Source organism: Drosophila eugracilis, unplaced genomic scaffold (assembly GCF_018153835.1).
Source record: "Drosophila eugracilis isolate 14026-0451.02 unplaced genomic scaffold, ASM1815383v1 contig_2154, whole genome shotgun sequence".
NCBI lineage: Eukaryota > Metazoa > Arthropoda > Insecta > Diptera > Drosophilidae > Drosophila > Drosophila eugracilis.
The window spans coordinates 9678622-9942762 of NW_024573038.1; the positions used below are offsets into that span (position 1 = coordinate 9678622).

Consider the following 264141-nt stretch of genomic DNA (forward strand, 5'->3'; position numbering starts at 1 on the left):
ACGATTATTATGATTACTGTACGGAGGCGTGGGCAGTAAGGTAAATAAACCCCAAGGTGCTACTGTGTGCTAAAGCGTAAATTGGCAAATTGTCTAAATGGGCGAAGGTGTGTATTTCAGGGCGTTTAATTAGCCGGGCCAAGCCTTTGGGCCCAATCTGCGAACGCAGCAGTGCGGCCAGAAACGAGCGAAAAAAAAAAAACGAAATACTTTGGGTGGCCAAACAGGAAGTTTGCCACACGCAATCAGCATCAAGTCAAGAGACGAGTTAAGATGAGATGGGAGACCTCGGACTGGCCTGGGATGCTGTATGCTAGGCAGCGGGTCTCGGAATCCCCGAGTGCGAAACTGACTATGAGTCCGCATCCAACTCCGAGTCCGGGTCTTGGCCCGGGCGCATTCCAAACTCGAACTAGACAAATATTGATGGCCGCTCATCAATAGCCACAGCAGCACCACCACCAACACCACCTCAATCACACTTAAAGTATTAGTTTAGAATTGAGTTTTTGATATTCTAACAACCTTAGAAACTAGCTATCATAACTTCTTGGGTACTAAAGCCATAATCTCTGCAGACTTAATTTAAAGTAGATGGAAACTATAGACTTTTCTCTCAGTGCACTAGCAAAATCAAACGCAGTTGAAATGAAGAAGAGAAAAAAAAGGAGCGCGCAGATTTTTTCTTAGCGCATTGCGATTGATTTATTTACCACGGCTTAGATTTACCGCCTTGCGAGTGGCATTTTGGCATTGTGCTGATGATGCCCCAAAGTCTTCTACTGCCCCAGCACACCAACCTCCCTGTCCCCCAACCCCTTCCCCCTTTTGCCTTAACCCCTGAGCGACGGCATCATCATCAGCGGCACTTGCGGCAATGTGGCCGGCCCGTTTGGCCTGCAGTCCGCGGCTCGAAAACGCTGCATTTGATTTGGTTAGGCCAACTTGTTCATGTCCATCGCCATCTATCCATCTGGCCGTCTCTTTCGCTTTTGCATCGTTACACAAAACCACAAACAATTTATATTCCCATCAAACATTTTGACCGCAACGCTGATTCATCTTAATCAATTATAATCTTTTGGATCGAGCCCCGTCCGCTTTTCTCCCTCCCCTCTCTCTCTCTCTCTCTCTTACTCACTCTCTCTTTGCTAAGTAATGAGCAAAAATATGTATAAAATATATATATATAGATTGTGCACAGGCTGCATCGGGGAGATATAGAGGGGTCGATCGGCATAGCGAGGTCGTGTGCTGGGGGCAACTGCGTGTAGAGATTTGCTCCACAGGCATTGCCCAGATAAGATGGACTTGACACCAAAGCCAAGACCCGGAGCCAAGTCAAACGATGTTCGAGGAGCGAGAAAGATCGGGACGGGCCTAAGCCGATTGCATGCCAAACAATGGACATGGACATGGAATCAGGAGACTGCCATTCAATGGGGACCTATTTAGCGGAAAGTATGGTATAGATAAATTAAGATAAGGTGTCAAACAGCGAATAATCACTAGGAAAAACGAGGATGTTATACAGAATGTGATCAGAGATGGGTTTATTGGGTAAGGTTTGACTGGGAAAACAAATAAAACATGATAAATATGTAGGATTTTAGGTTTAGTTCTTATTGTTGTGATGGTTTAATGATTTGTTTTTGTCAGTTTTGTTAAGTTTAAACTTACCTTTTCAGCCAAATGCTAAACTCTTCGACATATTGGCAAATTACCATCTACAAATTATCCATAGCGAATCCGAAGTTGGTTAACATTTTTCACCTTTCCGCATAACCTCAATCTAATCAAGATCTAGGCAGCTGTCCTCCAATCAATCACCCCCAAATGAGTGTCGGCCATCGACACTTTGAATAAATTCAGATTCATTATCAAAACTCCGAAATTTTACTTCCTGTTGTCAGGTTTCAGCCAAAACATTTAGTTGCATCGATGGATCGTCTCGTTTACGAAAGATTAAAAGAAATACAACAAAAAAAAGTAAACATAAACAGAAACGAAACCAATGCCAGCTCAATCAGAACTCACTCTGTCCGCTATAATTACAGGCCATAATACCCCCCGCAATCATCATCATCACGAAATTATCAATCAACGTTGAAACAACCGTAGAAACAAGAGAAAAACCAGAAAACAACCAGAAAAGCTGTCAAAGCTCACACCGTTTCTTCATGCTCAATTTTCAATTACAAATTACAAAAAGTCTCGCGCGCTCGCAATTGTTTAATTTACAAATCATGTGAACCAATTAAACAGCAACAAAAACAACGGCAATGCCAATGCGAACAAGGCTTAAATAGATTTTACTTGTTAACAATTATTCGCCGAGACGGCGAGCGAGGGGCAGTGAAACAATCAAAACCGAATCAAATGATAAATGACAACACCAAAACACAACTAGCCTATGAGATCCCAGCTCTATTGCGGAGTGAAAGACGAGGAAAGGCTGGTCTATGGTCCACAATCCCATTCCTATGCCCATTCCCAAACGCAATCCCAACTCTATGGCAATCTTCAGTGTGTGTGCACTGAGAAAAATAATGTTCAGTGAAGGGGTTTATTAATATTAATGCCTCTATTTAAGAAGAGAAAGAATTTAAGGAAAGTAAGATTCATTTCACTCAGAAATTCTCTTGTTAATCAAGAAATTTAATCAAGTTAAGCTTACTTTTTATAATTATAAACTAATTTTAACCAAAGGGCATCTTTATAAAAGTCAATAAACATTTTTTCCCAGTGCGTGCACTCCTCAATGTCGATCCATTAAGACCAAAAGCCCTCGCACCACTTGACGGATGAGTTTGAACTCACATGTCTGACCCAGAGCGGCGAGTGGTGCGGATCGCAGAGTGAATCGCCGGATTGGGATTGGTGGTGGTGATGGTGGTGGTGGAAGTAGAGGCGCCCATGCATCATTGGAGCCACCAAATGAAACTCACACCAATGGGGGCAGAGTGGAGTGGCCTGGGCAATGGGCACCTACCTCTGCACTCGGATTGAAAACCCAGGTCCAGTTTCAGTTCCAACCTGGTCGATGGGCGATGGGCAATGGCCAAGTTATACATTGTTTGATAAATGGCACACAACCTTTTCGAGGTTGATTATTGTGTTTTGTCTCCCCTGCGTGTGTTTCTGTTTATGGTGGGATTTCTATTTTCTGATATCAGAATACCCTAGCTTAGAAGGAGTACCTAAGTTGGGACAACATAAAAGTATGTTAAGTTAATCAAAAATATTCTATGAAATATAAATCAAAGAAATTTATTGTTTAAATATAAATGTGAATATATATGTATATAAATATTTTTATTCCCCAAAAAGGGTATTCAACTATCCCATTTATTTCCAAACTTCTTTCAGCCATCTCTCCAAATACATTGTTGATTGCCCTAAGGGCAGAAAAAAGCAAAAAACCCAAGATCGACCACAAATTTAGCTACAATTTCAAACAGTTTTTTGTGAGTTGGGTTTTTGTTTTAACCATAACGGGGCCTTCGTTCGAAATTGGCGAATTGAATTAATCGTTTCCATTTTGTTTATTTGTTGGTAATTAAACACCTCTGCTGCTTTGATTTCTTGTCCATCTCGTCAGCCCAAGAAAATGAATCATTTACAAACATTTTCGTTTTGCTTTTTGTTTTTTTTCTTCTTTTCAACATTTTTTTAATGTTGAATCGTTGTAAGCCATAAATTTCGGTTACGCTGAGGCTATTTATACCACGATGTGGGGGCCTGGGAATATTATTTTTTGTATGTATGTTCAAAAATTTTGATTTCTTGCGTGGCGCCTGTTGTGAAATTAGTGGGGCAGAATTATGGCGAAATCGAATCGGCTAATGAAGTTTCACAGATTAATGGGAACAGATGAGAAGCGTAGGTAAGTTGAAACTATAATGATGGATGGGGCTTATTTAAATTCATTATTTATGGTTGTACAATTTAAGGATCATGAACTGTTAAGAGTTAACTTAAAGGGCTGGGAAACTATTCGATTATGTTTATAAATATCGATTAGCTAATAACAAAATATGAAATGGAATTTATGATGAAGAGGATTTATGGAAGATCTGGGAACGGCCACACTGCAATAGAAGGAACCAAAACGAAACGTACAAAATAGCGGTAAATAAAAGTCATTCAAAACTAAAAGAAAATAATAAATAAAACAACCTACGTTAACAAAATCCTATTTAATTTGTTACGTAATTACTTTTATTCATAATATTCCTTTTGTTAGGGTATAGCGTATAGAGTTCATCCTTTTCCTTTTAGCAAAGGTAACCTGCTTCTCTTACCATGTTTTGGGCATGTCCAAAACGTTTGCTATTTCAAATTTCAATTTATAGCAAAATGTTAGCAGCAGGTGTTCCCCGACCCGATCATCATCATTATGAACGTACGCACACCTTAATGATCATTGAGAGCTTCCCGAAAAAATAAAGCAATTTAATGTACGCCATTGGTGGTGTTAACCTCATTGGGTTACTTTCGGGAAAGTTTATAGTTTTTTTGAAAAATTCGCCAATGTCAAAATGGAAAAATTTGCATTAGCATAGGCCTCGGCCTCGGCCTGGCCAGCGAGCTCACCCTCAGGCATTCAATTACAATCGATTCTGGTGTGAAAAAGTTCAATTTCTTTGCTGGCCGCAAACGACGACGATGACTGCGACCCGTTTTTCTTTTTTTTTTTTTTTTTTCTTTCAGTATTTTTTTTTCCTTTTTTTTGCGGCTAGTAATGAGGAAATGGCAAAACGCAGTTGTCGAGAGATGGAGGAGTCATGGGGGCTTTTGCCGGGGTTTTGTGGCCATATGGAAAATGCAATTCATGCACTTCCTAGATTGGACAACTGGTTGAAAAAAAAGCTGCTGCTGCTGCTGCTGCTGCTGCTTGGGATGCTGCCAATGCTGCTGAGTGTGTGCATATCTACATATGTGATTGCCATATTGTGTAGATAATTGTGGGGCCCTGGCCCCCGATATACCCCCGCATTCAATACACCTGAAGTGCTTAATGCTTTGTGACTATTCATGGGCACTTCAGCTTCAGCTTCGAAGACTCAGCCTCAACTTCGGCTTCAGATCCAGCACGGAGTCCAGCGCGGAATTGGAATTGCTGCCCAACAGAAGCAGAAGGCCCAAACTATAAGGCCACATATGCAAATCGCAAAAATCGCCAGTCGGACACAGGTGGAGTTCGACAGGCTGACGAAGGGGCGGACGAATCAGGCCGGCCAAAAGTGCAGCACTCCAAAATGGGCAAGCAAACACACAGAGAGGTAATACACTGAGATAAAATGGGGGTGTATAGGAAATGGAAAGTTATTTTTAGATAGAAAATACCATTTTTTCTAGCACACTTATGGTGTATTGATTACATTTTAAATCTATAAAAATTCTTAAAAATAATCAGTCAAATTATTACCAAAAATATTTGGAACTTCTGAGTCCTAGAATGTTCATTGAAAGCATTGAAAGCAAGTAAGAGCAAGTTTGGTGAACCTTAGATAGATACTTCCTTATAATTTTTCAAACTCCTCATTCCAAAAATTCAATTAAATATTCAAAACAATTTCGCGTAGTGCGAATCATCGCGAATGATGTGATGGGAGGGTGGGACCGGGCTTACCCACTCAAGCATTGACAGTTGAGTGGTCAGCGTTTTCTAGCCTGCATCAACGAGCAGCAGCAGCAACAGCAGCAAAAGCAACAACAACAAGGAGACCTCCTTATAAACCACATGGCACACACAGTCAACAACAATAATTACCCACTTGCCTGCACTTGATATTAAAATCAGACAAAAAGGTAAGGCCTTCCCCCTTCTCAATCAATTCCCGTACTCCCTCCCTCTATGTGTGATTTTTTTTTTTAGTATTTTTGCTCAGTGATTCCGACAGGTCACAACGAACACAGAAACGTGCAAAAAAACGTGCAAAATTATCAAAAATCGTTCATCAAATTACCAAAAAGAGCGCAACGAGCCACTTAACGACTCTATTACGAAATGGATAAAAATATATATATATCTATATATATAAAGAGGAGAGCTTCCAAAAGACATTGAGACATTGCCCGGGCGTCTCGAGGCTGGCAGAAATTGCAAAAGCGTCAACACAAAAATTATTTTAAATTAGAACTCGAAACTACTCACGTTTTGCAATTTTCGCTTTTTGTGTGGAATGCCAATTGAAGTGTTAGGAAAATAAACAAAAGACAGCCCCAACTGGGAGCTGCAGTGCAAAATAAAAAGGCCACAAAAAAGCCAAAAAACAAAACAACAACTGAAACCAAAACAAAACTGAAGCATCATCACCATTGGGATTTGGTTGGGGGTTTTTGGAGAGGGGTCGCTGAGGAGGGGCGGGTGCTGATCAGCAGGGGGCATCCAGGCAATGGAGACACTGGCCAACAACAACAGCAGCAATAGCAACAACAATAACCAACAACCGCCAACGGTAGCACTAAAATAACAACAAAAATAACACGACTCCGATGGGAAGACATTGGGGCATTTGGGAATAGTGGTGGAAGCGTGACCAAAGATCTAGAGTGTCTAAGACGGTAAGTAAGGCAACTTCTCTATTGAACTGGTTATATTATATTTTATATATATTTATATATTTTTAATTAATAAACTTATAATCTATTTCCATTAACGGAACTGCAGTTTATGATTAAGGCCTCAAAAATGTTAGTTAAGTACTTTTTAATAGAATTCCTTATATTCTGAATGATTGTCATTATAATACAGATAATTTCATATGCTAAAATAATTAATGTGAATTTAAAAGTATATTTTATACTTGCGAATACTTAAATTATAAACAATAAACTTCGTTTTCATTGGCAATCAATGTTAAAAAGTCAATTAATATTTTTGAAACTACCAATAGGTGTCGTCTTAATAAAAACACCTAAGGCCATAAACTTGTTACGATCCAAACGTCTCATAAATGTGCTTGATTTTAATTTAAAATATGAGTTTTTAAGTAATTTATGGATAAGAATTAATTTTAATTTGATATTTTAATAATAAATATTAGAAATTGTCTTTGCCATCCCTAGAATTGGCAAGTTACTTTGTGTGTCTCTCTTTTTGGCGATGGCTTGACAATCAACGCAAATAGCTCAAACGCCTCAAGTGTTTGCTGAAGATGTCACCCACACTTCAGGCTAAAACTCCATCTCCCTCGCTCCGTCCAAGTTCGTTGCCTGAGTCTTTTGTTTAGACAACGTCAACTGCTGCTGCTGCTCGTTTCCCCGCTTTGACTTTTGCAATTTGGCACAGCAGCACTAACAAAAACAACAACAACAATAACACCCAGAAGAAGCAGCAGAAGCAGCACAAATATTGGCAATATTTCGATGACTGCAAAATATCGCTTACAGTTAAATGGAAATTGATGCACTTAGCTGACTCACTCACTTCTGTTTGGGCATGGGCACTGCACTGCACTCCTCGTCCTATAAAGAAAACTATGCAATTGTGTGTACTCAGCGAAGAGAATTCCTCATTTTCCAGCCAAGCTCCTCATGCAAGCAACGTGACTTTGAATAAATTAAGTGCACATATATGATATGCAGACATTGTAAGCTAAGGAAGCAAAAATCCAAAAGAAATGGAGCGAACGATTGTATGAGAGTTTGTTTGAGGATCAATACTAAAGGATGGTAGCAAACAAAAATATTTCCACAGACCACTTCATAATCATATCGAGTGTCAGCGAAATCGTACCTACATATATGTATAAACCCAGCCATCGATTTGGGATCAGTGGGATGGGTATTGCCATAAAAGCACATATCAAGCTTACATTATTTTCCGGGCTAAAGCTCAATTTAAATAAATTGCAATTAATTTAATTTAATTAACAGCTCTGCAAACACGTTCCGGAGCAATTGGACGTCGACGGCAGGAAGATTACCGATCCTGGCCCAGTCATCTGGTAACCACTTGTCGCTTTTTATTATCTAGTCGCCTGTCAAAAACTCGTGCCATATGCCATAAGATATGCTATTTTATATCCAGCAGCCCATCGGGCTACAAATGGCACAACAAATTCGTGCAGAGCTACCACACCAACTGCCAAGGAAAACCAATCCAAGCCAAAACCAAAAACCAGATCGCTATGGCGATGGCAATGATGATGACGATGACGATGATGATGATGATGGTCCTATCAGCATGGAAATCTATCGGGACTTTTAATGAGGCTCCTTATGATTTCTTAAAATCTATTCAAGAGGACAACTAACAAATTTCTAGGATTTTTATCGCAGTCTTTAAAGAAGTACAAGATGAAAGCGGTCAGATAAAAAAAAAAACTAAAAGATTTCCTTTTCTTTTTGAGTTAGTAGATGTTTGGCATCGTAAACTTCAAGGAATGATATCGGTTTGTTATAAAAATAATTTTATTTTACGCTTTTAACTAATTTTCTGTCTAATGGATGCTTTCTTAATAATTATTACTTTTTCTAAAACTATTGAAATTCGTATATTTTATTCATTAAATTACCATAAATTTTGAATATTAATAATAATAAATTAAGATTAACGCACGGAAAATGGGTTGATAATGCCAGGGACTTGTCTCTCAAAACTGTAAACTGCCGGTTGGCTCAAATATGCGAAATTAATAAGACACAATTACCAGACACCGAACGCAACAGACAACACGCCTAACCATCAAGTGTTTTCCCGACTTTTACCGGCGGCACCACCCTCCCCCACCCAAACTTCCAAACCAGCCCCTCTCCCCGCACATCCAGTGTTATCGTTTAGTCTATGATTTTATTTTTATTACACCGCACCGCCTTGCCTCGAAGCCTTGCACAGTGGTTCTAATGTGGTGGATTTTTGTACAGTCATGGTTATGCGTTTTTGGTTATCTTTTCTTTAAAGTGTTTTTGATATTAAATTGTAATATTAAAAAAAATTATATATATTTTTAAAAATGCTTCTAAGTTACCATAAATCTTCTAATTCCTTACCAATGTCCATTGACTGCATATCCCGCAGCCGCACATCCCAGATGGAGCTAACTCCATTCGGCATTCGGCATCGAAACTCTTGGCCAAATGTTCGCACAGAAATTTGCGAGATTGTTATCGGGCGGTAGAGGTTGGCCAAGTTGGCCAAGTTGGAACGAAACGGAGGCGTAGAGAGCAGCCTAGTCAAACATCGTTGTTGTCGTCGTTTGAGGTGAAAACACTCGCAGCCCGAGTGCATGCAAAACGGAATTTATTGTATAATTAGGATTTGTCTTATTGGTAATAAGCCAGGTTAAACATAACGAGCTTTTGTCCATTCGGCATAAACAATATTTTGTTGTGGTCAGCAAAGGAGACGCGCCCACAATCGCCCAGCCACCAACTGAGAGAAAATGTAGTTTAAGAGGTTTGAAGAAATTTTGAGTTTAAAAAGAACAAAGGAAGCTAAAAAATTAAAGAAAATTAAAGATATTAAATTAAGTCTGTTGAGTTAAATCCCAAAAGTTCCTTCTCCCTAAACAGGGCTTTTGATATTTCTTATTTTTTAGGATTTTTTGCTTACCAACTTGCTTTTCTAGGCCTTATGGTGTGTGTTGTGTGTGTGTACAAGGCTCATTACGACTCTTGCTCGCCAGCTTGGTTTGTTGTTTTAGTTGTTGTTCGGCTGTTGTCGCCGGGGTGTCGAAATGTACAGCCAATTACATGAGACAACAACAGCATCAATGAGGGATCAGGAGGGGAGGTGGAAATCACCAGGAGCGGACTGGGAATTCGGTTGGCTAGTAATTCGATAGCTGAGCCCGCAGCTCAGTGAAAAAGCAAAAGGAATTCAAGGCTAAAAGTCTGAGAATCGGTGGCAGGCATTGAATTTCATGAGTTCTTTCCTCGCTTTAGGTAGCATCCAACGGGTTGCGACCTCTATAGATAGTGCTCCTCGCATTCACAAAACTACCTCTCCCTCTACCTACTCCTTGCCCCACCTTCTTGGCCAAGCCAAGAACATAGAACAATTATTTTGCGTGTAATTATATGAGCATGTTATGCGAGAAGAAACAGTGTCTGTGCGTTCTGTGATTTTTCCAACTTGGCTATCTTGTTAACGGAATGAAATTCGGGAAGAGACTTTAATGGCATGAAAATGTTGTCAGAATTGTTCAATTATATGGGAAATGTAAGCTTTGGTGTTCAATTAATTCTGTTTATCGCTGTTCGAAATATCAAATTAAAATTAAATACATTTATGATAAATTTGTTAGGCAGATATTCGAATATATATAATCGGAAATTCCAAATACCAAAGGCTGATGACTTAATTGGGCTAATTAACATGTCAGTTTCATTCATCAATATGCAAATCCCCTAAAGTAATTCTCAATTACAGCTAATATGGGAACTACACTTTGCTTTAGTTAGAGAAATTTCAGAAATATCTAAATCTAAATATCGAAATTAACAACTTTTAATGAATATTCAAATTTCAAACAATTTGTCATGGGAAAACTTTGGCTAATAGCTCTCACAGATCGCTGTAAAAAGCGTAACTTAATAAACGGGAATGTATCGCAGCCTTCATAACTTTATTAGCCAGCCATTGATTGGTATATTTAACCTTAGCGAAGAACGTGCGCATCATTTGGCTGAACCCTTGGACCCTTCAGCTTTTCAGATCCCAAAGATTCGATCTGATCCCAGCGAGCTGCTTTCGATTGCCAGCAATAACTCAATAACAGCTATGAAAAATGTATATTCGAAAATATTCATTCTCCCGGTCTCGGTCTCGGTCTCAGTCTCGAAATCTTCGGCACACATTGAAAATTATGCATGCGACGCGAAACCCGACCCGACCCAATCGACCTGGCCAACTGAGCAACCCACCGATCGACCCACCGATCACCTGACCAACATTGACTGTATAATCGGCCGCGACGGCGGGCCCAGATCAATCATAGGCCTCGGCCTAGCCTTTGGTTAATTTAATATGGCTAAAGATCAACTGCAGCCGCAAAATGTTCCCGCGAACTTTTGTGCACTTGCTCGACTCTGTTTTGGATACTCTAACAAGGAAGGGGTATGGGTAATATGTATAAAAATATAATAGTTAAAAGAAAGGTTAAATATTTTAATAAAGAAATTCCCTTCAAGAAAGATTACGAAAAAGGTGAACCTTTAACCATTAAAGTGAAAGAAGTTAGGACATAAATCAAAGTTACTTTCTGCTTGACCTGCTTAAGCTTGCTTAACTTCCTAACTAACTAACTGAAAATCATAAATATCAATAAGAGTATTTAAGTACCAACGAACTACTCTTCCAAAACCTATATATATATCCGCCCTGAGCCTTCGGCGCAAATAGCTCTTGGGAGATTCTGCGGCTATGCTCTCTGGCCAATTGATTTGCAAGCCATATTGTGGCATCGTTCCAATGAGCGGGCCGTGCGAATGGGTTTTCGATCATCTCTGCTCTTCCTGATCCACCGGGGTCACTGCTACAAATTTTGAACGTTCGGGTCATAGTCGTAGAAGTCACACGGGGCCATCATAAAACGAAAAAAAAACCAAAAACTAAAAATAAGAAGACTCATCCATGGAGCCCGATCTTGTAATCAGGCGCAACGAATTTGTATATGAACATGCATGACGTGTGTGTGCAGTCGAATTGGAAGTTGGAAAATCAAGTGGGAGGAGGTCGAATCAACTGAAGAGTGCAACGCCTGTGCAAGTGCAATACTGCACTCCGATCACATCGCAACACATCGCATCACGTCGATGAAATGTTAAAGTTCCAGCAAACAAAATCACGATTGACATGACGTATCAATCTCCAGCGATTGGCATGTGTTGCTGGGTTTGCAGGAAGAAAATCATAATTTCATAATTTTCAATTTCCATGGGCAATCAGCAGGTCAACGAAATTAGCGTGGCCAAAAATGATTGCCCACCTACCAGAATGGGGTCCCCTTCTCTCTATAATCAGTATATAACATATAGATATGTATATCTCTGAATGGGTAATCAATCTGATGAATATTTGCATTTTGCACACCTCGTTGTCTTCCTGATATCTGATATGTGAAGTGAGTTTCAGGAAGGGAAATCCTAATCTTAAATCTTAATTTGCTTTAATAAATTCCTTTTTTCAATGATAAATACTTAACTTAACTTACTTAAATACCCAAAAATAGACCCCTCACTCACTCACCTTCATAATCACCTGAATAACCCACTTTACAGCTTATAAATTATTACGTATAATTTCGGTAGGCCCTCCTTCTTAAACACCTCGGCTTACAGCGATCTCCCCTTGAAATTCCCAATTAATTTGCCTAATTTCCCTTAAATCGTAATCACCGCAGCAGCTTTTAAAAAGCCACCTTCGCCTTGCCCAATTCATTTGGGCTCATTAAAATGCGTTCGGCCCCAAGCTCGCACATCGTAAACCAAAAACCAAAAACCAAAAACCGAAAACCATTCCCTTAACTAAAGTAAAACGATAATGTTCAACATAAATTTCCACAAATCAAATCGAGCACATTTTCCAACCGAAATGGATGGAAAGACCTACTAATTAGCAACGCCCACGAGTTTTTTTGGCGGAGGAAAAAGTGGAAAGCGTTTGTTCAAGGAAAATATTATTATAACCGAAGAAGCCCGGTCGACGATTAAAGTCGAAAAGTTGAGAAAATGGGTGTTGCTGGGTCATAAACAAAAATGCCGCAGTTGAGGGGAGGGGGTGGGGCGTTAAAAACGAAATATGCTCCATGAGAAGTGTGTTACAAATTTCCAAGACGAGAGCAGAAGATCCGAGAAATGTTGGTCTCGAATGTCTCGTTTTGGAAATCGATTCGTCACGTTCAAAAAGGGCTTTGGCTTTGGCTCAATGTCGACAGATCGACTGCTGAAGATGATGCTCCCATGGGGTCAGAGATCGGGATAGTTTTTGGGGTCGATGGCGTGTAATTTGCATACATTAAACTACTGTCGAATGGGGGGCACCAAAACTTAATCTAAATTTAATTATTGCAGCTAACAAAATACAAAATACCTATTAGAAACGGCAGCCAACAACGAAATCCGTCTATGAAAACGATTTCAACCCTGATCTCTCATTTCTTTTAATAAATTAATAATCAAGAAAACGCTTTTCATATTTTTTTTAACTCGATAGAAAGAGAAAAGAAACGGTGCGCTTTGAACTCGTGCTTATATGCATTATGTACATATATTTTCATAATTTATAAACGATTCTACAAGCTCAGGCTCGGGGCTCTTATTTCAAGAGCCAACCTTTGAATGATGGCTGGTCCAAAAGCCCCAAAAGCCAAACGAATGCCGTGTAGTTCGAGCGTCCAAATGCTGTTGATATAGTTTTTATGGGCGTTTGATAAATTTCTTTACATTTTCCACAACAATTAGTTGCAATCAAAAGCCATATTGTTCACAGACGTTTGGCCAAAGGGCGATATCGGTTTCTTTTTTTCGTATCTTGTCTATTGGTAAGATAGAAACCATCAGATATCGGTTTGTTAATCCGTAAGGCATTCGTTATGAATTCAACCTGTTGTACTGGCTCAATTTAGAGTGTTATGAGCTTGGATCGTTGATTAATTAGGAGATACGTCGATCTGGGGCAGAGATAAGAAAGAAACAAGGGATAAAGTTTGGTAATTGGAGTTATGTAAACGGAGCAGAAAGAGGTTTTAGCATTTAAGAAATGATAAAGCAATAACTTTGGGTGATCTTTTAGGGAAAAGGAGGGATATATTCCAACCAATCTCCCACAAAGTAGCCTAAGTACATCATTTATAAATCTTAATTAGTAGATCTCCTTGCCTCTGTACTTGTTCATCTAACCAATAGCTTAGCATAATACCAGATTCTAACAGCACACAGGCAACCTGCACCTATTCCTCGTCCTCTGTTTACTCTTTAGAAATCAGTTAATATTTCCAATGGACTACCACTTTGCTACGCCTTAACACCAATCAAAACCTTTTGACCGAGACTTTTGGAATTAGCAGGCAAACAAGTGGCCGCCGGAGTGCTCCAAGATTTGCGCAGTTTGCAATCCGTAAAACTCGTCAACGGCTGTCCACTTCCCCCACCGCCCTCTGTTAAGCCCATCACCAAACAGCAACAGCAACTGCAACTGCATTGCCCGGTAGTTGTAATTAAAAACACGCAAGTCGTAAAAAGCCAAAAGAAAAACCAAAGGAAAGACATACAGAAAAAAGAAAAACTTCTGCCTTTGAGAACGGAGATCGAGTGCTCCAAAGTCTTTGAGAGTCTGTCTGGGGCGTAACGCAGCCGAAACAAAAATTAATTTTCCATATGCTTTGCGGATTGACCCGCGACGACCAGACCTTTCTGGCAGCCTTCAATCATGCTGGAAATGTGCTAATTGCAATAGAAATACAATTTCAATCGTAAAATCAGGAGGATAGAGAAAGGCATGGGCTAGGAGCCAAAGAAGCTGATCTTAAGTGTAGTAATTAAAAGATGAAAAATTAAAATCAATTTTAGGAAAGATTTTTGTTAAGCCTTTTTCTTCATCACTAGATCATTTTTTAGTTTCAGATAATGTTAAAAAAAAGAACTTTCTGAAATGGAAGTAAATAAAGTTAAATAACTTTCACAGAAAAGTAGAAAAATCGGGAAATTATTTTAAATGTTAAACTTTTACAGACGGAAAAAGCCACCTTGCAGCTTTAAAATTACCCAAAAAAAAAGAGTGTACTTAACATTAAAAACAAAACCTTAGACAAAATGTGCTAATTGCAATGGACATATAACTTCTATCGTAAAATTAATCAGTAAGAGTGGGAAAAGTGCCAGGCCGAAGGGAAGACACATTTTCCGGCTAATGAAGCGCAAAAATCGAAATAAAAATCTGTGAACGCTACAGCGATGGCTGAACTGAAAGATTGAGAGATTGGCAAAAAATTAGTTGTTGAAAATTAATTGCACTAATATCGAATTTCACACTGCTGCGCTAATGGCTGACAGTCGCAGCAGCAACAGCAACAGCAACTGCAATAGCAACAGCAACTTGCAATTGACGACGGCAACAACAAAGCGGCAGCAACAACTAAATGCAATCAACATGTGTTTGCAATTGTTGCTGTTGTTGTTAAAGTTGCTGTTTTTTTTGCTTTTTTCAGTTAATGTGCAAAGCGCTGATTGGACGAAGCCTGACCGCAAAAATGGAAATTATGATGAGGCCCCGTTTGAGTAAAGAGCACAGCAGCAGCAGCAGCAGCATCCGCAGCAGCAACAACATCTACCAACTAACAACTACTAACTCGTATCCCACAAGCTGGTTTCACTTTTGGGCGAGGAGCTTTGTTATTTAGTTGTCGTTTTATTTTACCGATTTGCTTTTTTTCCTCCTTTTTGCAACCTTTTTTTGCGAATTTTTGAAAGCCAGCCAATAACAAACTATAACTAACAACGTCAACCGATATGAAGCTGCAAGTTTATTGGTCAATCTGGCGGCGAGCAAGGTGTCGATTTTTGTTGTATTGGTTTTGTGGTTGTTTTTGTTATTTTTCTTATATATTTTTTCTTTTTGCGCTGTTAATTTGCTTTCAAGCTGCCATTATATCGAACATGTGCATATATAACAAGCTGGGCGGGCACTCAAAGTCTGTGTATCTACACAGAAAAACCAGCAAAATGGAATAAAATACTACGAAGTAAATTAGGAACGGCATAAAACATGATACTTGTATTTACTTAACATATATGCGGGATATATTTAAAATCAAAATTAATGCCAGCATTAAGTAGAAGTACTATTAAATATACTAAAACTAACGCTATTTTCTAGCTAATGATATTTGGCCAGCTACGTGGGATTGTAATGATAATCGCCAAATGTAAAATAACAATTAATAAAATAGATATAAAAAATAAGAAAGAGTAAGGTAAAAATGTGTATTTTATAATGGATATTAAATATTCTTATGGCTAGTGGAGATATTTTATAAAAAATTGTATTTCTCAAATTAGAAAAGTTATTAAAGTTTATATGGCAGGATTATGATTTTCTTTTCACTTTTTGTGATATAAGTTTAGTAGTGAAAAGAAATTTAGTTTCTTTGGTATATATATTACTCTGTTAAGCCATTGAACTAACTCAATTCTTCATTCAGCACACCTTTCCACCTTTTTCTCCGAGTGTTTTCCACAACTTAAATCACCCAGTTGGCCCCAACAAGTTGTCACCCATTTAAGATTTAGTGCTGGCCATTAAACAGCCAATTGCCAAGATCTGAATACGCAGACTGATACTTGCGTTAGGCTAATGACGGAATTATAAGCCAGAATGGCAGACTAGACAGCAGAAACGAGAACTGGAATATATGGAAAAAAGAAGACCAAATCGGAGGACCGCCCCTAGGAGGAGTAATAAAAGCAAACCAGCTTCCTGAGACAAGGGGAGGCAGCCTTAATTTATGTACCTGATTATGCCAGGGAAACCTCCCAACAAATCAATTGGCAACGAGCAAGAGAAAAGTTAAATAATCAAAAGGCAATGAGTACGAGCGAGGCATTTAATTGGCTTCATTTGCCTGTGGGTAGGTGGAGCCAGCAAAAGTGTTTCCCAAACGAATGGCAGGTGTTGGTTCGTTATAAGACGGGCTAGATGACCTGGAAAAATACTATTAAAATAGGTATTAAATATTTTATATATAAATATAATATTTATTACATAGTAATCGATTAATAAAGTAAGGCAATCAACAAACAGTCCCCTTAAAACTGTACATTTTAGGAAACATTTAAAAATGGAATTTCCTTAATTTGAAAACATTATCATTCTTAATAACTCTTAGCATTCCAATTGAATTTTTATTGAGATTACCTCCACTTGACTGCTAAAAATTAATAAAAAATTCCAATAAAATAAACAATATTTTTGTAACAAAAGACTCAGGACTTAATCGCATTGCAAAGCCATTTGGGAACTAATCCACCCCTCATTTAAGCAATTCATTTAAATAGCCGCACATGCAGCACACATGTTTGAATGAAAATGGCTAAAAACGATGGATACCAGTTAATACACAAAGAGATAGGGAGAGGAGAGAGAGAAGAGGGTGAGAGGACGATAAACGATTCCCAAATCTGTTGCCGCACCCAGACGACCCGAGTTGTGATTCGGAGTCAGGAGGTGGTTGGAGACCGAGACCCAGGGATTCACAGACACACAGATTCAGATTCAGAGATCCAGCCAGCTAGCTAGATCGCCGGAGAGTGGGAGCATCATCTGTAAATACGAAACGAAACGAAACGAAACTTTCCATTCCAACTGAAAAATGTTATCAAATCACCGGCGAACGAACACAAACGACTGCGATGAGCCACCAAACAACCAGCGACCACAAAACTAAGCAAGCCAATTTTCAGCTCATATTAACCCGCAGCACAAAGGCCAAAACTGGCAACGGACACGGCCCCTGGCCAAAAACAAAAAAAAACGAAGACTTGTGACTGTGGACTTGGAGGACCTGGCCAAGAATAACTGCAGACTATGAATCCGAATGGGGGGCTATAAGGCTATTGGGGGCTGTGGGCTGCAGCTCAAGCGGAGCCCATTTCCAACTTTCTCACGCACTTCAAATTTCAATTGGCAATAAATGTAATGCAAAGCAACACTTTAAATCATTTGCCGAGTCGGCCAAACAACACGCCAACACCAATAAGCCAACAAGACATTGCCATTGGAATTGGATAGCGATTTCTGGCCGGTTATACTGTGGAAATGCAACAAGAAATTACAGTAGATATTGCTTATAGCGTCAGAGGGATGTAGATCTTGGATAAGGAGATAGATTGGGTTTTGTGAAAAAATGAAATTAGAAAAGTTTCTTAACTAAAAAAAGTTAATAAATGCTTATTAGTTAGGAATAAATATTAGTCCTTAACCAATTACTACTGTAACTTGGCATACTTTGAAAATACTTAAGCACCTTCTTTCACTCGAATCTTTCGCGGCGGCGGCGTAATTAAACGTTTGCCTAATTGCTATTTTTTTTATAGGCACAAAAATTTGTCCAGTCATAAAAGCCAAGCCAAAGATGGCCAAACAGCTGAGGAAAATGCGGGTAATGTTATATGGTTAGAAAAGAAAAGAAAAGAAAATAAAAGAAAATAAAAGAAAAGAAATATTTGCAAATTCAATCGTCTCAACCGCTAATGCACTCATAAATCCTCGAAATGTTTGGGTGGCTCGTCGCCGGCGCATTTATATTTTTTATCGTCCATTTAAGTAAAGAAATAACCCAATGGACCAACTGTAATAAAGAAAGCACCCAATCTACTTTTATGTTACAGAGACTAGAGACCAGAGACCGAAAAGAAACCAAACATTAAACCCAAAGGCTGTAAAACTGTGCTTAGTGTTATATAAATCAGGAGGAGAAAAAGACTTTAAAACTTTTGTACGGGTCTCCGCGAAGATGCAAAAGTATCGGTTATATGATTGTCATAAATCATTAGATCCAGTTGCTAAAACCCAGCATCAGTTTGAAGCTCATTAGAAAGGATTCAGAGGGGAATAGCTGGGGGTTCTAGAGCAGTAACTGGAGTAAGAAAAGGAGGCTGGCTAATTGTTTTCACTGGCAACTTAATTACAAACGAGCCAATTGGCTGCCATATAAACAGAGGTGCTATCGATTTCGTTAATCAAAGGCGCCATGGGGGGGTTTTAAGTTGAGCTTTTTAATGTCAAATAAATATAAATATTAATAAAAGCAAAAATTCAGCGGAGAGAAGGCATATTTAAAATGCTTTTAACGATTCGCAACTTCTAAATATTTTTACCCTATTTATTATTAAGAAAAATTAATACATTTATAGATTTATGAAATCCTTCAAAACCCCATTCTTTCCTTTATCCCTGAAAATAACCACTAACCTAACCCAACCGCAAACTGGTAAACTCTGATGCCTTCAGAAAGTAAGAAAGATTCGCGTGCACTTGAACTAATTTACATAAAGACAGGCCCCCAAAACGGACAGATTCGCTACCGAGGATGAGGCCAAAAGCTGAGAACTGGGCAGCTGGAGAAGCTGCAGAAACTGCAGCAAGCTGAGAATGACGACGCTTCGTCTGGGACAAATGACTGACAGTCGCTGGCCCTGGGGCGAAACATCGAGAGCTACTTCAGTAGCCGCAGCCGAAAGGATGATGGCGAAAATAAAAATGAAAAACCAAAAAAAAAAAAAAGTGAAATAAAAATAAAAAATAAAAGAAAAAACAAAACAAACCCACAAGAAATTGCCCGAGAAGAGAGCGAAGTTAAGACAAAAGCTGGCGAGTCTGCATGCTAAATGCGCGTTAAATGATGCTTTCGTTGCGCATGCACAGTGAAGCTTCTGCCATGGGAATGGTGCTACGTCTTCGACGCGACATTGGGCTCGTAAAAATCACGAATTGATGGAGTGTCCAAGGGAACCGAACCGATCGCCAAATCATTTTTCGCAGGCCCAGCCACAAAATTGCCGAAACATATGCAAATGGAATGGAACTCCCTTCGAGGTCTTAACTCTAAGTTGGGTTAAGGTAAGGTGCTACCAGAGCAGAAGCTGAATATCTTTAGCCCTCTGGTGTACTGTCTTGTGGATTTGTTCTTCTCCACTCTGAGCTGCTTTTCTTTATTTTCCTAAGGTCGGCTGTGGCCTCTTTTGGGCCACTTCCCAGTTGCACTTGTAGGCATGGGGCTTATACGATTTTGGCTTTAAGTATCAGTTTGGGAATTCCCTTTATTTCAATGGCAAGTTTTTAGTTTCTTTGGTCTAAACTAAAAGAAAAGAAGAAATGATCATAAAAATCTAAAATACTATAATTTTTATGTTTTAGTTCTCATAATTAAGACTTGTACTAAACTCTTTGTACTCCTTCAAAAGAGTATCACTAAAAAAATCAATTCACACTCGATGCCCGAAGAGCCCTAGCCAAAGTTGGGTGCTCTTGAGCTCGGGCATCCAAGGACTGGGCTCAAAAGCGAACCTTTGTTATTTGCTTTTCCGACTCTGGACGAGTCTGGAATGCCACTTGCCACTTGTCTGTCTCTGCTCGTCCATTGGAACTGGGACTTCAAGTTGGACTTGGACTTGGTCTTGGTCTTGGTCTCGGACTAGGCTGCTGCCGTTGAGGCTGCTGAATTTATGTTTCGAGGGTTAGAGGGCGCAATGCCTCGATGAGCGTTGAGTTAGTTCCAAAACAGAAAACGGCAGAGGCCGCAAGAAATAAAACTGAAGAGATTGCACAGAGAGAAGGGTTATATTTTTCTTTAAGTAACTTTTAAGTAAAGTTTTTTTATCTGAATTTACTATTTAAGTTGATTTTTTCAAGTTTTACTTTCATGCTTATCAAAAGTTTGGATTATAATTTGTCTTTCATAGACAACTTTTTCTCTCTGTGCATACATCTTGCAGCAGTTGAAAGCGTGGCATGCCGAAATGATTTACATTCGCAGCCGTGCTAAAGTCAAGTTGAAAAAGCCGTGTAACGACCTTCTTTCGGCTCGTAATTAATTTTCCCCCCCATATTGCCAATTTTATGCAGATTTCTGCAGCACACACTAAAAACTGAAATGGATATTATTAGTTAAGACCAGTGGCCAGACCAATAATAGAGTCTATAATTTCAGCTAGAACGGAAACAGAGACAGATCTCAAAAGTGCGGTGGCATGTTGCCAAAGTCAAAGTCAGAAAACAACAACATAAGTTGACCCTTTTTCCACTTTTTTCTGGTCTTTGTCGTTGTGGCTCGAAAAATATCGATTACATGCTAGACTCCGGTGACTGCAGCCTTTTGGAAATTCTCAATTCCAGCGAAAACAGTTAAATTCCGGTAAAAGGAAAAATGAGCAAAACAAAAAAATGAAAACCAACGAAAAGAAGCGCTGGGAGAGAAAAACGTTTCCACCATGCGAACGAAGTTGAACGTTTTGTGGTCCATGGTGGTCCCAGCGATTATCATGAATTGATCTGTAAGATGTCAAAGCGCAGACGATGCGAAAGACCCAAAAGAATGGCCAATATACAGAGAAGAAAATTATGCCATAAATTCCTAAGAAACTTGATAATATGTCTAAAAAGTTTCTGAAGAGTTCTGAGAAGAATTTTGAAAGATTTTTGCATCTTAAAAATTACAAAAAAAAATAGAAAAAATCTATTAAAACTATAAAAGCTTGTAATTACTTCACTTTTAATCCAACTTTAACCAATATATTTTGTTATTTTTCAAAATTTAAATCCAGAATTCTTTTTAAGGTTTTCCTCTATGTGCTGAGGTCGCCGTAGCTCTTGGCTTTTGCTCCATGGTGACCACCTTCCGCCGCCGGCTTCTCCCATACATAGCTGCTCACATGTGGTGGCTAGCTATTGCATTTTGCAGATCCAGAGACAGACCCACAGCCACTTTGTCTGGGCAGTGGCTTCCTCAGCTTCAGAGTTGTTCCCATGTTCTCCGATCTCTCCGTTCTCCTGTCTTCGATCAGCCCAAGTCCGAGCTACGTTCCCATGTGCAGAATGTGGTTGTTGTGGTCGCTGTTTCTGTTTGCCAGAATTGCGCGAGCGGCGCAGATAACAGCACAAAATGTTGGCAGCACTGTTGACATTATGAATGACAGCGGTTATTTATTATGTCTTGGCTTATTTTTTTTTTTACGGTTGTTCGATGGGGCAAGCGGTTAGATCGGAAACTAGGATGTTGGCGTGGTTGCAAAACGGTAGCCAAAACACAGCTTCAGGCTGGAAATCTATCAGCTGATCTATCGATGAAAATATAAACTTTTGGTTTCATCTTACTTTGATTGTGATTGGCATAAACTTTAAATGATCCTTGATGAAACCCGCCCCCCAATCCTTTTTAGCACTCACAAAAATTGAACAGCTCAAAAGTCGTTGACCGGCAGTTCATGACCATTCGGACGTCTTGCCACAAAATCATATTTTCAGCTGGCCAAACTGTTTATGATACCCCCAATTCAATGCCCCATCTGCTGCGATAATTGCGTAACTTCAACTTCGGCCACATGAATGCAACAGAAAAACAGAAGAAAAAAAAACAGAAGACTGAAGCAACAAACTGCAAACAAGCAACAGGCGGCATCTTCAGCTTCTTCTTCGTACCGTTAAGTGCCAGGCTCTCGACTTCATTAGATTGTAATAAACGCGTTTCGGTTACAGCCCCCAACAACCAAAAACAACAACAACAACACTGACAGTAACATAAAAACAACAGCCAGCAGAAGAAGATCTAAGCTCGGCTTATAAATGCAATTTCGCTCGCACAAAACTTCAATGGACTTCATTAAAATATTCGAAACACAAGCAGTTTAAGCACCGAAAACTTGTCAGATCTGCAGTTAGACTATGGATTTTACAGAGAGAGAAAAGAAGAGGTAAGTTTAAGAAGCTTTTTAACTTCAATTTGATAAACTAATGGGTACTACTTATGTGAAAAGTTTCTGTTTCTAATTTCTGTTTCTTAAACTTTCTACTTATACTTCATTTAACTTTAACTAATATAACTTACCATCTTAATCATTATTTCCCTCACTGTACCGAAGTGAAGGAGGCGAAGTTGGAGTAGTTTGTGGGGGCCAGCTGTGCGTGGCAGGCAAAAGCGCAGCGTTCAAGTCCAAGTTGAGTTCAGAGGTCTAATTGAAAATGCTGAAAACCTTAAAAATATTGAGAGTGCTAAGAGAGATTTAGGTGGAGAATCGAAAGAGTTGAGTGGTAGAGGGAGATGCCTTAAAATCAAGGGGTGGAGAAGGGGTAGTCATCTTGTTCCCATTAGAACTCAATTTGCCAGTCGTATGTGCCGGAGACAGAGACGCCCACAAAAATACCATGGTTAATACCATGGAACGCCCCGGAATTTCCCCTCAGCCAGCATTCTGGGAATGCAAATTTATAATACGCAAGGCAAATTGGGGCCAACTTGTGACAATTTATGATATTAACACTAAATATTTGTTCCCCGTCGTGATTTACGCGCTGGCGTATAAGAAAAGGTTCTCGTTTTAAGGGGACTAAACGAAGTTTGAATGCTCTTCCTTTAGATTTATGATAAAGGGTAATGCTAAGAATATTTTTGAGAACAAACAAATGGTTTTCATAAAACTAAAACATTTACACTAAAATAGTTCTTTTTCTTTAGATTATTTTCCCTACCAACAAAAACATACAAAAAATCTGAAAAGAGGCAATCAAACAAGGTGAGACAACCCATATACCTTACCGCCCAAAAGGCATATGAAGAGCATTTTGAAAATGTTTATAAGTCGCATTATTCTGAGGTTTATGCGTTTTTATTGTTTGCCAGCAATAATTTCAGCGCTTAAAGCGTGGCCAGGCACTGGGAAAAGTGGACTGGAGGTGCGATGGGAGACAGATAAAGTGGAGCAGTTGAATAAAATTTTATGATAATTGCAGGCCCGAGGAGGAAAGCAGCCAGCAGCCAGCAGTCGCTGTTTCAGCCAAATTCCCTGACAAATGAAGTGATTTTCGGATATTTTTTTTTGGCGATGTTTTCTTTCTGTTTTTTTTGCGCAAAACATTTTGGCAAACGATTTAATTATACAGTTCAGATCAGGGGCAATATGTTAATGATGGCTAAATTAGCCGCGCCCAAATTTAAAATAAAAAAAAAACGAATTTCACTATTAGAAATCTGTGTGCGTTTCAATAATTAAGGGATCTCTTTTTTGGGATCTTGGGAACCAGCGAAGTATTTTGGGTCAATGCTTGATGGTTTTGCCATCAAAACTGAAATCGAATCGAAGCGTCATGCACAATTTGCATGATTTGAACGCGGAACGCAAATTACAAATTACAACAAAACAGCGAGCCGAACATCGAAAATATTTCAGAAAAAAAACAACAACAAGAAAAACATCTTTAATAAGCATTTCCATTTGACGTCCGACTGACACAGAAATCTGCACCGTCGGCTATTAGCAATTAACTGGGTCTATTATGAGCTCCATCGCAGCCCCCTGAAAACAAAAAAATCTATTTGACATGCTACAAGGCAGAAGAAGATCGAAACGAATCGATCGAATCCATCGCAGAGAGACGCCCAGACCAAAATCAAAAAATAAAACCAACGGCTATTGGAGATATTTTGTTGTTGTCGTTGTTGTTGTTGTATTTTTTTTTGTAAACTGGGAAACTGTGCGCATAAAAGCCAAATGCCATAATAGCCAAATTAATCAGTCACAGGTAACAACACGAGACTCTCGAAACTCCGAGCACAGATCCAAATCCAAGCGAAGGCGACGTCCCGCCGTGTGCGTTGATGACTTAACAAAAATGTCAAAAACCAAAAAAAAATAAAAACTCAAAATTCAAGTTGGTTGGGGGAGGTATTTAGTTGGCCAAAAGCAAAAGCGAACTTGCAATGCCCTTGCTAAACGTTAAGAACTGTTTGGAGAACACACAAAGAGTAAACTAAACTAATTTGCATTAAAATAATTTTAATCAAAAATAAATAAATGTGTTGGAAATTCCATTTAGATGGTGTAATTAACATTGAGAAAATACAATTTATTGGAGGTAATTAAGATTTTTATAAGATATGGAATGGCTGTATCTACCTGTATTAGCATTTTAATCTTTAGAAACTATAAATTGATTTGCTAGATTTATTAGAAGAGTATGTTCAACGATCTTACAAAGATTTTTTAACAAATTTGAAAAGTTACTTTCAAGGATTAATATTTTAAAGATAAAGATTAGAAGTAACTCGAAAAGAAACTCTATTTTCTCGCAAGAATGCCAGCAAAATCTTCTACCAATCTAAAGATCTGTTAAATTTGTAAACCCAAACCCAAACTCTAAGTACTCCATTGCCAACCAGAGTATGCCGTGCTGGCCATATAGAAGGGCTTATCCTAACCGTCGGCCACATGTGATTGTCCGAGTCAGTATGCCAAGTAGGGGATTTACATTGTCTAGCCTCGGAGTTTGGGCAATGATGGTGGGTGGTTGAATTGCCAGGCGATTCGATTGCTTTTCTTCTACCTTAAAAAGCCCGCCAGCTGTGCTTCACATGGGCAACTAGCCGACTGGCTACCGTTTACCCCAAGATACCCAGCCGCCTAGACAATGGCGCCAGCATCAAAAAAGCTGACAAAATGTAATTGTTTTATAGGCGCAAAAATGGTGTGTCGGGGGGTGTGGGGTGATCCATCAATAAAAACCAGACCGAAGCGAACCGGATCGGATTGGAGCATGGATGGCATGGGATCGCTTGGGGAACGGGAGAAAAAAAATGCCTCGCCTGAATGTTAATTGAAATATGCGTATGACTGATGGACGGGGACATTCGGACAGCAAGTGTGGCAAAGTGTATGAGTGTGTAAGAGAGAGAGAGAAAGAGAGAGAGAGAGGACTACTTGCCACGCAGATGGACACTCTCTTAGTTCAGCTTTCACAAATATTGATTGATTTATTGATTGAAATCTTCGCAGCCAGTCAGCAGCAGAAGCAGCGACAGCATCTTCGTTTTGTGGCAGCTTTTCTTTGGCTTTCGCAATGCGAACAAATTGCCTGGGCCAAGTTCGTTGCCTAAGTCATTCGTTTTGATGGCGCCCAGTCGCGAGCTGAACTGAACTGGTAACTTCTAAAGAGCACTGGCACTGCCACAGACACAGACATACACACACGTACCCGGAATAAAGTCAAACAATAAATAATTAAAGCAATTAAAAACGCTAAAACAAACATTTAACAAGCAGCGGCAGTTTGAACAAAAAGATTCTGTTTTCTTTCTCTGCTTTTTAGTCTTCTTTTTTTTTGGCAAACTTCAAGGTGGGAAAGTTGGGGCCGTTAGGGGTTAACTAAGGGGATACCCTAGATGTTGGGTTGTCACCTTAAACCCTTTCCTTAAACCATTTTAGGATTTTATAACAAGTTAAATATTTTCCAACTCCATTTAAACATTCCTCTCTGACATCTGCATTAATTTAATGACATTTAAGCCTGAAACCTTATACACCATCGATCATACCCTTGATACCCCGCAAGCAATCGGTCTTATCTTGGCCCCAAATCGCGTCTAAATGTTGCACATTTATCAAAGAGGCCCAAGACCGAAAAAAAAGGTCAACGCACAGTTATAGCCAACTCGGACTTGGCTTCTTCATCATCATCTTGTTACAGTTGGTGTTTGTTTTCCCTCTATTTTACTTTTATTTTTTTTTTTGGTTACTATCTTTTCTGCTCACTACAAACTATTTCCGCTTGCCAAGTACAAGCCAAAAAAAAAAAATAGTACAAAAATATTTGCAAACTACCTATCTGTGCCTTTTTTTTTTGCACACGAAATCTATTTTTTTTCGGTATTTTCAGAAGCAATTAAAACGACTTTGTGGTTCGCGAAAAAAGAAGAAGAAGGCGAACAGCATCTTTTCCGAAAAAAGAAAAAAACAAAACCAAAAAAGGGGAACAAGAAAAGGAAGCTCATTTGTTTTCTGCGAAGAATCATCGCGAGCGGAATCGTTATCTGGCTGGAACCTTTAACTGTGCCTCGATATGCAAATAAGTTGATATACAACATAATTAAATTTCATTACAGGCAAACGCGCTGAAGGAAACTGCCTGACTCTGGCCAACCTCTTGGCGTGTAACAAATTGCCAGCAATTAGTGCGGATTTTTGGAGTGGGGCTTGTCAGGATTTGTCTTTCCTTCAGGGTCTGTATAATGCGAATAGGAGCCCATGATCTGGTCTCTGAGTTCGTAAAATTGTTGGAATGGCAGTACCCCAGACGGGTTAATGAGTAGATTCTATTGGTCTTCGACTAATTAAAGGTTACAACTACGAAACAAGTAATAAAATATTTTTAGCAAGATTAAACAATAGAAACTTTGTCATACTAAAAGCTCTCTTAAGCCCATAAAAATCCCCCTTAAATATTAGTAACAAAATGAGATTACAACCAGCATTTGGACATACCTTAAGCCCAGCGATCTCATCAATAAACTTCACCTCCCTAAAAACCACCTTAAGCTGTCAGCATCTTGTGATAAGCTAATGTTATTTCATCTTTCTCCGATCCACCCCGCCCACACACACTATACAAGAAACCCCTCTGGATGCGATCCCCAAGCGATCGCTCAACAAAAGGGGCCACCTTTTAGTTCCAATAATTTACCAATTAATCATATTACTCAACATCTCCTTGGCCAAGAGCAGGCCGCGGCACGCAGCTACGTAGAATGCTGGAACTTCGGGGCCTGACAATAGGTGCTGATTGCTCGGCCCCCACCAGAATCGGGAATATATGGTATATATATGGGAGTATCAGTAAGGAGAGCCTGCCTGCCCGCCTGCCTGCCTGCATGGTGACGTGATAAATGATTTCGATTAGTTTGTTCTTGTAATTCGACGCCTATAAATGGGTCTATGATTGAGCGCAGACGACTTCGTTTACGTCAGCGATGTCGATGTCGATGTCGTATGTTTCTGTTGCTGTTGCTTTTGCTGCACCCTATACCTATATAAAGTGTCCCCACATCTGATACCCCCATCCCCCTTTCTTAGCCCCTTCTCTGCTGTCAGTTCTCCCCTTTCCCAGTCATTTGACAAATTGTCTATAATTGAAAGATTAGCTTTCCTCGCACACGGCAACAACAGCAAAAGCAGACAACAAGTTGACGATGAGAACACGTCGCGGCGACTTCGTTGAAGTTCCACAGTCTGGTTTTGGCCTCCTCCTCTGGGGTTCCTGCTTTCCCCCCTTTCAGCCAAGATTTCCTTCTTCGAACTGTGCACTGAGAAAGTTAAGAGAAACTATTTCGAAAAGGGAACTTTTCACAAAGATTCTTCTTTAAATAAGATTGAGACTAGTCTTTAGTTTGTTCAGTTCATAAGATTTCCTTTTTACAAGAAGTTTGTTAGTCTTATTACCAACCTTAATTTCCCTCAGTGTAGACCAAGTTCCTTATCAGTTGGCTTGGATCTGTTGCCTGTTGCAGGGTTTTATTAATCAAATTCACAAAATGGTTTTTAGGGGCTGAACCAAGTAGGTGGAGCGTGTTTACATAGACAAGTGCCGCGGTCTTTCCCCTTTGCCACCTCGCCGTGTGTAATTGGAATTGGTGTGAAATTCGCGTGCCAAGCGAGTGGATGGAGCAGAAGGTGTGGTCTCTGGGATGAGTAAAGAATAAGAACCGGGAACTGGAAGGCAAAACATCCGACGCATTGCCTTTGTAATGCCTGAAACATGTCAGCGCAATGCGATACCTTATCGCTGTCAATTATTCAACGGCCATCCCGGATGGTTGTGATGGAAGTTGCAACAGAAATTGTTGTCCCTTTGGACAGCCTTACAAATTACCCTCTTAACTATAACAAACCAGAAAAGGGAAGTGAGAAATGTCAGTGAGAAAATGTTACATGTTTTCACTATAAAAAATGAAGAAAATTCAGCCACCGATTTCCCTTAAACTATATAATTATTATTGATAAATTCACCTGCCTAGCCGGTAAACGTTGAAAACCACAATAATCAGCACATGCATTTACGCTTAATTGCACACAAAATATGAATAAAATTTATGAGTGCTGGCGGAGTGGGATTTCAGTTCAATTCAATCAGGGGATGCCGTACAATTTTGTCATAAATTATGCGGCTCGTTGCACTAAATCAAGCAAGGGAGGTGGCAGAGGAACGGGGCAGTGGTTTGGATAAAATGCAAAAACTAATTAACACTTTTATTGCGACTTCAATTATGCTAAAAATGCACAAATTGTTGGAAAATCACGCCCCTAATTGCCCATCGCCAGCCAACAATGAGGTGGAGATACTAAAGTTGATTGCCTTAGGTCATGGCAGTTGGGTTTTTTTTTTTCATTTTTATTTTTTGTTAACTAGTTGCTAGTTTATTTCCATGTGACCAGCAAGAGGAGTGTACAAATTTCGCTTTTTAATAAATTGTGCGAACAAAAGAAATGGAGAATGAGAAAAATCTAAGAGATTTCCCCTGGCAAACACAGCACATACAACCTGAGACACCTGCTGTTTGGAGGATAATTTATCATGGACCTGCTTAAACGCACATCCATTATCGGGAGTGTTACTCCCAGACTTCCAACTTAAAAACCAACTTCAGACCAAAGAGAACCATGGGATCTGGGCACCCGGTCTGGCCTTTCCTCTGCCCATTGAGACTCCTTTAAGCCTTTAATTGAACAATTTGTAACAATCATGTGCACAAAATAGCGCAACAATTTGGCTTAAATAGTTTTCAATGAAGATGCAACTGGCTAAAATTAATATCGTCGATTAAAGTGTGGCCCACCAAAGAGAACAATAAACGATGGGCACCCGAGGGGTTTAATGGCTATATTTGGAACGTGGAAACTATTTTCCCATAACTTTGCTGCCAATTCGATTGCCGGTTTGGGATTTTCAAGGGAAAAACTAGCCGTTGAAATGGAATAAAAATGAACTTCTGTTAAGAACAATAATCATCTGTTTAAAATCTCGCCTGCTTACCACCGCTTTCCAATTAAAAAGTAGAAGCCAACCCAAATACTTTCTCTCTATTTTTTTGTAAAGTCTTTACCAATCTCACAGAACTTCCCACCAGCCGACAATTACAATCTCTGTAGATCATCAAAATGTAGACTTTGTTGCCTTTTGGTACGAGTATAAGTAGCACAATCAGCTCATGAAATTTGAGCGCCAATCCGCAAGAATCCTCCTCGCCTTCAATCCTCATCATCAGCCATGGCTGTAACAGCAAACAGCATCAGCATCATTATGATCCAGGTTAGTAATCAGCACCCAAGAACAGCCAGTAAGAACTCACTTCGAACCGGAGATGGAATTCTACACAGTGAGAAAAAGTATCTAAAAATTTGAAGGTTTTTTTTGTTAATTTTAAAAGTTTGGAAACAAAAATGGTATGTTAAACTTTTTTGACTGTTTTGCATCTCCTATACTTTATTATTGGCATAAATATTTCTCTCAGTGTACTGTAGCTCATGCTGAAACTGCGGCTGAAGATGCTTATCAGCGGCAGACAGGAGACGGGAGATAGAAGACTACAGACCGTAGACTGCAGACTGAAGACTGAAGACCGGCGACTGTTGACTGCAGTTTGGCATGTCAACCTGGCGAGGGACCTGCACCAATTTATGATCGACACAGGACCAAAAACAAGCTAAAAAATTATTTTACTAAAAATAGACAGAATAGGAAATACTCTTAAAATGTAAGGTAATAAAATCTTAAAGCTTAAATGAGAAAACAGAACGATTATTGAGTTGGAAAATATGAAATACTATCAAGTCAAGCATCAGAAGTAAAGATACCTTAAAGATTCGGTAAAATGACACTAGAAGAGTAATCCCCAAACTATAATATTATGATCCCCTAAGATCTCTAATACCCCTTATCATAGTGTATATAACAGCGACAAGGATCCAACCTGAAACAGAGGCAATGGGGTGTTGGCATACAAAAATGATAAATTCTCATCAAAAAATATTTCACACTGCGGGATATCATCAGGCCAAGATCAAGATCAGTGCACTGAAAGGAGACGCCACAAAATAAAAAGAAAAAATATAATAAAAATGAAAAAAAAGTAAAGACAACAGAGAAGATACCACAAATATTTCGAAATTATTAAAGATCATGCAAAGAGCAGAAGAGATTTTTCAAAAAAACACGCGCCCATTTTGGCTTAATTAGTGAAACAAGCCCAGCAACTGGGAGTTGGACACGATCTGGGCACTCCTTACCCCTCTTTACCTCTTTACCTCTTTACCCTTTCACCAGCAGCAGCATCACCTCGCAGTCTATTCGATCTTGATCTCTCAAATATCGTTCGGCTAATTAAAATTTATATATTTTAAAGGCGCATAGTTTCTCGTTTGAGAGCGTCATCGGGCTTTATATTAAGTCTCTCCTCGATCTCGATCTTTTTGTATTACGTGTTTTCACCGACTGAACCCATAAATCTTATTGATAATATGATTTTATTAACTTTTAAATAGGCAAAACATTTGGCGCCTGTGTCTTTGACTCACCCAAAGCAAAAAAGAAACCGAAAATAAAAACGAAATCCATTTTTAAATGGAATTCATTTAAGACTGAAGTCGTTTTGACAACCAAATTAGAGTACATATTGTGATATTTGTTTTTGCCTTTTCTGTATATTTCTTCGATCTTTTTTCATCTCATTATTGGGTTTTTTTTTTTCTTATTTGCCTGCATATTTATTGGTGTTTGGTATGTGTGTCTGTCTTTTTTTTTTATTTTTTGGTTGAATTAATTAAGTATGCAAATGTTGTTTTTAGGAGGTTTGCGTTTTGCGGTACTTGCCACGCACCACCGATCAAACGGAATCTGGGCCTCCGATTAAATATATATATATATATAGATTTTAGCATGAATATATATACGGAAATTCCTTGTGGCGTTATTTTTATGAGGTGAGCTCATAATTTTCGCTGTATTGCCTAAAATCCACACCAATCCAAATTGGCCTTTTGGGTCAAACCCGAAACTGATTAGCGTTTGGCTTTTTGCTCTTTCCTTTTTTTTTTTGTATTAAGTAGCTGTTGCCATGAGTTTGGCTTAAACTTGGAAAAATTGATGGTTAAAAGTGGATTATTAAGGTTTAGGTATTAGCTAAAGGGGGAGGGGGTTCTGTCTTGACTATCTGAAAAATCTCATAAATTGCCTTAAGCTCTGGGAATTACCCATAATCCTTGCCATAAACCTTTAATCAACCTGCCATATAAAAATCAATTTCAAATCTCAAAACATTCAAAAACCTTTCAGCCCATGACACCGACACAAAGTTGCATTGTCTTCATTGTTTGGCTCTCAATCAATTGATCCCCCACCCCTCCCAAAACTGTTGACATGTGTCAATTATAAATGTCTCAACTTCCAAATAAAACCGCATGGGACAAACTCGGTTTAAACAGCTAATGACAAGGCTAAAAAGAAAGAAAAAAACATCAGAATTTGCAATAAAACGAAGAAGATCCTTGGCCCAAAAATAACATAAAAACATGTGAAATATGTTCTCGGTCAGGGATACGATGGTCCTATGCCGATTTTCAGATTTTATGGCCTATTAAAAAGGCTGAATCATTAAGCGCTCTACGTTTTGTTTTCTTCCTGGCCCGAACAACTCCCAGCGAGTTGAGATCCCAAGCAAAGCACACTCCAGCGCATCCTAATTGATGTTAGTTCATAATTTTTCCTTTGGAAAATGTAGCAATTAATTGCCGTGCCAATAAAACGCGTCGGTGCCCCACTGTGCCAACGACGCACATTGCGCAATGGGCGCTGCATATAAAACCCCCCAAACACCAACGATCCGTGGGCCAATAAAAGTTTACAAGACAAAAGCCAAGCCAAGTCAACTCAACCCACAAAAAAACGATGAAGAAAAATCCAAAAAAAAAAAAAAAAAAAGAGTATTAAAATTCTGCAAACCAAAAACCATCAAAGGAGAAAACTATTTGGCCAGCTAAGAAGAAAATGCGGATGGAATTTGAAACCCTTGGCTAGATTCACATCATCGGATGCTCTTTGAAACGGATCTGCGAATGTGGGAAATTACACGAAACTGTAATTGCATTTTGGCAAAGTTTTTCTTCTTCTTCTTTTGCATCTTCTGCTTCTTCTTCTTCGTTCTTTATGATAGTGGCCATAAAATGTTGGTATTTGGGGGTTCCATCCAAATATGTAGGTCCACTCCCATGTCCCACTTAAAATCAAGTTGCCTACAAATTGTTGCAGGCGCTTTTGGGATTCACTTTTTTGGCCTTTTAAAAATTAATGGCAAGGTGTTATGACCTAAGGAGAAAAGCTGGTTAAAGGCTCTTGGAACTCTATATCTAACGAGTTACCCCCTAAACTAGAAAATTATTAGAAATTACATTTAGTAATTAGTAAGAAAAGATATATGCCATATCGTTAGATAAAGAAAAAGGAGGTGTGCTAATAACACACGTTAAACCAAGGTTCTTTGTGCTATGTTACCCCCTCTCCTTATAGACATACTATATACTCGTACATACGAAAATCGACCGCCAACCGATCGACCCACCGCTGCTTCTACTAGATCAGCTTCTTGCGAGGTGATTTATTGAAAATTAAATTTTTCACCAACAGAGGTCGAGAGCGATGCTACAAAAAAAAAAGAAAAAATTAAAAAAGAGAAGAAGAAAAATAAATAATCGCAAAGGCAACAACCACTAAAATTTGCAGGCGGCAGCAAGTTAATTATGACTGCGGTTAGCCAGGCTAAAATATATATGTACAGGTGATTGAGGGGAGTGGGTAGGGGGCCGGGGGGCTTCGAGATATGGAGATGGAGAGTTCCACAAACAAGTGCGCCAGGTTATTTTGCTGTTAATTAGTCTTACGTGATGAAACTTCATAGCTGATGGGTGGTGCCCACAAATGGCGACTGCCCATCTCTTTCTTCTAGCCTATGGGCCTCTCTTTTCTTTTTCTATATCTCCGACATCAGTCCTTCTCTATCTGCGGTTTATTTAAACTTTAATTGGAAAATCAATTTGAATTAAAGGGATTAAAGGGAAAAATGTAACTTAATAGAAAATTTGTAATTTAAGTTAAACATTATTTTTATTTATTTTTATTTTGTTTTACATGGTTTTAGTGTGTTTATATTTCTTAAAAAATGTAATAAATCGATTTTAAAATATTTATTAATATTAAATTAAATCAAATTGCTATTTTAAGGCCTCTTTTTCTCGACTTAGCTTATCTTTTGTGTGTCCAAAAATTAAGGTACTTAAAAAACATAAAGATTAGATATATACACATTCTCCTTTCGCCATTACGCGAACATGTTGCTAACAAATTGTTCACAATTTTCACCAATTTACAATTTTATGATGCCCAATTGCAGCAACCTGGAAAGAAAGAAAAACACAACGGCAGGTAAAAAAAAAAAAACTTCATTAAAGCAAATATTGCGAATAAAATTTATGTTGCCAATTTAAATACATCGAAACAACAACACCACCGGTGGAGTGGCAGAAAAAAAAATAGGAAAATAATAAAAGAAGGTGTAAAGACTAAAAGGCTGTAACCAAGCCGGCAACAACAACTAATCGAGCTGGTCATCAATTGACCAAAGCCAGGTAATGGTCGGTCACAGCCCAGACTTTTTTTTTTATTATTATTTTCCAGGCAGTCTTTTTAGAGACGGAAGACCCGAGCCATCGACGACGACGACGACGACGACGACGACGACGATCGATCGAAACGACAACGCGCCCATATAGACGAACTGAAAAGCTGAAAAACTGAACAACCGAAAAGAGGAAGGCCCAGGAGGTGGAGCTGATCAGCAGGGTTCGGGCGGAGGACGATCGATCTTGGCAGCCGCCGCTGCGTTAGATGATGCAGCAGTCGATCCAGCAGCCAAAGCAGCAGTCCAAGAGTCACCCGAAGATCCCCCAGCTGAACTCAGACCAGGGGAAAACCAAGATGAAAAAAATAAATAAAAGCAAAGTGGGTGAAGCGAGGAGGAAGCTGAAGGCGGGTGGCCGAAACAAACAGCCACACACACGCAGGCTGACAAAAAGATAACTAAGACAGTGAAACTAAGGCGAGATTTTAGGGATAAAATCAGGGAAGAATTGCGATCTATTGACTGGGCTTTGAGAGAGATAAAAAGATAATAATTGGGAAAGAAATATAGCTGGTAAATCTCCAGTTAAACTTAAATAAAATTTAACTTAAATAAAATCTTTTTAACCTCCTGCAACCCACTGTATTTTCGATTTGCCTCGCCCGCCGCCATCGACATCATTTGGCACATGTGAACACCGAAAAAGATGTGCCCACCGACCGACCATCGTCCAGCGTCGACCACTCCCGATACCGATCCCGTCCTGCATCGAACGTTTGCCCAGTAGAAGGAGGCGAAGAAGAGCCAAACCGAGTTTGGAATATTCGAATCCGCTTGACCGACCGTCTGTCGAAGATCCCCGTATGGGGCGAGTCAACGGGCGGCCGATTCACCTGTCGCGTCGTTTTGTTTGCCTTACGCAAAGATGGAGGGGAAATGCTTGGGGAAATGTGGAGAGGGAAGGGAAATGCAATGCTTGGTCCGCAGCTTTATGCGAAAATTCCATGAATTTGATCATTTCGGTGGAAGCGTATTAGATATTTGGCATTTTGGCTTTCCACTGACTGACGTACAATGCCAGCCACAAGGCAAAAGGAAAACTGAAAACTTACCAAAAAAAAAAAAAACACAAAAAACAAAAACAAACTCCTAGAGGTCAGCGCACACACGTGACCCCGAATGATCGATGGAATTGTTGGCCAAGGAGTCTGCGGAAATTAAATGGATTATAATTATTATGCATGGCACGGAGCAGACGCTTGGACACTTGGCTGGCTCACTTTTATTGTCAACCAATAAAACGGCCAAGAGGGCAACGTTGTCCATCCTTGGACCAATACCAATCCGGCGGACAGGCCAACATGTTGGGCCTGGAATTGATTTGGCCCGCAGCCACTATTAACAGCAGCCAAGCTGTGGATTCATCTTTTGGCCAAAAAGCCAGCCAAAATAACCCTAGAGCCGCATTCAATGATCGGCGGCTGCAGGCGCTGGGGATGACATCAGGTGCAGCCACAGTGGGCACTGCATAAGGGAAACTGCACTAAGAAATATGTAAAATTATTTAGAAATTCTTTTAATTTATATTTTTGGGATGTAAATTCTTTTTACTTTGGAAATGATTGACCTAAATTTTATTTTTAAGCTTTTTAGTAGACCAAATTAAATTTTTTTATTACAATTTATTAGATTGACAGAGATTTCTGTAGGTGCAGACAACCGCATAAGCTCAACAGTTCGGCTTGGGCGAATTCCAGCGGACATTTTTGCTGAGCTAAAAAGACACAGACAACGAGCCATGTAACAACATAAACAACAGAATACTATTTGGCCTTTTGCACCTTTTTGGCATGAACAACTTTTGGTAGTGGGAAGGCAGGAGGGCGGGAGGAATCTCCCCGGGATGAGCTGTGTGCGCCGCGAGAGATCTTTATTTCGGGTCGAGGCGGCGGCCGATCGACCAAGACGACAACGCCCCGAAAGGCACAATTAAAATTTCACGCTTTTTTCCCTGGGACCTAAGCGGGGGGGAACTGCAGTGACCGTCAGGACCAAAAAAAGACACCAACTAGAAGCCGCAGAAAAAAAAGACGAAAATACAAAAACACCTTGACCATTTTTGGGCTTACATTTTAGCCAACGAACGAAAACAGTGCGGCGGCATTTTCGCTTTGAGGCAAACCCAGGAGCAATCTTTCACTGGCGATGCACTCGCAGCCAAGACTGTCCTCTTAAGTAGGCAATCGACGACCTCTTGACCCTCAAAAACACACATAAATTTAAATCAAAAGAAATTAATATTAAATTTATTAAATTGAAATTTAAAAGGAATTTTTTTGAAATTTTTTAAATAATCATGAAAATCTTGATAAAAATTTAAAAAAAAACATTTACTAAAATCCAAATATATTTTCTAGCAAAGCTTTTAGTTTGTCCCAATACAAGTATGGATATCCGAATATTATTTTTATTCTAAGTGTTGCAGCAACTAAGAGCTGTGTTGCAGCAGCCACGCGTGCAATTTGCAGTCGACGGGGAATTGCAAGCGGCCCCTGAACACAAACACATCGAGTGGAGTGCGAGTGCCGCTCTTCCAGAAAGTGTTAATTAGCAGCGCGCGTGCTAATTACCAATGCCAGTTGTGAGTGCAGCCAATGACAGCAGCAACATCAGCAACAGCAACATACAGCAGTAGCAGTAGCACCAGCACCAGCACCAGCAGCAGCAGCAGCAGCAACTCCAGTGGCAACAGCAACATCAACTTTGGCAGCAACTTTAGCGGCCATAACAAAAATAAGAAATGGCAGGCGGGAAAATGTCAACGTCAGCGGCGCCACAACATGTTTAAAAATGCGTAAGTCGGTCGAACGGATTTTCAAATAAATTTCAATTATGTGGGATGAAGAAGTAAAAACAAAAACAAAAACGAACATTTTTGTAAAAAATCAAAGGCAGAAATTCACATTTTTAAGCTTAAACTTAAGAGCAAGTTTAAGATTGGGTTTTGGGCAAAAAAGAACATATTAAGGATAATTTTTGCTTTGATTGGATAGTAGCCTTTCATATTAATTCTTTTTTAGTTTCTTTTCCTTTGCAAAAAAAAAACAACAATTTATAATTTTAATTTTCGGTTAAATTAATTCCAGATTCAGCCCAAAAGCAAGCTACGAAATGTTTGTGCAGTCTTAATATTGCCAGATTGACTAAAACTTAACAAGTGCCCTAGGTCTAATAGCAGCGGTTCTCTTTCTAGTTATCTGGCAACTATATGAAATAAATAGTGCTGTATTTACACATTTTACAACACTTATAGCAACAGCTGATTGGACTTATCGATAAGCAGGTAGTTTGAAATAGTCGATAGGCCACAACAAACGTATACTTGTTATCGCGTATACGCACAATAAACAAACGGTTTTTAAATATTAAGCATACGAACAGTGGTACGAAAAATAAATTTTTACAAATTTAATTTAACAAAAACGTAAGTAATGCAAACTATATATTTTGTTTCCGAAAGCTTGTATCTTTTTACTCTATAAGTCTTAATTTTGATTTATGTCAACATAACATAATTTTAAAAATTAATATATTATTTTTAATTTCTCTTATCTTTCCTATGACTTCAGATAGGAAACTGCTAATTGATATATGAATATATACCAATATATCAAATTTTTTAACAAACTATAAAAAAGAATACAATTTTATAAAAAAAATAACCTATTTAATAAAAACTTTGAATTCACGTCTTCTTAAACAATATCGTAACGTATAAAATATGAAAATATCGTAATTTACCAACAATCACTACGTTTAAGTAAATTAATCAATGCTTTGCCTTTTGTAATTACGCATTTAGCCAGATTTATTTACCAAACGTACACAAAAAAAAAAAAATAAAACGGTACAAACAAGATCAGAAGAGCAGCTAAGAGAGAAAGAGAGTCGTATTCAAAGAGAGCTCGAGTAGAGCGAGCCAGAGAGCACTTTCTGCGATTTGGCAAACATCTTTTTAGTTTGCTGAGAACCTCCGTTGAAATCGGTTGTGCTGTGTTGTGCGCTGTTGTTAGCGTTGCGAGAAATACCCGAAATAATATTATCACCTTAAAAGCGTCAGTCTAAACAAAACAAAAATACGTAGCATTGCCAAAATAATAAATTAAAAAGGAAAACAAAACAGCATAGACAGCGAGAGACCAAATGGACAGACAAACTGTCAATTGAAAACAAACAGTACAATGAAGTTTTATTTTTGGATCAGTTGGACTCTCGTCAAGTAAAGGTAAAGCCAAAAATCGAGTCCAAAAAAGAAATATATATAAGTATATTCGTAATCTGCGTAGGCCAAGCGACCTAATTTCGTTTGCTAAGTATTTCCCCTGGCTTTATGTTATTCGCTTTTATGCTATCTTGTTATTTATTTTTTATTTTTTTTTGTTTTGTATTTTACTGGCCAATGTGAGCAAAATTGCGCTGCAAGTGCGAAAGATGGAATTTCATTCGCTGCTTCCTTTTATGGCAAAAAAAAAATTGAAAAACTGACAACTCTGAGGTCTCTGCGCATGAGCTTTACATTTTTTCTTTTCTTTTGTTGTGATATAACGAATATGGCGAATCGGTCAAATGCACGTGTCGGCGGTATTTTTGCGAGCACCTCTCGCCCCCCCCTTTATTTTTTGCCAAATAATGGAAAAATCTGATTTCCTTTGCAACGGCGACTAACAGCTTTCCATTCTGACGCCCACGGGCAAAATTTAATTACTACATATATATGTCTGCATTAAGTCGTCCAGACACTTCATTTGCTTGCACTTAAGTACAGCTGTGGTCGGAATAGTAATGCTTATTAAATAATATTACAAAATGTATACAAATCTGCATGACAGGTGGCTATATTTGCTGTGTAAGATTAATATTTCTTGCTTTGCTAATTACTTTGAACTTAGTATGATCATAATCTAAGGTTGTTAAAAGTTTAACAACAAAATTATTGGGCAAGTCACAATAACAACGACAATTATTCTATGAAATGCAGATTATTTTAAATAGATTTTTCATATGTTATATTAAATTCATTCCATATACTTCTTTATTCGTAAATACTAACTTAAACTTCAGAAATGCAGCATGCATATAAAAGCCATATCCAAATTGTAACTGAAAACGTAAAGTAACTTAACATAACGTAAAAAAAAACCTGAACGGAAATCATATTATCACAGACATTGTAAAATGCTGAAGCAAGGAAAAGAAAAACCAAACGAATGCCGATTCAGCATTATTAACTTGGCCCAAACTGTGTGCATCGGCTGGCTTTCCATGTGGCTTTCCTTGTGTGTGGTATCAGAAATGAAGAGTTATCAGGCAATCAGTTTTGGCATATGTTATAACATACACTTATCGTGCGAATCGAAGAATACGACGCAGGTAGCGTGTTTGCTGCGGTAATCAGAGTGTACTTGCCAACTTGGTTACAACTTTGGCCCAAAAGCACAAAATCTCAGATATGAATCTCAATGCCAGACTGCGTCGTAATAACTTTTGGCATGCCAAAAAAGGAACCAAAATAGATAGGTAAATCGGATAAGATAAGAAATGCATCTCAGGGCCACATCGATAAATTTAAATTAGTCATTTAATGTTAAGATAAGATAATAGGATTGCATCTCCAGACGAATGAGAAACTATTTAAAGCGATGCGAGTCGTAATTATATGCAGTTTCTTTTTGGCCGTTGAGCCGTACAGTTCCTCGGTTGGGGTAATAGAAATAAAGCTAATTGTGAAATTGAAAGTTTGATTACACCATAAATCGAAAAGAAAGTTAATAAACTTTAATTATTATTTCTAATTTCTAATTTCTTTTCTTTCCAGGCATTCTGTGCAGTGCAACTGAACTGATCAAGGGAAAAACGCGTTCCCATAACAAATTTCACAATAAATTAAAGATATATATTAACTATATATAGACCTTTTCAATTTTTGGACTTCGTCCGAAGTGCTCACGTGACATGGCCAAGTTAATCATATTCTTCTTCTTCTTATGGACTCACAAATCATTGGGTGAGTAAATTCTGCCAAAATTAGTTCATTAATGAAGTGATTCACTGCCGCCAATCGGCTTTAATCAGATGTTTCGATTATTGTTTACTTTGACCTCTGTTGGGATGCTTTTCCATTAAGGAAAAACAGAAGTGGAAAAGCAGAAAGCCTACGTCACAGCAGCGGCATCATGTGGCTATATATAACGTTTCGATCTCTCTTATGACGTGTCGAAAACTATCTATAGCGCCGACTTCTGGCCATATGCCATATATGCGGATCTCCTCATCATCTTCTTCTTCTTCTTCATTCTTTGCATACCGTTTTTTGTTTTTTGGTTTTTTTTTTTTGTTTTTTTGTTTTGCTTATTTATTTTCTACCCCCAAAAGAAACACATGTTGGCGCGTTAATTTTGTGATTTCTGCTTTTGTTCTTTTTTTCGTTTCGTTTCGTTTCATTTTGTTTTGTTTTGTTTTTCTGAATTTCATTGATAATTCAAATGGGCAGCGTATCATCTGAGTATTTGTATTTTCGGTTGTATATTTCGCATTTCTTTTTGTTGCTTAATTTATTTCGTGTTTTTGGGGCATTTCTCAAAATATTGTTTATTTTTATTCGATTCGTTTTTGTTTGGCTTTCGCTGGCATATGTTTTTCTATGAACCCAAACGACCTTGATAGTGGGCAGCGAAGGGCATGGGCAGGCTTTTGTTTAAACAAAATCACCTGAAGTGCGTCACAGCGGATTTTGAGAGGGGGAATCGAAAATTAGGTAAGTTTTTGAAGCTGGTTAAAGGGAGATGCTAAAAATGAGTCACTAACTTTTTGGGTATTTCAAGCAGTAGAAATTGTAGTGTAGTTTACCTATCTAAAAATCAAAATACAAGCATTGGTAAAACCAATTCCTAAAATATTTCCCTACCCAAACCCCTAGACTTTCTGCCAATTAGTTTCTACAAGTGCCCACTGATTACTTTAAAGTTTAAACCATATAAATATCAATAATAAATGGACATGCTAAGATTATATTTTTTGCAAATAGAAATCTGCAAATATACACCAGTAGATAGCACTATCTCACCAATACCTGAAACACAAATTAAAGTAAAGCCCCTTATTGACTCTGTGATTAATGCTGAAAATAGCTCGGCTGCACTTCTCACCTGGCTATACACGCGATATAAAGTATTTCCTTGTTTCAAGAACTCCAAATAGATATCGCTGCTAACATGTGTTAATCTTAAGAAAATCTAATGAACTTAACCTTGAGTGTTGGAGTGGAGTGGAGTGGAGTCTTGATTTTTGTTAACAGAATACAAAAAAAACACACACATTTTTGTGTATGGAATTCCATCTTAATCTGCGGCGCTCTTATCAAATTGGTGCGAATCGGTGACAAACGACAGATAGTCTGTGTTGTACAGCGCTGCTCGTTACGTATATAAATGGGGTATAAACACATAGATACACACACATATACAGGCAAGTCCAACTGGTAGTTTTTGTTGCCGTGTGTTTGCCCAACAAATTCCATCCAGATGAATGCTATATAAAATGAACTTAGAACAGCCCGAACAAAGGAATATTGCCTCTCAGCGCTTAGCCAGTTTTCCTCTTTCCCAATAAAGAAAAATAACTCTTTTGGGCAGGCCAGTATTTTCCATTACCTAATGAAATTGTAATCCGCTTTTCGTGCCGGAAAATTCTCTAGGAAAGTAAAAGCACTTTGGATGAGTGTTGGAAATATAGTTATTATATAGAACACTGCGTTCAAGCGGCAAAAATGTATTAAATACTAGAGTAATACCACCTTTTAGATAGTAAAAATAATATTCTTAACTCTTATACAAAGAAGATTGCTGGCAGATCGTTGCAATCCTTACAGAAGTTTTTCAAACGTAAAAAATACAACGTAAAGCAACTTTTTTACTACAGCTTAAAATATTTGAAATAAACCCTCTTAGAAAAGCATTTTTAAAGTTTAATTTCACTTCCAAATGAAGTGTTTTCCCTGGAAATATTTCTTCTAAGTGCATTTGCTTTCCCGCTAACCTCTTAGAAACGAGCTGGCTGACTAACCCACTTAGTGAGCTATTTAGAGCTACGACATTTCCCCCATTTCAGTTACTAGGGGTGGCTAGAACATTTTGGCCTAGAATTCGTCGAGTTCGGGTTATGTCACCATACTCCCACCACTCCAGACTTTGTTATGGCAAATGCAAATGCGATGGTGGGCCATGGAAATGGGTATGGAAATGTGAATGAAAATGACTGGCCGGAAACACTTTCCTTTTTATTTTTTATGACTGGCCTTGACAAAGGTTTTCCTTCAGCCTAAGTCAATAGGGGGCTAGAGTTTATTGGCCTTGGCAGAAATATTGATGACGAACTCCGATTCAGACGTCAATAAATGATAAATAGACTTTGCTCACTTGAGTTTTCGCGGTGCGAGAAGGAATTTATCAGGGGCAATTCTCTAAGCAAAAAGAAAGAAAACGAAAAAGATTCTGTGACCATGACATTGCAGACTGTTCGAGTGAAAGGCGTGTGTTTTTTTTTTTTTTTTTTTGGGGCCTCTTGATAAACGCTGTTCTATTTATGCTCTGCTAAATATCTTTTGTGGGCAGTCGGACTCACGTCATTTCTTAATTTGATTGGCCGGCACTCGAAAAGGGGCCTGAGCTTTCTTAATCTATTATTTTCCTGCACTCGCATTATCAACAAGTTAGTCTGTTTATAATAAAAAAGAAAAGAAAGAGAATGTGATATACTCTCTATTTGTTTAAACTTTCAGAGTGGAATTCCTTAGATAACTCTGCTTAAATTTATATCTCTCCCAAGCCTAATCAAATGAATTAACTTCTGACTGGCTGTCAGTTTATAATTTTAATTAGTTTTCAAACACACACAGAAGTCAGGAAACCAGTTTAAAATCCATTAGTTAATTTTTCTCGTTTAATCTGATTTCTGCTACAGCTTAAAGCTTTTAAATTATGGTTTCAGCCAATTGGTATTTATGTTTATTAAATAATTAAGTTCAAAGATCACTTAATCCCTTGATGTCTTCAAGTTTTAATCCGATTTCTGATACAAGCTTAAGCTTATAAATTATGGACAGGGCTTGTGTATTTATGGTTAGTTAACATAGTTAACAGTGAAGTGCAGAAATCAGTCAACCAGTTTGATGCCAAATTCCTTGGCCATGAATCATCGCAAAAGTAATGTGAAAAGTGGAGCAAAAACCAAATTTGAAAGTCATGGCAGTGAAATTTTTGTTTTTGAAAGAGATATATCAAAGTTCAATGATAAAAATAGATATGCTTATACATATATATATTCGTTAGATATCCAGAAGGCATTGCCACCTTAAAACGTAGTGCTCCAGATAGGCGTCTAATCTGATATATAAATCCCATGCCAAAGCTATTAGTCACTGCCGTCGACTTAGTCATGGCAACGCATAAATATATTGAAGTATTTGCCCCTGGTTTATGTACATTTCTCAGTGTTTTTCTTTTTGTTTTTTGTTTTTTGCTTTATTGAAATATTTCACTTTACGATCGTCTCATCACCTCGGCATCCACACTGGCCCTGATCAGGCCAATATTCCTGCTCAGCTGAAAGACCAATTTCGTGTTGAACCTCATGTCCGGCATGTAGGCCGGAAAATGATCAGGATTGAGGGCAAAACGCGTGGACGTATAGTTGACATTCTGTGGATAAAAAGATACGGAACCTGCTGGTTAGCTTTTTTTTTATTGGAATGAAAATGATATGCTTGTATTTGGAAATCGATTTCGGTTTGGATTTCCAAGTTTTCGTTTCGTTGGAACTGCGCTCTGGCTTTTCCAACTGGTTAATGCGCAATTGATGTGTTTATTTATTTGATTTGTTTATTTTTCCCCGTTTTTTAATGATAGCGGTGTATTTTTGAACCATCGTATTGATAGCCTCGTTTATTTGCAAGAACATTTGACTAATTTGTTGCTCTATTTACGCGCAGATCGTAAAGATAAAGATCATGGGAAATTTTCATCAGATTTTCGACTTTGAGTAGGTCAGAAATGAATGTTTAATCAGGTGTTTTGGGGTTCTATTTTGGGTTTGAGTTCTATTGACATAGAAATATTGTTTATATATTTTATAATATTGTTCTTGAGGGTGTGTCTAATGCTGATGGGAAATAAAATTGAACACTGTAATAAAAGTATATAGGAGTGGTCTATCTATAACCAAAATATACTTTTCCATAAATAAATCATTCCCTTGAGTCAAATATTCTTTATCATTAACAAACATTTTTATATTTTCCACCTTTACCTGCGGTTTGGCTTGAAGCCATAAAAGGTTAAATACTAAGCCCGACGGACAAGTGATTTTTTATTTAAACCACAAAACAAGTTTTTGTCAAGTCAAATGGGCCCAACATGCGGCCAACTATGATTGAAATGCATCGCCAAAAAATCAATTGTTTACTTGATCCATCATTAATTTGCATATTGCAATGCAACGTGATTGGAATTGCTAATAATAGTGATGGATTTAGATATATTAGCTCTATAACTTACCGCCAATAGGGGACAGGCATCTGGATAGTTTCCCGATTGCAAAAGTTTCTTGAGAACGGCATTCAGTATGCGATTTTTGCTGCGAAAGCTAATCAGATGACAGCCATCTACACGAATTTTGAGTAATTGCTGAAGCAAGCGATCCTTTCGATTGGCAATCTGTCCAACACTCAGTTCCACCCACATCTTCTGGACCGGTCGACGCAGCAGGAGCAAGGTGTTTAGGAAATTTCCCTGCTTCTTCGGCATTTCCACAATATTGCACTTGAAGAGCTCAGCAGTGGTGGGATCAATGACCGAGCAGTTGATGTCCCGCCAACGTATCTCGAAATCACGCTACAAGTGGGTGAGCCCATTAAATAAATGCGCATCATATGCTGAATCTAAAAACCTAGAGTCTTAGTCATGATGGCTACTTTTGGTCCAAAAGGAAAACGAAACTGCATTGCATTTTCATTGTTGGCACAATTTCTGAATTTAAGTATTTTTGGTATATTTTATGAAATGGTTTTTAAATGGATTGAAAAGGAGATTTATTTCAGGGATAAATTATATAAATTAAACTGTTTTTATTTGAAATTAAATGGGTGATGCCAAAGTTTTGATTTAAATTTATTTATTTATTTAAATTTATTCTTAATTTTGAAAATATATTTTCAACTTATTTTTCTTTTGGTAGAAAGGCAATAAGAAAAAGGTGCTGCCAACTCTTTTTACAGCTTTTCTTGAGGCATTGAACTGCCAACTCTTTCTACAGCTTGTCTTGAGGTATTAAACTTTGTTTACATTCTCTACATAGTATATTGCATATATGTAGCATATAGTATAGTATAGTATAGTATAGTATAGTATATAATATAAATCACATCTGTTACGTACGGTTGCCAGCGATGGCAATACCGCGCAGAATAATAATCCCAGCAGAAAGGCGTCAGTCATCGTACTAACGATGACCATCGAAAGACAACACATTGCTGCTCCGTTCCCAGTGCAGTAATTATTAAAAAATAATTATTATTATTTTGTATACAAAACATATAAATTAGCTATCGGCGCACATCTGTTCGTTGCTGCCCTGCTCTCATTTCCCCTATACATATATTCTTTTCATATTTCTTTTTTTTTTTGTGGGGTGGCTGTCATTAATCAGACATTTTACGCTGTTGCCGTATAATTCAGTTGTAATTGTGAAATTTGTACAAAATAATACGAAATAATCACCAGGGGGGACATCCATACCCAACATTAACATTCAAGGCAGCTCTGCCTTTTTATTTTCATTTTTGCATATGAAATTTGGTATTACGGTTATATTGCCATTTTTGTTTGTTTATTTTGTTTGATTATTGTTGAAAATTTATAGAATTGGTAATATATGAAATTAGCTCTATATATAAAATATTGGTTACTGCTTAATAATAATTGTTTACATCTATAAAATGGCCATCCTTTTGTTTATTATACAAATTTTACCTTTCTCTTTTAAACAAATATAACTTCCCACACTTATCTGTTTTGCAAATAAAAATATTTATTTAAAAAATATATATTTTTAGCCATAAAGAATGCTGCCAAAACAATATATATTTATAACCCTTAACTTATCTGAAAGAAAGCAGAAACTAAATTGAATTGCGACACGCATTAGTTGACTTTTCGGTGGCATTTGGAGTACTCAGCTTTCCCATATGGCCGACTTCAGTTTGCACTTATAATTAATGATGTACGGTTGAATATGTTTACCAAGTGTACTAGTATATTGTATGGTAGCTCCACAACTATAATTGATCTATAATTAAGATAAGGTTTACTACGCCTGTCGCCGCCGGCTTAAACGGGGCCAAACTATAGAAAGCGTTGAGCGCTACGAAAATGTTTTGTTTACGCAATTCTAACGAATTAGTTGGCCAAAAAAAGTTATAAAAAAAAAAAGCTTTTCATAGGGGGTACAAATATGAAAAGGTGGAAATATTAGCAAAAGGAAGGAAGGTTAATGGTAATGCTAACCGTGAAGTAAGACGGAACAATCTGAACAAACTAACTCTCTTAATTGGTAGCTATGCGGAAAGCAGACCAAATCTAGAGTGACGAACGATTATTTGCTCTACATGCTGGCGATTAAATTAAATCGCATAAATTACGCTTACTTAGGACGTGTGAGAGACGTTCGCAAAAAAGATTGATTGCTTTTTTGGTTCTGCTATTTTAGAATGAAAAATAAAAAAAGCGTCAGTAGTAGCCACAAAAATAATTATAAAGTACTGATTAACGCAGGTCTGATGTCACATTTTTTCGGGTATGCTATACATGGATTATATATATTGCCGTTTAATTCGGGTGTGATTAAATCACATCTGTCATAGTTTATTTTAATGTTTTCAAAAGCTTTTGTTTACGACCACAAAACAATCAATGGGTGAGCTCAATAATACAGTTCAGTTAATAAAATAATTAACACGGACATAAGCTGCATTTAAATGGAATTAGTTTTGTTAATTAATCATATATGGTTGGCTGATTCTAGATACGATAGGCATCTTTTCAGTTATGAATTGTATATTTGATTGAGTGATTCTTGTTAGCATTTAATCAACCTACGAATATGATGAATATTTTTGCATATAAAATAGTTTACAAATCTTTACTATGTTAGCTTAAGACTTCTTTCAAAATGTTGAATCGTGAAAGATTTTTACCTGAAAATAATAATAGTTAACCTCTTAAATAGTAATCCTAGATTTAATCACCACTTTCCCGTGACTCATGCCGCTCTCATCACTGTGATTCATGGCTAGTAAATCACAGTTTAACGAATTGCTGTCTTCCTGCTTTTTCGGGTTACTAAAGTCACCGTTTTATGACTGCCTTTAATGGCCAAAAGTTCGCTTAAAATGTCATAAAATGTACGAAAATATGATAATTCCCGTCACAAAATTAGATTCGCCATCACAAAATTATCAAAGAGATTGACGTGAATGGCTAAAATGGAAATAAACAAAGAAAAAATGACAAAAATAAATAGTTTCGCGTTTTTTGGCTTCAAACGAACTTGAACGGTCTGTAATTACTCCATCAACTATTTGGTCTTTGTCGCTTGTAATGGCTAACACATCGTAGACGACCTTTTAGATAGTAGTTAAAAGTAAACGTCGTTGTCGTCCGCCTCCTCCTCCCCTTGATTTTGTTTTAGTATTTGGTCGTGTAATGTTCGTTTTGTTTGGTTTAAGTAACTTTGCATGTCAACGAGCGTGTCAGGAAAAATGCCAAACAAAAATAAGCGACTGCTAATTGTACTGGAATTTATTTTTGCCGTATCTGTATCTGGTTTTTGTGAGCTGCTCCTCAGCGTTTTATTTTTCTTTTTCTTCATCTTTTTGCTCCTGAATTGCATTTTTGCATGCCGGCCTTCGGCTGTAGATCAATCAAAAAGAAATATGGATCGCCTCGTTCGCAGCTTCAAAGTATCCGTATCTTCGCATCTCTGTGTATCTGTGTATCTGTGTGTGTGTGTGTGTTTATATCTGTGTGGCCAGACCGGTGACGTAAGTGGCCAGTAGCACTTCTGCTGGTGCTCCCCTATACAATCATCATCATCATCATGATAATCGCAACACCATAATGATCATCATCGCCGTCGCCAGAGATCTGCGCTAATGAGCCCCGACCCATTTATAAGGCGGATATGTGCTTAGGTAATTTGCATCGAATTATTGTAACCTTTGGAACCTGGAAACCTGGAAACCCCCTCCAACGCCCCAACGCCCCACCGTCTCATGTCTCTTTTTTATTGTATTTTTATATTATTTTTTGCTGACCCAAAGGCGATAAAAAAAATTACCACTATAAGTTCGGGTCAATAAACCCGCAGTGCAAAGCAACAAAAAATATTTTTTATAAGAAATAAACGATAAATATATACCTTGCACTTCGGCAGGTTTTTTGGCTAGCTAAGCATTAAGGTTTTATATATAAATATTTCAAAAAAAACAATTTTCATCAGAAACTAGATTCAGAATGAATGGCTTGCTGTGGTTGAGTTATTTTTGTTGGTCATTGTAAAGTTATTACCAGAAAAAGACAAGAATTTGTCCAGAAATTAAGTAAGCTGGAATTTGGATTAGAATAAAATATATATCACCTGATGTACAAGAAATTTGATATATTAAATATCTCGCATGACTCTTGTCACTCCTAAATAGATGACAAATAGGCGGACTTGAAGGTATTCGAAAAATTCCTATTGATACCCGCACGCACCATTCGCTGACATTTTCAGCGCCCTTCTATGCGCTTCTCAATCAAACGAGTACGGTCACGCACACATAACCGCACACACATGAATAATTGGCCCGTCTGCTGGCTGTCATATAGATCGCTACGACCTGATAGCCCAAGAATAAAGCCAGCAACAACTTATATCTATTTTAAATTACGTTCAATTAAATGCGCTTCACCTACAAAGTCTGCGACAGTGACGTCAATATCGAAAATAATTGATAACCTTCGATCACAATCCGGGAAGAGAGTTTCATTGTAACATGTTTTTTGATGCGACGCATTTTGTGTAACAGACTTTATTAACCACACCAAAAAAAAAAAAATTAATAATATCGGCAATTGGGGCAATATTGATTCAATGAAACAATCGATCCATATCGATCAAATGAGTGGAGGGCTCCAAATCTTTCAGGTTTGTTTGGCCGTGCACTTGTTTGTATATCTTTCTTTCTTTTTTTGTTTTGTTTTTCTTTTTTTTTTGTCTTCATATTGTTATTGTACTTTGCCATTCCCATTTTTATCGCGCTCTGGCGCCTTCTTCCCCCTTTTATACATAATTCAATGATAAAATGTCAAAAATCAATAACAATAAATAAATGATAAACGAGAGTGTCACCCCGTACTTTGTATTCCACCAAAAATAAATATCATTCCGTTTGTTTTGATTGGTTTTGTGCTTTCTTGAAGAAATTTCCTAAGAGTGTTGCTAATCAAATTGCCATTTTTATAAATTTACCTCTAGATTTCATTGAATAATTCATGGCTACTTGGTTTTGGTGGGGTGGAATGTGATTTTCAAGATCGATCGATATGTTAATATTGAACTTGAAGGGCATTCAATTCAGATTGGAATTTGTTTTAGGCCTCCTTGAAAGTATCGAATTTCTGTTCTGGCTGGAATATTACAGCTTTTGATGCTGATTTACAATATTAATACATAACTATATATTAAATATTTCCTCTTTCTTGTTTCTTTCAGCTCTACCAATCATTGACATAGATATCCTAGATGACCCCCTAATGGAAGTGTGCCCACCATGTCTAGATAATCTTCCCACTTGCAGCAACTGGATTGTCGAGGTGGAAAGTGGAAATGGTCTTCCCGGTAGCTGTTGTCCGCGCTACGAATGTCATGATGAAAAACCCGTTTGCAATGGTTTCAAGATGAGATTCTATAAGAACAGGTGCACCGTCTGTGATCCTTGTGCACCGCTGGCAATTCAATGCAAAGAAATCTGTCCAATGGATGAGCTTATACCCAATTGCCTAACCGATAACAATGAGTACAAGCAAAATGGTGATGTATGGCTTGAAAATAATGGTTGTACAACCTGCACTTGCCTGGATGGTATAGTCTCCCGGACGTCGATTCAATGCAATCACAAGTATGCGTGCAGTAACCCCTTCCCGGTCAAGGGAAAATGCTGTTTGGTTTGCCCAGAAGAACTGGATGATAGTGAATTAACGATGGGTGGCACAACCAGGGGACCTGAAATGATTGGGCGTAATGATACTACAGAGGAAATTACTATTAAATATATTACCTCGACTCCGACAAGTGAAATTACGACTCCGATACCGTTTACAAACGAATCATCAAGTTTACCTACACCAATAGAAAGTTCATCTGCCATCCCGGACACAAGTGAATCCTTCAGTTCAACCGATAAAACCACTTCATCCACTGAAATATTTACGTCCACTCCGGATACAAGCGAATCCACCAGCGCCGTTTCAAGTTCTGAATCCCCTGAAGAAATTGCCTCATCCGAATCGCCAGATCTCAGAATCGTCACAGAAATCAATGAAACATCTAGCTCCGATTCTCCTCCAACTGAGACTGCCAAAACTCCCACAACAGATGTAGAAACTTTCACTGATTCAATCACAACGATTGATGAACTTGAAACATCAACAGATGATCGTAATACCAAAGGCGATTATAACACGGAGAGCACCTCGGTGGGTATTAATGATGTATCCACCGAGATTGTGTTAATTGATAATAACTCCTCGGTGATGACCGATAGCCCCATCACAAATAAGCCAGAAGCTGTACCTCCTGAATCCACCAGTCAGGTCAAGGAATTCAACGATACCACGGTCCTCCATATAACATCTACTAACCATTATGCCGATGTGCCTCAGGAGCAAATCAAAACCGATTCGACATGGATTTATGTTATAATATTTTTGATATTTTTTGCAGTAGGCGCTATTTTTCTATTTATCCGAGTATGTAAAAATAGGAACCATTTCGAGAGCAAAAAAAATCAGGCGGACTCCACGGCTGCAGCGACTCCACAATCCCGGGAGAGTGTTGCACTCTTGAATCCGGTTCGAAAATGAATCGAAACTAGGGAAAACGAAGCATAAGTTGTGATTCCATGCACATAGAAAATCAGAGTTCCAGATTGCCATCTCAGTTTGTCATTTCGTTTTAAAAAATATTTACGAGGCACAATATTTAGAAAAACAAATTTTATGAGTGCAGATCAGAAGTATTTTAAAATGAAAAGATATGTGTTTTCTCTGTGTGATTTAGATCCTTATGCAGACTGATTTTTGATCTTGAAAAGCTTTCATCTAGTTTTGTCTAGGGGAAATTATACCAAAATAGTGAAAGAAGTCTACATTTTAATACTACTTAGGTAAAGAAAACTAACATCGTCGTCAGTAAAATTATATCGCAGAATTTAAGGACAGACATTGAAGGAAGCCAAGCCGATCAATTAACGACGAACCTAGCTGGCACATTAGAAACATACTTCATGCGTTAGCACACATTTTGATCTTAAGACTATGCTCAAATCAATAGTTAAAGCAATTAGGGTAAGCAGTAAGACAACCTACGTTAATGTGATAGTTTTAAATTAGCAAACGCGAGGAAACCAGCATAATTATAATTGGAAAGTATTAGTAGGGAAAACTCTTTAGTTTGATTGTTAATTATAATTACCGTACAGCCAGAATTATATATATATTTATCTAATGCGCACTCATTAAACACTAAATTATTATATGTACATCCAAGTTAGTTCCCTTAAAAGCATCAACTGCATTCATTCCTTTATAACCATTTTATTAATATATTTAAGACATTAAAAGCATTGAAAATAAAGAAAAAGAAACCAAAGCTAAACGAAATCGGCACTGTGTTTGTAAATTCTTGGGAATGGAAAATAAACTATAAAACCTGTGTTATTAAAGGATAGGTCATAAAACTCTTCTAAAAAAAACCTCGAATCTATCACATTTTTCGTCTTGTGTAAAATGTCCAACAATTTAAAAATTTATTTTTGGTTTTATTTAGGTTACCGTAATTGGTTTCAATTTCTCAACAATATTTTGCAGCACTTCAGCCGTCGTGGAATCCGGTAACTCGTCCAATACTGAAGCAGAGCTTCCTGCTAAAACACCCACACGTGGATCTATGGGCAGAGTTCCCAGATGTGGCACTTGACAGTACGCGGCCAGCTCAGATCCACCGTTTGAGGAGAAAATATTTGTGCATGAGGTGCAATGGGGACACACAAACCTGTATAGATCAATTAAAAGATAACTTAGTCAAACATGAGAAAATTTATTACTGGTTTGAGGCCCAAAGGTTATGGCCTATAGTTATCTTGATACCTAGCGCTCCAAATAATATCTATGTATATTTACGTTTTTATATATTTCGAATTCAGTACACTCGAACTTACAATTCTTACTACAAACAAGAAATGTTTTATGGCCAAACTGAATAAATATGACAATGGCTAGATTACCTACTTATTTAAAACATTTACTAGTTTATGACACTCACCCGCTCATGTTCTCGACGATGCCAATAATATTTATGCCGGTTTTCTTGCAAAACGTTATCTCCTTGCGCACATCATCCAAAGCGACCTCCTGCGGCGTGGTCACGATAATGGCTCCATGACATTCAACCTCCTTTAGGCACTCCATAACTGTAATGTGCTCATCCGAAGTTCCGGGAGGAGTATCGATGATTAGGTAATCCAATTCATCCCACCTGACATCGCTAAGGAATTGTCGGATCATCGAAGTCTTTTTTGGACCGCGCCAAATGACCGGGTCCTCGCGGTTCTTCAAAAGGAAGCCAATGGACATCACTGACAGTGTTTGAGTATCATCTGTATAGACAGGAACCCATCCCTCATCGCACTGAAATATATCACGTCCTTCTAGTCCCAAAAGATATGGCACACTTGGGCCACACAGATCTATATCCAGCAACCCAACCTATTAAAATAAATTCATATTTTTAATAATTCCAGTGACTTCTTTTATGGTGAAATTGTTTTCGTTTACCTTAAATCCATTTTTGCGCAGTGCCAGTGATAATTGGGTGCTTACTGTAGATTTCCCAACTCCACCTTTTCCAGAGAGCACTACGATAATATTTTTAACCTTTTCCAGCATATTAAACTGATTTAAATAAGTAAATTAGGAAATGAAATGTTCGTGGATTGATGTTTGGTCAACAAGTGCCATCAGCTGTTCCAGGGCTGCAGCTTTTACATTTGGGGTGTTCCAGTTTTTTTTAATATATTTTACTGCAATGTTTAAAAAAAAAAAATGTTACGCTGCTTTATTTTTTAGTTTTTAGTGGAACAGTAGTGTTTTACATATATTTTGTTTTAGGAGACATATAAAATAGAGTTCATTTATATTAGCAAAGTGAAAACTTGAACCCTATCTATATTCGACAACTTATCTGGCAGCGTTTCTGTTATCAAGTCTAAAATTTAGCACATCCGGCAACGTCACCGCCGGCAATTGTCGATTTTTATTGGTCCAAGTTGCGCGCAGCATGTTAATTGACAACAACGGACGGTAGCTGGCGAATGATAAAATAAACGTGCGCCGATCGAACGTCTAACGAGGATCCAGGACCCGTGCCCACCAAATAGCCATCAAGGATAGCTGAACCGTGCGCCGAAGAAAAGGCATTGAGGAACCGAAAAAGTGGCTTGGCGGAATCGAATCGAATGTTGCGCAACCTTCTGTCCCCGCATGTACTTAGCCACCGAACCGATTCGATTCCAATTCCGAACCACCAACCACCTAACAACAACCACATCACGCCATCCGCTTACATCTGATAATCGAATTTAGTTAGGGCGATGAAGAAGCGCTCCAATTCACGTGGCACCCCGACCTCGTCGGGCGATGTGGTGTTGCCTTCCTCCTCCGTAGGCGATGCCGAAGGTGATCATCCCGCCTACAAATCGGGAGCAGCTAGTGCCCCGGCCACGCCCACCAAGCGACGGGATGGCAGCGATGGCAGTGGCAGTAGTGCTGGTGCAAGGCGAAAGCGAAAGGAGGAGATCGCGCAGACATTTGTGATCGTCAACGAACGTCCTGTGGACGATATATCGCTGGATTTCTTCTACAAACCACATACCATTACCCTACTGGCGGTCTCCGTACTAGCCGTCATGTACTTTGCATTCGTCAGGTGAGAAAAGTGTCTGTGAATGCCCTAATTTATCCTTAAGGATCCCAAAATCCATTTGTAACATTCGTTTTTTTTGGTAACCTTTGACCTAATGCTTTAATTACTTCTATCTTATGTACTTTGTATTCATAATATGATCTCAATTCCCAAATTTATAAAAACAACTCCTTTTAATCATTGACATATTTTTAGTATTCTTATACTTATTATGAGCTTAGTACTTTGACTTTGTCAGGTGAGATAGAAGTGCAAAATCATTCATGTGCGCTGTCTACCTTTGTTTATTTCAAATATTAAAATATGATATATAAATTTCACGTAGTTACTCAGTAGTTAATCTTATATTGGCTTTGACCTTAGACACCTAGCATTCGCACTGCAGTGGAAAGTTGATTGTATCTATAGATATGTCAGTTAAGAAGCTTAAATAAGCTGTCTAAAAAGTGAAAAAAATCATAAAATTGCTGATTACGTTTAATGATGATATAACAACACCCCAATAAATTTTCTGAGTAACTATATTGCCTTAGTAACGAAAATAAATTTGTATAATTATGTATTGGATAATATTTACATAATTATTGACTTAAGTAAACCGTTTTGGAAAATCTAATAACTTAAAATCTTTACTATAAATCTAATAAAAATAAAAACTTCCCTTCCAACTCATTTTAATCAATGAAGGCCCTTTTTACCCTTATCGTCAGGAAAATTTTAGACCAAATCATTATTTATAATCAAAAATCTGCACCACGTGCTGTCCTAGCACATAGATTAGTTGTTGTACAGCGGGTTAAGCACTTAAAAATATCATGCATACTTTGCCAAATGTGTCAGCTCAGACAGCCGAAGGTTCTAAGAACCAAAATATATATATATATATATTCGCTATATACTAGTCTACACTACGTAATGTACTCGACGTTCACTTCATCGTGCCATTGACCCCCAAAAACCCCATTGAAAAACGTGCTATGCTGATAAGGAATACTATGACTGAAATGGAAAGCAAGATCATCCACTTGGCAATGCAATATCGTTACAGAAACGAATCGAACGTGGATGAGAATCTCTGGGCCGGCCTTCTGTGCATTGTGTTCTTCTTTCTGATCATCTCGGTGATCGCATTTCCCAATGGACCCTTCACGCGTCCCCATCCCGCCGTCTGGCGTATATTATTTGGTTGTTCTGTTCTGTACCTGCTGACGCTACAATTCCTGATGTTCCAAAACTATCCAACCATTAGAAGCATATTCTACTGGATCGATCCAAAGTTGAAAAACTTCCACATCGATATGGAGAAGGTAAGAAAATGTCTGTCTATAGAAAATTTATATTTAACGTTTTCTTACTCCTCAGGAATATGGCGTCAATTGCTCTGACATCAGTTGGGATCGTGTTAAAGGCCACTTGGATGTCTTCGCCTGGGGTCATTTCTTGGGTTGGGCCTTTAAGGCCATCCTGATCCGTCACATGGGGATTCTGTGGGCCATTTCTGTGATGTGGGAGATTACCGAAATCACCTTTGCTCATTTGCTGCCTAACTTCATTGAATGCTGGTGGGATGCTCTTATCCTAGATGTGATCATCTGCAACGGTCTCGGAATTTGGATGGGTCTAAAGATCTGCCAGATTCTCGAGATGCGTGAATACAAATGGGCCAGTATTAAGGACATATCCACCACAACGGGAAAGATCAAGCGTGCTATGCTGCAGTTCACGCCTGAGAGCTGGTCAGCCATCCGCTGGTTGGATCCCAAGTCCACGGCGATGCGATTCGCCGCCGTCATACAGCTGGTGATCTTCTGGCAGGTCACCGAGCTCAACACATTCTTCTTAAAGCACATCTTTGAGATGCCGCCAGATCACTTCATTGTGATCGGTCGCCTTATATTTATTGGATTGTTTGTAGCGCCTTCGGTTAGGTAAGTTTTTCTCTAACTAAAATGGGAGTAAAACTAATTGTAACTTTCTGGCTTCTAGGCAATATTACGTATATGTCACCGATACACGCTGCAAGAGAGTCGGCACCCAGTGTTGGGTTTACGGCGCCATCATGGTCTCCGAAGCTATTCTGTGTATCAAGAATGGCAAGGAGTTGTTTGAGCGCACGCAAGCCATCAACATTGTCCTGTGGCTGACTATCCAAGTGATAATCTCGGTGGCATTTGTCTACCTAGCTATTTACTGGCAGGTAAAATCTTTAACTGATTTGTATATTCTTTTAAATGTATGCTAATTTGTATATTTTATCTTTTTAGCAACGTCAGCTGAAAAAGGTTTCATCAACACCCACGAAAACAAAAGAAAGTAGTCCTGCCATCTCATCTTCGCCATCTAAAGGTATGTTTAGACATTTAATATTGGGAAGGCAACATTAGGTGGGCAATAAGTTTTCAAATGATATTCATATTTATGAATAGTTGTAATGCCCAACAATATGAATATTGCGTGCTTAATGTGGCATAGCAAAACAACGATAACTTCAATCCCATCAATGTTGCCTGCTAATTAACTAACTTTCTTTTTTTGCACTCACTGACTTACGTTATATTATTGGCTCAATTTATGGTTAATCACACCGTTTTCTCAAATCTTTCGTCTAAATTTGAATTCTCCTTGCGTTTCTCCCCTTCTCTGTCTCTCCATTTCTCGTCGGATTGCAATGCCACAATAAAAAAGCACAAGTGTCAAGGAGTAAATCCATAGAAGCACCCAATACAACGCACTACGATATTAAAATTAAAATAGTCTAACTAATATTATTGTTAACTTTTATATCTGCCAATTTTGAACTAAAATTTTTTCATTCCACTTTTCTAGGTAAATTGTCGCCCCAAAAAGAGAAGAAAGTAAAATAAGAAGTTATTAAAAAAAGCACTTGAAAGCTACAGAAACAAAATGGATCAGGCCATTATTCTATAAAATAAAAACCAAAACAAAAGAATTATGTACATACACTAAAGAAAACTGTACTGATTAAATTAAATATATAACATGTAAATATATATATGTATAATATATATATATATATATATATTTATTTAAAAGACAAACCAAGAGAATACTTGTTAATAAGAGAATATAAAGGACGTTCTATGTTCTAGTGCTAGATTAATACAAACGATTTAATTGTCTTAGCTTAAGTTACAAACCAATCTAGCTTTTCTCGAGTTATGTACAGAAGTGTGATCGATTCTAGACCTCCAAGATTGCGGACATAGTCTTCTTGACCGCATCGCGGGCATAGGGAATGTACGAAAGTGAGTACCAAGTCATGGCCAGAGATTGTATGATAATGAATATAAGCGTCAGTCCAGCTCTTTTCCACTAAAACAAAACAACAAAACCAATTAAATGAAAATAAATGGAAATTTTTATAATTCATCGTATTGGAAGTCTAATAGTTTTCTTGAACTTCAAAGTTTGTTGATTAAGGTGCTGATTCATTTTTAATAATTTAAATAAAGCTTAATTTTGTTAATTCAAAATAATATTTGAAAAATCAAAAGTTTTTTGGGACTGATATGCTAAAAATTAAAATAAATATTAAAGTAAATATTTTTTGAGAAAATAAGTCCAGATGTAAAAATTAATTGTTTAACGAAATCATTACGTCTGATTTAAAAACAGTTGTTACCAAAATGAAAACTAATCTATCAAGTAAACTATTAACCCAATTATGCAAAACTTAAAAAATGAGCATGCTTTACCACAATAGCCGCTATGAATGTTAGGACCATCATGACCAGAACGACAACAGTTGCTATCAGCCGGGTCTCGGCGAACATCTTTTTTATCTGCTTGAAGGGCCCCATAAGGAAGCAAGTACTGAAACCATAGAAATGAGATTCATTAGCCGGCACATGTGAAGTATGAGTTAAACCAGTAAGTGGCTTACCTGGCCATCGAGATGACGTTTCCTAGAGTATAGAAGACCGCAAAGACCACAATTCCTCTATGCAAAAATAGGGCAACCGAGCCAAGTAATGAAAGTAAAATGCCCAAGATAAAGCAGATGCAAAATCCCTTGATGCGTGTGGACCAACTTAAAGTTGACATCTCGTTAATCTATGTACAAAAAATTGGAGGCAAAATATTAATAACTTAATTCAATGATAAGCGTTGAGTCACACACAGCTTTTGTCGCCATGTGATTAGGGGGCGTTTCCCAAGGGGAAGCTCTAAAAGAACGGCAGGAGATAATCTTCCTTCACCCAGAATATTTATAAATATTCAATAAAATCACTCCCAGTAGAAACTTTACCTGTGTAATGATACTGCTCTCCTCTTCCGGAGTGGGCTCATCTCCACTCAGAACGCGGCGTAATTTGTCCATGATGATGCTTTTGAGTTATCTTTGACAAATGGCAGACTGAAGATTACCAATTTCACTCTTTTGGCTTATAAACAAAGAATTCTTCTCTTTTTGTGCTCCAGAATTTTTACACTATAATAAATCCAAGATCGGATCAGCGTGACCGTGGACGGTACCGTCATTATATACCGTCAGGCTCAGAAAAAATATACCAAAATATTTTCTATTTAGAAAATAAGTGCAACAGGTATTTTTGAAATTAAAGATAATTTGATTAATTCTTTATCATTTATTGTTGTATAAAGGGCGAGAAAAAATACTTTTCCTGAATTGCTTTCAAAATTACTAAGTAAATATTTATTTAAAATAATAAATTATATTATTTAGCTATTTCTAGCTAATTTCATGCTTATAGTTATTTCAGTGAGCTACAGCTGGCATTACAACAATCTGGCAACGCCCCCAGCATGTTTGGCTTAGCAATACGTAAGATTTTAAAAAATTCACAAAATGCGGCTAAATACACGCCAATTACCACACATTTACGGAATCTACGAGATCAAAGAGGAACCCTGAGGGAAGTAGAAATATTCAAGGAACCGGATATAATAACTGAACAGAATGACAATGAAATCAAGCCTGCGGAACGTGAGAGTTCCAAAGAAGTGGCTTTGGATTTCGGAAAACGGGAGGCCCATGTGCCGTCGTTCAATTTGGCGGCTTATGTGAATAACTCCAGTACCCTGCAGCAATTTATCAGTTTAGGAGTGGATCTTAACAGTATAGAAAGACGAAAAGGATTGGGACAATTTGTGCTGGGTCTAGACTTTGAAAAAAATGTGAAGCCCTATATAACTTTCTTGGTGGATCAGGGAATTTCAGCCGATGACTTTGGCAGGATGTTCACCAAAAACCCGCTGCTGTTCAAGGAAGATCTAGATGATCTGCAAACCCGTGTGGACTACCTAAAAAGCAAGAGATTTTCTGATGAAGCCAGGCAGAGGATTCTCACCCACAATCCCTATTGGTTAATGTTCTCCACCCGGCGAGTCGATCGAAGATTGGGTTACTTTCAAAAGGAGTTCCGCTTGAGTGGTCATGATCTCCGACTGTTAGCCACCAAAGAACCTAATGTCATTACTTACAATATGGAACACCTGCGAAAGTCTGTATTTACTCTCAAGGAGGAAATGGGATTCAATGCCAAAGAGCTGAGTGCCCTGGTAGTGAGAAAACCTCGATTGATGATGACCCGTAAGTTTAAAAAGATTTAAAGGAAGTCAATTCTCTATTTAATCCTGCAATTTACAGCTCCCGAATATCTTATTGAGCGATTCAGCTTTGTTCACCAGGAAATGGGACTTTCTCATGGCCAGATTGTCCAGTGTCCCGAGCTTTTAGCATCGCGAGAATTTCGCCTACGGGAACGTCATGAGTTCCTTAAATTACTGGGACGAGCTCAGTATGATCCTCAAAAGGATCTGTATATATCGCCCAAGACCATAGTGGAAGGAAATAACTTTTATTTTGTGCGAAATGTGGCTAAAAGTGATTTAGAAACTTTCGATTTGTTTTTGAAAACGAGATAAGTGGTAAATAAAAAAAAGTTGAGATTTTGGTATACAAATGTATTAAATTAAATCAATAACCAAATAGATCATCTAATTCTTCCTGCCGCTTGAAAATCTTTCCTCACGAAATGATAAAACGTTTTTGAATTTCGCGGAAACCTGGGATTTTTAGTGACAAATCAAAGTTAGGAGAATATGGCCATTGTACAATCTGGTAACACTGAACAGCAACAAAAGATTTAAACTACGCATTAAGCTTGTGCGTAGGTACAAATCGTGTTTAATTTTAGTAGTAGCCAGTGCGCTTCAGACGAAGCATTAAACAAAGTTGCAATATTTCGGAGCTGCAGCAGTTGGCTTTAGTCCGGAACAATTAATTTTAACCAGATCGAGTGAAGAGGCGGAGAAAACAGCGCCAAACGAAAAGTAAAACGCATTTTCCTACGCATACATTAAAACCAAAAGCGAATACACACACACACACAGACAGACATTTAAACGAAATAAACAGAAGGGCCAAAATAACTCGAAAAAACGTATAGTTTAACTTAAAATCGAGTTAATAAGCAATAAAACCAAGTTATCTTTGGTGTTGACGTGTTGAACACACATACCGATAAACAAAACAAAATGTCTACGACACCAAAATCAAGCGAAGATTTGCTGGGTGGTAAGTTGTTTGTTTTCCTTTGCTTTGCTCTTTCATTCGTGTTTTTTTGCGTCTCTCTTTTTGCAATCATAACAATAACACGGTAACCCGTTTGCCGCATTATTTTTATAGTTGTTGCTGTTGTAAGTGTATGTATATACATTTTTATATGGAGTGATTTGTAATTTGTTGGTATCCGCATCCCATATTCTATTTCAAGGCTTTACTTTGTCTGCTTTTTGGTTTTGTTTTTGTTTTCATTTGTTTACTTTGCACTTGTTTTCTGATGCAGTGGTGAGAGGGAAAGAGACAACAAAGAATCCGCAAAACTCCGAATGAAAACAAAGAAGCTGCCAACGCACTCTTTATCCCTCTCTCCTTGTTCATTCATGTCATGTTTCTTTGCTTTGCACTTGGCCCGCTTGACGTCAGTCGCTCTCTTTCTTTTACCCCTCAATACTCGCTATCGCTCCTTCGTCTGGCTTGCTAAAATAATTCGTAAATAAATACATTTTGTGGGAGGGCATTTCCCTATCGGTCGTTTCCAGAAATTGCGCCTTTGGCATTAGCTTCAATTGTATTTCGGCTGCCTACTTTATCAACATCCACGTTTACACTCGGCGAGAAAAAATAGGTTAAACACGGAAAGTATGAAATTTTAAAATAAAAGTAATAACAAATAAGGGCTAATCATCAAATTAGCAGCTTATCGTAATATAACAATATTGTGAAATACGATGAAATTAGAAGAATAATAAATAAATAATATAAACCTATTTAAATATTGCAATTGTAGAAATAATAACGAACAATCGTTTTTACTTGTTAAAATCTCTTAAAATGTCACCTTAAAATGACAAAATTATAATCTAAATTGATGGCCTGTTTTAAAAACAATTTTTTGTTTGCACAAGAGGTTGTTGACTACGCAAGACATTATATTATGTTTCTGCAAAGTCATTCACAAAAATAAAGCAGGTTCAAACTGAATTTGGTTTTATCATTTTGCTCCATCAAAATTAGTATTAATCTTATCAATTTGAACCAACAACGGACCATATGTTGTGGGATATATCGCTTTATGAAGGTTAAAATATAGTTTGGTCCCTATATCATTTCATAAATAAGGTTTTTTGGGTCTTAAATTTATGACCATTTTTTGCCAGACATTCAATTTACAAAAAATAAAAACTGAAATAAGTTTGCTAAAAATACGCCGGCTAGCTGTTTCTTGACCTTAAAACATGTGCGAATTGGATGACCAATTTAGGCGATATATTTTTTCTTTGTGCACTTTGCTATATACTATATACTATATAGTACGTAAGAAATTGTATTATGATACCCGAGGAGTCATCCATCCAATAATAAAGGCGGTTCAATGGGCTCAACTCAGGGTCTTTTGGACAGTTGCGCATCAAGATGCACACAACAAAGCCCCCGCGAAGGAGGGGTAGAAAGAGAGGGGAGGTGTGTGATAGAAAGAGAAGGGGAGTAAGTGATAGAAAGAGAAAGGGGGTGAAACCCAAAGACAGAAAGAGAGGGAGATAGGCCTACGTGCCGTGAGTCAGCAAGCCAAGTTTGTTGTTGTGGTTGTTATTACCACCCTTCGATACGCGTTTGCTTTTGTTTTTGTTTCCATTTTCGCTGCACATTTTCGTACCTGTAACCCGGATTCCCGATAACGGTTCAAATATTGTTTACCTGTGCCATTTTCTACGTCTACCTGTTTTCGCGGGTTTTTGTGTTTACCTGTTTTCTATTTAGTATTTAGTATTCGATTGTCAACATGATTGGTCTGCCACGTGAGTGATGTGAACTATTCTGTAATTGATTGGAACTGGGAAATTCTCTAAATTAGTTGCATCTACAGTAGTAACTCGGAATAGTGAAAAATATATGAGTGAAAGTGAAGAACTGAAGTGACAAGAAGACACAGATATATTAGAAGTTTAATTTTGTAGAACATGAATACGATTTTCTTTTCTTTACTGAATAAATAATGTAAATTTTAGTGTGTGGAATCTATATATAGACTAGAACCTGTTGGTTTACCATTCCCAACTTAAGAATTTTCTAGATTTAAATAATTTGAATACAAGTTATCCAGCTTTGTGAATATATTAAAATAAATTGTTGTGACTTTAGCAATAACTTAATAAAAATTAGCTATTATAAAGTTATTTTTGTAGCTAAATAAGTTGTACTGTATTGCTTATCAACGAATCGAGCATCGCTGGCTGTCATCATGTAACTTGCACGCTTCTCGTGCCCATATTGCATTGCCAGTTTTGGTTTCGTTTTGTTTTGAAAATGAAATTTTCTCCGCGGCGCATTGATAAGCATCGGCTATATAGACTATAAACAAAACATGTGTGCTTCTATATATATAAACATATATGGAATACGCCGAAAGAAACGGAAATTGTACGAGTTGTGGGGTTTTTAGCCTTATCAATGGGGCACGAGCACTTGAACAGATATACACAAATGTGTTTTTATATATACATATAATACATGGGCTAACGAACCGAACGTGTGGTTGGGTTGTTGTTACGTTTAGGCAAACAAAAACAAACGCAAAAAAGGGGGTGACGATGTCAGAATTTTAGAGCCATTGCCGCCGTATTTATAATGGCTCTAAAACTGTGATGGTCGGCCTAAGTAAACACGAAGAAAAAAACAATATTTTAGTCAACAAGTGTAATTACAGTCAAGTAATTGCTTTAAATTGACGTTTACCAGTTTATAAATTACAGTTTTATTGATTTACAGGTCATTATTTTAAACTGATAATTTTATATACGATCAAAACTAAAAATAATAGGTTTTGAGGATGGAAACAAATATTTGGAGTTGAGTTTTTTTTTATTTCACTTAATGTAGGCAAGAAATATATTAAGTTTTTGTGACTGGAAATTGCATGATAATTCCTTAAATACATAACCCGAAATGCTTTCCTTAATAACTTTATACTGCGTTTTAGATTTAAGATTTTTTTAGCACATTTTCAGTGCTAATTTGGCTTTATATTTGAGTAAAATTGAAATCGAATTGTAGTTATTATTATACAGAGTAATATTGTATTGGTACTTCTTAATTTGTATAGTTTTGAATGTCTGAAAGTCAATCGCAAAACCAATGAGTTTTGGGTTCAAAAACATAGGTTCAATGTATTTCGGTTCGTAATGTTTATTCAACACGGCTCAAAAGGTTTCGACACCATGTTTACTAGTATACTATATATAGTCTAGCCAGTACCAAATGCAATCAACTTAATATTCAATTTCACACCATCTGGTTTTTGCTTTCACCCATATTGTTTGGCCTGCTTCCATGTTAGAGAAAATGATCTATTTGTGTTAGTATGTGTTGGCGTCTTATGCTAACCCATTTCGTTTTGCCTTGACTTTTTCAGAATCTTGGATTGAACTAAGCACAACAGCTGCAATGGCTGGCATTAAGAGCCCCGACAGAATCACTCCGTTGCCATTCAACAATGGCGAGGAGTATCTGAGACTTCTGCGCGAAGCTCAACGCGAATCAAACCAGTCGAGCCGAGTCGTTTCCTTGGCCAGCTCCCGTCGTGATACGCCCCGTGATAGCCCCAAAAGTCCACCGAACAGTCCCCAGTCTGAACTTTGTCCGGACGATGAGCTCAGAAACGTCTACATTAACTACTGGACCAAGGTAAGCGATGAGAATCGGGGCGTAACCGAGGTGATCTTGTTAACAATGCTTTTCTTTTTTTTCTGCCAGGGTGGAGATAAACAGAATGCAGACAATGGAGATTGGCTAAAGAACTGGAATCGCAACACGGAGGAGCAGCCACCCAAGTACGAACGATATTGATATAGTTATTTAACGACTTTTTCTTATACTCTGATTCATATTGTTGTAAATTAAGTAGGATATTGACAGATTGCAATTTAAATTGTAATCTGAGATAATTTTTTGTCAATGCCATGATGGTTTAGTGCACCCTTTGCTTATAAAGCATTGATTATTTTTTGCAATTTAAAGAGTTAAAAAAAAAAAGTAGTTAAATTCGTTAGATTTCAATTTCTTTTTCTTTGATTATTATAAATAATTAATTTCGTTTCATTACTATCAACAGAAGCTGGAATTTCGATGCTGTAACTGGAGATGCTGGTGATGAGGACGAGAAAAAGAAGACTAACCCAGGGTACTCCATCCGCTTGAAGCGTCTAGGCTCCAACTCGTTGTTCTCCCGCGAAATTCTATACTCGCTGCTGGTGACCAATGTCCTGTCTTTGCTGCTGGGAGCCGGTTTCGGGTAAGATAAGTTTGCAATATTAAATATTAAATTTGTAATTTATTGAACTCCATTTATAGATTGTGGTTGAGCAAGCGTGGCATACTCCTTACCCGCGTGGTCATTGACTGAAAGATGCCATAAACAAAAAGAAAAACAGAAGAAAGAAATATAAACGTTTTCAATCTATCAATATGCACTTCAATCGAAAACAGAACACGATGCGTTCCATATAAGAAATCGAAGTATACACATATAAACAGCCAGCCGTATTCCAACTCATTTGTATTTTAATCGGAAGTCCATATTTTCGACACCTTTCTCATTCAGTACATACCTATAACAAAATGTAATTTTTAAGTCAGCGAAGTAAAAAAAAGAAAGGAAGAAAAGGCCATTTGGGCATGGGTTGAACAGTTTTTTGAAATACATATTTTATATAATTTTATACATTTAACACGATATAAATCAAGGCAGCAAATCTAATGTTACAGAAAAGCATTTGTAGACGCCGTTACTCTATATATAATTTGCTTTAGCCGTATGTCTTAGCACCCAATCGTACATTTTATCTAATACAAGTGTACGCCAAACTCCATTCTAAGAATTTCAATTTTATCATTCATACTTCATATAAGAACATCCACATACATCTGTAGGCATATTGTAGTTGAATCATATTGTATCCAGATCGTACTTTTTGTTGAGCAATCGTCAAATGTTTTGATTTACTAAGCATATAGAAAAACGATAAACCAAGAAACAAACCCATATATGGCAAACATACATAAGTATATATATATTAATATGTGAGGGAGGGGTTAGCCCCCACAAAAAAAAAAGCAACACAGAATAGTTGTAATGATTTTTTATATTAAAATATTTTTCAATATCTATTTAAAAGGAAATTAAAAGGCTTTTCAATGGTGGATTTAAAGGGAGGATTAAGACTTATTCTTTTCTTAATCCCAGATTAAGAATGCATATTTTTACTTAGAATGTTATATGATCTTATTTTCAAGGGAATATTGTTAGAAGTCCGGCTTTAAAGTACTTACGTGTTCATAAGCGTGTTGCTTTGAACTTAAACTAATCGCAAAATGTTTACTTATTTGCTCTTTGTAAAAATGTATATGTACCGACTTTGAACTACCTATATGTGAAGCTGAATAGATTTTGTTTGTGAAAAAGTTTTTGTACATTTTCCATTAATATTGTTTATTTGCTACCTTAGCAGTGACTCAGACTAAGCGGTCATTTCGTCAGATTGTGCTAATAGACTTTGTTAGACTGAGTGCAGTTATAGTTATCATTTAACAAGGGGATGCTATATAAGCAATTAAAATGTTTGGAAGAATAATCAGACTTTTAGTAAACGTCTAAACTCTAAAATTGCTTCTGCAGATTTCAGATTAAATTTCATTTTTATCAAAACATTTTTAACCTTTTCCAAAGACAATCAATTAAATTTGCTCAAGCATTTTCTTTATTTTTATTTAAATTTTTATTAAGTAATAGTGTCTAAATACTTAGGTGATTAACACAGTTCCGAAACTAATACATATTCCGTGTGGTTGCAGGGGAAAATCCTCTCGTGACTTAAAACAATATTCAATCGACAATTTTTAACTCAATGGAACGATCGCTGGGTGATCGTTGTTAGCTTTGATTTTATGCTATATAGACAGCCATAAGACGGTGAATCGAGGCAAAATTGGGATGCCAATTTAAGTACAGCATAATTATCAGATTAATATCCGTGTATTATTATTTAGTCTATAACTAGATGGTTAACTATAGCTACAGTTTGAGCCAATATCAGAGACGACATCGAGATGTAGAGAGAGGAAAAAACATTAACTGACTCTTGGCCCTGGGCTATTCCTGGCCATTTGTGTTTCTGAGATTTTGTGCGGCGTTGCTGGTAGATGGCGTTGGCGAGTCAGGAGGAGGCGTTGGAGTGCGCAGAGAACGTTCAAAATCTTCCGCCAAATCATCATCATCTCCATCCTGCTGCCAACTGTCCAATGCAGAATCTACATCGAATTCTGGAAATTTAAGTGTTTCCCCCGTCACATCCACCAAACGAGAACGCAATCTCTGCGATATCTCCTCCAACTCAGTGTACTTCCTCTTTATGGCCTGACCCAACTGCAAATGACCCAGTTCCATGGACTTTTCAAACTGATCGATCACGGTGTCCACACTGGGCGGTATGGGCTCCACATGAGCCTCAATTCCCCCAGTTACACGTCCATTGAAGTCCACTATGTTGTGCCATCCGCTGGGAAAGCCTCCGCCAGGTTGCTTCTGGTTGAGATTCAGGGCCGCAAACCCAATAATGGCATCCTCATGGGGAGATGGCTCAGTAACGCCGTTTGGGCTAACGATCGCCTTTTTCCATAGCTTTAAGATGAAGAGTTTCTGGGGCTGAAAGAAAAATTATTAATATTTTGGTTCTTTAGAAGTTAGCTGCCAATTTTCTTACATTACTACGGTAATCGCGGCTCACTTCTACCCGGAACTTGCTGAGCCATTGTGGCTTCGTGGACCTTGGCACAATAGGCGTGGCATAGACCAATCCTTCGTGTGACTTGTATGTCTGACTGTTACAGTTGATGGCCTGGAAGGTCACATAGGTGTTCGGAGGTTCGTTGGGCGGGAAACGCTTGGCGGCCGACTGACGTTTGACTTGTTTCTTTGACTTTCCATATCCTGGATTCAATGGCAATCCTGCAGCTCCCACGATGCGCAGTTGAAAGCTAAAGTTACTTGGCGCTGGTGGGGCCGGTGGTGGCGGCATAACTTGAACTGAGCCACTTGGTTTTGGAGCTGTTATGGCATTTTGGAGCATGTCAAGCAAATCTGTGGTGCTACTTGGTGTAGGCACTTGATTGTTGTCCCGGTCGAAGCCGCGCTGCTGTTTTAATTGAGCAATTTGCGACTCACTGCCGATGGCCAGGAGCACCTTAAGTTCACCCAGTGGAGACTGGGTCTCAGCACTGACAATGGGTGCCCAGCCATCAATGGAAATCACTGGTAACTGAAAGGTAGAGAGAAGATAGTTTAAAGAATTTAAAAAAAACATATTAAACTTAAGAAAAAAAAACCGGAGATAATCAGTACTAGTTCGTTGTATTCACTTTTATAAACCAGAAACATTCGGTTCTACTCATCAGTCTATATTATCAAATTTTAATTATTTTAATGAACTGACATTGAACTTGAATGAATTGAAGAAAATTGCTTTAAAAATTCTAAAAATACTTGAGAATATATTTATAGACTTCAATATGAAATATTCGCTTTGGGCCAAATTAAATAAATTAGACTAAAATAAAAAAGTTAATATGCCATCCTCCCAAAAGTTAAAAAACCCCCTCGCACCTTTCCCTTGCAAAGATGGTTGGTGATGTTGGCATCTCTGTAGGCAATGAAGAACTGATGCAGCGGTAGACGGACAACGCCACCCAGGGGACGTAGCTCCAGGATCAGCTGCTGGCGCTCGACACTCTGCAGGAAGCGCTCGTCATTGATGATGGCAAACTGTTCCTGCAGCTTAAAAGATCCACCATCGCCGATCTTTACTAGGAGTGGCGAGGATTGCCAGAATGGTTGCAGTGATAACTCCTGACATGCGGTCTGATTCTCCGTTGTTAATTGACGCAGCTCCCCGGCATATAGATAGCCTCTGAGGAGACGAACTTTGTTGGTCTCCGCCATGAAATTGACACACTCCAATATGGCCTTGTTGTTGTTATTGGCTTGGGGAGGCGGTGGTGGTCGGGGCGGCGGCTGAGGGGGCGTTAAAACGGCCTTCGAATTGTAGTTAACTGTAAAACATTTAAGAACGCAATACAGGATTAGTGTTTAGTGTGTGGCAACAGATAATAAGACAAGCAAGGCTGTGGCTGAATTAATCACAGTTCATAGTTCCTAAACGGACCTTGAACTCTCCGATTTGAATTAAAAGAAGCTTTAAGAACTGAATCAGCTGCGATCTTTGATCCGGGTCTTATCGGGTCTTGACAACAGACGCTAGGATCCAAAAATCGATTCAAGCGTAACGAAAGATTGCGACGACAAGCGGGTGAAACCGGGTCGAATCGGTTATGGCACGTGCTATATAAGCGGACAACTGACAACTTTGGTCGATCTCTGGAATCTAGAGGGTTAAAAATAGACCAACTAGATCTCAAATCAGACCGATAATTGACGCACTTTTAGCATCATAAGCGGTTGACACAGTGGGTAATTAAGGATTAGTGGATAGAATGACAATATTTTAAAGGAAAATATTTTAGAAAATATTAAAAATCCTAAATTAAATATGTTACGGTTAATATTTTAAAATTTAAATATGAAAAATATAAAGGTTTATAGATTATCGATAAAAAAAAGACTGTGATCTATAAAAAATTCAATTCAAGGAATTATGTTTCAGCTAATTTAGTATTTTTTTGCATCAAAAATTTTCAAGTTTCTACTTTAAAAATTAATTTTGATTGAAAATAATCTTCCAAATTAGAGGGAACTTAAAAAAGTTAAATTTTTAACTAGGTCCTTTCCCTAATGCTCAACAGACTTTTCCAAAAAAATAAAAGTTTAAACAGTTTTCCCAACCCACAGTGCTTAGCGATCACAAACAAAGCTGTTGGAAAACAAAATGTATGATTTAAAATATATATGTGGCTGGGATAAAAAACATAAAACACGAAACAGATTTGTTGTTTTTGATTTTGTTGTTTGTTTTTGATTTCTTTTTTGAAAATGAAAAGTATTTATTGACAGAATGATGGGCAGCACTTGAATAACGGCAATCAATAATATATAGAGTAAGTGCAGGAGGCGTGGGCGTGGTTGTGGGCGGCTCGTGTGGATATCGTATTGGTATTGGTATAGTTGTTGTTGTTCTTTTTGTTGTTGTAGTAGATGGTGAAAATTGTAGTTGTAGTTGTAGTTGTAGTTATGACTGTAGTCGTGTGGTTCAGCTTGTATCAGTTGAATTCGATTTGTGGGCCCAAGAATCAATGGTTCTTGCGATTGGCAACCACACGACATTAGTCATATATATTCACCTGCTGCCTTGTTTCCACTTTCGTTCTTTTGACCCGGCTGCTGCTGCTGCTGTTGTTGCTGCTGCTGCTGTTCCGGGTTACCATTCAAAATCTGCAGCAGACTGATCTTCACATACACGCTGCCCAGATGGACATCGCGACGCTTAATGGCAATGCACTTGCATTGCTCCAACAGGGATGCGTTGTAAAGCTCTCTTAGTTCCAAACGGCCCATGCCGAGCATTTCATTGAGACAAGTACCGGGTTCACGCCACCAAACCGTTATGTCCACATGACCAGCACTCTGATCCTGATCGTCAAGTTTCTTTTCCTTCATATCCACCTGCCGCTGAGCCGTCTGCCCAAAGCGGGTGCACTGCGTCAGGCTCTGGAACTTCTCCGACTCGAACTGCATGATGTGGAACATCGGATAACGTGGCACTTTCTTTATCAAATCCCCGGACAGTTGGCATTCCACGGTGAAAATGGGTCGCACATCGTTCTGAACCAGTTCCATGCGTTGAGTTCCTTCCGGCTGCAAAGTCAAAGCCTCCAAATGGAGCTGCAAAGAGTTGCAGCTACGGAAAATCTCCGGCGTAATGATCAGCTCATCATCCGAATCTTGGGCCATTTGCTCCGACTCCGATTCTGGCCACAGGACCTGCTGTTGCTTAATCTTTAGTGGCTCTGCGGAAGCAGCGGTGGCAAACAAAGCCACCAGATCCGCATCTAATTTCTTCATGGCCTCCATTAGCTCAACGTTACTGGCGGTGCCTGTAATAAAATGTAGAAAATAAAAAAATATAGTTAGTTTTCTATTCAAAAGCAAAAACGGGACATGTATTTGCATTTACAGGTTCTTAAGTAGAGGAATTAATTCCGTCCGATCTCCACGACGTGGGCTTTCGAAATGAAGGCCCATATGCATGGGAGATTCCGAAAAAAAAGCCGGCAGAAAGAGGAGTACGAAATGGAGGAAGGCGGGGCCCCAGTAATCGCGTTCTATGCTTTGCTCCACGCTTCTCTCGCTCTCTCACGTGTGCTTTATCGCTCTGTCACATGGGATTGACATTTTAAAATGCGGCGAAGCACTTTGGATACCCTAACTATAACTTTTTTTTAAGTTTCTATAATCATTAACTATTTATCAACATCTAATTTTCTTTGATAAAATGATTATTAAATACGAAATATGAATTTGCTTTCGTAAAAAGGTAAGATTTACCTTTTTCATAAAATATATTTTTTCAAAACATTTTCTATATCGTAGCAACTCTTATAAAGGGTATCTAAGATTGAGAAGCTTCACTCTCACAAGTTGTAGTTTCTCTTTAAGCATAAAAAAAAAGCGAAACCAGACCCAAATATATTTCTTTTTTGCATAAATTCGCCTGGCATTGGCAAAGTTCAGTGGCAAGAGGAAATAAAATTTCCAACGGATTCGAGGGCATTTGTATTTTGACTCAAAATCTTCTATAACAAAAAGGTCAAAGTGTTATCGGTCAGCTGGGGAAATTGTTACCGATTTCTCCGCCTGGTAACGCGCTAAAAATCCGATTGGCTCCAAGATAATTGATAAGAGACGCCTGATGCCAGTTCAACGACATAACTTTTGTACAGTAGCAATGGCTGGATTAGCTAGTAAATGGCTTTAATGTTGTGCAACTAACTATTTCCCTTGTTTTCTCTGTCATTAGACATTCGCAACGCTAATTAAAACCCATAGAAATTCGCATCGCATTAGCAGAATAGTGCAATAGCAAGGGGGCCGTCAGACATCTTATCAAGGCAAGGCTTATCGATTTTGAACCCCATATTTCTCCCTGTGTAGCAACAAAGTGGCGCAAAAAATTCACTCTTTTGAGTCATGGAATAGTTTTGCTTTGTGCATATGTACATACATATGTTTGCCGGATTCCTGTGAACATATGTTTATATGCCTGGTTGATAACGATGTGGGGGCTTTTGGTCTCGCAAAGAATCAAAATTGAAGGCCAATGGCAGAAAACCCTGACGCGTCTTTAAAAAAAAAATACAAAAAGGCATTCATTTGACAGCCAGAAAAAAAGATACAAAAAACCAAACAACAAAATCGCTGAGCTTGGCAACATACATACATAGTATATCGAGATAAAAGTTATGTGTCTCTGAAAATTTTACGACTGGGGCGGTTTATTGATTCTAAAGGGGTGCTAATGTGCGAGGATAAAGGAGAGTTTTCATTACAACAAGACTCTTATCCTGCACGCACAGAAATAATAATTTCTTAATGCCACTATTATTGTTACTATTATTTGTGGCAAAACACATTTCCAAAATATATTCAACATTTTTGGATTTTCTGATACCCCTTTCGGCAACCTTCACTCAATTAATCCGTCCCTGTACATCAGTTAAATAATATTTACCGGGCGACGCCAGTGAGACCCAGTTCTCTTACTCTCCCTATATTTATATTTTCAGTTCCCTCCGAGAGTGAGAGAATCGGTTTCCGTTGCACGTGTTTGGGTATAATCACACTATTTTCTGAATTTTATGGTTCTCTTTCGCTGAGCATTACGTACATAAATACTTATTGGGATTCGCTTTTTCAAATGGAAAGTTTTGGGCTTTGCCTGTGTTTGCAAGCAGAACCTGAGAAAACCAAAAATAAAAGCGAGAAAACATCTGACAAACAGGAATATTCGCTTGCCAAAAGATTGGGCAATATGGGACGTCTTCAGCTTGGTCTATTTTTGGGATTCTGCAATTGTTGTTAATAAATTATCTTTTGGCGATTTTTGTTTTTTGGTTTGCTACTGATTGGACGCTGTTGATGAGGAAAACAAACAAATCGGGCAGACTCTTACGTAAGAGTCAACAAACTGTTGTGAATTTTATGCTTAAAAAAAAGAAGAGCCAAACCAAAATGTTATAAATAAATAGCAGGAAAATGCCAAGAAAATTAAAAACAAAAACCAAAATAAACAGACGCGGTCGTCGACTGAGAGGCTGCGAAAAAAGTGGCCGAATAAATGACGACAACGCACGGCACGGCGTCTAAAAAAATATATTTCTTAATAAAATACCTTTGAGGTTTATTTAACAAATATATTAACGTTTATAGAGAGTTATAACAAAAAGTTTTTGGAATTATAATCTTGTCACCTCCTCATTACTTTCCGTTTCAAGGGTCTGCTTCGAAATTAAAGCGGTGAGGATAATGGCCACTGCAACCCCAATGCCACTTATGAAAAAGGGCATTGGAATTGGTGATATTACTGTAAAAGTATCCTTTGAATCCTCCTGGAAAATGTAGAAGAGTACTCCAAATAAAGCGGGTCCGATACCCTCGCTCAGACACTCAATTCCAGAGATGATCCCCAGAACAGCTCCTTGATTTTCAGGACTGGCATAAATCGAAGCCACTGCATTATACGCGGCTGGTATTATAGTGGCCATGGCGGCCAATATGCTGCTCATCCAGAACATCCAATGCTGGGTTCCGAAACCAAAGAACAAAAGTTGCGACAGAAGGAATAGTAATCCCAGCCTAATCAACAACCTGGCACCAACTAGATTCATTATATAACCCATCAGGATATTTGATGAGATCGCTATGATAGAGAGCAATCCGAGCATCATGGACATCTCCTCATATTGGAATCCCATGTTGGTTTTCAGATATACCGGCGCAGTTGCATCTATTCCCGCAAATGGCAAACATGATAGGAATGTTATAAGGTATATAACTAACAGGTTTTTATCCTTACTACTTTTACGTAGTACTGCCCAAAGATCAGAAGGTTTCAGCGTGGTATTACCATTTGTCGTCCCTTCAGATTCCTTTTGCTGTTCCTCAATCTTATTAGGGTTTAAGATAATTTCTTGGTGTACACTTTCGCTTTTTTCGTTTAAACATTCTGCCGGTCCTTCTTTCTGCACCTCTAGAATCTGTTTCTTTTCTTTTGGGTTTATGGCTGAGTTTTGCGCGTCAACTTCTTCCATTCTCTTGTTCCAATCTTCCTTAAGATGCTTTTTGTCCAACATTAAGGTAGTTTCCTTTAAAACCAAACTCTCCGGCACTCCAAAAATTAGAAACAAAATATTTATTATTCCTGTGATAGCTGCTATCAAAATAACTGAACCTGATCCAAAGGACTTCATCAGGTAATTTCCCAAAAATGGTGAAAATGCTATGCCGGCACCAAAGCTGGCTGCCACGTAGCCGTATCCCTTTGAACGGTTCTCAACATTGGTCACATCCGCCACGTAGGCCAAGCACGCAGAGTAAGGTGCACCAGATATTGTGCTTACAGTAAGTATAACGAAGAACAACCACCCCTCCATCAGCATAAATGGAATTGGTAAATAGTTACCTACAACCGCCAGTAGCATCACTACTTTCCGGCCGCGGAAATCAGAAATGGCGCCCATCACTGGAGTGGACACAAAGCCCAAGAGCCCACGGCCTCCATAGACCAATCCATCGACGAGAAGGGCCTGATTACCAAAATACCCCGAGATTTTGTCAATAAAGGGCACGGTAAGCAGACCCCAGGAAAAGAAGTGCAGAAAGGTCACGATCACGGCGTGCCAAACACTGGCTTTTCCGAATCCAGAACGATTGACCAAAATTTTCACGAGCGGTCCCAACAAGTCGAACTGGGCCATAATTGTGCCTTCCTATTGCAAACTGTTTAAGAACTTAAGTTAAAAAATCTATTTATACGTCTCTGTATTTTATATTTATTTTAATATTTATAGCTGCACTGGAAAAAACACTTTATTTTTGGCAGATTTTGTTTTTAAAAATCTATTTCTTATTAACCAATAGATCTTCTTATTTCCAATAGATTTTATATTTATTAGAGTAATAGATTTCTTATTTAAAAGCATCCTTTAATCCAAAGATCTTATTACTTGTCATTTTGGCCAGCTTAGAGTTCCAGAAGGGGTTAGCAATTTTATTAACTTTTACGTCGTGTCATAAAAAGTAATTTGCATATTTGCGTGCAGTGCCCTAAATTAAAGAAAATTAAAACAAAAAGCAAAGTTACAAAGCAACTTAAAAAAATATATTTTGTTTCGTTTTCGATAACAGAATTATCTTAATAGTTTAGTTTTAATATTTCTTTATATTACAATGTAGCGACCTCCTCCATTTCGATGATGTATTTCAAGGCTGAGAACTCCTCTTTCCTTTCCCTAGAGTCCTTTTCATCTGGTATACACGAGGCCAATAGAATGCTAATGAACACAAAGATGGCTCCGAATATAAAGGGACCGGCAACAGTACGATCTCCATTCACACTCCCTATGATAATGCGATCCTGACTCAAATCCATGTCAGAGAGGTAGAATACGATACCGAATACGGCGGGACCAAGGCCATTACATAATCCGGACATTCCTGTGATCATTCCCTGGACAGCTCCCTGACTCTCACCATCCGTGTAAAGAGAAACATAAGCACTGACGGCCGGAAAGGTAATGGAACTCAAGGCTGCCACATTTCCAGCCAGCCACATTTGCCACTTTTCAACTCCAACGGCGTACAGGATTAGCTGCAGCAGCTCCAGAAGAAGGCCCATTAATATCGCTTTCTTGGCACCTATAGTTTTAACTATCGATCCCAAGGTCACGTTCACAGTAATGCTCAGAATGGCCATGAATGCCACCAACGAGGAGAGCTCCTTGAAATCAAATCCCATTGTTAGCTTTAGATACGCCGGTACACTCGAATATTCCCCAGCTTCTGGGAGCAGGAACATAAAGACCACGATGCACAACAGCACGATATTGTGATCTGAGCTAACTTTTAGTAGAGCAAGAAACGGATCCGCTTGTTTCCAGCTCAAGCCAGTGGATCGAACTTTCCTAGGTAAACTTTCGGGAACAGCCAGCAGCACAAAGAGCACATTTGTCGTAGAGATCAGAGTAGCTATAAAGACTACAGCATTAAGACCATAAATTTCCATAATAAGATTACCCAATTCAGGGGCAATCACCAAACTGGCGGCATATGTGGCCGATACAAATCCATAAGATCTAGAGCGTTCTTCTTTTGTAGTAACATCGGACACATAGGCAAAAACCACTGAGAAGCTAACGCCCAGGACTCCACTGATCGAATTGATCAAAAAGAACCACCAATTGTCGATTGTCATCATGGGAATCGGAAGGCAAGTGAAGATCACTGTTATCAGTAGCAGTAACTTCCTACCGTAGATATCCGATAGAGCTCCAATCATAGGTGCTGACAGAAATGAGAGTATTCCCTTGACACCCATTACCAAACCGTTCATTAGGAATGTGTGATCTGGAAAGGTCTCTTTTAGAGTGGCTATCATGGGCATTGTCAGCAGGCCCCAGGCGGAATATTCCAGGAAAACTACTACCAAAATGTGGATAACACTTGGCTTCCCAATTCCGGAAATGGAGGCAAGAGTTACGAGTACTTTTTTCAGACCGAACTTGGACATATCTATACGCCGCGAAAACAACTAAAAGAGTACTTAGTTTTGTAGTTTGAGAACTGAGGTGAGCTGAAATTATCATTTTTATGGTCTTCTAGCGTAGCTAATATATTCTAGTGATGGTGACGATATTTTTCGCTTAAAGTCTGAGAATATCGTAAATACTTGGACCTATTTATAGAAAGAAAAAAAAACATATCTAAAAAAAATGTAGCAGTAATTCAATTTTACATTTATTTAAAGCCTCGTTCCTTACAGTCAGAATCGTAATAGTCCTCTAAATCTAATTTAATATAACCACCATTATCATCGTCTTTAAAGATTGCTTTCGTTAGTGGTCTCCGCTCGTCTTCATCATCCAATGCCTCATCAGAGGTCTTGTACATCTTATGTTCCTTTTCTATATTCTCCTTTTTAATCAAACCGGTCAGAATGATGGCCACAAAGACCCCAATGGCACTAATGACGAAGGGCACTGGAATAGGTGATATTAGAGGATGATCTTTTGAATCATCCTGAAAAATATAGAAGAGTACTCCAAAAAAAGCAGGACCGACACCCTCGCTTAAACATTCGATCCCTGAGATAATCCCAAGAACAGCTCCCTGATTTTCAGGACTGGCATAAATCGAAGCCACCGCATTATTGGCTGCTGGGATTATTGTGGCCATGGCGGCCATTATGCTGCTCATCCAGTATATCCAATGCTGAGTCGCAAAGGCAAAGAAGATGAGCTGTGAGAGCAGAAGTAGTAAGCCCAATCGGATCAACCACTTGGCACCCACTAGATTCATAATGTAACCCAGAAGGAGATTTGATGAGACCGCTATGACAGAGAGTAATCCTAGCATCATGGAGACTTCTTCATATTCGAATCCCATGCTTGTTTTCAGGTATACTGGAGCTGTTGAATCTACACCAGCAAAGGCCCAACATGAGAGGAATGTTATAAGATATATCACCATGAGGTTTTTATCCTTTCGGCTTCTACGTAGCACAGCCCAAAGATCGGATGTGTTGAGCTTAGTATTATCGTTAATCCTATCTTCAGTTTGCCTTGCCATGTGCTCATTCTTATAGGGATTCAATATCTTTTCCTGTTTTGTGAAATTTTTATTTTGGTCAACGATTTTTCCATTTTTGTTCAAAATTTGCGTTGGTTCTTCATCTTTTAATTCTAAGATAGGTTTGTTCTTCAAATTCTCATCATTATCTCTAAAAATTTCAATATATCCTTCCTCATTCTGTTGTTTTTCTTGAATATTTTCAAGTTGACACTCTTCTTTTACAATTGAGATGTGTTTCGCTACGTCATCATCATCCAATCTCTGGCTCCAGTCATCCGTTTCATCTAAGACAAGGCTTATATCATTTACAATCAAGCTTTCCGGAACTCCGAAAATGATAAACAAAATATTTATCAGTCCAGTGATAGTTGCAATCATAATAACTGATCCTGATCCAAAAGACTTCATCAGGTAATTACCCAAAAGTGGTGAAAAAGCTATTCCTGCCCCGAAACTGGCCGCTACTATGCCATATCCCTTTGATCGGTCACTCACACTAGTGACATCAGACACATAGGCCAGGGATGAGGAATAAGTGCTGCCACAGATGGAGCTCAAGGCGAGTAGAGCAAAGAACCACCAACTTTTTATCATCATGAATGGAATTGGTGAATAGGTAGTTGCTACAGCCAGTAGCATAACCACTTTTCGCCCCCGGAAATCGGAAACGGCGCCCATCACAGGAGTGGTTACAAAACCTAAGATGCCTCGAAGTCCGTAGACCAATCCATCGACGAGAAGGACGCGATTTCCAAACGATGCGGATAGTTTTTCGATAAAGGGCACGGTGAGTAGACCCCAGGAGAAGTAATGGAGAAAGGTCACGATAACGGCGTGCCAAACGCTGGCTTTTCCTATTCCAGAACGCTCGCCCAATATTTTCACCAAAGTTCCCAACAAATCGAGCCGCGCCATAATAGCGCGTGCCGATCGCAAACTAACAAATTCCGAACAGTCGAACAACTGCAGTACCAAATTTAATTTATACGCCTCAGTGTCTTAATAAAAATAGTTATGGCTGCACTGGAAAATAAACTATATTTTACAGTTGGAACCTAATTTTATTTTCTATCAAATATAATGAGATATAGATTCTTTTCAGTTAATCAATTTGGCTATAGCCTTTCCTCATGTCTAGTATGGGTTAATTACGTTTCAGAAACCAAGTGATTCATCAATATCTACAGTATAATAATTTCTGTATATTTCAGAGAACTAAACCCAAAATACACATCTTAGAACCAAGTAAAAGAATCTCAAACATATATTTGTATTTGTGATCAAAAGCAAAAATCTCTGATTGCAACACTCTCTTGATACTAAGAACAATTTTAACCATTTTTCAAAATATGTATTTTCAAAAAAATACATTCTGTAATAGGCATAACAATTTTTATAATTTTTTTTTAAGTAGAGCTATAAACAAAAAATTTACATATTTTCGTGCAGTGCCTTTAATAATAGTTGGTAGATAAATTTGTATATATAACGCTTCTTTGTATGACTGGGAATAAACAGTTGCATTTTACTTAAACAAATTCTCTCGCACTATTAAATGAATTACAGAGAAAACGTAACACAAGAAAATGTAGCACACTTGTCATTTACCAAAGGTTTTGAAAATCTTAAGTGCGACGCTTAATCAGCTTTTCCCTAAATGAGTCATATCTTTTAATGTTTCGAGATGATTAACATCCCTTAAATAAAATGGTTCGATAGAATAAAATACTAAGTAAATTTTGAAAATCACTCACCAGCCATAAGTTCGCCGTTTTGCTGATCTTGCAGCATAGGTATCACCTGCTCGTCACCAGGCGGCGAATCCTGTACATCATCGACCGTATGGGCGTGACCGTGGGAGGTGGGAGCATGGCCCTGGGTGGGCGGGGGCGGTGGCTCGGCGAAGAGCATCTCGAAGCGCAGCCGGATTTGGTTTTGGCCGACTCTCAGCTGCTGTTGCTGTTGCACTTGTTCGAGCGGGCCACCGATCTCCAGGTGACGATATAGAGCATAAATTTTGGTTTTATGCTCGAAATGGCTCCAAGTGCCGTTCTTAGCGGCGTATTTACTGCACGTAGCGTGATTGCAGCCTGACCCTCTGACGTCACTGCAGCCGGTTGGTTTGACGGCGACAATTTCGATTTCGGCGGGACAGCACTGCCGTAAATAATCTAAAAATAGTATAAGGCTTTTTTTGCTGTGTACAACGGGATGCTGCTGCGTCTTATTATTGGCCCTTTGCTGTTGCTGTGGCTTCTTCTTCTTATTATTTGACCTTTTCTGTTGCTGCTTCTTCTTATCGTTCTCCCCTCGCTGCTGATTCTTCTTCTTATCCTTTACCCCTTGCTTTTGACAGAGCTTCTTGCTATTCTTTTTTTCTTGTTGTTGCGGCTCTTTCACCTTTTCCTCTCCTTTTCGTCCTGCTTCCTGTTGTTGTTGCTGCTGCTGCTTTTTTGACCTTTTCTTTTGGCTAAACTTTCTGGCTTTGCCGACGTCACAGCTGATCGATTTCACGCCTTTGCGGCTCTCGTTTGTCAAATTTTCCGCCTCCTCGCTTTCCCTGCTTTTCCGCTTTTCACAATTCACATTCGTAGTGGACCGTGGGAATTCTGCTATCATAATTTTTATGCACTTATGCCATAATTATTACACTCACTCTCACGCACACAAACGCACAAAAACGCGGAAAGAGAGGCGGGCGCGCGCTTGTATTTTGTTGTTGTTTCAATTATTTTTTCGACGTTTAACCAAGCTGAAAAGTTAAAAATCTTCACAAACACACACACACAGAAATAAAGGTTGAGAAATCGAATTTTCCGTACTATGATTTTCCGGCCATAAATCTGCACGGGCGTAAGTTTCGGGGAAAACTGCTGGGCTGCAGAAAAGCTCCTGGTCGCAAAGGAAGAAAAATTGTACGGGCGTTGCCAGATGCTGTCGGCGATGTCATTTGTTTTGGTTTTGTCGCCGGGGTGTTGCCACTGGAGGCAATAGCAATAGAATAAATACTACAAATTTCAGAGCTGCCAACTTATTTATTGCCATCGAAACTGTCTAATATGTTGGCTTTTTAAATTTAGCTTTTTTTAAATACGAACATAGAGTGTATATATTTTTTTTTTTTTAATTTCTCTAAAAATTCTCTATATATAGGTATAAGGTCGTCAACATATAACTAAAAATATTTACTCACACTTTCAAATAAAATGATTAAAAGAAATGTTAATTAAACCGTCCCGGTAGAATAATTTGTATCTAAGATTAAGAAAATTGTCCTTTTATTATTTCCTGGATATAGTTTATCTTTATTACTTATTAATTAAGAACAAGGCCTTTAAATCTTTCGACTTCTCTTTATTGACGCATCGCCTTAACAATTCCAACTAAAAATTTCCGATCAGCACAGACATTGCTACAATCCACTTAAGCAAAAAGACGCAGCTCCTCGCGAGCTTCGATGACCTTGGGTGGCGATGGTGTCTCAAATTCGCCCAACTCGGCGTCGTAGTAGAGAGCAGCGCGGTAGGGACGCAGTTCCCATGGCACCTGCTGCTCCATCGTGGTCAGTGTGACGCCCAGATCCTCTAGGGTGGGCACTCCAGTCAGAACTTTATCGGTAACAGCCTCGCGCTCAATGCGAGCTGGATGCAGACCACCGATCGGAGTGCCGGGGCAAATGAAGCTATTCAGTTTGGCCTTCAACAGGAAGGTGGGGTCCCAACGCATGTCGTAGCGCATATAGCCCCAGCGCTTCTGGTCCTTGCGCATCAAGCGGTGGAACCAGTCAACCAGTTCGCTCAACTGGTAACGTTTGGGTCTGAAAATAGGTAACCGGAAATAAAGAATGTTTTAAAATACTTAGCTTAGAGGATGACTTACCCCACAGCTTGGTAGATGCGTCCAGCAGTGTCCGGATCCTTGGCGGCGTTAATGATGGCCTGGGCCACATCCGAAACGTAAACGGGCTGCTTCACGGTCTTCTCGCCCTTGTGCCACAGCGGCATCGAGCGGAACTGACGGCGCCAGATGTGGGCGTAGTATCGCAAGAAGCGATCCTCGGAGCCATAAATATCCGCGGGACGGATGATCGTGGCGTTGGGGAAGGCATCGCGGACGCGCAGCTCACCCTCGTACTTGCTCTTTAGCCACTCACTTCCACCCTTAACGTACAGGTCCTTGGGATTGGCCTCCACGTTCAGGGAAGAGAGGTGGATGAAACGCTCTACACCAGCCTCACGGGCAATTCTGGAATAATTAACAATAATATATTACACATATGCTTATCAGGGTTACTTTAATCGTGTTCTTGCTGAATCAGCAATGCTGGACATGTAATATTTACCTCGCGATCCTCTCAGCTCCGTTGACATGAACATCCTTGAACTTGAAGTTCTTGGTCTCGAAGTCCCTGCCCACCAGATTGATGACCACATTCGAGTGCTTCACGGCTTCGCGAATGGAAGCGGGGTCCTCCAGGTTGTAGAAGTGGAACAGAACCTGGCCAAGATCGCCGGTGACCTTTAGGCGGATAACATCCGAATCGTCCCCGCGGTAAGGCAGAATCATCTGACTTCCGGATTTGCCCAGCTTGTTGCACACATAGCGACCCACAAATCCGGTGGCTCCGAAAACAGTGGCCACAATGCCATTGAAACTGCTTCGTCCGCCAGTACCGCGTTTCATGGCAGCGGTATTTGTGGTCTTCAGCGGACGTGGACCATCTTCCGGCGGAGCTGCAGCGGCGGAGTATCCGCGCAGGCACAAAACTCCCACCACGCCATTGCCGTGGTGCTCTAAATATCAAGAAATGGACCGAGATCATACCAAAAATTAGCCACAACATTCGTGCCAACCATCATATTACATAATTTGTTTGCCAGGCGGTTTTTGGCCGTTGGCAACTTTACTCACTGGCCAGCTGGAGATTGCGGGTTAGTACTATGGCGGCCATTTCGTACCGGCACACTGGACCAACTCGATAGGGAAAATTAAACGCTTAAATTCCTATTCTAATTTATTTCGGGTCGGTTTTGCTCAAAGCCAGTGTGACCGCTTCGCGAACATTAAAATGTTTTGGCATATAATACTAAAAAGATATTGTAAACTATATCGAATAGTGACACAAGGCTGCCAGACTGAAGAAAGTTAATAAATTTAAAATAAAACGAATTTTTTGTTATCATTTCTAAAACATTTCCTTTTAAAATTACTAGAAATGTACTGAAAAACATTAATTTTTAATCTTGTGGTTACTGTAATTTGCTTATTTAAATTAGGTTGTCAGCTTTGATAGATAATTCAATGTTAATTTTACTTATGTACATTTTCAGAATTCAGAAAATAAGATTTTTTCACTTTTGTTTAAAGAAAACAACATAATTTTATTAATTCAGAAAAGTTACCAACTTAATATATAACACTTTTTTTCTTTATCGACCTCGTCGTGGTTATCTTATTTAATATCTTGCTAAGCTGTAATTAATGTGACAGATAAACTACTTAATGTGCTTTTGATTTACTAATATTCGTTGACAAATAAGATATACTTAAGTTAACCGTGTCCCAGTTGAAATAAAACTGCCTTGAAAGTGAAACCTGCTGCTTTTTATCTAATGTGCGTGGTTTAATTGCAATTTGCAGGCCCGTGGATCGTTAAATTGGAACGTCTTGGGTTCTTTATACAACAAATTCAGTTGGCATTCGTCTTCAAGCTGTAAGCAAGTAAGCACGAGTCTAGTGATATCTGCTAAAAATCCGGCAACTAAGGATTAACTGCCATTATATCAACGTTTGATAAGCAGTTGAATAAAAGTGAACGTGTGGTTGACTAATTGATATGGATACACATTGTTGTGGTCTAAAACAATAAAAGTCTTATTTACAATACAACAAGTCGTATAAAAATAGTGGTAAACTTAATAGAAGCGTATGTAAATGTTTTATTTTAATATTTGTGGTATGTGACGTTCTTAAGAAATTCAACAATATTTTGCAGTGTATGTTAAAGATTTTCAAAAACTTTACATACATATATTATGGACATAATTCATATCTTGAATCACCCTGCCGAAATATAATGAACTCAAAATAAACATAATTTTGTGATTAGGCATTTTATTGCCTTTAGTTATGTGTTCTAAAAGCCTTATACATATTTATGTATGTATTCAGATCATTGTATTAATTTTTTAACGTAAATCAGCACTGATTATCTATGTATGTATGCTTTAACAAACATATATGTATGCATGTATCATATGATTGTTGTTGTCTCATAAACATGCATAGATAACGTCAATACATACATACATATGTACATATGTACATATGCATATACATATGATCAAACATGCATGTACAAGCTCATCTATTCTCATTTCTTTCTCCCGTAAAATACAAGCTTACCTGCTCTCCTTTTCCCTTCTTTCGACCTCTTTCTGCTTTATAGCTAAAAATCAGCTGACAATTCACGCATTATTTCTCCCACACAAACACTTTTCCTTTTGCCACCTCTCGCTCCCAATGGCGCTCTCTTTCGTTATCTATTGCCCACTCCCCAGCTCTTCTTAGTTTTATTTTGCCGGCTGTGTTCATTTTTGTTGTTTCTTTTATTTGGCAGCTCTCTTTGCGATTGATACAGTTATATTGTGTACCACGATTTTTCTATACCTTTAAATCTAACCTTTTTACAACCTTTAAGTTACACTATCAAAATTGTATATAATAAAATTATTCAAAAAAATGTTTAGACTTAAATTATTTTTAAATGTAAAACTTTTCATTTGATTGAAACGAAATTATACCCACAACATTAGTAACAATGGACAGTGTATGAAGAATTCGACTTTTGAAAAATATCCAGACTTTCCGTTTGATTCGGAATACATTTCGCGACGGCGTTAACGATCATTCGTATTTGAACCGCGGTCCAGTAAACAACGCTGTTTTCGATTCGCTCCCGAAATATCCGCGCATGTTTCCCGAAATATTTGAAATACCTTACGTGCGTGTGCGTTTTGTGTGACCAACATAATAACACTAATAATAATAAAACAGGAAAAGCTACATTTTCCAAAGCAATTTGCAGTGACGCGGATATAAATAGGACACACGTTTTTTCGCTTATCAGAGTCCAAGTGACGGTAAATTTCCAGTTTTAAGCTAAAATCTCAAATGATAAGAGGCTTTTGGCCCTGTGCGAATTATATACGTATAAGAAAGCAAAGAACACACCTTTAATGCCGCTGTTTTAGATACAAATAGATATATAGATGACTGTAATTCGTTAGCGGGAAGATTGTGAATCCATTTAGCAAGTGATTATTAAGACGCCTCGCGCCTCTTGGCACCAATGTGAAAAATAATATTACCCGAAAATATGTATTACTAATGCCAAAATAACACCATCTGCGGGGTATAAAAATAAATCGAAATTAATGCTAATTAAAGGTTATATCTGTCTACGATCCATTCGTCTGTTGGGCTGCGATTGAGCTAAAAACAAACTCTCTCACTCTAAGCTAATTCAATGCAAATTGATCGGGGCCTTGGCTCAGGTTCTGAAGAACGCAGCTGCGTTCCCAATGCGTTTTTATAAACAGTTATTATCATTATTATTATTTGAAGAAAATGAAAACAAACAGTCAAAGAAATAGGAACTCTAGTGCTTATCAAATATGTTCAAATTTCAATTATTTACAAACTAATTATGAAATTATTTATGTTCGCCAAAAATAGGAACATTTTTAAGACCTTACTAATAGGAATCCGTAGGAAATATATTTAATATCATTTTCGGATAGGCACTAAAATACATATTAAAACTATAAATTCAACCGCAACTGTACGCATGATTAAATATTTTATTCAACTTTTTTGTTTTGTTTTGTAAAGTCGAGTCATTAAGTGTAATTGAAGTGGGTCTTTAGTAATCAGCTTTAATATCAATTTGTGTATTATTTTAATGGGTTTATATATATCATTATTACATCAACAAAATCTCACTCGATCACGTTTCTGATGAGGATTCAGGGAAAGTGCTTGGCTGGGCTTTTCATTCATGGATTTATAGGCGCAGATCTCACGTAGAAGCATTAAATCGTAATTAAAATATTTACACTTCTTTGTTTATTTTAATGGGAATATTTCATTGAATCGTGGGCCTCTGCATTTATTATGTACAGGTGGTCAGGGTTGTACAGTATTGCCTATAAATATATAAAGACATTTCAGTTAAGTATTGAGATTCAATATTCTGTGTGGAAAAACTAAAAATCATTTGGATAAAAGTTAGTTTATTACGAAAGAAATGACGATAATTTTAAATGACGTTTTTAAAGTGCATATAAGTGCAAATATTTTTCCCGTCGCCATTATAAGTTTCAGTTAATAACAGCTTCAAGTTTCCAAAGCCTTATACAAGTAAATTGTTTTAAGATTCATTTTATAATGAGAGCAATATTATCTTTATAATTAAAAATGTTAATTACGAATTGGGTTAGTGTGAATTTTAGATTGCCTAATAACCTTAGTAATTACTTTGTAAAGTTTTTTCACATTCTCAGTAAAGGTTTTATTAAAAACCCTACAATTGATAATTCATATCTACATAACCTACATATCTTTATAAAAACGAATCATGCAAAAATCCGTAAATTAGAGAGCTTAAAATAATGTTAGGAATCAATATTTTCATATCTCGCCTGGCAACATTTACCAGTAGCAACATTTTCTACTATCAATATCCGCCATCAAATCAAAATCCCCTTAGCGATGGTATTTTAACCCACCTGATGCCGGGTTGTTTTCGATATTGTTTTTGAAATAGTTCTTATCAGTGCAGACCTGTCGAAATTTCCATTAAATGGGATAGCGATAGGATTCCATAGACTGCTATCTCTGTCTGCTTATCAGGTGTCTGATTTTGGCGCGTTTGGAAAAAAGGTTCAAACATGTCTGATAGACAATAGCTAATTGCCAACGACAACAAAGTAATAAAATATTGGCAGCCCACTTTGTGCGTTGGCCAATAACAATATTGTTAGAATTTTAAAATACATCCAGCTCGTTTTTGTGTTCCCTTGTAAATTAGACATTCCAAAGGCATCGGCAACCTTGTCATCGTATCTGAAATGGTCTAAAATGTTAGATTTTTGCTGTTTTTTGACTGCTTTGAAAACAGGCCAGGGACCCGCATAGGAAGTATTTTTTAATTCAATTTCAAAATCTACGCAAAAATCAAAGTATAAATTGTTTTTGTTGCCAAATTGAATTTGTATGCAGGCAATGGCTTAAACGAAAAATCAAACAAAAAAACAAAAAATACAGAATTAATGCACCTGATGGCAAATCAAAACAAAAAAACAAATGTTATTGGTCCCGAATTTTATTGCAAGCCTCGCTTTTTGTTGATATTTTCAATTGATGAAGTGAGTGGTTGCATTGATCTAATTGATAATCAAATTGTCAACCGTTGGCGCAGATTTACGATCTGGATTTTACGCCAACCAAATCCGGATTCCAGGGTAATCAGAGATTTTTGGGAAAGTTAAAAAAACGGTGCAAAGAGTTAGGATAGAGATATACCTAAGAAGTTTTCAAATGGTATGGTAGAGCTGAAAACAATATTTTTATATTTTATGAAGTTTATTGAAGTATAATAGTTTACATTCTAAGAATAAATTTAAGATAATTAACAACAAATTTCTTCTTTAGACATATTTATTTTGAGTAAACTTACAGAGTGTACCGTCCAAGGCTTAATCGTCCACATGCCACGCATATCACACCATATTTTATCTAGACGATCGCATTTTTATCTGCTTTATCTTTCCCTGGTAACTACAGCAACAAGTATTTGTATCTGTAGCCCAGCTTATCTCTTGTTATCTCGTGCTTGAGCCCCTCTTCCACTGCCTTTCGGCAATTCAGCATTCCAGCCACCCGTCACCCATTTTCAATTTCGAATGAAAATGAAATCAAATTGAGGAAATGGGCATTTAGCGGCAGTTGCAAGTGGAACAACTGGTAGATACATATATACTATCTATAGAACCAAACAAAACACATGTCTAGTAGGAGTATCTAAATTGTTTGTTGCTACCTGTTCAGCATTATCTTGTTAATTGTTTGTTCCTACAAATGTCTATTTTGGAAGGATGGGAAACATTTGATTGTTTGCTGGGTTGCACATTCTAGTGCCCCGAGGCGCCATTTATCGTTTCTGTACTGATTTTCTAATTACATGACTACTATATATATGGGTGTACTAAAACAATAGATTATATCATTTGATCGAATCCAATTATTTACAACTGCACGTGTGACAATTTGAAATGCAATGGGCTCGTTTAAAAGTCGTCATCGTGATGGGGATGTTGGATAGTTTAATAAAATAGAACTTATTGAGAATTCCAGATGGAAGCGACAGATTGAAATCAGGAATCGATTGGTCTAGAAATGTGATGCGGTCTTTATATAAAAGCAATGATCTCATGTAAAATCGCATGTTCTTTCTTTCAATTTAAATACCTAAAATTCTAGAATGGGCAATAAAACCTTAATGATCAACTGATCCTTGAATCCACTTTAGATCATTCATTTGGATTAACCAAAAATATCATTAAACCGCAACATGTCCCTCGATAATTACTCTACTAGAGGGCATTTAATCACTATAAATGGCCAATAGGGTTCAACCTTGGGGTTACATTACGGCAAACAAACAGAAGGGGGGCGGCTAGCAAACAATCGGTAGCCATATGTCCACGATCACGTAAAGTTACGTCAATGTCGCAGGCGATCGTTGAGATACCCTGAGGTAGCCACTGGTAAAGCGAGCCCATTTAGCATCTTCATTTGCATGCAACTCATCGCAGCAGGAGGAGCTTAAACCCGAATCCAAACCCATGCCCATGCCCATGCCCACATGATGATTATTATGGTGATTTGCATACGAGGTTGGCATGGGCTGAACCCTAAATATGGCAGGTTCAGCTCGGTTCAGTGCAGTATCTAAATCCAAATCGGTTCGGTTCGTTTAACCCTCCATTTGGGGACTTGAACTTGACACAGTTCGGAGGGGTTTTACTAATTGGATGGCTAATAATATAGGGATTCTATCGATTTATAGATGTGATGCGGTTTTTACTACTTCTGATAATATTACTATAATGTAGGGGGATAAATGTGCAATTAGTAAATTTGTATTACCAATTTAAAGCGTGCATTTATATAGATCACACCTTGGTTAGTTGGCAGAAAGGTGCTGAACTTTCTGTCCTCCAATTTGCAATTATTTGAACAATCAATTCTCAACGACTGTCTATACCCTTCTCTTCCACAGAACAATGCCGGTGAAGGAGATACTCCAGCGATGCAGGCCGATACCCCTGTACACCGTACTAGTGCTATCAATCTGCTACTTTGTATTGCAGTTAGTATTCAGCCACTTGACACATGGACTCACCCTACTGATGGCCTCCCATCACAATCTGTGCAACATTTTTGCCCTTGGTGGGTGCATCCTCACAATTAAGGTAAGGTACTTGTTAATTTCAAATACATAACTGAAAAGTTATCAAATTATAAAACGAAGTAAAATATTTAATACATAATTTTCTGTGATTACTTATGAGAAATAATTGTGTTGCCGGTGCAGCAGCTTGACTTATTTTGCTTGCCGGTTTTACACTTTTTTTGGCCAGGAAATGTCGCGTGCTGGTGCAAAGTCGAAACAGATGCTGGTGCATTGAACTTTTATTGTGGCCAGAAAGGCAAACCACAACAAAATGTATCGAAACGCATTCCAAACACCTTTTTATTTTGCGGAGAACTGGTTTCGTTTTTTTTACTTTTTTCGATAATTTATGTGGCAAATTTTTGAAATTTTTATCTCCCTATTTGGGTGTGGTTCTTTTAGTTTAATATTTGGGCTTATCGGTCAATTTAGTCACTGTTTTTTATTTGGTATACCTTATCAGCAGATTACTGTGTAATTAGCCCCTCGAGTGAAATACCTCTGTCTACACAGAAGGTGACATGAAATCAGGTTGATTACACGGAGATATTCGAATTTCTCGTGGAAATGGGGCAGCTTATTTATGGCGAGTGACTGGCAGAAAGCGCTGAATGTTATGTCAGATCTGGGTAGTTAGGGATTTGAGTCAGGATGGCAATGAAGTAGGATTGATCCTTTTTTATTAATATCTTAAACACATATATAATTTCTATATAAAATGTCTCTCCATAACTTGAAATCTCTTTCCTCATATCATTTTATTACAAATTGATTAAAATTCAAGGTGAATACTACCATAAGCCGTGTCCAACTAAAAAATTTATGGAGCAGTCAAAGCTAATATTTTATTATTGAATGGATGCAAAAATCGTTGCCGGTATGGGAAAGCGTGCCAAGCACGTTTCGCAAAAGACAAAGACGAGGCCCAAAACCGCAGAAACCGCAAAAATCAAACAAGACTTGGCCAAAAAAAAAAATCACTGAGTTTCAAATGGGCCCAAACACCAGAAATCGAAAGCTTTCAAACAGTGGACGGGTGTTGTAGGTGTGGACAGTTGTGTGGGCTGATTTTGAGCTTATATAATGGGGCAGGCAGACGGACAATCAGTGGAGCGTTTAAATCGCCAGCAGCCATGTTGTAGATGGGCCAATGCCAATTGTTATGATTTGGCTTAGAAAGCATGACGATAATTGAACATTTCCATTTCATTCTATGCTACCTTTTTTTAACATTGTAATGAATTCAACAAAGAGAGTTAATTTTGCCTATTCAGCTTTGATTTTAAATATATTTCAATAGGAAGACATTGAAAGAGAATGATTTGAATTACTTATTATAAGGAATCATAAAACATAAGCATGGATGCATGGTAATAGAAAGATTTTAACCAGTTTCTCTACTTTCTTTGCAATCTTGCAGCATAGTAAACAAAAACCGGAGGCAAAAGATTCTCCGCCGATTCACACCAAGGAAAATGGCAATGATCCGGGTATGGTTGTCAGTCTGGCCGAAACGGATGCACAAGCCCAGGCTAAAAGGGAATGCCGAGAGCAGAAGCTACGCAATACATTTGGCTGGGCCAGGATCGATATATTGACCATGCTGATTGTGTTCATTATCCTGGCCTCGTTATCTTTCTCGCTAGTGGTGGAGGCTCTACAAACTCTAGTTCACATTGATCACCAAGATACGATGCATTTACCGATTCACGTGATGATGGTGGGATTTCTGGGCCTCATCCTAAATGGAGTGACATATCTGTTAATTGGAGGTTACACCCTACATCAGGGAAGCTTTCTCCACCTGACACCTGGAGGTAATGTGGTGCTCGAGCGTCCAATGTCCAGTAACTTGGATCTATCCCTAACTCCGATGCAAAGGCAACTCAGTAAATCGCGGAATGATCGTCAGTTACGCGATGATTTGGAGGCAGAATTTGGTAGTGTTTACTTCGCCACCAAACGCCAGGGAGCCGTGGAAATGTTTCGTGATGTGTCCAGTACCATATTTGTGATCGTATGTGCTGCGATCGTCTATGTAGCGGAAGATGAACAGCATACGGCTAAATTTATTGATCCCGTGCTCTCCATCTTCTCCTGTGTCCTGTTGGTGACCCTCAGTTATCCTTACAGTGAGTATACTAATTAAATTCATTTGATCTAAAACTAAATACTAAATTCTTTTTTCAGTGAAAGAATCCTGCCTGATCCTTCTGCAAACCATTCCTGGGTCTATCGATTTGGAGATCTTTGAGCGTACTCTGGTCACTAAGTTCCCGGAGATTGTCAGCTATCATGATTTGCACATATGGCAATTGGCTGCCCACCGATACGTGGCAACCATACACATCCAGTTCCAGAATCCTAAGCTCTACCTCAAGATCATCGAACAGGTTCGGGCATATTTCCACGATCAAGGAATCGGAGCGGTTACAATACAGCCAGAGTTTTATCCGTCCACGAATAAGAATGCCTCTGCCTCGCTGGAGTGCCTAATGCAATGTCAGGCGGTTGAGTGCATTGAGAAAGTTTGCTGCAGGGATTCCCGAACCGATCTTCGGGAGGTTTGTGATGCTCCCGGAGGCAGAATATCATCTTCTCCAGCCAAATGTCAAGGAAATGGTCACGACCATAGCAAGACCAAATCCAAATCCTGTGCCGAACTAAGTGCAGTGGTTGTGGAGAAACCCAAGGAGCTGAATGCAGGTCAGCTGCTAAAGAGCCAAGATCAGACAGTGGCTAAATCCATGCCTAAGCTGGAAGCCACTTGCTTGGATACACCTCCAACGAAAGCAGATACAACTAAACCAAAAGACAGTCCAACGAGTAGTGATTGATTATATTTTAATGACTATAGTATTGTATCAATGTTTAACGATTTTAGATATCTCTTAAGTTAATTTAAGAATTTGCCATATAGATATATGGATATGTAGTTTGTCTTCCGTTTCTCATTTACTTTTCGTATTGCATTTTCTCATCATTTCATGATTTTAAAAATTCTCTATTACTCCCCATCTTGTGACAAGAAAAGACCTACACATTGCCCATTTGTGCAGTAAATTACAGAGTTTTAAGTTTTAAGATACATTTACTTATTATGTATATGTTGGACTACAGATGTGTCTGATAATTTACAACCAAAAGATTACAACATTTGACGTGTCATTAGCTAAGCATTTTTTATAAATACATGTATATAAAAATATTTGGATTATGCGTATTGCAGATTTGCTTAATTAATTTTAAAGCACACAGTCAGTTAACAATTAGATCCTTTCCAAGGTTCCGCGGTGGGTATTAGAACATGAAAACTTTGTCTCCATATCGGAACAGGTCTTTTAGATAAGGACGTAAGTAGATATAGCATTTGTCATTCATATGGAAGACCACTTGACTACTTGGCCTCGCCTCCGCCCAGCAGATACTCCAAAGCGAATAGCCGTATAATCAGCGCCAGGTTGTCCGTCGTCGCATAATCAATCACACTGGCGTTATCGTCGGGGGTATGCCAGACACTGGGAAAGGGTACCGGAATGAGGTGCAGGATAGGTACATTTCGACGCAGGAAGGGTATATGATCATCTTCGATCATGGAGGAACGCATGGCCTGCGACTGGAAGTAGCGGGTGTGATCGCGCTGGGAAACCCCGCTGCTGGCATAGCGTTCTAGTAGCTGCAGCTTGGCCAGCCGTGTCTCTACCGACTGGAGACGCATATACCAGGATTCTGTGTTCTGAAAGAAGCTGTAGAATGCAGGATCGGGAGCTCCTAAAAGATCCAGCAGCACCAGCATATCTATTCTATCCAATTTTTCTTCACGATGCCATTTTTTGGCTAGATGTCGTGCTCCATAGATAGAATCCTTAGGTCCCCATTCCTTAAAGGCCTCCTCGCCGTCAAAGAATAAGAGCATTAAACTTAGTTTGCTTTTCATGAGGGGCTTAAGTTGCTCTTGGAGGACTTGTGCCAGGTTTAGGAGCATAGCACAAGGCACTGCTGAGTCCGTGGCCCCCAAGAATTCCACTCCGGGCATGTATTTGCTATCATAATGACAAGCGAGCACCAGAAATCGCTCAGCCTTTGGATTAAGGGTGGCAATGATGTTATGGAAATGTAATTTTCCTTTGATAGGAGCTTCATCATGAAAGCTGTCCATCTCCACGTCCCAATCTAGATCTCTTAAGCTCTGGGCTATGTATTGTCTCACGATAGTGTGATTTCCCGTGCCCACAACTCGGGGTATAAGTATATTGTTGATGGCCTCCCTCAAGTGCAATTTATCGGATAAATTGCTGTATTCCAGAAAGCGGGATTCAGAGAGCTCGCTGGGATTGTACGATATCTGTTGGGATAAAAAAGATTTATGCTTAACAGGCAGCTGGGAAGGAAAAAAATTTGGTAACCTGTGCTCTCCCCACGAGATTATCCTTTAGGGAAACTGTTTCCCTAACCAAGGTCGCTATCAAAGCCGTCTGCACGCACAGCGTCCACATTCTAGCAGTTCGTTGGAGCATATTTCACCGACTGACTAAAAGCTACGTGGCTGAGTATTTTGGTTCGACGAGTGGGAGTGCTTTGCCACAACAGGTGGTTGAAATCAATAGCAGCACGTATGCAAGGAGTTCCAAGGACGTGCGTCTGTGGCACGATTTTGCGGCAGACTGCGGCATGTGCTTTGAATTCTCTGGCGTGCCTAGTAATTTATCATTTTTGATCAATTCTTCGGACAAACTTGCGGAGCAAAAGACAACAAAACATGGGCGTAGCTAATAGGGGTTACATATTTATTCTTTAAAAATAAAATGTCTGTTTGAGAATTCAGTTAAATACGTCATATCAAATCAGTATTATTTTCCCCAAAAATTATTTTTTAAAATATTAATCTCGTTTTTCCCTATCTAAGAAATGGTTTTTCTGACGCCCATGCTATTGAAAACATCTGTTTTTCATCCCAAACAGGTGGCAACTTCGAACGAGAACAGGTGGCAGCCTCTTCAAACAGTTCAGGGGCGTTAAAAATTGTATGACAGTGGTTTTAGGTTTAATACTCGTTATTTTATATTTTTTGTTTAAATTTATTCGCAGCATATTGAATACCATTGAAGTAAACATCGGCTAGAGGAAACTATTCTACACACAGAAAAGAGAGACTCCTATATTTATAGACTTAAGACATTATACTTTATGATAGTTTGTATAGAATACTTGAATTTTCATTAGTTGTAATCCCAAAAAAGTTAATTTCCCTTAAATTAGAAATTGAATATGTATCTTCTGAATAAGATTACACCGCTAACCTTAGGTATATCCACCAATTCAAAGCAAGCGCCCAGATTGTAAATCTTTTTGCGGGGTCTTGGCAGCAATCTCTTGACAGCTTCCATCAGGGAATAATTTCTTAATAGTACACGCATTTCACTTATTTATGTCTTTTTTAATACAACTTATGCACATAGAACACAAAACAACACGTTTTCCACGCTGTTATCGAAACTTATGCAATGGAAAACGATTACACTCAGTTTACAGGCGACTTTCTCCTCCCTTGCTGGCGAGTAAACATTTGTATCCGTATAGTATGTATGTACAAGAGTGTTTTCCGACTTATAGATAATGGAAATGGGTTAACAGTCTGGGTAGATGAGGTTTAGTCCGTTTTGGAGCCCTTGGAACCGGAAGCTCCAAAGTAAGCTCTGTAGATATAAAGTCCAAGAGCAACATGCAATGCCACAACCGCTCCCACGGCAGATGCTATATTAACTTTTACTTCCGATATGTCGAGGAATTGATCCAGAACGAAGCCTTTCAGGACGAAAAAGGTCAGCACGGGCAGGAAAACGATGAGCATGCAGTAAAAGAGTACTGTCTTGAATGAACTGTAGTCCTGCGAATCCTTCGTGTGACAAAAATAAACAAGGGATTAGTAAGCCGGCAAAGTTAAGTTATTACTTTACTTACATGGGACTGTTGGCGGGTTTGTTTTGATGCTCCTCCATCACCGCCTGCAGCTTTCTTTACCTTCGACATTTTTTTTTAGCTAAATTGAACCCGGATTAATTGAAAAAAGCAGTAATTTTATTTAATTTCGGGTTTTGCTTTGACCTGCCATTCGGTTATCAGAAATATTTGACAAATCACAAATCACATGATAAAAAGGTAGTACCGTAAGCGCCTCGAAATATACTGGAAATCACTGTGAATAGTTAAGAATAGAGTTAAGTTAGATTAATAGTTATCGAATTAGTTTTGAATTCTAAGTAAAAGTTTGTTCTTTAGAGAAAGTATATGACAGATTTTTTTTAAATCTTTTCATTTTTAATAAAATTCTTTCTTCAATAATAATGTGTAACATATCAAAATATCTTAAAAATGAATAAAAACATGTTTTAAGCTGCACCATGTAAACAATTTATATGTTTTATTATATTTATGTATATTATTTAAATTTGAAATCGTATTAACAAAAAAAAGGGCTATCTGGTAATACTTCCAGTTTCTTGACCGTTATTGTACTATCGCTTCGTTCGTATTTAGTATTTTTAAGTATATTGACCAGGGCTGGACGCTATATTGCGACACTCGTAGTGCGGTCCCACTGGAGCGAAAGGAAAACAAAAGCAATCGTGAATCAAAAGGCGCACGCGGCAAAATGTAAAAACTTGCTTATTGGTTTATTTATAACAGTTGCCGTCATCGCACTCGCTTCGCATTTTGGCCGATTGCTCGCGCGTACCTCTTGCGTGTGTTAATTAAATTTATTTCAGCCATTTGGCAATTGCTACGTATATTCCGACGGTAATTAACCGACAGCCAGCAAAAATCCATATTTTATATTGTATACAAGATTGAAAAAATACGCGCTTGCAGTTTGCCGCACGATTTCGTACAGTTGAGACGCGCGTTTTTTGTCGCTTCGGTTTATTTTTGGGGAATTTCCACTGCAGTCAGCGTACGATGGTATTGACGAATTTCGAGTGCTGGGCACATGGTGATCCGACGACAGCCGCCACTTTCGAAACCGGAACACTACGTCCTTCAATGGATCCGTTTAATCCACGAGACGTCACCTTTATGACCGACGCCAACAACAATAATAACAACAATAACAATCAAATTGAGGGGCAACCGATGCCGGAAAACCTGCACCTGAGTGTCCTGCGCTGCAAGAAGCGTTTGAATCCTGGTCAAACTCCTGACGAGGATGCGGATCTTGAACAGCCGGTGTACACCAAGAGATGTCGCTACGATGAAGCTGATCTGGCTGCCCAGTATTGCAATGGTAAATATCGTATGGAGTTTCCAAAATGCAAATTTGAAGTAATGGCTTCCAAGTTATTCAAAATGTTTGTTTTGGTAGTTTTTCACTGTGTACTAAATATATAATATATTTATTATACATTGTTCCGATTTAGGACTGTACCTCATATTCCACCTGTTATAGACAGCAAATCCATGATTTTACAACCCCATTTAAATTATTACCTCAGTTCGATATGCATATGTATGTGTGTATTTACATTCATACTCACATAAATATATATCCCAATAAATTATTTATTTTTATTGACTTCCTAAATATTATCGCAATTTTATTGCCTTGCGGTTTAGAACAAATACTTATTTACACAGAAAAAAAACTAAATAAATGGCTGCTTGTTTTCCCATCCAAAATAAATCTTATTAAATGGGCAAAAGCTTTTAATGTTTATTGCTTGGCAAAAATGATACAGAAAAATGTAAAATTCATAATTAAATTAAAAGTTTAATTGGGGATCTTGAACCATATAAGAAAATAATGCAAATAAACAAAATTGATTTATTTTTGAATTTAAAAACCGGAACTCACTCAATGACTTAGGCTGTAATTTTCGTTTTTAATCATACGACCTTGGACTTTTTTTTTTTGGGCCCGCACATTTAATTGACGTTGCGTGAAAATTGTCGTAAAACTTGTAAATTTACAAAACTTTATGGCCTTGCGACCGAGTTTTTTCTTCTTCTCTGTGACCTGTGTTATCAGTTTTTATTTAATCGGTGAGATTTTAGCTATCGCTGGCATATGTATAAAAAACCGCGATAAGCACTTGACAGTTGCTTAAGTTTCAGCAAAGAAAAACCGGCTTGACACAGTCATTAAATCGCTGTGTTCGCTCGACTAAACACACTATTATCTGGACTGGATTACTTGAAATGGGGTTTTGGAGATGAAGGGGTCACCAGAGTGTTCCAATTCTTCTTACTTTCCAAGTTTAATCAATCTGCATTTGCAAAAGTGTTTCAACAATAGAAGAACACAAAAACAAAGCGAAGAGGGCAGAGTGGGGGTGGATTATATGTATTATACAGCCGGTAAAAAAATGTGTGTATATCTAGCGAGAGTGAATCAATAATATATACCCTAGCTAAGGGTATGCTTGTTTTTATGAAAGTTAAATATACTAATTACACATTTTTTATTACATTGATTAGAGATGGCTTAGTTTGGTTTTATTAATTTACAACTTAAAAAAATTAATTTGTGAAAATAATTTAATAATAATATAATATAATGTTATAGTAATTAGTAACTAAATAAAAATGATTTTTTTTCCTACTACTTTGTGGATTTGTTACTTTTTATTTTCCGATAAGATAAGATAAGATAAGATAAGGTATCAGCGCAAACAAAAAGCAAATAAAAAAAACTATCTGACAGATAAGAAATGACAACACGTTAGTCTGCCTCGAATTGGTTATAAATAAACGATCGGTAATTGGAGCAAATATCGATAGCGTCAACGTGTTGCATTGCATAGTCGATGCACTGACAGAAAAAAATATATTTTGAGTATTTCTCTTACATTAGTAAGAGCCTTACCAATTTTTTCTTTTTATGGAAGACAACTAAGCAGCTAATAAATAAAAATTATATCATGCACACCAATTGGGAAAACTGGTTTTGTAACATTTTTCCCCATTAAATGTATGTACTCATACTTGTAATACAAAAAATCCGTTTCCTTGTATGTCTTACATAAGGTTTACAATTAAGTATTAGATCGATCCAAAAACTTAGCTCAGTAATAAATTTCTCTTCCACCTTGCAGATTTCTTTTCACTGCCTGCCACACAAGTAATTGGAACACAGGCCTGCTTGATGGATTATGAGATGCAGGCCACCGGCGGCATGATGATGGAATCGGAGACAAGTTTTCCAGCGCAGCAGCAGCAACATCAACAGCCGCAGCAGCAGCAACAACATCAGCGCATTAATCAGCATTATCAAGGTCATTTGCATCGCGCTAACCGTGATGTGAGTCGTTGCATGATGTCGCACATGATTTAGGGGCCCTCGTTCACACAAAATATAAATTGTATATAACCCAAAAAAAAATGAACATGTACTCTAACGCACAAGAAACACATGCAACAGTTCACCGAACGACGCGTCTCTCTTTCTATATTTGTAAAAATGCCAATGTATCCAAAATGGTTCGCATATTACTCAGAAGCCAAACAAATAATTGAATCGCAATATACCAAATACAAAAATTTGTAAAAATAAAAATCAGCAAACGAACGAACCAATAAGTATTCTGTATAAATTGTTAAACACACATCCTATTGTACAAACAAAAGCTTAGTCGAACATACTTTGTATTCGAGACATTTCAAAACTGTACTTATTTACCTAAAGAAATTAAATACTTAACTAATTTCAATACGTAATCGTTAGACCTGCGAAACATTGCAATCAGCTAATACAAAAGCAATATTATTTTAAGTGAAATGTTCAATTAGCTTGACGCGATTGCTTGAAGCCTTCACAAAGTGTTGGATTTACATTTTTTATTTATCATGTAAAACCGCAAATGTGAAGTAATATTAGTTTTAACTTATTTCTAAGATCTATCACCATAAGTTCAAGTTGTCATTATATGCATAGATTATATATTGATTATGGAATTTTTTTTATCAAACTTATAAAATAGTTTTCTATTTCTTTGTCAACAGATACAACCTATTTTTTATATATATATTCCCATATTTTTGAGAAATATGTTTATATTTGTTTTTTAAAACTTATTTTAAATGCAAATATAGTTGAATGTAAACTAAATAGCTTTTACCTGAAAGAATACAATGAAATTTTTAAGAATCAAACAATTTTGAAAGAAGTATCAATTAAGAGCATGAAGAAAACACTTTGTGAAAGATCTATAGAGCAAGCGCAACAAGTGAAGTTAAATACCCAAAACTGATAGACAACTCTCTCCACTATCTGCTCGTTTACAGAATCCGCAGAGCAACGACCATCGCAGCAAAAGTCAAGAAAATGTCAAGATCCCATTGAGAAAATCAAAATAAAATCAATAGGCAGCGAAGCCGAGGCAGACCTGTATATAGCCACACATGGCGGTTGTCTGCATCACTTCAGTAAGCTCAGCAGGTCGGAGCTAGAGGAGTCTGATATATGAACCATAGACCATAAGGCTATCTGTAGCCACCAACTAACTCCGAAACGAACATTGTAAATCCTAACCTAAGTAGTCATATAAGCTCTCGCATATCGCAACTCCAAGGTGCTTAGAAATAGTATTTGAGTTCAAATAAAGAATAAGCTATCATTGCGAAGCTAAATTCAAGGCTGCTATTACTTGATAAGGGAGTGCTCTTTATAGGGTTTCTAAAACAATAGACCTAATAACTTTCCATTCCAATAAATGCCTTACTGTATTTTCAAAGGTAACAATAGTACAGAGTTTTGTGTTGGTATTCACTAGATAAATGCAGTGTTAAATGCGATTGCATTTCTTGACTTAAGAATACTAGATGCGGTTGTTGCACTCCCCAAATTCATTAGATCTGCAGAGTCTGCTGTTCCTGTTGAACATTGATATAGTTTTCATGGACGTCCTTGATCATAAAGTCAACCAAGTTGGCCAGATCGTATTTATGCTCCCAATGCCAATCTTTTCGGGCTTCAGAATCATCGAACACCTCGGGCCATGCGTCTGCGATCAATTGGCGGCTATCCGGCTGGTAGCTAACATGCAGATTGGGTATATGTTTGCCCAGCTCAGAAAAGAGTTCTTCGGGAGTGAAGGACATGGCAGTTACGTTGTAGACGCGGCGCTTCAGCTGCTCATTAGGTGCTCGCATGAACTCCAAGAGGGCGCTGATAGAAGAGTAGATTTTTACTAAATATTTATTTTTATTATTAATAATATTAAACTTACCGCAAGCAATCTTCGATGTACATCATAGGCAGTCTTGTATCAGGACGCAGGTAGCATGTGTATTTTCTATTTCTAAGGGCTTCATGGAATACAGCCACAGCATAGTCTAAATATTGCAAATTTTGAGAAAAAATATTGTTAGAGTTTTTTTTTTCAAATTGACTTTCCCTAATTGTTAAATAACAAAATTGAAAGCATTTCAAGGAATAATACTACAGAGACTTGAAAAATCTTTATCTTAATCAATTCAATTGTTCAAAGAAAAAGTTTATATGGGTCACCAGGTTGGCGGCACTACCTCTTGTATATCATAATGGCCATTGTCATGCTCTTTGATTATCATAAACTATCATCAATTGAGGCATTTATGACATAAAATTGGATTAAATAAAGCTTGAAATGTGCTTGACGACACAGTTTCATTGGGAAAAGTATCTCAAAGATATTTTCCTGCTGATTGACATGCATGAAAGTTTACATAGAAAGTTCGGGTGGTTACCTGTGGTGCCACCGCCTGGCGGATCACTGGATATAACTCCGGGGAAGCGCAGACATCTGAAGTCCAGGCCAAACTTATGGTAATAATATTCGCCAATTAGCTCGGCATGCACCTTGGAAACACCGTAAATGGTGCGAGGACGTTGAATCTGTGAAATTGGGTCTTAAGTATCGAACAAACTTTTGGCTGTCAAGTAAGTGAGTCCTACCGTAACATTGGGCGTGGGGTTGCGGGGACTATCTGGGCCAAAAGCTCCAATGGTGCTAGGTACAAAGATTCGGAGCTTATACTGTTTTGCCAGCTCGATGACGTTGTGAACACCCTCTATGTTGACCCTGTTAGGTATTCATATTTATTTACTTATTAGAAAGTAATAGCGTAATGTGTTAATGCGATATGATAATACCATATCATTGTAACCAGCAATTTGAGTAACTAGAACAAAGGCAATGTATAATTTTAGATATCTTACCTCACAGCCAATGGTACATTCTGTTCTCCCACAGCACTAAGTAGGGCAGAAAAGTGAATCAGCCAGTCGATGCGATGGTCCACAACGATCTTCTGCAGACCCTTGAAGTCCAGGATATCGGCAAAGATGTAAGGACCATTCTCTAGAATCGATTGACTGGGCTTTATGATGTCCGAGAGTATTACATTCTGACTACCATATTGGGTACGCAGGAGCTTGGCGCACTCAATTCCTAACTGTCCCAGACCACCTAAAAAAAAAAGTATAAAATGGTAAAAAATAAATACTTTGTGGTTTTTAAAACATCTTAAATATTCATATTTTAATTTTATTTTTGGATTTAGCATATTTTTAGTACAACTGCATTGTTTGATTATATTTCATAGCATTCTTTTAGGCATAATTGTTTCGGTAATAGTTTTAAAGTTCTAAAAGATCTAAGATTTAAAAAAAATATTATATGCCTAGACTAATCGTAGTTTTAACCTTAAACTTCTACAAAATCTTGTTTCCTTTCATATTTAGCACAACACATATCAGGATCTACTTAAGTTCTTGCTTTTATAAAAATCTTTAAAATACTAAATCTGTTTTCTAATGTAATCACTTCTTGGTGTCTAAGTGGTAAAATTCTTAATTCGTTTGTATTTTTAAACACAACAACGGAAAATTTTAAAATTCTATGCTCATTACTTCTTTAAACAACCACTGATCACAATTATGAACGTTTTCATTACATTAATAGCATTTGAAAAAAAAAGAACGTTAAAATTTGGCTTTTTTTTTTAAACGTTTTCCAACTGGAAAATTTTGTAAATTGGCGCGTGCGGATTATATGTTAATATGTGCCACATTTTGTCCGGTGGACAGCTGGGTCGTCTGACCGGCCTTGAACGCATAGCTATGCGGTTAATTATAGACGATCCACGTGGCGAGACGACTGACCTGTGATGAGAATTTTGGGTGGGCGACCCTGTCGCGGCACCTGGTGGACCGAGCGACGTTGAATAAGCTGACTGATGACCGGGGTTATCCTGGGAATGGAAATTGGACTGGGAACAGGGGCCAGAGCCAGGCTGGCAAGGCATTTGCGAAACATTTTCCGGACACTTGATCTAAGATCTCTCAATTCGCGACGAACGCTGCCGGCGAGCTACGGTTTTCAACTGATTTCGAGTTTCGCAAAATGTTTTTCACCAAGCCCTCAACATTAGCGCCTGATTTCCGCTATATGTTTTCCACATATATATCGCCTGAGCACTCGGATCCCGTCGTTTTTGAACGTCTCGTGTCTGGCCGTCGCTAAGTTACTTTAGTTAGTGAGTGTTAGTTGGCAGCCAGTCAAATTCATTATGAGCTGGGGTATGGAACGCGAACGGGAACGGGAACTGTCGCCATGGCACAACGATTTTGTTTTGGCACCCGGCGAGATTCAATAAAAACGAAAGCAAATTGTATGGAGGAGGCCCGCCAATTGACAACAACAAGCGCCCCAGATGGATGGGTTTCCTTTTTGGTGCCGTGGCATGTCTAAATCTGTGCGAAAAAAAACATCGTATAATACATATTGCGTTGGCTGGCGGTTTTCATTATGCAAGCCCAATTGATGGCTACAGGGTGCTCGGTAATTGAGTTCTTGGACAGGCCCCTCTTTTTGAACGTCAGCCAATTTTAGGGGGTGTGTCTGGGATGTTTCGAATGGTCTTTACTTATAGAAGATTGGAATTTCCAGGATCCTTGTAATTTTATTTTACATCGTTTTCGAGAGTAAGTCCTAGATGCGGTTTACATTCTTTAGGACGGCTTTTAACAGAAAGATGTTAACATTAATATGTTATTTGATGTGCCGTTAAAGAAAAATCATGTGAAATCATTTAAAATAGTTCCAGTTTAAAGGGGATCCAAATAGTTTTGTTACCAAGGGAACTATAACTAAAATACATTCCATTCATAGAGCATCATGGATCCCGTGACCTAGCAACACATTCACCTTATAGAAAGCACATATAGACCTTCTCTCAATGATAAATGAACCCGCGAATGTGCCGCAAATCAAATTAACCTTGAGTGCAAAATTCAGTTTCGTTGAGGTCCGTCAGGGGTCAGTTTGGCATGGATTCCAATTAGCGGGTTAGACATCCTAATCCGAATCTAAATCGGACACGTGTAGTGGCCAGATAGTAAAGTGCAATGAATAAGCACTGTTTGAGATGGCGATGACTGACTGGTTCACTGGGTTTCCGTGGTGGTCTTATCATTCGGAAACTTACAGGGTGCACAATGGCCATGACAACCCGTATTTGCTTGACTGGATGACGTAGATGCATGGATTTGCACGGGGTAAATTCCGTAAATATTATGCATATAGAACTAAAAATATTATTTATATTTTCTTGCCAAGAGAAAAACAAAAACAGCTGCGGTTTTCACTTTTTCCTTGCTGCATGTTTTGCATCTAAAGCGACTAACTAACTCTTAAGAACTTACTAATAATATATAAGGTATAAATTCTTGTTTATTTATTTTACTTAGATTAACTTGTCATTTTTTGAATAAAAAATAAATTAAATTTAAATGTAGTATAAATATGGTTATTTTACTATTGTTGGTGATTTCCAAGGTTGTTTGATATAGACACTTTTTGAAACCAATTATAAATAATGAACACATAATAGATCTACCAACCTTGCTTAGGATTTGAAACCATTATGGATGATGTTTTTACTTACCACAATGAGCATCGCAGGAATTGGATGGTCCCAGAGTTTACAGAGTCCCATACTCTATCTGAAGACTCTAAGGAATATGCAAAAGTATAAAAATTATTCTAAAACTATTAGCACTAAATAACCATCTTACGCAGGAACTGGTTTCCATGAAAATCCCAGATCAAATATTGTACGACCACGTTAAAGGGAAAAATACCCCTGTGGATCAGATGGCTTTTCCCTTATCCGATCCAGATAAAGAAAGGTATACCGAAAACATTTGCGAGTTTAAGAACAATATTTGTGTTAGGTACTGGTCTGTTGAAGGGGCAAAGTGCTATGGCAAATCAAATAAAAGTAGGACCAAAGATGAGGAATCGCTGGCCGAAAAGTTCTCAGCAATCACATGGAAATCCTCGTTGGAAATTGGCTATGGATGGGCAGCCAAAGATCCAAAGTAGAAGTCATACAAATATTATAGCCAATGGTAATTGATTTATTTCCAGAAACAAACATGGAAGAAAGATATTGGTAGTAAGGTATTCACCGCCTGGAAATCAGCCTGGGGAGTACGAAGATAATATCCTGAATACGGAATTTTTGGACTATTACAATTTGCCAGAAGTAGACGAGCCCGAATTAGGCAGCATTGTCCGAAAATCTGAAGGATCACAAAGAAGTGCATTGGAAAAAGAAATTTTTATAACTTATTTTGTCTTAATAGTGTTAATTTTATGAATATCAAAGCTAAGAAATCTTTCTAGTTAAACTATTATAAGTTGGAAAAGCATAAAAACAATAATAAAAGTAAGGATTATGAAGTTTATCAAATTAAATGACAAAATTAGCACTTGGCCTTTGTTTCCACAGTGATTTCCTGCCATAATTCTCATAATTTCACTTGCAATTTCATCAAAATGACTATAAACATTTTTGAGTACCGACTTGGCCAAACCCTCGAACTCGAAGAGGGAGAGCGACCTCTGATCCGTGGTCACAGATCGACTAACTTGAATTCCACATTGGAATCCACTCCTCAGTGAGAATCAGCCAAGTGTGGCGCCCAACGTGGAATCCAACTCCCATATGGCCCGGGCAGGAAACTCCGTTCAAGCCGACATTTCTGGTAGAGATCTTGAGTAATCTGCTTGGGCTGTAAAGTTTTTCGAGAAACAGTTTTCGCGTGCATTCCAAACGAGACGGTTCGACTTTAAGAAAATCGCGGAGAACTCATCGTTATCCATGGCAAATGAGTTTCAGGTGTTGTTGGTGGCTAATTGAATGAAAAACGCCTTTAGGAAAAGCAAAAGTGCTTTCGAAAGTGAAGTGAATTAAATTAAAATAAAACGAAAAGGTTTTTGTCTAAATATTGCTGAAAAGTAGAAAAAGTGTTACTATTTTATATAGGATACAAAGTGAAAGAGATTTAACTTTACCATTATTTGGATTATTATTGGTTTATTCGGATTAATAACGCAACGAAAAGGATTATCTATTGGATTAATTAGCAATTGAGTAAGTCCAAAGGAGTTTTTGACTTTTCAATAAATATAATGAATAAGTTAATGGAGTTTATTGTACTATTATACAAGAAATTAATATCAATTTAGATATATTTTTAAATCTTAAAAGCTGTATATAGTATATAATATATACTATATAGTATATACCAACAAAATGATTTGCATTTCAAAGTATTTTCTTAAAATTGAACTTTTTTGCTATTCTTCTTTGTAAAAACCCTAATAAATCAGACTTGTACATTAAATAATTACTCAACATAAATATCTTACAAATATTCTATGAGTATAACTAAGTTTTCTTAAGAGTTCCAATTTGCAATCCAACTAAATAACTAACCTACATCTTAATACTAAATCTACATTTTCGAAAGAACCGTTTGATGTAGAACTAAACAGTTACTTAATTAGGAGAGTTTCAGGGGGGACCGAATAGAAATCAGAGCAGGTGAAATTGTCGTTATAGCCAGAGTTTGAGGGGAAAATGGGAATTGGTATGGAGACGAGGGGGCGGTGCCTTCACTTAGTGTGACTTCCAGGCGTGCAATGCAAGAAGAAAAATTACACACAACCACGACTACAGATACAGATACTGTTGCAGATATTCAGATACAGATGCAGATACTCCGCAGTCGAACAATGATGAAAACGACAATAATTTCAAGGTTCGTTTGATGTAAACTCCGCTGCGCATGCGTAGAAACGGCAGCGGCGACGGCAGTAGAAGATAAAGCCAAAACCGAAGTTGAATCGGCGGTTAGCGTTTCACTATAGGCCAATGCTTTGCAGCTGCTTCTCTAGCTTCCTAATGCTACTGTGTTATATTTCTTTTTTTTTTTCGAAGTTTTTTGTTAAATGATTACAAAATTTTCGTTGAAAAGCCATGTTACGCTTCTTGGCGCAAAGAGTTTCTTTTTTTTCGGCTTGCGTTGCGCAGTTGCATGTGAGGGTGGTATGGTTATAGCGATGCCATGGAAAGGTATAATGTCTATACGTTATGAAGACGCGACGAGTCTTTGGGCCTGGCTATTGCACAAGACAGCGAAGGTATGTTAGGTTCGTATGTATAACTTCCTGTCGTACGACCAACCTTAAATGTTGGAACTTATGAGCCGTTAGAAGTGAATTCAAAGATGAAGATTTGTATGATATTTATAACAATGGGCGAGAGATACGAACAGTAAAAATCTTAAAACCCTTAAATAAATTTAGCCTATTCATATTTAAACACCTGGCATCTACAAATACAAATCTAATCTCAATCGATTTAAACCAAATTTCCTCAAACCTCTTTAAACTTGCAGATAAAAGGAATGTATAATCAGGTTCTTTTGACTAATTCAACCGAACAAATTGCTTTAATCAAAGTGGAAATTTTGATTAACAAGAAGCTACCTATTAATAAGCAATAAATTTAAAACAAAAGCCAGACAGTTGAAGGAGTGATTAATAGCTGACATGTACTATATGCTTGAAGTCGATATCTAATCGCCAGAAGCCATCTAATAAATTCAAATGAAAACCCTTTCATAAACTTTTTCACTTGGCACTTGCACATTTGATAAGCTGGCCAAAAGTATTGCACTTCATTATTTTTGGGTTTTTTCCTTAAAAATAATTCTAAACTTTATGAGAAAATTGAAGGTTATTTGAAGGTGAATTTTAAGCAATCATTAAGTAACTTTCTATCTAAGGCCCACCTATAAATTCAAATTCATACCTCCGAAAATATGACCACCAAAATGAGTGCATTACGGATATCTTTATTGGGGCTTTCCCTTAACGACCTTCGTAGGAGTTAATACGTTCGACGATAGGATCGTTGACCAGCTCCTTCATGTTCCTAGCAATGATAAAGTCCAAGTGGTTAAAGCTCTGCACAGGCACACGATAGTCCTCCTTCAAATGTATGAAGTTCTCCACCAGAGTATTAACATCCTCGGGTCCGCAAAGGGCATCGTTGTGGCTGGAGTACGAATGAGTGGGAGCGGTGATCAGGCTGAGATCGTAATCTGGTGGCAAGTCCTGGCCATACAGCTCCTTGTTCTTCTTGGTGCCCCAATCATACTGACGGAACTTCAAGGACTTCCACAACTGCAGGTAGTGAATTCCCTGGTTGCTGGAGGAGCCAGCTGGGTGGGTCTCAATCAGGACGCTCATGGAGCTCTGGAAAGAGAAGGGAGGTATTATACAGATTACTTCATATTTTAGTTAAGAATCTAACAGACATCTTTCGTTACGTATATATCTTGATCGTACTCACCGCATTGGCATTCACGTAACCGCCGTTGGCGAACATGACGAAAGCGTTGTTGCAGATCGAGCTGGACAGATGACAGCTGTTGTCCACCAAACGGTTGACCAGGTTATTATGAGGGATTAATTCTGTATCCACCAGCAGTTGGTTCCAGATTCCTCCAGGAGTGCCCACCAAAGGACCCATAGCATTGAAGATGAATGAGGTTCCGTGCTCGAAGAAGGCACATGGAGCCAATAAATGTCCAGACTTGATGAGGTCGTTGTACTCAGGTCTCTCAGAAAGCATTACCAAGTAGACAGTAGTTCCCTGCGAGTGTCCAGCGTAGTGGATCTGTTGGAAGCCAGTGTTGTCCAGGATGTAGTCGATCATGGCTGGGATGTCGATGGTACCGATCTCATGCCAGTCAAAGTGCCAGAACTTGTGACTGTTCAGCGAGATGATGATGTTTTCCCGCGAGTAAATGTTACCACGGGCATTGCCTAGCCACACATCGTAACCGGCATCGGCCAGCAGATAGGCCAAGGAGTTATCCGGTCCGGAGGACAGCCAACAGTCCGAGTTACTAAACAATCCGTGCTGCAGTAGAATCGGAGGACGTTTCTCGTTCTGATTCTTCAGCTTGTGGGAGTAGGGGATGCGAAACAGGGTCAGGACATAACCATCTTCAGTGGTCACCTTGTGCGTCTCCGCGGGATATCCGTGCGAACGGATCCTCTCATCCGACTTGATGATCTCACTCAGACAATAGTCCGACTTCTCGGCGACGGCTAGACCCGCCACCAAACTGAACAGTAGGGTATAAACGATTGGATTCATTGTGGGCAATCGAGCTTGCTGACCAACTGACCGTGGGGCCTTCTTTATATAGTCGGTTCTTATCTCATGGTCGAAACAGGGCCCTGTGTCGCCCCTGATTTATGGAGATACCCTTGTCTGGCACACTCTAAAAATTGGTGGTTCCACTTCTTAGCCGATACTGATTGAGCAATAAATAACTATTATAAATTGAAATTCTTAAAATATAATTAATATTATTTAAGGATTCGAATTTATTAATTTATATATGAAAACTTATGCATTTTTCTATTTTTAATCTTTAGAACCTTTCATACTAATATTTTTCAAGTGCATGAATGTCCCGATTAGCGTGCACCTGTTCGTGTTAGATAGGAACTGAAATCTCTATCGAGGGGGTCTTGTCTGGAGTTTGGCGGAACTATTGGCCGTAATAAACCATAATTTATTTTTAATTCAATCTATTTCGCGCGTTAAATATGATGAATATACGACGGCTTTCCTAACCACCTGTTCCCTTATGACGTTTGTTTTCATTTTTGTTTGCTGGCTGCTATTCTTAGATGATATTTATTGATTTCACTTGTTGTTGAAATTTCAGATTAGTGACTTTGTTTTAACGCAAATAACTTAATTCGTGTAATAGATTGTTGAGCTTGGTTTTGAATTACAAGATTAAAAGAAATAATAAATAAATTTGTAATTATAAATGCATTTTTTTTTCCCCACAGCTATGTACCCAGTTGGCCACAACAAATCCATTCCGTCAAAAAAACCAATGGTCTAGCTTATTGCCATGATGTTATTGCCCATTTTCCTGCTGCTCTGTATTGGCTTTACTCTGATCAGGGCAGAAAGTTGTCCTCCATCGCAGGCTATTTTACCCTGTCGCTGTTCCTTGCGCGGAAAGGAAATCCAGATATGGTAAGTTAAAGTGCTAAATATTTTTTAAATATTCGAAGACTTACCTTTTCCCAACAGGTGCTCACACAGCAACCTGCCTCAGATTATAGACGGCTTAAAAGCTGTGGAACGAAACATAAAAGGACGGATTGATGAACTGGTGCTGGAGAACAACCAGTTACCAGCATTGCCAGGACGTTTCTTTGGCAGCCTGCAGATTGTACGACTGATGCTGCGGCACAATAGCATCGAAAGGGTATCCAATGGATGGCTGAATGAGCTTGAGAACGGACTGGTGGAGATTTTTGTGGTGGAACCTCAACTGCGCAGCATTCCAGCGGAGAGTTTAAACGGGATGATTAATATGCTGGCCATCACCATCCAGAGTGATGAGTTAAAGCATCTTCCAGATTTCTCTGGACTGCTTAGTTTGACCTATCTGAGTGTCCAAACAGGAGCTCTCCAGGAGTTGCCTTCCCATCTTTTTAGACATCTCCCCAAATTACAGCATATACATATAACAGGAGGCGTAGGTCTCACTCGCTTGGAGGCGGGTCTCTTTGATGGTTTGATTTCCCTGAAGAACCTTGATCTCTCCCACAATGGTCTTAATTGGATTCACTTGCGAGCTCTGTCCAGATTACCCAACTTGGTCAGCTTAAAACTTTCCTACAATCAGATCAGTGATGTGGGCATGGTGGGCCGCATTGTTAAGGATCTGGAGCATTTGAAGAAACTGCGTTTGGACCACAACCTCATCACTGTTATAGAGGACGGCTCCTTTGTGGATCTGCCCAATCTTTCAGAGCTTCACTTAAATGATAATAGGATTACGGAACTGCAATATGGAGCTTTCCTGCGCACACCTCAATTGAAAACAATTTATCTGCAGAACAATCTCATCCGACGGATACATCCCGAATCTCTACTTCAGGCTAGTGGAAGTGGCGTGGAGGCGGTCCACATCTACAATAATGAGATTGGTCATGTGGAGGCTTTAAGGGCTTTGTTGGATGCATTACCCACTCTACGCTATCTGGACATGAGTGGCAATCTGTTGAGCGAACTACCCTATGGGGCTCTTCGTGGTCATGGAACTCTAGAGCAACTGCATCTCAACCACAACCATCTGAGACTCATTGAAAGGGATGCTTTGATGGCCATGCCCGCCTTGAGGGAACTTCGGATGAGGAATAATAGTCTGTCTTCGGATTTACCTTTACCATTTTGGAATCTTCCTGGCCTAAAAGGACTCGACTTGGCTCAGAATCAATTTGGCAGAGTGGATTCCCAGTTGCTGGCCGGGCTTCCCTCTTTACGACGTCTGGATCTTAGCGAGAATGGGCTAACCGAACTGGCACCCAATAGTTTTCGTCATAATCCCCTCCTCGAAACTCTCAACATATCCTCCAACGAGCTGACCAAAATCCACACTTCCACCCTAATCCATTTGGAGAGACTCTTTGAAGTGGATGCCAGTTACAATCAGCTAAAGACAGTTATCGGAGGACTTCCTAGAATTGTGGAGCGCATCTCGCTGAAGGGTAACCATATTACTTCACTACCAGCAGCCGCTAGCAAAGACTTGCAATTGCCCAACCTGCGAATGCTGGATCTTAGCCAGAATCGCATAGAACAACTCCCAAGACATGGTTTTCAGGGGGCCTCGGAATTGAGGGTTTTGAGTCTAGCTCAGAATGAGCTACGTCAACTGGAGGACACATCCTTTATAGGAATCCAACGTTTGGAGCTGCTACACTTACAGGAAAATCAACTGGGTGAAGCGGATGAGCGAGCTTTGCTGCCCTTAGCGGAACTAAGGAATCTAAACCTACAGTCCAACAAATTGGAAGCCATTACAGATAATTTCTTCTCGAACAACAGTAGGCTAGAGCAGCTGGACCTATCCAGGAATCTCATAAGGAGCATCTCGCCAACGGCATTCGATACTCAGAGATCTCTGGAGTATCTGGATCTTTCAGGAAATGCCCTCCTGGACATATCAGTGGGATTGGGTAACTTAAACAACCTGCGAGACATCGATCTGAGTTATAATCAAATATCCCGTGTCCAATCCGATGTGATTGGTGGCTGGCGAAATGTGGTGGAGATTCGTTTGTCCAATAATCTCATTGTAGAGCTTCAGCAAGGAACTTTCCGAAACCTTCCTAAGCTGCAATATTTAGATCTAAGCAGCAATGAGATCCGAAATGTAGAACCTGGAGCTCTCAAAGGACTTGATGAACTTCAGGAATTTGTCCTTGCTGATAATAAATTAGTGGAGCTGAAGGATCATGTTTTTGAAGAGCTGCCAAATCTGCTGGCATCCCACTTTCAGTACAACAAACTGCGCTACATCTCTCCGGAAAGCTTCCACAATGCCAATTCCCTGGTTTTCCTGAATCTATCCAATAATCACTTTAGAAACATGGAGAATATTGGTCTTCGCAGCATGCGCAATCTGGAAGTTTTGGATCTGTCCACCAATGGGGTCAAGCTGGTGTCCACAATGCCATTGAAGGCACTTAATTGGTTGGTGGAACTTAAAATGGACAACAATCAGATATGTAGGATTCAGGTACGTTAACTGATATAGTGACTGTCATATATTTTAATTAATATTTAACATTTCCTAAACAGGGTTCTCCTTTCGAAACGATGCCCCGTTTGCGAGTTCTCTCCATGAGGAATAACCAACTTAGAAGCATTAAAGAGCGTACCTTCCGAAACCTTCGGGGAAACATTGCTATTTTGGATGTGGACGGTAAGATAAACCATAACAAGAAGAACTAAAGATATATAACTTTAAGTAATAATACGTTTACCATATACCAGGCAATCCCATTGACTGCAATTGCGAAATGCAGTGGCTCTCTGTGTGGCTGCAGGAAACAAATTTCCCATACCCAGGACCCAAGTGCCAAGATGGCCGACTTCTAAGAGCAGCCCGCATGGAGAGGAGTCTCTGTGTGGGTCCAGATATCTATGGCAATGAACGAACCGATGGCAATCAGTTGCCACTCCTTAATGAGCACGGCGATGTCTTTCAACGAGATTTGCCTGACGATTTCAATGATGAGTGTGAGGCGAGTGAGGGTACACGACTACCAGGCGATCGCCCTCTGGTCGGGGAGAGCGAGTACTTCTATGATCAGTATGTAGATGCCACCGAAGCACCAGATACCACCAACTCCGTGATCAGTACATCACAGCGACCCAAGCCGAATCCCACACTAAACAGCAATCTAGATCTGAATAATACCATACTCAATACGAAATATTTTAATCGAAGACCTCAGCCAGGAAATGGATCACCTTTTACCTTCTTTGGATATCCCTTGCCCAGTGTGAGTTTGGGTAGGTTCTTCGGTTTTGGAGATCGTGGACGAAAACAGCGAACGGATGGTGGTATTGATGAGATGCCCGCCACCCATCGAATGGCTCATATAAATCTGCCCAGTGGTCGTGGGAAAACGAGGATGTATCAGCCGAACAGTGCCGAGTTTGAAAAGTACTTGAAGGATCAGCAGCAGCAGGAGAAGCAGAACATAGCCAGGAATCGTTATGTGGATACGGAGTCCACCACTTCTTCCGTGGAGGATGCACTGAGCAATGAGAGTGGAAGTGCCGCCACCACAGTGGGTGTCTTTCGCACCACCTTTCGTGAGCCATCAAGCATCGAACGCGGTGGTTTCCGTCCCATTGTTCCAGTCCATGTCGGTGGTTTTATGCCTGTACATGATCCTCAGCAACGGCGTGGTTTGGTGGAGGCAGTAAATGTCACCGCAAAATCACCGGAAATGATCCAAGGCAAAGGCGAAAGAAAGTTTATACCCATTTCCATTCAGGCAAGTCCCAGGCCAACCAAAAGTAGCAGTGAATCTTCAGAGACGGCTACATATGAAGTCACAGAAACCACTCCGGATGTTACCACGACAACACCCTTGATGACAAGGATCACCACCAGTACAACCAGAGCATCTACAACGACTACAGCAAGGAGTACTACAACTACTAGTACCCAAGGCACTACTATATATGACACTTCATCCAGCAGTGAACAGCAGGAATCACAATATGATGATGACGATCTGGAGGCACAATCTGTGACATTGCTAAGGCCTCCTCCTATGGTCCAGACAACCACAGCGGAGACGATCTTGCTAATTCCCCCTGCTGAAGAGCATGTGGCGCAGATCAAGAGTCGCTCCTGGGTGACCACCACAACGCCTCAGAGCCCGACTGACTATCAAGTCACACCAGCCCGTCCCACAAGCACAGTGCCACCACCGCCACCTCCTTCTCCACCGTTAAGAGGTGGAGGACGCTCCACCATCACCAAAGTGTACACGCCTTACCAGCAACAGGTGGCCCAACCCACCGCGGAGGAATACCAACGAACTACGCCCAGTGCGGATAACGAGGGGGTGGCCAGCGAACATCAGCTCACGGCTAAAGCCCAGAAACGCACAGAGGTGGAACTCCTGCAGGTGGATCGAGTAGATCGCAAAGACGGCATGGATTGGTATTATGAGAGCTTCAAGAAGAAGCGCGACTTCAATGGAGGTGCTGCTGTGCGGAAAACGGCCCACAAAGAGGTGTACTTTGATGGAATAGGTGCTTCATCTAGTTGGAATGGATTGCACAAGAAAGAAATCCTCTTCCTCAGCTTGTTATTGTTGTGGGGAGCATGTTAAACAGTTTTGTAAGATCTTCAAATTAAGACAGTTAAAATATTTTATTTTCTATGCTTAAATAAAGAATTTATTTTATATATTAAAAAGCCTTTTGTCCGAAGATGGTAAGGAAAACAATGCCTGGAAAATAAAAAAAAAATCTTTGTTAATGATGCATGTATAAATTAAAGGAATATTAATATTTTTGTATTATTCAGATGGTGATGCATGTTAAAAAGATTTCAACATAATTTCTCTGATTTGGGTATGAAGTTGTCATCAATAGGAATGTAAAAATTATGTACACAAAAATTATATTAAAACATACCTTAAATTTGATCCAAACTACATATATGCACTGGAAAATCCTTACCAAGGAGCTCAGCCTGCAAAATAAAGACAGACGTTTAGTTAAAAAAAAGTTAAAATAGCCAATGATTTTATTCAAGGGTTCTTATTCAGATGGTGATGCATGTTAAATAGATTTCAACATAATTTTTCTGAGTTGGGTATAAAATTGTCATCAATTTAATCAATAAAATTTATATTTGCTAAGGAATGGTAATTACCTTTTGAAGATCCCATCAATGATCCTTGCTAAAAACTGTTCCTTTAGCATCAACGTACTACCTGCAAAATAGAAGACAAGCTAAATTAATTAAAAATGTTTTTTACTAACATAAACTAGACTTAAAACTTTTATTCAGATGGTGATGCATGTTAGAAAGATTTCAACATAATTTCTCTGAGTTGGGTATGAAGTTGTCATCAATTTGGGAAATAAACAGTTTCTTAAAATTAAACATGGCATTACCTTTTAAAAATTCGAAGAAGACAGCATTGTTCCTATTATTGGTTAACTTCAAAGATTTCATTCACCTGCAATGGTAAACTAAAAATTTTAGATTCTTGAATATATTAGCCTTCACTAATTTAAAAAAAACTCGATCAGATGGTGATGCATGTTAAGTATTTTTCAACATGAGTTTTCTGCATTGGGTATGTAGATGTCATCACTCGAGTTGTTAAGCAAAATTAAGTACTGTTTAAGAACTTACCTTAGAAATAAGAATATTTCAAAGTGCCTCTAGGAGTCTTACATTGCACCACGTGGAAATTGTGTTCCCATAAAATCCAATTTGCCAGTTGTTTCACCTAATAACGTCGTGTAAATTGTCACATTTTAGAAACGACACTATGCTCTTATGTTGAGCATCTAATGTGCTTATTATAAGTTGGATCAGTTCCATTTTTATAGTTTTTAACAGAAACTTATTGCGCGCAAACGACCTTAACCAAAAGAAATTCGGATGGAAAGAAGGCAGGTTCTGCCTGGCAGAAGGTTGCCGGATGGCCATACACATAAAAACGTCTAAGAGTTGCCAGACACTCCACGATAATCATCTTTTTACAAACATGAAATAAGATGATTTTTTAAGCACTATTAAGCAGAAATTTTCTTTAAATTACAAATTTGGTAATACAAATAAAATTATTCCATACCTGTTGACATGGTGTTTAACTGTGTGTACGGTATAGCTTTAGATGCGATAGTATCGATTAAGAAGGCACATCTCCAGAGCGCGCTGCCACCTTAAGCGAATTGGCGCAATTTAAACAAAAATAAGCAAAATATTACAGTTGCATTCGCGGGAGGGACGCCAAAAGATAAACCCGAAGAGGTCTGAGTGCCAGGAAGACAAAACATCCGCCCACGCCAAGATTGTTACCTCTGCAGCGAAGATAAAGCAAAGCATTCAAGTGGTACGTCAGGTGCAGGGCGGCGTGAAAATGTTTATACAATCCTGATGCGTATCCAAATTGTTTTCCAGCAGCCAGCATCGCAATGACGACCCCGCTGCAGACGCGAATGGCGTTGGCCGAGATCCCTGATCGTCTGGAGGCGCTGCGCATGGCCAACACTCCGACTAACGCCAATCGCCGGACTCCGGATGAACCGACTCCGGCGGCCATAATCAACACACCAAACGCCAACGGTGGATTGGGCCTGCGGGTGGATAATGATGTTAACGTGGTGCAGGCACAGGAATTCGTCTTTTCACCGCTTCCATCACCGGATGAGTTAGTCATCCGACAACGTGGTCGCCGACGTTTCACCACCACTTTTTCTCCTGATAAAGTAAATGGAGGAGCAGGAAGTGCCTCTGGTGGTTCCTCTATGCGTAGCCCCTTTCAGCGCACGCCCACCAAAAATCTGCAAATGACCAGCGGCATGATCCTGCGTAGCTCTCCACGGAAGCGGCTAACCATGGGCAGCACCCCACCGGAGCCCACGCCCATGGACACCTATTCGCCCATTAAGATGGTCACCACCAAGCAACTCTGGCCCGGTACACCAATAGTAAAGAAGCTAAAAATGGAAGATCGTCCCGTGGGGCAGACGAATACCGAAGCATCGCTACCTTCCCTGTTGCAGGGTCTATCTCAGGAACAGCTAATCGAGTTGGTTATGAACAACATAAAGAGTGCGAGTGATGAGGGGGATATTCGAAGGCAGCTGCCCACGCCTGATATTAGGTAAATTTCCACACTATCCTCAATTGATGATCAAGCATCTTTTAAAGATATGATAATTGAATAATTTGTTATTGTTGTTTTCAGTTTTCTGGAGCAGGAGCTGCACCATGCTAAGCGGCTCATATTCAAATCTCTTCCCACCTCTCGACTATGCAAGAAGACAGATGCGGCTGCCTACTCAAAAGCGTCGATGCATCTTGCCGAATTTAAAAGAGTTCTGCAATCTCAGGCCAAACGCCTGCACGACTCCACTCATTGGGACGCCCTGGTAGACTACGTCTCCATGGCCTGGCAATGTGTGGCCAGTACGCCCAACTGGGAGAGCCATGCACACAACGCGGTGCGGCGGCAGTGTTTCAAACTTTTGGCTTGCTCCTGCTATGCGGCCATCAAACACGGAGGAATGCGCTTGGGGCAGATGAGACTTGAGTCCCTGGAACGTAATTTGCGTGAATGGTCCAAGGACTACGAGGACGTGCTGTCTTGTGTGAATGCCTTGCAGCGTACGCTTAACAGCCGTACCAGCTTATAAAAATCGTGGAGACTATAGACTTTTAAGGCCGACTTGCTGAACTCGAGGTTTAGTGGACCGAAACTAGTTATTAAGGCGAAATTTAGCAAATAAGCAAACGATATTTAGCGCGGCACGTGTTATAAACTATTTTTAATTTTGTTCATTAATATGTTGTCCTATTTAAAATGCACGCAAGCAGTTACAGCTTCTTTATTTAGTGATCTAAGCCATACGCTAACTAAAGTCGGTTAGCTTTATAAACTTGTATTTATTAACGCTTAAATATATGCTTAGCAAGTAGGTTTGATTACCATTGGACATTGTTTGAACTAAGTACACTTATTCGAATGCTTTTACATCTAGATCCTACTTTGCTATGACTATGTTGTACAACTTTTTTTTACACGATGACTTCGATCTTCATCGTCTCAACTTTAACAGAATATCCTTCTTCTACTCATCCAATGGAGCACACTGAACATAGAAAGCATGAGTATTAATGTTTTTGGTATGTGCTGGCTTCGAGAGCTGCCGGAAATGTGTTGCCCTGGAAATATTGAAATAAAAATGCAGGATTAATTATTAGTTCATTTTCTACTTGGCTGAGTAATCCCAATGCAATTTAATATTATTAAGCAGCTGCAAAGTATTCTCTGGAAAAATGTTTCAAATTTGTTATTCCAGCTTTTCTCAAATTTATTTATGAGCTGACTTTAGGCAAAGTGTTATGTTTATTATGAGAATCTGCTCAAAAAATTTTTGGTATAAACTACACAACGATAATATACAACCAAGGCTAATTACCCTTTTTTCAAATTTATAGTTTGCCATATTTAAAGGCTTGTATTGTATGATTTAGATCTCTCTTTTGACGCCCAACCGAATATTTGGTGTGAGCGATTTCAATTAGCATTATAAACTAAATATAATTAGCATGATTCGATTTTCTGCCAGCGAATGATATTGACATGATCTCTTGGCTATTGTTGCTGTTATTTCTGGTATTTGAATGTTTATCGAAGGTGCCGTGTTGAAACAGAATCATCGAAAAAGTATATTTACATTATTAAATTAGCATTGCTTTGTTAATCCCTCCTCATGTGTGAGTGGCATGGGCATATAGCATGGATTTTGTTATTCCAGATGAAAATATTACGAGTTAAGCTGATAAATGCTCTATGGGAAGTAAGTAATGCAAATGTTTATGATACTTACACTTTTTAAACCAGATCTCAGCGCAACAGCACTCCTTGACCTGCACAAATGTGAAGCAGGAGTCCACGGAGGATGTGTGTACCTTCTGGTCCGCAAAGCAAGTATGAGGCACATAGGGCAGACCCTCTGAAATAATTTGTAATTTTATAAATTTTATTTTATATTTCCTATCTACTAAGATGATATTACTAGATGTTAATTTGTTGTTTTTGATTTATTTTATGAATCTTTCACATTTTTACCCACAATTTACATTATAAAATGCGTCACGTAGCGTGTGTCACAAAATTAAGATTATTTTGAAATGACTTAGAATACTTTTAATGAAATTATCTTTTTAAAGACGGAAACGGGTGTATAGTATTCGTCATGTAAAATGTTTCTAAACTTCCCGATGACTGCCTTAAAATATATTTGACTGAGTCAAATTTGGTAGGCTGATTTTTTATCCAACTAAAAATATTTACAAATTTTTATATTATAGAATATAATAAAAATAAATATCATAATTCAGTACTTAAATATTATAAATCCTAACAATTTATTTGACCTCAAGTCAATGTTTTTAAGCTACAGAATACTCAGCTGTCTGTGTCATTTACAAAACCATAAATATTGAATATTTTATGTGGCTGACTTTATAGAGAAAATATTAGAAAATTTTTTGAAAATATTCAATGTGCTGCCCCCATTTTGAAATCAAGTGCTTAACTTTTTATAATAGAAACCACTTAATTTAAATATACAATTTATGGAACTTTTTCGCTTTGAGTAGAAACGGAAATCAATAAAATAGAATATGTTTATTAGGAGCTGCGCGCGAAAAGCGCCCAATAATTTTGAAGAAAATATAAACTTAGGCTAGTGACTAAATATGAACGGCATTGTTTTTCGATCGGGTCATAACACATGCCTGTATTATTTTTCGGTTGCCCTGTTTATAAAAGATTCCCATTTGTTTACAGAAACTCAACGTGTTGAATTTTATGAAGTTCCATGTCTACATTTTGTAGAACATTGAAAAGCCAACACAATGAATATTTAGTAGTTTTTGATGGTGCGTGTCGCAGATATTTATGCAATTAAATAATTATTACTTAATGTAAACAGACACGGGTATAAGCGTGTAATATGTCGGGTCAATTTAGTGACTGCTCTCGCAATTGTTAATAATCTTTAGCGACGACTGAGTAGCCGAGGTCAATGGGAAAAATAAATAAAAATCGACAGATTGTTAAAAAAGAAAAATGTATAATGATCGTGATTGATTACATGAGGCAACGAAAAATGTTGCTATCAAGGAAAAGTAAATAACGATCTATATAGAGATTATTTTCAAAGCTGCTATGATTCACATTTCATCTGTCAACATTTCCATAATTATTAAAATAATAAATTGATTTAATTGGGAAGTTGTTTAGAGAAAAAAAAGGAATTAGCGAAATTGCTGTCAAATTTAATGGCGCAAAATTATGGAAATTTTGGAATTGGGCGCTATAAGCGGCACCTAAAAATGGCCAGTGAACAGTACTAGGAATAGCCACCCACTTGGATGCCCGGGCAGGTGTTTTCCGATTGTTATTTCAGGCACGTTTCCTATCGAATGGATTTGTTGCCGGTAGTTGGAATTGCCTATAGCATACTAAAGAAAAATGTTGAGTCAATATTAATATAATATTTTTGCTGTGATCATAAGCTTGTGCTTGACAAGAGAAAAAGTATTTGTCAGATACTATACTTAAGTTTTTGCACTATAAGCGATAAGGTGATAAGTATTTTTAAGGGCGGTTACGAAATTCAATGTCAATACGTTTTATGGCCCAATTCAGTTGTAAGATGATCAAGTTAAACGTTAAGTAAACCGGAAAGAGGGATATCAGATATTTCAGAGTATCATTATCTTGGGTAAATAAACAACTGCAATTACAAATTTTTAGCCCTTTAAGAGAGCGTTTCCAGGAATTCATAAATATTTTGTTTGTAAATATTTAGTCAGAAAATATTTGTACAACTGCACTTTCTTCCTGCAAGAGAACTTAAAGGGCTAACAACCAACCCAAATGCCTAACAATCCAAAATCAAATAAAGTGAAATTAACAAAATTAAATTTAATGAGTGGCCCACACAAAACAATTCAATTCAAAGTCGGTTGCATTCGAAAAGGAAAACTACAGGGGCATGGAAAACTGCGCGCCTTGAAGAAAATCATTCAACTGTAGACAACCCAAGCGCCGAACCCACAAAAATTCTCCCCAACAAGGCAGAATGCACATATCGACAAGTCGAAAATTTGAACAGAGAAGAAATCAACTGAACGAATTATAAACTGACGCTTGGACATTAGGAATTCCAAAGTAATAGTACAGTAGATATAACTTAAGATGACACAGATAACATAGCATGTAAGAAATAATCAAAAATACCAAACACCAAAGCACATTTTTATATACAAAAAGATAATATTGGAGATTTGAATAGAAATAAATCTTATAAAATCTACAAAAACCATAAGATTTTCCCACAGAAGCCTCACTCTTTTGGTTGCAAGTCGAGCCAATGAAGCGTGTCGCAGCATTAGAGTGCGGTCTAATCAATGGACCAGACTTAACAACTTCCGTGCCGCATCACGTGCCAAGTGGAAGAGAACAACAACCGATAGAATAAGTGTCTGCCACCTTTACGACCATGGGATAGTTCTGTGGCTTTATCTTAGATAGTAACTTGGACTATTGCGTCATCGCAAGGGTAGAATTATACCCAGTAGTTTGCGTGAGTGCAGCTTGTTAAGGGCCTCTGCTGAATCGGACAAAATTAGCTAATGAGCCTCTTTAGAGAGTTGATTTTGCCGCTGCGTTGCAAGTGGGTTAGTGGCACGTCTTTATTTTGTGTGTTTACTGTGGGAGTCTTTTACAGCAAAGAAGTTGCAAAGTTTTGTTTATTATTGTTTGGCGCCATCTGCTGAAGCTCTTGTGGCAAGTCATAAATATCAACCTATGTAAATAATTTCACTATCAGCTTACCTTCTCGATGTTGCAGTTCACACCAGCAATGATCTTTGATGAACTGCAAAAGAAATGTATAAAATATATATAGTTCATTACAATGATTAGATTCGATTAAAAATGAGGAATAGAGATTATCTATACTATCTACCTGAATTCCTAGGCAGTATTTGGAGGTGTTCGGTGGGCATGTGATCGAACTGCAGGCATTGTTCTGACCTCTTGCTACAAAGACAGATTATATAAACATTTTACAACAAAGGAAGTTTGTTTAAAAAATGTATTTTTAAGTTAAGATAGTTTTCCCCAATTCTCAGATAACATTAAAAAGTATTTAGTACACTTAAGCTTAAATGAGAACTTGGAATCACACTGCACGGAATACTTACTCCCATTGAGTTTCAAAATGAATTGCATGGCCGCCTGCTGGGTCACCTGGTGGTCGAAGGTGTACTCCTCGAAGCTCTCGCTATACGGTGGAACGCGAGGTCGCAGGTCCTCCTCCTTGCACATGATACAGGAGGATTGGGGAGCACCGAGAACTGATCCGAGGCAGATCGTTAGCACAATCCCAAGGGCCAGGAATGATGGGAAAATGGCGGACTGATAACGCAGGCTGACCTTTGGGATTAAAGGTTTATCGATGGATCTTGACGGCTGTAATTGCTGTAATCTCGGGCACTGGAAGTTCTCAACGGCAAGTACCAAGTATACCAATTCGTTCCTCATCGTGCTTAGTGTTTCGATTTCGAGCATTTTTTTTTATTGTGCACAATTATCACATTAATTAGCTGGATTTTATTGGCGTTTTATTTCGGTTTAGTTAATGCCTCTCGTTGCGGTCGCAGCAATCGGATACGATCTGTAAGTCGCACGGATGCGAAGATTCAGATTTAGAGAGAGATATCGGGCAAGACTATATAGTATGTTTAGAATGCGGTCGTGATCTGAATATAGATTCCAATCGCATATAAGGCTCTGATTCTATGTGCTTTCCACACGAACAACTTTTGTCTAATTCACTTTACAGCTGATTGGTTTAATGGCATTTCTGATGTATTGTTAAACAATTTTTATCGCTTTCCTTTCGGTTGCTGTAATTTGATTTGGCAGGCAACTTAAAGTTGGTTAACTAGGCCAATTTTTAGATAGATGCAAATTGTCAATTAATTAAATTATGATTTATAAAATTGCAAGTTTGGGGATATTTTATATTATTATCATAACTATCAAGGTTTAGTTAGCAAATTCTTTGCGAATTTTCAATATTTGGTAATAAGTTCTGTAACACTATTCGAGAAATTAATCTGGTTATTCGTCGAATTAAAAACTAACACTTTATCCTTAATATTTCTTTGTTCAAATTAAAACTCAAAATAAAACATTTCCACATATCCACAAAATATTGCACAAAATCTTTCCCCTTTCATCTGCTTTCTTGCTGATAAATTGCTTTAGAATTTTGGTTGATATTTCTTTTTCACCGAAAAATGTTTGGTATTTTGGGGAATAATTTATTAAGAAGCTGGCCGGCGGACTCACTCAACGCATCTCATAAATTCAAGTTACAAATAACCCAAAACGCACGTGAGGAGGTGGAGTGGTAGAAATAATATTTGTCGTACCGCTGCGATGGTTTCGCATCAAGATCGACGGCCGCACGTCCGATTCCCAGCCTATGCAAATTCGTTCTGAGCCACTCGCACTGACTTCTCCGCTGCGGCAGAGCGGCGCACAGTGGGCCAGAACGGCAGTATTGCTGTCAAATTAAGGACTATACAAATACTAAAGAATTTGTCACTATATAATTATTCTATATCATTAAAATATCTTAGAAAACTCAAAGTATCGCCATTAAATACAAATTTTTAAAAATTAATTTTAAGTAATAGCTTTATGAAATTATAATTTGAAAATGATATACACTACACCATATAATATGTATTAAAGTCATTTAACTTATTATTTACATTAAAAAATGAAAAACTCATTTATTAATTAAACAGTATTATCTTTTCCCAAGCTCCGAGCAGTGTAGCTGAATTTACACAATATTTGTTTAATATATGTGAAGAAGATTTCACACTGTGCCTTGATATCAAAAAACGACGTTCAACACGAGTACTACCTTCGTGGAGCTTTAAATGCCCGACCGCCAGTTGGGGGAAGCCTCTCGAGTTGAATAAAAGCAAAAGCCACTAAACGCTTGCATTTAAAGGAATTTCGAAGTGAGTAATAATAATAAGTAATTCTTATCTCGTTTTTTATAAATTAAAAAAAAGGTTAAAAACTAAGCCGTACAACACTAAGGATACAGTAAAGTTTAAATATTAAAAAATCTACTAAGATATATAGTATAAATTTATCTAAAATCTGATAAGATCGTTAACCGCGAAGTCAGCATTTACAGAGCGATAAACACAGCCTCATTTCACTTCCCACTTATTAACGCAAGCCATCAACAGGCATTTAATCAAATAGCCTCAAAACTGATGCTCCATTAATAATATTGGCTCTTAATAAGCCCAGTAATTTGTTAAAAATGTAGCAGAACCATTTCCCCTTCCATAACAACAAACATACCTTGGCATACCGAACAAACAATATCTGACATACATTGAAATATTTTTATAATTTATGCCCACCTAAATGCCCCGGAACGATCCCTTCGAAATAGATATAGATCTGCATCTCTATATCTATACCTAGACGATATATATATGCATGTGTAATTTTCGCTGGGCTTCATAATTTTGTGTTTTAAAAATAAAATGAAAATTCACATAAACGAGCTGGCTAGGAAGTTTTCCTACTCGAATCTTTTGTTTATTTGTACAACTGCAACCTGCTATGCATGGCAGCGGCCCTTCTGCTTTTCTCAATCCAAAAATCGTAAATCTCAACAGGCCAAACCGTCCGATTTCTTGTGTTTGGAAAGCATCGTTTTATGGACCTTACTTTCTAGAATTACCCAAGACTATTAAATTCTGCCGGGCTCAAGATCTGTGGGCTGTTATTGTATTTTCCTAATGCCTTTCGCTTGATGTGGTTTCATCTACCGCAGCACTTAAATCCATAATTCCGCGTGTAAATATCTCAACTATATATATATGAAAATATCTTATATATGTCGGCAGCTGGCTTAAAGAACTTAATACCGTTCCACCTCACTGTAAAGGATATTGAGGCGGGGAAAGCGTGTCAAGGTGAAAGTGAATCATGCCGAGAATGCCTCCCTCTGGTAATGTTTTTATGGCTTTAACGAGCCACTTCTCCCTCTCTCTCTAAGTGGCCACTAAAAAGGGCGCGACTATATGTTAGATAATGAAAAAATTACTCTGTCGAATATTTTCGATTAAGTTTAAGCACGCGAACCGAATTATATTCGCAAATTAGCATGCAAATATTTGGTTTTACCTCAGGCTCCGCAAATGGTGTTGGCATAAGTTTGTCAAAAGTAAACTACTTTTTTCATTAGAAGTCTATAAAAATCTATTTCTTATACTAAAAAAATTGTACTTTTTTTTACCTAACCAAGTTATCTTAGAAACCGCAGAACCAAAAGCAAAAATCTTCCCAAAACTTACGAAATATGCAAAATCTAATAGCATAACTTAATAATAAATAGAATTCACGAATTTCCTTGTTATTTCCAAAGACGTTCTTTAAAATTGTAATTTATGCATCCCTAAAAACCGACCTACCTTAGAAACTTCAAAAGCAAACAGAAAACATCTGCTTAGAACTTAAGATATGCGAAATCTCACCTACCCTAAGATATTTGGTATGTGGCTGCGCATGCGCGTTCTGTAGAGTTTCCTAACCCCTGTCAGCAAAGAAACACCCCAAAAAAAGTAATCCTTTAAAGGTAAGGGAGAAAGCAAGAGAAATATCCTTTCAGAGAGTCAATTTACAAAGAACGAATGTTCTCATTTGCAAACAAAAACTCGTTTTGTCTGCGGATCTAAAACTGTAACCCCACCGCTTACAGTTTTCAAAGCACTGAACAACACAATGAATTCTGTGTTCCAAGTGTTTTTAAAGGCTTTACCAAATTTATGATCATTTTCACACACTGAACAATCAATCAACAAAATCGCAAAAATAACATATATAAACTATTTTTAAACCACTAACTAAAAAATGCTTTCAGAGCATATTCTTTCAGATAATTTATGTTGTAACATTTAAATGTTTTTGCCTTGCTTTGGGGTATTTTTTGTCTCGAAAATTGTTCGTTTTTTTTTGTTTCGGGGCCAACTATTTGGTGTTGTTTTTTCCCGTTTTTTAAACATTAAGATTTTAATCGCACAACGAGGCGCACCAATTTGTCAATACTTAAAAAAAAAAAGATAAACATAAATTTTTACAGCAGGCAGAAAAAAACAAAGTTTTGGGGCGACAAATGATTTTTGGCTCAAAACACAAAACACTAGCGACAGTTCAAGTACGTTTGATTTTTAAGTTATTGCAATTCTTATTTTTATAAAATTATACAAATAATATTAGATAATTTTGGAGTAGTTACACACTTCTGATTTTTGTTGTAATCTTTTTTACTGCGACTCTTGTTTTTTGGCTTGTTGTTTGGGCAGCGCAGTAAACGCGACTGAAGGATATGGAAAGCGTGACGTAGACCGGCGACAGCTTGCGGCTATGACAACAACAACAACCACAACAACAAGGACAATAACACAACACTGAGAGAAATGCCTTCTCTTTGAAATTTCACTTTTATATCATTCATTATCAATATATATACGAGGTGTGTTCAAAAAGTAAGGTGACTCTTCAAATTTCGCGAATTTCAAATTTTTCGATTATCGAAACCTTTTAGAAGTTATACGAGGTGTGTTCAAAAAGTAAGGTGACTTTTCAAATTTCAAATTTTTCAAATTTTTCGATTATCTTCAGTTTTGGGAACAAGAAAAAGTCACATGGGGCCAAATCCGGTGAATATGGTGGCTGAGGCATTATTGTGGTGTTGTTTTTGGCCAAAAAATCCAAATCCTTTGATCCATATTTTTCGATAGCAAAAAATCGCCGAGCTCGCAAAATAACTTGTAACTTTACGCCTCTCACAACCAAACAAAAGAGGATGTTCCATTGAAACTTGGTACAGATGTTAGGGAAGAGTGTACCAATATAACAAAACAAAAAAATCGATAATCGAAAAATTTGAAATTCGCGAAATTTGAAGAATCACCTTACTTTTTGAACACACCTCGTAATATAACTAAAACGAAAGCCACTATTCTGAAACCTTATAAAATTTTGAAAACAAAAGTAATAAAAAATATAAATTCAGAAATGAAAACATATTATCATACTTATGTATGTTTTACTTTTGATTCTTATATAAATCAATCTCATAATTTGTTTCTGTGTACCGCCGTCTAAGTTACTGACGACAACAATAGAGACTCACATCCTTCTGTCTGGGAATCGTCCTTTTAGAAAGCAACCCCCAAGTGAGAAACTTTCCCTGCTGGCAATGCCATCTAACCGAAAGAGAGTATTTCGAGAGAAAAGAGGGTATAAAAGGGTCGCAGGAGAATTCCTGGAAATATAATATCCCCATAAAGCAACAGGCTACCCACATCAAACCCAAAACAAACCCAATTTGAGCAAAAAAAAAAACCGTTGCCTTCGTCAAGGACAAAAGTTTGCTCAGCTAATGGTAAATCGCTGGAAAAAGATTTTTATTGGGATAGGTCCGGTGGAGTGCGTCAGAATATTCGACTAATGGAATCCAAGGAGCGCCAGGTGTAGAAAAAACAAATAGAAGTCAATGTTATTTATGAGGACGATAATATGATGGGAAAAGAAGTTAAGTTATATTCTGTTTTAGGCATTAAATAGTCTTTCTTTAAGTATTTGCTTTCATTCACCTAAAAAGTTAATTGGTTCACGATATTAAAACAATTTTATGGCATATGGTTTTATGAGTACAACAACATCTGGGACTATTCTGCGACAAGTATTTATTTCCAACTCCCGCCAATTTTGTCAGGTTAGCGCCTCTGCAGCGCCCTAATAAGCCAATCATAATAAATGTCAAGCATCGATTTGGCTTCTGGCCAATGACCAATCGACCATATCGTAGCCCTCCAACCACTTTCCCCCATCTCCACTGCCCCTCTTGGACTGTCAGTTTATCAGTAGTTTGTCGCCAGCAGCAGCTGAGAAGGCTGTGTCTAGGGCTAATCATTAATGCTTAGCTGCCTGAATTGCTCATACGCCATGTGTTCGGCCCTCTAGAGCAGCCCACATACCCTCGAAAACGATTAATTTATGGACTTGTCGTATGTTGCCAAACACCTGACACGAATCGTCAGTCAAAATGATTTAGAGAACTGCCCTATCCCAAAAAAAATTGAGCAAGTGAATCACTTGATGAAGGGATCTTGAAATTGGGTATAACTTGAGATATCTAGAATCTAGAAAATTTAGTAAAATATATTTCTAAGTGAAATGATTGCAGTCATATTATTTCGCAATGATGCATTAGGATTAGAAAGTAAACATTTTCAAGCTTATCTAAAAATATTTCAACAAAAATAGCAGAACTGGCCAAAATTAATTCCTGAATGATAATTCAAATAACATTCCAGTTCACAAAACCAGTCTTTATTCAAATACAACTCAATCATAAGGCCTCAAAAGTGAAAAAAAGAATAATCAAGTTAATGGTCCTTTTGTAATCCTCTTAAAGACATTATCCTACCAATTAATAGTCGATTGAAAACAGTCATAAAAATTTATTATTTATGTGAAGCGTGCGCCGTGTTATTAAATAATAACAACAGGCGACTTTGTTAACCAGTTTTCGCAAGATTTGTTTTGAGAAACTTTTCAAAGCGATTCTAATGCAAAACAACTTCAATAACGCTACATATTATGCACTCTAACAATAACAATAACAAACCAGATAACATTAACACTCAGTTTGCCTATTGTTGCGTTTTTGGGGGCTCGAAACTTGAATCAAGTTCAATGTGACTTGGCAACCGATCTGCGAGCAAACTAGACTGCCGCCTCATGAATATTTAACTGAATTCTGGCATGAGCCCAAACATTTTGCATAATGACAAGCGATATTTTCATGTAACGGTCTTTAGGAAGTACAAATCTTGACAATAAAAACTTCTAAAAGACCGCAATGATAAGAATAAACCCCATTGGAGGCCCATCTCAGCTTACAAAATTGCAATTCATTCTCCAGATTGCATTAATTAAGCTGTAGTCCACCTGTTCTAGTAAACAAATTTCTGCAAGTTCAGTTAAAATATGCGAACAACAACCAGCTACTTAAGATATTCCGATATATATAGCATTTGAAATAAACAAAATACTAGTTTGGCTTTTATTTAAATTAGTACAGGATTTTCACCTGACCGAAGCTAGGGGCCCTATATAAAGGCCCCGATTTGCTTAGCTCAGGCCATAATCATCTTGAAGATCGTGTAAGATCAACGAAACGTACAAATCTATATCGCGTGTGAGGAGAGGATTAGCATAAATTGAGTCTGAGTGATAATGGTAAATAGGCTGGGACATGTGCCAAGTGTTATGTAACATATTGTGGATAAAGTGGACTTCGAACATATTAAATATTTTATCAATGAAAAGTTTGAACATGTGTGTTTAAAAAATCTTTTAAGTTTTTATGCTTATACATTTAAATTTAAACTTTTACCGAATTTATATTCTAATACCAATTTTAACACTTCTAACTCCACCAACAGACCAGCTATACTGACAAAGGATCCAAAGTAAGTCTTAAAATATGTCATATTATTATATAAAACCATTACTAATTACATTCTTTATTCTACAGCCTGAAGCCGGCAAATTTCTAAGCTTTGATCACTTGACTTTCTACGTTGGCAACGCCAAGCAGGCGGCCAGCTATTATACCACTCGTCTGGGCTTTGAACCACTTGGCTACCAGGGATTAGAGACCGGAGAGCGACGCTTCGCCAAGCATGCCGTCCGTCAGAACAAGATCGTCTTTGTGTTCGTCTCTGCTTACACACCGGATGACAAGGAGCATGGACTGCACCTGATGCGCCATGGTGACGGTGTCAAGGATGTAGCCTTCGAAGTGGAGGATTTGAATGCCATCTTTACGCTAGCGGTGTCCCGTGGAGCCGAAGTGGTTCGTGACATCTGGGAAGAGAGCGATGATCAGGGATTCGTGAGATTCGCTACCATCAAGACCGTAAGTATATTGTAACTTTTATCTTTGAACAATTGTTTATACAAAAAATCAAAATCATTTTCACATTTTGCATATAGTACGGTGATACCACCCACACTTTCGTGGAGCGAAATGGTTATGCTGGGGACTTCCTACCCGGATTCCAGAAATCTGCTGAGGATGTTCTTTTGAAGGGCCTGCCCTCCACCAAACTGAACTTCATTGATCATGTGGTGGGCAACCAGCCGGATCTGCAAATGGAGAGTGTGGCGTCCTGGTACGAAAGGATTTTGCAGTTTCATCGCTTCTGGTCGGTGGATGACTCTCAAATCCACACGGAGTATTCCGCCCTGCGCTCCATTGTGATGGCCAACTACGAGGAGACGGTGAAGATGCCAATCAATGAGCCAGCCAATGGTAAGAAGAAGTCACAGATCCAGGAATACGTCGAGTACTACGGTGGTGGCGGTGTCCAGCATATTGCTCTCAACACGGATGACATCATTCAGGCGGTGAGCAATCTGAAGGCTCGGGGCACCGAGTTCCTGACCATTCCAGCCTCGTACTATGAACTGCTTCAGGAACAGCTCTCGCATAGCCGTACCAAGATTAAGGAGGACATGGAGGTCCTAAAGAAGTTGAACATTTTGATTGATTTTGATGAGAACGGATATCTGCTGCAGATCTTTACTAAAAACTGCCAGGACCGGCCCACTCTCTTCCTCGAAGTTATCCAACGCTATAATCACAATGTAAGATTTATTGCTTAAACTATTTTTTCTAAGAAAAGTCATTGACATTTATAACTATTTCAGGGATTTGGCGCAGGAAACTTTAAGTCTTTGTTCACGGCAATAGAAATTGAACAGGCCAAACGTGGTAACTTGTGAAACAAATGTGTACCAACATGTAAAACTAATAAATGAAATGATCTAAACAGAACAACTTATTTCACAATTATTGCTTAAGTGTCATTTCTTTAAACGCTGGTCTCTAAACCGAGTGTCAATCAACACCTCGTTACGTGGATCGTCTTCGGCAAAGGAAACCATGTGGGGATTCCAGAATCCCGGTGGCGTGTTACTAATGGCATCTACGTGCTTACAATTGGCCAAATACTTTTCGATCTTCTCATCAGTCAGATTTGTACCCATGAAATTTATGAACTAAAGTGAAAGAAGCGGGTAAAATATAAATTATATTAGGATAAACAAATTAAACAAACCTTTTCGCACTCCACACATTCAATATTGAAACGTTCTTTTACCGACAGCTCAGGTTCTTTTTTAACCAAAAGCGGTCGCGGGAACTCCTCCTCCAATTCCTTGCTCTCCTCTTCTTTTATTTCCATTAGATACTTTTCAATATCCTGCGAGAGTTTCGTTGATTCATTGCCCACATCTATTTCTGGCTGAGATACGGGTTCAGTTTTAACAGCTTTTGCTACTGGAATGGTTTTTTCCGCTTTAGCATGATTTGGTAGAAGACGCTTCTGCTGGTCAATCATATCTTTCTCAAACTGCTTTAAGGCGCTTGAGCAGTCTTCGTCGTCGTCTTTCATAATTTCGGCCAGAACATCCATGGTGCCCAATTTGTTAATTTCTTCAATCGTATCATTCACGAAGATTATGTCCTGGGTGGCAGGCGTCAGTATTACTACGCTATCTGACGTGCTGTTAATTTTTAGGCCCGGAGGTGTGGCTGGTGGTGGCATCATCGGTTGTTTTGAACACTCTATATTAAAGTCGTCCATGTCCATCTCAAAAGTAGACTTGCTGAACTTGATGATGCTACTGCTGCTGGTGGTAAGCGAGTCGTCTGCGTTTAAGACGCTCACGTTGTCTGTCCTGCAAGCTTAGCTTTTACAATTAAAACGAATGATAGCTAAAAGAGTCACAAAAATCTTTACGAAGATATTGAATTTAATCTAACAGAAAAGTATAAAAGTAAACGATGACCCTAATTAGGAAAGATTTCTGTGATATCTTTTAAGTGAATAGTATTCATAATTACCTTTGCATTAACGATCTTGGGGGCCGAGATCTTTTAAGGCTCAAATTGGGGCTTTCCTCTATGACATCCTTTTCGCTAGTGTTCGTCTTATTTGCTTCGAACTTGAGGCGTGTTTGCTTTAAGTGCAAGTTAGAGCTTTTGTGAGTTAGTGACAATTTGGTTAGAACTCCTGAATTTTTGGGCGTCTTACGAATCCAATTGTTACTTCCTGCAGTAACATTGTTTGGCTGTTCGTTTTCCAAATTCCGGATGTCCGGCTTCCGGTTAGGTAGTTTTAGTTTACGCGGACTTAGTACAGTAGTCTCCGTTTCCGCAATGCTTTCATCCTCCTCCATTTCCTGATCCTCGTCGGAGAGATCAATACTGCTGATGGCTATATTCATGTTCAAGGAGTTCTGGCTTTGTGGCTGCGGGGAAATGTCATCTACAACTTTTTTTGGCGACAGTTTCCTGCGCTTTCCTGCGGGAATTATGGATTCCTGACGATTTTTTAGCAAGTCCAACGCCTTATGCAGCTTTTCATTGCGGGCTTGTAGGTTTTCTATAGTCCGGGCGTTTTCCTCCGAGTCTCGTTGCATCACTGCAGATAGTATAATTTATTTAGTATCAACAAAAATGAATCAAAGTTCGACTTACTAAGGGCGTGCTGTTTGATAGTGTCCAATGCGGCTACAAGGCACTTCACAGTTTTCTCCTTGTGTCCGCGACATATTCCACACGTCATACTTATAATTGGAAAATTGTAATTATTTCAATGAGGACAATTGTTTTTACATTGGCTTTGATTTGTTGTTTGTTTTATTCCGCGTTGGCACTCAGTGTAACCAGATCTAAAATTTGTACTTTGTTTAGCGACAACAATAAGTGTGACCGATCTGGTCAAACTGGTAAAACTATAAATATCGCTAAATTTCTGCTAAATTATGGTATTTTAACCTGTTGGTATTTCTAAACTGACCAGCTGCGGTTTGCTGTTTGTCATCTGCTCGTGTTAAGTTTAATTTTTCGTCAGAAAAACTTGAGTTTATCAAATAAATTAAGATAATTTGGTCATGGCACACCTGCGAGAAACTTCGGATAAGGCGCTAAAGTTATTGCGCACTTTGCCGCGCGTGCAGATTGGCAATTTGCGACCAAATCCAAACTCAAAACAGAATGTGAGTGGTTAAATAACAACATGCAATTGGTAAATAGAACGTCAACTTATATTATATTTGCCGGCAGGACAAGCGTGGCAGGGCGCAGCACGGCGGAGACAAGCACGGAGCGGGCAACAAGGGATCCGGACAGCGGCAGAATTTCATGCGGCTGGGTTATGAGACAGGGAATCAGCCCTTCTACTTGAGATTCCCCTATGAGCCTTACTACAAGGGACACCACATGAAGCGCCAGTATCCGCCTATTTCACTGCTGCAGCTGCAGGTGCTCATAGACACCAACAGGATAGACATCAGCCAGCCCATCGACATCAGTACACTGTGCAATTCTGGTCTCTTGAATCTGAAACCCGCTGAAATGGAATACGGATTCCAGCTCACGGATGATGGACTGGACAATTTCCAGGCCAAGATCAACATTGAGGTGCAACATGCCAGCGAAGCAGTCATAGCAGCTATCGAAAAAAACGGCGGAGTGATCCGTACCGCCTACTATGACCCTCGCAGCCTGCACATGCTGTCGAATCCTAAGAAGTGGTTCCAAAAGGGAGTGCCTATTCCCAGCCGGATGCTGCCTCCTCAGGACGCCGTGGACTACTACACGAATCCCAAAAATCGCGGTTACTTAGCCAACCCCGAGGAAATCAGCCAAGACAGGCTGGTGCTGGCCCAGAAGTACGGCTATCAGTTACCCAAAATTGAAGAAGATTCCGCCTTCGAAATGCTTAACACCGCCAAGGATCCCAGGCAAATATTTTATGGCCTTGAACCTGGCTGGCTCATCAACATAGTGGACAAAACAATAATCAAGCGCAAGCAATAGTTAGTTGGAGTTGTTACTATGCATTTTGTTAAATAAAGAAGTGGATTACAAAAAGCTTTGTTAGACTATGATACTGTGAGACATTTGGTATGTCCTTGTCTTTTGATTTAAGTTTATATAAACACCTGCTTGGCCGAAAGATCCTCCATAAATGGCTTGACCACCGCACTGGTGGCGAAGCAGAATATCAATCCGAAGGTAATTGAGATAGGCAGCGCGGGCAGCGCCTTACGCCAAATAGCCAGAAGCAGGAGAGTGAGGCAGAGTCCAATCAGGATGGCCACAAAGCAAGCGATTGTGGTCGTCCAATCGCCGTAGCTAGAGGCTTTGCCCACTAATACCGAATAGAAGATAAAGTCGCCGAGTCCCAGTTTGATGCCACCTTGGAAAAATTAATCATTAAAATACTGAAATGGTTTTACTTCAAATACTTACGTTCTTCTTGTCCGTCCGGATGATTCTGATCTGGAGCTGTGACTGTTCTATACTCGTTTGAACGCTGCGCGTTTCCACTCTGAGTACTTTGAACCTCAATCTGACGACGAGCCACTCTTTCACTTAAATTGGCTGACCATTCCTGTGTAAAACCCGCAGCTTCGGCTGAAAAAAACATTTTGGGTTAAAGAATGGATTTAACATCATGCTTTGAAATTGACATAAAGTGACAATTTCGCGGCTTGATCTTGAATGATATACTACTAGCAGCGCTTTATACCATATGCCCAACATAACTAAACAATACAATAAATACAAAATAGTACAAAAAACAGGCGAAATGCCAAATAAGCAAGTACACATTAAGAGAGAAGATAAATCATAAAATAATATAATGCATATGTACCGTTTCCGCGCAAATTGCTTTTAAAAGTCACAAGTGGCATACCTTCAGTTGCCAGTACACTTCCGTCATCCCGTGGATTCTGTCTAGGATGGGAGTTACCTGAGCGTGAGGCGCTAACCGCCGCTGCCTCCGGCGAAGCCAAAGAATTTTGCGTGGCCCTCGTGGTCGTGGTAGAGTTGCTGGATGAGGGTGATGATGATGCGGTGGCCTGCGATTGCTGGTTCGTAGTAGTGCCCACAAGTGCATAAACAACAGTAGCTACAAAAATATTAATTAAGAACAAAGGTGATACATATATATAAGAAGTCATTTTTACATGAGTAGATCAGAGCGGGGAAGATTTGTTCATTACGCTCCTGGGCCGTTTCTACTAGTATTCGAAGAGGTCCTCTTGGGGAAAGAACAGCTATGAGATCTGTAAATAATTTAGAAAACAAATCAAAAAAACAAAAGGATGAAAACTAAATCCAAAATCACCCCAAATAGAAATAGCAGCTAGAACAGCCCATGCAGTCCATTCAGGCAGATATTTGATGAACACTAAGGCCATCAGGGCAGCCACAAATATAAGATACCCTTGCTGCAATCTCAGAGGGCCCTGCCAATGGATAGACATCATTCCGACTACTCCAAAATTCCACATAATCAGCAGGGCAGTGGGGTAATCCATAGGTATGTTGTAGGCTCGAAGAAGTTCTCTAATATAAGATCAATATTATTCAAGAAGTAAATTAAATTTCTTTCTACTTACTCTAAGTATAAGTACGTAAAGATGAACAATAACATAAAAGAGGAGAGTATCAGCCAGCCATGGATGATGCGATAGCAACGTTTCTTGTACAAAACAATTAGCAAAATGGTCATCACTACAACCACGCTCATAAGGATTAAAGAATTGGCCAAGGCATTCCAGAATTTAACGCTTGGTTCGGGTGATAGCTCATGGAATGGTGTGTAAAGGCTGGAATAGAATACATATTCTTGTGAGGATAATACAGCAGACTGACCAAAATATAGCTAATCTTACAGATAAACATCTGTGCTGTTGTAAAAGCTGATGGAGTTGATGGTAGCCACCACCACCAGCATGCACAGGGAGACGGGAACAAACAACTTGATCACATGCTGAGCGCCGTATTTCAGACCCTGCTCCTCCTCCATTTCATTTGTGGGTGGACCTCCGCCGCCACCAGTCAGTCTTGAAGGGCGTGAACCGCCAGGTTCCCGCATCACCACATTGGGAACTGCAAGTATAGCCTAGCAGAAATAGAAACTATAGTTAGCAGTAGTTTTAGCCAACTATCCTGGGAACTTACCGCATCCGGTTGATCCTGATTGCCGGATCCGTAGTTATTGCGCTGTTGTTGCCGCCTTGGAGGACGTTCCAAACGTTCCGCCTCGCCGTTCTGGCTGCCCATATTGGCATCGTCTCCGGAGGCGAGTCCGGAGGAGCACGAAGCCTGGAGATTAACAGCAGCCATCAGTGGTGTGCGTTCGTTCGCCTCCGTAGCGCTGGACGCCTCCCCCTGCGAAGCCGTAGTTGTGGGATGGAAACTTCAAGGGGGATCACTACCGATTAAGATATATTAATGAAACGAGCCGGAAATGCTTACAATTATTGGAGCCAAAGTAAATGTAGCTTGGAAAAACTTTCTTTTGTTTTGACGGAGAAGCGACTCATAATAGTGTTACCAGGTGGTAAATTCGATTCCGCCTATTTTGTATTTTTTTTAATACTTACAAATAGTAAGAACAGCAATCAGCTGATCCGCTTAAAATATAGCGAGGTGTAAAAAGGTCGCACTAATTATTTCATAAGATTCGACAAACAAAATAAATCCGTGATAAATAATTGATTTTGCACATAAAATTAGAATTCACCATGTTGCGAGCATTAAAATCACACGTGGAAGCCCCAATAGTAATTGTCACCGTATGTAAAATATCCTAAAATCAAATATAAAAACAACTAATTCTGATTGAATAATGTAGCGTGCGGCATCAACAAATGCGGAAAAGCTTGAAGAGATTCGTGAACGCCTTTCCAAGGGACCCAATTTCCAGGACTTTGTCCAGAATCCGGAATACTCAAAAAGTGAATGGGAAAACTACGAGGGAAAGCTGCGACGCGAAAAGGGCGAAGAGCAACGTCTGCGACTGCCGCCCTGGTTGAAAACCACGATTCCTGTTGGCAAGAACTACGCCAAAATCAAGGCACAGATGAGGGAGCTCAAGCTGTCCACCGTCTGCGAGGAGGCACGGTGTCCCAATATCGGCGAGTGCTGGGGTGGCGGCGAGCATGGAACGCAGACAGCCACGATTATGGTAAGGGAACAGACCCCCTGGTGACCTCTGCTGATAACCGAACATGTTCACTATCAAGGTCTAGGTTGTTTCAGAATTTTCCACAGTTTTAGTCACTTGAAAATTTGGCAATACGTATGTATGTATGCTAAGGCACTTTCAAGCACTCGAGACTATATTTGATTCCATTGGCAATATGGAGGAAATTTGAAAATATTTTCTCCTAAACTATTCCCTTGTAATTGTGCAGTTTCCCATTTTTTCATCGACTTTATAGCATTTAAAATTCCGTAAATGGTTTCAGTTTTCTTTTTAATTATTTGCTTTATAAAAATTGCAATCTCATGTTTATTTCATTAATTTCTAGCTCATGGGCGATACTTGCACTCGAGGCTGTCGTTTCTGTTCGGTGAAGACGGCACGTAAACCACCACCGCTGGACGTCAATGAACCCGTGAACACAGCTACGGCTATTGCTTCCTGGGGTCTGGATTACATTGTCCTGACCTCAGTAGATCGTGATGGTAAGCATTGAAAAGGATTTTAACTAATCCGTTCTTAAATCTCTTTCAATTTCATTCTAGATTTGCCGGACGGCGGATCAAAACATATAGCTGAAACTGTACGGGAAATAAAAGCACGGTAAATAGCTTAAATATATTTAAAATGATAACAAATTTAAAATTTGTTATTTTGTAGTAACTCAAACATTTTTGTGGAGTGTCTGGTGCCAGATTTCCGAGGTAATCTTGAGTGCGTGGAGACGATTGCCAACTGCGGCTTGGATGTTTATGCGCACAACATTGAGACGGTGGAAAAACTGACACCCTATGTGCGGGATAGACGCGCTCACTACCGTCAAACTCTGCAGGTGCTAACCGAAGCAAAGAAATTCAATCCCAATCTCATTACAAAGAGTTCCATTATGCTGGGCCTCGGTGAAACAGATCAGGAGATTGAGAACACTTTGAAGGATCTGCGAGAGGCTGGTGTGGATTGTGTGACCTTGGGTCAGTACATGCAACCGACGAATAAACACCTTAAGGTTATCGAATATGTTACGCCCGAGAAGTTCAAACACTGGGAAGAGCGCGGAAACGAACTAGGCTTCTTATATACGGCCAGTGGTCCTCTGGTTCGGAGCTCCTACAAAGCGGGCGAGTTCTTTATCACGAGTATATTGGAAAACCGTAAAAAAAGGCAAAACGCTAATGTAGCCCCAAAAGAGTAAAACCATGAAAAAGCCTTTCTAAATCGAACATTTCTAGAAGCCTGGATATTTTAGTTCAGCTTATTATTCACAAAACCCTCGCTTGTTGTGCAATGTATATATTAGAAGACAAATTAATTATTTTGAAATAAATTCGAATTGTTGATAGTTTTTAAGGAAGTCATTTATTTTATTAATTAAAAATGCCGTGAATCGCAAATTTGTCTTCTCAGATAATTTTTAAATTTCGCGCCCTTTCCGGCTTTAATATACTATTTTATGCATTAGCCTTTTTGGTTTCTTCGGCCACACTAGACAAATGCACAATCTGCTCTGCATGTCTATTATTGTTTTCTTTTTTTGTTGAGCATTTGATTTGATTGGATAGAAGACTACTAGAAAGACAAAGAACCAGCTTAAAGATGCCTCGTCTTGTCAATGGCCGGGAGGCCGCACCCACGTATTCAAATTTGGTGAGGACTAAAAAATAAAAGTGCAGATTCCTTTCACCAAAACAAAGGACATACATATGTTGCGTGTTTGTTTTGATGCTTGTGCAATGAATTTCTAGTTTTAAATAGTTCACAAAGATATGTGCATTTGTGATATGAAGTCAACGACTCAAAAAGTGCAGTGACTATTATTTCATATGTGAAAACAGGAAAGGCTGCACAAACTACGCCCACTTAAACTGTTTCTGCTTCGTGTGCACATATTTTTGGATTTCTAAAACGGAACACCTGTCGCTCCGTGAGTAATCCTTTTTCGTCCACAGGTTGGCTTCATATTCATTTTTAACCTTATCGTTGGAACTGGAGCTCTAACGCTACCCGGAGTATTTGCCAGGGCAGGATGGATGTTGTCTCTTATCGTTATTGTTCTACTGGCCATCATTAGTTATATGACGGTTACCTTTATCATCGAGGCGATGGCCTGTGCAAATGCCATACGAAATTGGCAAACTCTTCAGGCGCTGCGCCAAAGTCGAAGCTCTGCGGAGAACAGTGAAAACGACGATAATGCAGATGAGGTTTCGATGCAATCGGGAAATGATCAAGTTGGAGACTTCGAACGGGTTCCGTTGACTATTCAGAACCGGGAGTTCCATTATTATCAACTCTCACACAAATTCGAACTAGGCGAAATGGCAACACTCTTCTTCAACGAATTCGGACGCATTATGTTCTATCTATGCCTGATTGTTTATCTTTACGGGGATCTGAGCATATATTCTGCCGCCGTGGCAAGAAGTCTGCGTGACGTCGTTTGGTGAGTAATTGGAAACAAAAAAAAATATAAGAGAATTTGTTTATATCTCTACATTTTACAATTTGTTAACAGCGACCATACAAATGGAACGGACACTAAAACTTTAATGTATTGGTCAGGAGACTTTGAGAATAATACTGATCAGCCCTGTTGGAAAGAACATACGATATCCCGCTTAAGCATGTACAGAGTGTTTTTAATTGGATTCACATTGATCTTTGGTCCATTTGCTTATTTTAATGTTCAAAAAACGAAATACTTGCAAATGCTCACAGCTGCTTTCCGATGGATGGGTTAGTTGTGAAAATATTTCGAGTCGAGAGATAATATAACAAATTTCTAATTACAGCTTTTACATTAATGATCTGCATATCGCTGAAACTGTTGATTTCAAGAGGTGCCAAAGGCCATCCGGAAACATTTAACGTATATGGTATTCCTGCGCTTTTCGGCGCTTGTGTCTACTCCTTTATGTGCCACCATTCACTGCCCAGTTTATTGGCTCCCCTCAGACACAAGTCGATGGTATCGAAAATTCTCTCAATCGACTATATAATTATTTGTGCATTTTACATTTTACTAGCCATGACAGGTATTTTTGCCTTTGAGCGAATCGAAGACCTTTACACATTGGATTTCCTACCCTATGATGTGGCCTACATAGACTTCTGGTCTGGTCTATTAATTTGCATTGATTATTTTTTGGCACTCTTCCCCATTTTCACGTTGTCCACCAGTTTTCCCATTGTGGCCATAACACTAAAGAACAATCTTCAATCCCTTTTCCTGGACATGTCGCAATATGAATCCTATGGTGTTATTGTGCGTCTATGCTTTCCACTTCTTGCTATAATCCCACCGTTTTGTATCACATATTTTACAGAGAGTTTGTCCAGTTTGGTGGCATTCACTGGCACCTATGCAGGCACTGGCATTCAATATATAATACCGGTATTCCTGGTTTATTTCTCGAGGCGCACTTGCTCAGAGCTTCTGGGAAGCGGCGTAGTCAATCGTTTTCAAAGCCCTTTCAAGTCCAGTGCCTGGTTGGTTTTTGTTATTATTTGGTCAATTTTATGCGTTTTTTTGGTAACTATAAATTTATTTAGTTAGGTTAAACAGTCTGCAAATATGTAGATCATTTTATGGCAATGAGTTTATTACCGGATAATAAAGATCCATGTCAATTATTTTGTAGTTGTAAATATTTACTAAGTAGAATATGTAAAATAAGTTAATTTTAGCAATGTAAGTCAGTATTGAAATCGGCTGTGAAACACAAATTTTCATTAAACATTTCTTACATTTTCCGTATTTCCAAATTTTAGATAAGAATTAAATTTCAAAATATCCTCCTACATATGTCAAAAGATATCCCTAAGTAAATTTACCATTCAAAAAATTATTGCCTTTTCAACTATATGTTTTAAGCAATTATGTTAAGTGTTACACCAGTAGAAAACTTTAGAATCTATGTGTTTATTTATAATAATATTTTTTATCAGCATAATGTATTAATGATATTTACCATATTGCTCACATCAAATATCTACAACAAACGAATAAAAATATACTTTAAATTAAAATTGTTTATTTAAATTAAAAATGGTTTAAAATAATTGTTATACCTGTTGAACACAAATTTAAATTTATAATAAATGTTATCTGCCTAAATTGGCGGATAAAACGGATAATTGGTTTTAGGGTGACCGCTGCTAAAATTTACAAAAATTAATTTAGCTGTGAGTTATCGAATCGCCAATCGAAATATGCTCCACCTCTAATTTTACGATTTGTTTTTATTTTGTTATGCGCTTTTGACATACTCTTAAACCAGGCGTTGGTTATTAAAATAGATAAAGAACTTTAAAATGTCTTTGTCGGTGGACAACAATAAGTCCATGCCGAGAAAGGGCGATATGAAGCTGGAGAACTATCCCACGTGTGCGGTAGAGGCACTTACTCGACTCGGTAAAGTTAAATGTGGTCTTTTATTTGCACATTTTTAATCATAAAATTGCAGAAACATTAATAGCCAGCCGAAATAAGCAGAATATGGTGATGCAAATCATATCAGAGTATATTTTCCTTGAAAGAACGAGCAAGGATGCAGATGTGCGAAAATCACAAGCGGTGCCCATCAGCCAAATGAATCTTTTCCAGGAATTTCAACTGATTATAGTATTGATTGAGTACTTCTCGCGACCAGGAAGAGATGCAACCCGCAACGCTATATTTCTATCGCTATTCGGAAGTCATTTGACCACACAACGATCTAAATTGCTGTCTCGGCTAATTAGCACAGCGGTTTCAGGATCCGTGGCTCCACTACTCTCCTCCGCTGGCACTTGGATGCAACAAGTTGGTTGCAAGACACCACTGAGCCTGGAGGTAGCTGAAAATATAGTGAGTGACTTCATCTCATACTCTCGGAAAACGCCAGAACAACTAAAGCAGCTGCCCATGGTGGGTCCGCATTTTGCGGCCAATTTTATGGTGGCCGTGGCAGATCTGTATTTAAACGAGCAGCGTTCGCAGACTCTAAATGCCCCGCCAGATGCACTACTTGATACCATAACGGAATGGATGACGGAAAATCCGACGTTGTGTCAGGCGTCAAAGCAACCTTTGGTGTTGCCCGCCGGAGCAATCGCCATGCCCTTCACCACTCCCTTAGCAGGACTCTTGCGATGGGTGGTCCTGGCTCCTTTGGTTTCCAACCGAACCGCCTACAGTAATCTCCATCTTTCCCTTCTGCGAGCCTTGCAACAGCTTGTCAGTAGTGGTGAGTCGACAGTGCTGCATTTCCAGGATCTTATGCAAATCGTTAAAGCTCTGCAGAGTTACTGCACGCGGCTACGGGAAACAAAAACGGTACCCGAAACGGATGCTGCCTATCAGAAGTGCATGGAACGATTTGCCCAAGCTGTGCAAATCGCCATGAACGCAAACTGCATCTCCAATCAGATTCAGGTGCTGTGCATTCTCGAATCGTTACCAACACACAAATTAATGAAAATCGTTATAGCAGCCCATAAAAAGTAGTAGAATTTCAAATTACTAAATATATTTTAGAGGATAAAGCTTTTTGGAAAAGTAAGTCGGTTTCTATGTCAATTGCAATATCCAAATTTATTCTAAATAATTTATACGAATTCGTGGAGTATTATAATTTTCATATTCTTTATTGCTTGAGTAAATTGTAAACCATTTAAAATTTGTTTATATAAATAGATTGAAATTGTTAAAACTTAAATAGCGATGGCCAATTTGTAAGTCTATAAAGAGAATTCGGTTTTTTAAACATAATTAACCCGCTTAACTTTGGATGCTGGCGTACTGATTAAAATAATTGTTTAGCGCGCATGTCCTTGGAAGCCTTTTGGCCAGACGACAGGATACGCAAGGAAGTGGTAAAAATCGATAGTATCCCAGTTTAAAGCTTTCGTCGCGGTGCACGCTTGTTGAATAGATTTGGGATAAAAGGGAAACCTGCGCTTTGGGGAATTGACTGGTTGATCCGATAATTTACCAGACGATGCAATGAATCCCGTACCGAGCCGCGAATTCCTGGAGGTCCATCCGCTGCACCAGCATCAACCGCACTGCAAACAGCAATGTTTTGTGTTCACGGAGATAGCGGACATCGAATTGCCCGCGGAGATAACCAAGTTTGGTGGTGGAAATGAGAAGATAAGGTGCTCTAATGGTGGCATTCCCACCTACAGTTCCAAGAAGGACTCCTGCAGCGAGTCCTCGGGCGAACGACCGGAGAGATCCCGAGGACGAAAGATTCTACTAGGAGTGGGTCTGGTGCTCGTTTGCATCGCCATGGCTGGTGGTATTCCGCTGGCTCTTCAACTACGCTCCTCGTCGCTCTTGGAGGCTCGCCTGGCCTTCATCCGTCGCCTGCTGACGGAGTCACCTTTAATCGAGGGCTCCTGGAAGCCACCTAGCACCATGAGTCTGAACAGCAGCAATCTGTTCGAGGTGCGACAAAATCATATCGGTGCTGTCCTTTGGCCCATTGCGGTACCATGTGGAGCTCAGTATCTGGACGCAGTGCAGCTGACCCTGGAGGGGATTGACAAAGCTAAGCGCGTTACTGCCGCCACGGATTCTATGCACATTGTGGAGTCAGCGGATGAGATGGAGCAGACTCATCTGCGTGGCGAGGTTGCTGTTCTCATGGGGATTAGTGGTGGCCATGCTCTCGGCACCAGCACGGCTGTATTGCGCTCCATTTACTTATTGGGAGCTCGATTTGTTTCCATTACGAGTCTGGAATGCACCACTCCTTGGGCGGCTGCCGCTATCCGAAGACCCGACTATCTTGTCGAGGAGAATGTGACGAATTCATTCAACCAATTCGGACAGGTTAGTACTAACTGCTACCTAGCTAAAATCTTTTCTTATCCATTTTTTTTGAAATTTTTAGACAATGCTTTTCGAGATGAATCGTTTGGGAATGCTGGTGGAGATTTCGATGCTCAGCGAGGCTGCCATGTTGGCAGTCTTAAAAACCGCCAAGGCACCGGTTTTACTCACAAATGCCACACCACTTTCCATGTGCAATAGCAGCAGCACAGCTTCCATTCCCGATCATGTTCTTAGCCTGTTGCCGGAAAACGGTGGAGTTATTTTACTTAACCTGGAACGCTGTGGTGATCGTACACTGGGTGTCCGAGAGGCCATCACTGCCATTAACTATGTACGCAAAGTGGCCGGTGTGGATCACATTGGACTGGGAGGAGCACCGAAAAGCTATGCCCTTCTGCTTGCAGAATTGGCACGGGATAGGGTGTGGGGAAATGCAGCCATTAAGAAACTGGTTGGAGGCAATGTGATGAGGATTCTGCGGGAGATTGAGACCCTAAAGAACCGATTGCCTCTGTACGAGGAGTGGATTCCGCACGAATCTATTGAAAGCAATTCCTATTGCCGCTATCCGGAGTCTTAAAATCAACTACTTTAATTGGCTCAAGCGTTTGTTCTAAAACATAACTAAAGTATTTAATTAAATTATTAAAGTACAATCGACTTTATAAAATTTGAACTACATATATGAAAATAGGTAAGTTCTGAAGTTCTTAACTGACTCCCATTTAAAAGAATATATACGAGATCGTACATTTGTACATAGTTTATATTTAATGAATATCATTCTAGGTAAATACATATCGGTGTACGATGATATTATAATATTGTTATGCTTAACATCTACTAGACCTTCAACGACTATTTTACACTGATGCCAGTTCTTACTCCGAGGGTCAGGGAAATCACTTCTTGCTCTGCAGGCTGCTCGCTGGACTCACGCTTCATGATTTTCTTCGACAAGAGGTCATCCTCGTCGAATTTCAACTCGCGCTTCACCCTCGATGACTCGCTTTCGTCATCTTCCAGTTCGAAGACATTGTTGTCGGTGAAGGCCAAGTGATTTATTTCATTGAAGAACAGGGTCTTCGCATTCCGAATGGTTCTATCGTAGCCGGGATCACTCAGCGGCGGTAGATATGTGGCAGGAATTCGGCTAGTGCCCCTGTATCCGGAATCAGGGCAACGTGGATCAATAGATCCTGGATAGCAGTAGACCGGAGTGGTACCAGCAATTGGCGTTCTTGTCGTAGTCACTGGCAGGCACTCGGGATCCGTTGATCCTGGATAACACCTTGGTCTAGGTGTCGTGGGCTGGGGACAGCGGCTATCCGTAGAGCCCAGATAACAGTTGGGTTTGGAAGTAGTTGCAGGAGTTCTTGTAGTGGCAGGTTGACACACAGGATCGCTGGAGCCAGGATAACACCTGCTGGCTGTTGTCGGCGGAAGATAAGTAGCGGGTTGGCAGAATGGATCACTTGAGCCCGGATAGCAACGTGGCTTGGGTGTAGTAATTGGCGTTCTAGTTGTTGGCGGTGTGTACGTTGCCGGTTGGCAACTGGGATCATTGGAACCCGGATAACACCTAGGCTTAGTCGTAGGAATCGTTGCACGGGGAGTTGTTGGTGGGAGATAAGTGGCGGGTTGACATTCAGGGTCTTGGGATCCGGGGTAACATCTAGGCTTTTGCGTAGTCACAGGTGTCTGCGGACAGCGTCTATCCGTAGAGCCTGGGTAACAATTGGGCTTAGAAGTAGTTACAGGAGTCCGTGTTGTCGGAGGAGTGTAGGTCGATGGTTGACACTCCGGATCATTGGATCCAGGATAACATCTTGGTCTCACAGTTGTTATGGGTGCTCTTGTTGGTGGTTCGCAAGCGGGATCAGAAGACCCTGGGTAACATCTCTGTGTGGTAATTGGAGTTCTAATGGTTGTCCGCTGAGTAGGTTGCGGGCACCTTGGATCAGTTGATCCTGGATAGCAATTTGGCTTCGGTGCACTTGTAGGCGGACGATAAGTAGCTGGGGGCAAATAAGTGGCAGGTTGGCATTTAGGATCATCCGAGCCCTCGAAACACCCTGCCTTCTTGGTTGTTGGAACCTTAGGACATCTTGGGTCTGGAGAACCAGGGAAACAATTCAGACATTCAGGATCTGATGAGCCAGGATAACATTTTGGCTGCGGAGTCGATGGTAGCTTCGTTTGTGGACAACGGCTATCGGTGGAGCCAGGATAACAGTTCGGTTTCGATGTGGTAATTGGCGTTCTTGTTGTTGGTGGCTGACAGTAAGGATCACTTGAACCAGGGTAACACCTTGGCTGTGTTGTGGGAATGGTTGGCCTTGCCGTTGCTGGTGGCAGATACGTTGCAGGTTGGCAATCAGGATCTGTTGATCCCGGGAAACACCTTGGTTTTGGTGTAGTCAGAGGCTTCTGTGGGCACCGACTATCTGTCGATCCTGGATAACAATTTGGCTTCGACGTAGTTATAGGCGTTTGAGTTGTTGGTGGTGAGTACGTTGCCGGTTGGCAGTTAGGATCATTGGAACCCGGGTAACACCTTTGTCTGGTTGTAGGAATCGTTGTGCGTGCTGTTGTAGGTGGCAGATAAGTTGCGGGCTGACATTCAGGGTCCGTTGAACCGGGGTAACATCTGGGTCTTGGTGTAGTAATTGGTTCCTGAGGGCAGCGTACATCTGTTGAGCCTGGATAACAATTTGGCTTGGAAGTTGTAACAGGCGTCCTTGTAGTTGGGGGCGCATAAGTTACCGGCGAGCACTCTGGATCCCTTGACCCAGGATAACACCGAGGCTTCAAGGTAGTAATCTGTGATCTTGAAGTCGGTGGCGAATAGGTCGCTGGCTGACAGTCTGGGTCACTAGATCCCGGATAACACCTAGGCCTAGATGTAGTTATAGGTGTCCTTCTTGTTGTTGGTTGAGTGGATTGAGGACAGCTGGGATCAGTTGATCCTGGATAGCATCTTGGCTTAGGTGCGATTGTGGGAGGACGGCGAGAGGATGGAGGTAAATAGGTGGCAGGTTGACATCTCGGATCATCTGAACCATCATAACATCCTGCTTTCTTGGTAGTGGGAATCTTGGGACACCTGGGATCTGGAGAGCCAGGATAACAATTCAGACATTCAGGATCTGATGAGCCGGGATAGCACTTCGGCTGCGGAGTCGTTGGTGGCTTCTGAGGACAACGACTATCGGTGGAGCCTGGATAGCAATTGGGCTTCGATGTAGTTATAGGAGTTCTGGTTGTCGGGGGCGTGTAAGTGGTTGGCTGACAATCGGGATCGTTTGAACCAGGATAACACCTCGGCTTAGTGGTTGGGATTGTAACTCGTGCTGTCGTAGGGGGAAGGTAGGTAGCAGGTTGACACTCTGGGTTAGGTGAGCCAGGATAACATCTGGGTTTCGATGTAGTTATGGGAGGCCTTGATGTCGGCGGGGAATACGTTTTCGGTTGGCAATACGGGTCAGTGGATCCAGGATAACATCTTGGCCTCGTTGTGGGAATTGTTGGCTTGGACGTAGTTGGAGGCAGGTAAGTGGCAGGCTGACATTCAGGATCTGGTGATCCGGGATAACATCTTGGTTTTGGAGTTGTCTGTGGTTTCTGAGGGCATCGACTATCCGTTGATCCTAGATAACAAATCGGCTTTGATGTAGTAATGGGAGTTCTAGTTGTTGGTGGCGACTGGCAATCAGGATCATTTGAACCTGGATAACATCTTGGCTTGGCCGTAGTTGCAGGTTGACACTCTGGGTTAGGTGAGCCGGGATAACATCTAGGTTTCTGTGTCGTCACCGGTTCCTGAGGACAGCGTCTATCTGTCGATCCCGGATAACAATTAGGCTTGGAGGTAGTTACAGGCCTTCTGGTCGTTGGAGGTGTATAAGTAGCTGGCTGACATTCGGGGTCATCAGATCCCGGATAACACCTAGGCCTAGATGTAGTTACAGGTGTCCTTCTTGTTGTTGGTTGAGTTGGTTGCGGACAGCTGGGATCCGTTGATCCTGGATAACACCTTGGCTTAGGTGCAATCGTGGTTGGACGACGAGATGTAGGAGGTAAGTAGGTGGCAGGCTGACATCTCGGATCATCCGAGCCATCAAAGCATCCTGGCTTCCTGGTTGTTGGAACCTTGGGACATCTTGGATCTGGGGATCCAGGATAGCAATTGAGGCATTCAGGATCTGATGAGCCGGGAAAGCACTTTGGCTGCGGAGTCGTTGGCGGTTTCTGAGGACAACGACTATCGGTGGAGCCAGGATAACAAATAGGCTTCGATGTAGTTACAGGAGTTCTAGTCGTCGGAGGCGTGTAGGTGGTTGGCTGACAAACGGGATCGCTGGAGCCCGGATAACACCTGGGCTTAGGAGTAGTAATTCTGGACGTTGTGGGGGGAAGATAAGTAGCAGGCTGACATTCAGGATTTGGTGAACCAGGGTAACATCTTGGCTGTGGTGTCGTTACCGGTTGCTGTGGACAACGTCTATCAGTGGAGCCTGGATAACAGTTTGGCTTTCCCGTAGTTACCGGCCTTCTGGTCGTCGGAACTGTTGGAATTGTGGTTCTGACAGTTGCTGGCTGACACTCAGGATCAGAGGAGCCTGGGTAGCATTTCGGCTTAGACGTGGTAATTGGTGGTCTAGTTGCAGGCTGGCATTCAGGTTCCCTTGAGCCTGGATAGCATCTGGGCTTAGATGTTGTCACAGGAAGTCTTGTTGTCGGAGGCAAATAAGTAGCTGGTTGGCATTCAGGATCATTAGATCCAGGATAGCATCGTGGTTTTGCTGTAGTAACTGGTGCCCTTGTTGTTGGCTGTGTCACTTTCGGGCATCTTGGATCGGTTGATCCCGGGTAGCATCTTGGCTTAGGAGCAACTGTAGGAGTTCGGTTGGTGGATGGCGGTAAATAAGTAGCAGGTTGACACCTGGGATCGTCTGAACCATCAAAGCACCCAGCCTTCTTTGTGGTAGGAACCTTGGGGCATCGTGGATCTGGAGAGCCAGGATAACAATTCAGACATTCAGGATCTGATGAGCCGGGATAGCACTTTGGCTGCGGAGTCGTAGGTGGCTTCTGTGGACAACGACTATCGGTGGAGCCTGGGTAACAATTTGGTTTCGATGTGGTAATTGGCCTTCTTGTTGTTGGTGGCTGGCAGTAAGGATCACTTGAACCAGGATAACACCTTGGTTGTGTTGTGGGAATGGTTGGCCTTGCCGTTGTTGGTGGCAGATATGTTGCAGGCTGGCAACTAGGATCTGTTGATCCCGGGAAACATCTTGGTTTTGGTGTCGTTGGTGGTTTTTGGGGACAACGACGATCAGTTGATCCCGGATAACAATTTGGCTTTGAAGTAGTTACAGGTGTCCGAGTTGTTGGTGGTTGAGTTGGTTGCGGACAGCTGGGATCAGTTGATCCAGGATAGCACCTTGGCTTAGGTGCAATTGTTGGAGGTTGGCAACTAGGATCATTGGAACCCGGATAACACCTTGGCTTGGACGTCGTTCGTACAGTTGCTGGTGGAAGGTAAGTTGCAGGTTGACATTCAGGGTTTGGTGAGCCAGGATAACATCTAGGCTTTGGTGTCGTAATGGGTTCTTGTGGGCACTGCCTGTCAGTCGAACCAGGATAACAATTTGGCTTGGAGGTAGTTACAGGCCTTCTGGTCGTCGGAGTAGTATAAGTAGTTGGCTGACATTCTGGGTCGTCAGATCCTGGATAACACCTAGGCCTAGGCGTAGTTACAGGTGTCCTTCTGGTTGTTGGTTGAGTTGGTTGCGGACAGCTAGGATCAGTTGATCCAGGATAGCATCTTGGCTTAGGTGCAATTGTGGGAGGGCGGCGAGAAGATGGCGGCAAATATGTCGCCGGTTGACACTTCGGGTCATCCGAGCCCTCAAAACAACCTGCCTTCTTGGTAGTAGGAACCTTGGGACATCGCGGGTCTGGTGAACCAGGATAGCAATTTAGGCACTCTGGATCTGATGAGCCGGGATAGCACTTCGGCTGCGGAGTCGTTGGTGGCTTGGTAGTCGCCGGCTGGCAGGCTGGATCTGGGGATCCAGGATAACATCTAGGCCTTGGAGTCGTTGGAGGTTTCTGTGGGCACCGACTGTCCGTTGAGCCCGGATAACAATTCGGCCTAGGTGTAGTTACAGGGGTTCTGGTTGTTGGAATTGGAGATCTCCTTGTGGTCGGGGGAAGGTAAGTAGCCGGTTGACATTCCGGATCGGGCGATCCTGGGTAACACCTTGGCTTTTGTGTGGTAACTGGTGGTCTTGTTCTTGGTTGGCAGTCTGGATCTGTTGATCCCGGATAACAACGTGGCCGCGTTGTTGTAATTGGAGTCCTTCTCGTCGTTTGGGGTATTAGAGTTGCAGGCTGACATTCAGGATCATCAGAGCCGGGATAACATCTTGGTTTCAATGTAGTAACTGGCGCTCGTGTTGCCGGTTGACAATCAGGATCATTTGAACCCGGATAACAACGTGGTTTTATTGAAGTCCTTCTAGTTGTTGGTGGAAGATAAGTAGCTGGTTGACATGCCGGATCACTTGAACCCGGATAGCACCTTGGCTTTGTTGTTGGCGATGGCCCAACGCGACAACGAGGATCAGTTGAGCCCAAAGGACAACTGGGACTGGATGTTGTTTTTGGAGTTTGGGGGCAACTTGGATCGCTGGATCCGGGATAGCACCGTGGCCTTGGCGTGAAAGTTGAGGCAATCGGTATCCTGATAGTTGTGGGTGGCTGGGAAGTGGGCACTGGACAACCTGGTTCCCTGGATCCTGGATAGCAGCGAGGCTTTGGAGAAATAAGATGATCCTGTAAACATTGAGGGTCAGTTGATCCCTCGGGACAGGGGCCTGACCTCTCGCTACCGCAAGAGTAGTCCCGTTTGCATGCTCCATTGCAGAGTTCAATGTCACATTTGAGATAAACCTGAGATCGGTCGGGGAATCTGAAGGCCTTCAGAGTATTATAGTAAGTAGCTGTTAGACTGGAAGGCGCTTCGAACTTTCGCCACTCTCCAAATATTTTCTCCTTAATCGAACAACCTCTCTTGTCCGAGAGCTGTAATCTCTTCGTCGTTCTGGCCTCAAAGTCCATGTCATCGGAGGCATAACATTGCAGTATATTAATATCCCATGCCTGTTCCGAATGCTTAACGTTTATGGTAAACGTTATGTCAGTTCCAAGGGTTAGAGTACCCTGAATAGGTTTGATATTGGGCGGGGATCCCGTGCCAATTTCCATCCAGCACTCTACAGGACCACTTGGTGTATCCACGGAAATAACCTCCAGCATGTCCACCACAAATGGCTTGAAATAAACAGTCTTCTCACGTTCGTCACCCCGACTGCACGATATTTTCCGTGCTATATCGAAGCTATTTTGAATATCTCTGTCATCCTGGATAATCAGGATGTTCTCGATTGAGGCGCATACGGAGCACGAGGGCTTGCTGCCGCATCCATCGTATGGCACAGTAAATGTGAAACTACGACCCCCTCGGTCGCCCTTCACGTAGCTAATAAAATACATATTAACAAAACAGGTACATATACGGGTTCAATGTTATGTAATACTTACTTGCACTTGGGGTCATTGTAATATCCCTGGCTGTAGATGACTCCCTCGAAGTCCTCGGAGAACTCCACCTCAACCATCATACCATTACCTTGGTCGCATTTCACATCGATCTTCTCGATGTGCTTAGCTGACAGAGAAGTGTCGCGAGTTAATCTTGGCGAAGATTCGTCAAAATCAAGTTCGCTTAAAACATCATTGAGCGCCTCATCATCGGTCAGATCAGTGCCCGATGTAGTGACCTTGAGTGTTATACCAAATAATAATCGTAAACTTTATGATTTCTAGACAGGGGATCAATGCATGTACTTACCAAGAGCAAGGCCCACACGAATATGTGGCCGATGTTGACCATCTTAAATGTAAGTCTTAAACTTTATTCTGAAATAAGTGGAGGGGTATTAAATAAATTTATGGTATAACATTTACTGTTTACGGTTTTCGAAGTTGTGTAGTTTAGTTTATTGCTTATCTGGTGGTTAACCAACCCTAATTTTACTCAATGTTCCATGACTTAATGGCACCTTGACTTTTTAATATAATAAATATTTATATAAAGAAAATAGTTATTTTATGGTTCGAAAAATAATGTCTACTTAAGGTTAAAATAGTACTTAAATATAAATATAAATAAATACGTAAAAAGTTCAGAAATTATTTTCCCCACAAACTTAAAACTTTTCTGTTATCGATAAACATCAAGAAAATAAGGTTGTTTACAGTTTTAAATTTTTAACTGTTAATTTGTTTTTTCTTTTCTTTATGGGCATTTCGGTACTTCTGCAGTAATTCAATCCCACGATCAACCTTCGTTTTTAGTGACTCATATGATATGCGAAAAAGGGCGATTTCGGTATGATCTAAAAGACCGTAAATCAAATCAAAAGAAGTGACGAAAAATTAATTCGACGAAAACCAAGATAGTTATTTGCATGCGTTGGGTTTGTCAACGGATCTCTAGCATTGGGTGAGGTAAGATCTTCTTTATCGCTAATTACGGTTGAGTGCAACCTGTCGAGTATTTACACGAGATGCGAACAGCCGGACCTCTTTTGCCCGACGAATGGAGGGTGCTGCACCGTCACTAAAACGGGTTTGGTTTTTTAAATAATACAACTAACCTTTAAGAGAAAAAGAAATATAAAAAAAAAACTGCTGCTGATTTCAAAATCCATAAATTCAACACTCACACACGAAGGGAGTAGGAAAAAAGCAAATAGTGACGAGTGCCCATTTGCTTAGCCGCAGTTGATAAAAGCGGCTTCGATTCGATTTTGGGGCCTTTTGTGTGGCATTGGCTTCTGCAATTTGGATGGCTATGTTGTTGGTTTTTGTTTTTTGCTGAATGTCTGTTGCTATTGCTATTGATGGTTAGACCCGGATGATTAGGTGCTTTTTCATTGTGGCCCCTTTTGTCTAGGTTATTCCAAGCATTAGCCTAACGAGACGTAAAAAGTACCATTTGATTACGGATGATTTGGCGTGTGAAGTCTTCTGTTTGTTCTTACGTCACTCTTAAGTTCAATTCAATGCTGCGCGGCCCCTTGGGTAAATACATGTTCTATCTCATAAATAAATCTCTCATTAACACATCCCTAAGGGTACGAAATATAATATTTAGCGTGGTAATAAAAGATCAACTTGAGTTTATGAATAATTTACTTTGATTCTTTTAGTGATTCCCTTTCTAACTTTGCTTTGATTATTATTCAGTTCCACGAAATAATTAATATGTACATGTTTTTCCAAAATGTTAAACCTCGTCGCGGCTGTAAAAAAACACCTTAAATTTAGCAAGATGATGATGATGATGAAAGAGCGCCCATTCATACATCCGATTCATATTCAACACGATTAATATGGTATCTCTTTTGCTCCCAGCTTTCCGTTCGCTTAATCTTTGACGACCCAATTTTGGTTTTTGGGTTTTTGGTGGCCCACAGCATTGGCCTGATATCTCAGTTTGCACATTTTTTTTTCTTTATATGACTGCATAATTATGCCCAATTTGATAAAAATTGGTTCACTATGTCAAAAAATTGCTCATTTATTTTTTTGTTTTTTTCGATGTTTTTACCTGTTTTTAAGTATACCATATTTTTATGTTCGCCAGTTATCATGATATAGTTATTTGCCAAGGAGAGATTAATAGTCAGGTCATTTATTTAATTGTTAGACAAACTCATTAATGGCTTATATCGATTTGAAGACAACTAACTTTTAGAATATGAATATGTGTATTTATAGGTACACGATCATCGTTCTAAGAAATCAACGAATAATTGGTCAATTATAATTTTGAAAAAGCCATTATTGATTTGGGCGATTTGGGTGTCGAAATCTGAAGATATGAAGATGATAGAAAGAATAAGTGTTCCGCCCGCGGATCCTGAGTGTGTTTACCCAGTTCATAAGCAATCATATTCAATTGTATTGGCTAACGATTGAGCGTTAATAAAAACAGCTTGGACATTGATGGCTTCACCCTGAACTTTTGACATTTCAGCGCCTCGAATAGGCGTATATCTTGGTATTAATCACGGCGAACAGGTGATTAGTCCGCGGGGTTTTTCAATATGCATAGGCACGTATGTATATTATACTATATATTATAGTCCAAATCCGTTTGTGATCATCTCCCAGCTGGCGATTGATTTAACCGACATTCCAATATTGGTTCTCATAATTTGGCTTTAAATCAATTGACAAATCAGTGAAATGCTACTATTTTTGCATTGTGGCTATCTATTATGGCCACATCTTGATTTGATTTTTTATGGCCAATTTTGGGGAGGCGCCGATTTGGTAAGCTTGTTGTTTGTTTGAAAATAGACATGTTATAAGCAATCTAATTTACATTTTTGTGTTGCATCTAATTGGGTATTTATCGATGCTTTGCATAGATTACCAAGTGCAAACAATATTTTTGTTTATTTCAACCAAAAAGTTTGCTGAACTCAAAAAATAGGCTATAAAAATGCCACATTCTTAATTTACTTAAGGGGGAGTGTCATAAAAAACGATATTTCGAGGTACTTAAGTAAATAAAATACAGTTAGCAATATTGACAAATAAACAACGAAATGCAAATGACATTCAAACACCGGATCTGTGAAACTTGTTTCTCATTTAAATGATTACAAAGAAAGGCAAAAACGAGTAAACGAATTTACAAAAAGAATGCTATCTAATAATCCCGAAACGCTTAAATCAATTTATCTTCTCCGATGATCATTTGTACAAAAATTAAAGATATACGCAGTTGGAAACCGTGAGATTTTATAATCCGTATTATTTCGGGTTTAACCAGAAGTTGTCATATTTGTAATTCTCTTTTTTTATGGATTTTTAGGATATATAATATAACTACTTGCGTCACAGACATTCCACTTTCTACCTTTTTTAGCACCATATTTGATAACCGGCTAAATGTAAAATACAAGGTCGAATCTGCGTGGGTCTCTTAATGGCAAAAAACAATTAATTATTTACATTTTGGGAATTGTAAAATTTATAAATTTCTTTTTAATTTCACCAAATGCTTTTTCGGTTTTCCTTATATCTAAAAGATGTCACTGGAACTTGCTAAAACTTTTCAAAACATATATTTTTAACGATTGTTTAAGTTTTTGAAGTTTCTTATATGGTTCTGTCTTAAAAAAATTAATATATTTATAATTTTATTTTCAAGTAAATTGAAAGTTATTCCATAAATACGACCAATTTCCTTTATAAAGTTTAGTCTCTCCTTTTGACATTTTTAAACTGTTTTTGAGACAAGTTCTTGAGTAATCACCGAGTCCACTTGTGGACCATTCACTTGCAGTACATTAAATCGAATCACATTATTTTCTGGCCTTAATTAGTGGCGCAACGAGGTAGTCACATAAAATCACTTGAATGCTTCTCAGTTTTGAACAGATTGACCAACCGATCATACAGAATATCACTTGGACGAATTGGACTTACTGCACTGGCTTGTGGACTTGTGCTTGGGGAAAGATCGCTGGGATGCAGCTGGCGAAGTGGACGTTGCCGCACTAAGCGCCGAAGAGACTCGTCTTCGTTTATATACACACACGGCGTATGATTTAACAAAAATCGTTTCGGATATTGCCTCAAAAATCCAAAGACGCGGCAAGTAACGAAAAAAAAAAAAAAAAAAAAGTTTAAAAAAAACAACCAATGCTAGTAGCTTTATACATATATTGTTGTTTATTTTACGTCGCTCGTGGTTTTATACACGCACACTGAACTGGACTTCGGGTAGTACGATTTATTGGCAAGTTGGGCTTATTTATTCCCCCCCACTAAACGGCTAACAAACCGCAGTTAATACATAAATGTATACATAAGTTGAAAAAGAATTCAGATTAGGATTTATCTTCTAAGCATTTGACAAAAAAAAAGCTGAAGAGTACCAGCTTTCAAGTGAAGTTTCAAAATGTCAAAGTTTATCTGATAAAATGGTTAATACATTTTAATTTGTTTGCTGGAATAAACAAGTTATAGGATCACGGGATAGATATACACACGAGAACGTGGAATATGAATTTTAATCGGTTTTATAAGTAAACAAGTAAGAGATGTCGATGTGTCATTTGTTTATCATTTAAGATACCTAAAATTTCATATATTTGATCCTGTAATCATAGGAAGTACCTAGTTTGTATTTAGCATTGTTTTTAACTTTTTAAAAAGCTTTTAAGGTGGGAAATTTGAAAAGCAAATTGCCTTAAAAGAACATAAAAAGTTTCGGAAATCATTAATCTGATTGATTACCCGATTTGGAATCAGCTATTGATCATGGAAACATTTAGGAAATCAAAGAAAACTCATTTACAGCCATTGACCCTTTGCCTAATTTTTATTCGATCATTAGAGCCATCTGCATTGGGTGCTGGCTCAAGGTCATCATAATATCTGGAATAAGTACCTAAGGGTATTACGATCAATACTTTAATGGGCGTAATCGTTGCATCATGTCACCATCATCAATTTAAACAGTTTTTAATTGATTGCTTAGAGGTAGAGCATCCAGTAGCCCAATGCCTGGAGCCAATAATTTTTTCCATTCATGTGGAGTTCGTGGGCAGAGCGACGCGTGAGCAGCGGCCACACGCCGCCGTCTTAGCCATTTGGAGTCTTACCCATCTGAGCCTTAGCCGTCTTAGCCATCTTAGCCATCTTGACCCAAGCGCGCGACTGGCACATTTCGTAGCTGAAAATAATGAAAACAGAAAACTGAGCTGAAAAACTGCACCTTCGCCGGTGTGCTTTTAGGGCCAAAGAGTCAAAATCCGTCATTGTAACTACCTATACTAGAGGTTTGTGGGTTCAAAGAGGGGGTTGGGAAGACTTTGGCCATATGGAGATGGAGATGGAGATGTTGTCATGCAACTAAAGCCGGCATAGCGGACAGGTTGACGCCGAAAAGCCGATGCCGAAGAGCACCGATGCGCCTGGTCATCCCTAACAGGTATTAGTATTCAAACTTTTTGGAAGCCCAGCGTCCGCTTCGTGATGCTGATAGATTTTAGCCAAATGGCAACGGTCATGGCGAGATGGTAATAGTAATGGTGAAGCGCCGATCGGAGCTGTCGCCATGGGAAGAATACGGATGGAGATGGATGGCAAGGTAATTCCCTTAGCCATAGTAAGCTGACTATCCACACTAAATCCGAGTCCATACCCATATGCATGCACGATCTTAGCGCGATAGGTAGGTGAGGTGCCATAGTCGCTTCTGCCTTTGACAAACATCACGTAACCTAGACGGCAACTTAATCATACCCGGTACTCGAAGAGTCTAATGGTATAAAGTTGTTAGTTAAATTAATCAGCAAAGGAATATGTATTAGAATCCTGAGATCTACATGAGATTAAGGAGATTATATGGCCTTCTCCTCGAAATGATTAGTAAATCCCTGACATTAATCATCATTAAAAATCAGTTAAAAAAATATAAATTTCTTGGCCTTAACGGGTATCTTCCATTCGGCAATATAGCAACTACTAGATTTTTCTTTCATGATTACCAAAAACATACTTCGGTTGATTAGCGTTTTCAAAACATAATGAAATGTTGTGGGCTTGCACATAAAAACACCAACTTATGGTTATAATAGAAAATGTAATTTCGGTCCCATCAAGGGTGTGACAAAATATCTATTGCGTTGATCAACGAACGATCACATATTCTTGCATATAATCAGCCGACAATTCCGATGTCAAAACAAATTCGTGGCCTAGGTCCAGTCGACGCGTTTAAGTTAATACCGGACATAGTTTAAAACATAGAAATAGGCAAAAGTTAACATTACTCGTTCCCTAACAAGTTTTGATAGTTCATTCAGGCACACCTTTATGGCAAATAAAATTAATTTCGATGCTTAACAACCAAGTAAGTAATAATTACTTATTTATGGTTTTTGACGTTTACGTCTGGTTATACATCAATTTAAAAATGAGAATAGCAATATAACCCCAGTTAAGGCAAAGTCCATCATAAATAAGGCCATATAACATCTTGAAATCTAAACCATATACCTTGTGTAATGCATGAAAATGCATATTAATTCTACGCATTATGTTTAAACCTCGATGCCTGTCTAATAAAATTACGGTCTAATTTGTTCGAGTCAGTGCAGACGATAACTTGGCAAAAACGATTAATAATACTCAACATTTAACAGCATTCCATAAATGTCGATCGATTGATTGGCAAGCGTAAAAACGATCTTCTCAAAGAAAATGGTTACGGCTATTGAATTTCCGGTTTTAAAAACACACAAACACAAGCAAGTTTTTAATGAACTTGGGTGACTTTTTCAAAAGTATGCTATAATATTAAATCACAGATTTTTGTTGTTTAAAAATTATTAAATCTTTGAGAAAACTTTTTTGGAAAGGTATACTTTAAGGCTTTAGGTCATGCAAGCATTGTTTTGATGTTAAACTAAAAATTAAAGTTTTACTAATAACAATTTATATTCCTTACTAATATTGGGTAGAAAATTTAGTGTAACATTTTTTATCGCACTTCAAAAAAAGCTCAGAGATAAAAGCTGCTTGCCTTCCATGTGGAAACATTCTGCAATTCGGACATTGAGCTTTTGAATTTGATGCAAAAATCGATACAGTCACAGCTGTTTGTGTACAACAAGTGAAAGTGTTCCGAGTGCCGCAAAAAATATTCCACAAAAAATAGCCACAAATCCTTAAGTTCTGATCCTTAAAAGTGGCCTAAAGGGCGTAAAAATCCTCGTACTTGGTTTCTATTAAATCCACTAGAATGCCCAGCTCAAGGCGTGCTATTCTGAGGCACATATTGTCCGGAATATGCACCAAAATGAATCGCACCAAGTCGGTGCCCACTGACGTCATGGAGACGCCGCTGAACCGATGCCTCAACACCTTCGACATCGCTCTATTGGGTACTAAAAATTAATCAATCGATTACCGGCTAGTTTTTTATGTTCTTGCTTAGTCAAGGAACAATATGTTTGGTCTTTGAAGGACTTTTTTGAAGTTTTCCTTTCTTTTTTTGTCAAACATCTGCTAGATAGGAACTTGGAGTTGGGGGAACCTTAAAGATGATTTAATTCCTCTTTTAAATATTTTCAAATGCATTTTTTAGGAAAATGTCAAGCGATTAATAATTGATTACTATTCTAAAAGCTATATATTGTATTCAACTTTCCGAACAGTCTTTGTTAAGCAAAAGATCCAAAGTTTTCTTAAATTCGAAAGTATTTTCAGAAAACGCAAAGGAAAAAATCTTTAATATAGAGATAGAGAGATAAGTCAAAGTACAGATGGGTTCAAAAATCTCTGGAGATTTAAAAACACACCACAGAAGAATAAAATATGATACTTCTTATCTTCAATCTTTAACACCAAAATTATTACTTTAGAAAATCTAGAAATTTGATCAGCATCCCCCTAAACAAGTTCTTATCTATACCGTTTACCCCCAGGCATCGGCCATATGGTTGGCGCTGGCATCTACGTTCTCACCGGAACTGTGGCCAAGGAGATGGCTGGACCAGGCATTATACTATCCTTTATCCTAGCCGGATTTATATCCATGCTGGCTGCTTTATGCTACGCAGAATTTGGAACTCGAGTTCCCAAGGCGGGATCGGCTTATGTGTACACCTACATCTCGATGGGTGAGTTCTGGGCCTTCGTCATCGGTTGGAACATCCTGCTAGAGCACATGTTAGGAGCAGCATCGGTAGCCAGAGCTTGGAGCGGATATGTGGACTCGATGCTGGGTGGTTGGATTGGCAACACAACTCTGGAGCTAACAGGTGGAATCCATGAGCCTGGATTGGCCCAATATCCGGATATCTTGGCCTTTCTCGTTTGCATAGTTTATGCAGCTGCCCTAGCCGGAGGAGTCAAGGCCACGGCGGTGTTTAACAGTCTCCTCACCCTGGTCAATATAGCCGTAATGGTTTTGGTGATCAGCGTTGGATTCTGGTATGCGGATGGCAAGAATTGGTCTGAGGCGGAAGGTGGTTTCCTGCCTTATGGCATTGGAGGAGTAATTGCGGGAGCAGCCACATGTTTCTATGCCTTTGTTGGCTTCGATTCTATAGCCACTTCCGGAGAGGAGGCCAAGAACCCATCGGTTTCCATACCAGTAGCCACGGTGATCTCCCTGTTTGTGGTGACAGTGGGTTATATCCTGGTGAGTGCTGCTCTGACCCTAATGATTCCTATTAGCGAGATCAATCCGGCTGCCTCGTTGCCGGAGGCATTTGGGCAACTAAATCTCTCTTGGGCAAAGTACCTGATCTCCATCGGAGCTCTATGCGGAATGACCACCACCCTTTTGGGATCTCTTTTTGCATTGCCGCGGTGCATGTATGCCATGGCCTCGGATGGATTGCTTTTTAGTTGTTTCGGCAAGATCAATCCCACTACCCAGGTTCCCCTACTGAACCTAGTGGTATCCGGAGTGATGAGTGCCTGCTTGGCTTTGGTCTTTGATCTGGCCAAGCTGGTGGAGTTTATGTCCATTGGAACCCTACTGGCCTACACCATAGTCTCGGCCAGTGTGATCATCCTTCGATATAGACCTATGGAGAGGATTCATACAACTATCAGGGTTCCAGCAGTGGCCGGAAGTCCCGATGACGACGATGATGATGAGGATTTGGCATCTCAGTCCAGCATGGATACATCTTCGCCCACAAGTGAGATGATTGAGGAAGTTCTAGCAGGAAGATTGAAGGCCCAATTCAGATGTCTGGAACCTTTGCTAGGACGCTTTGAACCTGGTTCCGTGGTTTCCTTTGCCGTAATGCTGTTTATCTTTTTGAGCTTCGCCATCTGTGTGGAGCTGAAGGTATCGTGGACGCAACTGTATACGGGCACCTGGTGGGCCCTGATCATCTACGGATTTATCATCTTCGCTGCTAGTACCTGTGTGGCTGTAATAGCTGTCCACAACCAGAACACCCGTGGCCTGATCTTCAAAGTACCCTTGGTTCCTTTTGTTCCGGCATTGGGAATCTTCTGTAACATTCTGCTGATGGTCCACCTGGATGCTGTGACTTGGGTGCGCTTCTTCGTTTGGGTTTGCATTGGTATGGTGGTGTACTTCCTATACGGAATTCGCAACAGCAAAGAGGGTGAGGTCTGCTCATCGTACTCCATCCTGATGACTACTTCCGAGGCTGGAAAGGTCCCCTGGGGATCCTTCAAGGCAGCTTCTGGGGGCAAAAAGATCAGCAAGCACTCCATCTTCGAGAGATTCACGGGTCGCAGCAAGGCGGAGGACAAGAAATCCATCGTGGAGGAAAGCGAAAACGAAACCTCGGGATATTCCTAAGTCAATTCTTCCAAAAAATGTATCCAATGCTTCAACACAACCACAGATCAGGGACTAAAATCGAAATCGGTTAAAAAACATAGAAAGATACTTTGGTTACGGTTTTCGGTTTATTACTTTCAAAAACTTAAATGTAAATAGATAAAACTTCTTAATTTTCTTTACATTTTAATTAAGTTTTAGCAGTTCCAAACACTTAAAGCTTATTTTTTGAGAACTTCCAATAAGAAATCTGTTATTTTAATACATTGTTTCTCAGTTAAAGCGAAGGTTTCGGATATTGTTTTGTAATCGTTCTGAAACTGATACGGTTAGAAGTCCTGCTACAGGTGTACTTAATAAACTCTCTATAAATAACCCATTCCAATTCTACGCATTCCTAGAAAAAAAACCCAACGTTTAACGAGACATATTATGAGAACTTTGGAATCTATTATAGCAACGTACCTTTACCACATTACGGTATATCTGTCTACAGTGTATTATTCGAAACAATATTGCAGTAATGGTATTACAACAACAAGAACAAAAAAACAATATATTTACTCTGCAAACGTTCAAATAAATTTATTAAACGTTATGCACACAAGGCATTTGTTAAACAATAGTACATACAAACATGTCTTTAAACAACTATATATTTATAACTGTGTAAATAAGCATATACAATATTATATATTTGCAAATATATTAATTCATGTATACAAATTGTGGGTATGAGTTTTAGTTGGATATGAACACAAAAAACCTGTAAATTGTCTTAAAAATATTCACTTTTTAAGATTAATAGTAACAAAGTTCACCCTCATTTTGTAGGATTTTTATAACTCGGCTTGTGTACAGTTGATATCGTTTTTTTAGGACCTTCAAAGGCATCGAACAGGCAGAGAACCTACCCTAATAAGAAGCGTAGGCGCATTCTCATATATTCAGCTGCAAGGATATCTCCGAAATCTCAGCAGCAGGCACAGGAAGCAGGTGGTGCACAGGACCATTTGTAGGTCCTTTTCGACTGCAGGCTGTTTTTAGTGCGTAGTAGCGTAGAATTTCATTAAGGGATGCTGAATCAGTCACTCGAAAGACTGAAATCTTCCTACAGAAAACTTGTTTTTTGGATTAACTTACGCGCGGGCTAAGCGGGACAACAAAGGCGTGAATCTCAAAAGATTGCTTTAAGATTGACCACCCAGCGAGCGTAGCAAACTTTTGGGGCAATTCAATTAAAATCCAACAAAAAATATTACAAAAAAAATAAACCTTATCGGAACCTTGATTGCATGATTAAATCATCGTTTATTGCGCATATTTTTTTTCTTAAAATTTTTTTTCTTTATAAAAAACTGTAACAATGATGACAATATAAAAAAAAGAGGTTTTCCAGCTAGTTTAGTGTCATAAAAGAACAAAAGATAGGGCTTATCCCAGGTGAAACAGGGTCGCGAGAAAATACAATGGCCAAATAAACGGCGCAATTACAAAATTGGATAAAAGGGCCAAAGTTCGTTTGAATCTATCGTGAAAAATGTGAAAACTTGACAAAAATTTCGGTCAAAACCCACCCCATGGAGATAAGATTAAAGGATATTTTCCATTCATAAATGTGGATTCTCCTTCACTTTTGTGTGGAAAACTGTGAAATTGTTGTGCCCTTTAGGAATGGGTTTTTCTCAAGCCTGGAAAAGCACATATGCATAACAAACCATATCTCAAAGAAAGGGTATACCCGCAATGAAACTATTTTGGATAATATTTTATTGAAAAATATCCTTTTGATAGCTCAAACAATTGTTATTTAGGGGTTGACAGGGTTAATGGTGTACTGCAGCCTGTACCTCACTTTCTTTTGTGTCCAAGATGAGAATAAGGGGTTAATTTTTTCTTGAAAAATCCATTCTCTATGACAAGCTAATTTTTTGCTGTGGATTGTTACCTTGAATAGCAGGGTGACCACTATTTTTGTTGTACAATTTTCACCTGGGAAATGCCGGTGCTACCCGTATTAGGAATATGTCGCAAATTACAAATCCTTACATCCAGAAATGGCAATACTCTACATTGATCCTGGTAGATCTTTGGTTCAGTTCCCACGCCGTGACTGGTAATAATTTTTCCAAGCATGTGTGCCGAGAATACATCAATACTACTTCGGCGGGGTATCTCTTCCTTACAAATATTTTGGACAATGCCTAATCCCAAGCATGCTGGCATCTGGGAAACGCATCTGGGAATGAATTGAGACCCGGAAAAAAGGGCAGCAATTTTCACCACCTACGCAGAGCTGTGTGTGACCGAGAAAGTGTTTGCTGTACTTGAACCCGTGGTTGTGTCCTTCAAACTGAATGTACTGAAGAAGTATATCTATCTGAAAGACAGCATTAAAGATAATTTCCATGGGAACGAAATCGTTTCTTATAAAACAAACTTGGCTGGGAATAAAAATAAATCAGATAAATATTTTAATTTTAAATATACGATTATATCTATGATATTTCTTCAGTAAAATTGTCTTTAATAGATAATATTTGTATATATTTCTCTATAAATCTAATACCATTAAAGTTCAACGACATTATTCATTACATGGTCATGTTTCTCTTCGTAATGAAAAGAAAGTTTTTAATGGTTTCTATTAACGGTTAGCAGCTAATGCCTAATGCCGAATGTTGGACAAGCTTAAGGTATTTGCTAGTTCCATAGTAAATATTTTCGTCGGAAAATCCCACCAGGGTATATAATGAGTTTTAATCAGATCAAGTTCCCTCGTGTGTTTTGCCATAAAAAGAGAGTCGCGTTTCCATGACAATTTATACAATTTTCTCGAACCAACCATCAACCTAGGCTGTTAGGTATGTGGTCATTGCACCTGATATTATTGTTGGCAATAAGCACTTTCTCCAAACACCGTCGACAACCTGTTGTGTTTTATACCATCATATACTGCACGCTCGAAAGAGTGAGAGTGTATCTTCTGTGATGCCCGATTCGGTTTACCGTTCGCATATTGTTTTTACACCGATCCGCTAAAATTCATTAGGACTAGAAAGCATTGAATTTCCATAGGTTAGATATATGTATATATATACCTTAACGTCGGGGAAAGACAAACATTTATTAGTATTGATACACAACAAATATTTATCTCTGCTTCCCTAGTTGAAGATGATGATTTATTTATATTTATTTTGAATAAATATAAAAACAGATTCTATATATAAGAATCTTTGCGATTGTCGTCCGATTATTAATAGAACCAACAGCACAACGATTTAAATAACCTACCTGAACCAGGTACAGTTAACCTGTCTAAATATAGTTTTTTGCAAAATTGCTAATTACATTATCATTTTTTGAAATTTCCTTGACAGTGCAATCGGCGTGCTTATCACGTGCAACATTTTAATCTACTTTTTTTATAAATGCCAAATCATCACCATGCATCAGGCATTGCCCATCGAAAGACCACTCACTCACTTCGAGAACTTAGCCTTCTATAATTTCGTGCGAATCTGAAACTTTAAAGTGAGTAAAGTATGAAACTCCTGCTTGCTGGCGATACAAGATACATATACAAGTTCGAGTTTGTGTGCTTGTTTGGGGAATGTCGTTGTGACGGGGCTTCAACTGGAGAATCAGGAAGGGGAATTCGGAATCGGAATTGCGAAGCGTCGTCATCCCGAATTGATGACGCAGCCGATGACGCATTCAGTTGATTTTTAAGTCGGGAGAGAAATCTAGATTTCTGGCCAGCTTGGCAACAACAAAATATTCGCTCATTTGCACAAAAGCAAAGCGCATGCTTAACTTTCAGCCAAGCAAAATCCACGAGTCTCGTAGAAAAGTAACCGCTTTCAAAAGATAACTTCAACGGACTCGGGTTTGAACACGTCGTCTCCATTTATTCGAATTTAAATTTAAAATATAACGTATTCTTGGTGGGGCTTAGGCCACAGTGTGACAAAGGTTGCTGTTTCATTTAATATTGTAATATGGTGAAATTTAAAAATAAGAGATACGATATACATAGTATCAAAAAATGTGAGTTTTTGTTTTGAATTTCAATAAATTTAAATTGTTATTACGTTCTTTATTTTAAAAATTTAATATCTAAAACACTTAGTTCTGATTATCGTGAGTGACGGAATTGTTAATCTTAGTTTCAAACTTCTTAGAAATTGAATTTCCCTATAGTGCACTTTAAAATTAATCATAATTGCGGACCATGATGAAATGAACAGTAATTTACTGGAATACAAGTGTACGTGCTTATTTCTATAGAATATACATATGTATGTACATATGCGCATATATAATTTCGTATCAAAATATTCATGCCTATTTAATCGTATAATAATAATAAGTGCAGTGACCAGAGCGAAACAATGAACGCCTGCAAATAAGTATGTCATATAAAAACAAACAAAAATATGTATATAAAATGCTTTTTCTGTGTTAAACAATTTATTTTTAAATTACTAAGTGATATCGCCACCCTTATAATTTAACCCCATTTTTGGTTAGATTGGTGCCACGGTACCAGTATAATTCTCGTTTAAATCTTCTTTTTTGAGAAACAGATGCAAAAATGTGGAAAGGGACGGCAGAGAAAGAGTGAGACGTTGGTTGTTGCTGTTGTTTGTTCTGTTCGCGATTTTCTCGTTTTCGTATTTATCGGCTACTTCGTGGGAAGAAGAAGAAATTGAAACGGACGTTGCGTTTCAAAAAGAGCGTTACAATATGAAGAATTTAATCGAAAAGATCGGTGGAAAACGCATTGATAAAGGCAATGCCCAAAATACGATGCTGTATGTACAGTTGCGGATAAATAAAAAGCATTAAATTTTTGGAGCTTTAAACATTTAAATACAAATTATAGTTTCAAAAAGACTTTTCAAATTAAATCTGTAACTAAAAAAGAAATTTATTTAAACACATATTGATTGTCGGTACTATTATTTTGACCTCATCTGTGGGCCTGTGTATCTTCAGACGGATGTCTTTAGTGGGAAATCACCTTGCGCCAGCTGCAACTGCAACTGCATCGCATGTACAGCCCTGCACCGATGCACTATATATCCACACATATATGGTGCTTAGGGGTGGAATAGTGCAGCTGACATAGAAGAAATCTACCTGCGACATAATGCCGCTCGGTGGTTCTTACCTGTTCCTTGAGGATCTTTGATCACTACCTTCTGTCGCTGTCGTAATTCCTGCGTAGCCCAGTGATCCTCGTTTTGGGACAGCTGCAAAAATCATGAAATCGTCTGCACTGCGAAGACAAACAGCAAGACATACACGTACATACACAAATGAGTAATGATCACGCACAGGAAAAAATTCGATGATCGATTTGGTGGATCCGTAAGATTGCACCGTACTTATAATATGCATTAAGATAAGGGGAAGAGAAATTTTAATAAAAAATACATCACTTTCTTTCGACATAGTTATAAGTATTTATGTATTTAAACAGTATTATATTTAATCATATAGACATGCCTAAATCCAAATTTAAAAATATTTATTTTTGATACTGATAAACGTTAAATAATTTTGTCAAAGAATTACTTATATTTTATAACTTATTTCAAACAAACAGTATCTAAAATTTCAATTTAATATTAAATTTTAGGCATGAAACAGATATTTGGTGGATTCGTAAGTGGTACATTTTTTTTATCCCAAAGAGTAAAATTTTAATAACACATATTAAAAATTCGTGGTAATTCAAGAACATATGTAGTATTTCATAAAAACTTGAAAAAAATCACATTTGATTTGGAGCTAGGAAAACCGCGCGTATTTAAAACTAGAAACCGCAAAAGATATGTTCGAGTTATAGCGGATATTATACGGGTTCTCAGCACTATTTTAACTACATACATACTTGTAGAACGAAGTTCGTGTTGACTGTACTTGTATTAAATTGATATTTAAATGTTAAATTCCATTGGTTTATTTACCCCCTCTCTAATTAACTTATTGCTACGTTTTATTAGTGCGCAGATTATTATGTAAAATCATAGAAGTTTTAAGGGTTGCTGTAAAGATAGTGTTTATACAGCTACGTATTTCAAATATAGTCGGAAATGGGAATTTCAGCGTTCAACGCAATTTTTTCAAAAATAACGATGCTCTTGCTGTGTCTCTCCCACTTGCTCTCTCTCTCTCTCTCTTAAACATTTTCATTTTGAAAAGTAACGTCGCTCTTGTTCTTCCTCTCTCTCCTCCGTCGGCATTCTCACCTCGCAACAAGAGCGAGCGAGATAGAGAGAGATCAGCAGAGCGAGAGCGAGTGAGAGAGATTGCGCGAGTGTAGTTTCTCATTCTCGTTTTGCTTCGTTTTTCTTCCACGCGTGTTTTCGTTCACAGTTTTTTTGAAAACGGCGAAGCGGCAAGACGTGTGCGCGGACCTAAGTTGGATTTTGATTTGTTTTAAAATCACCGCATTTCGTCAGGGAATACCCGCATTGCATTGCACATGGCAAAACTAACCAAGTAACCTAAAGTTTAAGCGAGAGTTTAAATCGAAATTAATCGCAGACTAATCGGCGCGTCGCTAAATGTCAACACAATTAACAGCCAAGTACAGCCGAGAAAAAGAAGAATAAAAAAAAGTAGCAAGAAGAATAAGCAAAGAAGAAGAAGCGAGAGCAAGAACTGTGATAAAGTTAAGTGGTAAACAAGCAAGCAAGCATGGATAACAGTAGCGGCCAAAACAGCAGAACAGCAGCGTCATCAGCGGCGTCAACCAACAAAATAGTCAACTATTCATCACCAGCCTCGCCATCAGCAGCGTCCACCTCTTCCTGTGACCTTATGGCCTTGGGAATCGCGACGGAACCCACGGATCAGCAGCCCGTTAAGCTGATCCAACAGCGTTATCTGATCAGCGCCCAGCCTAGTCACATATCGGCAGCCGTGGCCGCCAAGACGCCCGCCTCCTATCGCCACCTGGTCGATCTGACCGCCTCCAATCTGCGCTGTGAGGATATTTCCACCGGGAAGCAGTTTCTCTGCAGGATTGTCAACGAACCGCTGCATAAGGTTCAACGAGCCTACTTCCAACTGCAACAGCAGGATGAGGAGCTGCGCAGAAGCACCATCTATGGTCATCCACTGATCCGACCCGTTCATGATATAATACCGCTGTCCAAGGATCGCACGTACATCTTGATAGCACCCGTTCCTCAGGAGAGGGATTCTACAGGCGGTGTTACGGGAGTGTACGAAAATCTGCACACCTACATCCGCCACGAGAAGCGACTGTGTGAGACGGAGGCAAGGGCCATATTCCATCAGATCTGCCAGACCGTTCAGGTGTGCCACCGCAATGGGATTATCCTCAGGGATCTTAAGCTGAAGCGATTCTACTTCATCGACGAGGCCAGGTGAGTTGCGTGTCCAGGTGACACCTTCAAAAAACCCATATACACCATATATACCAACCGTATACCAACTCAATTGCATATGGCTAGTCGCTTTATTTTGCAATTCGATGGAAACTCGTTATGAGCGAGAGATCTTGTTTGTGGTCGTGTGTTGGTGGTGCCACAATTGTTGCTCTTGTTATTGGCCCATGTTGTTGTTGTAGTTGCTGGCGCCGTCGTTGTGGGTAACATTGAACATTTAACAAGTGTTGCAATCGAATCACCAATAGGCCAACAAAAACAATTATACTGACAAACCACATGAACGCACGGCGTACGTCTGTATGCACAGCAAAGGGAAAAATAGTAGTTTCAAGCCTTATAGATAAAGCACAAAAGTTATATTATCTGAAATTAGTTAAAAATATTTATCCCTGTGATAATGGATATTCATATTTAAAAGTTTTTTTTTACTTAAAAATATTTTATTTTTAATAATTAAAGCATAGCTTGAAAGCTACCTGAAATTTTATATAAAATATAAAAAACTTATTTATAATAGCACACATTTTAACAATTTTGTTTGACTAATTGTTATTATTCAGTTAATTTAAAATATTTATTTATTAATATTTAGATAAACCTTTACTTTATTTCGTTGCCCTCAACTGTATCTGTGTACATACACACAAGGGCCCAATGTTCCACAGTGATGGCCAAATTGTTGGCACACCCGTTTTTTCATTACACATTTTGGAAGCTAGCATTGCCACATTTCAAGAATTGTTCAACATAGCATTTGCAGTATGGATGGGGGCCCACCTACTACAGTGTTCTCTTTATTTGGTGATTTTACTGAGTGAGTGAGCAACATGTAGATTACAGTGGCTGATGAAATATTGACCCCACCTTGTCGTCTTACTTGAAGTGTATGTATTTTCGCATATGCTAATAAATAACAACTGTATCGAAAACGCGCTGTCTCCCGTTCTTATTATCGTCGCTTTTTTCCACTGACATCAGCACGAAATGACGTGAACAATTGTTCGATTCCGTATGGCTTACAATTAGCGCAATATCTGCTGATTTTTTCGTCATTTCGTCAGTTCTGTGCCAAGTGCAAAAACGGCGGAAGGAAGAAACTCATAGATCTCTATCTAAATATATAGTATACCTCTCTCACCTTGGCGAGAAATAAACAACAAGTGTTCAATGAGACTTAAATGCGCTGCGATTATTAGCGCTCATTTCCATTCGAAAACGAAATACTATATAGATAAGTACAGGGTGTACATACAAGTTATAGGCGTGTGTATCCATATCTATAGCTATATCCATAACCGAAGGGGCGAACACACGCACATCCAAACAACGAACCGAATTTTTAAGGTCACAGTGCGGTGAATGGCCCTGACTCTGATCTTCTGTATTTTTAACGCATTTATATGCCAGTGCCTCCTATATACATTTTATACGTATTTATGCATGTAAATCTGTGGTCATACTTTTATTTTGTGTGCTCGCCTCGCCTGTACATAAATACTTCCAAGGTGTTTGAGCACTTATCCACCGCCGGTTTTCCGTATTTCGTTTCTGATTTAAGTTTAACCTCTATCGCACACGTTAAATTTGTGCCAAACAGAAAAAGAGAGACCGAGAGATCTCAACAAGATGCTCTTTAAAGCCTCTCTATATGCCACATCGAGGCCATCAGCTGTAACTATTCTCCACTTCACATCTCCACTTGTCTTTCCCGTGCACAGCAACATTTTTATAATATCTTTATCGATTCGTATAAAACCTTGATCTTAAAAAATATCCATCATTATATATTCTTCTATTCAACAAAACCTACCTTGATCTTAAAAATATACATATAATGTGGTTAATATTTTATATCGGGTCGAGAAATTCAAAGATGAAGGAGATATTTTGTAAAAAGATGGCAGTAAATTTAATAATCAGTATAACCAATTATTCAAATAGAAAATATATTTAATTTTTAATATTGATACACCAAAATTTCTAAAATTATAAGTCAATTCTATATTTATTTCCCACCTGTTAATATCAAGTTGAAGGTAATGCCTTTCTTGCAGTGTACTATGTAATTTGTGACGAGGAGAGGCGCGTTTTCAAAGCTTGTTTTCGTTCAGGGTCAGCTCGAGGTTTTTTTGGCCTGCTTTGTGTTTGGCTCTTTGGATGTTTGGATACCAGACCACGGCGACCGTGTGTTTGTATATCTCTCGTTTAGCTATCGTCGCACCCCTCGTATCCCCCGAATGTGCCATTAATGTACTAGTGTTCGGATCCCAGCAGAAGCTCCGTTGCAGCAACAAGTTGCGATACGTCACTTTGCTCACAGCTGACTCTCTTTCGGCTCTATTCGCTGTGTTTGCAGGCGTTTTCGTTACTTTTTTACTTTTTGCATTCGAATGTGGGCCAATGTCAATGGAGTGGAGTGTGGTGTGGATTGGAGTGGCCCAACATGGAGGGGGAGTGCAGGGGCGGTGGCACTCGCTCATGGGTGTCGGGGGTCGCAAGCTGCGCTTTCGTCACCAATTTAAGTCAAATCAACTCACAATGCTCTCTCTCTCTCGGCCAATTCGCCTTTTAACTTGTCAACACGCCAACGCCAAAGACAACTACAACCGAAACTGAAACTGAAACGCCGTGGCCGATCGATTCAAGTCTCTTCGATATTGCGCTAGCTAATGGCCCCACAAAATCGGGGATTATGCAAGTCCCTTGGATTGCACATGATGTAGAGCTCGATGGGTCTGATGTACGGGTACAGTTGCGATCAGAATAATGGCAATGCCAACTGAAGGTGTAGTCTGACTTTCAAGTCTTCTTGGGGAAGAAAGCATGGTACTTCTATTGGCAATATGAAATATATCAAGAACTTCTTCTTTGGAAATTCGTTTCTTAATTTCAAAGCGACGTTAGAACTGTAATAAAGAAAACCTTTATTTCCCTGTTCGGCATATTCTTATTCGGATTTTCTTATTTACCATTACAGAACCAAACTGCAGTATGAATCCCTGGAAGGCTCTATGATCCTCGACGGAGAGGATGATACTCTTAGCGACAAAATCGGCTGTCCATTGTACACCGCTCCGGAACTCCTTTGCCCCCAGCCAACGTACAAGGGCAAACCAGCGGACATGTGGTCGCTGGGCGTGATCCTATACACGATGCTGGTCGGCCAGTATCCGTTCTACGAGAAGGCCAATTGTAACCTCATTACCGTGATCCGTCATGGCAACGTTCAGATTCCTATGACATTGTCCAAGTCGGTGCGCTGGCTTTTGCTGTCACTACTACGGAAGGATTTCACAGAACGCATGACCGCCAACTACATCTTTCTGACACCGTGGCTGCGGGAGCAAAGACCCTTTCACATGTACCTACCCGTCAACGTGGAAGTGGCCGAGGACTGGAGCGATGCGGAGGAGGAGGACGAAGGCAAAAGCACCGATGCGATGGATGACGATGAAAGCGGACTCTGTTCACTGGGCGACAAGCACGAATACGAGGACATTGGCGTAGAGCCGCTGGACTATACTCGCACCACGCTCCAGATGGCCCAGAATGCCAATGGTTTGTCCACGGAGCCCGAACCTGAAACAGATGTGGACATGGGCTGATTAGCGCTCGTGAAGTCACCCACGGGTTGCTTTCTGGGATACGCTGGCGCGTTGACTGCAATCGGCTGAAACCCGGTTGATAAGTCGCCGGGATAGGACAAATCGAATGATATGCCATTGTGAACATCCTGGCCCCCTTGGTCGCGCCGAATCCGACTGCGTTCCACGTCGTCTTCCTGCAGGTGGTACTGCCAACAAAGACTTAAAGCCTCGCTTAGACACTCTCTTAGACACACAAGAACTCACTGCCTTCCAATCGCGCTGCGGCCCCGATTCGTTCAAGAATCGCGCCGCTTCGCAGCCTCCTCTCTGCAACCGATTCTTCCTAAAACCTACCTATGTACAATACAATTAACTTTTTAATTTTTTTTGCAAACTGTTGATCTTATCAAAGGACAGTCGCCCTGATTCGTTTTTGGGCTTTAAAACACATTAGTTTCCATGTTAAAAAATGCAACGAGTGCAAATTGTTATTTATTATTTAATACTTCTGTATTACGCTTCGTCTACTATTAAAATCTTGTAAGTCAAAAAATCGTGAAAAAAACATAATACATTGAAATTTGATCTCACCAAGAATAATTCTTACTACGAAAGGTAGTGTTTTTTCTTAAGGGTTTTTTTGGGAAATATAAAATGTGATATATCTCGATTGATATATATATTTAACTCGGGAGTAAAGGTTAGTGTAATTTCATCATTCCAGATTTTTATCTTGAAAGTATAATCATTCCACCAGATTGTAGCTATCAACTGTAACTATAAACTGTTGTTGAGTTCTACATAAATTCCACAGAACTGGACGGCAACAAAAGATGAAAACAATGAGTCAGGGGAAGTAAGATTGAATTTTTGGTCTGAATGCGTCATTTTGTTTACTAATACAACATTCAACATTTGATTAAGATCAGATAAATATTTTTGCCAAAATATCAAAACAAGCCCTCACCCGATTCTGTTTTGTTTTTCCAATTCTAATCTATTTTCTTTATAAAGGTGGTAAATAGTTTGTTCACGCATTCTCTAAAATTTGCAAAGAAAAAAATCGAGAGATTTCTGAGAGTGACAGATTAGAAACATTACTAAGTCAGTGAGCTGTGAGATTCTTAATTGCTGTGTAGATTCCAAAGTTGATAATGCAACCAAGTGAATTTAAGTTATCAGGTTGGCGAACGTGACATTGGTTACGGAAATATTTGTGACTTTGCTCTACAATAACAATAAAACTAATATAACTGCGAATGCGGAGGTCCCACGACTGTCATCTGATGTGCCGACGTGACGGGCTCTTTCGCATGTATGCCAGTTTTTTGGGGTCTGTCTATGTGTGTGTGTGTGCTCAAGCATTTTTACCTGTGCTCGAAGCACTTTGTTCAGATTATGAAATTGTCGACGAGAGAACGAGAACTGCGCAAAACGCGAAAACTGCTGACGGCTACGTCACCTTCAGATTGCGACTATCAATTTTTGGGGCTCAGTGCCACGCATGAACTTTTCCTAGATACGCTCGGTTCAGTCTAGAACCGACTGGAAAATACCCATCGGAAATTACCCGTTCTAGAAATCACAATTTTTGTTTGTGTTATAGATAATTTTATGCTAATATAAAATTAAGATTTCGATAACACATATTTATTGAATCTAAGACCATATTAAATCAATCAAAACCGAATCAAATCTAAGCTTACTAAATTAACAACAATTTATTTAATATTTTCCGTAAAAAAATCGCTGATTAAGTGTTATAATAACGATAGTAGCTCACAATATTCTATTAATCATATAAAGGATGGGTATTTCTACCTTCGATATCCTTAAATCATTTTAATATTAAACTTGAAAGAGTAAAACCTTTGCCATGTGTGGTTTGATAAGATTTTAAGGGGGCTTTTAGAACGGAACGAACGATCCAGAAATTTAGCGTTTTTCACTAACCTGAAAGTCACGACTCTTTGTACTTTTCCTGATTACTTTTTGGCATCATGAAATACTTCTTAACGTTCTTCTAAGACGGGTCATAATACTGTAGAAAAAGTATGTTAAATAGAAAGTACAAAGGTGTACCCTAGATAAGGTCTAGCACAGTTAGAAATTCACTTTTAAGGTTCTAAAACTTTTAAGTGCGTTGGCAACCATAAACCCATGACCTGAACAGTGACAGTTACGCTACTTTCCCTGACCCAAAAATAGCCGTTAAACTTATCTTTGTTATGACTTTGCTTTTTCTATACTCAAGATTTTTCCTATACTTCTTTGTTTGGCCAATATTTTACTTTCTGCCTTATCTTGCTTAAAGTGAATATTGTCTTCTATTATATGATTATCTTATGTTTACTTATTTAAGTACCCATCAGGTTATTCAAAGTTCTTAATAACCATTTTATCTGGTTTTTCTGAATCATTCCAGAAGTCGTAAAACTTTATGCAGCATTTTGCAGTATCTATAAAACTGCAAATAAATTGTTGGCATTATGTGTACGAGATGCTTTCTAGACAGATCAGACAGTATGTGCGCTATTTCAAGTCAATCAAATGCTCAGTTAAGGTATTTAGCGCAAAAATCTCGGCAGTTTCGTGCCTAATTGCGGAAACAGTGTTCTAAATAACTTTAAATTGTTGCAATTGTATGGGTACGTGGTCGTACGAATAATATATATTTTAGACTTCTGCCCCCAAAATGTGCAGTTCCTGTCTATTTATTTCTGGCATTTCAGTCGGCTTACATCAATCGATGCGAATAGTTCTCAAATCAACCTTCTGTCATACATAAAAAACCTACTTTTTTTAAAGATAAAAACTCATCTTTTAAAGTTGTCAGTCGTCAGAGGGGCTCCCTGAATTCTAGCCTTGGTAACTTAACCTCCAGCGTAATCAAAATGAATAAATAAATTAACCATTTTTCATGAATTGTATTTTATTGCCTTGACACAACCTGAGGAAATTGGTAACCATTGGGAAACCCAAAAGCTCAGATAGTAAAATATAAAGAGCCTTATGGATTAAAAGGGGCGGTAATGATTAATATACATTTTTCAGTCTATTTATCTATCTAACACGCGCTTCCTGTTTTAAATTTGTATTAACTTTACGCTTTTAAAAGTTAATAGATAAGGAAAAAGCACAAGTTAGAACTTTTATTCTTATATTTACTTAGCAAATACTGTGTCATACTTGAATAATAAAGCTTTAAATAATACTATTTAAATTTCTCTCTGCAAAGATTAAATAATTTAATAATTGTTTCGAATATATACAACTTTTTGCAAAGACTATACTATATTTTAAATTTCACAATATCAGGTCATATTACGTTATTCTTTGCAATAATGACACATACCCTAAGAGATTTGTAGTCAGCTTCTGAACACAAAGATTATTCGGAACTGTCTCGCGAATCTAGACGGTCGTGTTCCATGAAAATTCATTGCAGGAAAATATAAAATACAACAAAGGAATAAATATTTTAATCTTTGCTGTCAAATTTAACGGTCTTTCTGTAGTGTTGGAAAATCAGCACATGAATGTGGAATAATCGATAGACATTTATCGCGTTTTGCTCAGATCGACGGAATGCTTTCTAAATTAATCAAGTTTTTTAACGAAAGATGCATGGATCCCATGTGAACTTAAAAGATCTGACCATCGACTGCCTGCTGTGCATTTTTGACTACTGCTCGGAGGCGGATCTGCTGCGCCTGTGCCTGGCGGACCAGTACCTGGAGTATATTATAGACACCCACTACTTTTATCCACTGGCCTACGATTTGCTGCTCTGTGGTCACCGGAATAGTCCAAGAATCGAGCAGAGGTAGGCGATGTGATAAAGTAAATAACCCCACAATAATACCCCGTTGCCAACCTTGCAGAAACCGAACCCGCCTAAAGAACTATGAACGCATTGAGGTCTCCAAGAACTGGGTTAGTGGGACATATTTCGAACGTCCCTACTTCCACCATGCCCAGATGTTTCCAACCAAACTGTGCCTGGAGGCGAACTTCCTGTTCATTACCCATGCAGGCTATTTACGGAAGTACCGGCGCTCCAACACCGATGCACTGCATCGTCGTTTCGAGGAGGAAATCAGTACGTCCACCCTGAGCGACATCTCCGATTTTGTTAAGAAGCAAGACACCATATTTGCGGGGAGGGTGTGTGGATCTTGCTTCCACTACGATGCGGATGGCATTACGGAACAAAGGATGCATCCGGCCAATGAGTATCTATACTGCGTTGACTTCGTCAAGAATCTATACGCCACCAGTACCGATCACTGTTGTAAACTGTGGCAGCGGTCCCAGGAGTTTGGATTGACACACTTCGATATGGTGATAAATCTGCCACATGCCTTTAGGTCTTTAGAACTGAGTTCAGATGGTCAGTGGCTATATGGCGGTCTCTACGATGACGCTGAACGTCGGGCTCTGAGGGCCATTAATGTTGAAAGGTAACTATTAAAAATTTATTTTTATCAAATACCGTCTTACCATTTATTTTTAACAGTGGAGAGGAATTGGAATTCAACTCCAAAACAATGTCAATATACGACCTAAAGTTGAAAGACGATCATGTTGTTTTCACAGCCAATTTCGATACAACATTTAGGATGTTTGACCGACGAGTAGATCGAGATGTGTCAATCTGGGAGGATCCGTTTGACTCTTCCTTTTACTCCCTGGAGTATGATGGTCTGTATGGGGTGCTGGTCGGCACCAACAGACATGCCCGGGTCAACCTTTACGATATAAGAATGAAAAAATACGTACAATTATACTTCCCTGGAAGGACCCGACAGCACAATGGCCTTTCGCCAGTATATAGCCTCGCCTGTGATAGCCGATATATGTTCGTGGCTACCGATCACAACCTGCGTGTGTTTGACTTCAAAGCAAGCTGTGGAATTCGAAGGGATTATAGCAGCATCAATGCCATAACGAAGGCATAATTATAAATATTGTAAAAGGAAATATTAGTCAATTGTCCAAAGATCATTATTGCCTTTGACCAATATTTGAAATATTTACCCGAAAGCTGAACGTTATAGCTGTGTTAGTTTTATTACAACAGCCTTAGTTATAATACTATTATCAATGTATCTATTATATAAATCATTTAGTTTAGGGTATAACCAAATTAAACAATAGTTTTAAAGAAAAAATAGTTTGCAAAACATAACACTATAAATTAAATCAGAGATTCCCATCTATTAAGATAGAACCGATTTAAGAAAAGATTTTAACGACTCCTGAAAGAAGTATTCCAACAGTGTTTTTAAAACAAGTTTTATTGACCTGCCGACAAATTGGATCCTATCATAACATGACCACAAACTTATACTCTAAAAAGAAAACTTTAAAACATCCACTTAAATCATGTACACAAACGTTAAGATAAAAACTTATAGGTATGCATGAATATTGTCGAGGGACATGGGCTCTTGAACTAATTGTTGCGCGCAAGACTTTCGATTGCGTTGCCTTTTGTCAAGTATTTGTAATACTTTTTAGAGAGCTAACTTCTATCACTGTAGAAAAGAAACTAAAAACTACCGAAAGTTGACAAAGATTGCATGATAGTAACATATATAGAACAATGTTACGCGGGTGAAAATTAAGATATAAATTGTGGGTCGGCATTGATGGAGCCAAAATTCGTTGCTTGCTAGCAGGCACTTTATCCATTCAGTAATTTCATGCATTTACAATTTGTGCGTCAAGTAACAACTAAAGCCGATAAAGAATTACGATAAATACCGAGATAAACTGCGAAGGATCAAAGTCATTGCCATTGCCTTTTAGATCTTAGGTCTACTGTACATGTACTACAATGGGATGGCCCACTTCGGGTGCCCTCAGGAGGAACATGTGGTTACAGCGACTACCTAGTGGAGTGTTTGCTTGTTGGCGCATACTCTGGTGGCTCATCTGCTGAGCTAACTGTCGTTGCGTCGACACACCCACCGACCTCGCTTGCTTCCGTAGATGTGTGAGTTGGATGATCCACTCCGTCGTTGAGGGCGGCTGCCAGCTCACCGTTGAATTGAAGCAAACAACCCAGGGCACCGAAGTATCCTTCATGCTCCAAGAATAGACCCTTCATTGTGCCGTTGGACCAGAACTCCATTGCGTACGCCAGTAACTTCATGGAAATAGGGTTTACTCGCAAAAAGTTTCCCACAAAGACGACCTGATGTGAAGGAATAAGTTAACTAACAGTTTCTTCATTAAATTTGCAATCTTACCCTATCGATCTTCTCATTCAGTGCGCACATCCTTGCTATAGAGCCAATATTGTTTGTAATGGTGACCAGTGTGGCGTTGGCCAAATCCTCACGTGATACTGAAACACGTTTGTCATTCAGATGCATCTGGCCAAAGCTGGAAGTAGGAAACATATTCATAACTGGTTGCTTATGTTTTCATTTTCGGTTAAGCTACCTTGACGCCACCAAATCACCGGGCAGACCAAAGCGGTTATAATCACCGCCATAAATATCCTTAACTAATTTGTCCACCTTCCTATTGTCGCCCTTGGTGGCCAGTTGGATAGCCTCTTCAAAGGATGTGCAACCGGTGAGTAGGCAACACAGTCCGAGGAATGTACCGCCGCCCAAGCTAAGCAAAAAAAAAAAACGGAATTAGAAGCGAATAATAACAACGCAGGACTGAGTTACCTTGTGCCTGAAATGCGCTTGTAGTTGTCTGGACCGTAGACCGCCAGGATGGAGACTCCAGATCCGACATTAACCAGAATAAACGGGAACGGTTGGGAGAAGTTAAATTGTCGTTTCTCGCTTTTTCTGTAAAATTTTTATTAAGTTAAAATAGTTAGAAACTTCTCGTAGCCAGCACTTACTCCACTTACAGAATGTCACGTGCGTTTTCATAGTAATAGCACTCCGTGCGATTGTGCAGGTCGGCGAAAAGGATGCCCTTAATAAGCGTGTCCAGTTCATCGAATTTGGCCAGCTTCATGTTGACTTGATCACGGAAATCCTGCTCGAACTTGAAGGCTCCGCCGCCGGTTGCACAAACCGTGGTCACCAACTCGGCCATGCCCTTCTGTTTGGCCAGCGACAGAAAGTTGCCCATGTCCGTGGTCTGGAAGCGAATGAAATGCAAGGAGCCACGTCTCTTACGTATCTCGACATTGTCCATCTAAAGAGAATAAGTATGAGAAATCAGTTAAAGGACTTAGTTACATTAAGGTATATATACTATAACTTTGAATAAATTTCGCGGTCGTAAGAGTGAAATGTACTTCATAAGTATAAAAATTTGACTTCAGAACCCATTACAAAATGAAAATGCAAAGTACGAAAGTCAACGTTCACATCGCGTAAGCTTTCCAAACTGTTCCTACAGTATAAATCGAATATATATATGCGCTTAATTTAAGGTGTCCAAAGTACAAGGGTAATTTGTACAAAATTAACAAATTAAATAAACTACCAAGCAAAAGTTAGCATTTGTAAATTGACATAGTTCTTCAGACAAGTCCGAAATTGGATGCCTCAGACTATGAAATATTCATACTATTTTTGGGTAGGGCATTTACCCCTAACTTTAAATTAGACTTTAAACTTAAATAAATAAATACAAATTTTAGGCGATGGAAACTCAAAATCAACGAAATATATAAACTAACAAAAACTCTTGTGTTAGTTTTGGGGAATTTTAAATAAAATAAAAAACTAATCAAACAAATAAGAAGAATACGATTCCATTAAGTTATTGTTGGTTTTAATTATAAAACCAACGAGTGACCTATTTCCCAGCATCCGCTTTGAAGATTGTATTTACTACGATTTACACGTTAACTGATATTAAAACAAAGCAAACAAATAAACGTAAAAGTGAATCACTTGGCTTTAAGGGTAAACAAAGGAATATTTTTGTGAGAGATTAGCGTGTGGTACACGGTAAACAAAAACAGACTATCAATAAAAAATCAACACTTTCTTAAAGACTTAAAAACTGTTTTCTAAATTTCTTATCAAACTCTCTCTCTCTTTGAGATTAGCTTTATTAATGAATCAATTAACTAGTATGAATTTATTTTCTGTGTAGGCGTGTGTGCCAGAGTGAAGGTCACAGCAGAGGCACTCACACTCGAACACCCCGGCACCCGTACCCGTATTAAATCACCAGACGACCCGATCCGACCCGCACAAGATGACTTGTTGACTGGACAAGCAAATATCGCGACTCGGGGCCCTGGGATTGATAATATTGTAGATGATAATACCGATGCTAATGGCCCGCGTCATAGCGCTTTTGTTACAAAATCGCACATCCACATTCCTTAGCGGCGAATATACATTTCAATAGTTGGTTCCCCTCACCTGTAGGTGCGTATCTCGATGTCCGGTTTTGCCGTACGCCGAGTTTTTGGTTAAGTATCGTCGAATATTCCGCAAAATGCCAGCCTCGCGATCCTGCTCATCCGGCGTTATGTCCTTGGGCTCGAAGTAGACCAACTTTGTTAGGGTTCCGCCAATGTCCATTCCAAACCATGGCATTGCTAGAATGGTGAAATGTTGGTCATTAGTTATTTATTCATTTTTATAATAATACTATATATTATATATAGGTCCAAAGATTCCCTTTACTTCTTGGATATACTCAACCAACCTGTATCTATAAAGCCATAACAGAAACGCTTCTTTAGGCACATTTCAGGCTAAACAAAACTTTGGGCGGCTATACAAACTCCATGGATATTCGCAGTTTACAAATAATGCATTTCAAAATTTCGAACTTAATATTTAACTGTCAAATTTTGTTTTAGTTCCTGGAGTTTATCAACCAGGGTTGGGTATATTTATAGTATTGCAACACTCTATCATAAATCTGTTTCATTTGTAATATCAAACCTGTCTGAAACCAACTACGACAAACATGTTTGGTGCAGTTTTTTGACACGGATTCATTGGCAAAGCAACAAGTTTCAAAACATTACAAGAGCAAAAAGAAATCGAACGCCAGAGCTGCTAAATGTTCGAAAGCGGTTCATGTTCATGGTGTCAAGATCAAATCGGTGCCAAACTATGTCACAAATACTGGTATGCTAAAGGTTGTTGTATCGCGTGTACTTCACATTATCTGTTTATCGTATACAGTAGATATCGGCTAAAAGTCACTAGGTTACTATGTACCATAAACATAGAGTTGAAATACTTTTTAGAACAAGAACTGGAATCTAATAGTACACACTATAGTAGTACTAACATATTTGCAAGATATTAACTTGGATCAAGCTATCATTATATTGAATTGGTAGGCAATCAATCCATCATTATTATTTATATACCCGTTGACTTTGTTGTTTAATAAACCTTCCACTAAAGGTCAACCCTTGGTGGGTTTTTCTAAGCCAAACTGAACTTTGAAAGTGCACGCACCGCTCTTGATGATGAGATCAAAGATCGATGTAAAATGTAGCGCCTCCGGCATGATGTAACACTTGGAGCTGCGGCGCTGGTTTATTCCGTTCGAGTATAGAATCCGCTGCACATAACACTTGTCGTGTAATCACTGGTAAACGCGTTTTACTTTTTTATTTGACTTTGCCCAACCCAGAGACCCCGGCAATGCGTATTATTTAGGTGTACGTATATTCCGGCCACGGAGCTTTCGTTTCGATTCGCTTAGGTATGGATGTGGATGTGCCAGTGTGTACAACTTTTGGTTCATTACGACGAGCACAGTGCGGTTGTATGCTATGTAGATTGCCTAAACCGGAAACATTTCACTCGGACGCCACAACCACAACCACGACTACGACCAAGCGCGACACGTCGATGGCTCCAACTGACTGACTGACTGCCGGATAATATATTAGCCGTAAACAGCTGAAACGCTGGCGAAATGGGGAATCGAATCGAAATGAACGCATGTGCGCCACAGGCAGGTAAACACACCTTCCTTATCTGCCCTCCGGGCCTGCTGCTTATCGTGGTCTGGTATTGCCGATTTGACCAGGGAATTGACCATTTAGTGGGCTCCACCCATTACACTACACCTGTATTTTTATATTTCCGCCCAATTCACCCGATCTTCACATGTCGATTAGCAATTGGAGAACTCCCCTGGCATGTTTATCTAATCAGTCATTTAGCTTGTACTCTATTTATGCACACACTAAAAGATGTTTAATCTTTACTTAAAACTATATGAATTCAAGAGACCGGTGATTTTTATCTTTATGTGCATACTTTATATTCTGAGAAAATCAACGTTAGTATTTGTTTATTCGTTTGCTTAGAGGAAGGGCAAATTCTAATAATATAACTATTTGGTGGTTCAATAGATGATAGCACCAGAGATAATTTCGCTTCAAGGGAAGTTCTTATCGAATTATTGCACTTAGTACTTATCTAATTTTAGGTTACCCTTGACTATGCTACTTGATTCTATTGATCTTGTCATATTGCATTTATCAACTACTAGAAATTCAGGAATTTATCTCTATCTTTGGTTTTTATTTTGTATATACATATAAGGCTAACTTCTCTTAACAGGCAAATTAAAAACGGAATTGTAAACTAAATAAATTAATACTCGTATATTAAAATCTGTCAAAAAAATGTCTGATTTGAAAGTTGAAAATGGTTATATTGCTGAACTGAATACTTCCAAAACTTGTTAAAACGTCTCACCAACTTACACATAAGCTCATCGCCTTGGGGAATCTGGATGGCGGGAAACAGTTGATCCGAGCAGGAGGAGCAAGAGCTGTGGTACCTGGTACGCTCGAAAAACTCTGGTTCCGCCTCCAAATCGATGGTATCCCCGTCGTCTGTGGGCGTTGCGATGGACTTGCTCTTGGAGCCCAATGCAGATCGCCACGAAGCGCGCCATGAGTTTCTTTTCGCTGAGATCACAGGTGAGGTTGGTGGACTGGGGCTAGTTGGTTTCTTATCGTTATGCAATTTGAATATTTTCAAATTGAATGAATATTTTGAGCTGCGCGTGGGGACTTTCATTTTGTTTGCTTTTTTTTTGCTGACACACACTAGATTACAAGTTCAGAGACGGGCACTTTATCACAGGCGGTAAGGGGGTTTATGGACCATTGGTCAGCCACGGAAGATGTGTGTTTGCTTAGTTCATGGGTTTCTAAATCGCTGGTAGTGAGTGTGAGTGTTATGGCGGTGGCGACAACTGGTGATCGCGCGATCCGATCCCATCCGTTGTGTTGACCGTTCGAAAACAGACGTGAAACGCGTTTGAATGAAATTTTAGTGCCCGAAGCGGCGGCAGCGGCTGCGCTGCGGCTTTCGCATATGTATAAGCTCCAGACGACGAACTGAAACGCCATGTGTACATATGGTTGGGCACTCATATAGCCGTATTAATGAGCGGCGGACATCGGCGAGCCGAACCGAACTTAATCATTACGAAAACACATTTAAAACACAGCCAGAGCAGCGTCGACCCAATATGAACCTTACGACGTCTGTGGATCGGCATTACGTCCGTCCGCTTTTGCATTTACCTCGGCGACTAGACTAGCCACCGGGTAGCCACTTGGTAAAATTCCTAGCCAATGCATAGTCAATCATCTGGCCATTCATGTACGGACCTGTGGCACTACACTCTCTCTGCAGGCACAGAAGGCGTGATAAGAGTCTGAAGAGCCCTGATAACGTCCACAAATGGTAGTTCAAATTCCAAACAGAGAAACCTCCGAAAAAAGCTTTAGGCTGAGAGAGCTGAGATGGTAAGACCATCTCAAATAATTTATACATATGTATGTATGTTTGAGCGGAAAAATAAGAATCATTCTCCATATGCAGACACTGATTTCGATTATAACTTAATTGGCTAAATGATCTGGTGATTTACAACCTAATCTTATCTATTATATTTACTTGTGTACCTACAAAGCATAAAATCGTTATAATGATTTTGTGTAAATTTATCACAGTCATGATTAAGTACGCCAATCTGTGGCGGATCTAAAAACTACAACTATATTCTATTTTGCTCTTATTTAGAAAAACATCGTTTATCAATGAATTAAGTACTTAACGTAATTGTTGCAATATTTTTTTTTTTTTTTAATTTTTTAAGAAATTGCTGAGCCCGCCTGCAACTCTTACTTTTTAAGATTTTTGCATGTGTCTGCTGAACCGGCAATTTTTCCATTGCTTTAAAATTCCGTTCTTATTACTGGCTAAACTAAAGAATTAAACAAAGTGCAAGACTTGCAACGAACATAACTTGAATGAATATTGTACTATATTCGTATTTTTTTAGGAATCAGCAGAAATATAAAAAAACTCAAAAAAGAATAAACGAATGAAACCGTTTTTTATCAATATTAAACATCCCGCCAAAAAATCATCACTGAAGCTTCAAGGCGATAAATCATGTGATTACTTTGTAAACAGTGTTTATCTTGAAGACTCTCACTTATCTTATAAAAGTTAAGAGGTTTATTGTTAGATATTTTATTTTCCTATCTTATTATGTACAGTTATGTAAATGTTTCTTTTATTATATGACTTTTTTGGATCTTATTTAGATACATTTGTATGCTATCATCTGATCTTATTAAATTTGCAAATATAAAAAAAAAAAAAAACGGCAGTAACTAACATTTTTTGGAAAAACAAATAACCACCGATAAATTGAATCTTCAAGAGTACTAATATTTATTGCACTTTTCTAGATGAAGATGAAACTTTCTAGATTCTTGCAAAAACAAGACTTACCCCTCGCCAACTGATTGCGCAGGTTAATCTGGTCGTCGTCCATGTCCATCATGATGATTTGCAAGACTCAATTGGACGGAGTCAGTGCACCTTATAACAATGGAGTAACTGTAGAGTCGCACGCACGTCAAGATTGCCCGGGCAGTACTGGCAATCAAGATGTTTCCAGAGTAGACGAAGAGATCTTAGCGGGGAAAGCGGGCTGGTCGAACTGCCAATGGACCGTGGCGAAAGAAGCAAGAACGTGACTCAGGGCCTGGGATGTGCTGCTCTCATCGATGCTGCGGGAATCCTTGCTCGGTCAAGTTAGCTTCGTGATCTATGCATTTCCGAAGTCCTCCCGAATTGTTCTAATTTCCAATGCAAAGATACGCCGTTTCAAATTCCACGAAAACTCAACAAAAACTTCAAAACAAAATTTTTGTCAGAAGTTTTTAATCTAGTAGCCTGAATTAGAACAGCTGTTTCCGAATGGGGGTAAAACGTGAATCGATATCTAAGTTATCGGACAGTGCTGGAAAATGGTAGATTAATAAACGTTATGTATTCAATTATTTCGTAGGTATATTTATTTTATAAATGTACTTTATATTCATTTATTTTATAAAATGAAATTATTCCATTTCAGATGGTATTATAGTTTTAATTAAGTGACAGGTTTCCAAAGTGGACATCTTTTCTCACTGTATTATTGCAGAAACTAATTTATATTTATATTTCAAATCATAACAAACTAACTTTAAGAAAACTTTTATATAATTATGAAGCATTTGAAATTTTATTATTCTGTTCTTTTAAAATGTTATATAGTAATATGTAAATAATCTTCTATTCCCGAATTTTTTAAAATTTCGTTGCAGATCTTTGAAAACATTTAATCATTGTGCAGCACTAAGTAACAGCTGACTATCGATATAAGCAGATATTACCAAACATAAACATAAGAAACGACGCGCAATTTTTATAATCAGAGCGACGGTATTTTGGGGCCTTAAAGATGAGCCTTTCAAGCGGGGATAAGACAAATGGAACGGGACAGTTTCGCTTTCCCGAGAGCTGGAATGATAATGCCAAGATGAAGCTGCAGTTCGCCATGTTCCGATCAAGAGATCTGGACACCGAGGACTACGACGCAAAAATGAAATTCTGGATGGATATTATTGTGAAGTATCTGAAATTCAGCGGAAGACCCATCTTCAGTCTGCGCGATCTGCAACTGCAGTTCATGCGGGGTGACCAGCTGCCCGCCTGTTTGGAGACCGTAATATCCGAGATGCACCACCGCAAACAGATTCGATTCCGCAGTGAATTTGAGCATGATCCGGCGAATTCATGGAGCAGCTGGCTGGTCAACAGCCTGGTAAAACGTCCCCTCTCATGGGGCTGGTCCAAGATTAAGTACAGCGTGGTTTCGGAGGACTTGGAGGCAACCGCTTTAATTGAAAGGATTCATCTAGATGTCTTAAACGTATGTAAATTATTTTAATATTTTTGAAATTTTCAATATAATAATCTAATCTAATTTACATCTTTACAGAGTACTTGTGACCTTATAGCAGAGAAAGTTCTATCGGAAAACAGCGGGAAACTCCTTCATTTCGATGCGTTTAAATCGCTTTGCAAAGCTCAAGAAGTCCGAATTTATTCAGAAAGAGATTTATGTGTTTGCTTGTTAGCCTTAAATGTTCGACAAATCGTCGGTCTAGAATTTAAGATTGAAAAAAGGTTTCGGCAAATCCATTTGGTAAAAATCCCAAGTAAGTTTTTAAAATATAAAAATGCATTCTTTTATTCATAATTTACCTTGTATATAGAAAAAGAGGGCGATGATCTCAATATAAGCCAAGAAGATCATGCTGTCCACAATCTTCAGAATACTCAAGCTCAGTTACTAAAGCAACTAGAAGACCTGGAGGAAGATATTAAGGTGAACGACAACAAAGCTCGACAATTATTGAAGGAGAACAAGCGCCAAATGGCCAAAACATATCTACGAAAAAGGCATCTCTTGGAGAAAAACCATGGTATTATTTGACTTACTTACTTAATTGACTTCATAATGTATTTTTAATTTTAACTAGAACGTCGAAGTCTTGCCCTGCACAACATCGAATCCCTTTTGTCCAGCGTGGATGAGGCTCAAAATAGTGGCGTTGTTCTAGACGCTTACAAAATAGGCTCAAATACCTTGAAGAAGGTTCTCTCGGAATCTGGCTTGAAGTACGACAACGTTGACGAAGTCCTGGCCGACGTACGGGACACTCTCGATCAGCATCGGGAAGTACAGGACGTCATGTCCAATAGCGTTTCGGACAGCATTAGCCAGGAAGACGATCTGCTAGAACAGGAATTGCGTGATCTGTGTGGCGAATCAACGCCAGCTACCTTCAGTCCGTTCAATAATAACAACCAAAAGACGGAGGTCGTTATAACGGATGAGGAGATGATTGCCATGTTACAAGATCTCGAGGTTGAAGATGGTTCTGTGTCTCAATTGAGTATGAGAACTGCTAAACCTGCCCAAGTGCTTTAAAATGCGTTTTGAGTTTTGTTTTTTATCCGGCATGTGAACTGTTTTTTCCACTTAGCTATACATTTAATGATGTGTAAATGTTCAATCAAATATGTCTTAATTAAAACAAGGTTATACATGATTTGTTCGTAATTGCTTTATTCTATCATTCTGTACAAAATGCGTCCTTATCGTAAAGTATTGCTTAGGGCTATGGCTAGACAAATGTTTCCGTAAGTAGGAATTCAAAAATATACATACATACATGTCTTAGGTAAAGGTACAAATATAAGGATATACACATGTTCTGCGTCCTTTCGCTTCCTATATTCCGTGGAATCGTGCAGAACAAGATGGGTGTACATCGATATATCGTAAGGCAATACAGCGAAATGCTTCGCATCGCCGAGGTGCATGTGCATACATACTCGTCTATGCTTTGCATTATATATAGGCGTATAAATATAAGAAATCCGAAGCACTTTGCAGTATGCTCCTTTGTTCTGGGTCGAGCTACGTTGGACTTATTAGTTAGTAATCACTAAGGCAAATTTTGCGCTCCTATATATTGCGTAATGTCAAAAGCAGACGCGCCACTCCCCCTCCATTCTCAATCCCTATCCCCGCCCACGTCAAGTTGTCTGTCCTTGAGGTTTGTTATGTGTGGATTTGGAAAAGTATTAAAATACTTAAAATCGTACAGATGAAACAGATAAGGACCGGCAGGATCACAATGAAGCGCAGTGATCTGAAAGATGTAAGTGTGTTTATAATATATTCTTTAATACAAGATAGTTTACGAACCTTCCTTGCCCGAGGGCTGGGTGTCAGAGATTCAAGTCCATGTCTGCCTCCAGATCAATGTGATTGATCGAGTTTCCGGCACTGTTAAAGATCTGATTATCGGCGTTGCTGTTCTCCGTAGTTCCGCTCACGTCTCCACTGCGCTTTGATTTACCTAACAGCCAGCAAGAGAATACTTTGACCAAATTTCGCAAATTAATATTATGATGATGGCGTTGTCGTTGTAAATGAGCAAGGAAATCAAAAGGAAAGGAAAACCGTAACGAGACACCTGGCTACTTATACAAACCGTTCACACGATACAAACATTATCCTCTAATGCTAGCAGCAAACAGAAAATGATTATCTGGCTGAAACTAAAACCTGAGCTAATTCTCCAATTGGAGAATTTTGGGTCTGGGATGTCAAGTGTGCTGGGATGTGGAGCAGATAATACCGTAAAAGAAGAAAAACTTACCACCCGTGAAGCACAGACAACCCTCGTCATCGCTCGGTGACTCCCGCCTCGAGCTCTTCAGCTTCAGTTCCTTGTTCAACTCGTTCAGGCAGCGCTGATAGTAGTCGTAGTCCTTGAGATACCAGACTGGAGGCCAGCGATGCTCGCGCAAATACTCCTGATTATCCTGATGCAGAGCCTTCAGGCCCTTGAGTGAGAACTTACAAATAAGGTTGTAATTGACGCATAGGTACGACATGCACCATTCGGCCAACTGATGTGCGTTGTGCAGCTGGAAAAAGAATATTTATTAGTTAAGAATTTGTGCTAAGAAAAAATAGTTCAACTAATTTTACCTTTACTGGCTCCAACAACTTTAGACAGTGGTCCACCGTTTCATTGGTTTCGTTCTGGGAAATTAGAGTGAGATCTTCTAAACACGAAAACCAAAATTGAGGAGACAAAATTACTTTCTGTGTAATAGTAAAAAATGTTTTTTTTAGTTACTAACCGATAACGCGGCACTCAACCAAGTTGAGCAAGCGCGGCAGGCAGAGTCGGTTGGCCAGCTCCAGTAGATTGAGGCACTTGACGGCCGAGATTGGCGGAATCTGGTCAGTATACAGGTAGCACAGCAGCTTATGGAATGTGTATATTGTAACGCCAGGGAATACAATCTTAAAGAAAAGGGATTTAAATAAATTTTGTAGGATTTCATAATGTTATCAAGCCTTACCACATTGGAATGTGCCTCACGAAAGTCGCCAAGCAACATAGCGCGCATAACATCACAACGGCCAACTAACACAGCGCGATGTGCCTAAAATTGATTAGATATAGGTTAATTAGAATAAAATGATCCTCAAATATCATATACCTTCATTAAACCATCGTCCAGTTCAAAGGTGACATCGCTGAAACAGCCGTCACCAATGCAATGCCTTTCCATGCTTTCTTTGATGCGCTATAGTAAATTATTAGAGTTCTAATCGGCATACATATAAATATCCAGTAAATTGCTTACAAGACAAATGTGCGGATTTGGCTCGTCGCTGGAGTTCTCCATAACGGTTTGCGGCCTGGAAAGTAGCTGAGTCAGTTGCGGCAGTTCTAACAGATCGGCAGCTTCTCTAATTTCCTGTGGGCATAAAGTAATGAATTAAAAAATACTCTAAGGTCGCCGAATCATTACTATACCTGCAGATTATTGCAATCTTTGTCAATTGTACCGGTATAAATAAATCTCAGGCACTGATGCAGAGCTTGCGGAGATATAAGCTTGCTGAGGGTGACAATCGTCTGCAGTCCATTCACTCCTCGTTGATTTTCCACGTGCACCAGTCTAATGCTTTGCAGAACCGGATGATGCAGCTCCCTGTACAGATCGTTGGATCGCTTGGTGGACTCCATGAGCGGTAAAGCCTGATAACTGGACCGGCGCTTCAAATGTTCCCACATGCTGCTTTAATTAAATACTTTAATAGATTAATCAGAAGGGATGAAAAGCCTATACCCACCGTTGTGTGCGTGATTCGTACCGTATCAGAGATTCAGTGTCGTCGTTAAAATCCGCTATGGTTGCCTCTCCGAATGTGGAGCTGACCATGCTAGACTCACTACTGCTCCGTCCGCCCATGTCGGTCAGCTCTGTGCTTAGCAGGCGCTGGAAAATACTGGACGCGGCGGCCAGCATGAATCTGTGCACGGCAAACTTGGTGCCACCCGCACCGACCAGAACGAGATCGGTGTAGGCCTGCGATAGGAACATATTGTATATGTCCTGCCGATAGTGACCGACCATGACGGTGACCTCCGGTGGTGGCGGCTTCGGTGGCCGGAACGGCGCCTGCAGCAGCGGTTTCTGTACCTTCTTCAGGTTCGTCATCCAGAAGCGCTGCTGCCGGCGTGCAATCAACGCGGATCGAATGGCATTTTCAAAGACTTCGTTCACTCCAAAGTAGGTAAAGACGCTGGTCTCATAATAGGCCACCCCTAGCTCCTTGGCCACGGCTCGTGCCTCGTCTGGCATAACCAGATCGCTTTTCAATGCGGCCCTGTAAAATAAATTATATTAGGAATCACTATTAATGTACTAAATTAGGAGAAAAAACCATGCTTAACGTTCAATTTAAATATAATTTCTCAGAGCATTTTCTTAAATTGATTTCTTGCAGATTTTGAATCATAGAAATCATATTAATTCCTTTTTTCAGTTCAGTTTGTTCTCATTAAAAAAGCTAAAAATAATTTCAATCTAAACTATAAGTGAATTAATGAAATGACCCACAAGATAACCGGCTGAAACCTGTTAGTTAGGCATACCGAACAAAGGTTCCCTTCTCGCCGAAATACGAGAGATAGTTCTCATCGCGGTACATATAGCGCAGGTCGTTCTTGCACCCAACTAGAATGACGGGCACATCCGGACAAAAGCGGCGAATTTCCGGATACCACATCATCTTGCAGTTGCGCAGGGAAATCGGACTGGCAATGGAAAAGCACAGCAACACCACATCGGATCTGTTGGTCAAGAAGAACATTGTAGTTGTTAAAATGGCTAAAACTTTGAAATGGCTACAAACCTGCCGTAGGCGAAACGCCGATCCTTGTCGTGGTCACCAAATGTATCCCATAGGCGAAGTGAGACATTCACTCCATCAACTACCTCCCACGATCGCTCGAGAACCTTTTGATTTGGATAAGAAGATGTAAATGGGATTTTATTAAATATAAAGTAGGATAGCTTACATCTTTATATATGCGGTACTGGTCGATGGCCCACACGGTAGGCACATGTGTGGATAGCAGCTGGGAAAGCGAGACATGCTTGTTGCAGGCTCTTGCACAGATCAGTCGCGTCTTGCCCACTGCCGTGTCACCCACTAGGACACACTTAACCAACTCCTGATGCGGCTGCTCGTTGTCCATTTTGGGCTAGCACTTCGGCGATGATTCACAATGGCACAAGTTTGTGGAAACTAAAATGTCAAATATTGGTATATTTATTGAGGTTTCCGAATTACGCAATATTTTTCTTATTTAATTATTTAAAGAAAGAAAATCTAGAAATTTGCAGATACCTCCAATATGCTTTCGAATTAATGCGTAGACAATAAAAAGAACATTTTCTCATCTCTGGCTATAAATTTAAACTACGTAGAAGTGCTGTCTTAATGCTTTTAAGTTTTTGTAAAGTCTATCACTGATGCTAATTTCTCATCTAATAATCGATATGCTAATTATTCTATTACACAAAACATGGTCTGCATGAACATATTGTGTGAAGGCGAAACGATTATATCCCGTGCTTAATTCCCCATTGAGAAGTTTACGTTAACAAATTTGATTTTAATCAACTTAATTAACTGTTTTTTTTTAAATTGATATATATTTGTAAATGCAGGTGATCTAGTATCAACGAATATACGGAACAATAACTGATCTACGTTAACAAAAAAATGGTTCAGTCTACAAAAGTTTTTATTTGTTTATGTTTACCATATTACAAAACCCCATTGTGCTATAGAAACCCAATTTCCAGGCTATTTATTTACCCATCCACAATATTGTAATGAGAACGTCGATATCATATACCGAGAAATATATTGGACCCCGTTATCGCAGGCTATAGTATCATTCATTGACCCCTTGGTTTACTTGTGGCGGAGGAAGCTAAAGCAAGTATATCAGATACGAAGCGATAAGCTCTCTTTTGGTCTCTAATTGAACTTAATTGAGACTGCACTAAAAATATCTGCCATCAATCCTCCAGCCGCAATGAGCACACTTCTTCCTGCGTGGCCCACGCTGCATGGGAATCCATTGTCCGATCTTTTCCGTCGAGCTGCAATCTATTTTCGGAAGCTTTTCGAATCCAAAACAATAACAATACAATTGAAGACACTTTCATAATTTCCTACAGGATTGTGTTCATATGGTGTCTTTTCTTTTCTGTCAGTATTATGGATCAACGGACATTAACCCTCTAAATTATATTTGTTTCCTTTGTTTACAGCTTTCTTATGAACCGCCTGTTAATTTATCGTTGCACTTCAGTAAGATTTTTTTATTAAGCATAAAGTTTTTATTTTGAAGGTTAACTACTACTCTGTACTTAACAAAGATCAGCCGTATTTTATTTATGGAAGTTAAGGAAACCTGTTTAATAGAGGATATCTTTAGTTTTAAAGCTCTCAGCTTTTTAATTTTATGTATGTAAAAAAAAAGGTTTTTTGTACATTTAGATTTGAAATTGTATTGAAACACATTTCTGCCAACAGAAAAATTAAATCCCATTTTAGCACTTAAAAATCAAATTTATTTATAGCCAGGATCTAAGTAATTCATCATGCGAGGTGTGAAACTGACCAGGTAATTAGGTATTAGGCACTTCGGTTAGCGGGAATTCGCAGAGCATGCCACATCATATTAGCATAATTAACATAGTATGCCCCACCATAGCGGCAATCTTGTGCTTTATTTTACAAAGTCTGGGAAAGTCTCCTTTTTCAATTCAATTTTGCCAGCTTATTGATTTTCTCGTGCCATTGCAAAACGGTCACAAACACCGTTACCAAACGCACACTCAAACGCGAACAGAGCACGGGAACTTTGTGAGAGGGGATCTTGAAGTTCCCACTCTCCGTTCCGGTAAACTTGGCCCATTTCTAAGGGCCAATAAAACGAGTCATATGAAAAAAAAAATCGTTTAATTTAAGAACATATTTAGCATCCAAAACACTTGCACTTTTAAGCCAATAAAAAACACTTCGGTGGGTAAACAATTTCATTAGAACTTAATTTGATTGCTGGTCGAATGAAACCAGAAATTATCTTCATGGACGTTGTGATACGGACTTACCTCTGGAAAGGCCTGATCCCACGGATTATACGTATTTGCCTCAATGTTCTTACTTTTGCGTATTGCACTTATCAACACGCACACCAAAACACGGCATTTTACAACAATTTGCATTTATTTCTGCACCCACACACACCGATGGCGACGCAGTTTGTGGTTCGCAAACATTCGCAAACACACTCTTAGGACTGGGAAACTATTGGCATAACCGTAAACTGGCTGCCGACTGCGGCGGATTGGAAAGTCAACCGTTTGTTTGCCAGTAGCACTATCAATAAAATAAAATAATAAAATGCAGTTACAGCCCGCAATTCTTCCGCGCCAGTGTTGCCACAACTGCTGTGGATGGTCAGGCGTCGTTGCCGGATGATCGGAGAACGGGAAAGCACGGAATATTTATTTTTATAACGATTCATTTCAGGGTTGCTGCAGGTGACTTCAATTTAGATTTTATAGTGATATATTATTCTATGGTGACTAAAGTCTTAATAAAGTAGAGAGGTCTAAGATAACGAAATTTTATTTTTAAATGCAGTTCCTTACAAAATCAAAGCTTTTCTAATAATTATCACTTCGGGAACCACTACAAACTCATCGATCAGGTAACCCAGTGAACTAGTTCCGCAGTTCTATACGGTGACAACACTATGAACAGATGATTATTTGCTATTGTAGTTGTTGCGAAACGAGTAAATTTAATTTTGACTAAAAACGATTAAAATTGAGTAAACGCAGACACAACCGGCTCGAAAACGCACTTCAGCAACTTCGAACAGTTTAAACGTACGAGTGCAACGTGAAGCCGGAGTTCAGTAGTTTCTAGTATTTCACAAACTAAATGTATCTTACGTGCAGAAAATCGATTTTTGCCTTAACAGCGGTTTTGGGTCGACGGTTGGCAGCCTTAATTAACATTTCCTCCCGCGAACTCCATTAAATCGCACTTATTTCGCACAGGTCAAGTGCGGTGAGGACCAGCATTTCAGTAACGCAACGAACAATTGGAACGCTAAGAAATCCCAAGATGACAGTAGCCGAGAGTTCCCAAAAATCCCCAACGAGAAAGACCGATAACATGGAGCCAGTTTTGAGGTAATTGCTGCATCATATGTACATATATCTAGTAGATCATCTAATTCATCATACGAATCATTCGAATCCACAGATTAAACAACATTGAAAAGTCGCAGCAGGATACGCGGGACTACCGAGGATTGCAGCTGGAAAACGGCCTAAAGGTCCTGCTTATCAGTGATCCCAAAACAGATGTCTCGGCAGCAGCTTTGTCCGTACAAGTGGGGTAAGTAGTTCTAAAGACTCTTGGAATTCTTGCCTACTAAATATCTCACTTACAGTCACATGTCCGATCCCACAAACCTGCCAGGACTGGCGCACTTCTGCGAGCATATGCTCTTCCTGGGCACCGAGAAGTATCCTCATGAGAATGGCTACACCACATACCTCTCGCAAAGCGGTGGAAGCAGTAATGCAGCCACCTATCCCCTAATGACCAAGTATCACTTCCACGTGGCGCCGGACAAGTTAGATGGAGCCCTAGATCGCTTTGCCCAGTTCTTTATAGCCCCTTTGTTCACACCCAGCGCCACTGAGAGGGAAATCAATGCGGTAAACTCATTTAGAAATACTTATTTGACATGGAACTGAAATTAAATCATAACAGGTGAACTCTGAGCACGAGAAGAACCTGCCCAGCGACCTGTGGCGCATCAAGCAGGTAAACCGGCACCTGGCGAAGCCGGATCATGCTTACAGCAAGTTTGGTAGCGGAAACAAGACTACACTCTCAGAAATACCCAAGTCCAAGAACATAGATGTGCGGGATGAGCTGCTCAAGTTTCACAAGAAGTGGTACTCCGCCAACATTATGTGCCTGGCTGTCATTGGAAAAGGTTGGTCCATTTGTGATAGTTTCTACAAGTTACTAATTACTCTTATACAGAATCGCTGGACGAACTGGAGGGCATGGTCTTGGAGAAATTCTCGGAAATCGAAAACAAAAACGTCGAAGTTCCGGATTGGCCGCGTCATCCCTACGCTGAGGAGCGCTATGGACAAAAAGTGAAAATAGTGCCTATTAAAGACATCCGATCGCTAACGATAAGCTTTACCACAGATGATTTGACGCAGTTCTACAAGTCGGGCGTAAGTTTAAGGTACCACTGCGATGTGGCTACGGAAGAGTTTGAGGATTCCCAAAAGGTGCCTCTCTAGTTCGCCCACTGAACCTCTTGTTTATTTATAGCCCGATAACTATCTGACGCACCTCATCGGTCACGAGGGCAAGGGAAGCATTTTGTCCGAATTGCGGCGATTGGGCTGGTGCAATGAGTAAATTCATCGAGACTTAATAACCGTTTCATTCATATTAAGCTTTTCCATTTGCAGTCTAATGGCTGGACATCAGAACACACAAAACGGCTTTGGGTTCTTTGATATTGTGGTCGATTTAACACAGGAGGGCTTGGAGCACGTAGATGACATTGTCAAGATCGTGTTTCAGTATTTGGGAATGCTGCGCAAAGAGGGTCCCAAGAAGTGGATATTCGACGAGTGCGTGAAACTCAACGAAATGAGATTTCGGTTTAAGGAAAAGGAGCAGCCGGAAAACTTAGTCACCCATGCAGTTTCGTCCATGCAAATATTCCCACTGGAAGAAGTACTTATCGCTCCATATCTGAGCAACGAATGGCGTCCAGACCTCATTAAGAGTTTATTGGACGAGTTAGTTCCCTCTAAGAGTCGCATCGTAATGGTAAGCCAGAGTTTTGAGCAGGACTGCGACCAAGCTGAGCCCTACTATAAAACAAAGTACGGCGTTCAGCGTGTGACCAAGGACACAGTGCAAGTGAGTTTATTTGTTAATCGCAGCTTTTTAAAAAAAATAACCTTGTTTGCCCATTTGTAGTGCTGGGAAAATTGTGAACTTAACGAGAACCTGAAACTGGCACTGCCAAACAGTTTTATACCTACAAACTTCGAAATTTCCGAGGTTCCAGCCGATGCTCCTAAACATCCCACGATCATTTTGGACACGCCCATTTTGAGGGTATGGCACAAGCAGGACAATCAATTCAATAAACCGAAAGCTTGCATGACGTTCGACATGTCCAATCCCATTGCTTATCTGGATCCCCTGAACTGTAACCTGAATCATATGATGGTGATGCTGCTAAAGGATCAACTCAACGAATACTTGTATGATGCTGAACTAGCCAGTTTGAAACTGAGCGTCATGGGAAAGACTTGCGGGATTGACGTAAGTTTTCACTACTATTTTTTTAGCTATTGAAATGTTAAAATCCCGTCATTTGCAGTTTACTATTCGAGGTTTCAGTGACAAGCAGGTTGTGCTGCTGGAAAAGCTTTTAGATCACCTTTTTGATTTCTCTATCGACGAGAAGCGTTTCGACATCCTCAAAGAGGAATACGTACGTTCTCTGAAAAACTTTAAGGCTGAGCAACCCTATCAGCATTCCATATACTATTTAGCTCTGTTGTTAACCGAAAATGCCTGGGCGAATGTGGAGCTCTTGGACGCTATGGAACGTAAGCGAACAGGTTAAGTTATCTTTGATAAATGTTTACTGATAAGTTTTTTTTGAAGTCGTTACCTACGATAGAGTATTGAATTTTGCTAAGGAGTTCTTCCAGCGTCTGCATACCGAGTGCTTTATTTTTGGAAACGTTACCAAGCAGCAGGCTACGGATATCGCAGGACGAGTAAACAATCGATTGGAGGCTACAAATGCAGCAAAGCTTCCCATTTTGGCACGGCAAATGTTAAAAAAGCGGGAGTATAAGCTGCTTGCTGGTACGTAAACTAAAAACATGTCTTTTAGTGGTCCCCATTATTAATTATCCATATTTCTTTTAAGGCGACAGCTACTTGTTTGAGAAAGAGAATGAGTTCCATAAAAGCTCCTGCACACAGCTCTATCTGCAATGTGGCGCACAAACGGATCACACAAACATAATGGTAAATCTGGTGTCTCAGGTGCTTTCCGAACCCTGCTACGATTGCCTGCGCACAAAGGAGCAGCTGGGCTACATCGTGTTTAGTGGAGTGCGTAAAGTCAATGGAGCCAATGGCATTCGCATAATCGTGCAGTCAGCGAAGCATCCGTCTTTTGTTGAGGATCGTATTGAGAACTTCCTGCAAACTTATCTGGTAAAACAACCCCATCCTCTATCCTCAATACTTTAACTAATTTAATATATTTTTAGCAAGTAATTGAGGATATGCCCTTGGATGAGTTCGAGCGCCACAAGGAGGCTTTGGCTGTGAAGAAGCTGGAAAAGCCTAAGACCATATTCCAGCAATTCAGCCAGTTCTACGGCGAGATAGCGATGCAAACGTATCACTTTGAAAGGGAAGAGGCTGAAGTCGCAATACTCCGAAAAATAAGCAAAGCTGATTTCGTTGAATACTTTAAGGTGCGAAGATATAGCTTATCTAAAAACTCTTCAGTCTGAAAACCTCTTACCATTCGCAGAAATTTATCGCAAAGGATGGCGATGAACGTCGCGTTCTGTCCGTACATATTGTGTCCCAGCAAACAGACGGGAATGCCACGACCGAAGCAGAGCCTGTGGAAATCACGAACATGGACCGACACAAACCAATCAGCGATATTGTGACATTCAAGTCATGCAAGGAGCTTTATCCTATCGCATTGCCATTCCTCGACATCAAGGCGAAGGGAGCACGCAGCAAGCTGTAAAGTGGATTCAGGATATGGAAATCTTTTTTAAATAGCACATGGTTTTGGTCTCTGTTTGTTTTAATTGCCCAATCGAAAACAACCGTGGTTCCGTCGTTCACAAATATAAAAGAATCTGAATCAACAAAGCGTTCTGCTTGATATAAGAACTACCTAAAAGCACGCTGTTCGGGATGGAAAAGCCCATGTCCAGCTTGTTCAGTGCCTGCGAGCTGAGATCCAGCGACCTTCGATGGCTTTGATTCTGATCCAGTATAGATATTTTATGTTTTAGAGGCACATCTTCGGTCCATTTGGTATTTTGAAAGATTCCATCCATTTCTAACAAGATGTTGTTGCTTTGGCCGGGTTTTGATTGCGGATTAAAAATTCCGTATCCTAGTTGCAGGTTAAGCAAATCGCGATTCATGTGATGGAAGGTGCATTTCAGTTGCAGTGATTTGCCTAAAAGTGTGATAATTGAAATTGGAAGGATGCATTAAATATCGGATGTGTTTTTTTAGAATTAATTACTTACCTTTATAGCTAAATATTGGGCTACTGACTGTGGCCAGCTGAGGAGCTTGAATAAGTTCCGTAACGTTTTCCAACTTCCAGTAATAAGTGAATAACTTTACATCCTGATCGGCCAGTACGGTGTTATTAAACTTATCAACTTCGTTATCCCGAGTTACCAAATCTGAGTTACCGTTTGCCTCCAGGTCCTTAAGAGTGGGTGTCTTCTTAGCTCCAAAGTCAGAAGCAACTTCATTTTCCTCTGGCTTAAAATTAGTTAAATTGGATATCTTTTTGGGTGTTTCTATTGGCTTGAAGAATGGCAAAGGAGATGGATTTACTGATTTGATAGATGGGGGTGGAGGTGGAGTTGGTAAAGGTGTTGGAATGGCTGTGTTGACTTTCACACCACTTGACTTTGCTAAATGCACCAAAATCAGCTTCATAACGCGGAGCTCTTCGAAAAGCCTGCTCTCCAGATTCCGGAAGGCCATATTCATTTCATCTGTATAACAAATATAATAAGGATTAAGCCATTAAAGGTAAGAAATAATTCAACCAACCTGATCCACACACTCCTTTCAGTGTTTTTGTGGTGACAGCCTCGGCAGATGCTTTCACCTCCCCCGCAGTCACAGTGCAGACAGCTTTTTGCACTTCACTGGGTAATTTCGGAGCCGTTTCAGTATCTGACAGATTGCTGGTGATGTTTAACAGTCCTTTGTCGGTTTCCTCCTCCAATGCCATCACCATGGAGAGAAAAACAAAGCAGATAATCCATCTAAGTGAGCTTTTATACATTTCAAGATTTTAAGATCTTTTAGCAGCGTTCAGATAAGATATCTTTTTTATTGGAACACCCAAACGGAACTGTCGATGGCAATATCTTATTTTGAGAAATTGGCATAGACAGAGTGTTTGGGGAGCACCACCTTGAGCCGCTTGTTCACGTGGATTTATTGCTCGGCATGTCTCTTGTCTTCTGGTGCGTGGAACTACTTATAGAATGGGACCCTCCCACAGAACTCTAAAAATAGTGACCATCTTTGATGGCTTCTCTAGTCTGAACTATGAATGAATGAAACATATTCGCACAATGTTTGCGTTCATGTTAAATACCAATTTATTCTCTGCAATTTAACAGAAATATACATTTTCCCAACTTGTGAGAGTTTTTGCAAAGCTTGCATTTTTTAATTTGCGATTTTTTGTTTGAATATTTTTTTAAATACTTAATGTATTAGTTCTTTCTGTATTTTTTGTTTTTCTTTAAAAATCAGGAAAGTTAATTAAATATATGTATCGGGCAAGAAGAAACATATAAAAGTCTAGGGGCTTTTCCAAGGATAATCTAATGTATCATCATTCTAAATTTTAAATAAGAAAAATAACTTCATTTTTGTAAACCTATAAAACAATTAATTTCCTATCCCATGGAGAAGAAGGACAATCGAAAGGCCATCTCCACTATGTTTTGGGGCACGTCGGAGCGATGACACACATAGACTTCCTTGGCTGGCGACTGAAACAGACGACCGACCACCACAAAGCGACTGCTCTTCGAAGATGCGGTTTGGCCCTCGGCTTTTGACTGCGAGCATGCCTCCAGGGTCATGCCGTGCTCTTTGACCAGGGACACAGCCTGGCTACTGTGCCCGTTGGAACTTGTCTGTGCTCTTGAGGACTCCGTAAGATGCCTTCGGTAGTGCTTTGATTTCTCCAACACGGCGTGGATTATGTGACACGCTTGTCGGATCTCGGAAAGAAACGAGAAACTCTCCGAACTATCGGTAAATGGAGCAAACAAAGATCCATTAGCTACGTCAATGTAGACGTAGTGGAGCACAGAATTCTTCCAGCCGGCGGAAATTTTGACAGGCACTACATTGTTGATTTCCTTCCACATGGATTCTGTCATCTGGCTCTGATTGTGGCTCTCGGCCCCGAGATTTAATCCATAGTGAAGTGGATGTTGAACGGCAAAGTTTTCCCAATCGGAACCGCTATCTGAATCGTCGCCAGTGCCATGGATAGGGGTCAATCGCCTGCGGGAGGAATCATCTTCGCTGGGAGTCAGGCTGTGTATGGAGGATCCACCCAGCGAGGAACACAGTTGCGCCTCTTCCTCCACCGAAGGACTCAGAACGGTTAGTTTCTGCTTAAGGAAGGACTCAAGCCGGTTGTTGGGCTCCTTCTCTTGATCCCTGCTATCCCCGGCGGTGGCCTCCAGCACCTCGGGTCTCTTGTTGGATACGGACCAAAACATGGCCAGGGATTCAATACCACACTGTACTAGGTGATCTAGTGTCTCCTGAATTTCTTCGATGTAAAACAATGAAGGTCCTACCACCGCATCTGGAGCCATGTCCGGAGCATCGAAGATCTTTAGGATCACTGCCAGACTCAGGTGGTTCCTCGTGCAAATTGTGAGAAAGTAGCGACCCGTGGCACTGGGTAGCACGATTTCCTCCCAAACATACATCTCACGAACTCTGATCCCCGGAGCAGCACCAAGAAGCTCGAAGATTCCACGGCAACGCAGGAAACCTTCAACACTGACCCTCACTTCCGGTGGAAGCAGGCTAGCCACTAGGAATCCATCATAGTACAAAGCACTTCCGTAGATGAAAAACTCGCGATGAGTGGTCAGCGGCTCATCATTCCAGTTGCGGTAGTCCATGGCCTCCATTTCGCTGAGGGCGTCAAAGATTCGAAGCTGGGCTTCTTTGGGCAATGGCAAGCTGCGGGATTGACCAAGGAGCTCCTCGAATCGGATATGACCACGACATCTGGCAAGAAGGCGGGTCCTTTGAATTTCACAGAAATGCCGCAGGAACAGCTTCAGATTCGAACAGTTTTCCGGTCCTCCCTCCTGACTAAAACTCTCCAAAACCAAGCCAGGCAACGAGAAGCGTATGTATCCTATGAGCTCATCCGATCGCAGACTGCATTCCGCCGCACTACAAAGTCCGCCAGCATAGGCGAACAGCACCAGGAATCCATTAAGCCTTCGGTAATTCACATGGTATTGGACCTGATCCACCAAGAGTCGGGAACTGAGTGGTTGGGTGTGTAACTCACTGAGGACGGCATGAAGGGTAAGGAAACTGCCTCGGGCTTTGAAGAGGAAGTTATCGGCAGTTTCCGGGAAATAGTAAAGAGAATCCTGTTGCTGTTCATGTTGGTAGCACTCCGGTGGCAGTAGCAACATGGCAAAAGGCAGGCTTATATCCGTGGTATTTCCAGAGCTCTCGGAATTTCCTTCCGTTATTAACATTTGTTCGAACTTCTCCGTAAACATGGCATAGTTCTCCACTTTGCAGACCTGCTCCGAATGGGGATTTTGATTATAGCCGGGATCAGTGGGGCCTATTGTGCCTGCCGAGCCGCAAGACTGGAATCCAAGGCAGACCTGAGTGGGTTCCACGAATTGCTGCAGCAACTCATCCACATTGCTGGCATATAACTCAATGCCATTTAGTGATCTGAACCAATCTCCCCTCTTTATGCCGTGCTGCAGGGCACTTAGATCATGAACGAATCCATCGACCATCAGGCATTCTGGTTGATCCGGAAACGGAAGTACCCTGAAGCCCAAGATCGACTCCACTGCAGTTGAACGTCGACCGAAACGAAAACGATCGGCGGCTGTGATCACCAGCTCTAGTTTCTTGGGATCGGGGGCAGCCGTCTTGAACTGTGAGAATCGGAACTCTTGCGGTTCCGTCTGGGAATCCAACTGGCTTTGGCTGTGGGACTGGTTTTGGTTCTGACTCTGATTATTGCTGTGCGGCTGGCGACGCGACGATTTCTTTCCCAGGCGCAACGATCGGCGCATGAACTCCACCCGCCGCTCCGCCGAGGTGCCAGTCTTCTCATTTTTCACATACTCCATATAGAAGAGACTACCGTCCGTGGCCACGTACTCCTCCCAGTTGGCCAGATCGCTGGCATCACTGTACGAATTGCTTAGCGAGGAGTTTGAACTGGAGAAGGCCTCGGAGGCAAGGCTGCCCGGCGACTTGCGCATATTGCACCGGGGATATTAGGTCAGTTATCTTAAGATTAATCTCCTATTATCCCAGGTATATATTCTACTTTCTTCCGTCGCTAGATACCGCCTCAGTTCAGCTCTGAATGTCGACTAACAGCCGAGATCCGATCTCAGCACTCAAAACCTGTTTCTGATTGAGCTCAGAGTTCGGCAAGCCCCCTACCACTTCACTCAAATTCCAGCGGGAAACAATCCACTCTCTTTTCAGTTTCTTTCTCCATTTGTTAGGCGTAACTGAAACTAACCATTGGTTTTCTGACGGTTACCAGAATCTATTCTCTGCGAATTTTCTACTATTACTCCGTATTCCAAATTCCCTATTTCAAGACAAATACCACATCTAAAAAGTGCAAAAAAGTATTAATTAAGATTTAAAAGACTTTAAAATAAAATTGACGTCTCAGTAAAGGATTGTGTTATCAACGGTAGATTAGCAAAATCTATATTCCTCAATGGAAAGCTTCCGAACAAAGGCTCACTGGTCAAAGGCTATTAATTTCAAATACAGAAGCACTGTCTTTCATTCTTTCAATTTATCAATCAATACTGTTACGGAAAGGAATTGGTATAATTAATTGGACAATTTGTGCAGCAAGCTGCTATAGTGGTAAGCTTTCCCTATCATTGATAAACTGATAATCTAAGATTTGCCAAACAGTTTCTTATCAATTCAGACTGGACACAGTAAATCAACGCTTTTCTATCTAGAAACATTCCAAAGTACTTGAGTAGTAAACAAAAGTGTTTCACTTTAATTTATGTTCTGGCTAAATACAAACTATATCGTTGATCCCAAGCACCGATCCCATTGAAGTACGGTACTAATCACCATTTCCCGACGACCAGATAATTATCCGATATGGAATCACTGCGTGGGCGTGAGGCGGGACGCATTCTGCCACCGAAATAGCGATACGCTGATAGTCCCGGGCCATTCAAAGGAAGATATTGCCAAAATTGATAAGCCTTATCGTGGCATATGTATCGCTGCTACCAATAATTTTCGCTGACCAATAGCCAGACTAAAACACTTGTCAGTCTTTTTCGGGATCCCAAAGCGATTGCTTCGTTTAATGGCAACTAATAGAATTTTCGTGCAAACTCGGTAGCCGTGAAGTCTTACAAAATGTTTATGAAATTTCTTAATAGCCAGTGAAAATGAAAGTCATTTAAGGCTAAAAATATATGACATTAGACCAGTGATTATACAATTTAAGCGCGCTTATCTATCCAGGCGACTGTGCAATCAAACAAGAGTCAAGTGATATTTATTAGACCATTTCGTACGCAATATAAGTGCGTAATTAAGTGAAAATGACACCCAAATATCTATGGGATGTTATAATAGTGTCCCTTTTGCTGGGAAATGTGAATGTGATATCTTCTGAGGTATCGACTCCTGATGGAATAACCACAGATCTAGACTCAACATTAACATCAAGTGAGGACAGTGATGAAGATAATAAAGAGACAACTGATCTTAAATCCCTCTTGCTGAAGTACGAATCGGATGACGGCAATATTTGCCTTTTGGATATGATTAAAGAGGATGTAATATGGTGGATATATTCTAACGGAACCCTAAAGGAAGGAACTAAAAAATTCGGTAAATCTCTTCAAAAAACCCACTATAAAAATCGGTTAGCTCTATTGATTTGATAGCTCATTTGATTGAACATTGTTAACAGCAATCAAAGTGATATATTTTCACGCTTCCGCCAATTCGAATAGACTGCTGATAAAAGCTTTTTAGTGTTAACTTAAGCCAGTAGAATCATTAACTATTATTGTACCTGTTATCGCTAAAAGCTTTGCTTAACTGGTGAATTAGGGGGTGGATTTAACAAAGCTATTTGCTACTATCAGGGTCTTGGCAAAAATAGATTGTTCAAGAATGTTATTTGCAGAATTGAATCGGTATAAAGTACTGTAAATAAGTTTTATCTGTAAGTATAATTAAGGTAGGTAGGTGTATGATTTTAAATATAGCTAAGAAAAAACCCTAATCGATTGTTGAGCAGGTCATTTCATTACATTTTATCATAACTATAATTACTTATTTAAAGCATACAAAATGTATTTGGATCTATCGCATGGTAACCTGAAGGAAGACTCCGACTTGTTGCATGCTACCAGATCAGCGAGAAAGTTCATCGGATGGAGAATAGAGATCTTCTCGGCCGCCTTTAATTCGTTGAGAGCTGCACCGTTCAAAACCCTACACACCATGAAGGAATCCTTAAAGTTTTTATCGCTGCGGGGAAACAATTTCGCTGATTTGCTCCCAGATGCTGAAGGTAGGTTCCCATGGCAGTGGTGTTTCTATATTCCATACCCACAAAGTTGAATGGTAAACATATTCTGATGGTCAGTTATTCTTCGCAATTTTAGCCTTTGGTCGATTCTTAAATGAAACCCGCTTGGACTCAAGCAACACTTCACAACACAAATGCGATAATAATGCCACCGATCTGTACGATCGGGAGTGTTATTTATACTTTCAAAACAACACAAACACGGAACACTCAATCACGACCGGTATAGACTATGAGCACTATATTAATTTATTAAGAGGTCGTTTTCATCATCACGGAAAGACATGTAAGACCACAAATTAAACACTATTAATCAGAAAAACACATTATTGGATAACAACAAGTAGAAAGGATAGATTCCTTAAATTTAGTTTAGGTTATGCATCCCACTTCTTGCCATAATCTTTGTTTTTTGAATATTAAATAAATTTTGTGAAAATTTTTAAAGTGATCTAGCTAATCTTATTCCTTTATTAAAAACGTTTTCATTTTCTTTCTACAGCCCAATCCATAGCTTGGGCGAGTTTCCCTAAACTCCCTCGACTTGTGGAGCTGGACATTAGCAACTGCAGCATAGAGTATGTGAGCAAAGATGCCTTCAAGAACATCAGTAACCTGAAGCGGCTCTTCATGTCGGAAAACAAGATAATGGCCCTAAACCATGACACATTTTTCTACATTCAGAAATTGCAATATTTGGATCTTTCCTTCACCAACTTCCTGACCTACAGTTATCAATTGCAGTTGCCTACTCTTGAAATGGCCCTCAGCCTGATCTATGGCCTAAAAATCCAACAGAATGTATTCAAGCTATTGCCAGAATTAATCTACTTGGACCTGTCCCACTCAAAGATGACCCGGAATAGTGCTGTGGCCTTTGCCCATCTAGGGGATAAGTTGAGGTTCCTAAGTCTGTGCTATACGGCTATCCCCATGGTGAGCAGCGCTATCTTCAAGAATACGGTTTTGGAGGGTCTGGACTTGTCGGGAAACCCCTATTTATCCTATAACATTATCGATGACGCCTTTGATGGAATTGCTGACACCCTAAAGTATTTGTACTTTGAGCGTTCGAACCTGAAAGATTTGGAGTGGTCCAAGTCGTTGAAGAAGCTCCAAGTGCTGGGTCTTTCGGGTAATAATATAAATTCCCTGACCCCGGTGATGTTCCACAACCTGGAGTCGCTGGAAATCCTAGATCTCAGCTCGAACCATGTGGGCAATTGGTATCGCAGTGCCTTCCACAATAACTCCGCGTTGAGGGTATTAAATCTGAGGAGTAACACCATCAATATGCTGTCCAACGAGATGCTAAAGGATTTTGAGGGTTTAGAATACCTAAGTCTGGGAGATAATGCTTTTATATGCGACTGTCATTTGAGAGCGGTCGTGGAGGTAGCTGCTGCGAATAACAAGGAAGCGGACTGCTCCTACAACATCCTAAACTATAGCCAGGGATCGGTGGAAAGCGATCTAATAACGGCAGCAGAGTTACTGAATATAGATCGAAATATTTGGCAGAGTCGCTATTTTCCCAAGTTGAAGAAGAGTTACTCTAACGTAAAGGAATTTAATCGTGTTAATCATATATTCAGATTCCGTTTCTCTATCGAGGATTATAAGGTTACCAAGTGCTCTACATCTGCTTCATATCATTTGGATGAATTCGGAGAAGATCTCACTCTGAAATTTCAGCTGCTGGACTACGAGGCCAGTCAGTATTATTGCTTTAATAACACCGATCAACTCCAGGTCGATGAGCTCAACTGTCAGGTTCGAACGCTAAGTGATCTTACGGAGGAGTTGCACCGGGTTACGAATACTGTGATCGCTGTGGTTGGCAGTATTGTTGGTGTTTGCATACTGGGATTCATTATTTACCTGAGGCGATGGCATATCCACTACTATTATTCCTCCTTGAAGTCAGCTGCATTGTTGTCCAGTGCCTCGAAAGAGTCGGCGGATAACTTCACTCGTATATCCCAAAGGGATCCCAGCGCCGTATATGACATCTTCATTAGCTACTGCCAAAACGATCGCCCTTGGGTGCTCAATGAACTCTTGCCAAATGTAGAGGAAACTGGGGATGTATCCATTTGTCTTCACGAGCGAGACTTTCAGGTAAAATTATTTAAATTAATTGTTTTTTAATATCAAACTTCAAATGTATGAAATTTGCTTAATTAAATTAAATTCTTTATAGATCGGAGTAACAATCCTGGACAACATTATCTCCTGTATGGATCGTTCTTACTCCCTAATGCTCATCATATCCTCAAAATTCTTGCTAAGCCACTGGTGTCAATTTGAAATGTATTTGGCACAGCATCGGTAAGAGATATTGATTGAATAAAACTTAAATTACTTAACTAAATTATTTCCAATTCAGAATCTTTGAGGTGAGCAAGGAACACTTGATCCTGGTTTTCCTAGAAGACATTCCACGTCGAAAACGTCCAAAAACTTTACAATACCTAATGGATGTGAAAACATATATTAAATGGCCAACTGGCAAGGGAGATGCAAGTCCCAAATTTGAGGAGCGAAAGCTTTTTTGGAAACGGTTAAGAAGATCACTAGAGGTCATAGGAATTAGTTCTAGAGAGGTTTATGTTTAAGAATTACCTAGCGTACCTTATTTTGGTACAAAGAGTTCTAGTCAGATTAAAAAGTACCTGAAAATAAATAAAAATAAAACTTTATTTAACTATTACCAACTATAAATAGTTTCCTAATATAGGAATAATATATTTTTTAATAATAATCAATCCATTTTTAGAAGTATAAGAGGCTTGATGTTTGTTTACTTCATTTTTTTAAACAACTTTATTTTTCTGGAGCTTTTAGTTAGATTATGAACACCGATCAAGTTTTAAAATAACGAATATAGCCAACTCTTTATCGATAGGTTTTTTTTTTCAACATCAATATCGATAACCATGACAACAGCTGATCCTGGTCATCACCAGTTTAGGCGCCAAAACAATATTAAGGGCATTAAACAAATTGTATTTTACAATATCGTAGTAAAATGGAATTCCGCCTTAAGAAACGTCCGCGACATGAAGTCAAAGTGGAGGTGGTCAGCCTGGAGACCAAATATCCACACAACGTTATGATGTACCATTATCCGCCAATGGATGACGTGCATCTAGAGGAATTCGAAGAGCTAGCACTGGAGCGCCTGCGCCTTCTTCGTGTCCTTGACCGCGCAAGTAGCAGGAATCTTCGATTGCTCTCCGATGAGTGGAAGGAGTATGTTAGTGCAGAATTGACCCGTGAAGGATTGCGCAACTATCTGAGACTTTGCACCGCCGGCGGAGGCACTAAACACGAGGCAGATATTCAAACCCGACGACGTGATTATATTTCACACTTTATCCTGCGGCTGGCATACTGCCGTTCCGATGATCTTACACGCTGGTTCGTGGCCCGCGAAATGGATTTATTTCGATACAAATTCGCTGCACTCAGCAGCTCTGAGGTGAAGCAGTTCTTGGAGGCCAATAACTTTGATGTACAACCCCTTACTGAGGCTCAAAAGGACGAGGTTAAGAATGGTCTGTACGAGAGCACAGCGGGTCAGAGTGTAGCCAAGATCGAGCTGTTAGACTTCTACAAGGTACCGTTCACCCAGGTTTTGGATCTAGTGCGGAGTCGACGGTGCTATTTGAAAGCAGGATTTGCCTATGTGAACACCCAAGATTTGGTATTTATAGTGGGTACTCGGCAACAGACGGAAATCGAACAAGGACTGCAGTCAGCCAAAAGCATGTTGGCGGACGTAGAGGGTGACGAGCGCATATCCCGCATGCTAAAAGCCCTGCATAACTCATACACCGGTAAGGATTACACAGTGTGCCGAGATGCAGCTATACCCATCGAGTCCCTCGACCAGCTCTCCAAGACTTCAATGCCTTTGTGTATGCGCATGTGTCATGAGCACATTCGCGCTCACCATCATATGAAGCACAACGGTCGTATGCAGTATGGCCTGTTTCTTAAGGGGATTGGTGTGACTCTGGAGGATTCCTTACGATTCTGGCGCGAGGAGTTCACGAAGAAAATAGACGCGGACAAGTTCGCAAAGAGTTACGAGTACAATATATACCACAACTACGGAAAGAAGGGATCTATGGTCAACTATACCCCCTACTCCTGCGGAAAGATCATCAAGGATATGGTTGCGCCAGGAGATTGCCACGGCTGTCCGTATAAGTACATGGATCAGGGCTCTTTAAAAACCAAGCTATCCTCTTACGGCCTATCTGCTAGCGCAATCGAAGAGGTTATGTTCTTCGTGTCCCGCGGTCATTATCAAATTGGCTGCGGCAAATACTTTCAGATCACCCACAACTCCGCTGTGGAGCCGACCATTAGTCATCCAAACAGCTACTTTGAAGAGAGCCAAATAACGATGGGAAATAGGCAGAAGCGCACCAACGGACCCTCTCAGCCTAAAGCCAGAATACGGCCGGATATCAAGGGTTGTGGAGATCGTTCTATGTTGATGGGAAATGACGACGATGAGTTGTGGCGAATTGCAGAAACCCAAGAGCGCGCCATGCAGAGTCAAAAGGACATATCAGAGGCCTTTAATGATGACCTTGATCTTACGCAAATTGATTGCTGATCGTTGTACCAACAAATATCTAAGATAATTAGGATAACGCAGAAAATAGGAAGTAAAATATAAAATAAATATATAAATCTTAACAAATATTTATCTATAGATTTTTATTCTAAGGACGTTATCCTAATGTATATAATTTAAATGTAATGTGTTAAATGATATCTCTGTAATTTTACGTCTGACAAAGGTAGCAAGTTCTTGATCTAGGATCAATAGTTGTCTTCGGGTTTCGCCCATAAGGAGGCCAGCCATTAACATCTACGTAGTACATGCCCCTCGCTTGAGGATTAATTTTATAGCCCATCGGGGAGACTATACCTGCAGAACAATCTCGTCTTTTTAACTTGTCCCAAGAGGCGCACTTTTTACCCATGAAGTTTTTTCCTTGGTGGGGATAGGCACTTTCGGCAAAATACTCCACCGCTCGAGTATGCGAGCAGCCTATGGTTAAACAGCCCGGCTGAATGGGATGTGCTCCGCCTGGATAGAAATCAACATCTCCCAGAGGCCCTCGCTTGGCCAAAATACCAATGTTAGTGTGAATGATATCCACCAGTTTGGCATCGCCTTGCGACAATCCGGGCAGAATGTTCTCCCGTCTGAAGCAGGGCTTGGCAGGATCCAGACCAGTTATCCTGGGAATTAATTTTCCAGTTAACTTTTTAAATGTGCGACCAGCGGTGCCCATTATGTGTGCTCCAAGAGAATGTCCTGCATAGAAAAATTTATAATCAAAAATAATGTAGAATAGTTTTTTCTTTAATACAATTTCAAACATACCTATCAAGTGAATATTTCGTAAAGGGGTTAACTCTATTAGATGGGTTAGACCAACTCCAATATGCTCCCCAATTAAATCCGTGTTGAGGGCCGACCACGAGTACAAGGTATCCACATAATCAGCGGCATCCACAATCTAGGAAACAGTTTTTAAAAAAAATGGGATATCAACATTGCTCTTAACAAACCACAAAATTAACATCGCCGCGACACATAAACGCCTTTGATATCATCGAAATGGCTGAAGATTCGTTCACAGTGTTAGTCCATCCGGTAGCCAAGATCACAACCTTACGTCCTTTACTGAATCTCGAATGCTTCCAAAGCTTGGAGGCGTCCAGCAAAGGGACACTATAGTTTTGGCATGGAGTCATGTACTGAAAATGCATTTTCTTTATGTCCGGAGTAATCTGTGGAGGCACTTTGTCCATAAAAAGCGTGGAGGAACCTAGAAATATCCTAAATTTATAATATTTTGTACTAAGTAAGATTTTATCTTACATAAGGCATCGATTGTATTAGCTGCGAGTTCGAGCGGTACAGCTGTGAGAATGTTTGCTTTCATGGTAACGACGTCTGTCAAAAGACGAGGCACTGCATCCCACCACCTCCCCATTGATCTGGCCTTCGCATCGTTAGCTGTATCTAAAGATGCTCCAAATCGTAAGAGGATAACAATAAAATAAAGAATCCGCATATCGCGAATATGCACTTTACCACACTGATATTAAGACTGGTTGAAGTTTAGCAAGTGTGGGAATTATTGCTAGTCAATCGGTCTTTGTTTAGTGCTTTCATTGTTCCTAAACTGAACCCAAAAATATTGTTTACATACCTACTTGAATGAGTAAATGAGTGTGTTCTAGATATCCAGTAAAAAGTCATGTTTAATTAACCTAAATGCTAGGCGGGCCAAGTTTAAGTAACGAACTTATAATGTGCAGATTTTAGTTTAGTTCGCTCTCAGCCTTTTTCCAATAATGGTTACGCATTGTGATACGAGTATAGTATTTTCGAATTACAAAAGGTACATCTATAGATCTTAGATTAAGAAAAGTAAAACTATGTGCCGGACAATTTAGATATGTCCTCGTACTGTACATTGTCCACAACACGTCCTTTTAGGGGACCATGCAAGATCTCAACACTGACTGAATATTTGCGCTCATCTAACTTCCTTAGCAAAGCTTCAGATCCACGATAAGCGCCATTGACCACCATAACTGTTTTATCCAAAGCGGGTATTACAGTCTCCAAATGAGCCTAGAAAATATATAAACTTGTTTAAATAACAATGATAAGTTAATTACAATGCAAGCCTTACTTGATCCACTTTCAGCTTTTCCCCTGTGTCTAAGAATTTAATCTTAGCTTGGTATTTGTCAATTACTTCTTGGACAACCGCTTTCTGTTTGAAGAATTTGTCACCCATAGACTTCGAGATAAACTTCACCACAATGTTCTTGTGCAGCCAGTAGTCTTTCCGATTGGCGCGCTCCTTCTTGGCCTCCTCCTGCTTGATAATGTCATCCAGTGCAGAGCGTGTCTGGCTGTCTCCAGCCACGGATTTGGGTTTTTTAAAGACTTTTTCATCCACTTCAGAGGCAGGTCGTTTGGATAGAGCTGATTTTCCAAGCACAGTTTCAGGCTGAAACTTTTTCTCCAGGCGAATATCCAGTTTAAGGGGTTCGTTCTCGTCGCGCTTTAATTCGGTGAACTTCTCCTGGCCTTCATCGTCCTCACCGTCTTTGGACTTCGCTTTTTTTATTTGTTGCTCAATAAAATCAGCCATTCGCTCTTCGTCATCCTTCTCCATCTTCTCCTTGCGATCGGCTTTCGCTTGCCGTTCCATGGCCTCCGGACTTCGATCGATGTAGGTTACGAACCATCCCTTCTCTGTCTCGTCTGCTATCACCTGCCCCGTCCGACCAAGCCACTTAACGTAGTCAGAAAGGGTGAGCCATCGCGTTGCGTTCATATGGATATGCTCCTTGTGTGCGATATACTCCTGGTAGATCTTGTTGGCGCTGGTCCGTTTGGTGCCAAATCGTCGGCGTAATAGCTCCATATAGCCGTCGGAGAACTCCTTACTGAAACTGTGCAGGAATTTGCCCGGGGAATCGGCAAAGAGGAGCAACTGGCGCTGGTGGGACTCACTCATGGTGTGGCACTTGAAGCCATTCTCGTCGCGGCACTGCTTTTGACACATTTGACAGTACCATCGCAGTTTCTGCAGGCCTTTCGACTTCATCTTGTTGGCTAGGTACTTGGGAGTACCCACTTCCGCACGACCCATGTTTAAGCTTTTTTATTAGTCCAGTTTATCAACAATTTCGCAACAAATTTGGATTGTTTTGATTGCAGAGCAGCTGATGGATCTCACTTTTGTATAATAATACCGATGGCTCTTATCGATAGTTATTGTTGGTGTGACCAGTTTTGATTTTTATTTGATAATTTCTAAGGTACTACCTAGAGCTTTAAAAAAAGTATAAATATAAAAAGTTTTCGAAATTGTTATCGAATTTTAATAAAAATGTTTTGCTTTTATTAGCTAAGTTATAGTACATTTACATCTTTTAAACTAATATTTTATATTACACGACAATTTTCTCTCCCAACCTCTCAATTTCATCTAAGATAAAGTCCAACTCTTTGCTTTCCAGGATGGGAAAACAAGTTAGGACCATTCGGAAGAAGTTTCCTAGATTTAGGGCTTTGAGGGGAGAGTAACCAACCATCAAAGTGCCACTGTAGGCCATCTGCTCCTTAATCTTGGGAGCCACCTAAGTTAACGAAATAAATCATTTAAAAATTCATTTTCAAAATCGGATCAGTTTCTTAACTTACAGTATAAAGACGATCCCACCATTCTGCCGTTTCATCCTTGCTGGAAACCCTCATTGACTTTGGTATGTACCAAAAACAGACATTGGAGTACTGGTGCTTCTGGAGCACCAACCTGAAGCGATCTCCCCGCTGTCGTAGCTTATCCTCTAACAATCTAGACATATCGATGGCATGGTCGACCAGGAGTCCGTACTTTCCATACCCACGGGCCTTCAACATCAACCAAAACTTAAACGCGTCGATCTTTCGGCCGCACTGGACACTTTTGTTGCCCGTGTCGTAGGAGACATCGTAAAACTTATCCTGTTGAAACAAATAGTGTGCTTCGGTGCTGTTGCATCTTTCCAAAAGGCGTCCCGATTCCCGGGTTATGAAAAGCGAGCACTGCAGAGGAGCCCCAAGGGTTTTATGTGGATTCCAGGCAAAGGAGTTGGCCCGCTCCAAGCCAGATAAAAGAGGTCTATTTTTGGAGGACAACAGTGATGCCCCTCCCAAACAAGCGTCCACATGCAGCCACAGACCATGTCGCTCTGCCACATCCGCTGCTGCATTTATGTCATCGAAAGCACCTAATACAGTTGTACCTGCGGTGCAATTGACAAAGAACGGTTGCCCACCCCGAGCCTTTGCTTCTGTGATCTTCGCCTCAAGGTCATCCAGAAGCATCTGACCTCTGTCATTTGTTTTTACCGACACACAATTATCGCTGCCCAATCCTAACCAGTTGGCCGCTTTCACGAAGCTATAGTGCGATTCATCAGAAGTGAACAGTACCAGGGGTCTCATCCCAAACATTCCGGAGGTCTTCACCTCGGGTGCGAACTTATAGCGGGCCAAAACCAATCCGTACATATTGGAGGTGGAACCGCCAGGAGCAAAAATTCCATCGCCATCCTTGTATCCTGCTAGTTTGCATATGGTTGAAATTATTTCAGTTTCAATCAAACTGAAGACAGGTGCAACTTCGTAGGTGTAACTGCAGAAGAAAGTTTGAAAGCAAGTTATTACAATTTTATGCGCGCAGTTACAATTATAAACTATAGCTGGTTTTCAGAGAGTTATAATAGTACTTTGGAATTTACATTACATTAACACAATTATCTGTGCGTTGAACTCTGCAACCACTTGTAGATTGGAATTGAGATGCAATCAGCTGTCGGTCATGTAGGCATACTATGTACGGAATAATGCTGCGGACTTACGTGCTGCCGTTCATGGCCTCTGTGATCAGAGCCCCTGCCAATCCAAAAGGGTCGAGTTGCCCGAAGAGCTGATTATGGAAGCGCCCGTGCGATGTTTTCACGGAGTAATGGATCACCTGCTGACACAGCTCCTCGATTTCAACGAGTGTGCACTTCTCCGTCTCCCGGATTTTCAGATTAATCAGTTCCTAGGAATGATAATACAAAATCATATTTAACAGATAAGCTTAAAATAATAGCATAAGATCAACGCATTAAAAATAATGAATTAAAAATGATAAGTGTTACCTTCTACAACAAACAAAACTATTTTAGATTTGTAACTCTTTTTTCTTAACAAGTTATACTCATTGACCCAGACAATATTTTTATCAATTTTCTAAAAACTAGTAATAAACACCAGGACTTGGAATTATCAGATACTTGAGTTTAAGTGTGCCTAATCAAAATAAACCATTATCAATTAATTTTTTTCCATTCAAATAGAATTTCGCGTGTGTTAGATCATAATTGTTTTAAATTGCTAGCAAGGGGTCAAGTTTTAAACTGAACTCTTTTATTAATCAGCCCGACCGACCATTATCTTCAGATCGACAGACGCCGGCTCGTCTATCGTTCACTCACCTTCAGTTTGTCTGGCTGCAAAAACGGAACTATCTTTTGCTTGCCCCAACTCTCGGGGTTTACACAGAAGGTATCCTCTTTCTGGAGCAGTTTGAAGACGTTTTCCAGGATATTCCAGTCGTCCATGAGGCCATCGCGAATCTGATTAACAGCCACTGTCTGATCCACTGGGGCAGCCATATCTCTTACCGAAAGTGTCCGTTTGTCAGGTCTAAATTGGCCACTAAATAACTGACTATTTTTGGGTTAACGAAATCCGAACCTCTATCGCCGACGATTCAATTGAAAGTGCCCTGTTCGACTGCAGCTGATTGTGTTTTAACGTTCTCTTGATCAAATTCTCATTAAGTTGTAAACCCTCGTCTGGGCTGCTCACACTCAAAATAATTGAAATACGTACGATCGCGACTGTAAATCTACACATACAGCTCCGCAACATGTAGGCTTTAGAGTGGACCTTGGTTTAAAAAGAGTTAACCAAGAAGAACCATTAATCACAAAAAATGAAAATATTGATTTTATTAAATTCCTCTGATTAGATTAGTCGGTAAATGAGTAAATAGTCTTAGTTTCGGGATTATTTAAAGTAATGAAATTACTTACTTGAAGACATGTTATAATAATTTAATATTTTCTAAGCTTGAGAAGCTTGACTGTAAGTCGCTTATATACTTACATATATTGAAACGAGTACAGACACTTGTATAGAAATGTGGCTCAGCAAACAAGTTTCAGCTTACCACATGGATCTATCCGAATTCTTAAATGCAAATCGCTAATAAAACAAATGCTAAAGCTTGTACTTGTGTTCGTACACTTACATTCGTCAACTAATCAGCTGTGGATCTGAAAATAAACTGTTTCCAAGTGTGCCTGCGAATAGAAAGTAAGAAATGTCATGCCCATTTCCCTTTACTTTCAACAACACTTTCATTATTATACTGGTAGTACACTTATACAAATAGCCACCAGTACCAGTATCTGTTACCACAGATCCGGAATTTTATCTTAGTGGAATTCGTATCAATTATTAAATTAAAATAGGGTAGAAATGGTTTTTCCTTATCTTTTCAGCTATAGAAGCAATATCTTATTATCTATAAGGCAAAGCAAAGAAGTTTTATACAAATATTTAAAATATTGATTAACAAATTTATACAATTGATGATTTTTGTTCACGTAAAACGGTATCATTTTAATATGTTTTCCTCGATTTAACATTATATCGTTTGTATTTATATGCATTAATTTAAATTTTACTTTTTTCGCCAACAACGTTAAAATGGAAGAAGGTTTGTGTGTTTCTCGTATTATTAAAATATTCTATTTGATTTCCTGGTTTTATGTAGTTGCAGTTTTCAGTTTGCGGTCGACGGTAGTTGCAAATTCATTTCTACAGAAACATTTTCTAGTAATCATCTAGGTCGAAGCAGTCATTGTCCAATTCATCAAGCTGCATACTCTGGAAGTCCACCTTGTAGCGTAAGATACCTGCGGAAGCATAATAAAATTAAAATAAAATAAAATAATCAAAACAATACAAGCTTTCGAAAAAAAAAACAGATACGAAACAAAGAATAAGGAACTAATATATCCAACTAATACAAATACAACTGAACTTCAGGCTCTCACCTCCATTGACATTATATATTTTTCATTTACTAATTAATAAATAGTACATGAAGCCCGTGTTGTTTTCGCGACTGATTATAAACGGATATTCATCCTCATTATGTGTGGTGTTTTATTTCTGGTTTAATTTTTATTACAATTTTATGGATTAGATTTGTATACTTTCTTATAACACTCGTTTGTATTTTGAATAAGGGAAATGCAGATACGTTCGAAATTCTTCCAGCTAAATTGCGGCATGTTCACCGTAGATCTTATGCTTTCTAAAACCGCAGTCAAAATCGAACAAGGTGAACAGAGAATGCGCTATTATCTCTTTTACATGACAATTGAATTACGAATTACGAATACGAAATACGAATTTAATTTGTTGCTTAAAAATAATCTCGCACTCCGTTTTGTTTGGTGCACGACTAATTTAAAAATTTGGTAAAACGTATAGGTACATATCTAGATACACGTTGATCTGTTCGACAAGGAAATGCACCATCCGACTGATGAGGGACCCTATTGGTGATAAATATTGAACGGCTACGCTGAACATAGGTAAAACTATGTGGCAAGTAAATTGGTTCCTAATCGATTTGAACGTTTTGCTTTACGAGGTTTCCCAAAAAGTACTGGTTTATTATGTATTTAACGCATAATCGAGACCCGTTCGAACCCCACACCGGCTTAATAGTCATCGAGATCGACATCCTCCAGCGGCTCGTCGGCCTGTAGGGACTGAAAATCTACTTTATAGCGCAATATGCCTACATATCGAATTGTGGTACCAATTTTAAAGATTAATTTACATTAAAGCGTTGACGACCATGTGAAAGCAGCATGAGGGAAAGAGGAATGGAAATAGTTGCAACATTTTTGTCTTTGAACAATATAAATCTACTACTAGCTAGCCAGCTAATCTGAGGGATAACTAAGATTTGGCTGTCTAACTTACCGCCGATTCCACCGAAACCTCGCACGAACTGACTTCCCTCCTGGGACTTGTCCGTAATAATCTCCAGTGTGGCGCCGAACATTTTGTAGTTGTTTGCCAGCCATTCCAGTAGCGGCTGAGACTCAATCAGCTCCATTTCCACCCCGCTCTTTATTAAACAAAACCAGCAATTAGCATATATGCTAGGATAGATACGAATTTACTACTCACCTCCTTGTCAGTGAAGTGCGACTTGTCCTTTTCCTGCTCGGGCGTCAAATGTAATACTGTCGTTGACGTCGAGTTGGCATGGTTCTTAAGAACATAACGCTGAATGTCCAGGTTTTCCCAACAAATGAGAGTCTCCACCGAGCCAAGTTCCAGTGCCCGCAAAGTGTCCTCCACTCCAAAACAATATTTGCCAGTGTCCTATTGCAAGAAAAAGCGTAAAGTATGTAACAAAGAAAAACAAAGTTTTGTCTTGACAACTCACCTGAGAAATTTCATCAAAGTAACGACCAATGAGTTTCTTTTCCTGTATGAATTTCACATTCTGCAACGATTCGGCCGCCAATTCAATGGCCTGGTTAAAACCGTTTTCCCCACCGTAAGACACATCCACCAGCTTGATGACTTTAGATTGCAAACGCTGGAAAAACAATAAAGTTCAATACATTTTGTAACTATCAGTTAAAAACTTGTAACTTACGGGATCGAACATATCCGATTGACTGAGCTCGGTCTTGAAATCCGCACTACCAGCCAGGATGAGTCCGGCAATGTTGGGCTTGTCATTCGTGATGAAGAGCTGGGTAGCCACCTCGGCGACCTTTCGCACATAATTGTGGCGCTTCTCCATACGCAGACGGGCGAAACGAAGGGCGGACTGACCACCGCGTCCGTGCTTCTTCGGCAGATCGACGGTGAACTTGTGGAGCACTTCGCGGGTGTTGCCCTGAAGGGTTCCGAAAAGCGCTCCGTTACCGTCCATCACGATGAATCCGAATTTGTTGTCGTCGGCGAGCAGGGCAGTGAGGGCCTCCGTGTGGAACTTGTTGTCGCACAGGTATAGCGACGTGTTGATGGGCTTGAATGGCTCGAAGTCTATATTCACCTTCTTCTCCTTGCCCTCCTCTGTGACAATTGTACCGCAGTAAATGACCAAACCGTTTGGAGGCACTAAAAGCCAAATACAAGTTAGATATTGAAGTCTTTAAGGTTAAGGTTCCCCTGATTATACAATACTTACCTTTGGTGTATAATTTGAGTCTGTGCTGTACCGACGTAATGGCACCGAGGACGGACAGGCGATTTACGCGCGACTTGATATTCGAGGCCGTTCCAAACTCATCGGCCAACATTTTGCTGACCCGAGAGATTTGATCTTTTGGTGGAATAATCAAAGAAATCATGCTGGTTCCATTGCTGAAAAACACAAAAAAAGGGGTGAAAATGAGACGTGGAAGTTACAAAGATAATTTGCGGCTCTTCTTTCTACCATAACAGCGCAAGACAAAAGCTTCAAATGCTTACAAATAAAGAAATCTAAGTAATGTCGGAAAATTGACCGTGAAATCTTTTCTCAAGCAAGGAAGTTATTGACATAGTCTAGTTATTATATAGTATATATTATTAGTTTGAACTTTTTCTTGTTTTACAATATATTTTTTTTCAGTAGTAAAAATAAATTGAGAAAAACTTTTATTATTATTTATTAAACAAGTTTTTTAACATTATATCATGAAATCATACGTATTCTGACAAATAAAGTCCACGGCTAACAAAAACATCAAATTTATTGGCCGTTGGAATAAAAACCAATAGGAATTCTTAGATAACTGTACATAGCAAAGGCCCAATTGGCAAACGTCGCAAACTCCAATTGGCAATTGTATTATGTTGGCTCCAACTGTGGCGTATGTTGACAGAAAGATATTCATATGCATACGTTCCTGCGGGGGTCACTCTATTCGCTGACCTTGTTACCCACACTAAAGTAGTGCAAAGCGGTAAGGACCATGCCTAGAAAGTTAACGAGATTGGAGAGGGGGCTCCACAAAGCTTGGCCCATTTTGGGGCAAACACACACAAACGCATACGCACACGCACAATGGCCACGAGGCGCATTACTCACGTCCTCTCTCTCTCTGTCTCTCTGTTACTCTCTCGCACTCAATCAGTCTAGTTTAAACTGATAATAACTCGATAGAAACGTGTTGCTCGTATGCAAAAACGAGAGAAGAGAGCGAAAGGGATCTTGTGAAGATTGGAAACAATGTAAAATAAAGAGAGTCATTTGGTAACAACAAGACAAGGAAAGGTGGTTGTACTCGCTAAGCCCCACACACCCACACCCAAATCCACCCTCATGTTATTGTTTTTTCGTTGTGTATACCCCACACATGTACACAAAAGAGGTGGGGAAACAGAAGTAAAAAGGATATTAACGTTATAACTCACCCGCGGGCCATTTCCAGGCTCTTGATGAGCTTCTTGATTTTCCAGATCTCGACATTGCGATCGGCAGACGTTTCTTCGCCAGACATTTTGCTCGTTGCTTGCTTTATTTACCCTTCCTCTACCGGAGAGCGTGCGTACGTGCGCCTATATGTGTGTTTGTGTGGGATGGGGATTGAGAATTTGGGCTCCTGAATCCTTCTCTTATCTTCCTCTGCCGGGTCGTATTCACATACACGTTCTTCCTTTTAACGTGGCTGGCGATGAATACACTGTAATGATTTAAAACGTTTAAATGATTATCATATTCTAATGCACAGACACAGTAAATACGAAGGGGAATGGGAGGGAGAAGGAGGGGGAAAGCTAGGAAGAGAGCGGAGTTGAAAGCACAAGCAGAGCGCGAGCACCGTAATTGCAGACTACTTTGTTCACCCTATCTTTCTCTCGCTGGCCAACAGGAATTCTAGAAAACCTCGAAGCAGAGTTAAAAAACAATTCGAAACCGAAAGTAATTTTGGCATGAAAGGCCCGCACTTTTGTTGTGAACGAAAGTCGAAACTCGGTTATTTCATTATTTCACTCCAACCGTTAAGCTTTCGGGAGCGAGCGAGAGAGGGTACGCAAAAAATTGGCAGCGAGAGGGGAAGCGAGAGCGAGCGAAAGAGTGAGAGCGAGTGCTCCAAAGGTGACGTTGACACAATCGCGTGCAACGGCCTAAATGTCACCGAAATGGCTCGATTCGAAACGTTGGTCTGGTCAAGTTAATGCACTTATTATGCTGCTCGATGTCTGCTTGTAATTTCACAATCTGGACTTCGTTACAATTGGCAAATACATCTGCATAAATTTTTCACATACAACGTGCACAGAGCTCAAAAAATAGAGGTGGAGGTAATCCGACAGCACTATCGATATTTCAAAAGTATAAAATCTATCGATATGACTATCGTGTTTGCTAGGGAGGACACTACTAAAGCACTTAGAGATTATTTGATCAAATAAAAATTAGTACATTATTTTATTCGCGATCATAAGACTGCATGTTATAAATGTTTCTTTGATCTTTGTGAAACAGTTAAGACAGGTTAGTATAATACAATATTTTTTTAAGCTAAGATGAAGATTGTTATAATATTTATTTTTAGAAATTGCCAGCCTTTTTTCTCAAATTAGTAATATACATAAAAAAATGTAATAAACTATCGAATATAAATTTCTATGATAATTAACGTGAATGTGGTTCCCAGTGAATGTCATCTGTCATCTTGAAAGAAGAAGATAGTAAACAAAAATGAATTTGGAGCTGTTGGGTGAGAAACCTGTAAAAATCTTATCTTTCTAACGTATAACACCCGATTCTTTCAGAATCTTTTGGACAAAACTACCCTGAAGAGTTCGATGGTTCATTGGACTGCATTTCGCTGGCCGTGACGTGTGCCTTTAACAAATACGGAACCCTTTTGGCCGTAGGCTGCAACGATGGTCGCATTGTTATTTGGGATTTTCTGACGCGGGGTATTGCCAAGATTATTTCAGCTCATGTGCATCCCGTTTGCAGTCTCAGTTGGACCAGAAATGGTCACAAGGTTGGTCATCATCCTCCTTACTGGACAGTTTCTAAAAATCGAAATAAATTTTAGTTACTCTCGGCATCCACGGATAACAATGTATGCATTTGGGACGTCTTATCCGGTGAGTTGGAGCAAAAGTACAGGTTTCCCTCGCCCGTATTGAAAGTTCAATTCGATCCTCGTAATGACAACCGGCTTTTGGTCTGTCCGATGCGATATGCCGCCGTTCTGGTAGAAATAGGTGGAAGTCATCGTTGTCTGCCCTTGGATCCTGATGTAAGTATATAATATGGAGTTTGATTTCTTAAATAACTTCTTTTTTCCCCAGGGAGACTTAAACATTGTGGCTTCTTTCGACCGCAGGGGTAAACACATTTACACAGGCAATGCCAAGGGAAAAATACTCGTCATGGATGTGGATACTTTTGAGGTGGTCGCAAGTTTTCGAATTATTGTAGGTACCTCAAGTGCAACGGCTGTGAAAAGCATCGAATTTGCAAGGCGCGGAGAGTAAGTGCTAGAAAAAAAACCTTTCAACTGTATTATAAATATTCAAAATTATTATTTAGTGCATTCCTCATCAACACGTCAGATCGAGTTATTCGAGTTTATGACTCAAAAGAAATTATAACTCTAGGAAAAGACGGTGAGCCGGAACCTATTCAAAAATTACAGGATTTGGTCAACAAGTAACACGTTACACGAAGTATTAAAACCGTATATTGACTTATATCACTTTTATTTAGAACCACCTGGAAAAAGTGCTGCTTTTCCGGCGATGGCGAGTACATTTGCGCTGGCAGTGCGCGCCAGCATGCTCTTTACATATGGGAAAAGTCCATTGGAAACCTGGTTAAAATTCTGCACGGTACCAAAGGAGAGCTGCTCTTGGACGTAGTTTGGCATCCAGTGCGACCAATTATTGCCAGCATTAGCTCTGGTCTGGTATCTATTTGGGCTCAAAATCAGGTAGAGAACTGGTCCGCCTTTGCACCGGATTTCAAAGAATTAGATGAAAATGTGGAGTACGAGGAAAGGGAATCGGAGTTTGACATTGCGGACGAGGACAAGTCAGTAGACCTTAACGCAGACGCGCAACAAGATGAAGAAATTGAGGTGGATGTGCAGAAAGTAGAACCAGTAGCTGCCTTTTGCTCCTCGGACGAGGAGGGCGAGGACGAGAATGCATTGCAGTTTTTGCCAATGGCGCCTGAGGTGGAAGATCCCGAGGACGGCTGGACTGGTCAGGATGGATTAGAGGCCAGTGCAGTGTTACTTAGCTCTGATCAGCATGACTACGAGGACGATATCATGGCTTCCAAGCGTCGACGAATGCAACTCTATGATGTTAGCCTACCTGATGCACCCACCGATGGTATGATCTGCTGAAAATCCGTCTATTGGCATTTGAATCATAAACTCTTTATTACAGAAACACACCCCCTCATTTCCAGCAAGGCCGGTAAAGACAAACAGCAGCCCGTGGGTGGCAAAAAAGCCACGGGTCGTACCAAGAAATAAAGATGTTAATAAAGGCAATCAAGGAACGCTAAGCTGCCTTAGGGTTCCGAACTTGGCCAGCGAAAAGTAGCAATCCACTTTCCTTTTCGACAATTAAGTACAGGAAAGGTTTGTTCACGCGGAGTGTAGCGGGAGCAAATCTGCTGCTCAGCTCAGCCACTGTGACTGCTGCGGCCGTGGTTCCTTCCTCATCAACAGTGATCTTTGAGGAATGTTTGCAGAGTGAGGCGAATAATCCTTTAGCCATGCGGTCCAGATTGGCGGTTTTCTCATCAAAAAGGTCCCTGATGCCCATCTAGGTTGGAAAAATGTATCAAAATGAGTTAAATTTAGGTTTCAATTTAAAAATGATTTTTCAAATCAGACTTAAGAAATGACTAACCTGAGTGAGGACTTCCTTGAGTGAAAGGTCCGTAGACGTTTCAAACTTTGGCATTATGACATTAATCGATGCATCCGGGGAATGCGTTTTGTAGTCGGCCAACTGTTTAAGAATGGAGTGCAATCCCACGGTCTTAAGATTATTAATTACAGCATTTAGTGTAACTTTTTGTTCAGGGACAATAACAATCATTGAAATCCACTCGAGGGAGCCGTAGGTCATCTGTATAACATGGGCACCCAGCCCCTTTGCCTGGGGGACAGCGGCGAAATTTCCTTCCTGCGCCATCATCGGCACCTGAGCGATAACCTCATCGTTCTCGTTGTGAAAAGGGTAATCTCGTGTTATTTCTTTATTAAATGGTATCTGCAATGGAATGGAAATGTATCAAAGGGCTCAATGAAAGAAACAAATTAACTCTACCGTCCATTGACCCTTGAAGTAGAGAGAAGAAAGCAAAAACATCCTAGCGTTAAGCAAATCTCGTTGCTGTACGGAGTTTTTTATAAGACCTCTTGTGCTGCGACTAATGTCCTGATTTATTCGACTCCCCGTACTCAGGTCGTTGAAATTTACTTCTACGGGCTTAACGTTATAATTCTGAATGGCTGTCCAGTAACTTCTCATGATAGGATATTTAATGTCGGTGTAAATAGCCTGAAGGGAACCGATGTCGACTCCCGAGGATTTGGTGCTAGCATGGAAGGCACAAACATTTTAATTTGCTAAATGGCAGGCTAGTTCTTGTATTACTTGAGAAATTGGTTCTTCGCCTTGAGGAACCCGCTTAGTGTTTGATCATCGACACTGATACGCAGGGTCTGACGCAGCTGGTTGTAGGTTTCGCCCGACGATCCATCGTAGAGAAGGACCAGGAGAGACCACACAGAGTACGGCGATATCATAAAGTTCTTGTTCGAATTTTGCGGATCGACGGATATGTGTTGCAGAAGGTCAAGGGAAAAATCGTGCACTCCCTTCGAAGTGGTGTCCATCATATTATTGGCATTGTTGCATCGTAAAACCGAAAAAAGGACAATGGTGCCGAATAGCAGTGGAAATCGGAACATAATCTGTCTTTCTCTACTGATCACAATTTTATTTAGTTTTTCACTTTTTCGAAACTGGAGATTTATTTGAGTAAAAGCCTATTTATATACCATTTTTGTTAAGTTTATCTGTAATAAATTCAACTAATTCAATATTCCAAGCCATGATCAGAGTACACCACAAAGCAAAATCATAAATTTTTAAATCAATATTATACATTCCTTTTTTTCGTGCACATGACTAGATTTTGTCAAAGGTAATATATTATACAAAGCATTTCATTTTCCAGAATAGGTGTATTATAAAGTTCATAAAAAATAATTTCTAACTAAGTTTTCTTTACAACTGTTAAAGCTGTGTTAAGTTATTTGTTGCCATGCACACCACTTCTTTTATTCATATTATTGAAAGAAGAAGCAATGCGCTAGCAAAAATATATTTTTTTAAAACAGTTTTTTGCCAGCTATGTGCCTTTGTTAACGTATTACGATCCGTTATAGAATATTTATTTCTAATCAAAATAATGACCCAACCATAAAATAGGAAATTAAACGTGCAGATGCTAGTTTTTATTTTCCAACAAAATTCATTAAAACGCTTTTCATTTAATATTGTGTACATAAATGATTCGAATCCTAAGCCCGCATCGCGCCAGTAAGAAGGATCACGCCCATTCCTTTTTCCACGACCATATACAGGAAGGGTCGGTTTAAGTGAAACTTGACTGTACCCTTGTTGTCCTTTGAATGCTTCGGAACTGTTCCAGGCTCGCCTTCTTCGTCTACGGCGAAACGGACATAGTGGTAGAAAGACGAGAGGAAAGGCTTAAGAATGTCAGAGTTTTGGAAGGTAAAATTTGCAGTAGATTCTTTGATGGCATTCGGGGCTCCTATCTATAAATGGATTTTTAATAAATTTCAAGGTTTCTGATTAATTTATGAATTTTACCGACCTCTGCCGTAAAATCTATAAGCGTATAATCATTTTGTTGATCGAATTTGGGAATCTTGACCTCCACTTGGTTGTTCTTGGCTGTGTTTCTAAAACCATCCAGCTTTTCTAGGACTAACGGCAGTCCCAGAATTCCGAGATTGACGGAAATGTCGAAGATACTATAGCCGTGATTGGGTAGAAAAGCGAGCATCACTAAACTTAAGTTTTTTGTACCGTAGGGAACCTCATCGGATATGTAATCCGATTCGGTTAAGCTGATGGTTGTTGTGGCGTACGGAAGCTCCAGAACATCCCCATTCAATCCGCTTAAGTCCTTGACATACGCAAAATCTCCGATCTGGTTCATCATGTGCTTCTTTGAGGTTTCCTTGTTGTTTGTCTCGTGGTGAAAGTCCTCCAATTTCGTCAGGCTCTTGTCAAACGCGATCTGAGTCATATATAAACTTTAACAGTATCTGAAGGAGAATGAATGTCAAATTCCAACCTGCCACTTGGCCTTGAAGTAAAAGGCAGAGACCAGGATGAGTCTTTCCACAAATAAATTTTTTCTACTAATATCAGGTTCTATATGACCTTTAGTTGATCGCCGTATTTCTTGGTTTATAGCCCTAGCTATATTATGGTTATTATCTGACCTAAAAGTGTCCAGTGACCACGGTCCCAAATCGGCGTAGAAGTACACAAGATTATATTTGCTTGTGGAAGAATATTCCTTGGCCTTAAAAAATCCCTGAAAGGAGGCTGTCTCGAATTCGGAAGAAGTAGAACTTTAAGGAAAGGGAAAAATGCAAATTAGTTGTCACAATACTAAAACTTATCACAGTAATTTTTCCTTTTTAAATTAATGACTTTGTATTACTTACTTTAGAAGTCCACGCCTATCGTTGTAGAAATCAGCCATATTTGTTATATTCAAAGTGATAAAGGCTCCCAATAAGCCACCTAACTCCGTTTGAGTTTCTCCTTGCGATTCGTAATATAGCATCATATATGAGAGCCAAAGACTGTACGGCGCCATCAGGTAGTTATTGCTTTTTTTAGTATTCCTTCTTGACAATTTCTCTATAACGCGGAAAGCAAAATTTTGGGTTCCCGTTATGACGCCGTTCCAATCGGGAATGTAAACCGGAGTAGTAGCAGTCTCATTGCAATCCGTCTTATTGGCATATCCACCATGTGCCAAAAAAATCACGATGGCTCCGAAAAAAATTGAAACCCCGACCATTATCTTGCCTGCAATACAAGATATCGGAATATGTGACAGAAGTAACAATTCCTGATTGATCCTAATTAAAGGACGTGGCACATACACTTTTTGGCAAATATCCTCGATTAGTTTGACTTTTATGAAACCAGAACTATATTCAACACTATATTTTGAAGACTAGACAGACTTCTAAGTAGAATTGCATTTATATATTCGGATTCGCATTTATATAATCGAAATTGAGTCGGTCCGTATTCCAAGCCATGTTCCAAGTTCACCACTTAGTATTTTAAGCTTTCTAATGCTATTGAAGGCGCAAGTTACGACATTTTCTTCTGAAAAAATTAAAAATAAAGAAAAAAGATTCCCTCTTAATTTAATTATCATAAATTAAATTTTAAATATTTTAAAAATGTCCGTATAGTTGCAGAGATAACTGGACATCCGGATTGCTTTGTCTATATGTTCCTAACATATTTCAGTAGTTCCCAATGGATTCTATAAAATTATATTTACATATGTTCAAATTTGTATAATTGCATTTCATTATTACCAACCAAGACTTGGATGTAACCATATATTTCACGTGTTTTTTTTATTCCCATTCATTTAAAATCAACAAATCAAAAAATCAGAAATGTTTAAATATGCACCAAATAATAAACCTGGTTTGACTTAATGTAATGTGTTTATTGCGGAGCGTGAACAAATTCTGACATAGATCTCTAAACCACCTTGGGGTTCCGAACTTGGCCGGCGAACAGCAGCAGGCCGGTTGCTTTTTCTATGATCATGTATTGAAATGGCCTGTTCAAAAGGAACCTGGGTGGCGTGGCCTTGTTGACCAGGGCAGCCTCCGTGACAGCTCCCGCCGTGGTGCCCTGTTCGTCGACGATTATCTTTGTAGAGTGGATGATTAGCTTGGCAAATAATCCGGGAGACATTCGGTTTAGGTTGGCGGCACTCTCGTCAAATAGATCTCGAATGCCCATCTGTGTTTTTGCATGCAATTCAAAAAGGATTTTAATTAATTACGAAACCATAAGGTCATAACAAGTTTTAAACTTCATAAAACTGTTAGTATGAGTAAAAAAAAATAATTATATACCGACCTTGTTGAGGATACCCTTAAGAGCAAAGTCAGTTGAAGTCACGAACTTGGGCATGACAACCTCCACTTCGTTGCCCTCGTTGGACAGTTTTTTAAGGATTTTCCACAGTCCTATGTTTTTCAAATTGTTGGCAACGTCGTTTAATTTAAATCCGCGTTTTGGCAACACCACGATCATCGATAACCTATCCTGGACGCCATAGGGCAGTTCCAGAACATAGCCATCCAAGCCCTCGATGTTCAGGATATAAGGGAAATCTGCTTCTTGCACCATCATGGGTATCTTGCCGAGAGCCTCGCCGCTTTCGCTGTAAAAGAGTTCATCTCTCGTCAGGGTCTTGTTGAAAGGAAACTGCAATCGATGGATATGTTTAATGGATGTAATATAACCGATAGAGAGGAAGTCGAGATCCAACCTTCCATTGGCCCTTGAAGTACAGCGAGGATAGCAGAAACATCTTGGCTCCAAAAATATCCTGTGGCAGAATAGTGTACGGAATTAGTCCACGGGTTGTGCGATTGGTCGCCTCGTTGATCTGCACCACCGAATCTGGGCTATAGAAGTCAACTTCCACGGGCTGGACATTGTAGTTCTGAATAGCATTCCTGTAGTTATTTTGGATGGGATAACCCTTGCCAGTGTAAATGGCCTGCAGAGTTGCCACCTCGATGGTAGGTGTGGTCGTGCTTTAGATGAAATATAAATTTACTTTACAAATTCCATTTGAATCTTTCAACTACTCACTTAAGGAATGAGCTCCACACTTTGTAGGCCCCACGTAGCTTTTCATCCTCGACATTGATCCGCAGCGCTTGACGTAACTGATTGTAGGTCTCACCCTCGGATCCTTCATAAAGGAGCACGAGGAGTGACCAAACGGAGAAGGGTGATATCATGAAGTCCTTGTTGACCTTCTCCACTTCAACGGATATGCGCTGCAGGAGATCGAGTGCAAAGTCCTGGACACCTTGCGAGATGCTGATCAAGACATCCGTATCAAAGTTGCTCCGAACGGAAGTGACATGGCTTGATCCACTCTGAAAAGCCGTGGGTGCTGTGAAAGCAGTTAATGGATTTCCCACCGATAGTTGAAGAGGAACTTGGCTGTTTTGAGGCTCCGCCAAGCACTGAATTATGGCACCCAAAAGGAATGGGATCCATATCAACATGCGATCTGGATAAGTAGGTCCGAAGATAAGTTTAGTTACAACGATTTGTTCCCCTACTGCAGTCTAACTTTATTTCAATAGCTTTATATTGAATATTTTTACTTTCAACCTTTGACTGGAGATTTACAATCAGTAAAAACTTATTTAGTTGTAGGATTTAAAAAAGGAGCTTACAATGAAGCTCATTAAATTCAAAGATTTTTAAAATAAATAACATTTTTCACTGATGTTTACTTATTTCCGCATTAAATCAAATTAATTTTTTAAATATATTTTCAGATGCGTAAACAATGAGCATTTTCCAACTGATAGCAGTGATCCATAGACGACCTTATACACATTTATGTACGTTATAAATATATAATGTGAATATGTGTGTGTACAGTGTACACACGAGTACTTGTAAAATATTAAATAAGCATATTGATTGGCTTTAAAAACTAACTACATTGTGGAATATCCCATTATTAATTGCTCATTAGGCTTACCTGTTATTTTAAGCATTCTGCGGCTGGGGAAAAGAGTCAGTTTGAGCCTAGGTCTTTGAAAAAAGGTTTTTTTATTTCATCGATTAAGCACACTAATAAAATCACACTTTTGCGTAAGCAAGTGGGTGTGCATCAATTATTTAGAGATTTTTTTTATGAAGAGTTTATTATTGTATTTTGGGGTTTTTCGATGTCGGTACTTCGGTGTGACAAAGAGACGTTTATATAGACACTGTTATTGTTGTTGGTTGGATGTTATTCGAAAAACCGGAATGCAATGGGAATTCCACACATATACAAATACACCCGCAGCAGGAGGCTATACATATATATATATATGCCAACGTATTGGCTTCGCGTTTATATAATTCTATTTATTTATTTTAATTTCTGGATTAAGCCACTGGTGGTTATGCGAAGAACCCGATGACAAATCGAATTCCACTATCCACAACAATGTGAACCTAACGCACCGACATTGGCTGAATGACTGAGAGATAGCTCCATCGATCCATTCAGAGCACTGATATGGTCATATCATCCCATCGTCATCGTCGCCCCGAGAGCCCGACTCTGAATCAGAGACCCCGATCGGTACAGATCGCAACTCTGAGAGTCATGGCGTGAGAGAACTCCGATATTGATATTGGCAGGGCAGGCCTTTGTCTGCCGCTCTTGGCAATGACGTTCGCAAAATGTATCTCAGTTCGCACGATCAGGTGGATAAACTACTACATATTGCAGCTGATTGAGATGGAAACTGGTTGACATCACGGGGTAACCCCAGGCACTAATCAGATTGATATATAAACTGAGCAACTCAGTTCCTTATCGTAAATGTAGTGACATTTAAAACTAGGTTTAAGTATTATTTGAAGTAGAGTTAAGTATCGGTGTAAGCTGTACTATATAAATATTTCATAAGGATGTGCCATTCTAGTTTAAAAAGAAAGACAATGAATATGGCTGGATTGGTTGTGCGTATATTGACATAAATCGTTGGATACGAAGACAGGATGACATATTAATCCAAGCATATAACTTTATTAAAGTAGTTTGAATTGGAAATATCTATGGTATCTTTGTATTTGTATTTATTAAATGTGTTGTGGGTTTCATTTGTGTTGTGTTCTTCCTGGAGATATTCATTCAATAAATTGATATTTTTGTTTCGGCCTCATCGCCCGAGAACTCTTCGCAGCTCCATAGTTATTTTATTTATTGGATTATAACTTGCTTCGTACATGTTTATAGGAAGTTGATCTACTAAACATTTTCTTAAAATTTTGCGAGATGGAATTTTTCTATAAATGTGACCCTCAAGTATTTATTAGAATTCCGTTTCCTCTTTTGGATATTTATAGGGGTAATCGTTAATTCTTAATATGGACATATATTTTATTTATAGGTTGTGTATATGCGTACAATCTAAAACCGTATGTTTTTATTTAGTTTTTTTTTCTGTGCAATAAATGGAATTATAATTGTTTTCAAATACATCTTCTTTTACTACCAGGGACTTTTGAGTTAATCTCGACATATTCTAACACAGTACACACATAGAATGAAAGGTATCAATATATTATAGTAGTATGGATACGGATTTCTATAGGGTATTTAACGCATCCAAATAAAACAGCAGCTAGTTTACTCATTGGCTACTTACACAAATAACAAGAGTAACACAAAAACAGACAAACATAACACCTCTAATCATTTCATATTAGAAATAATAAAAATTTAATCGAATAGCACGTAGAGTAACGCAGGATGAACCGTGGCTTCTGCTGATTTTTCATTCGTTGCATAAGCGTTAGTTTAAACTCTAGAATATGGGTACATGGACTATTCAGTAAGTTCAATTCACGCGGTTAAGCAGGCTGTCTTTTTGGGTGCTCTCAGGTTTAGCAATGCAACACGTTTAATAAATTTTCATTTAGTTATATATAGGTAGATTAATATCCGAACCGAATAAAGCATTTAATAATGTAATGTGTACGCGACTTCATCAGAAAGTGCAATTGATTATTTTATCGCAGATCAGGATCTTCGTCCGCAGCCTTCTTGATTCGCAGTAGTATGGTAGTATACCACTGGTCCAACCGGGAGATACTATCGTAATCCTTGACGGCCTCTGTGAATCCCTCGATGTTTTGCTCTTCGAGATGCTCACACAACACCTGTAATTCAAACAATTTCAGTTATTAATCACCTGTTCTTTACCAAAAATAGGAACATTCAAGAAATGGTCATATATGAAGAAAGTCTCTTAAAAAAAACCCACCTTGATGAGCTTGAACTCCCGTGAGTCCTGGAATGCTGGGTACTGCTGTGCATACTTTTCAATGGCATGCTGGGCGTTCAGAAGATCCACACTCAGGTGGCAGAGGGCGGCCCTAAAGAAGTACTCCTTGGCACTGTATTTGAGCAGAGAGCTCTCCAGCGAGGAAGCGGCTACCTGCTCGTATATGGATATTGCTTTTTCGTATTCCTCCAATTGGGCGGCATACTGGGCCACCTTCAGCATACACTTGTTGGCCGAACTGACCGACTCCTCGCCCTTAAAGTAATCAGCCGCCTGTTCGTAGTGCTGAATGGACTTGGCCTAAAAAATAGATTAGATACCATATAAATATGTAGCCAAATCATATTAAATCAAATTGGTACCCACCAGAGTATTGGGATCACTTTCGTACATCTCAGCGATGCTCTGGTGATGCTTTGCGGCCATCGTGAAGCGACCCATGTCCGTATAAATGTCGATGGACTTCATCAAACAGTTGACGGCGTTTTCAACGTCCACTTTTTTATAGCAGTTGGAAGCGTCCACGTAGCAGGTTCCGGCATCATGCCGACTGCCAGCCCGGGCATGCAGCGTGGCCGCCTCGCAGAAGCACTCACCAGCCTTTGTCCAGTTCTTAGACATCTTGAACATGTTGCCAGCCCGCTGGTAGCATTCGATAGCATCCTCCACCTTGTTTGAGCCGCTAAAATTAATTACCCATTAGTTATAAGCCTCATTCATATTTTATAATAAAAAATCATGCCATGTTTATAGCTTCTAGAATACAGCACCTTGAGAACAGTTAAGAAAGTTTTATTATGAGATTAGGGTTTGAGTTTTACGTATATCTAATTTATTTTTAAATATTTTTATCTATCTTTAATAATTTGGAACTAATATCAATTAAGTGCTTGTAAGTTTGAAATTTCCATTTTGCGAAGATATTTAAATGCTAAACCAGTAAATGACTAGCAATGTTGTTGCCTGTTAAAAACTATGATTCATCGAAACCTCTATAAAAGTAAGCTCATGCGTATATATATTATTTATTAGCAAAACAACAAAAAAAAACTGTCTTATCAATAATTTACATAATTTTTGTAAAACATATCTCCAACTTTTATCAGTTTAATTTGCAATTTTTGCGATATTATGATTCTGGGTGGAGGCTACATCTACGTATACGTATTATTGCCAGAAGGTATGTATGTATAAAATGTATAGTAAGTATATTGGAATAGGACTGGTGAAGAAAATATGCAGTGCTTTATAATATTTGATATAACGCAAGAATAAAAAATGGAAAGCTAGACCAGACATATAGAGTCACTTCCCCCTTTCTCAATTGCGAAATTTCCTTTATACGAACCCGAAAAGCGATCCCAGAAAGCCCTTCTGCTGGGTCAACTTCTTCTCCGCCTCGGCCATCAGCTGGAGCGCCTTCTGTTCGTTGTCACCCATGTCGAGGATCTATGTCTGCCTCGGCTCTAATTGCATTTAAATATTAAGACTTATTTGGCCTTTCAGCGAGTGTATACGTATTGGAATCTTTTTTCGAGAAAATAAAATCAATATGCTGATTAGTATGACCAAAGCACTCGTATCAGAGTTACCTTTGCTCACAGTTGTCTAAATAACAAATACCAGTGTTGTAAAACCCTTGAGCTGGTAGAGCGGTTTTTCAATTCAAGTCTTATCAAATGATTAAAAACCACTTTAAGAAAATTGGAATTGTTAATCCGTTAGTTTTAAATATCCCTTAAAGATACCTCATATATTTTAAAAATAAGGTTTATTTCCTGATATTTTATTAAATTATTTATGCGCTTTTCGTTTATAAGCAATTACAAATTGTATCTTATCACGAACGGTTTTTCTGACCAAAACTTATAAAATAATTGTCCTGTAAAGCACTTTCAAGCCTTGCAGTCAAATTAAAACTTATTTATGGCGCTGTGGCGCTTTACAAAAATTAAATATAACACTACACTTTTCATAATGGATCCAGCATTTAAATGGCGTTATCAGTCAATTTGGTGAGTGTGGATTTTTCGGAACACGATTGCTTAGTTTAAACATCTAGTTTTATTTCTTTAAAAATTTATTAAGTAATCGTGTACGAAGACCAACAGATATATTTATATATGGCTCGACATTGACGATGAATATAACTTAACTAGTAATGAAAGGGAACGGCAAAAACAAATTCTAAAAACATCGAACAATTAAATCAATTTAAACAGAAACTACAATTTTAGAGATGCGTGGGAGAGGATTCGTTTGTGGCTGTTTGTGAAGTTGGCCATAGCATCCGTGGATTAGCTTAAACTAACATTCGGCTTAGAATAATGTAAACAGAAACTACACTTTTTAAAACGCACGAGAGTGGGATTGGTTTGGTGAGAAAATCATAGTTGGATGGCTACAATTAAATGAACATCTTCTCCAGCATTTTCCTAAGTTTCTCCTGGGCATAGCGAATCTTCTGGTACAAGTCTTTAGAGACGCCGTTCTCCACAATGGTCGAGAAACGATAGGTGCGGAAATTTTTCTCATGATCCATATAGGTTATGGCACTCATGCGTGGGCAGAGGATGAGTTTCATGTGGTCCGAGAAGTTGAGCTAAGTGAGTGGATAATTGATTACGCTCTAATACATATTTCAGTCTTTAAATTAGGGTCCTTACCTGCACGGATCCGTTGGTCAGATGCATGACCACGGCACATGTTGTACGGAACCAGGAGTGCAGATGAGGCATACGCGAGATCTGATCGCTTTCGATATTAACATTGTTAGCGCCAGCCTTGACCAGATGCTCGATCATGTAACGCTTAAAGTACGAGAGCAGTTTCATCTTCTTGTCCAGCGTCTTGCAGTAATCCGTGGTGGTCATGTAACTCTCCTTGCCGTCTTTGTCGATGAAGTGCACGTTTATCTGATTAGGCAGCAAGATCAGTTTTGTGGTGTCGTTGAACATCACGCCAATGCCCTCATCGCAAAGCTGGTAACCAAAGCCGTATTTATCACTGTAGTCAACCCACTTGGATATCCAGAATAGTGGCTGTGCAGCAGGATCGGTGTTTTCGTCGCCCAGATTGCCTTGCAAAATTCGAGGCTAAAAAGTGAATGCGTTTAGTTGACTTGTAAAATGATGTTTAAATTTTATAACTATACTGAAATATATTCTTAGGCAATTAAAATGAACAGACCCAATAGGTTATTTGGCGAATAAATCATAGACAGAAGGAAACAATTACCTTGCCATTGATGAGATTGGTGAGCTGCTGGTGCAGACTCTCGATATCGCTGCGATAGTCTTCGCTGTGGCGACACACCTGTGCTGAGGCAGTAATAGCATCGTGAAGATTGGCCTTGAGGAAGGTCGACTCAAGACGTGTATCGTCGTGCCTCATGCCGTTCATCTCCATTAGTGGCTTGCGATGCACAGAGTCCTCGATGGTGTCATTGCTGCCAATACGTGGCGCCATTGTTAGACAAGAGCTTGGCAAGAACGTGGGCACCTTAGAGCCCTTGAGGAAATCAAAGTTTAGCAGTTGCCCAATTGTAGGGCGGCTTTCCGGATTGGGTTGCAGCATGGCAATGACCATGTCAGCCGCCGGCTTTCTTAAGTAGCTGGGAACGCGGTACTCGCACTTCTTGATCTTTGAGTAAGTGTCCTTCAATGTCTTGGTCTCGAACGGAGGCTGGCCGACTAGCAGTGTATACATGACGCAGCCAATAGACCAGATATCTACTTCGAAAGAATGACCCTTCTTAGTCAGAATCTCTGGGGCAATATAATTAGGCGTGCCGCACAACGTCTTCTTCCGTTCGCCCTCGTAGTCGATACGGGTGGCCAGACCGAAATCTCCGATTTTCACATGCAACAAGTCGTTGAGAAACAGATTGCCCAGCTTGAGATCACGATGGATGATGCGACTATCATGCAAGTACTTTACACCCTGAATGATCTGGTAAATGTAGTAGCGACACTCAAACTCCGTAATGCTTTTCCTACGCTTGTGCAGCTCCATCATGGACTACAAGTGGGTAAAGTTACTAATAATAGTATATAAAAGGGGACCAAGAATAACTTACTCTTTTCTTGCACAGCTCCAACACAATGTAGATGTTTTGCACATCCTCAAAGTAGCTATGGAACTTGACAATGTTCGGATGGTTTAGGCTGCGATGTATAGTTATCTCCTGGGCGGTCTTTTCTTTCTGATTGTGCTTGATCATCAGCTTCTTCGACACGATCTTGCCGGCAAAGACGTCGTCGGACTCCACATCAATGATCTCGTAACATTTTGCAAAGCCACCCTGCGAAAATTATTTTAAAAAAGAAATTCATTAGAAGGAAGTAAGAAATATTTCAAATATGAATTATACGATATGATTACTGGCTTAAGAACATTTTTTTTTATCCAAATTCAGGAAGTCGCGCCAAAAACACTGAACTGGCTGCCAACTACACGCACACTAACACACATTCCAACACTCTCTTTTTTACTTACACTTTTAAAGCAACAACAACAAAGGCGAGCAACAACAACGACAAAGAGCAGTAAGGAAAACGGAACCAAAAACCGGGATGTGTGTTTGTGTAGGTTTTGGTGTGTTCCTTGGAACTTATTCGCATGCGTTTACGCATTGCATGATCCGCACTTACCTTGCCAAAGAACCGCATGCGTTTGTAGGTTTTTCGCTGGTTGGAATCGAAAAGACGATCCGGAATATCCGTGCTTTTATCCTCGGGCTTCGCGGCCATCTTGCTATCTCCTTTTTTTCCTTTTGGGTTCCCTCCTTTTGCACTGGCGTTCGCCTGGAAATGTGAAAAATCCGGCTGGTTTTCTGGCCAAATGACTCTACCCACGAAAAATCCTGGTGATAAGGATTCGGAAACAGAGATCCACACAATCGACAAGTGAAACGGCGATCAAACCTCGAATATGCCCATCGAATGCACGAAAATCAAGCACAAAGCGGACAACGCGCCGAAACCGTTCGATTTTTTAAATGCCAAAATGTGTTGGGCGACAAGCGTCTGCTGAATTGGTGTGCCCGCTTTGCCGACTATCGCACACTTTTCGGTATATATTTTGTGTTTTTATAGTCGGTGCTGTAAAACGTCCTTTCTAGCCGTTATGTGTTTGAATTCCTGTACAGGAATGTGGTATGTCTAATAGGTTAGTATTTTAATGGCGCCGTTAAAATCACTCTGATTACCCGTTATTAATTTGAATTTCTAAATTAACATGTTCTTCAGATTGAATATTTTACTGTGAATATGATAAATTTGTGTTATTACACAGGATATTTCAACGCCTTCCTTGTTTAAAGCAATTTTAACCCTTTACATTTTCTTAGTAAGACAACATATTGTATATGAACAGTCTTCATTTTACATTTGTCGCAAAAAATTCCACATTTTTGCGAATTAAAACTTACTGGCTATTTCGATTTTAAATAAAAAAGATAAGCTGCCACATTTTCACTTAATAATTTTATTAAATAATCCCCAAATGTTGTTTTTCTACATTGATTTAATAACGTCTACGAGTTCCCCAGAATTGGTGTTGATTTTCGTTGAGATTTTGACTATGCTTGCTGATATCTTGAAGGGATCGGTTGAGTTCAATTGTAAGGTCTATATTATGTCTATTGGGGGTCTCTTGGTTATTGCCTTCGTTTCATTTTCTGGGTTTACTTTTTACAAGCTGCCCCCATTTTGGCTCTTGTTGCTGTTGTTCTTGTTTTCATTTTTGTTTTTCGTTTTTCAAAGATGCCTTAAAAGTAGAAAAGTGTGGTTTTAGTTTTTAGTTGTCGTTAATACATAAATTATTACATTAAATATATTATCAATAGTTTAGTTTCATAGTTGGTTGCTTTGCCAGTGTACGCAGTCTCTCCAAAATGCCTTGTGTTTCTGTATGGGCGAGTGTGTGGTTGTGTTTGTGTTCGTGGGTGAGTGTCGATGTGGGTGTAACTTGAGTGTCCTGTGGTTGTGTCTTATAATTCCGCCGATCTCATCTTATTATCATTCCGATCGCATCCCATCTCTGCCTCCGCGAACTCCTCCGCACTGAGCTCCCAAAGTTGAACTAGAAATAGGCGACTCGATACAGCATCTCTCAGCTGGATCCGGAAGTCGAGGTGACCTGGCTCCGCTGCAGACGCAGCCATTCCACAAACTCATCGAGCATGACGGGCCCTATAGGTAGATTTAATATAATACATGTTTACAACATAATATTCATGAGTTAAAAATAATAATATCAAAATTACTTACAAGCTCCGTCAATATCGTAATTTGATAGATCAATGCAGATGGTGCGCGAGAACTCTAGGATATTACACCACTGATCCTTGTTGATCGCCTTGTACTTTGATTGCTCTAGAAACTGTGCGAACTGTGGATACAGGGGCCAATGTTTGCCCAAAAGGAGTTGAAGCATAGCTTTGGCAGTGATAATATCCATACACCGTTGGTCCGAATCCTAAAAATAAGGAAATATTAACCACATAACATAGTTCACATAAATAATGAATCCACCTTGGCAAAGTCATAGGCATATCTGTAGATGCTTTTAAAGGAGTTGGGATCATTGAGTATGCTGCGCAGATAGTCCAGTTTCACAACCATTTTCGCTGCCGAATCGCAGTCCAGTTCTGTGAGGCCTTTTAGCCACTCCTGCTGGCTGAAGAAGCCCATCTGGGTGGCGCCCATTTTGTAGGCCAACACCAGCATCACAATATTCTCGGGCTCCACGCCGATATCTTCGCAGAATTTCTCCATTCCATCGGGACCTAAAGAATCAGATAGTTACATAAGTATTTTAAAGGGCCAATAAATAAGATGTCACATATGTATTTCTAGAATTGCTTTTCATGTGGTTATTTAAACAATTTTATTTCAAAACCTTAAAATTTTGAACGATCTTCAAGGATTTAAAATGCCATGAAAAATAGAAACACTGCAGTGAAATCAAAATTAAATGCAACTTACCTAATGTCTCTGGTTCGTCTGGAGTGGTGTATTCCTGGAACCATGTCAAACAACGTTTTTGACTGAAGTTATCTTCGGCTCTGATATGGCGTCTGCGAAGATAGAAACAATAAGTTTTTGATTTAATCAATCGTTGGGTTCAATGATTCAATCAAATTCACACACTCTGCCATCTAAATTATATGGAATTTACTGCACTGTTTTTTGCTTTCCCCACGTATACACCAGACTTTTAATCGAATCTGTCGCTAATGCCGTGTGGCCTCTTTTGTTTATTTTATTCGACTTGCCTCTCCTCTGGGGTTTGTTTTTGAGTATTGGCCCCTAAAAATAGCGATAGTAAACATGGCAGACCAGAGACGAGGCCAATGCCAAGAGCGGAGGCACACATAGGGAAGCAAAGAAAATAATGCCAACCCAGATATGACAAATCGAATTAGGAAAACCAAAGGCTGTCGAACTTGCATGTTCATTTCAGGGAGACAATGTTGCATTGCCTCCCTCCATTAACTGCAATAGAAATGATCGCTCAATTGATATTGATTAGACTGTAAAGAAAAAATCTTATTATTAAGCTGGAAATTTTCTGAAAATCTTGGTTGAGAATATCTAGAAATATATTTTAAAATATTCGAAAAATATCTTAGAAAATAACCAAGTTTCATTTTCCTTCTAGCTTAATCATAACTTTCTACTAGATTTTTTCCAAGTGCATAACATACAAATATATTTATATAGAAATCCATATATCCTCCAGCGTCCTAATACGAGCGACTGCGCAGGCGAAAAGCGAGAGTGAAGTCCCGTCGCATGATAAGGGAAGAGCGGGTTGGGAGTAAGAGGAAGTGGGAGTGGGTGGATTCGAGCAAATAGCAGGACAGTGCTATTTTATTTGGGCCGCAGTTGTGCGCAGTACCCGAAGGAGGAAACACGTCGTAGTTGCGTTGAGCGGAGACAGCAGCGTAAAATAGTAATTGGAATTGACTACAAAGTGAACAAGGATTTTGTTAGAGAAGATGAAATTGTCCGGCTTTAGGCAATCTTTGTCCAGAGTCCAAGGATTGGGCAATGGAACGCTAATTTGTTCAGCGCTCCTAGCACTTTTGGGTGAGTGAATAGAAACACTGCGGGGCAGGGGATGTTGGTTTTGTAGGTGGTGGGAGCACTGAAAATCGATACTGTCGAGGACGGTTTTGTGACACACTGACTGAAAAATGAACAACGCTTTGCTGGACAACCTGTGAAACCTTTGTAACCACTCCTTTTTAGTCTCCACCGCTCAGGGATTGCAGCTAAGTTCCTTCACAACTAAGACGCCACGGGTCAGCAAGTATACAACTAAGTCGCCATCGGTAATCCAAGTTTGGGTTTTCTCAACTCCCCGTCATAGCTAAACACTGAGTCTGTTCTAGGCCGCCTCCATGAACCATGATGCCACCGCCTCGCTGTATCGTTTCAATGCCACCAATGGAGTCACCTGCATTCTGATGCAGGTAGACGGACTAATCAGTATCAAGTACCGAAATAAACTGAACGAAGATGTGGAGGCCGATCTGTACATGCCGGATGATCCCCAACTGAGCGGAGAGTGCGTCGAGTCAAATATGGAAATTCTCACTATGGACTTTAAGGGTTTCCGGCTGTCCATGACATTTAAAAAGGTACGTGGGTTGTGGTACTTAGACAGTGATGGGAAAAGGTACACCAAATTCAGTGGTTGTCCCATAAAAAATTCACATTCAGGAAATCGATATATGAGATATAAAAACATAGTAACAGGGCCATACAAATTGCTCCTAATTGCTGACTAGGAATGTGCCCAATTACGCTAGTAAATTAAAGGAAAAGTATATATATAAACCCCAAAGTAGACACTCCCCATCACTGCAAATTGCCACCGTATAAGGTCAGAGGTTGTTAAAGGTTGAATATTGACTAATGTTTGAACTTTGGTCCTCAGTCGTCCGGCGGTGAAGGTTGGTATATTACCCTCTTCGAACTGAGCTACTCCTCTTCGAATTGGCTTTTTGAACACCCGGATCGTCCTAATTTGGATGTGAAACTGACTTCGCCCGCCCAGACGCCCATGTACTTTCCCACGCCGGTGGGCAAATCCTATGTGTGCGACAAGGAGCAGACTGTGATTATGTACGCGCCACATGATTCTGGAGACCTATCGGGGCATATAGCCAAGCTATATCTGCGGGACATGCACATGCAGAGCTTCATGTTCAAGGACAGCGGCAAGTGGGGTCCGTCCTTCCACTGCAGTGCCACAGGATCCTATCGCGATGAGACTGCGCCTTTGGCCGTGGGTACTGCCCTGGCCATTGCCGTGCTGCTGACCATTTCAGGATACGGCGGATGGAGGTGAGATGTAAATTGTATATTCCCTCAAAAACTATTCTAAAGAAAATTTCCTTTTAGGTACTTTAAAGTCAAGAAGGTCCAGTACGGTTCTATGGAGTGAGGAGAGCAGACCCAGGAATTAAGTGAAGCGTTCGTTTTCGTTCAACTATTTGATCATATCGTTGTCTACACATATCCCCCACGTTTGTTGGATCTATTGCAATCCTGTAGTCCTATTTTTAAACTTTAAGAGTCCAAATTAAGAGTTGTCCCGGCAGATATTGAGATTAACATTTACGAGATTATCGGAATCAACTAAAGATACATATATGAGAAATGCAAATGTCTTCCATATTGTTAATGTATAAAATAATAGCGCACCATATATGATTATTAAATGTTAATATATATCATTATTAACCAACAACTATTATTTAACAGGCAGACTTATCTTATCAAAAGACCAAAGTTGGCATCGTGGACGTCATATTAAAACTTATACTCATGTTTCAGCTATTTTAATGAAACACCTTTACTGAATATCCGTTTTTTATGACACATTGTTAAGCAAAAACTCCTGCACCTCCTATTAAACATTCATTATCTCTTAATCCATTCAAGAGTTTGCCAATTGAAATATTGAAAGATTTGTGTGCGGGGAAATACATAGGAACCTTAAATGCTTTTTGTTATAATTAGTATTAATCAGTTTAAAGTGGAAATAAATACGGATGCCTGCTGAAAACCTTGGGAACATAATTATTTTTAAACTTTTATAATACGTTTCTCACAGGAATAGTGAACATGGACATGGACAACACGGCTTTTTGGATGTTTTATGAAATCAACAATCAGGCAAGTAGGTACTTTTAAGGAAACTACAGATTTCTATTGAAGTATTGTAATAAAACTACGTCAATAAGAAAACAAATCGTCAATAAACAATTGGATGAACCTAAATAATTTTTTATAAAGAAGTAGATTATTTTATACTTGAAAAAATTTCGTGGTACAGGTCAAGTAAATGTTCTCAGTTGTATAAAAGACGATGAATATCAATTTCGAAACTTAAAGCTTTTACAAGTGAATAAAATGAATAAGTGATTACACTTCAGCTTAAACTAAATTGCTTAGTCTTTTCAACATTTGAACTTTTTTTAGATAATATATATGTATCTATCTAATTATTTTTCAATCCAATACTAAAAAAGACAATATGATATCTGAATGGTTATTTTACACTCATCTCGTTTCAATTGGAAAACAAATAAATTCTTCATCGGCAGGTGTGTGTACGTGGATTCTCTTTGCCCAAATTTCAAATGGCATTGAAATGGCCTAGGAATCTCTACACCGGAAACCAGATGCTTTTTCTCGGAACAGATGATACAACACCGAATGCCCTTTGTTTCCTATTTTTCGCACTCACCTGCTGCTCTGTTGTGAGGGTATGCTGGTGTAACTGGTTCGGGCCCTCTTCGATTGACCATGATCCATGTTGTCGCTAATAGTATCTGCAGCTCGGCGTTTTCCCCGTGGCATGACTTGATGTGATGTGTTTTCCAGGGACTGTCCGTTCCGTCCGTCGGATATAAGTTTTTCTGTGGATAACAGGCATTTAGAATTTAACTATTAGGTCACTGGTTGCACTTACCACTGAGTTTCCCGATAAAGACCAGTTTACTTTAGCTCCGAAGTGGTTAACTGTATGGAGTAGAAAAGGTTCCGGTTAATAGGGGTTTAATCACTTGCTTGTATGCTATTTTTAGGGGAGTTTTCTGGCAGGCCGACCATCACCCCCGAATCGCGGATGCAGCGAATAGGTTTCACGGGATGCACAGGACATCGGTGGATACATATATAGTAGCTATAGTATATACGGCTAATATGTGTGTACCAGATGAACGTTTGTACTCTGTAGGCGTATGTACATATGTTTTACTACAGAGGAGCACAAAATACCGGCTGCTGTAAGGGCCTCGGATTCGGTTCGGGACTGGGGTTACGGATCGGGGAGTACGGGCGATATGGGGGATTTATCCGTGGTCGGCCTCTGGGTGCCACAGTCAGCAGCTGATACGACCGACCGACCGTCTGGTCTGGCCTGCGCGTGCTCGGTTTTCTGCGTCGAACGTCGCCACGCCGAATGCCCCAATGTACGGTTGTCCTTTTTAACGTTAACCGGTTTATATATCCCTAAACGTACATCCTTGGTTTTAGGGGTCTACCTGTACGTTTAACAGAAAAATCGCTTTAATTTTTACCATATTTTTCAAAATCAATCAAAATTTCTTGGCGTCAATTAGAGCTGAGTTAACCACTCGCAATAGTATCGATACATTGAATACCAGCCAGAGGATAACAATATGACGGCTTTTGTTTCGATAGTAAACGGTATTTTATTTATTCTTTTTCACGATAGTTAATAACACTAAGAATTTATTAGGGTTGTACAACTCACAGTTGCCGATATTTAAATATAACTATTTAACTAGATTATTATATTAATACAAGTATAACTGGGAAAGTTGTCCTTATGAAACAAAGATTATAAGGACCCACACCATTGTTCATGTCATTTTTAAAATGATTCAATTTTAATTCTTTTAAACCAATCTAGAAAATTAGATTTTTAACCTACATTTAGCAGCAAATAAGATAGAACTTTGTAAAGATCCCGTTCAAGTTATTTATAAGCAATTTAAAAACAAAGGGTAAACGATACTATCGGCTTGATACCAGCTGACGGTTAGGCCATCGTTGGCTAGACAATCTTCAGAAAAATCAATTTTTCTGTTTGGATTATAAAAACGATGACATACGAAAAGAGGATCCCCTATCTATAGTAAACGGGGACAGCATGCCGAGCTCTTATTTGTTTGCCGCCAGCAGCGAAGGACGTGTCTACACGCTGTCCACCAGCTCGGGAGCCTGGCGTGAACTTCCCTACCTGGGATTGGAGTTCAAGAAGATTTGCGCTGTCCCTAATTTCTTGTGGGCCATCGGCGGTGACCGTCAGGTATACGTCCACGTTCACGGACTGGACGTTCCAATACGAATACGGGAGGAGTCGTACGAAAATGAGCGCTGGCTTCCCATCGAGGGATTCTCGAAGACGCTGCTGCCTACGGACAGGTACAGATACTCCTCCGCCGATGGCAGTGTGGAGCGCGGTGTTGATAAAATACGGCTGCCTTCGATGGCTTGGCAGTGGGACGGTGACTGGCATCTGGACCTGGAGCTTGATGGGCAGCAACTTCCCGAGGATGGCTGGATGTATGCACTGGACTTTCCTGCTACGTATTCGGCAAAAAAATCCTGGAACTCCTATGTGCGACGACGTAAGTGGGTTAGGTATCGCAGGTATGCCGCTTTAAATAGCTGGTGTGCCGTGGCTCCACTACACAAGGATCCCACTCAGGAACCATTCATCGACGTAGCAATTGGCGGCACCTGTGTGCCCAACGCCCCTGCTGGCACATTGTGTGTCTGGGCTATCACAGCCCACGGAAGGGCAATGTTCCGTACGGGGGTGTCGAAAACAGCACCCGAGGGACTCCGATGGACGGCCGTGCCCACACCAACTGGCAGTGAACTATCGCAGATCAGCGTGGGACCCACGGGATTAGTATGGGCCGTGCTTTATAACGGACGTGTTATTGTCCGTACTGGTGTAACTCGAGATAATCTAGTCGGAGATGCGTGGCTTGATGTCAAGACCCCTGTAGCCGCATCTAGCCTGCGCATCGTTCATGTTTCCGTGGGAACCGATGCAGTTTGGTGTGTGACCAACGATCATCATGCCTGGTTTAGAAGAGGCGTTAAGGGCGAAGCAGCGGGCATCAGCGAAGACTCGGCTATTGGAAAAGGCTGGGTGGAAATGGTAGGCAACATTTCTATGGTCTCTGTGGCGGCTAACGACCAGGTGAGATTGAATTAAAACAACACATATCTTCTTAATTATTAGCACAATCTATTGCAGGTCTTTGCCGTTGGAGCTGCTGATCGCTGTTTGTACCACCGCTCTGGAGTGACTTCTGCCGATCCTACGGGCAAAAAGTGGCGTTTGATTCAGTGTCCAATGCAAATCAGTCGCACTTCCAGCTCTCTATCTATTGTGTCCCGCAAAAGTGGAGGAAGTAGTTCAACCCCAGGCTCAAAACATCAAAGTTTCTCCAATTTGTATTCAAAGGAGAAGGAAAAAGGCGTCGTGGAGACGTGTGCCGTTATAGAAACCGTTCTTAACAGCTCTACTGGCTCTTGCTCTAGCAATGGAGGTCCACCTGGTCTTCTCAAGAATGAACGTTGGAAACTCAGTGCCGATTCACCTCCGACTATAGGAAGTCTGAACCTAAACGATCGCCATAAGCAGCGAACTGCGGCCCTACGCGAAACTTCGCATGCCTCCAGTGCCCCCGCGGCAGATGTACTGGAAATTTCCGGAAAGTTTGAAACACAGTTAAGGAATCCTAGGGCTTGGTCGCCTGTGCGAAGCGTTGGATCCGTTGTAGGTACCGAAGCCCATCCGGAAAGCGATTCAACTGTTTTCGAATCGGACTCTACACACCACGGATCGGATGTGTTTTTAGGTGAGGATGATGACCACACCGGCTCTCAGTTCTGGACAGAGTGTGGCATACTATGGAGCTGTGTCGCTCCGGGTGCAGTGACCGTAGATGCTGGTAACATGCCCAATTGGTTCAACGAACAGTCGACCGGCGACAGTAAAGTGGATGTGAATGCGAATTGGCGCAAGGATATTCTAAGCAAGCTACAGAGACGGCAGGAAAGGCTCGCCAAGCTGCAGACTATGGCCAAGTTTGAGAAGGCAGTGGAGCTTTCATCGTGGGTAAAATCGGCGGATGCTCGGTACCAGCGACCTGGAGGCGAATTTGAGGATTGCATCATCGAACTGGAGTGGGTGAGCAGCGGTACAGGAACGAGTAGTAGCGAGTCCTCTCGATCCGGAGACTCTGGCACTTTTACAGTGCTAAGTCCGGATGGAGCTGCTACTAAAATTCAGTTCCCACTATCAGATATCACTTGTGTGCAATGCTGCAGTGAAGCAGGAGCACCCCGGATCGCCATCCATGCACCTCATTTGCCAGTGAACTGCTCTCCGGTAAAGCTACAATTCTCCAGCGATTCGGAGATGGAAGATTGGCTGTCCCACCTGTCGTCAGTGTGCAGTCAAATCAACACACTGGTGGGTAAACCAGCTAGCAATGCTATCTGGCTGACTAGCGATCTGGGCGATGTGTTTGTCTTCGACGCCGCTAATATGAAAGCACAGCAGGAAACCGAATCGGGCGAGGGATACGTAGAGAAGATGGATGTTTCCACATGCGAAACTCCTTACTACAATACTCTTTACAATGGGTAAGTGGGATTATTACATACCTTATTAATCACGATTCAGGCAAAGCTTTGGTGAAAAATATATTTGGGTTTATGATCAGGTAATAACCTTTGGTTGTTAGTATACTTCGTTTTTTATACGAGTGACACCAAAATTATATGGTCACTGTGTTAATTTCAAAAAATCATAATTAAAATTAAGGGTTTAATACTAGATATTTTAATATATATTTATTTACAGAATGCCATGTGGCACTGAACTAGAGATATCCGGCTGTGTTTACGATGACGCTGATCAGATTCGATTTGACTTGCAATCGCATTCCACAGTCAAAGTGCAGCCGCATCGTGTGGAAAAGCATCGAGTCATTGCTTTACATCTAAATCCTCGTTTCAACGAACGCACAACAGTGCTGAACTCGATGAAGGAGTCCGAATGGCTAGACGAGATTCGCAACGATAAAATGGCATTCGCTCCGGGGGCTTCTTTTACTTTAAAATTAAAGTATGCATTTTTACAAATTATGTATAAAATGAAATACCTAAAGCTTTTATATCCTGCAGGGCTCTCAAAGATCACTATTTAATGATCGTGAATAACGCTGTTTACACAGACTACAAATACCGCATAGATCCGGAGAGTGTGACTCGGCTTTATGTCAGTGGTCGCATTAAGCTCTTCAATGTGTTATATAGATGCCCCTCACTAATTGTTTCCATGGAGCGAATGCATTGGCGTCAAATGGGAGGTCATGTTAAGAGGATATTCAACAGTGGCGTGGATGTGGTGTGGGGCATTTCATGTGACAACACCGGGTGGGTATACAACGGTGGCTGGGGCGGTATGTTCCTAAAGGGCTTAGAAGGCTCCGGCAAGATCAACCCAATGATTGATACGCACACGTATTACGTGTACGAAAACCAACGATGGAATCCAATCAGTGGATTCACCGCTAAAAGTTTACCCACGGATAGGCACATGTGGAGTGATGCCACTGGGCGGCAGAAGCGCAGCAAGGAGCACACAAAGCTGCTGTCCACGCACTGTGAATGGATCTCAGATTGGGCCATAGACTATAATATTCCTGGTGGCGCGGACAAGGAGGGCTGGCAATATGCCATTGACTTTCCTGCCAATTACCATGCTCACAAGAAGCTCACGGACTGTGTTCGGAGGCGCAGATGGATGAAGCGATGTCGCCTTAGCAGCAGTGGACCCTGGCAGGAACTAAGCCAGTCAAAGATTCTCGATGCCGCACTTCAGGTTGGTCTCTATTTAATATCTATTTATTTTATTGGATTTCTAATAACTTTATTTCTAGGTATTGGATGACGATGTGACGGATAGTAGTTCTGTTGAGGGTAACACAGCAGTTGCGGCATGGGCCGTTGCTTCGAATGGCGATGTCCTAATCCGGCACGGTGTATGCAGCCTGAATCCTCGTGGCGATGCATGGGAACACATCACCAGCGACCAGCCGCTCGTCGGTATCAGTGTAGGTCCTACCGGTCAGGTGTGGACTGTAGCTCGGAACGGCATGGTGTTCTTCCGTTATGGAATCAACAGGCAAAATCCCTGTGGTGATGCCTGGCAACAGGTGGAGGCTCCAACGGGCGTTACTTTTAAGGCGATAAGCGTGGGTCGCGCAGGAATATGGGCGCTGGATAACCAGCATCGTTTGGCTGTGCGAAAGGAGATCTCACGGACATTTCCCGAAGGCTCACACTGGCAGTTTCTGCCCAATGCCGCCAATGTTCCACCGCACACAGAGCTACATTGTGGCTTCCGGTCAGTGTCCGTGGGATCCGAGGTTTGGGCGATTTCCCTTAATGGCATCATCTGCAGGCGCTGTGGGATTACAAAGGAAAATCCTGCTGGCGTTGGATGGAACCTTGGCATTGCGGTAAGTTAGAATTCCAATTTAGATTTCTTTTTTAATAATCTTTAATTTAGGGTCAATGGCAAAATGTCTCAGTCGAAGGATATATGTAACGGTTTTGATATCCAAGTTTGGTCATTCCTATATACTTACGGACTTTCCGGTTTGTTGTATTTATTCATATTTATAAGCTTAAAAGCCAATGCTATTTCCAAAGTATTCAAAGTCAAATTTTTTATAACCTATTTAAATGTATTATGTACTTTTACTTTAGCGTATATTTATTTATACAAACAATTATGCTTAAGATAATTTATTTGACCATATTTATGTGTATAATGTTTTGTTTAGGTTAACAAAACAAGCAGTCGTGATCTTTTTTCTTTTTTGAAAGCTTAGTATACGTATTAAACCTGAAAAATAAAGTATTTATGTGAAAAAAATATTTTGGTTTTGTTTAAATCATTTTAAAAACAAACAATAACTGGTTGAAATCTTTACTAGATGTGCGGAATTGGAACGTTCGGAATTTTAATAAAAGAAATAAAGTATTTCTTGTAAGGTATACAACGGTCACACTGTTGTTGACCGAAACCAAAACATTGAGTTTATTACATGTTTTAGTTTATTTAGTAACAAAAAAAGAATACATTATCACAACTAATAGTGACTATGTCAGATTACGACCATGCGCGTATAAAAAAACTAGTTTTAAAGGGTGAAAAACATAAGTGAGTAAACTTTGAAAGAATTATATCTTTGAAAATAGTTTAAAATAAAAATGGTTTTGCAGAAAAAGCAAAAAGCGCAAGAAGGAGAAGGATGAGGCTGGTTCTTCAAAGAAGCCTAAGGTGGTTGTGGACGAAGATGCAGTGGAGCACGGTGGCTGGTGGACAGCGAAGACAGCTGGTGACATTACCGGTACAGTGTCGATTGAGTTTGGCGATCGCTGCTACCTGAAAGCCATGGATAATGGGTAATAAAAATAATATTAAACTGGAAAAGAAATATGTCAGGCTATATATAAAACCCAAAATATATTAATTTTCCAGTCTTTTCACATTGGGAGCACCCCATAACGCCGGCGATGGTCCGGATCCTGAGGAGATTTTCACTGCTTTTCCCATCAACGATCGGAAGGTAGCCTTTAAGTCCGGCTATGGAAAGTATTTGAAAATTGAAAAAGATGGCATGGTTACTGGCCGATCTGAAGCTGTCGGTAGTATGGAACAGTGGGAGCCTGTTTTTGAGGTATGTGACACCTAGTTATTTTAACAAACCATATTTGTATTACTAAACCTAATTCTGTTAATTAAAGGAAAGACGAATGGCCCTGCTATCAGAGACCGGACACTTTATGTCCATAGATCCCGAAGACGATGCCTGTGTGGCGTTACGGAAGAAGGTTGGGCAACATGAAATCTGTAAAGTGCGGAGTAACGCCACCAGAGATGTGGTCGTTGATACAGAGCCCAAGGAAGAAAAAGGAGATTTGGGAGAAGTTGAAAAGAATTATGTGTAAGTAATGATAATGATACAATATCTATCTAAAGGATTTACATGATTTATGAGCCTTCTTTTGTTTTGTGTAGAAAAAAGTTTCAAAAGTTCCAAGACAAGAAGATGCGGATTAATCAAAATGATGTAAAAGAACTCAAAGATGCCAAGGCTCAGGGATCCCTGCATGAAACGCTATTAGACAGACGCAGTAAAATGAAGGCCGATCGGTATTGCAAGTAACTGAATTCGATTTTGTCTTCGTTAATTAAAGATTTTTTATAAACGACAACAAATTTTCTTTAACAAACTATGGTTTTAATTTATAGATATTATAATCGAATTATTTACAGTTTATTTCCCAAACAAGGCTGTACTTATAAAACAAGTATTTTGAAAGTATTGGACTATCTTGTTCTTTTTAAATAAGTAGCATCACCTTGAAACATAATTTTTGCATATAAACGCATACAAAATCACTGTCCTAATAGCACTATTTGTTTATCTACTTAAACGTCTAGTTATTTCTCTTACAATTCACAAACCCAAATCCAATATCAATCTAGGCAGCAGAACACAGATTTAGGCATTCAGATTTGGGATTAATTTGCTCTGAATTGTTCGGCTGGCCGTAAGTTCAACTGGCCGGCAACAGCCTTTCCACCCCCTTTCGACCGGCTGGCTGTAGTGAAACTCGCAGCAGACGGCGTCACAACATGACATGTCGAGCTGGGTGTCCTCCCAACCACCCAACTACTCGAGCCACCCCCTCGTCGGGCGGGAAATCAACCCTCGTGCATCTTTGGTTTATGCTCTTCAACTCTCTCTCTGCGCAGTCCTCACACCAGACATGGCGTGCGCCTCTCGCTTTTTTCACGAGGACATGAAGTGCTGAGTCCTGTGTTTATATCCTGGCGCCTCGTGCTCGGCACTGCGCTCGTGGCTTTATTTTGGCTCTGGCCTGTAGCTCAAAGTCGCGTGGCAATCAGTTTGCTGCCGTCTCTGTTCGTGGGTGAATGTCCGGTCGTCTTGGCATCTTGATTTTTTGTCGTATTTCGTAGATACTTCATACGGAAATAGCTGCTTCTATCGGATGCAATTGTATCTCGTGGATTGTGCCGCCGTCAAGTGTCACTTGAAAATTGTCAAAATTGAATTTACCAAACGTTAGTGAACAATGGTCCTCCAAATGGCCATAACGAGTGTTACGGCCTTTGTCTGGCTTCGATTTTCGAACCAAACTGAAGAGCTTTCCGGATTAAGCCAAAAGGTTCTGTAGAGATACTTAAGTGCTAAGTGAACTCATCAAAATCATCGTGCATAGAGTGAACTGCATATATCATCTTTCTGTTGGGTAAGTGAAGTGATCTCATTGCAATTATAAAAACCTTTTTATGACTGACTGTCTGGCTGTTTTGGTTCCCGCTCTCGTTATTCGGTGGTGTTCCAAAAATTGCAGTCTATTTCGGGGTGTTTTTTCCAAAGTGCCGTCGACAGGTATGGGATAATCAATTCCAAGGAAAACTAGAATCAAGATGGCAATGTGATGCATTTAAAAGTATTAAACCACAAGGAACTCCTTTCAAAAATATAAATCATTTTCTTGAACATAAATCTAATTGTCTGAATTGATTTATCATTCAAGTAAGTTGCGTGTGAACAGCTCATACATTTTGTAAATATGTAAAGGAAGTTGGGGTTAAGAACTGCAGGGGATCGATATGAAGGGAAATATCCATTACTCACTAAGAGTTTCCTTTGAAATAAACATAAATTTTTACAATAAAGTATTAATGTTTTCTTAAAAGGTTTTAAATGATTTACATGATGTCGATATGGGGGTTGCTTTAAGTAAACAACTCTATTTGCCAAAATACATTTATCAATCCTTGCGTGCTAACATCGCATACTTAAATATTTAAACAAAGGTTCAGGGTGCGATATTAGTCGATCGATTTTACTTCCTGTTCTAGACTGCCTACTTCCTCTTTTTGGTTTTATTTCATTTTAGACTTTAAGGATCATAAACACTTCAATACTTTTAAATAACTTTTAACAGGGAATTTTTTATAATTAAAATGTATTAATTGTTAAACAAATTCGTTGTTTTGTTGTGAGTGTTGACAGGGTATCCTTAAAGGGTCGGCTAACCTCAGCATTTAAAATCCATTAAATTGAATTTCCTTTGTGAAGCTTTTCCCCTTTGTTGGCCTGTCTTTCCTTTTGTCAAGGACAAAACTGGTCAATTGCTAGGCTAACACAGGGCGGAAAAGCCGACAATGGAAATCCGTCAGATTTCTTTAATTTCCCCAGAATCCTTTGACAGTCAGAATGGCTTCCGGGTGAGCCTGTCATTAGATTTGGTTTAACTCAAATTGCATTAGAAGCTAGAAAGATTTGAAAAACACCAGAGGCGTGTTATTTAAATTTAAAGTCTTTCCTCTTTTCAAATAGACTCATAAATATTGTTTTAACTACGGTTTTTATTATTAGCATAGCAGAAACACAAGCTTCTAATATTTTGTTTTTAACCATATTTACCGAACAAGCCAAGCGTACATTTTTCTAAAACAAACTTCATACTAGTTTGCATCAGAGTTTGAAACAAATGGACTATGACTTGCAGTTGGTTTCAGCAATTACTCTTTTTATATATTCGGACTTCCTGGTGGCTTTACACACAAAACCATGTACACCGATGTTTTTCTAATTACGTTCATGTACATATACCATGGACATCTGATGTCACAGCTCTTCTTCGCTGCATTCAATTTGACTTGGCTTAGAAATGCACCACCACCACCACCACCTCCAAACCATACACCCACACTCGCTCTATGGAGGAACACATGTCATGGTATACCCTGTGGGTACCTGGCAGAAAAGAAAACAGAACAAAGTGAGAGACCCAGACTAAATTAATCAGGGGCCAGGTAACGATTGGAGAGCGCCGGAGTTTCTCGGGGGTTGGCATCCGTATCCATACCATACCATACCATCCCACCGCAACAAGCGAGAACCGGTGAAAACAACCCCATGTGGACAGTCTTTATGGCTAAGGATTTCCCCATATGTTTTTTCATACCAAAATGCACTTTTAAGTTGCTAGAAATGCTTTCCTTAATGCTTTTGACTATTTTCCGATTTTTACTAGTTAGTGTTACCAATTATGTATATTTCCAATGAGTATTACCAAATTTCCAAATATACATATACCCATTAAAAGTTTTAACTAACCACTTATTAGGACAAAAATGTATTCACAACAGGTAACCACATTTTACGAACTTTTCTAATAAATGCTAGCTAAACTTCACTTTGTAAGGAAACGCTTTAAAAGGTAAAGTCAGCCAGGGGTTTTTTATATGGAGTTTAGTTAACTTTTTTTGACAGCGAACTCTTAACATTGGGGATGAAAGTATAAACAGCTGATGGCGTCGGTCCTGCGACTCCTTTCTCATGGGTTAATTTCCTTTGGCAACTCAAACATGCAAACATACAAATGCGAAAAATATTTATTTAGTAATTTGACGACCCTCAGCCGTCTCCAGTTACTTAAGACGATTTCTTGATTAACTTTAAATGGATTTGTATAATATTTGTATGTTTCACAATTTCCGCTTGGCTACTTTTTTTTGCAATTTTTAAATTTCCGCTAGGAAGACGGGAAAGTTAACTTTTTGGCTTACTTTATGGAACTACCGAATACCAAGTAGTTAGTTAACTTGAATTATACTGAACATGCATAATTTAAAATGCTTAATTTTGCTGAAATAATTGCTTTGCCAGCACAAAGTTGAAATGCAAATAAATACTTAAGGACTACTACATGAAAGTGAAAAAGAAGAAAAGCGGCAAACTTTTCCGGATTGCGTCTGCTGCGGAGTACACATTCCGCCTCCGGAAAAGTATTTGTAACAGTGTTTAAACTCACATAGCCTTTCGTGGTTTTGCGAACTATTAAAAAGTGAGCTGGGCTGAGTTCTTCGAGGGGGTGGGGAGTGACCTCCCAGTCGCTTGGCAAAACGTGGGCGACGGTGCTGTGCGGTTGGGATGATTATCCAAGTTTTAACCATTCTTTCTTCGCTTGGCCTCACTTTTCCAACGCCATCAAGAGCCGCACAGCGCACAGTTATGGGAAAATCTTTTAATTAATTTAAAACTAATTTTCTTGAAAGCCAAGTCGAATGACCTTTGAGTGAGTTGAAAGCACTGAACACATACACACATACTTCCCTACATCACAATTTAATTTAAATATTTTTAACTCAGTCCTTTTGGCAGATGAAATTAAATCAAAAAGAAAATCTGGGGCAACACCTCACCTATGGCCTGAGACTTTGAGCCAAATGCAACTAGATTAAATCACAAAACTTTTGATTTACTTAATATGGGTTTCGGGTGTTATGGAACTGCAACTTAATCATATCAGATAAATTCACCCTTTGATGTAAACACAAAAACTTTCAGAAGTGGGGCTTTTTCCGGGGCTGTAGTCTTGAATGGACTGCAAAGCGACTCTCCGATTGCCCACTACTTTGAGGATTCTTTGAGGAGAAGCATTCAAATGCATTCCCTCATCCAAACGAGTCCATTCCATTCCCATCGCAGCCCCGGTGAAAGTGGATTAGCAATTTGTTAAGCCAACAATTTACCCAGCTTCGTGGGGCTTCACTTCATCGAGCTGTTTGCATTTGTCCAGCCAAAGCTGCCCTTTTCTGCAATTTCTGCTGGAGAAGGATATCCGATGACCATGCTGAATGCCATCCGTTGCTCCATGTACAGAGGACAAAAAAGGATATTGATCAAAAATCATAATGGTTATGAAATCTATTAGGCTTGATGGATTAATGAAGGCAAATGTAATATTAAGATCTAACACAATTTATATTGCTTAACTTATCCAGGATTTCCATTAATTTAAACAAAAACTTAATATATTTCTAAAATAACTTTATTATTTTAAACTTAAGATAAGCTTTCTTAAAACAAAGAAAATAATGATTCATAAATATTAATTCACTTAATGGCTATAAACCTCATTTTATTATTATTTTTCTCGGTGTTGAAGAAACTCTTTGAATGGCTTCTCGGTCTCTTACTTTGTGTTTAATTGTAATTTTAACTTTTGCCATTTAAGTGTCTGTTATGTGCCATCTGGAGCGACTTGTCTGCACCGCCGGCGGAGCCTTTTCCGCTCATTCTGTCACGCAGTGTTTGCCAGTCGTAAATGTTTTTAGTTCGGCTAAATGCAATTGTGGCCACTTCTCGCACTTCCTGCCAACGCACTCGGCGCACTCGTTTCCAACACTCTGCCATGCCATACCGAACGTATACGCATTTTAAGAGCTCTTAAAGAGCGAGTGCGATAATTATCGCTTAACTTTATTAAAATGTACTTGAATTCAGTCTACAAATTGCTCAAATTGGGTCAGAATAATGCTTCTATAAATGTGCATAATAATGTTGTATATTGCTGAAGATTTTCTAAATCCCTTGGTTTATTTTTAAAGGAAAATGTTTATTGTTCTTGCAAAGCTTAAGCTTGTTTTGGTCTGCATAAAAATTGAGATTATATTTAATATGTAAATATATGACTTTCGGGTTGAAAAAGTACTCTTGAAAAGAAACCACATAAAGGGAGACATTTTAAAAGCATATACTTATGGTTTATTTAAGAAAATAAAAAATAAGGCACCTATGATTTTAATTTTCTGCTTAAACGCATGAAAAAACTCACATATACGCAATTACGCGCACATTGGTCTTAAGGTTTAATTTGCAATTTATGCGACAATGGAATTCGTCTGTCGCGACGGAAACGGAATAATTTCCCATTTCCGGTGTGCGTGTGTGTGTGTGTTGACAAGAAAATTCAAATTCAAAATCCACGCCTGTGTGACTTGCTGTGTGTCTTTTCAACAAGGCGAATAATCAGAGAACAGGTACAATAACACTCGTCGTTTTTAGTGGCACGGAAGGAGCACTCCCTCTCCTTTCACATTCCACGTGGCAAGGAGGAAAACAAGACTGTACGATTAAATAAAATACTTCCTAATAAAAAAAAACGCAAATTTAATTTACTTTCGGGGGCTGTCGGCCCGCAGCAAACATAAATCGAAGTCAACGAGGTGCCCCCAACCAAACAAACGCCTCCGCTTACTCCTCCCCCAACTCAGTGTTGACAATTGCAAATAACGAAGAAAAAGCCAAATAAAGGAATATTCGCCTAAATACATTGAAGAAACTAAATTGGTAAAATATTTGTCTTGGGAAAAGATAAAATAATTGAAACACAAAGACACTTACGTTCTAAAGTCAAATTAAAATTAAACTATACTTTGTAGTTAAATTTTTAAACTAAAACATACAAATTAGTTTACAAAAAACAGCTAAAATAAAATGACTTTTCTGGCTATAAAAAATAACTACAATCTGGCAACACTCCTGACTTTGCTTCCTCGGTGCTCATTACGCTCCCGCTTCCAGGATCCGGATGGAGGAGTTGTATATGGCGTGTCATAAGCCTCCACCAGTTACCCAAAACAATTTCGTTGCGTGGAGCAGGAAGATTGGATGGGAATGGGAGCCTGGGGGATGGGGCCGATGGGGTGGTATTATGTGGGCATGCGAAGGTGGTGAGACGCCATATTTTCGACTACAACACATCTGATGCCTACGAGGCACGTGATGCTGAATATAATGAGAACAATTTTTATTTAAATTAGATCCACCGCCGGACACTTGGCACAATTATGGATGGCCAGCTGGCAGCTGGTAACTGGGTAGATGGTAACTCTGAACTGGGAGCTGCAAAATTGAGTAAGGGGAGCCCGTCACTTGGTCAGCCTCCGCGTGATCCAGCAGATATAGATACTCATAAAATAAACTAAATGACCTGCTTTCGGTTGATTACTTTTCAACGTGATGGGAGCGCATACTTAATATTTTTCAATATGCGTGTTACACTGAAAACATTAATAAGAAAGTAAAATGTATTTTCTATGTTAACAAATTTAAGGTACCGCAAAGCCAAGCACTAAAAAGTAGGCAATGACTTTATAGAAACATAACTATGAAGTCCTGACATCTTTTATTAAACAATTTAATTTAAATATAGTCGCAAGTTACATAACTTTAAGGCTCTAAAACTTGTTAATTTTCAAAATCTATTTTTTTTTTAGGTATTTTCCCAATTTTATCGATCCAAATATGAGTTACTCAAATTTCGGCTGCATCTTTGAAATAGAACTTGTTTTGGCCGGTGCTCATTATCTTAATGGACGTTTTGGGGCGGGGATTTGCTCCGGGTGGTCTTGGGTGTTGTGTTGGTGGGTGGTGTTTGGGTGCACATTCCATTAATCATGCCGAACATACAGCTCCAAGGGCCGTGAAACTGAACCGCAGAATCAACAACAACAAATCATGCGAAAGCAAATGCGCAAATAATGCCGCTTAAAATTTCAATGCCTCGGCATTATTCATTCCAGCCAAAGCCGTTATCGGAAATTAATTTTCAAAACCCACTTAATGGTTAGAGAAGAAAATTGAATTTATGAGTGTTAAGATATGCGAATTAGACAGGGTACTAAATATTTTTATCTTAATTTTGTGTGGGGTCCATCTTTTATGAGCCACTAGTTGAAGTTAAAAATACATATTCAGCTCTCAGCAAAACACAAATATTAGTTTTTCCAATTCGAATTCAATTTACTACATATTACGGAGTCTATGATTGCTTTGGTAAGTTAATACTGGTCGAGCCTGTGGCGAAGCCACAAAAGTGCAGTAATTTACTTTCCCAAATTACACATTTCAGTCACGCAATATGGCCTCCAATTAAAGTAAGTTTAAGCTAGTCTGTTCAACTTTTCGACTATGAATCCCACAGCTTTAACGAGTCATCACCATAAAAATAATTGGAAATGGCATTACAATTATGCAGGAGCATTTTTTTTTATATCTTTGACTTGTTAGTGACAGCAAAATGGAATTTAATTATAGACATTTGATTGTACTGATTTGTGGTGGATTAAAATAAAAGCCATAGAAATGTAATCAACACTTTTTTCCCCCTAGTTCGATTAATTTAAATTTACTTATTTATGTGGTTTTGATTACATTTTATTTGCTCTTATCTTAGCTTTATAATATAAATACATTTTTTACTTCTTTAAAAAGTATATCCCTAAAAAAACCTCTTTGATTTTAACTAATGGTCTGAAATCTGCAAAAAATCTAGCAAGACTAAACTTCTTTACTGGTTTTTCACTTGAGAAATGCAATTAATCTAAGCTGACTTGCGTTTTACATTTGAATACCCGACTAGTAATGCAAAAGGACTCGCAGAAGTGGGACAACATATTGTTAGCCAACGAGTTTGTCGTTCAGCTGGCTTCGTTTTATTCGATTTTTCTTGATGAACTCCTTTGGAGTCCTTGTCGACTTCTCCTTCGATTAATGGATTTCCTTCGCTGGCTTTGGCGCCTGAAAGGCTGCCATAAAAACTGACAAATCAACTTCCAGCTGTTTCAGCGTCAACGACCACAAATACACACAAATACATTGGCAAATGCGCAAAAGAAAAAGGATACTGCGGAATATATGTATGTATGTATGCCTCAGGGGGAAGATGGCCAGGATATATGGCGACATCGCTCCACGAAACTCAACGGGAGAGTTATGCAAATATGAGTACTTCTTCTTTTTTTTTTTTTGGGCCTGCCTGAGATAAGGCAAGGGGACCAACTTGAAGCCCAATCTTCCAGAGTCCCAGATTTCGGCAATCGAAAATCAACAGGGAGAGAGTTTTTGTATTTTTGCGACCCTAATAATCCGCCCTTTCGCTTTTCATTCTGCTGAATCGGCGATATGTTTATCCGATCTATTCGGACGTGTGGGGTCGAAATGGAAAATTATAAATCTGGGTCAAAAAGCAAATTGCTTGTAATTCATTTTCCCCAAAAAAATAAAGACATTAGATGAGCATTATTCATGATTATTATTGTGGGAAGTGTGTGTGTGTGTGTGTGGTTTTTCTTATCTATGGAAATGCTTGCCTATTTCAATTTGTTAAAAAATTATTGGTTTCCTGAGGGTGTCTGGATTTATTCTTTGCTTTTCTTGTACATTTCTTGCTTTCTTGCAATTCTTAGCTTAGTAAATTCAACTTGTGTATGAAGGAAACCAAGCAACCTTTCTACTCAAATGTTTTGATGTTTTTGGTAATTAATTATGATTGATTTCAGGCAGAACATATTTCATTAACGGTTATGGAAATACCAAACAACAAATGACTTAGAAATATAGTCAAAGGATAGGGGGATATGGAATTTAATAAGCATCCTAACTGTTCGAACTTTATGTCAAATGTTAGCATCCAGTTGAGGATTATTGAAACTTTCAGTTGCCATTTCACAAGCACTGACAAGTCTTCATTTGGCTTCGCAGCGGTAATTAATAAGCCCCATCTTGATATTCCGCATTCAGATGTGTGCATCTCCGTCTTCACGGATGTGGATCCAATGTGTTGGAAGCCAACTTTATGGCACGAACAAAGGAGACAGCAGCCACTGGAGTCCTAGGTCTTGGGAGCTGTTACTATGGACTCACCAGACTCACCCGGGGGCGTTCCAGGAGAAAGGCGGAGAAAGCTACTCGGAGTGCAGACAACAGGAGGCGGACACCGACAATGTGGCTGACTGATTTAAGTGCACATTTAGTGGCGCACGCAAAGCGAACTCGGCACACCCACTCTCAAGGACCCTGCATCTCAGAATTCCATGCACACTGTTCCAAATTGAGACTTTTTTTTATTAATAATGTTTATCGAAAAAGGAAAATTAATGGTTAAGATGATGTGATAATCATAATTCTTAAAACTATGCTATATTTATTGAGTCTTTACCGACCATTTTTGGTTATTAAATTGCATAGGAAAGTACTTTGATAAGATTTTTATGTTCACCTTAAATATCAGTATAAAGTATAGTCCTTTTTCTAAGTGCACTTTGCTGTTACTGTCTTAGATTGCGGTCTAGTCACTAAGTTTCCTGTGCAGACGTCGTAGACGTTTATTAAAATGAAGTCAGTCCCCGGGTCCGACAGGTTTTGTGGTGGTGCCAAGACTGGGTCTTCAATTATTAAGTAGCACTTTCAGTGTTGCCACAGAGGTCGACGCAGGGCGAGGATTGCTGGTTGGGAAAAGGAAGCCGGAGAAGGTTGCAGGACCCACTTTAATGTCCACCTGCATGCAATCCCGCCATTGGCCTCGGGCGCCCTCTGGAGTGGCTCCGTCTTCATGCACGGCTCGCTGCTGCTCTTTCATTTCCATACACTGTGAGATAAACTATAAAAACAGTAATAAATAGTTCATTACTGCCAAAATGAATCATTGGTTTAGAAACGATTCACTAAACACTACTTAGAAAATCACATATCCATAATTCAATTATTGAATATTCCGTAGCACTATTCTGTCAGTGTAATGTAGGACCAGCAATACCCACTAACTGCCCAGCTTTCCGTGGTGTTCCATTCGTCATAGGGCGGCCATTTGGAAAGGTGTGAGAATAAGCCATTTTCTCCTTTTATTCTAGGAGCAATATACATATTATTTACCCTGCGGCTTGTCGAGAATCTCTCCACCTTCTGATGAAAGAGTTGCAAGTTTTGTGGTGCCTCCACCACATTTTACCTTCTATTTACACCCACTGCTCGACGCCACCGTCAATGTCAATTGCACCGGGCACGCGAGATGTGTTGGGTTATTCTTGTGGAAAATACCACGCGATAAGGATGCAGTCTGGAATCCATTTTCACCTCGCCGGGTTTTCAAAGCTCTCCACTTTGATGGGCTAAATTGCCAGTGCATATTGCCATGTCAAAGGATAAGCAGTTCCTGAAATATTTAGTATGTTTGTTCTTTGTTCAAAGCACGAAATCTATTACACGCAATGCAAATTATTAGAACTTGAAAAGAAATTTATGATGGAAAAACATGAAGTACCTAAAAGCTAGACTGACAGAAGATCAAACTGTTAATCAGTGTTGGACTACACCTATTAAACTTTTAAAAATACTATTTAATGTCATAGACATATGTATGTATATTAATCTTTACTGATTTTGGTCATACTGAAGTGATATTCCTGTCTCCCTTGCTTTCTGATCTCCGTGGAATGGAAAAAATTCATAATAAATCGATTTATTACAAAAATTAATTTGCATTCAAGTGTTCCTTTTGTTTTAATGACTCTCCGTAATAACGATTTTTATACTTTTTCTTGGTTTTGTCTCGGTGTTAAAAGGGCGGTCTACCAGCTGGCTGGACTCAGTTGAACGATTCTGTGGCTGATGTCGCAGTCATTAAAGTTTTTTGTGGTTTTGGTGTCAAGCACAACAACTGCCCCGCCCCCTCTTCAAATTGTTGTGTTGTTAACCCTCTGAAGCCCTCGCGGCTATAGTGCACTTATTTTCGTCCTCATAGTTTTCGGCGTCGAGCTTTCAAGTTCTTGTTTTCTGCTTTTATTTCTGGTAGATAATCCTCAGAGAAAAGTTCTTTAAAGATAGTAAAGGAATTAACTGCGTTTTAGTGTAATTTAAAAACCAATTAAGGGATTAGTGTATTTGCCTGGGTATTAATTAAATTCCACGGAAGTCTATTGTTTTTATCCGTTTATCTTTTTTAGCCTTCAAATAAAGCAAAGAAAGATTTTTCTGTTAGTAAGGGATATCCAGATTTTGCTTAGATAATTTTCTCTTTCATTAACTAAGTCAGTTTTTGCTTGGCTTTCACAAAAAGCTGTCTATTTTTTGTTGCCTTCCTCAACAATAAAGAGATGGGAAATCAGATTTTTCCGGCCCTTTGTTTTCCTAAAGTTGGACATGGGGCTTACCACCTCCTTTCTGTGGCATTGTTCAGTTGACTTCCTCAATTTCCTTATTTACTTATCTTTATTATTTGTCCAAATGAGCAAATGGCTGGCCTGCTCTTTTGAATGCGAATGAGCTCCGTTTCAGGTAATTACATACGGGGGGCGAAAGTACCTGTTTTTACCTGCTGTACGGTGTTTATTTTTAGTTTTTAACCCAATTGCACAACCGCATTTGTGGGGAATCTCTGGGGGTTTTCTCCTGGCCAGTGGTGGTGGTCAGGAATAAGGACCCAATGCGGGCGGCGAAATGGTCTTTTAAGTGCAGACTCAGCCCGTTGCCATCCTTGGCCATTGATTAAGAGTAAACAGAGCATGTAAATGTTTGGATATTCAAACTGTGCATTTTTTTGCTCTTTGTGGGTGAATATTTTTTGCGCAGTTTAAAGTTGCCCTCGCAAACGTGTATTTCGTATGAATATGGTATGTCGGGGTATGTACGCTACGGAGTCACCCCGAAATGTTGAGCGAGTCAAAGCGAGTCAGAATTTTCCTCGCCCACAAAGTATAATGAATAACAGCACTCCCAGGGAGCGATAACGTTGGCCAGGGTGGAAAAGCTGCTGGTCACATGCCACCCGCGCTGCCGGGGCATTGACATTTTGCCTATCTAGAGGATAGAGTCCTAAGCACGGCACTTCCCCGATCCAGTTTTCGTTCCCGGTTCCCGGTTTCCCCCATTTCGATTTTCCCGGACAGGCATGCACCATAATTCTCAGACCGCCAACGCTTTGATTTTCCGCGCTGCGAAAATTTCGCAATACTAGGCTGGTCAGCAATGCACAGAAAGAAAAGTGTAGAAAATCTTTATATTGAAGAGATTTTTTGCTTTCTTTGGATTCGTAGATACATTTATATTAACTTCATGTACTCCAAATTTCTCGCAGTGTATCTATAGCGAATTAGCGCTATCCGCTGGGTGGTAACTGGTTGGCAGGATAACGGCCCTTTCAAAGGACCGCAGCCCAGTGCAGTTAATAGTTTTCGAATCCAATTCTCCCCAGGCACACACGCATTGCCCTCTGACCTCCGATCGCCCACAGCGACACCGATAATCATGTTGATGGGCCTGCACTATTGAACACGAAACTTTGGCCAGCTTTGCCCAATTCAAAAACGAACATTTTTCGGGGGACATACAAAAAAAAAAAAGAAAAATGGAAAACAACTCTGTGGGCTCTCCGCTTTCAATTTGGTGCAAATGCCTGTTTCTGCTTTCGCCCCTCTGCTTTGTTTCCACTACATTTCCCACACTTTCCCACTGCGCCGGATGACCATGGGATTTGTCTGTAAGTCGAGCTATTTGCACATTTTCGTGGAGGGCAACTGTTGTGCCTGGATTATTTTCAAAATTCATTCGCCACTCCGTTCTCGTTTTCAATTTGGGTTTCTTTTTTGGTGGGAAATAAATTGATAAAACATTTGTTTTAAATGTTTTAGATTTTAGATTTTAAGATGTATTAAAAGATAGTTAATTTTTCTTTAATATGACATAATATTCCTGTTTATTTTATATATGTTTAATATTAGAAAACTAAAACAAGGAAATTACTCAAAAACAGATATACAAAGGTTTTCCAAAGACTACAATCTAAAATGGCTGAAAAACGACATTGATTTTCCATTTGCAATCAACGTTTTCAAATCGCACCAAAAGTGGGCTCAAAGCATCCTTGGGAAATCGGTCGTAAAGGCTGATGATTCTGGGCTGTAAAAGGACGTTCGCAACAAAACAACCAACTGTTGTCGGATCCATTCGAAAGCGGTAAAATGCGAACGGACGGACGGACGTACGCACGTGTGCCTGTGTGTGTGTGTGGCAATTGGCAGGACCAACTCATTAGCGCAAAGGGCGTACAATGTGCCATATATATGCCTACATATAGCATCTGGCCATCGGCCCGATC

The 264141-nt window shown here is 39.5% G+C and overlaps 56 protein-coding genes and 4 non-coding genes across 85 annotated transcripts in view; 27 read left to right on the forward strand and 33 right to left on the reverse strand.

Annotated features, from left to right (window-relative positions):
* Positions 1–36992: 36992 nt before the first annotated feature.
* Positions 36993–52011, forward strand: LOC108114504. Its single transcript, XM_017225523.2, has 3 exons — positions 36993–38442; positions 40033–40221; positions 50025–52011. Exons 2-3 carry the CDS (start codon positions 40170–40172, stop codon positions 51392–51394), a joined length of 1422 nt encoding a protein of 473 aa, XP_017081012.1. The 5' UTR covers positions 36993–38442; positions 40033–40169; the 3' UTR covers positions 51395–52011.
* LOC108114506 lies at positions 43639–45218 on the reverse strand. The gene has a single exon (XM_017225526.1). The coding sequence runs from the start codon at positions 45014–45016 to the stop codon at positions 44687–44689; it is 330 nt and encodes a 109-aa protein (XP_017081015.1). The 5' UTR covers positions 45017–45218; the 3' UTR covers positions 43639–44686.
* Positions 52012–52329: 318 nt separating the features above from the next.
* LOC108114505 (cytosolic Fe-S cluster assembly factor NUBP2 homolog) lies at positions 52330–53583 on the reverse strand. The gene is made up of 3 exons (XM_017225524.2): positions 53366–53583; positions 52854–53296; positions 52330–52583 (listed from the first exon to the last, which is right to left on the reverse strand). The coding sequence occupies exons 1-3, from the start codon at positions 53474–53476 to the stop codon at positions 52355–52357; spliced, it is 783 nt and encodes a 260-aa protein (XP_017081013.1). The 5' UTR covers positions 53477–53583; the 3' UTR covers positions 52330–52354.
* A 221-nt stretch (positions 53584–53804) lies between these two features.
* On the forward strand, positions 53805–57462 carry LOC108114638 (phosphatidylserine synthase). 2 transcript variants are annotated; one of them, XM_017225707.1, is made up of 6 exons: positions 53805–54515; positions 55561–55819; positions 55875–56440; positions 56499–56709; positions 56777–56858; positions 57198–57286. In XM_017225707.1, the coding sequence occupies exons 1-6, from the start codon at positions 54181–54183 to the stop codon at positions 57269–57271; spliced, it is 1527 nt and encodes a 508-aa protein (XP_017081196.1). In that variant the 5' UTR covers positions 53805–54180; the 3' UTR covers positions 57272–57286. The 2 variants fall into 2 exon arrangements, with proteins under 2 accessions (XP_017081196.1, XP_017081197.1); XM_017225708.1 differs by lacking the exon at positions 57198–57286 and adding an exon at positions 57339–57462 and having other exon boundaries at positions 53806–54515.
* Positions 57463–57622: 160 nt separating this feature from the next.
* On the reverse strand, positions 57623–59012 carry LOC108114640 (vesicle transport protein SFT2A). Its single transcript, XM_017225709.2, has 4 exons — positions 58783–59012; positions 58417–58586; positions 58229–58346; positions 57623–57845 (listed from the first exon to the last, which is right to left on the reverse strand). Exons 1-4 carry the CDS (start codon positions 58852–58854, stop codon positions 57714–57716), a joined length of 492 nt encoding a protein of 163 aa, XP_017081198.1. The 5' UTR covers positions 58855–59012; the 3' UTR covers positions 57623–57713.
* A 261-nt stretch (positions 59013–59273) lies between these two features.
* On the forward strand, positions 59274–60454 carry LOC108114628 (transcription termination factor 3, mitochondrial). The gene is made up of 2 exons (XM_017225695.1): positions 59274–60087; positions 60145–60454. Exons 1-2 carry the CDS (start codon positions 59301–59303, stop codon positions 60420–60422), a joined length of 1065 nt encoding a protein of 354 aa, XP_017081184.1. The 5' UTR covers positions 59274–59300; the 3' UTR covers positions 60423–60454.
* Positions 60455–60631: 177 nt separating this feature from the next.
* LOC108114629 (BCL2/adenovirus E1B 19 kDa protein-interacting protein 3) lies at positions 60632–65607 on the forward strand. The gene is made up of 5 exons (XM_017225696.1): positions 60632–61074; positions 64472–64743; positions 64813–64889; positions 65171–65350; positions 65410–65607. The coding sequence occupies exons 1-5, from the start codon at positions 61035–61037 to the stop codon at positions 65459–65461; spliced, it is 621 nt and encodes a 206-aa protein (XP_017081185.1). The 5' UTR covers positions 60632–61034; the 3' UTR covers positions 65462–65607.
* A 1190-nt stretch (positions 65608–66797) lies between these two features.
* Positions 66798–80848, reverse strand: LOC108114396. 4 transcript variants are annotated; one of them, XM_017225369.2, is made up of 5 exons: positions 79666–80821; positions 70408–71160; positions 68717–69162; positions 67818–68372; positions 66798–67759 (listed from the first exon to the last, which is right to left on the reverse strand). In XM_017225369.2, the coding sequence occupies exons 1-5, from the start codon at positions 80528–80530 to the stop codon at positions 67208–67210; spliced, it is 3171 nt and encodes a 1056-aa protein (XP_017080858.1). In that variant the 5' UTR covers positions 80531–80821; the 3' UTR covers positions 66798–67207. The 4 variants fall into 4 exon arrangements, with proteins under 4 accessions (XP_017080858.1, XP_017080856.1, XP_017080855.1 ...); XM_017225367.2 differs by lacking the exon at positions 70408–71160 and having other exon boundaries at positions 80734–80848; XM_017225366.2 differs by lacking the exon at positions 70408–71160 and having other exon boundaries at positions 79666–80831.
* Positions 73402–75046, reverse strand: LOC108114398 (hippocampus abundant transcript 1 protein). The gene has a single exon (XM_017225371.2). The coding sequence runs from the start codon at positions 75037–75039 to the stop codon at positions 73519–73521; it is 1521 nt and encodes a 506-aa protein (XP_017080860.1). The 5' UTR covers positions 75040–75046; the 3' UTR covers positions 73402–73518.
* On the reverse strand, positions 75485–76850 carry LOC108114399 (hippocampus abundant transcript 1 protein). The gene has a single exon (XM_017225372.1). The coding sequence runs from the start codon at positions 76848–76850 to the stop codon at positions 75507–75509; it is 1344 nt and encodes a 447-aa protein (XP_017080861.1). The 3' UTR covers positions 75485–75506.
* LOC108114397 (hippocampus abundant transcript-like protein 1) lies at positions 77056–78924 on the reverse strand. Its single transcript, XM_017225370.2, has one exon. It carries the CDS (start codon positions 78824–78826, stop codon positions 77078–77080), a length of 1749 nt encoding a protein of 582 aa, XP_017080859.1. The 5' UTR covers positions 78827–78924; the 3' UTR covers positions 77056–77077.
* A 396-nt stretch (positions 80849–81244) lies between the features above and the next one.
* Positions 81245–82990, reverse strand: LOC108114400 (NADH dehydrogenase [ubiquinone] 1 alpha subcomplex subunit 9, mitochondrial). Its single transcript, XM_017225373.1, has 4 exons — positions 82823–82990; positions 82254–82704; positions 81791–82156; positions 81245–81728 (listed from the first exon to the last, which is right to left on the reverse strand). The coding sequence occupies exons 1-4, from the start codon at positions 82860–82862 to the stop codon at positions 81335–81337; spliced, it is 1251 nt and encodes a 416-aa protein (XP_017080862.1). The 5' UTR covers positions 82863–82990; the 3' UTR covers positions 81245–81334.
* Positions 82991–83596: 606 nt separating this feature from the next.
* Positions 83597–92637, forward strand: LOC108114363 (zinc transporter 1). Of its 4 annotated transcripts, none has more exons than XM_017225311.1 (4): positions 83597–83837; positions 89256–89448; positions 90850–91561; positions 91620–92637. In XM_017225311.1, exons 2-4 carry the CDS (start codon positions 89260–89262, stop codon positions 92264–92266), a joined length of 1548 nt encoding a protein of 515 aa, XP_017080800.1. In that variant the 5' UTR covers positions 83597–83837; positions 89256–89259; the 3' UTR covers positions 92267–92637. The 4 variants fall into 4 exon arrangements, with proteins under 4 accessions (XP_017080800.1, XP_017080801.1, XP_017080802.1 ...); XM_017225312.1 differs by having other exon boundaries at positions 83597–83820; XM_017225313.1 differs by having other exon boundaries at positions 83614–83632.
* LOC108114365 (glutaminyl-peptide cyclotransferase) lies at positions 92501–94846 on the reverse strand. Of its 2 annotated transcripts, none has more exons than XM_017225315.2 (2): positions 94730–94846; positions 92501–93774 (listed from the first exon to the last, which is right to left on the reverse strand). In XM_017225315.2, exons 1-2 carry the CDS (start codon positions 94844–94846, stop codon positions 92827–92829), a joined length of 1065 nt encoding a protein of 354 aa, XP_017080804.1. In that variant the 3' UTR covers positions 92501–92826. The 2 variants fall into 2 exon arrangements, with proteins under 2 accessions (XP_017080804.1, XP_017080805.1); XM_017225316.1 differs by lacking the exon at positions 94730–94846 and adding an exon at positions 93836–94355.
* On the reverse strand, positions 94846–95587 carry LOC108114368 (vacuolar ATPase assembly integral membrane protein VMA21 homolog). The gene is made up of 2 exons (XM_017225318.1): positions 95391–95587; positions 94846–95325 (listed from the first exon to the last, which is right to left on the reverse strand). Exons 1-2 carry the CDS (start codon positions 95457–95459, stop codon positions 95080–95082), a joined length of 315 nt encoding a protein of 104 aa, XP_017080807.1. The 5' UTR covers positions 95460–95587; the 3' UTR covers positions 94846–95079.
* A 443-nt stretch (positions 95588–96030) lies between these two features.
* Positions 96031–100052, forward strand: LOC108114367 (putative mediator of RNA polymerase II transcription subunit 29). The gene is made up of 3 exons (XM_017225317.1): positions 96031–96711; positions 98519–98698; positions 99708–100052. Exons 1-3 carry the CDS (start codon positions 96387–96389, stop codon positions 99887–99889), a joined length of 687 nt encoding a protein of 228 aa, XP_017080806.1. The 5' UTR covers positions 96031–96386; the 3' UTR covers positions 99890–100052.
* Positions 100053–100120: 68 nt separating this feature from the next.
* On the reverse strand, positions 100121–102798 carry LOC108114364 (L-threonine 3-dehydrogenase, mitochondrial). The gene is made up of 6 exons (XM_017225314.2): positions 102568–102798; positions 101623–101872; positions 101359–101485; positions 101151–101298; positions 100652–100757; positions 100121–100590 (listed from the first exon to the last, which is right to left on the reverse strand). Exons 1-6 carry the CDS (start codon positions 102719–102721, stop codon positions 100272–100274), a joined length of 1104 nt encoding a protein of 367 aa, XP_017080803.1. The 5' UTR covers positions 102722–102798; the 3' UTR covers positions 100121–100271.
* Positions 102799–104209: 1411 nt separating this feature from the next.
* Positions 104210–105068, forward strand: LOC108113931. Its single transcript, XM_017224637.1, has 4 exons — positions 104210–104242; positions 104298–104435; positions 104486–104787; positions 104837–105068. Exons 1-4 carry the CDS (start codon positions 104210–104212, stop codon positions 105066–105068), a joined length of 705 nt encoding a protein of 234 aa, XP_017080126.1.
* Positions 105069–105274: 206 nt separating this feature from the next.
* LOC108114525 (protein artichoke) lies at positions 105275–114506 on the forward strand. Its single transcript, XM_017225556.2, has 5 exons — positions 105275–105845; positions 109637–109829; positions 109887–112386; positions 112449–112572; positions 112644–114506. Exons 2-5 carry the CDS (start codon positions 109702–109704, stop codon positions 114503–114505), a joined length of 4614 nt encoding a protein of 1537 aa, XP_017081045.1. The 5' UTR covers positions 105275–105845; positions 109637–109701; the 3' UTR covers position 114506.
* LOC108114527 (lipase 3) lies at positions 107598–108926 on the reverse strand. The gene is made up of 2 exons (XM_017225558.2): positions 108114–108926; positions 107598–108016 (listed from the first exon to the last, which is right to left on the reverse strand). Exons 1-2 carry the CDS (start codon positions 108924–108926, stop codon positions 107630–107632), a joined length of 1200 nt encoding a protein of 399 aa, XP_017081047.1. The 3' UTR covers positions 107598–107629.
* Positions 114507–114690: 184 nt separating the features above from the next.
* Positions 114691–114778, reverse strand: LOC121530037. Its single transcript, XR_005993740.1, has one exon. It is a non-coding gene; the product is annotated as a small nucleolar RNA Me18S-Um1356 (small nucleolar RNA).
* Positions 114779–114934: 156 nt separating this feature from the next.
* LOC121530036 lies at positions 114935–115020 on the reverse strand. Its single transcript, XR_005993739.1, has one exon. It is a non-coding gene; the product is annotated as a small nucleolar RNA Me18S-Um1356 (small nucleolar RNA).
* Positions 115021–115179: 159 nt separating this feature from the next.
* LOC121530035 lies at positions 115180–115265 on the reverse strand. The gene has a single exon (XR_005993738.1). It is a non-coding gene; the product is annotated as a small nucleolar RNA Me18S-Um1356 (small nucleolar RNA).
* Positions 115266–115424: 159 nt separating this feature from the next.
* LOC121530038 lies at positions 115425–115511 on the reverse strand. Its single transcript, XR_005993741.1, has one exon. It is a non-coding gene; the product is annotated as a small nucleolar RNA Me18S-Um1356 (small nucleolar RNA).
* Positions 115512–116076: 565 nt separating this feature from the next.
* LOC108114528 lies at positions 116077–117854 on the forward strand. 2 transcript variants are annotated; one of them, XM_017225559.1, is made up of 3 exons: positions 116077–116248; positions 116317–117022; positions 117107–117854. In XM_017225559.1, exons 2-3 carry the CDS (start codon positions 116331–116333, stop codon positions 117552–117554), a joined length of 1140 nt encoding a protein of 379 aa, XP_017081048.1. In that variant the 5' UTR covers positions 116077–116248; positions 116317–116330; the 3' UTR covers positions 117555–117854. The 2 variants fall into 2 exon arrangements, with proteins under 2 accessions (XP_017081048.1, XP_017081049.1); XM_017225560.1 differs by having other exon boundaries at positions 116320–117022.
* On the reverse strand, positions 117785–126353 carry LOC108114529. 3 transcript variants are annotated; one of them, XM_017225564.1, is made up of 6 exons: positions 126286–126353; positions 122143–122615; positions 121905–121978; positions 121772–121814; positions 118752–118877; positions 117785–118083 (listed from the first exon to the last, which is right to left on the reverse strand). In XM_017225564.1, the coding sequence occupies exons 2-6, from the start codon at positions 122507–122509 to the stop codon at positions 117971–117973; spliced, it is 723 nt and encodes a 240-aa protein (XP_017081053.1). In that variant the 5' UTR covers positions 122510–122615; positions 126286–126353; the 3' UTR covers positions 117785–117970. The 3 variants fall into 3 exon arrangements, with proteins under 3 accessions (XP_017081053.1, XP_017081051.1, XP_017081052.1); XM_017225562.1 differs by lacking the exon at positions 126286–126353 and adding an exon at positions 123379–123467; XM_017225563.1 differs by lacking the exon at positions 126286–126353 and adding an exon at positions 123341–123433.
* Positions 126354–129178: 2825 nt separating this feature from the next.
* LOC108114466 (4-hydroxyphenylpyruvate dioxygenase) lies at positions 129179–130898 on the forward strand. The gene is made up of 5 exons (XM_017225474.1): positions 129179–129295; positions 129502–129528; positions 129594–129977; positions 130055–130708; positions 130772–130898. The coding sequence occupies exons 1-5, from the start codon at positions 129293–129295 to the stop codon at positions 130844–130846; spliced, it is 1143 nt and encodes a 380-aa protein (XP_017080963.1). The 5' UTR covers positions 129179–129292; the 3' UTR covers positions 130847–130898.
* A 29-nt stretch (positions 130899–130927) lies between these two features.
* Positions 130928–132821, reverse strand: LOC108114465. Of its 2 annotated transcripts, XM_017225472.2 has the most exons (4): positions 132606–132813; positions 131970–132549; positions 131182–131803; positions 130928–131122 (listed from the first exon to the last, which is right to left on the reverse strand). In XM_017225472.2, the coding sequence occupies exons 1-4, from the start codon at positions 132691–132693 to the stop codon at positions 130928–130930; spliced, it is 1485 nt and encodes a 494-aa protein (XP_017080961.1). In that variant the 5' UTR covers positions 132694–132813. The 2 variants fall into 2 exon arrangements, with proteins under 2 accessions (XP_017080961.1, XP_017080962.1); XM_017225473.1 differs by lacking the exon at positions 130928–131122 and having other exon boundaries at positions 131653–131810; positions 132606–132821.
* A 96-nt stretch (positions 132822–132917) lies between these two features.
* On the forward strand, positions 132918–134003 carry LOC108114469 (39S ribosomal protein L15, mitochondrial). The gene is made up of 2 exons (XM_017225476.1): positions 132918–133126; positions 133194–134003. The coding sequence occupies exons 1-2, from the start codon at positions 133022–133024 to the stop codon at positions 133947–133949; spliced, it is 861 nt and encodes a 286-aa protein (XP_017080965.1). The 5' UTR covers positions 132918–133021; the 3' UTR covers positions 133950–134003.
* On the reverse strand, positions 133950–136495 carry LOC108114464 (presenilin homolog). 3 transcript variants are annotated; one of them, XM_017225471.1, is made up of 9 exons: positions 136404–136495; positions 136107–136344; positions 135818–136047; positions 135542–135751; positions 135268–135488; positions 135107–135205; positions 134890–135048; positions 134385–134549; positions 133950–134331 (listed from the first exon to the last, which is right to left on the reverse strand). In XM_017225471.1, exons 2-9 carry the CDS (start codon positions 136269–136271, stop codon positions 134063–134065), a joined length of 1518 nt encoding a protein of 505 aa, XP_017080960.1. In that variant the 5' UTR covers positions 136272–136344; positions 136404–136495; the 3' UTR covers positions 133950–134062. The 3 variants fall into 3 exon arrangements, with proteins under 3 accessions (XP_017080960.1, XP_017080959.1, XP_017080958.1); XM_017225470.1 differs by having other exon boundaries at positions 134833–135048; XM_017225469.1 differs by having other exon boundaries at positions 134791–135048.
* A 73-nt stretch (positions 136496–136568) lies between these two features.
* LOC108114468 (lipoyl synthase, mitochondrial) lies at positions 136569–138472 on the forward strand. The gene is made up of 5 exons (XM_017225475.2): positions 136569–136723; positions 136783–137115; positions 137462–137618; positions 137679–137736; positions 137794–138472. Exons 1-5 carry the CDS (start codon positions 136673–136675, stop codon positions 138323–138325), a joined length of 1131 nt encoding a protein of 376 aa, XP_017080964.1. The 5' UTR covers positions 136569–136672; the 3' UTR covers positions 138326–138472.
* A 142-nt stretch (positions 138473–138614) lies between these two features.
* On the forward strand, positions 138615–141159 carry LOC108114728 (transmembrane protein 104 homolog). The gene is made up of 4 exons (XM_017225836.2): positions 138615–138777; positions 139080–139573; positions 139646–139866; positions 139923–141159. The coding sequence occupies exons 1-4, from the start codon at positions 138727–138729 to the stop codon at positions 140684–140686; spliced, it is 1530 nt and encodes a 509-aa protein (XP_017081325.1). The 5' UTR covers positions 138615–138726; the 3' UTR covers positions 140687–141159.
* A 194-nt stretch (positions 141160–141353) lies between these two features.
* Positions 141354–142882, forward strand: LOC108114456 (uncharacterized protein C7orf26 homolog). Its single transcript, XM_017225457.1, has 2 exons — positions 141354–141544; positions 141597–142882. The coding sequence occupies exons 1-2, from the start codon at positions 141445–141447 to the stop codon at positions 142616–142618; spliced, it is 1122 nt and encodes a 373-aa protein (XP_017080946.1). The 5' UTR covers positions 141354–141444; the 3' UTR covers positions 142619–142882.
* A 100-nt stretch (positions 142883–142982) lies between these two features.
* On the forward strand, positions 142983–144769 carry LOC108114455 (dipeptidase 3). Its single transcript, XM_017225456.2, has 3 exons — positions 142983–143950; positions 144012–144647; positions 144743–144769. Exons 1-2 carry the CDS (start codon positions 143117–143119, stop codon positions 144531–144533), a joined length of 1356 nt encoding a protein of 451 aa, XP_017080945.1. The 5' UTR covers positions 142983–143116; the 3' UTR covers positions 144534–144647; positions 144743–144769.
* Positions 144702–155721, reverse strand: LOC108114454 (mucin-2). Its single transcript, XM_017225454.2, has 4 exons — positions 155534–155721; positions 151878–151945; positions 151568–151806; positions 144702–151505 (listed from the first exon to the last, which is right to left on the reverse strand). Exons 2-4 carry the CDS (start codon positions 151917–151919, stop codon positions 144812–144814), a joined length of 6975 nt encoding a protein of 2324 aa, XP_017080943.1. The 5' UTR covers positions 151920–151945; positions 155534–155721; the 3' UTR covers positions 144702–144811.
* Positions 155722–158726: 3005 nt separating this feature from the next.
* On the forward strand, positions 158727–162116 carry LOC108114714 (cationic amino acid transporter 4). The gene is made up of 2 exons (XM_017225816.1): positions 158727–159000; positions 159544–162116. Exons 1-2 carry the CDS (start codon positions 158859–158861, stop codon positions 161406–161408), a joined length of 2007 nt encoding a protein of 668 aa, XP_017081305.1. The 5' UTR covers positions 158727–158858; the 3' UTR covers positions 161409–162116.
* A 5670-nt stretch (positions 162117–167786) lies between these two features.
* LOC108114625 (tribbles) lies at positions 167787–173010 on the forward strand. The gene is made up of 2 exons (XM_017225692.2): positions 167787–168799; positions 171801–173010. The coding sequence occupies exons 1-2, from the start codon at positions 168105–168107 to the stop codon at positions 172426–172428; spliced, it is 1323 nt and encodes a 440-aa protein (XP_017081181.1). The 5' UTR covers positions 167787–168104; the 3' UTR covers positions 172429–173010.
* A 2813-nt stretch (positions 173011–175823) lies between these two features.
* On the forward strand, positions 175824–177577 carry LOC108114532 (F-box/WD repeat-containing protein 4). The gene is made up of 3 exons (XM_017225569.1): positions 175824–176236; positions 176295–176873; positions 176930–177577. The coding sequence occupies exons 1-3, from the start codon at positions 176034–176036 to the stop codon at positions 177369–177371; spliced, it is 1224 nt and encodes a 407-aa protein (XP_017081058.1). The 5' UTR covers positions 175824–176033; the 3' UTR covers positions 177372–177577.
* A 115-nt stretch (positions 177578–177692) lies between these two features.
* On the reverse strand, positions 177693–185632 carry LOC108114530 (pantothenate kinase 3). Of its 4 annotated transcripts, none has more exons than XM_017225566.1 (7): positions 185148–185632; positions 180771–180949; positions 179291–179583; positions 179100–179225; positions 178864–179040; positions 178668–178803; positions 177693–178612 (listed from the first exon to the last, which is right to left on the reverse strand). In XM_017225566.1, the coding sequence occupies exons 1-7, from the start codon at positions 185197–185199 to the stop codon at positions 178304–178306; spliced, it is 1272 nt and encodes a 423-aa protein (XP_017081055.1). In that variant the 5' UTR covers positions 185200–185632; the 3' UTR covers positions 177693–178303. The 4 variants fall into 4 exon arrangements, with proteins under 4 accessions (XP_017081055.1, XP_017081054.1, XP_017081056.1 ...); XM_017225565.1 differs by lacking the exon at positions 185148–185632 and adding an exon at positions 183095–183667; XM_017225567.1 differs by lacking the exon at positions 185148–185632 and adding an exon at positions 181830–182241.
* A 412-nt stretch (positions 185633–186044) lies between these two features.
* LOC108114618 (charged multivesicular body protein 7) lies at positions 186045–187801 on the forward strand. The gene is made up of 4 exons (XM_017225685.1): positions 186045–186615; positions 186685–186904; positions 186962–187171; positions 187229–187801. Exons 1-4 carry the CDS (start codon positions 186145–186147, stop codon positions 187678–187680), a joined length of 1353 nt encoding a protein of 450 aa, XP_017081174.1. The 5' UTR covers positions 186045–186144; the 3' UTR covers positions 187681–187801.
* On the reverse strand, positions 187799–194117 carry LOC108114617 (rho-related BTB domain-containing protein 1). 4 transcript variants are annotated; one of them, XM_017225682.1, is made up of 14 exons: positions 193761–194117; positions 191648–191877; positions 191482–191585; positions 191222–191419; positions 190417–190953; positions 190097–190361; positions 189924–190037; positions 189777–189863; positions 189636–189719; positions 189411–189576; positions 189256–189332; positions 188921–189191; positions 188464–188617; positions 187799–188407 (listed from the first exon to the last, which is right to left on the reverse strand). In XM_017225682.1, the coding sequence occupies exons 2-13, from the start codon at positions 191825–191827 to the stop codon at positions 188487–188489; spliced, it is 2214 nt and encodes a 737-aa protein (XP_017081171.1). In that variant the 5' UTR covers positions 191828–191877; positions 193761–194117; the 3' UTR covers positions 187799–188407; positions 188464–188486. The 4 variants fall into 4 exon arrangements, with proteins under 4 accessions (XP_017081171.1, XP_017081172.1, XP_017081170.1 ...); XM_017225683.1 differs by having other exon boundaries at positions 188464–188638; positions 190097–190358; positions 190438–190953; positions 193761–194116; XM_017225681.1 differs by having other exon boundaries at positions 188464–188638; positions 190097–190358; positions 193761–194116.
* Positions 194118–194409: 292 nt separating this feature from the next.
* On the forward strand, positions 194410–198661 carry LOC108114580 (insulin-degrading enzyme). Its single transcript, XM_017225634.2, has 14 exons — positions 194410–194654; positions 194718–194852; positions 194926–195060; positions 195116–195386; positions 195442–195670; positions 195721–195923; positions 196024–196109; positions 196167–196626; positions 196687–197037; positions 197096–197327; positions 197386–197592; positions 197657–197949; positions 198006–198215; positions 198275–198661. Exons 1-14 carry the CDS (start codon positions 194599–194601, stop codon positions 198500–198502), a joined length of 3096 nt encoding a protein of 1031 aa, XP_017081123.1. The 5' UTR covers positions 194410–194598; the 3' UTR covers positions 198503–198661.
* Positions 198498–200234, reverse strand: LOC108114582. Its single transcript, XM_017225637.2, has 3 exons — positions 199561–200234; positions 199020–199502; positions 198498–198946 (listed from the first exon to the last, which is right to left on the reverse strand). Exons 1-3 carry the CDS (start codon positions 199796–199798, stop codon positions 198600–198602), a joined length of 1068 nt encoding a protein of 355 aa, XP_017081126.1. The 5' UTR covers positions 199799–200234; the 3' UTR covers positions 198498–198599.
* A 19-nt stretch (positions 200235–200253) lies between these two features.
* Positions 200254–203123, reverse strand: LOC108114581 (protein inturned). The gene has a single exon (XM_017225636.1). It carries the CDS (start codon positions 203025–203027, stop codon positions 200424–200426), a length of 2604 nt encoding a protein of 867 aa, XP_017081125.1. The 5' UTR covers positions 203028–203123; the 3' UTR covers positions 200254–200423.
* A 1165-nt stretch (positions 203124–204288) lies between these two features.
* On the forward strand, positions 204289–208068 carry LOC108114023 (toll-like receptor 6). Of its 2 annotated transcripts, XM_017224770.2 has the most exons (6): positions 204289–204657; positions 205118–205348; positions 205443–205652; positions 205869–207487; positions 207570–207697; positions 207756–208068. In XM_017224770.2, the coding sequence occupies exons 1-6, from the start codon at positions 204366–204368 to the stop codon at positions 207982–207984; spliced, it is 2709 nt and encodes a 902-aa protein (XP_017080259.1). In that variant the 5' UTR covers positions 204289–204365; the 3' UTR covers positions 207985–208068. The 2 variants fall into 2 exon arrangements, with proteins under 2 accessions (XP_017080259.1, XP_017080260.1); XM_017224771.2 differs by lacking the exon at positions 205443–205652.
* Positions 208069–208328: 260 nt separating this feature from the next.
* On the forward strand, positions 208329–210076 carry LOC108113956 (DNA primase large subunit). The gene has a single exon (XM_017224669.1). It carries the CDS (start codon positions 208398–208400, stop codon positions 209997–209999), a length of 1602 nt encoding a protein of 533 aa, XP_017080158.1. The 5' UTR covers positions 208329–208397; the 3' UTR covers positions 210000–210076.
* A 95-nt stretch (positions 210077–210171) lies between these two features.
* On the reverse strand, positions 210172–211545 carry LOC108113932 (vitellogenin-1). The gene is made up of 4 exons (XM_017224639.1): positions 211281–211545; positions 210968–211227; positions 210780–210915; positions 210172–210710 (listed from the first exon to the last, which is right to left on the reverse strand). The coding sequence occupies exons 1-4, from the start codon at positions 211474–211476 to the stop codon at positions 210172–210174; spliced, it is 1131 nt and encodes a 376-aa protein (XP_017080128.1). The 5' UTR covers positions 211477–211545.
* Positions 211546–211648: 103 nt separating this feature from the next.
* On the reverse strand, positions 211649–213176 carry LOC108113939 (DNA/RNA-binding protein KIN17). The gene is made up of 2 exons (XM_017224647.2): positions 212104–213176; positions 211649–212042 (listed from the first exon to the last, which is right to left on the reverse strand). The coding sequence occupies exons 1-2, from the start codon at positions 213073–213075 to the stop codon at positions 211842–211844; spliced, it is 1173 nt and encodes a 390-aa protein (XP_017080136.1). The 5' UTR covers positions 213076–213176; the 3' UTR covers positions 211649–211841.
* Positions 213177–213304: 128 nt separating this feature from the next.
* LOC108114326 (cysteine sulfinic acid decarboxylase) lies at positions 213305–216517 on the reverse strand. The gene is made up of 4 exons (XM_017225244.2): positions 215456–216517; positions 214832–215019; positions 213630–214605; positions 213305–213565 (listed from the first exon to the last, which is right to left on the reverse strand). The coding sequence occupies exons 1-4, from the start codon at positions 215633–215635 to the stop codon at positions 213377–213379; spliced, it is 1533 nt and encodes a 510-aa protein (XP_017080733.1). The 5' UTR covers positions 215636–216517; the 3' UTR covers positions 213305–213376.
* Positions 216518–216623: 106 nt separating this feature from the next.
* On the reverse strand, positions 216624–221417 carry LOC108114328 (eukaryotic peptide chain release factor subunit 1). 3 transcript variants are annotated; one of them, XM_017225247.1, is made up of 8 exons: positions 221328–221416; positions 220470–220738; positions 219259–219434; positions 218719–219188; positions 218503–218658; positions 218241–218438; positions 218031–218178; positions 216624–216946 (listed from the first exon to the last, which is right to left on the reverse strand). In XM_017225247.1, exons 2-8 carry the CDS (start codon positions 220553–220555, stop codon positions 216864–216866), a joined length of 1317 nt encoding a protein of 438 aa, XP_017080736.1. In that variant the 5' UTR covers positions 220556–220738; positions 221328–221416; the 3' UTR covers positions 216624–216863. The 3 variants fall into 3 exon arrangements, with proteins under 3 accessions (XP_017080736.1, XP_017080737.1, XP_017080738.1); XM_017225248.1 differs by lacking the exon at positions 221328–221416 and adding an exon at positions 221292–221311; XM_017225249.2 differs by lacking the exon at positions 216624–216946 and adding an exon at positions 217182–217842 and having other exon boundaries at positions 221328–221417.
* A 282-nt stretch (positions 221418–221699) lies between these two features.
* LOC108114327 (retinoblastoma-binding protein 5 homolog) lies at positions 221700–223630 on the forward strand. The gene is made up of 7 exons (XM_017225246.1): positions 221700–221779; positions 221835–222055; positions 222110–222316; positions 222369–222550; positions 222610–222729; positions 222787–223415; positions 223473–223630. The coding sequence occupies exons 1-7, from the start codon at positions 221761–221763 to the stop codon at positions 223559–223561; spliced, it is 1467 nt and encodes a 488-aa protein (XP_017080735.1). The 5' UTR covers positions 221700–221760; the 3' UTR covers positions 223562–223630.
* LOC108113933 lies at positions 223441–230426 on the reverse strand. The gene is made up of 13 exons (XM_041818151.1): positions 229924–230426; positions 229011–229440; positions 228682–228952; positions 228267–228617; positions 227886–228146; positions 226811–227175; positions 226432–226714; positions 225946–226374; positions 225662–225886; positions 224697–225067; positions 224367–224637; positions 223944–224309; positions 223441–223856 (listed from the first exon to the last, which is right to left on the reverse strand). The coding sequence occupies exons 1-13, from the start codon at positions 229937–229939 to the stop codon at positions 223590–223592; spliced, it is 3906 nt and encodes a 1301-aa protein (XP_041674085.1). The 5' UTR covers positions 229940–230426; the 3' UTR covers positions 223441–223589.
* LOC121529675 (serine protease inhibitor 77Ba-like) lies at positions 225541–227340 on the reverse strand. The gene is made up of 5 exons (XM_041818347.1): positions 227258–227340; positions 226811–227180; positions 226432–226714; positions 225946–226374; positions 225541–225886 (listed from the first exon to the last, which is right to left on the reverse strand). The coding sequence occupies exons 2-5, from the start codon at positions 227170–227172 to the stop codon at positions 225629–225631; spliced, it is 1332 nt and encodes a 443-aa protein (XP_041674281.1). The 5' UTR covers positions 227173–227180; positions 227258–227340; the 3' UTR covers positions 225541–225628.
* A 519-nt stretch (positions 230427–230945) lies between the features above and the next one.
* Positions 230946–233805, reverse strand: LOC108114687 (alpha-soluble NSF attachment protein). Its single transcript, XM_017225780.2, has 4 exons — positions 233577–233805; positions 232595–232910; positions 232208–232528; positions 230946–232103 (listed from the first exon to the last, which is right to left on the reverse strand). The coding sequence occupies exons 1-4, from the start codon at positions 233666–233668 to the stop codon at positions 231954–231956; spliced, it is 879 nt and encodes a 292-aa protein (XP_017081269.1). The 5' UTR covers positions 233669–233805; the 3' UTR covers positions 230946–231953.
* Positions 233806–233998: 193 nt separating this feature from the next.
* Positions 233999–237268, reverse strand: LOC108114684 (serine/threonine-protein kinase polo). Its single transcript, XM_017225776.2, has 5 exons — positions 236881–237268; positions 236307–236531; positions 235466–236248; positions 234895–235323; positions 233999–234830 (listed from the first exon to the last, which is right to left on the reverse strand). The coding sequence occupies exons 1-5, from the start codon at positions 236977–236979 to the stop codon at positions 234636–234638; spliced, it is 1731 nt and encodes a 576-aa protein (XP_017081265.1). The 5' UTR covers positions 236980–237268; the 3' UTR covers positions 233999–234635.
* A 427-nt stretch (positions 237269–237695) lies between these two features.
* LOC108114423 (DCN1-like protein 4) lies at positions 237696–243912 on the reverse strand. Of its 3 annotated transcripts, XR_001772747.2 has the most exons (8): positions 243831–243912; positions 243221–243270; positions 242996–243167; positions 239218–239309; positions 238765–239018; positions 238501–238708; positions 238057–238422; positions 237696–237997 (listed from the first exon to the last, which is right to left on the reverse strand). XR_001772747.2 is itself a non-coding variant. In XM_017225410.2 (7 exons), exons 3-7 carry the CDS (start codon positions 243106–243108, stop codon positions 238343–238345), a joined length of 747 nt encoding a protein of 248 aa, XP_017080899.1. In that variant the 5' UTR covers positions 243109–243167; positions 243221–243270; positions 243831–243912; the 3' UTR covers positions 237696–238342. The 3 variants fall into 3 exon arrangements, 2 of the variants coding, with proteins under 2 accessions (XP_017080899.1, XP_017080900.1); XM_017225410.2 differs by having other exon boundaries at positions 237696–238422; XM_017225411.2 differs by lacking the exons at positions 242996–243167; positions 243221–243270; positions 243831–243912 and adding an exon at positions 239383–239484 and having other exon boundaries at positions 237696–238422.
* Positions 240103–242311, forward strand: LOC108114421 (lysosome-associated membrane glycoprotein 5). Its single transcript, XM_017225408.1, has 5 exons — positions 240103–240324; positions 240487–240569; positions 240630–240878; positions 241178–241587; positions 241645–242311. Exons 1-5 carry the CDS (start codon positions 240234–240236, stop codon positions 241685–241687), a joined length of 876 nt encoding a protein of 291 aa, XP_017080897.1. The 5' UTR covers positions 240103–240233; the 3' UTR covers positions 241688–242311.
* A 407-nt stretch (positions 243913–244319) lies between the features above and the next one.
* Positions 244320–249247, forward strand: LOC108114420 (tectonin beta-propeller repeat-containing protein). The gene is made up of 6 exons (XM_017225406.2): positions 244320–245491; positions 245549–246945; positions 247166–247429; positions 247489–248188; positions 248247–248828; positions 248879–249247. Exons 1-6 carry the CDS (start codon positions 244427–244429, stop codon positions 248915–248917), a joined length of 4047 nt encoding a protein of 1348 aa, XP_017080895.1. The 5' UTR covers positions 244320–244426; the 3' UTR covers positions 248918–249247.
* A 113-nt stretch (positions 249248–249360) lies between these two features.
* Positions 249361–250590, forward strand: LOC108114422 (protein FRG1 homolog). Its single transcript, XM_017225409.2, has 5 exons — positions 249361–249535; positions 249598–249780; positions 249857–250055; positions 250123–250322; positions 250397–250590. The coding sequence occupies exons 1-5, from the start codon at positions 249477–249479 to the stop codon at positions 250542–250544; spliced, it is 789 nt and encodes a 262-aa protein (XP_017080898.1). The 5' UTR covers positions 249361–249476; the 3' UTR covers positions 250545–250590.
* A 653-nt stretch (positions 250591–251243) lies between these two features.
* LOC108114599 overlaps positions 251244–264141 on the forward strand; it is a 25123-nt gene continuing 12225 nt past the window's right edge. The window contains exon 1 of the mRNA XM_017225659.2: positions 251244–251655. The gene's annotated coding sequence lies outside the window, so the exon portion shown is untranslated. The remainder of the gene's footprint in view (positions 251656–264141) is intronic.

Excerpts from the sequence above, each read along its gene's own strand:
- LOC108114504 (XM_017225523.2), top strand. The coding sequence starts at position 40,170 with ATGGCCAAGTTAATCATATTCTTCTTCTTCTTATGGACTCACAAATCA. Across the intron at positions 40,222-50,024 it reads ATGGACTCACAAATCATTGG|CTCTACCAATCATTGACATA; the intron begins GTGAGTAAATTC and ends TGTTTCTTTCAG.
- LOC108114506 (XM_017225526.1), bottom strand. The coding sequence starts at position 45,016 with ATGCCGAAGAAGCAGGGAAATTTCCTAAACACCTTGCTCCTGCTGCGT.
- LOC108114505 (XM_017225524.2), bottom strand. The coding sequence starts at position 53,476 with ATGCTGGAAAAGGTTAAAAATATTATCGTAGTGCTCTCTGGAAAAGGT. Across the intron at positions 53,297-53,365 it reads TGCGCAAAAATGGATTTAAG|GTTGGGTTGCTGGATATAGA; the intron begins GTAAACGAAAAC and ends TTATTTTAATAG. Across the intron at positions 52,584-52,853 it reads ATCGTCGAGAACATGAGCGG|GTTTGTGTGTCCCCATTGCA; the intron begins GTGAGTGTCATA and ends TGATCTATACAG.
- LOC108114638 (XM_017225707.1), top strand. The coding sequence starts at position 54,181 with ATGAAGAAGCGCTCCAATTCACGTGGCACCCCGACCTCGTCGGGCGAT. Across the intron at positions 54,516-55,560 it reads ATGTACTTTGCATTCGTCAG|AAACGAATCGAACGTGGATG; the intron begins GTGAGAAAAGTG and ends ATATCGTTACAG. Across the intron at positions 56,859-57,197 it reads CTCATCTTCGCCATCTAAAG|CACAAGTGTCAAGGAGTAAA; the intron begins GTATGTTTAGAC and ends ACAATAAAAAAG.
- LOC108114640 (XM_017225709.2), bottom strand. The coding sequence starts at position 58,854 with ATGGACAAATTACGCCGCGTTCTGAGTGGAGATGAGCCCACTCCGGAA. Across the intron at positions 58,347-58,416 it reads AACGTCATCTCGATGGCCAG|TACTTGCTTCCTTATGGGGC; the intron begins GTAAGCCACTTA and ends CTATGGTTTCAG. Across the intron at positions 57,846-58,228 it reads CATTCATAGCGGCTATTGTG|TGGAAAAGAGCTGGACTGAC; the intron begins GTAAAGCATGCT and ends GTTTTGTTTTAG.
- LOC108114628 (XM_017225695.1), top strand. The coding sequence starts at position 59,301 with ATGTTTGGCTTAGCAATACGTAAGATTTTAAAAAATTCACAAAATGCG. Across the intron at positions 60,088-60,144 it reads ACCTCGATTGATGATGACCC|CTCCCGAATATCTTATTGAG; the intron begins GTAAGTTTAAAA and ends TGCAATTTACAG.
- LOC108114629 (XM_017225696.1), top strand. The coding sequence starts at position 61,035 with ATGTCTACGACACCAAAATCAAGCGAAGATTTGCTGGGTG. Across the intron at positions 64,744-64,812 it reads ACATTAACTACTGGACCAAG|GGTGGAGATAAACAGAATGC; the intron begins GTAAGCGATGAG and ends TTTTTCTGCCAG. Across the intron at positions 64,890-65,170 it reads ACGGAGGAGCAGCCACCCAA|AAGCTGGAATTTCGATGCTG; the intron begins GTACGAACGATA and ends TACTATCAACAG.
- LOC108114398 (XM_017225371.2), bottom strand. The coding sequence starts at position 75,039 with ATGGCCCAGTTCGACTTGTTGGGACCGCTCGTGAAAATTTTGGTCAAT.
- LOC108114399 (XM_017225372.1), bottom strand. The coding sequence starts at position 76,850 with ATGTCCAAGTTCGGTCTGAAAAAAGTACTCGTAACTCTTGCCTCCATT.
- LOC108114397 (XM_017225370.2), bottom strand. The coding sequence starts at position 78,826 with ATGGCGCGGCTCGATTTGTTGGGAACTTTGGTGAAAATATTGGGCGAG.
- LOC108114396 (XM_017225369.2), bottom strand. The coding sequence starts at position 80,530 with ATGATAGCAGAATTCCCACGGTCCACTACGAATGTGAATTGTGAAAAG. Across the intron at positions 69,163-70,407 it reads AAGTGGAAACAAGGCAGCAG|TTAACTACAATTCGAAGGCC; the intron begins GTGAATATATAT and ends AATGTTTTACAG. Across the intron at positions 68,373-68,716 it reads ACCATCTTTGCAAGGGAAAG|TTACCAGTGATTTCCATTGA; the intron begins GTGCGAGGGGGT and ends TCTACCTTTCAG.
- LOC108114400 (XM_017225373.1), bottom strand. The coding sequence starts at position 82,862 with ATGGCCGCCATAGTACTAACCCGCAATCTCCAGCTGGCCA. Across the intron at positions 82,157-82,253 it reads GGAGCTGAGAGGATCGCGAG|AATTGCCCGTGAGGCTGGTG; the intron begins GTAAATATTACA and ends TAATTATTCCAG. Across the intron at positions 81,729-81,790 it reads CGCATCTACCAAGCTGTGGG|ACCCAAACGTTACCAGTTGA; the intron begins GTAAGTCATCCT and ends ACCTATTTTCAG.
- LOC108114363 (XM_017225311.1), top strand. The coding sequence starts at position 89,260 with ATGCCGGTGAAGGAGATACTCCAGCGATGCAGGCCGATACCCCTGTAC. Across the intron at positions 89,449-90,849 it reads GGTGCATCCTCACAATTAAG|CATAGTAAACAAAAACCGGA; the intron begins GTAAGGTACTTG and ends GCAATCTTGCAG. Across the intron at positions 91,562-91,619 it reads GACCCTCAGTTATCCTTACA|TGAAAGAATCCTGCCTGATC; the intron begins GTGAGTATACTA and ends TTCTTTTTTCAG.
- LOC108114365 (XM_017225315.2), bottom strand. The coding sequence starts at position 94,846 with ATGCGTGTACTATTAAGAAATTATTCCCTGATGGAAGCTGTCAAGAGA. Across the intron at positions 93,775-94,729 it reads AATTGGTGGATATACCTAAG|ATATCGTACAATCCCAGCGA; the intron begins GTTAGCGGTGTA and ends TTATCCCAACAG.
- LOC108114368 (XM_017225318.1), bottom strand. The coding sequence starts at position 95,459 with ATGTCGAAGGTAAAGAAAGCTGCAGGCGGTGATGGAGGAGCATCAAAA. Across the intron at positions 95,326-95,390 it reads AAACCCGCCAACAGTCCCAT|GATTCGCAGGACTACAGTTC; the intron begins GTAAGTAAAGTA and ends TGTCACACGAAG.
- LOC108114367 (XM_017225317.1), top strand. The coding sequence starts at position 96,387 with ATGGTATTGACGAATTTCGAGTGCTGGGCACATGGTGATCCGACGACA. Across the intron at positions 96,712-98,518 it reads GGCTGCCCAGTATTGCAATG|ATTTCTTTTCACTGCCTGCC; the intron begins GTAAATATCGTA and ends TCCACCTTGCAG. Across the intron at positions 98,699-99,707 it reads CATTAATCAGCATTATCAAG|AATCCGCAGAGCAACGACCA; the intron begins GTCATTTGCATC and ends GCTCGTTTACAG.
- LOC108114364 (XM_017225314.2), bottom strand. The coding sequence starts at position 102,721 with ATGTTTCGCAAATGCCTTGCCAGCCTGGCTCTGGCCCCTGTTCCCAGT. Across the intron at positions 101,486-101,622 it reads AATGTACCATTGGCTGTGAG|GGTCAACATAGAGGGTGTTC; the intron begins GTAAGATATCTA and ends AATACCTAACAG. Across the intron at positions 101,299-101,358 it reads ACCCCACGCCCAATGTTACG|ATTCAACGTCCTCGCACCAT; the intron begins GTAGGACTCACT and ends CCAATTTCACAG.
- LOC108113931 (XM_017224637.1), top strand. The coding sequence starts at position 104,210 with ATGGTTATTTTACTATTGTTGGTGATTTCCAAG. Across the intron at positions 104,243-104,297 it reads TATTGTTGGTGATTTCCAAG|ATCTACCAACCTTGCTTAGG; the intron begins GTTGTTTGATAT and ends AACACATAATAG. Across the intron at positions 104,436-104,485 it reads ACTCTAAGGAATATGCAAAA|GAACTGGTTTCCATGAAAAT; the intron begins GTATAAAAATTA and ends CATCTTACGCAG.
- LOC108114527 (XM_017225558.2), bottom strand. The coding sequence starts at position 108,926 with ATGAATCCAATCGTTTATACCCTACTGTTCAGTTTGGTGGCGGGTCTA. Across the intron at positions 108,017-108,113 it reads GTTACGTGAATGCCAATGCG|AGCTCCATGAGCGTCCTGAT; the intron begins GTGAGTACGATC and ends TTCTCTTTCCAG.
- LOC108114525 (XM_017225556.2), top strand. The coding sequence starts at position 109,702 with ATGATGTTATTGCCCATTTTCCTGCTGCTCTGTATTGGCTTTACTCTG. Across the intron at positions 109,830-109,886 it reads GGAAAGGAAATCCAGATATG|GTGCTCACACAGCAACCTGC; the intron begins GTAAGTTAAAGT and ends TTTTCCCAACAG. Across the intron at positions 112,387-112,448 it reads ATCAGATATGTAGGATTCAG|GGTTCTCCTTTCGAAACGAT; the intron begins GTACGTTAACTG and ends TTTCCTAAACAG.
- LOC108114528 (XM_017225559.1), top strand. The coding sequence starts at position 116,331 with ATGACGACCCCGCTGCAGACGCGAATGGCGTTGGCCGAGATCCCTGAT. Across the intron at positions 117,023-117,106 it reads CTGCCCACGCCTGATATTAG|TTTTCTGGAGCAGGAGCTGC; the intron begins GTAAATTTCCAC and ends TGTTGTTTTCAG.
- LOC108114529 (XM_017225564.1), bottom strand. The coding sequence starts at position 122,509 with ATGCTCGAAATCGAAACACTAAGCACGATGAGGAACGAATTGGTATAC. Across the intron at positions 121,815-121,904 it reads AATACTGCCTAGGAATTCAG|TTCATCAAAGATCATTGCTG; the intron begins GTAGATAGTATA and ends TTTCTTTTGCAG. Across the intron at positions 118,878-121,771 it reads TGAACTGCAACATCGAGAAG|AGGGTCTGCCCTATGTGCCT; the intron begins GTAAGCTGATAG and ends AAATTATTTCAG.
- LOC108114466 (XM_017225474.1), top strand. Across the intron at positions 129,978-130,054 it reads GATTCGCTACCATCAAGACC|TACGGTGATACCACCCACAC; the intron begins GTAAGTATATTG and ends TTTTGCATATAG. Across the intron at positions 130,709-130,771 it reads TCCAACGCTATAATCACAAT|GGATTTGGCGCAGGAAACTT; the intron begins GTAAGATTTATT and ends TAACTATTTCAG.
- LOC108114465 (XM_017225472.2), bottom strand. The coding sequence starts at position 132,693 with ATGACGTGTGGAATATGTCGCGGACACAAGGAGAAAACTGTGAAGTGC. Across the intron at positions 132,550-132,605 it reads TATCAAACAGCACGCCCTTA|TGATGCAACGAGACTCGGAG; the intron begins GTAAGTCGAACT and ends TACTATCTGCAG. Across the intron at positions 131,804-131,969 it reads CCAAGATCGTTAATGCAAAG|GACAGACAACGTGAGCGTCT; the intron begins GTAATTATGAAT and ends CTAAGCTTGCAG.
- LOC108114469 (XM_017225476.1), top strand. The coding sequence starts at position 133,022 with ATGGCACACCTGCGAGAAACTTCGGATAAGGCGCTAAAGTTATTGCGC. Across the intron at positions 133,127-133,193 it reads ATCCAAACTCAAAACAGAAT|GACAAGCGTGGCAGGGCGCA; the intron begins GTGAGTGGTTAA and ends ATTTGCCGGCAG.
- LOC108114464 (XM_017225469.1), bottom strand. The coding sequence starts at position 136,271 with ATGGCTGCTGTTAATCTCCAGGCTTCGTGCTCCTCCGGACTCGCCTCC. Across the intron at positions 135,049-135,106 it reads CCCCGCTCTGATCTACTCAT|CTACTGTTGTTTATGCACTT; the intron begins GTAAAAATGACT and ends ATATTTTTGTAG. Across the intron at positions 134,550-134,790 it reads AAGCAATTTGCGCGGAAACG|CCGAAGCTGCGGGTTTTACA; the intron begins GTACATATGCAT and ends TGTTTTTTTCAG.
- LOC108114468 (XM_017225475.2), top strand. The coding sequence starts at position 136,673 with ATGTTGCGAGCATTAAAATCACACGTGGAAGCCCCAATAGTAATTGTC. Across the intron at positions 137,619-137,678 it reads GACCTCAGTAGATCGTGATG|ATTTGCCGGACGGCGGATCA; the intron begins GTAAGCATTGAA and ends ATTTCATTCTAG. Across the intron at positions 137,737-137,793 it reads GTACGGGAAATAAAAGCACG|TAACTCAAACATTTTTGTGG; the intron begins GTAAATAGCTTA and ends GTTATTTTGTAG.
- LOC108114728 (XM_017225836.2), top strand. The coding sequence starts at position 138,727 with ATGCCTCGTCTTGTCAATGGCCGGGAGGCCGCACCCACGTATTCAAAT. Across the intron at positions 138,778-139,079 it reads CACCCACGTATTCAAATTTG|GTTGGCTTCATATTCATTTT; the intron begins GTGAGGACTAAA and ends TTTCGTCCACAG. Across the intron at positions 139,574-139,645 it reads AGTCTGCGTGACGTCGTTTG|CGACCATACAAATGGAACGG; the intron begins GTGAGTAATTGG and ends ATTTGTTAACAG.
- LOC108114456 (XM_017225457.1), top strand. The coding sequence starts at position 141,445 with ATGTCTTTGTCGGTGGACAACAATAAGTCCATGCCGAGAAAGGGCGAT. Across the intron at positions 141,545-141,596 it reads AGAGGCACTTACTCGACTCG|AAACATTAATAGCCAGCCGA; the intron begins GTAAAGTTAAAT and ends ATAAAATTGCAG.
- LOC108114455 (XM_017225456.2), top strand. The coding sequence starts at position 143,117 with ATGAATCCCGTACCGAGCCGCGAATTCCTGGAGGTCCATCCGCTGCAC. Across the intron at positions 143,951-144,011 it reads CATTCAACCAATTCGGACAG|ACAATGCTTTTCGAGATGAA; the intron begins GTTAGTACTAAC and ends TGAAATTTTTAG.
- LOC108114454 (XM_017225454.2), bottom strand. The coding sequence starts at position 151,919 with ATGGTCAACATCGGCCACATATTCGTGTGGGCCTTGCTCTTG. Across the intron at positions 151,807-151,877 it reads TCGTGTGGGCCTTGCTCTTG|GTCACTACATCGGGCACTGA; the intron begins GTAAGTACATGC and ends ATAACACTCAAG. Across the intron at positions 151,506-151,567 it reads TACAATGACCCCAAGTGCAA|CTACGTGAAGGGCGACCGAG; the intron begins GTAAGTATTACA and ends GTATTTTATTAG.
- LOC108114714 (XM_017225816.1), top strand. The coding sequence starts at position 158,859 with ATGCCCAGCTCAAGGCGTGCTATTCTGAGGCACATATTGTCCGGAATA. Across the intron at positions 159,001-159,543 it reads CTTCGACATCGCTCTATTGG|GCATCGGCCATATGGTTGGC; the intron begins GTACTAAAAATT and ends GTTTACCCCCAG.
- LOC108114625 (XM_017225692.2), top strand. The coding sequence starts at position 168,105 with ATGGATAACAGTAGCGGCCAAAACAGCAGAACAGCAGCGTCATCAGCG. Across the intron at positions 168,800-171,800 it reads TACTTCATCGACGAGGCCAG|AACCAAACTGCAGTATGAAT; the intron begins GTGAGTTGCGTG and ends TTACCATTACAG.
- LOC108114532 (XM_017225569.1), top strand. The coding sequence starts at position 176,034 with ATGCATGGATCCCATGTGAACTTAAAAGATCTGACCATCGACTGCCTG. Across the intron at positions 176,237-176,294 it reads AGTCCAAGAATCGAGCAGAG|AAACCGAACCCGCCTAAAGA; the intron begins GTAGGCGATGTG and ends CCAACCTTGCAG. Across the intron at positions 176,874-176,929 it reads AGGGCCATTAATGTTGAAAG|TGGAGAGGAATTGGAATTCA; the intron begins GTAACTATTAAA and ends TATTTTTAACAG.
- LOC108114530 (XM_017225565.1), bottom strand. The coding sequence starts at position 183,413 with ATGAAAGTCCCCACGCGCAGCTCAAAATATTCATTCAATTTGAAAATA. Across the intron at positions 179,041-179,099 it reads AAGCGCATTTCAGGCACAAG|CTTGGGCGGCGGTACATTCC; the intron begins GTAACTCAGTCC and ends TTTTTTGCTTAG. Across the intron at positions 178,613-178,667 it reads TGAATGAGAAGATCGATAGG|GTCGTCTTTGTGGGAAACTT; the intron begins GTAAGATTGCAA and ends CCTTCACATCAG.
- LOC108114618 (XM_017225685.1), top strand. The coding sequence starts at position 186,145 with ATGAGCCTTTCAAGCGGGGATAAGACAAATGGAACGGGACAGTTTCGC. Across the intron at positions 186,616-186,684 it reads TTCATCTAGATGTCTTAAAC|AGTACTTGTGACCTTATAGC; the intron begins GTATGTAAATTA and ends ACATCTTTACAG. Across the intron at positions 187,172-187,228 it reads TCTCTTGGAGAAAAACCATG|AACGTCGAAGTCTTGCCCTG; the intron begins GTATTATTTGAC and ends AATTTTAACTAG.
- LOC108114617 (XM_017225680.1), bottom strand. The coding sequence starts at position 191,827 with ATGGACAACGAGCAGCCGCATCAGGAGTTGGTTAAGTGTGTCCTAGTG. Across the intron at positions 191,586-191,647 it reads AGTACCGCATATATAAAGAT|GTTCTCGAGCGATCGTGGGA; the intron begins GTAAGCTATCCT and ends CCAAATCAAAAG. Across the intron at positions 190,362-190,416 it reads TACGAATCACGCACACAACG|CAGCATGTGGGAACATTTGA; the intron begins GTGGGTATAGGC and ends ATTTAATTAAAG.
- LOC108114580 (XM_017225634.2), top strand. The coding sequence starts at position 194,599 with ATGTATCTTACGTGCAGAAAATCGATTTTTGCCTTAACAGCGGTTTTG. Across the intron at positions 195,671-195,720 it reads CCTGGCTGTCATTGGAAAAG|AATCGCTGGACGAACTGGAG; the intron begins GTTGGTCCATTT and ends ACTCTTATACAG. Across the intron at positions 197,038-197,095 it reads GAAAGACTTGCGGGATTGAC|TTTACTATTCGAGGTTTCAG; the intron begins GTAAGTTTTCAC and ends CGTCATTTGCAG.
- LOC108114582 (XM_017225637.2), bottom strand. The coding sequence starts at position 199,798 with ATGTATAAAAGCTCACTTAGATGGATTATCTGCTTTGTTTTTCTCTCC. Across the intron at positions 199,503-199,560 it reads GAAAGGAGTGTGTGGATCAG|ATGAAATGAATATGGCCTTC; the intron begins GTTGGTTGAATT and ends TTTGTTATACAG. Across the intron at positions 198,947-199,019 it reads CCCAATATTTAGCTATAAAG|GCAAATCACTGCAACTGAAA; the intron begins GTAAGTAATTAA and ends TCACACTTTTAG.
- LOC108114581 (XM_017225636.1), bottom strand. The coding sequence starts at position 203,027 with ATGCGCAAGTCGCCGGGCAGCCTTGCCTCCGAGGCCTTCTCCAGTTCA.
- LOC108114023 (XM_017224770.2), top strand. The coding sequence starts at position 204,366 with ATGACACCCAAATATCTATGGGATGTTATAATAGTGTCCCTTTTGCTG. Across the intron at positions 204,658-205,117 it reads GGAAGGAACTAAAAAATTCG|CATACAAAATGTATTTGGAT; the intron begins GTAAATCTCTTC and ends ACTTATTTAAAG. Across the intron at positions 205,349-205,442 it reads TTTGCTCCCAGATGCTGAAG|CCTTTGGTCGATTCTTAAAT; the intron begins GTAGGTTCCCAT and ends TCGCAATTTTAG.
- LOC108113956 (XM_017224669.1), top strand. The coding sequence starts at position 208,398 with ATGGAATTCCGCCTTAAGAAACGTCCGCGACATGAAGTCAAAGTGGAG.
- LOC108113932 (XM_017224639.1), bottom strand. The coding sequence starts at position 211,476 with ATGCGGATTCTTTATTTTATTGTTATCCTCTTACGATTTGGAGCATCT. Across the intron at positions 210,916-210,967 it reads GCGGCGATGTTAATTTTGTG|ATTGTGGATGCCGCTGATTA; the intron begins GTTTGTTAAGAG and ends ACTGTTTCCTAG. Across the intron at positions 210,711-210,779 it reads ACGAAATATTCACTTGATAG|GACATTCTCTTGGAGCACAC; the intron begins GTATGTTTGAAA and ends TTTTCTATGCAG.
- LOC108113939 (XM_017224647.2), bottom strand. The coding sequence starts at position 213,075 with ATGGGTCGTGCGGAAGTGGGTACTCCCAAGTACCTAGCCAACAAGATG. Across the intron at positions 212,043-212,103 it reads AAAAGCTGAAAGTGGATCAA|GCTCATTTGGAGACTGTAAT; the intron begins GTAAGGCTTGCA and ends TATATTTTCTAG.
- LOC108114326 (XM_017225244.2), bottom strand. The coding sequence starts at position 215,635 with ATGGCTGCCCCAGTGGATCAGACAGTGGCTGTTAATCAGATTCGCGAT. Across the intron at positions 215,020-215,455 it reads TGCAGCCAGACAAACTGAAG|GAACTGATTAATCTGAAAAT; the intron begins GTGAGTGAACGA and ends TATCATTCCTAG. Across the intron at positions 214,606-214,831 it reads GAGGCCATGAACGGCAGCAC|TTACACCTACGAAGTTGCAC; the intron begins GTAAGTCCGCAG and ends TTTCTTCTGCAG.
- LOC108114328 (XM_017225247.1), bottom strand. The coding sequence starts at position 220,555 with ATGTCTGGCGAAGAAACGTCTGCCGATCGCAATGTCGAGATCTGGAAA. Across the intron at positions 219,435-220,469 it reads AGCCTGGAAATGGCCCGCGG|CAATGGAACCAGCATGATTT; the intron begins GTGAGTTATAAC and ends TGTGTTTTTCAG. Across the intron at positions 219,189-219,258 it reads ACTCAAATTATACACCAAAG|TGCCTCCAAACGGTTTGGTC; the intron begins GTAAGTATTGTA and ends TTTGGCTTTTAG.
- LOC108114327 (XM_017225246.1), top strand. Across the intron at positions 222,056-222,109 it reads GGACCAGAAATGGTCACAAG|TTACTCTCGGCATCCACGGA; the intron begins GTTGGTCATCAT and ends AATAAATTTTAG. Across the intron at positions 222,730-222,786 it reads TTACAGGATTTGGTCAACAA|AACCACCTGGAAAAAGTGCT; the intron begins GTAACACGTTAC and ends ACTTTTATTTAG.
- LOC121529675 (XM_041818347.1), bottom strand. The coding sequence starts at position 227,172 with ATGGTCGGGGTTTCAATTTTTTTCGGAGCCATCGTGATTTTTTTGGCA. Across the intron at positions 226,715-226,810 it reads GATAGGCGTGGACTTCTAAA|TTCTACTTCTTCCGAATTCG; the intron begins GTAAGTAATACA and ends CTTTCCTTAAAG. Across the intron at positions 226,375-226,431 it reads ACTTCAAGGCCAAGTGGCAG|ATCGCGTTTGACAAGAGCCT; the intron begins GTTGGAATTTGA and ends TATATGACTCAG.
- LOC108113933 (XM_041818151.1), bottom strand. Across the intron at positions 227,176-227,885 it reads AAGTTCGGAACCCCAAGGTG|ATAATGGTCGGGGTTTCAAT; the intron begins GTTTAGAGATCT and ends ATTGCAGGCAAG. Across the intron at positions 225,887-225,945 it reads TTATAGATTTTACGGCAGAG|ATAGGAGCCCCGAATGCCAT; the intron begins GTCGGTAAAATT and ends ATCCATTTATAG.
- LOC108114687 (XM_017225780.2), bottom strand. The coding sequence starts at position 233,668 with ATGGGTGACAACGAACAGAAGGCGCTCCAGCTGATGGCCGAGGCGGAG. Across the intron at positions 232,529-232,594 it reads AAAGTGATCCCAATACTCTG|GCCAAGTCCATTCAGCACTA; the intron begins GTGGGTACCAAT and ends TCTATTTTTTAG. Across the intron at positions 232,104-232,207 it reads GGGAGTTCAAGCTCATCAAG|GTGTTGTGTGAGCATCTCGA; the intron begins GTGGGTTTTTTT and ends TTTGAATTACAG.
- LOC108114684 (XM_017225776.2), bottom strand. The coding sequence starts at position 236,979 with ATGGCCGCGAAGCCCGAGGATAAAAGCACGGATATTCCGGATCGTCTT. Across the intron at positions 236,249-236,306 it reads TGGAGCTGTGCAAGAAAAGA|TCCATGATGGAGCTGCACAA; the intron begins GTAAGTTATTCT and ends ACCCACTTGTAG. Across the intron at positions 234,831-234,894 it reads TGACCAACGGATCCGTGCAG|CTCAACTTCTCGGACCACAT; the intron begins GTAAGGACCCTA and ends CCACTCACTTAG.
- LOC108114421 (XM_017225408.1), top strand. The coding sequence starts at position 240,234 with ATGAAATTGTCCGGCTTTAGGCAATCTTTGTCCAGAGTCCAAGGATTG. Across the intron at positions 240,570-240,629 it reads ATACAACTAAGTCGCCATCG|GCCGCCTCCATGAACCATGA; the intron begins GTAATCCAAGTT and ends AGTCTGTTCTAG. Across the intron at positions 240,879-241,177 it reads TGTCCATGACATTTAAAAAG|TCGTCCGGCGGTGAAGGTTG; the intron begins GTACGTGGGTTG and ends TTTGGTCCTCAG.
- LOC108114423 (XM_017225410.2), bottom strand. The coding sequence starts at position 243,108 with ATGCCACGGGGAAAACGCCGAGCTGCAGATACTATTAGCGACAACATG. Across the intron at positions 239,310-242,995 it reads CCCTCACAACAGAGCAGCAG|ACGCCATATCAGAGCCGAAG; the intron begins GTGAGTGCGAAA and ends CTATCTTCGCAG. Across the intron at positions 239,019-239,217 it reads AGACGAACCAGAGACATTAG|GTCCCGATGGAATGGAGAAA; the intron begins GTAAGTTGCATT and ends CTGATTCTTTAG.
- LOC108114420 (XM_017225406.2), top strand. The coding sequence starts at position 244,427 with ATGCCGAGCTCTTATTTGTTTGCCGCCAGCAGCGAAGGACGTGTCTAC. Across the intron at positions 248,189-248,246 it reads TTCTCGATGCCGCACTTCAG|GTATTGGATGACGATGTGAC; the intron begins GTTGGTCTCTAT and ends CTTTATTTCTAG. Across the intron at positions 248,829-248,878 it reads GATGGAACCTTGGCATTGCG|GGTCAATGGCAAAATGTCTC; the intron begins GTAAGTTAGAAT and ends TCTTTAATTTAG.
- LOC108114422 (XM_017225409.2), top strand. The coding sequence starts at position 249,477 with ATGTCAGATTACGACCATGCGCGTATAAAAAAACTAGTTTTAAAGGGT. Across the intron at positions 250,056-250,122 it reads AGTGGGAGCCTGTTTTTGAG|GAAAGACGAATGGCCCTGCT; the intron begins GTATGTGACACC and ends TGTTAATTAAAG. Across the intron at positions 250,323-250,396 it reads GAAGTTGAAAAGAATTATGT|AAAAAAGTTTCAAAAGTTCC; the intron begins GTAAGTAATGAT and ends TGTTTTGTGTAG.